General features: G+C 47.2%; 1 protein-coding gene and 2 long non-coding RNA genes across 6 annotated transcripts in view; 1 reads left to right on the forward strand and 2 right to left on the reverse strand.

Annotated features, from left to right (window-relative positions):
- The first annotated feature begins 28,336 nt into the window (after positions 1 to 28,336).
- Positions 28,337 to 227,591, forward strand: Trabd2b (TraB domain containing 2B). 3 transcript variants are annotated; one of them, XM_052177007.1, is made up of 7 exons: positions 28,532 to 29,255; positions 31,249 to 31,809; positions 197,552 to 197,698; positions 203,777 to 203,951; positions 216,940 to 217,030; positions 219,829 to 220,101; positions 226,848 to 227,591. In XM_052177007.1, exons 1-7 carry the CDS (start codon positions 29,154 to 29,156, stop codon positions 227,050 to 227,052), a joined length of 1,554 nt encoding a protein of 517 aa, XP_052032967.1. In that variant the 5' UTR covers positions 28,532 to 29,153; the 3' UTR covers positions 227,053 to 227,591. The 3 variants fall into 3 exon arrangements, with proteins under 3 accessions (XP_052032968.1, XP_052032969.1, XP_052032967.1); XM_052177008.1 differs by lacking the exons at positions 216,940 to 217,030; positions 219,829 to 220,101; positions 226,848 to 227,591 and adding an exon at positions 216,807 to 216,929 and having other exon boundaries at positions 28,337 to 29,255; XM_052177009.1 differs by lacking the exons at positions 216,940 to 217,030; positions 219,829 to 220,101; positions 226,848 to 227,591 and adding an exon at positions 211,131 to 211,379 and having other exon boundaries at positions 28,337 to 29,255.
- Positions 35,384 to 38,602, reverse strand: LOC127681086 (uncharacterized). The gene is made up of 5 exons (XR_007977073.1): positions 38,504 to 38,602; positions 37,673 to 37,808; positions 37,093 to 37,152; positions 36,346 to 36,471; positions 35,384 to 35,636 (listed from the first exon to the last, which is right to left on the reverse strand). It is a non-coding gene; the product is annotated as an uncharacterized LOC127681086 (long non-coding RNA).
- Positions 227,592 to 284,266: 56,675 nt separating the features above from the next.
- The window catches only part of LOC127681087 (uncharacterized), a 14,374-nt gene continuing 10,282 nt past the window's right edge, over positions 284,267 to 288,358 (reverse strand). For both annotated transcript variants that reach the window (XR_007977075.1, XR_007977074.1), the window contains 2 exons: positions 285,536 to 285,576; positions 284,267 to 285,446 (listed from right to left, as the gene is read on the reverse strand). This is a non-coding gene — a long non-coding RNA (uncharacterized LOC127681087). The remainder of the gene's footprint in view (positions 285,447 to 285,535; positions 285,577 to 288,358) is intronic.

Here is a 288,358-nt window from a genome sequence, read left to right on the forward strand (position 1 = left end):
AGGTATGATCTTTCTATCGTTCTCTGCGTATTCAGATCCTTGAGGGGCAGAGTCAGGTGTCTAGAGACTGGCAAGCAATCATCCTATCTCCCTTTCCAAGCCACACTTATCCTCTTCCACTGACGGGACTTACCCAATCTGATCAAGAAGAAACACCTATCCTATCTCTTAAGCTCCTCTAAGACTTGGCAAAGAGGCTTAAATGCTTAACCTAGACATGATTAGAGTTGTTTGCCATTTTGTCCTGGACTCAGTTTCCCTCTCTGATGGGGCAGAAGATTGGACTCAGTGACTTACAGTGTCTTCTAGCTCTGAAGCTCTCTGGCCTGTTTATAATACTGTTTCCACTCAGAACCCCCTGTACATCTGCTCCTCGTGGAGAGAACAAAGCCGCAGTGTCTGGATGGAGCCGGTTCTGCACCGGGCCTCAGTCCCACAAGCAGAGAGGCCCACTCGGAATCCTCTGAGGAGGGCAGCAGAACCCAACTATGGTCTGCTCTGCCCTGTGTGTTCTGGAAAGCGCCAGCAAAGCCCACATTCCCAGCCCACGCGCTGGATCAAGCCGTCCTCTCTTTGAAACTTAAGAAAGTAGCAGGAACAGCCATTTACCTGTCACATGGTTTTCATAATTTCCCTGGCACCTCCACTCATCACTGAAGCGGTTTCAGCAGGCGCTGCAGTAAGCTCCAGGTCTGCCGTGAACGCGCTGGACCGCAGCTCTTTTAACAGTGAGATCTTACAGGACCCCTCAGTGTCCAGCCATGGAGGTCTGCTTATGAATATTTGAGGGTCCTAATGAAACCCAGTAAACTAGCTGAGTCTCAGGAAGAGAAAAATCCATGACGCTTTGGGAAGTAAAGTCACTATAAGTCTAACTCTATGCTGGAAACACCCAGGGTGGCTAAAGGAGAGAGGAATAAAGCATTGCAGACAGCTGAGACGCTGAGAGACTCAGGGGTGACAGGAGGTGAAGTATTCAATACAGGCCCACGTGGTCTCAAAATGAGACTCCTGTATTCCCTTTCTCCCTGGGGATTAATGTGTGCAGTGCCCAAGAGTACAAGGGACACAGTGAAAGGATGTTAACCTCTGTTACTTCCCAGAAGTCCAGACTCTAGCGAGCCAAATGCTGTGGTGTCAGGGAAAGTACAAGGGCACTAGGTGGATTCTACCGCTGAGGCTGAAGACCAGGTGAGATGTCAGGCTCTCTCCCTGGGCGTGTTTCTTCCTCTGTGCAGCTGGGTCCACAATGTAAGTTCTAGGAATGTGGCGAAGGGGAGATGAGTTGAAGACAACCTGTAGCTGATTTAAAACACTCTAAATTGCTTGCAGGGTGTATTTATGGTGGTGGGAGGGGTGACATCAAATACAGGTTAGAAAACCTGCTTCACTCCATGCCCACCTCTCAACCCTAAGCAAGGGTTTGGCATAAGCAGGCCCGGATCCTATTTGGTACCCAATAGCCTGCTCAGTCTCCGGGTGAGGGGGAGCGTTGGTAAGGCAGGTTTCCTTGGGCAGCCAAAGAGGCTGAGCCCAGTGAATTTCCACAAGCCCGGAGGGCCCCACTCAGAGCCTCACACCTAGGGGAACTTGAGATGTTGGCCAAGTTCAGGCTGTGGGAGGGAAATACAAGTGCTGTGTCGGCTGGATTTGGTGGGGAAATGGGCCTCCAGGGTGGAAAACGAAAATAAAGACAGGGATTCTTGCTGTAGCTTGCTCACAGAGAGATACAATCCTCAAAGCCTCCTTTCCCCATCTCAGGCTTTGGTTGGAGAACGGAGCTTCTAAATCAGGCCCAGCAGAGACCCACCTTCTCCAGGCAGCCTGCTTGGATAATTCTAGCTCTGTTCGTGTTAACACCCCCCCCCAGGCCTTGAAGTATGAGCCCTTACACTTTTAACAGCCTGCTTTCTACAACTTTGGTTTGATGATTTTGATTATAAACTTCCACCAGGAAAGACAAAAGAAATAAATTCTCCATTTATTAACTTGCTACTGTTTGCCTCATCCACTGCTGGATACTTCTTGTATGTCTTCTCACATAAACCTTGCAGTTGCCCTCCAAGGTTAAGACCATTGTATTGTGTCTATCATATAATGACAGGCTAAGTGGGGTATAAATCCTAGAACTGGAGCCCAAACCTGCTGCTCTGAGGTTTTCTAATGTCAAGTGTCCTTCAAGGCCCCTATACTTTATGTCAATGTGAGTTTCCCTGTGCAAGAAGAAGAATGGTAGTACATTAGGGGAGCTCTGTCTGTTAAGAATCCCTCCTGCGTCTCCTGGGCCCCAGGGGTATGTTCAAGGCTTTGAATGGCCATGTAGAGAAAGTACAGAACTTACTTTCCAGAGCTCAGTGTATTGGAAGGAGTCCAAGCACAAGACAGGGTGTAGCACTCCTCCAAGTCCATGGCCACACACTTTGAGACATGCCATCTCTAAAGGAAAGGAGCCCAACATGGCAGTATCCAGGGGCTAGCTCTCTGCAGCACTTCCGATATGGCTGTGCTGGCTGAATTCGATAGCTAGGAAAGAGAGAAAAGGGGCACAGTGAAGTGATGAATGAGGGAAGGAAAGCTGTAGAGACCGAGATGAGCATGAGAAGACTCAGACAAGGAGACAACAGCTACCGCTGCAACCCAACTCGAGCTGCTGACATCTCTTGTGACCACAGAAGCTCGTCCTTGTGGCCAGAAGCACAGTGTGACTCTGAGTCATGCTGTCTAGAGCTGCAAGCAGGATGCAGGAGCTGAAATGAATATGAGGATGTGTCTCTGTGGTGTGGAAAACAGGCAGAGCACAGCTAAAATCTTCAGTTAAAAATTAGTTGGGCATCAATGGAACACTAACTAGTGCCTTCCTTAATCAGGCAATATCTTACCACCTGGTCAACCCACGTCTACCTTTTCTGTTTTCAAATATTTATTCTTATTAAGTGTGTGTGTGTGCCTGTGTGTGTGTGTATGTGCATGTGTGTGTGTGTGTGTGTGTGTGTGTGAGTGTGTGTGTGTGTGTGTGTGTGTGTGTGTATGTGTATTTAGGGATTTGTACACATGAGTGCCCTGGGAGGCCAGAGGTGTTTGATCATCTGAAGTGGAAGTAACAGAGGATTGTAAGTCATCTGGTGCGGAGGTTGGGAACTGAACTTGGGTTCTCTGTATGAGCAATAGGAATTTCAACTGCTAAGCCATGTCTTCAGCCCTCTGTGTCTCCATTTTCTGAAGCTCTGCCATCTGGGCTCATTTGTCAAGAAGACTTCTTTTATTTTTTAAATAGGTAATTATAATTTATTTTTAAATGTATTTATTCACTTTACATCCCAAATAACAGCTCCCTCTTCTCCTAATCCCTCTCTCCGAGCTCTTCTCCTTCCCTCTCCCCTTCTCTAAGAAGAGGGAGCACACCCCTGAGTATCATACACATACACACACACACACACACAAAATCACTGCAAGAATAGGTGCATTCACTGAGGCCAAACAAGGCTGACCAGTTAGGAGGTCCACAGGCAGGCAACAAATTCAAGGACAGCCCCCATGCTCCTATTATTGGGGGACCTGATGAAGACCAAGCTGTACATCTGCTACATATGTGCACGGGGCCTAACTCCAGTCTGTGATAACTCTTTGGTTGGTAGTTCAGTCTCTGGGAGCCCTGAAGGGTTCAAGTTAGTTGACTTTGTTGGTCTTCATGTGGACTCCCTATCCTTGAAGAAGACTTCTTTCTTACTCCTCTTCTTTTTCTTTTTCTTTTTCTAATGTAACCCATGCTTGCCTTTAATTCACTATGTAGCCAAGGGTGACCTTAATCTTTGATTTTCCTGCCTCTACTTGTCAAGTGCTAGAATTACATGTGCCAACATAACCAGTCCGATGTGCTGAGATCTAACCCGAGACTTTTTGCATGCTAGAGGTAGTGCTATGAGTGAGAAAGCCCCCTATACATTAATTTTTAAATGCTTGGTCCAAAGTTGGTGAAATTGTTCGGGAAGGATTAGGAGGTATGGCTTTATTGGAGGATGTATGTCACTAGGGATGGGTTTTGAGATCTCAAAAGCCTACACCATTCCCAATTAACCCTCTCTTTATCTTTGTCTCAATCTCATTCTTGTGGATCAGATATAAGCCCTCAGCTACTGCTCTACACCCTGCCAACCTGCCCAATGCAATGCCCCCAGCCATCATGATCATGAACTTTAACCCTCTGGAACCTGTAACCATGAGCCCCCAAATTAAATGCTTTCTTTTATGAGTTTCCTTGGTTGTGATATCTCTTCAAAACAATAGAAAAGTAAGACACAAGGAAATCTTTCACCCAAGATTTTGTGCTTATTAGTAAAGCACTCTACCAACTGGGCTACATATCCAGTCCCTGTCGGGAGGACATCTAAAAACTTCATACTTTCTTTCTTCTTTAAGAACCCCCAACTCTGTTTCCTCTCCCAAAGAAGATGCTAGAGACAAGATGCCAACATCTGGACTTGAAATACTGGTACCAACATTAGGCAAAGAAGTGGTCCTGCTGAATTCTGCCCAGCATTGAACACTTGTAACATATTAGACAGGAACTCTCTACAAGGGGACACGTGCTGGTGTGTCCAACTGTTGACAAACAGATGAAAAGCTCTTGGAAATTGTCCTGTGAGACATAGGTAAAGGAAAAGGGCAGGGCAGTCCAAAAACCAACATCTTCAAGCAATGGCTCTCATCAATTGTAGCCTGCTTTTTGTGGAGTCTGGAGCAATGTTTCTCAGCATGTGGTCCCTGGTCCAGCAGTATCTGTGTCACCTGAGGACAGGGTAGAAATATAAATTCTTATATTTTGCCTTGACAGAGCAACTGAGTCAGAGACTCAAGTTGAGCCCGACTAAGAATTTTCATAAGGTTGGGAGTCTGAAGCCTGTGAAGGTTGGTGATACACTGGCTTATATTCCTGTAATACTGCTTACAAGAAACAGCGTTATTATTGACTGCTACCGAAAACACCTCAGAGAGGACATTTGCTGGGTCCTAGAACTCACAGTAGATAAGTTGCACAGCTGGAGGCCAACTCAGCTAGGATTCCACAGGGCAACTCTTCTGTCCCCAGGGACATTCCATCTGGGCAGGGGGTGGAGCTTCCTAGAGCAAGACTGAGGGTTGTGCCCAAGTTACTTAGAGTTGCCTGCCTTGGCCTAGAGAAGGCTTTAATTGGCTCATTAATAGCTGTGATTAGTGAGAAAGGAGAAGCCTTTATCTTTGAAGTCCAGAGGCTGAGCTGGAGCTCATGCAGGGGACATGCTGTGGCTAATTAAAGCTGAGCCATGTTTCCTGTCAAGGCCAGGAGTGTTAATGGCTCTAAGCAAGAAAAAAAATGAAGCTTCAATTTCCATTGAAAGGTAATGGATAGAATCAGGAGAGTGAAGAGGAGAAGGGGCCACTTAGAGGGGCAGAGCCCCTGGGTGGAAGCAGAGCTCTGGGGCGTGTCTAAAGTACCCAAGGAAGTATTACTGGCCTTGGGGTGTCATGGGATAGGAGGGAGGTTCAGATTCCCACAGGAGAAGCCCTGAGACTGATATCTGCATCTTTCTTGTTATTGTGACTTTTAGTATTTCAGCTTCTAGCCTGATTACACCTGCTCAGGGGAGTGAGAAGTGTAAATGAGGGATGCTGGGTAGCAGTCCTGGAAGCAGCAGATCTGAGTCCTTGAGGATTCTGGTCCCCGAAGCCTAACTACAGCTATTTCAACAGGCTCCTTTTAAAAATAAAATAGCCTATGAGCCAAACACAGGGCCCAGTGTTTTATAGGAAGGATCTCCTACAGTGCTATTAGTGGATAGCTAAGCCACTTGACCTACATCTGAACAATGAACCAAACAGCTATAACTTAGCTACAAGGTGGCCAAGTCTCAATCCCATCCTTGAACCTGTTTTCTTGGGGCCCAGAATACTTCAAATTGAGAAAACCAATTTCTTCTGATGCTCCATCTAGCAAGAAGACCCAAGACCTCTTCTTTATCTTTATCCTCCCTGCCTACATCCTTAGCCTTATGCGCCCCTATTGAGAAAGGTGACTATGGAGAGACTGTGGTCTAAGGATGCACTGTTGGTAGATGAAGGGGTCAAACTAGACCTATTATGTTGACATAAGCATAAAGATGATATTTCTTCATCAGAAGTCAAGATAACTTCCCTGCAAATGGCCTTTTTTATTTCATCAATTTCTTGCTCTGAAAATTTTGACTGAACACATATCAACTTCCATTAAAACGATATCATTAAAAAAATACAAATTTCAGCCAATAATTGGTATATTAGTTGAAATAAGACCTGGGTAGTTTGAATAATTAACCCAGGACATAAAATATGTAACAAATATAGGTTCCCTGGGAGATCTGATCTTTAGCTTTGTGTAGCCAAAGCGTTTCCTTTCTTCAGAGGCACATTCCACTTCCCTGGAATGGCCTTAGTCTTCAGATCCCTGCCATTCTCTTCCCAATGGCTTATTTCAGAGGTGATTGTGGACTCTGCTCATTTTCCACCACTACCAGTTCTAAAATTCTAAATATAAATAAATAAGAGCAGTCTAAGTCATCTGGCTATCCCAGGGCCCATGGGACAGCAGGGACAAGTGTGTACCAGTTGATGAAGAAATGTCTGACCAGTTTAAGTCTCCCCTGAAAAACAGGTGCAAATACTGGGCTCTCGTTCACCTCTGCATCCATCCAGGCCTCTTGCCTTTCTTGTCTACCAGCAATCAGGGACCTCCATTTCTGCCTCCCAGAGCTGACAGGCACATTCAGGGGAAGAATTAAGTCTACACTGATCCCTGTCTTGAGGTAACAATGTCACAAAGGCCAAAGGAAGGGCTTCTTGAAACAAGAAATGATCAAAAAAGCAAAGCACTTGCAGTCAACCACACAGCTTAAGTAAATCATGTCTTTTCCTTGACAGAAAACCCTATGTATGCCTACATACCTCCTTCAGTCCTTTCTCCAGCAGCCTCAATCACACAGAAAGCCTCCTTAAAATTAACAAATAGGCCTTGGAGAGAAAATAAGGCTGGCTATAAGACTAAGGTGACCACGCTGGGAACACTGTCAGGGCAGAGGGGAGAGAGGCAAATGACTACAACTATCGAGGTTTCCTCCACAAGGATGGTGTGTGAAGGGCTGCTTCATGTACAAACCCCCTCAGAGCTCACAGGTACCCTTGGTATGTGAGGTCCCTTAGAACTCTGTAGGGCCTTGACACATCTGAGAGATCACCAAGGTGAAACAGAAAAAGCACACAGAGAAATTCTGGCTCCCACACAACCCAATTGCCCCCTCCATATCCCATATAGAGTGACAATAATGATGCTACCTTCAGGCAGGGCTGAGATATGTGGCAACAGTGGCAACTGTTGGGGGGGGGCGTGTTGTCTTAATGGCTTCCATAATGACAGAAAGTGGTGTATATGTATATGGAAGGGAATCAGACCAGGCTGTGCTCAAGGTGCTATGAAACTCACTTCCCCACACATTTTCTGTGCCAGAACCTGGCCTGGTAGACACATGACCACACATTACTTCATTTGTTCTCTGAGCCAATAGTCAGAGTACAGATTAACCCCACAGAAACAGTGTGGAAACTGAAACCAGAAAGACTCAAAGAGGCAGTGTCCCATGCTGGTCTCAAATGTCAATTCTGAGCTAGGCTCAAAATCTAGGGCATTCTTACTCCATATTCACACTGAATCTCCCACCCACAGACACCTGTTCTCCCTTCATGTCAGTCATGCACGTGTGCTGTTTCCTTAGAGACAAGTCCTTCCTGCTGTGTCTCTTGGCATTCTTAAATTGATTCTCTGCCAAGTCTACCCAGACCTGTGCCCACCTTCCTCCATGACCATCTGGCATCACATCGCAGTTCCTGTTACATTTGGAACCAGCATGAGTATGCTTCCTATGGGAAAGGATTACAGGGGCCTGTATCCCTCGACTAACATAGTGGGGTTCCAAGCGACATGGATCTTATGTTTTCCTTACTCCACAAACCTCTACACAACTCAACCACAAAACTCAGATTCCACGGTAGCTGGTACAAGCCAGATCTTCCTAAATGCTGAATGTGTCAGTGAGTGAGTGAGTGAGTGAGTGAGTGAGTGAGTGAGTGAGTGAGTGAGCAAGGGAGTGAATATGTGTACTGGTCAGGTAGCTTGTACAAGCCAGATCTTCCTAAATGCTGAATGTGTTTGTGAGTGACTGAGGGAGTGAGTGAGTGAGTGAGTGAGGGAGTGAGGGAGTGAGGGAGTGAGGGAGGGAGGGAGTGAGTGAGTGAGTGAGTGAGGGAGGGAGTGAGTGAGTATGCGTACTGGCCAGTACAGGGGTGCTGAGGTGGATGAATGCCTGCTGCAGTCAGAGGTTGAAAGATTGGCACCAGTCTTATTCAAATATGTCAGCATTTTCCAGTTTCATGTGACCAGTGTTCTTGCTCAAATCTGTTCCTAGGTTGGACTAGGCCTTGACAAGATCCCTTCCGCCCATCTGTCTTTATATGATTCAGTCAGCTGAGAAGGTCTTTAAGGTCTTAAGGAAACTCAAGCTTTCTGTTATGAATGCTTAGGCTTCACAGTAGCCCTTGGTCATGGGAATGCTTCTTACTTTCCCAAGTTAGGTGACAGTCCATTGCTAATGAAATCTGCCTCTGATGGGAATGTAGGCAAAAGTCTCTAGCAAAAAACAAATGTGAAATTTCTCTCTCTCTCTCTCTCTCTCTCTCTCTCTCTCACACACACACACACACACACACACACACACACACACACACACACGTGCGTGCATGCACGCGCACACGCACATGCACACCAAAAGCAACAGGATACTCAAGTGTGGTACAAATGATCAGCAACCACTGCACTCAGCCACTTTGCTCTTCAGAGGGACAGAAGGCTTGCCTCTTCCCCACCTCTCACCCCTTGCCTGCCAGGGGACTGCTGGACTTCCTCTTAACAAGAACCATGATTTATGTTGGTGGAGCCCAATTAGCTCTAAGCTCTCTTGGGCCGCCAAGTGCCCCGCTGGCCAGCAGCTGAGGCCTGTCTGGCAGGACATATTTGGATGATGAGGCCATGCTGCTGCGTGCTAACTCAGCCCAGGAAAGAGCAACTCAACTTGGATGCCCACCCTAGGCTGCCAGGCTTGGCTCTTGTCCATGAATTGGGCAACAGAGCAGTCTGGCAGAGGAAGGGATTGTGCTTCCTTGGCAAGAGGGGGGAGGCTGGTCCAGGAGAGCATCACCCCAGGGCAGCATGCCCTCCCTGGGCTTGGCTGAGCCTAGCAAGTTCAGACAGCCAGAGTGCTCTGAGCTGAAAGCCAAGGGATCTGGACTGACACCAGCCCCACCTCCAGCTTATTCTACATGACCCCAGAGAACTGTCCATCTTCCTCTCTCTATCGCTACATCTACCTATAGAGTAGAGAGGATTTTTCTCCCCTGATTTGGGAAGCATATAGAGATTTATGATAAGGCCTCAGTTTCCTCATCTGTAAACTGGGACAAACATAGCCTTCCTGGGCTAGTGTGAAGAGTTAATGCAACGGGAGCTACCTTCATCCTCTAACCTTTGGTTTTTCCAACATTCCATTTTCATATGGTGTGGATGAAGAAAGCCTAGTAGTATTATGAGAAAGTCGTAGGTTTAGGTTCTTTATTTCAATCTCTCTGAGCTTCAAGTTCACATTCTAAGACATCAAGATCTTGGCACTACCCAGTGGCATTCAAATGGCCACTGGGTATTTGGAGTGGTGGTATTTTGGAGTGGTGGATATATAACCTGGAGCTGGTTTGGAGAGACCAGATATACAGATGTAGATCCCCCACCCTAGAGCTGCCACCCCAATCCCAGCCCTATTAAATCAATGCCAGTGCTTCTGCAAAGTCCAGTATTCCAGGAGAAGAGACCAAGATCAAAACAGAAAGCAAAGAGAGCTGATTCAATAGTTCAGGGGGTCGTGGGCAGGCAAAAGAGAGAAGCTCAGACTCCAGGATCCAATCAGGTGTTCCCCAATAGCACACTCGAGGCACACAGGTTCTTATTAGCCAGCCCTAAGTCAGGCCCCTGCTGACCAGAGCAAAGCTAAACTGAGAGAGAGAGCCTTAGGTTTTAATATCAGTCTAGCCACTGCTTTCTTAGACTAATTTCCAAGCACTTTGAACTATAGGGTCTCAAATATATCTTTGAGAAACTAAAAGTGCCATGAAAGCCCTTCAGTATGGCTGTCCACACAAGACATTTTCGCTTTTGTAAACTCTTGGCAGTGAAACAACTGACTTCTCTTGGCTCTGTTTCTTCAACATCTCTTTTAAAAGAGAAAACAAAAAGCAAACAATTTCCCTTTTATTTATTAATATCTCTAGGACACCCAGCAGGGGGATGGAGAATCCAAGGAAGACAGACATGGAGCCCAGCTAAGTGTGTAGTTCTTCATCCCCACTTGGGGGAGGGCAGACTGAGGTCCATGCCAAGCTCTGTGAACATGAGAGCCTGCAACTCCCAGAGAAACAAACTTAGTCCAGGGTGAGGGAGGATCCGAGCAAGGCTAATACGCTTGGCAAGACTTGAGAGGTTTGGGGATATTTAAGGCAGAGTATTAATTCGTTTTTGGGAATTTGTGGCTTCTAGATGCCAACTCTGGACTAGATAAATAAGAATCTGTCCATGAAACACTTTAAGTGTTTACCCCAAGCTCCCATCACCCATTGCCATTCTCTTACCTTCTGAGAAGATGGGATCCAGGGAGTCTGTTGATTTACTTTGAGTCTCTTGCACACATCTGCCTACGCTACTGCTAACCATTCAGAGGGTCCTCAGTATACCTCCTACCCAGCCACTAACCCCAACTCATCAATGACCCCATGGAGACACCATTATGATTCAATCACCAGGAACCAGTCCTGCACTGAGGAGGTGGTAGGTGTCCACTGTGGCTAAACCCACGCATGTTGCAGCACATGGATTCCAGAAAGGATAGTCGGCTCAGATGTGATTCATCCTAGTCACAGAACCTCGGGGTGTGACCTTAGATAAGTATGTAGTGGAATGTGTGAGCATCCAGCATCAAGACACCATGATCCAAGCAACTTATAAAGGAATCCATGTCTGTTTATTAATCAGCAGATGGTATCTTTCTGATCTCCCAACTGCCGGGCGTTGGGAGCCCACAGAAACTGGAACAGAAGGAAGTGATCTGTGAGGTTGGACTGAGCTCTCATTTACAGAGAATTAGTCACTGAATGGAAGAAAAAAAGCCAAAAACTAAAGACAAATTTAAATCTTGGTATTTTCAAGAATACAACCATTTCCCAATTCTATACAAATGTCTCTTTCAAGCCAGTGAGATGGTTCAGCAGGCAAAGATGCGCACAGCTGAAGCTGATGACCTGAGTTTAATTCCCAGAACCTACGTAAAGGTAAAAGGAAAGACTGCACAAAGTTGTTCTCTAACCTTCATTGGTGTCCGGTGACATGTGTGGGCACACTTTAAAAACTAAGATATTTTTTAACTTCTCAGAACTTATATTCACTCTTGCAGCCACCTCTCTTATAGATGGTAAACTGAGGTAACTAAGGATACGTTACTGGCTTTCTCCAATATTTTATTCGTGAATGTATTAACAGTCAGAGTTACACTTTTGGGGTCAGAGGAGGTCATCAATTTGACTCCGTTTTTTTCCTAAGGGAAGGATGATGAAAAAAAAAAGACTCCTTAAGGATGGATTGTGAGTCATTAAACTTCCTCCCAAAGAAACATCATGTGCTGATTAAAATCAACTGCCTTAAGCTCTAGCCTGGTGGCAGGTGCCCTCTGAAGGACAGCATCTCTCTTCCAAATAAATGGCTCTGGCCCTCTGGCCCTACTCATAATCTACATCTTTTCTTTTACTTGCTTTTCTGAGTTATCTTCTTCACATTCTGACCTCTGACGGTATCTCGATCACATGCTTCCAGAGTGGACTCTTCTCCCAAGACCCGTAGCTGCATGCTATACTGTGTGCATTTGAAGCTAAGCATCCCGATATCATTCAGTAGCCAAACGCATCTGTTTTCCTCCCTGGGTAACATTGCTCTTCCTTTTACCGTCAACAATGGGGTAAGGAAGTGAAATAAGGGGGCAGAAATGAGGACAGAGAGGGAGAAAGCTGATCAAACTTGGGGGAGAAGAAAAGTGCGTGGTGTTAGAGAGCCCTGAGAGATTGTCTTGTCCAACCTTCTTTCTGAACATGAACAAAGTGGCCCGTCTGGAAACATTTGTCTCCTAACATCTGGGAGGGATCTTTGTAACATCAGCAACATAGAACACTTAGGAGTGACCCAGAGAAGGCACATGGCCAGGCTGCAAAGCTGGGCCTTTGCCTTGGAACACTCATCCTTAATGTGTGGTCATGTGTTCATCTATTTGCATGTGCAGTGTCACAATAAGATATGTGAGGCTGGGGGGGGGGGCAAGGCTTACAGCTTTCCTGCTGTGGGTACCCCATGCCCTGCCCCCTGTCTGTAACCTGGTACTCCTTCATAAGCCTCCCTCTGTTAGTCTATTGGAGTTCGTATTCTATTTCTGTTAAGAACACTACAGACACATATATAAAGGAAATTAATGTATGGTCATGTAATATCAATATAATCGGACAAACCAACACAATGCTGACAGTACTAATTATTTTGTGTAGGAGACATCTAACACATTATGTGTAGAAGTGTAAAACTTGATCCCTTAGCATTATATCATAAGCAGATGTGGGGCTCTATTGATTAAAATACACATGTGAAACAAAAAAATATATTAAGTTACTGGATGACTAAGAAAGTCTGAAGTTAGTAATATATAGAAGAAAATTTTAGAGCTTTTATAGGGAATAGAAGTTCTCATGTATTATATTAGGATTAAAAAATGATGAATTGGGTACAACTATAAAAAGAGTTACATTCAGTGAGGAACACCAAGGAGAAATAGGTAAGAGACAGAAGACATTCACAGTGTCCTAAACTGATAGATTTCATCTTGTTTCTAGGAGATGCAAGAACATCTGTAAATCAACAAGAGAAAGAGAATACCCATGAGAAAAATGATCAGAGAAAAGGTATACAGAGATAATTTTAGGAAGAAGAAACTCCCCCAAGGGAAAAATAATAGAGGGACATGCTCAAGGTCACTGGTAATCAGAGATTGAGTAGTTAAAGAACAGTGAGATGTCAGTTTGTGAAGAGTATGCCAACTAGAAATCTTGGAGAGGGCATGGCCTGTGGTGAAGCAAGAAGATGAGGAGGCAGTGCTTTGGGTGTTTGGAGAGAAGTCATTCAAATGAGGTACATCCATACTCTGGAATTCAGCTGTGGAGATCCTGGGTATACATTCTCCAAAAACCACTAACCTAGGTTTGTAGAATGCATACAAAGATGTCCATTGAAGCGTTCTTTGTGGAGTGAGGGAGTTCCAGGTGATCTGAAAAACCATCACTCAGAGAGTAGAGAAGTAAAAGTGTGTGGTATGGAAACTATCACTTGGTGTTCTTTAAAACTCAAAAGAAGCAGAAATTAATTTTAGAGTACCACTGTCTGATAAATTATGGAAAATAATTTGTGTGTACTAAAATGCTGTATAAAGAACAAGGTACTTGTATATTTGTGAAGGCACTATATGTGAACATACTACAGTTGCTGCTTTTGTATTCATGGTATATTAATGAAGTATGAGAATAAGAGGATAAGTGAGAATAAGAGAAAATAGTTTGGGACTGGTGGCAAATACCTGTCATCTCTGCCACACAGAAGCCTGAGGCAGAAGTACCAAAAGTAAGTTACCAAGGCTGGGTAACTTAGCGAGATACTGTTCTAGAATAAAAACTATTATAGCTCAGTGACAAAGCATTTGTCCAGCATGCTCAAGGCCCCAGTTTCAACCCTGAATGCACAAGTGAGGAAAATAAACAGATGGTAGATAGATAGATAGATAGATAGATAGATAGATAGATAGATAGATAACAGATGGGTAGATTGATTGATAGATTTCTACTAATAGTGTTACACAAACTACAGTTCATGGAAGAACCATTTATTTTGAAAAAAGGAAGAATAACAGGAGCAATGGAGGTTGATAATAAAATAAGAAAAGAAATAAAGTAGAATAATACAAAGTAGTGGGTTAGCGTCCAGAGAAGATTGTGATAAATAGAACAGAAACCGTGGGCAAAGCAGCAGATTTGAGCACATCTGACCCAGAATCACATTAAATATTAAAAAGAGAAAGCAAGTCATATTGGAACAAAAAAGCAAATTCAACTACTACTTTATGGTGCCTTCCAGAAATTCATTTTAAATATAAAGACACAGATGGATTATAAGCAGGGTATGGGGAACGATAGCTACATTAACACTAATCTAAAGACAGTAGGAGAAGGGTGGTTACTATCAAATGAAGAAAACTTCAGAGCAAGAAATACTGCCATGAAGAAAAAGAGTCCTTCTATAGTGATAAAACGGTTAATTACCCAAAAGGACCTGACCATTGTATCACCACCAAGACAGAACGAAAGGAAAACCAGGCAATTTGAAAACTAAGCTTGAAAGTTTCAACAGAGTACATGCAAACATGAAGATTAAGAGGACTTGAAAACATCGTAACCTCCTTCATGTGCCTGACATCTGTGGATGTTTCTGTTTAACCACAACAAATGCCCTTCTCAAGGACCCCATGAAAGTTCTAAAGATAAGACCTATTCTGTGTCATAAGACACACTTAAATAAATTGAAAAGAAGTGAAAGCATATAAAGTGTGCTCTGGCCACAAAAGAATTAGATTAGCACCAATAACAGAATTATAGTTGGGAAATAATAATTCTAAAATGAAGCAATACTTATTAATCAGCTGAATATAGAAACATGATTGACCAAATATTGTTTACCTTTTAGCTGAATGGTCATAAAAGCACAACATACCTTAATTTGTGAAATGAAGATTAAATAAAAATACACAGAATTAAACATTCAAATCAGAAAAATGAAGGTTCTGATTTTTAAAATTTTAGGAAATAAGAACATGGCAAACATGGCCTAGGGCTTCAGCTCTGTGGAGATACACATACTAAGCTGTTAAGCATGTGGGGGTCAGTCTCCAACACACACACACACACACACACACACACAAACAGAGAGAGGGGCAACTAAAACAAAAACTAAACCATACAAACGTAAGTACACAATAAAATAGAAAACAGAAAGGAAGAAAAGTGTCAGTAAGGCCAGTTATTTGAGATGACCAATAAAAGGGATAAACTTCTAACTGTTCTGACTAGGAAACAAGAACTAAAAACAAAAAACAAAAGATTAAAAGAATGGAAGAGGGGATGCATCCCCTGAGATGGAAAAAGTACAAGTCTGCAGGAAATAACAACTTAGAAAAATCATTTGTATTATACATTTTTTAGAGGAACAATCATAAACAGATCATTTTAAGATGCTATTGTAAAAGCATCAAAACCATGAACTATTCCAAGTGAATTTGTGAAAAAGGTATGAAGATCTGCATTGCAAAACTACTGCCAAGCAGTTAAAGAATCTTTTGTCAGGATAAATAACACTTACAGATTGTTAGAAGCTGTGATGTCAAGGTGCACATTCTCCCCACATTGTTCAAGAGCTACCTTTAAATTTCAACCAAAATCCTTACAGACTTTCTTTTATTCTTACAGAAATTGACCAGCTGATTCTAAATTTTAAAAGAAAACTCAAGTGACTTGGCAGCTTAAAAAAAAATCAAAACAGAAAAAACAAAATTGGAAGATGTATATTATCTGCCTTCACAACTAACCACAAAGCTATAGGAATGATGTTTGGGCTCGCCATGAATGTAGATGCATGCCAATGAGGCAGTCTCCAGATAGACCCGTGCAGACATGAGCAGCTGATGACTGATAGGGCTGCTGGGATGATACCATATAGAAAGGGCATCTTACAGCAGCTGACATTTCAACAGCATACATTGTTTTTTCAAAAAGAAGAAAGAGGGGAGAAAAGATAAGGATAGACAGAGGAAAGAGGAAAGAAGCAAGTGGGGCAAGAGGACGGGGGAAGAGGACAAGGAAGAGGGCAGAAAGCCTGGATTCCTCAATTCACATCTCAAACATCTACAAAACGTAACTAGAAGAGGATCATTTCCTACTATGCCTTGCTCTTTAATGTATACTCACGACTCGTATGCTGAGGTCTTGGTTCCCAGCACATCATTGTACAGAGCCAAGGTGTGTGGGTGGGGTGATTGGATTGTGAAGGCTCTGACCTCAGGAGTGAATGAATCCATTTGTGAGAATTGTAGCTTACCGGCATCACTGTGATGTGAGAGAAAGCTCCCATTGCTGTCCAGCAACCATGAGATGTACGCCTCTTGGAGGTGTGCTCCCCACCGCCATGCTCTGCCTTGCCCCACAGCCACAGTGATGGGAGCAAGTGATCATGGACATCAGAGTGCATGAGCCAAAGTAACTGTAAATCTTACTTCCGTCAAAGTTCTTATCTCGAGCACTTTGGAGCATTTAACACTGCCTTAAGCATAAAACATAAAGCTGCAAACCTTCCAGGAAAGAAGGGGGAGATGGGGAAGGAAGGAGGAGAAGGAAGAGAGGAGAAGGAGAAGGAGAAGGAGAAGGAGGAGGGAAGGGGAAGAAGGAGGAGAAAAAAAGAAAGAAGAAGAGGAGGAGGACGTTCTTGTAGTAGAACATTAGTGACCATGAGTTAGGTCAAGATTTCTGAAGTAAGATATAAGAAGCACAAATCATGCTTTGAAAACTGATAAATTGGATTTGCTCAGAACTAAAACATTTGCTTTTCAAGGGACACTATTAAGAAAGTGAAAACATAAGCCAAATCCTAGGATGTTTATAAAATTGTATTTGACAGGGGACTTAGAACAGAAACGAACAGTCACTGCTCAACAGTAAAATGCCAAGCAGCACAATGTAAATGAGCAAAAGACTTGAACAAAGGCCACATTAAAGAAGACAAGTAAGCACATGAAAAGATACTCAACACCATTAGTTATTAGAGAAACGTAAATTAAAAGTTCAATGAGACACCACATAGCGCCTCACCTCACGGCTGTAATTACAAAAGCTGGCCAGCCCAAGGGTTTATGAGGTGGTAAACAATTAGGACTCTCATAGGCTGTTAAATGTCTGACATATAACAAGTATCCCAATATATTATCAATTAGTCATAGCAGTAAGCAGTCACCATGATTATGACTGTGAACTATAGATCATAGAGTTGCCTGAAATGGCCCTTGGCTTGTCTAACCAAACTCTTTCCCCTCCATTCTTTGAATCATCCTCTTAAAGACTCATGTCTCTGGCCCTGGGCTAATGCTGTGTATTGTAGCTGGAAATGGTGTTCATTCCACTTGTGTTATGTTGGGGAAGTCTTGGAGAAAGGAGTCATACACATAAACTCACACACACACACACACACACACATATGCAGTCACAATTACAACACACATATACACACACACACATGCACACGCACATGCATGCACACACGCACAAAATCTGTCTGACAAGAATTATTAAGGTAGCAAGCAAGCTTTTGCCACCATAGATACTACCAGGATTCTAAATCAGGGCTCTGTGCAGATGGGACTGTGGTGTGGGGAAACAGGAAGGACCTAGTCTGAGAAAAACAAAGTAGCTGGAGACTCTGAATAAATCACTTCAACCATCATCATTCCAGATATCCAGGCACAGAGATGCCAGGTGAATCAGTAAATCATTGGGTGGGAAAAAAAATCTGCAAACTGTACCATTTCTAGACATAAGGACATTGATGACATTCAAAGAGTCATCAAAAAGGTTAAGAAGAAACATCTTTAGGTAAGGAATTTCTGCGTGGATGGCATGAAGAAAATGGACTCTACTCTGTGAAGCTGCAAGGGTCACAAGCAGCAGGGACTGGTGGGGATGAGCTACAGGTGGATGCTGGTGAAATATGTATGTCTGCAGCGTTGACATCATCTACAAGAGTCGTAGGCTGCCTCAGGAGGTAGCAGGCTTCCCATTGCTAAAAGTCTTCAGCAACATCCAGACAACTACATGAGGAGATTGATGGAAAGGGGAATCCAAAGGCAGGGAGTTAAGAATCCAAAGTCTGAACTGAGAAACAATTAAAGGTGTGTATTTGATAGGATATGATGGGCCTGAGGGGGAGACAGGGCTTTCCACGGCCCAGAGGCCAGGCTGCAGATATAGACTGAAAGATACCATGAAAAGGACAAAGGCTGGATGCAGACCTGTCAGACTCCCCACCACTGGATGAAGTAAAGGGCAAGCATGTTAACAGCTAGGCAGCATGCCAGTGGGCGCTATGGAAACCACAAACACCATGCCTGCCATATGTGCAGCATGGTAAAGACAGTGCTTGCTGGACTTAGCCACTCACTCGACTAATCAACAGTGCATCTCTAGGCAAGGGCCATCTTGTCCAATTCAGTCAGTGGACCTGTGTTCTGCTCTGATGCAGACCCTCAAGAGAACTTCCCAACCATAAGGTAACACTCATGTTCTTCCTGATATTTTAGAGATCAAAGTATTTCTCCTAGTACAGGAGATAGTCTGAAGCTACCTCTCCTCCTCCTCTTCCTCCTTCTCTTCCTCCTCCTGTTGCTTCTTCTACTTCTTCATATTAGTAATAATGATCCTAAAGCTAGAGCACAGCTCTTTACAGCACACAAAGTATAAGCCATCATCCTGCTCCATCCCCATTACTTCAAGCCACACATCACTGCTGTGCTGACTTCATAGATAAGGAAGTTAAGTGTGGAGGGGTTCAGCTCCCAGGTTATGATGCCTTCCTATCAATGGGTTGTCCTTTTTTTAAGTACCTATAAACTTTGATTGCTATATACACATACAAACATATTTAGACTTACAAATGAACAAATGTATACATTGGTTTAATGTATTTGCAGATAGTAAGGGACAAAGCTGAAGGGCTCTCAGCTCTCCTACTGAGATGAAACACCAAACCCACACCCAGCCCAGTTAAGTTTCTCTCAGTCTCACTTGCCCAAGTCTCTCTACTCATGCTCTGCTGGGCCTTTACTTCCTAAAAACAAATCAACTTTTTTGAGAGCCTCATATATTTGGTTCCCTCCTATTATGCTTATCCTCCACAAATGTGTTTCTTCTTCACCACCCTGACAGGTCCTGGAAACTCCCTTTCCCAGCAGAGTCAGGAAGGCTGTACTCAGCTCTAGACACTTCTAAGCCTCATGTTGCTTCAGTGGTCTTTCTTACTGTGGAGATCTGTCATGCTGGCTGGGTCCTCTGTTGTTCCCCCCAGGGTGCTCCTTAGGAAGAAGGGAGGTGGCTTGGAAGAACTGGGCATTCAGCCTGTCGGTCTGGGCTTGGTGTAAGGCCAACAGTAAGGCTCAGTCTGTGTGAGTGTCAGGGCTGGGGTTCAGCAGAGGTATAGGTGAAGCTCAGACCCTCTTCTGTAAGGAACAGAGACAGTTTCTGCAGAGCATCCTCATCCAGACACCTGACCACTGCACAATGCCTATGTTTGATGCCTTCCCTCCTAACAAGGCTCAGTCACGTGTAGTCACTGGAGATTACCTCCCTCCTTTCTCTAGAACATCTCTCCAGTCTGTCCAGTGATACCACTCCCCAGACCAATGGTTGCAAAGGCCTTTCCGTTTGTACTATATCCTTCATTAGCCTAAAACTCGGGCAACTGTAGACTGTCCATTGGCCCAAGTTCTTCAGCCACTCAAACTTGACTCTGACACAAATCTAGAGAGATTTCTCTCAGTGGCTACGTCTACATCTTTGCCTTTCCATTTATTCTTACAGAATTTCACTTGAATCTTCATCTCTAAAGCCCATTAAATGTGTCCCATTAACTTTCAGGGTCAAATGTAATGATAACTCCTGAGAATGCAGGTACCTGTCTCTCTCCTCCTCGTCCTTTCTCCTTCTTCTTCCTCCTCCTCGTTCTTTCTCCTTCTTCCTCCTCCTCCTCGTCCTCATCATTATCACCCTCTGTCTCACTCTGTCTCTATGCCTGTCTCTCTGATCTCTCTGAGACAGAACGGATCTTGCTATGTAGAAATGACCTGCATTGTCTGGTATTCGCTTGTAGCTCAAACTGGCCTTAGATTTACAGCAGTCTACCTGCCTTAGCCTTCTGAGTGCTGAGAAGGCAGAGATGGACCACAACACTACCCAGCCCCCCCCCTCTCTCTCTCTCTCTTTTTAATTTTCAATTTTATCTGTCTGGATGTTTTGCCTTGTACATCTGTCTGTGCAAAAGGTGCATGCAGTGCCCAGGGAGGCCAGAAGAGGGTGTCAGATCCTCTATCTCTTTTAATGGATGTTTCTCTTTCAAAGTTGAAATGAATGGACTCCCTGGGCTTAGACCTACAGTGCTTTTAGCCTGTCTGTCCCTCTGTCTATCTGTCTGTCTATCTATCTATCTATCTATCTATCTATCTATCTATCTATAGATGTAGATGTAGATGTAGATATAGATATAGATATAGATATAGATATATCCATCCATCTGCCATCACTATCATCTCTAATAGGTCTAGTGTTACATCTCACCTCTGTGCAATGAGCCCTAAATGTGACCACATCCCTGTACACTCTCCCAAACAGCAAGATATTTCTTAGCTGCTTCCCACAATCTCTACTTGGTGGGCAGCTCATGATTAACATGACCTCAAACTGGACCACTGGTGCCTTCTCACAAGAGTCTGTTCTTTCCTCAACCTGTCTAAATTAATAAAGAAGCTGCTCAAAATAAAAGCTTCTAAAATCATCAGCCCTAGCCTTGCTGCCTCCACTTTACAAAATGTTGGTTGCTGGCTCTAACACTGGACCAGACCTGGTCCCTTTCTTCCAGTCCCACTGCAGCCAAGTGTGTAAGACTCTACATTCCCCACCTGCTCCCGGCTCTGATCCTACAAGGCCCTTGGATCCCTGTCCTGCCACGGCAGCATCCTTCACACTGAGTTCTGAATAGACTTCCAAGATGCAAAGCAGGCCACAATCTTCTTTAAAAACCTCCATGTAAGTGAGCATGGAGTTCAAGTTTCCTGCCTCACTTCACAGTCATTCTTCACATGGTCCCTCTTTGCTACATTCTAAGAATTCTCTCCCGTATAACCATATATCTTAGTCCCCTGACTTTCCTTTTTCCTGAGCACACCACAACGCCTCCTTACTCCAGGGCCTCTGCTAAAGTTGTTCCCTCTGCTGACTGACTTCACGTGCCCTTCCCTCATGTCTTCTTCTGCCAGACCCTCCTCATCCTCCGCAGCACAGTGCCTGCCACTCACACTGTCTCCATTTTTATGTCATCACCTGTTTATTATTTTCCTTCTGGAAAGAGGACTGAGTGTGAGCAAGTATTCTCGCTGTTTCATTTGCCAACCCTCGTGTGCCTGTGTGTGGCCTTCACGAACAGCTAGCTGGGTGTTCTGCTCTCTCCACAGAGGGCACCTTTGCTATCATGTCCTAGGCACTGAAGCTAGACAAGTAAAACGTGAGTTCAAGTTCACGTGGGGGTAGATCTAGAGCTTTGGGGCTTTTTCAAATACCCCTCTGCTCCACCACTCACTAGGTTTGTGGGTTTGGGCAAACTTATTCCCAGACTCCAATTTTCTTATCTAAAGGTTGAGGATAATGGTAGTATAGGGTGAGAATAATGGTATCAATTCCCTCAGGGACTTATCAACAGACAAGGCTTACTACACTAAAATAGTGATTGGAAGTACTTACCATCCAGTAAATGCCCAATTCACGGTAAGCATGGCTATAGTACGACATAGCTACCCTATAAGGCAGGATTTCTCAGTACCAGAAGACTGGAATTTGTGGTGTCACGTTTCTAAGTGAGGTTACTCCATGTGTTGTAAGATCTAGGACCAGGACCTAGCATCATCCTGATCCCAGCGACAAGATGCCAGCAGCACCTTCCCAGTTATGACAAGCAAATATGTCTTTACAAATTGTCAAATGTCCTTCAAGCAGAAAGAAAGTTAATAGCACAACTGAGCAAGTGGGTACCACTGCCTGCCGGTATATATACCAAACTGGAAGTCTACGGAGTCTGGATAACTTGCCCAAGGTCAAAGGGGATGAGGGTGAGGTCAGGCTTCAGTCTACCCTTCTCACCCTGGGGCATGCCCTTTGCTCTTTCCCACACCCTCTCTGAGCTTGTGGCCCAACCCCCTGCACTCCCCACCCCACCCCCCGCCCTCACCCTGGCAGTCTAGCACATTTGCAGATCCGTGCTAATTACACAGCAACGTAAAACTTTATATGTGGTTTGTTATTTTATATCCAGGAACATGGTCCGCAGCCTTCATTCCATAAAGCAGCTGTGTGTGTATTTGGGGTCTAAGTGCCATTTAGTGGTCAGCTTGATGGCGTATTTTGTTTCAAGCATCACATTTCCTTTTTCCCTTTCCATCCTTCAGTAGGGTCCTAAATAGAGGAATGGAGCCTCGCACAGCTTGGGCTAGAATGACAGGCAAGTCCTAAATGACAATTACCCTCTATCCTAATTAGATGGGAAGGCAGACAGAGTCCAGAGCTGCCGTCTGTGGCGTGGATGTCCTCCCTAGTGTCTGCGTGTGCACAAGGGAGTTCACAAGCCACACTGTCATCTGCCCTGCTACCTGCGAACTCACCCTGTTTGTATCTTGGAGGGGATGAAGGGTTTAGCAGAGGTTTAGACAGATGACTTTCTAACAATCCGCTGCATGGCTTGAGTATGTCATTGCTCCCCTCTGACACATGTCCTCATCTTTAAAATGAGGACAAACACAGCTGGGGAAATGGCACTGACAGTATTTACTACAGCAGCAGGAGGACCTGAGTTTAAGTCCCCAGCATGCACATCAAAGCTCACATACACCTGTAAGCCCCACACTGGGGAGGCAGCTGGGAGGATCCCTGTGCCCTGCTGGCCAGCTCAGTGGGCTTCTCTTTAGGCACCTCTGCTTGGTCCCTAGCCAGGACACTCTCTCCTCACTCCTCCTCCATCTTATCGCTTTCACCATTGTCCTTACCTAGAATGAAAATAAAAGTGGCTTTCCTTCCATTGAACCTGTTTTCCCTTCATAGACCAGTTCAAATCATGTCCCCTCCAGAAAAGTGCCCTGGAACACCTGTCTCTCACTGTGCCTGGATTATGATAGTGTATCACCCAGTCTTTGCGTAGCTTTAATAATGGTGCATAAAATGCCTAATCATTATGTTTATTCTTTATTTTAAATTCATTTTTTATTCATCCTGAAATAATTACTGGACAGATTGAACTCAGTTCAATCATGACAGTTAAACTCAGAAACACACACACATTGCTATGTGAACTATACATTATTAGATCCCCAGAATTTACCTTGTAACTGAAACTTTGTCCTTTGACCCACCCTTGCACTTTTTGCTAGAAATGTTGTTAGTGCAGCCATCATTTAAAAAAAAGAGGGGTGGCTGGAGGTTTGATTGTTTGTTTTTATAACAATGTAGCAAATCTTCTTCTGAATGTGTTTTCAAAATGAATGAAGTCAGCTTCTCAAAGAGATCTCAACCCTCCAGTACATTGCAACAGAACTCACTGAAATGTCTCTTAACTACAGGGGTTTCTTGTTCAAAAGTCACAAGTAGCTGGAGAAGAGCGACTCAGTTATACCACCGAATGTATGGAGACAGTACCTAAGAGCACGGGATCCCTGAGGGCTGTTCACAGGCAGCTAGCCTTGCACATCCCCCCCTAGAGCCTGCTCTATCAGCTAGCCTCTGGGGTAGCCACAGTTTTTGCAGAACAGAGCATGCTAAGATTGTCCCCTCTGGTGGGCAGGATAAAACATTTTCTGACTTCTTGCATAGTCCTTGGATTTTGACCATGGATTCTGACTATGTCTAATTCTAATCCTCCTTGATCATCCTTCCCAGTTCCCACAATGCACCAAACTCAAACACACTCCTACTCCAATGCACATGCAATTCCCATGGCCCTTAATGCTCTCTCTTGATCAGCTCCTGTTTATTCTTTGTTTGATTGCAATTTGGGAGCTGGGGTGAGGGACTCTATGTGGCCCAGGCTCTCCTTATCTCTCCATTCTACTGCTCCAGCTCTCAAGTGCAGATGTTACAGGGGGTGTGAATTCCTGATTTTTGTTTTGTTTGTTTTTGTTTTATGTGTTTGTTTTGTTTTTGAGCAGGGTCTCCTTAATTCATCAGGTGATTAAAGATGTTCTTGAATCCCTGGTTCTCCATTCACCTTGAAAGTGCTAAGATTGCAGGCACTCACCACCACACCCAGTTTCCAGAGAGTCTCACAGGCAACACTGACTGGACTCAATCTAAAACCAATCACAAAAAAGAGGACTCGGAATCGAAAAGGAGAGGTCTCTCCCCAACCTCACCTTTTTGGCAAAGATCTTCGCTGATGTGATGTTCTGTTTGTTTCCCCAAGCTCTGTTTGTTTGTGTCTATGTCCTCTACTGGGTGGCAAACTCCCTGAGGGCTAAATCTGGACCTGATTCCTCTGTATCCAAGATTTCCCTACTGAAGTGTTGGTTTTAATGAATGCCATTCTGCTTGCTTAGTAACTCTGACCTTCCTACTTCTACACTTCTTTTTCTACTTGAGTGACAGAGTGCCCTTTGCCCAGTCATCTCAGTGTCTGCGTTTTTTCAGGTGCTTTCTCTCACTCTAGACTGTTTTCATCACTGCCTGTCTCTGCTTGAATCTTCAGTCCTCTTCCTTTCTCCCGAATCCTAGATGCAACCATGTTCTTCATTCATCAAGGATTAACTCCCAAGCCAGGATGAGGTTATAGAACACAGAGCTTAAGGTCTGGCTATAGAAGCTTGAAGTCAGATTATTGGAATGGACACTTCCTTTGAGCCAGAGGCTAAGTCCCTCATCTCTCACCCTGGAAGGGACACCCGTCAACAGAGCAGGGCTCCTGAGGCCAACTTTGTTGGTTTAGTTACGCTACAAGGCTTCTGCTCCTGCCCCTGCTGTTACAGCCTACAGATTCCTGGTACCAATCTGATTGAACAACTTAATTAAGATGCAATAAAAGAAAAAGTGGTCCGGATGTGCCCTGAGGCAGAGCAGTCTAGAGTCTGCAGTCACTGCCTCCTCTTGAGCCGGGAACCCTTTCTCACCCTGCCCAAATGCTCCAAACTGGCAACAGCCCTCAAGAAAGAGTTTTAGTGTTTAGTATGGGGCCTTTAAAGGTTACTCAGTCCACGAGCACAAACAAGCTGTAGGTCACCTCAGTTCATTGTCACGTCCAGAGAGGATGTCCAAGTGCCCTAGTCTTTAGGACTTAGGACTTAGCACAACCCAGGGTTTATCTCGCATGACCAAATGGGAGGTGGGAAATGCTGTAAAATCGACATTGAAACTGAGCCGGAGAGGTGATGGCCCAGTGGCTAAGACAGCATACTCCCGCTCTTGCAGAGGACTTGAGTACCCATCAGCTCTAGCACCCACATCACCTGAAACTCCAGCTCCAGGGAATTCAACACCCTCGCACAGCCTTCATGGGAATCTACACACATGTGGGAGATACACAGATAATCATAAATAAAAATAAACTCTTTACAAACCCATTGAACCCCACAGTCTTGTTTCTTGTTTTGGGTAGAAGCTTCAGAAAACACAATTCACATACCATGCACCTATTTAAAGTGTTTTTTTCTTTTAGTTTGTTCAAAGTTGGGAAACCATCACTTTTTGAGATTTTTTAAAAACTTCTCCCCCACCCAAAATCCAACATTTCTTTGGTATGGTCCATTCATCTCCTGATCCAGCCTTATTCTACCTCTGCACATATGCTCACGTCAGTCCTTTCTGAAGTCAAGCAATATTTTATCTTGACTATGACTCCTTTAAAAAAAAATGTATGTCTTTCAAGTGTATATCCTGACGTCTTGACACCACAGGGGGCTTTCCACTCACTCACCGCTAGCTGATAGACAGTTAGTTGGGTTGTTTCTGCAGGCTGGCTATTGTGAAGAACACATTAACACACAGAGATTTGTGTTGCTATGTGTTTTCAGTTCCCTTGGATTGACACATTTATTTCCTCTCGTGTCCCATTAACCACACCAGCGCCTAAGGCCTTATCACACGCATCGAGTCACTGAAAAAGAATGAAGCCAGGAAGAGAGCTGGAGAAAGACAGACTCCAAGAGGCTGTGGTCTGTGCTTGCTGACTGCCCTACATGATGCAGTAAAGGAGGAAGTTACAGCAGTTACCTCTGACAATTAGCTGCCAAAACCTTTATCATTTTAGGGGGAAAGATATGATCCGAGAGAACTTTTATTTGAAAGATGGGGAAGATATGAAAAACCACTAACTCGTAATCACACATGCCATCACTTTAGGTTTGATCTGGTCGTTTTTGTATTCCCTATCTACCATCTTCTAATTTGGGCAGTGAAGGCCATGCTCCTGCTTCTTGGTGGAGGCAGGCTCTCATTCCCTAACCAGCTCACTCTGATCTTTCGAAGCAGATGGGTGACTTGAGGGGGAGGGAGAGGCTGAGTGAGGGCAGTATCTCTCAAGAACTTCTCTCAGTCACAGCTGCAGATCTCAGAGCTCGCTCTCTCTCTCTCTCTCTCTCTCTCTGTGTGTGTGTGTGTGTATGTGTGTGTGTGTGTGTGACAGAGCTGCTACATTGTGTCCTGGTGCCCTGTTTTCTGGGCACTCTGGTTTGTTTAGCATCTGTCACCAAGTAGTTATGTGGATAAGAGGCAGAGCAGAACAAATCGCTCCTGATACCTAGCAGTTTGAACTGTAGGCAATTGCCAACCACCATTCTTTTTTTTTCTTTTTTCTTTTTTTTTGGAAAAAAAAAGTGGCAATTTCCCAGCAGCCTCTGGTGCTTACATCTTTTGCTTAGTCCCATTCTTAGTTGCTCACATTCTAGGCTCAGAGAGGCAAGTTGTTCTACTTCACTCAGACTTTGAGCATCCCTTTCCCTAGTGACTCCATGTGCCACTGAGGCAGGAGTGGAGAGAGGGGAGGAGAGCTCTTAGCTGGGAACCAAGGGGCTAGGATCAGGTCCTGACCCACTGACTACTCTGCCTCTACCTTGTTCCCTCAATCATGAGCCCTGAAAGTAGTGAGATGCCCTAGCCACTTGACACTTTGAATCTTGGAGTAGCTACCCACGACTGTATACATACAAATGTGTGCTCTCAGGCCTGGCATGAAGACGCAGGTTCGAGCCACCCACTTTCTATAGGCAGTCCCTCGAAGGCACCTCTTTCTCACTTTTACACCTTGGCACCGGGTGGTCCATCTGCTTCACTCTCTTCTGTTAGCTACAGCTGATTTAAAGATCTTTAAGATCACCTCCCAGGGCTCTGCCCTGACTCCAGGAGCGCTCTGATATACCTCCAAGTACCTACCCATATCCTGTCCTGCTGACTGCTTACAATCGACAAGCCTTGCAGATGTGCTCTGAAAACTGACCCATATCCTCAAATTTGTCCCAGCCTGGCCATTGGACTTCCTCTCCTTTTCCCGAGGTTCGCTGAGCCTCCCTTAGGAGTCCTTCCTCTACCTGCCTTTTCTTGGTCTTCTGCTATGGCTGTATTTTAATTGTCTATTTGCATATCTCATCTTGTCTGTCAGCTATAGACTTCTGATAATATCACGCAATTTATTTTTAACCTCCAATACCAGGATAGAGTACTTGGCAAATTTAGTTTAACAGCTTTGGGGTGTGTGTGTGTGTGTGTGTGTGTGTGTATACACCCAGAGAAACAGACAGGAGAATGACTGGCTAAATGGAGCTTCCAAGGAATTCTGATAGCAATTATTTTATGTTCTTTAGACATGTTTTAATTTAATGTACTATTTGCAGAGTGCCTAGGAACACATTTGCCAGTGTTAGTCACAGCAGCATGACAAAACGTTGTAAGTAAATACCATGTTCCCTGGATCTCTAGTGACCATTTCATTCTCCGATATACCTCGAAGTGTCTACCCAAATTGTCTTGCTGACTGCTTATCTCTCCTGGCCTTGCAGATGTGCCCTGAGAAACTGGTCCATGTCCCCAAATTTGTCTCAGCCTGACCCTTAGATTTCCACTTTAGCCCGAAGTCCACTGAACCAGACGCCCTCTGGTGGTGGCGCTCAGGAGCTACGTCCCGGCGCAGAGCCGGAGAGAGGAAAGAAGAGGGAGGAGGGAGGAGGCGCAGGCAGGGGAGGAGAGGAAAAAGTTGCGCTGGGAAGTTTGGAAAGTTGGGAAGTGGCTGCTGCGGGCTTCGCCTCCCTCCGCGCGCGTGCGAGGGAACGAGCGAGAGAGCGAGCGCAGAGCCAGCGAGCGCCTGCCATGCCCGGCAGACCCCGCCTCGCCGCGCCCGGGCGTCGAGCTCGCTCTGACTCCCTGCGGCCCGGCCCGGCCCGCCGCGGCCCCGGCCCCCCGCCCCCCGCGCCGGGTCCTCCCCTCCCCCGCTCAGCGGCCCCAGCCCCCCGCCCGGCCCGGCTCCGCGCCGCTCTCCCGCCCTCCTCTCTCCCTCCCTCCCGGCCGCGGAGCAGCATGGCGGAGCCCGGGCAGCGGCCGCGCGGCCGCCCGCCGCCCCTCTGAGCCGGGCTCGGGGGCAGCCCGGCACCTCAGAGCCGACCCCCGCCCCGCCGCGCCCTCCGCCGCACTTGTCCCACTGCGCGCCCCCTGGAGTGCTGCGCACCCCTGGGACCCTTGCGCGCCCCGGGTGCTCAGCATAACCCGAGTTCCCCCGCTCACCCTGGAATCTCAGGACTGCCCCAGGAGCCCCGCGTACCCCTGGACCCTGACGCGGCTCCGGGACCCCCACGCGCTCTAGGACCCCTGCGCGCTCGCAGAATTCCGGGGCTCGGCCAACCCGGCTGCGCGCCCTGGTGAGGGGCCCCGCCCCAGAGGATCCCCCTCTTCCAACAGACGGAGCCCCGCCCCAGAGGGACCCCCAGGTCCGACAGGGACATCCAGCCACGCCCCAGCGGGCTCCCAGCATCTCGCGCCTGGAGCCCTGTGCTCCAGAAGATCCTCGGTGCCCAGCTGGGGGCTCCCCGCCCTGCTGAGGGGGCGCTGCCCAAGAGGGTCCCCCGCGTTCCGCGGGCCCCGGCAGGATGCACGCCGCCCTGGCGGGGCCGCTGCTAGCCGCCCTCCTTGCCACCGCCCGCGCCCGCCCGCAACCCCCCGACGGAGGACAGTGCCGGCCGCCTGGATCGGTGAGCTAGCGCCAGCCCCGCCACTCTCCCGCCTGCCTGGACACTCCAGCCTGAGGGGCCAGGGTTTGGGACCAGCCTTCTCCATTCAGCCCACTCGCTCCACCTCCGCCCTCTGGGCACAGCCCGGGCTCCCTTCCCTAGCATCTGTCCTCCCAGGCTCCAAGTCTGAGCCCAGCCCAGCCCAGCCCAGATGGTTCCTTTTCCACTCGCGGACAGTTTGCCCTAGACTTTTGGTCTTGGTTGGATGGATCCCCTCTCTGTGCCCGCTTCGGACTCTCCTGTCTTTTATCCTACCTTTACCCTTTGGTCTCTTTCCGCCTTCATCTTCCCAATACCTAGTGCCCCTTTCTACACCCTGACTCCCAACCCCTTTGCTGTTCCGTTCACACAGTGTTCCAGGCCAGGCTTCCCTCCTTCTCCTTGCCCCTTTTCCTGACCTAAGGCTGGATCCTCTAGTGCTCATTCTCACTCCTCTCCCTCTGTACCCCAGACCCCATCCAGGACCTATTGTCCCAAATGCCCCTGTTCCCTGAAAAGGTGTAAGAGACCAGAGGAGAGAAAGGGAAATGACAGAAGGAACTTGCTTGTCTAATATTTTCCTGAGACCAAGTAATTATTGCTTCTCCCAACTTTCCTCTCCAAACCGGGAATCTCTTGATTTTCCCTGCAATGTCCTTCTCTTCAAATATAGATTAATGCATTGGCAAGCATCTTGAACTGAGGCCGGGAGACCAGAACACTGCTGCAGGATCTTCCTGTGCTACCCTGTTAGCAGTTCATAGGTTGGACTTGGGCAAGGTGCTCAGCCAGCCACCAGTCTACCTTGTACAAGAAACCAGCTCAATAGCTGGTAGACAGTCTAGTGTGCATTCAAATTTACAAGGTCTGTTGGTAAAGGATGGTTCTGTTTCTACCATCCACAATAAATACTTTTCATTTGTGCAGGATTATGTTATGAGTTGACCTAAAGTTTGTTAATTGGTCAGTAGTCACTCCAGGGACTTTTCTAGATGGAAACTGGCTTTGCTTGGGAGACAGTCCCCTACTCCTGTTTCTTTCCAAATCCTGATTGTTACTGGAAAAACCAGCCCTGGTATTTGGTCCCCTACTGGAGGCACACAACCTTAGTGTGTGCCTAGGTCACAGAAAAAGATAGACTTGGAAGTGTAGAGCCAGGTACACCTTTTTGGTGGGGAAGTTTAGAAAACACCCAGAATATATACACTTCTTAGGGTTAATTCTATGAAATCCTTGCCTCCCAAACCAGCAAGAGAGAGACTTGCTTTGGCTTTGCAAGATTTTAAAATACTTTCTCACCTATGGGCTCAGCGAGCAGAGCAAAGTAGCTAACACTGGTGACCTGCCCTCCAAAAAGAAAGCCTTGCCCACCCGATGAATGGGAAGTAGCTGTTGAAATAGGTGTGCTAGTTTTAATAGGTGTTCTGCTTTCAGAGTGCTCTTGGCATGTGTCTTCTAATGGCTGTATTTAAAAGTTATATGACTTCCTCTTTTCTTGCCAGAGCAGGACTCTTGGTCCCCCCTCCCCCCTCCACATGAAACGCCCTGGTGAAGGTTTGGCTTGGCCAAGCATGAATGTTCTCAGGTGGTGGGGCAGCCCTTGGCTTTCTCAGTGAAAGCTAGTCATAAAGAGAGCCTCCTTCCGTGGCCCGCTTCCTCTGTGCCTGGCACCACTCTAGGGCTTCAGATATGCATGTTCTGTTTTGCACTCCTACCAATAACTCCCGTTCTCGCCCCCATTTTGCAGAAGAGGAAACTGAGTCTGGGAAGTAGAATGGTGTACTGCAAATTATCCAACTAAGAAAGGACAAAGCCAGCACTTGAATGCGGAACTTTTAGCTTGGAAAGCCCTTGCCAGTGGGCCTCTGCCTTCTGGCCCCGTCTAGCTCTGCCATCTCTCGTCGGTGCCAACCCTGGCCCGGCTCTGCTGCCTTTGGCTTCACTGATCAGCCTCTCCTCTTCTCTCTCCTTGCAGCAGAGGGACTTGAACTCCTTCCTGTGGACTATCCGGCGCCATCCTCCAGCCTACTTGTTTGGCACCATCCACGTTCCCTATACCCGAGTCTGGGACTTCATCCCTGATAACTCCAAAGCGGCCTTCCAGGCCAGCACTCGCGTCTACTTCGAGCTGGATCTGACAGATCCCTATACCATCTCAGCCCTGGCCAGTTGCCAGCTGCTGCCCCATGGGGAGAACTTGCAGGACGTGCTGCCGAGGGAGCTCTACTGGCGCCTGAAGCGCCACCTGGACTATGTGAAGCTGATGATGCCCTCGTGGATGACGCCAGCCCAGCGAGGCAAGGGGCTGTATGCTGACTATCTGTTCAACGCCATTGCTGGTAACTGGGAGCGCAAGAGGCCCGTGTGGGTGATGCTCATGGTGAACTCGCTCACGGAGACAGATGTGCGCTCCCGAGGTGTGCCTGTGCTGGACCTCTACCTGGCCCAGCAGGCCGAGAAGATGAAGAAGAGCACTGGGGCTGTGGAGCGGGTTGAGGAACAGTGCCATCCTCTCAATGGGCTCAACTTTTCCCAGGTAGGAAGCCACTCGCCAGCCTAGCTAGCTGTCCCCAGTGTCTTGGACCTAGTCTCTGATCTTTGTCATGCTCCAGCAGACAGCCAGAGCCAGGTCCCATTCTCCATGCCCCCTATCCCAAGCAAAAGCATCTCTCTGGTCCTGAACAGCACTGGGCTGCTCTATTGGGGTCGGGGGAAACTACTACGTGCCAGAGTTTGGGTGTTTCTTTCCATTTCAGTGGTTCCCTGTTGGGGATATCCACTCTCCACCTGCTGTGCTTGCCTGAGCAGAAAGAATTTCCCTGGGAGCATCAGAGTGATTCAAAACAGAAGGAGGGAGTTGCCCTTTTGCAGCAGTCTTCCCAGGGCCCTGGGGGCTTCTGAGCACAAGGCTGTCTGGAGGCTGTTTGGATACACACCTTTGGCTGTGTTTACCAAATGACACAGAGGTGGAAGGTGTGGTGCCTAGGCTGTGCTCTCAGGGAAGGTTTTGTGGACTTGGCCTCCACCAGCACTGCTTTGCTGATTAACACTAAGTTCTGCACAGTTCCCTGGGCCTTGGCTAAGCTCTGTGACTCCGGGGCTGCCTCCCTAAGACTGGGGGAACTTCCAGTCAGCAAGGAGAGTTTGTGGGTAATAATTTCAGAGAAATGTGTTTGCTGGAGTTTGGCAGTTCTGATTTCTGAACCCAGGGAGTAAGGGAGAAAGGAGGGGCTTAAGAGGTTTAATGTCTCTGGCTGTCAGAGACCTGATTCAGCAAAATGTCATTAAAAGCCTGTCTCCATGGGCAGAGGTCATTCGCGACTCACTAGTCCCAAACTCAACTCTGAGGCCCCGGGAACAATAAGTTCACATCTGTGCCTAGAAAACAGAGCTGTCAAGCCACGATGGGAGCTCCCAGACTTGTGACTCCTACAAGGGGGCCCCAACTCAGGCTCTGGGTTAATGCTCTAAGTGAAGTAAGGTCTCAAGATATGTGTGCTCCTCACTAAGGAGATAGACTCGCAAAAAGACCGGACCCCAGACTCTGTCCCTGGAATCAGACCCAATTGCTCCAGAGATGTTGCAAGTGCGTCACCAGGGAACTGCTGTTGAGGCTGATCCCCCTTCCGAGATCCCTGGCCTTTGTTTTTCCAGGGGAAATGCAATATTGTCCCCAGGGAGGTAAGAAGCCAGATTGATTTGCCGGCCAAATGAAAGGCTGGTTTGTGAGTTCTCCTGCTGGCTCTCCCATAATTGTGGAGTCCTTACCCAGAGGGCCCGGTGGCAAGAATATTGGGGCAGTTAGTCACGCCCCGCAGGGTTCTGACTATGCCTGCCTCCATCTCCACGGGGAAAATCCTGTGTATTCTCTGCCCCAGCGACGAGCCCTCTGAACAGAGCGGCGCTTTGCTTCTGAAGTGACTTTCCCCTTGCCAGCCTCATGAGCTGATATTATCTGTAGCAGAGAGGCCCCCAGCACTCACCGCCCATCTCATTTTGGAGGCAGTTTTGTGGGAGGCCTCTCTAGCCACAGTCCTCATGTCTGGCCCCCATAGATATCTATTTTAGGTTGAGAGGTGAGGGATCCACTATCACTCTCTTTGTACCAACCACAGGGGAGCCTGACAAGGGCTGAAGGAAGCATTGGAGCTCTCTGGTTAAACAGTCCCTGGCTTTAATCTGTCTCTCTTAAAACAACAAAACTATCTTTCTTCAGGAGTCTGGAAACTCTGCTGTTCAACCAAATGACGGCTCTGGTGGGTTGAAAACATTTGCTGTGAAGTGTGTGAGCTTATGTTTTAGGAAAAGTTACTGAGAGCCGTTCATCGGCCAGCAAGGAGCCTGCTGACAGTCTCCAAAGCCTATGTTTGAAGATCAAACAGACTCCAGTTTCTGTTGCAAAAACACTCCCACCCCACCACCAGCCTGGGCCCGCTCTTCAAATTGTTCTTGGGTCCAGCTCCTTGAAAGGGCTGTAACAAACAAGTCTCAGGGAAAAGAAAACAGGAGTCCACTCCTTTCCTAATCTGCACACCCTTCACCACCTGCCCAAGAGCCTAACGGCACCAATTTGTCCTCATATCATCTTGGAGGGAGGTGATGAAACCCCTCCTTCATCCTCTTGGGCGGCCATGGTCGAACTGGGAAAAGAGGGACTCTAGAACCTGGGCAGAGGCGGTCAGTAGAGATCTCCAACCTGAAAGTCAGAAATGCAACTGCCTTCTCAGTAAAATTGTATGCATGCATGCACAGTTTGATAGGAACATCTGCGATGCGTTATTGGGCTGAAATATCTGTTATGTGCATCAGATTTTTATTTTTGCTTTCCTTGAAGCATTTACTGTTATTGCAAAATCGGGGGTGGGCAGTAAGCAGGGAAGATGAGGAACATGCTTAAAAGGTAGCTTTTATGCTAAAGCCTGAGATTTCAGTTTTAATTTTATGTATTTTTTCTGGGTAGAAATATGCATTTTGCTTACTAAATTTAAATTGATCTTGTGGGGCAGGAGGACAAGGGAGGCTTGGGAACCTAGGGACCGCTCAGCTTGCAGGAAGAGAAAACAGGTATAGTGAGAGGTTTTGACCTTTGATTTCAAAAATAAACTCAAGGTGCTAGATTCTGTATCACCAAGATTTTACCATGTGACCTTGGGCAAGTCACTTCCTCTCCTTGGGCTCCGTTCACCTCCCTGTGAAATCAGACACCAGGATTAGGTCATCCTTCATGCCCCTTCCAGCCCTGGCATTCCATAGGCCCATTCTAATCAATTGCACGTGCCAGGCATCCAGCCGGAAGCTCCACGTGCATTTCCATTTCACTGAATTCTCCTTGTAACCCTTTGGCTTTCTAAGGTGGGCACCAAGTATGGAGTATGGCGTATGGTTGAATGACTTGCCCAAGGCCACATGGTTAATAAGGAACAGAGCCAGTCTGTGAGATTCTAAATGGCTGAAGAACTTCCTCTATGTGGTTTCTGTTCTTGGCAGGGAGTCTTAGTGGGCTCCAGGGCAGGGGGAGAGAGAGCTACACGAAAAGAGGGCATGCCCATCTTCTAGCAGCCGTATCCACTGTCCAACCATCGCGCAGCAACATGAAGAAATGTGTAAAGGGTGGGGGAGACCACAGTCCCATAACTACAGCTCTCCAGGAGGCTGAGGCAGGAGGTCATGAGTTCAAGCCTACCTAGGATGCAGAGTGAGTTTATAGCCAGGCAACTTAGTGAGACCTTGTCTCAAAATGCAAAGTAAAAAGAAGGCTAGAGACTTAGAGCTCAGCGATAAGTACTCACTAGGTGTGAAGCACTAGACTAGATTCAATCTCTAGTGCTACAGAAAGTGTGGTGGTGGCAAGCCCCTGCTTTTGGAAGCCTGGGATGTTTAAGCTTTCAGGCTGGATCCTATGGCTGTCTTAGGACCTGGAGACCCTTATCAGCTTGGCTTGCTTTTGCCATAGACTGTTACTGGCTGCCGCTACTCTCTCTGGGGCAGTGGTTCTCAACCTGTGGGTGGGGATCCCTTTGACAAACCTGTATCTCCAAAAAGTTTAAATTAAGATTCATAACAGCAAAATTACACTTATGAAGTAGCAACAATAATGATTTTATGGTTGGGGTTCACCACAACATGAGGAACTACATTACAGAGTCGCAGCATCAAGGAGGTTGAGAACCACCATGGTAGGACTCTCAATCCTTCCCCTTCTGCCCACTCACACTATATGGTGGAGGCACTGATTGGGAACACTCTGAGTTAGGTGGTCTTTCTGGGTTTGGTAAGAGAAGAAGGATCACGCTGCTCTGTCCACTGCTGGCTTTTACCATCCTGCCCTGGCGCTATCCAGTGTCTGAGAGCCGTGATTGGAGCCTGTGGAAAGTGCACAAAATACTTGTGAAATTCTTCAGTCTCTTCGTCAGCAAGTTAGAAATCACAGAATCAATTGCTGAGCTCTGTCTCTTTGCTGTGTGTAATATTGGACCTCAAAGGATATTAACTCCAGTCCCCAGGGAAGTGCTAAACGCTTTATTGTCATGTCTATGTAAAGACAATAAGCTGAGACTTATTGGCTTTGGTTACACAGACAGGTCCAGGAGATCAAGAACATCCATTGCTAAAATCTATATTCTTTAATCTACAAGGTGGATTGATTTTTGTTTTGTTTTGTTTTTTTATAGTTCATGATATTATCTAGTGAATATATATATGCATGTATAAATATATGTGTGGTAAATCACTATTGATAAAGTAAAATATAAAATACAAAAAGAAAAATAATTTAAAAGTACTAAAGCTTTTTCCCTCTGACTTAAAATTTAAATTTTAACCTATGCTGATATAGGAGTTCCCAAAGATGTTCTCCCGGAAGATGTACCATCTCCCGGAAGTATATCTCCAGCTTTCCATAAAACTACTGTGAAGATAGCCCCCTAATTTAGGCTAAGACTGTTTAGTTGAATACTGAATGGTCTTCTGAGTTTACATATAGTCAGAGCTTCTGTATATGTGTCTAGTTAATCAACAGATAGAAAGTGCATTCTAAATATTTTCACACTGAATGGTGACTGGTGGCCAGCACCTATTATATGCATGTTTTATCCCCATCTGTAACCCAGCATGCGTGAGAAAACAAATGCACGAAGGGAGGTTGCATAAACCACAGCAATGGACCCCCTTTTGTAAACTTCAACAGCTTCATTGCTTCCTGTAAGAACACAAAATAGCAAAATCACCAAGTGAATTGTTCTGGCCCCTATGAGATACTACAACAAAACATCTTATACTAAGTTATTTATAAACATTGTTCATGATTCTAGAGGCTTTGAGGTTGAAGATCAAGTTATTAGAAGATTCATATGTGATGAAGGTTCATGCTTCACAGATGGGGCTACATAGTGACAAGGGACAAGAGAGAATGGTGACTTTCCTCAGGCCTCTTTATTAGGCAGGAATTCACATGGCTCTGTCATCATGACTCAATCAGTCAGAGCCCTATCATCAATCCAAGGGTTAGGTGTAAGCATGTGAATTTTGGGGAGACACAGACATTCAACACATATAGCATGGGGAGTTCCGATTCAAAGAAAGCAGCCCATTTCTCCCTTGCCAATAACATCAGACTAGTCGCTTTCCTTCTAGGAGGTTAAATTGTCTTTTTCCCCCATCACTGTATTGAGCTAGGCAATGCCAGCTCTGTTCTGCCTTCTGTAATCCTCACGTCTGGCTCCATACCTTGGAGGGTCTGAGCCCACCCACACCACAACTTTAAGCTTGACTTATCTGTCTTTGGCAGGCTTATCCTTGGCTGACCATGGCCAGTGCTTACCTGTCAGGAAGCTGGTTGGTTCCTGGGAGTGGGTGTGGGAGATCCTGCAAGTGGGCAAGTCTGCAGAGCAAAGAGAGTCTCTCAACCTGTTGTTGCATAGTCTGCTTGACCCCTGCCCAGGCTCAATTCTCTTCTTCATTAAAGTTCACCACTTTCTTCATTTTTTTTAAACTCATTAACTAGAGCAGTCACAATGCAGTGCCGTGCAGTGCAGTGCAGTGCAGGATCTGGGCATAGATTTTCACCTGCTAAGAACTCCTTCTTGAGAATGTACATTGCTTTTGTACCCTGAGAGGTGGGTATTACAAGTCCAGCCTTATGGTAGACACTCAGCCCCAACAGCATCTGAATATTAGTGATTCCTATGTCCTGGATTTTTCTCCTTCATAATGAGACCCTGCTCTTCCTTCTGCTCCCTGTCACCTGACCAAAGCTTTCAGAACCAGTCACTAGCTCCCAGATTCTCCAAGAATGCCCATTCCTGAGGACTGGGGCTCTCTCTGAGCTTCTGTGGCAGGAAACCCTCCAGTCCACGTTGTTGGGCCCCCCAGCTTGCCTGCCATGAGACCTGAGTACTCACCTTTGGGGACAGGCCATGGAAGCTGGGGCCTTAGGGTAGACCTCAGGGCACACTGTGTTGCCTCTGACATTCTTAGTCAGGGGCTAGATTCATCAAGTCTTCTCTCAGGTGGCTTACTGCTGCTCTAGAATCAGGCCTGCAAAACAGGAAGGATTTCCTATACTTCAGCCCATCCCCCCCCCATGCCTCCCACTCACAGCCCTGTGAGGAGGAGCTGTTCTGGAACTGTCATATGGGGAAGGCTGTCCCTCTGTTAACACAGCTTCATAGATACACATGGATTGTTTCTGGATCCAAGTGGCAATTTGAAAAAAAAAAATCCTAATGACACTGAAGGCTCCATCTGTCTCATCTCTGTGATCTGATTGACATAGACCTTGATATCTATGTCCTATCTGAATGGGGGCCTGAACGTCAGGTGGCCGATGCAGAAGCAGAAACACAGGACAGCTTAGGCACCTCCATCAAAGGACAATGAGTTCTCAAAGCTGAAGGCGATGAAGCTTGAGTCATAAACTCACAGTAAAACTTCCAGGCTCAGGACTTCTCTACCCAGGATCCCAAACTCTGAGGCTCAGAAAACCAAAGAATGGTGAAATCTTAGACCCTTCAGCTCTGAGACATTTTTGGACCGGAAGAATCTTCACGTCATGAAATCCTAGCCTCGGAGCTTTGAAGCATTTTCAGCTCATCAACACAGACTTCTAAAATCTTGGAGTTGGAAGGGGCCATTTCTCAAGAATTCCAAGAAGCCCCATCTGCAAGCACATCTGATCTCCCCCCACCCCAAGCCACTCTCCACCCCGTGGCCAGAGAGAAAGCCTTCCTTACCGCCAAAGCACTTTCTGATGGAGATAAAACTGTGCGCGTGCCTTTGTTAATAGTTCCCATTTGGACTTCTCTCAAAGCCAGAAAGAGGTTGTCTGCTAAAGCAGCTTTTCTAGGGAGGAAACTGAAGAATGCTGGCAAGCACCACAGCTGCCAGCCCAACGGCTGACGTTCCTTCCCCTCTGAATTTGCTTCTAAATATTACCCACTTCACTCCCTTTTATCTCCCATCACTGGCTCTCTGTCCACCCACTTAATCCACAGGCAGCCGGTGGCCCAGCCTTCAGCGCTGCTTCATGGCTGCCAAGCCGTCTCGCCAGGCTGCTCCTCCAGGATCTGCAGGCTTTTAAATCTGTGCAGTATATCCTGCCTCAAGCTTGGAAACACAGTGGCTTCTGCTGAGCCACCCCCCCCCTCCAAGCAGGAATTTCCTCCTTTTCTCTCCTGCTTCTGAATCCACCCCCCCCATCATATTTTGATATTTTAAGGCTCAGTTCAAAGCTGAACCTCTTCCAGGAAGTCTTCCTAGAATGCTGTCAGGTCTGAACTGGTGAAGACTTGGCCCAAAGATTTCTTTTATGGCTGTGCCACATGTAGTGTTTCCCTTGGTGGAATTCTTTATGGAATTTTATGACATTCTTTCAACACTTCTATATTTGACTTTATTACTTGGGCAGACTCTTTCCTGATTCTAACCTAGTCCAACATGTACTCACAGATGATTACAAAATTGAGCCAGGTATGCTCCAGGTCGGAAGCCTATTTCTGTGGGGTAGCCTGAGCTGAGTGTTGGCTACACTAGCTAAAAGGTGAGGCTGTGCTAGCTTCTGTGTCTCAGACTTTCTCTCTGAGATGTGTTCAGTGCCCTCAGCACCGTGCCTGGCATCTGCGCAGCCCTCCTGGACTCATCACTCTCTATCTTAGTAGATGCCATTTTCTCGTCCTTATTTGCCATTTATGATCAAAACACCCCTCCCCCGTACCAGAAGTGCCAGAGCATCTCCAGGCTCATCTGCCTGCAATGTCTTTTCACAGCCAGACGTCTAATTTTGTCCTTCTGTGATCCTCTGGTTTGGAGGCGCCATTGACACTGAGCTGTGCAAGCTTTCTCTCCTCCCTTCACCAGTCCTTGGGCGTGGCTCCGCACATCATCTTACCCTTCCCTGCTACTTGAGGACCCTTCCCAGTTTTTATTGGCTGTCTAGCTCCTTCTCACCTGAATGGACTGTCCTTGTTAAAAGCCTGCACTTTTCAAGCAAGCGCTGCTTCATAGAAAGACTTATCTTTGGTCATTGGGTTATGGAACATCATCTGACCGTTTAGTAGTTTAAGTTTAGGTGCAACAATCTGGCTGGCTATTAGCACTGTGTTTTGAAAGGCCTAATAGATGGGCTGTGCTTGGCCCACTCTGAATGCCTGGCTACCTTAAAGAGAGCCAGGAAGTCATTAGAGGAGGCCCATACATGTCTGGGCCAGGACCATCTCTGCAGGACAGCCTTGAATGTGTGTACTTGGCACACATGTACTCTACACCTCTTGCTGGGGCTATGTTCCTCCTTACTGTCCCAGGGGAACCTGCCAGCCCTCACCAGCATCCCCTGTCCTGCTGGGCTGGAGTGGACATGCACATCTTTCTATCCCGCACGCTCGGGCCTGCTGACCTTTTATTCCTAGGCGCCTTTCTTTCCTGCCCACGGGTCAAGAAAGCCAGGAAGAAGCATGGAAAGTTTCCTTTCCATTTGCTGTGACCTGGGAACTTGTATTCTTTGCAGAAGGCTCCTCAGTTCTCCATCACTTCAGCAGTCTTTCATTAGATTTGACCCTCAGAAACCCATATTCATTCCTACCTAAAGTCACTTAGACACCATGGGACAGAATAGTTCAGGAACACCCTTCATTGGGAAGCATCCATGTACACATTAGGACCTCAAGTTACCCCAGGAAAGACAAGCTGCCTTTGACTTTGTTTCCCTGTCTGCCAACCCCATGGGACACTTTGAGGGTTGATTGGTCTAAAACATGGTTGTATAGTATTTTATTTTTCACTTTTAAAATCCCAATCAGTGTTCAGTTCTTTCCCAGAAGTGTTTTCAGTGCCTATGTGTGGCTGATAGACATGATATGTGCTAGAGTTAGGCATGAAGAACACCAGCACTGACGTGTGCCTGTGCCTATGCTTGTGCCTATGCCTGTGCCTGTGTGGGGGGTGCTTCCTTCTTCAGGCAGAGAGAAGTCAGAAAACAAGCTTGTGAACACAGGATGCACTGAACAGCCCCTCCCCCACACTTCTTACAGAAGGGCACTTCAAGGAGCCAAGAGGCACCCCTGGGATTCCTTCCTCCTGGTGAGAGAGTACAGCCCTGCCCAGATTCCCTGGATCAAAGATAAGGGGCAACACCCCACAAACCCCATCCAGTCCTTCCCTCCTTCCACCCTGTCAAGGATATTTAAGGTTTTCTGCTGTATTATTTTCTCTATGGACTTAATGTGCCTTAAGTGTCATTTAAACCTTGAGTCCCATTTGAAAGACCCATTTAGTTATAAAGATGAGTGGAGAAAGGCAGATTAGAAATCTGGCTCATTTTAAAGTCTTATTTCCCACAAGGTTTCCTTCTTTGAGCTGGTTAGCCTTAAGTTTAAGAAGTGACAAAAGTCTACCTGTCAATGACCTTTCCAACTATTTATGTCCCGGTTGCACGGGGTCTCTAGAGCTTGTCCTCCTGTCCCAGACCAGCTAGGACACCACCCCCAGGCCCCTTCCTTCCTTTTGCTGCTTCACCCTCCACACCTCACTTCTCCCTGTGTGGTTACTGAGCTCAGAAATGGGGCTAGATTTGCTTAACAGTCACCCAGACCAGGTGTCGGGACTGTGGGTGTGGAGTCATGTGACATCACTAGACTACAGGCACCTTTGAACACTAGGCTCCGTCTGCAGCTTGGAGGGCTGTGGGTTGGTCATGGGTTGGATAAACTGATGTACTTTGGGACACCTCCAGCCACAACACTCAGTCACTGTGCTTGATCTTCCCTGGGATGTTTAGTTGACCCCGCAGTGAAGTCCTCATGCTGAGGCCAGCTGCTGGTCTTAGCGGCAATTTTATGCTCTTGGCTTCCATCAGAATAGTTTTGCTGGAGGGTGGTGAGAAAGGAATGCCAGTCTCTTGGTGGAGGTGGCTTTGAAGTGCGCTCAGAAATGGGGATGGGAAGGGTGGTCCAGGAAGAAGGTGCCAGGATGGCAAACTGTAGAAAACAGGAATAAGAAATCCTTCCCAAGCCGGGCAGTGGTGGCTCACACCTTTAATTTTCACACTTGGGAGACAGAGGCAGGTGGATTTCTGAGTTCAAGGCCAGCCTGGTCTACAGGGTGAGTTCCAGGACAGCCAGGGCTACACAGAAAAAAACCTGTCTCGAAAAAAACCCAATAAATAAATAAATAAGTAAACAAACAAACAAAATAAAAATAAAAATAAAAATAAATCCTTCCCACGCCCATCCGCTTGCTTTATCTTTGCCCTGTCTCTCCAGTTCTCAAGATAGCTACACTGAAATACTCTCTATAATATGCTAGGCCTCAGGTTTACCACAGTAAGTTACTGAAACAGACCTGGAAGATATTATTTCCCCAATTTTAAGGAAATTGAGAATAAAATACTTCTGTACAAATGAAGACACTTAGATTTAGGCTTGAATGTTTTGATGCCTTAATTAAGATACTGGACTGGAGCACCCTGCTTTGACTGGCATGGGGCTCACATGAGCCCCAGTGAGGTTGATGTGAGGGCCGTGACACCTGTGAGCTGAAAGTTTTAGCTGTCATGGTCTAGTGGTGATTTTAGTTAGAACTGGTTGCTGGTTTTCTGTCAGGCAGCCTGTGTTCTGAAGCCCGTCCTAAACTAAAGACAGTTCCCTGTCCCATGCTTGGTATCCTGTGCACACACACTGTGTTTGCTTGGTCAGCCTGATGGGAACTATGTGGTCTGACCACCCTGTGGTCATAACCATCTGTGGTATGCAAGATCTGACCATAGCTATTCTGGCTCTGCATTGCCGGGTATCCAGTTGTTCCTCAGGACCGGGACAGGCTGAAAGGAAGTTTTTGAGAGCTTCATGTTGGAGGCTCAGTGGTGTCATGGGTTCTGATGATTATTGGGAGGGGCCTTTTCTTGTCTAATCATCCTTTATCTCCATTGCTTAGACAAGTTAATGAACAGCATCAACTCAGACTTCCTTGGGGCCTAGGGAGTAAAGCCTGAGGGAACTTTATTAACAAGAGATCTCTGCTCTTAGCACTGCTCAGATCCCTGTCTAGTTTCTTTATCTCTCTTCTTTTCTTCCTTCCTTCCTTCCTTCCTTCCTTCCTTCCTTCCTTCCTTCCTTTCTTCCTTTCTTTCTTTTTCTTTCCTTCCTTCCTTCCTTCCTTCCTTCCTTCCTTTCTTTTTTCTTTTTCCTAAAGAGAAGTTCCTGAAAATACTTCTTCCTCGACCAGATTAATTATTTTCAAATGCTTCATCTGTCCATGTTTTTTCACTCTTGTTTGGCAAGAACTCCTGGGAATTGGCCAGACTCATTTCCAGGTGCTGGGGGTTCAAGATGACTGTAGGGAGGTGGAAAGGGGAGGAGCTGATGTGACAATAGAGGCGTGAAGAACAGTCCAGTGTCCTTTCTATGCACTGGTCCACTTCATCCTCAAATCAGGTTTCAGGTAGACTTGAGCCTCCTTCATGGATCATGAAGAAGGCTCCGAGAGATGGTTCACTTGTTGGAGTCTCACAGCAAATAAATCGAGAGTCTGGAATTGAAACCAAACAAGTCTGGTGGTGGAGACTATGCCTTCCTTTCTGCATCTCATGGAAAGAGGGAATGTGATCCAGAAGGGAGGTGGGTTTCTTCTGAGACTCAAAAGTCTGACAAGTGAGCAGTGCTAGAGGTTGGGAGACTGCTGAGTTCCGTCCTGAGGAAATCTGCTGCCAGGACCTGGGTGAGGGGACTAGAATTCAGGAGTAAGAGCAGAGGCTGAACCTGACAGGCAAAGGATGGCAGTTGTGCTCACGGCAAGAGTATAGAGGACATGGAGACTGTGCATCCAGAGCAACTGCTGTGTGGATGGCTAGGATGCTGCTCTGAGGTGCTGTGTGACATAGCAGTCAGGACTGTGACAGTGTCTCCCTGTGACTCTCCATGAGATCTGCAGGGAATGCTGCTTCCCACCTGTCGGTCACCTGCAGATGGCAGGAGCTTGACTAGGGTTCAAGTCATCTAGAGGTCCTATGTCTGCTTCCAAAAGGGCTAAGGCTGCATCTTGTTATCCAGGAGAGTTTTATAGTTGCAGATGCTCCACTGAACATGGCAAACAGCCCAACATGAATCTTGGGTGGGCTTTAGTGTGAGACCACCTAAGCTCTGTACTGAAGGGCCAGTGGCAATCTCCAGGTTCAGAAGCAGCTGCAGGTGTGGTGTGAGGTGAGGGTGGAAATGTTCATCCAGACCCAGAGAATATCATTACTCACCACAGAGAACACACTGGGTGGGAGCCACAGGGAGGCAGATGCAGAGACACACATAGACACATCGTGGAACCCTGTCAGTTGTGCTAAAAAAGTTCAGGCTTAAGCTTGGGTGCATTGGCAGGAACCCTGCTCCATGACTGTGTTCTGCATTTCAGAAGTTCTTCTGGTTAATGACTGGCTCAATGGCTCATCTATTTATGGGCCTCAGACTGGAACACCTCACCGAGGCTTGCCTGTGCATTACTAAGCCCTTTGGCCAGAGAAAGCCTCTGTTCTGTGAAGCTCTGTTACCTGACGTTTTGGATCCAGGATGTGCCCACTACTGTCCCAGAGCAGGGATCACAACAGGGAACTCTTAGTCATGTTTGCCCTTAGATGGTGTTGCAAGCTGGTGTCTGATTGAGTTCAGCTAAGAAAAGCCTGACCCTCTCACCACCATTTCTAACATAGCTGCAAGAGATCACACAATCCATGAATTTCATAGGATTTGCTTACTAGCAGGTTGAGGGGAATGTCACCTTTTCATTGGTAGGAGTGAGCTGAGTCCTGTGTCTTGAATGCTGACTGAGCAGAGGTGGGATACGGGAGGGCACGCCTTCCACATAAGTACTCTGGCTATATATCTGATGGTGTGTACCCAGGGCAGGCTTTCCCTTAGTGGTATGGGGTTGCTAAACCTGAAACCACATCCCTCCTGTATACCCACCTCCTCCTTGGTTGACTCTGAACCCCCCAGGGAGTGGCATTTTGTTTGTTATTTGTTTATATTCTGACTTCTCTAGCGGACTGAAGTTCTCTGAAGATAGGAGAACCTCATTTAATAACCTTGAGTTCCCTCAGGGCCTGACTGTAAGCACATACTCAAGGGTTATGTGTAAAACCAGCAGCCACATCTCCGTATCATCTCCTGAGTATGTGGGTTAAAGCACAGAATACCCTGACTCTCCACCATGCCCCATCAGCACCACTGATGTTCCAGATGTTCAGTTCTAGATGTCAAGAAGGGCAGTAGTCACCGGCATGTTCTACTGTAGCACCAGGCCTTTGGGCTGTGAATGGCTCTAGCCACTGAAAGCATTCTCCCCTTCTCATGCTCTGACCGTTGTGGGGCCACTGCAGACAGTGACATCGCACCTTTTCCTTGTTTCCACAGTGGCCTATGCTGTAAGTGGGAGCTGCCTCCCGTATGGAAGGGATCTTGCCAGCCCTCCCCGGCAGCCTTCTTCCTCTGCTTCTGTGTTTTGTTCCAGGGCATGGATCAGAGCTTCTGTTTGCTGGTCATTCCACGATCCTCACACAATATAAATGAAATCTGCTAAAACCAATAAATTCAAACCATGTGTGGGGCATTGGGAGGAGCCAGGACGTCAGAGGGCCACAGTGTGAGGTGGCGTCAGCTCTGACGGCACCCAAGCTGATTTGTATATGAGAAAAGTAAATATCCAAAGCCGTAAACAGCCCTGGGTCTCCCACTCTCACTGGGATTCAAAGGCGTTTAATAGGAACACACACTCTCTGTTTCTTATAAACAGAGCCAGAGCCTCTATGTGTGCTGACCTAAATTCTGTGTTTTCAATCCTAGGCAAGCCAGCCAGACATCCTAGTCATAGGCTGCAGACAGGCTGGGCCGTCAGCTTGGGTTCCTTCTATCTGGTTTTGGCAATTGGACTAGCATTTGTGCTTTGTAAAGAGCTGCTTCTCCTTTGTTGTGTACAGCTCTAGGTGTCTGTTAAGTCTGTTTGTGCTGCTTTAAGAGAATAGTCTGGGCTGGCTATCTCCGAAACAACAAAAAACATGTTTCTGTCTGTTGTGGAGGTTGGGAAGATCGAGGTGTCAGCATCTGGCATGCCTGCTGAGAAGTGACTTCCTGGTTCACAGATGGCAGCTCTCTACTGTGTGCTCACATGGTAGAAGGCAGAGAACTCAGGTCTCTTCAGTCCCTTGTCAGGGTCCAAGTCCCACCACTACACGCATCCCCGGGCCCTACCTCCTAATATCTTGCAGGTTAATTTTAACATACAAAATTTGGGGTGAAGCATGCATGCCATGGGTAGAATGGGGGTCACTCCCAGCCTTCATGTGAGGAATATGAAGTCCAAGGGTACTGTTTGTCCAAGATTGCACATTAAGTCACAGCTGAACTGGACCTTCACCATTACTTCTTTAGAGCCCTGTAATGTTCTTTAAGTTCCCCGTGGATACTGACTCAGAACCCCAGAAGCCTCTTTAGAGACACCTGCTTCATTTCCTCACGCTGTCCTCTGGAACTTGTCTTTCCCCTTGTTCTCTAAGTCCTTTGCAGATTTCTTTTCCATCCTGCAATCTTGGCTTCAGAAAGAGCCACTGGAAAGAACAGTCAGATTGGAGGCAGATTTCTCTGATCATCAGCTGTGGGCATGTCTGGGAGTTTCCACTGTGTTTTCACATATGTAAGGTGAGGATGAGTATGATGCCTCCTCAAGATGACTGCCCGGATAAGTGAAGCTCAGGCAGGCTGACTACCCAGGGTCACTTCACCTTGCTTTTTCTGCAGCTCTAAACCCTTTAAATAGTTAAAATGAGAAAACACCCATTAATACTGCCTAGAACTGAGGGTGGGGCTAGGCTTGCACAGTCAAATGCATAGTGAGGTCCACAAAACTGATAAAAACCTGCCCCATATCAGTGGATTTTAATGGTGTCTACTTCTTGGTTTTTATGTTGTACCATAGTATATAAGGTGTCACCTTCGGGGGGGGGGGAACTGAATAAAGGGAATGATTCCTTCTAACAACATATGGACTTAACAGCTTAAACTGAAAATTGTACTTAAAATAAGGGAATTAGAACTTAAAATAAGGGAATTAGAACTTATCCAGTGCTTTCAACATAGTGAAAGTCCTAGGTTTTTATCTCCAGTACTAGAAAAGGAAAAGGAAGGAAGGAGGAAGTGAGGGAGGAAGGAAGGAAGGAAGGAAGGAAGGAAGGAAGGAAGGAAGGAAGGAAGGAAGGAAGGGGTGAAGGGAGGGAGGAGAAAGAACAATGGGTTGGCCTTTCTAACACCCTCCTTCCTTAATTCTTCTGCTCCTGCTTCATGATGCCAGGAACTGTCAGTGAGCACCAAGGACCCCATTCCCACCTCCCACAGGTACTCAAAGGAGGTTTCCCTTGATAACTCCATTTGTAATGACAAGTCATCCCCGTGACCGTGACCATCCATCTTCCCTTTTCTCCCACAGCACCCATCACCCATCGGCAGCCTGCATAGTGCACCAACATATGGCTTCTCACCACACCAATTCCACTAATACAGAGATGTATGTCCCTGTCGTCACATCCTTAACGCCCAGGACATACCAGGCACATAGCAGGTAGTCAGCTAATGTTTGCCAAGTGACTGAGAGGTGACAGACAGGAAACAAGTACACAAATGAGTAGTAAGAAGTCTGGGGAGGTAAATGAAGAAAACAAACCAGGGACAGGGTAGAGAGAGTGACTCTGGCTGTTTCTGAAAGCCTGGCAGATGAAGAGTAAAGTCCCAGCATCTTAGATCATGGTCTATTTATTCAGTCCCTTCTTGTCTTGATCCGCTAGCTTTGAGCTCTTGTGATGTGCAGGGCTCTGTGGCACAGGCTGAGATGAGGCAGACAGCAGCTTGTCCCAGGAGGCTTGCTAGTCAATAGAGGAGGGGCCAAGGACACAGCAGCATAGAGAGAGGAAGAAAGAAGACACGCTTTCTGGTCTGACCTGTACTCAGTGGCCAGAACCCAATTCATGGGATTCCTCCTCCCCTGCCCGTTGGGGTGACCCCATAGCTCTAAGTAGACCACTCTCTGCAGTCTGAACTCTGGACTTCCTAGAGTGTCCTCACCGTCCCTCTCTAGGTCCTGCTTCCCAGCCCTGTTCTTCCTACAGAAAGCCCTTGACTGCCCCAGCTCCCCCAGGCTGGCCTCTCCAAGCACCTGTGCTATCTGGAGTCTGTGTTGCGTCATTTGTCCCCACCAGAGTCTTGCATTTGTTCACGTACAGGAAAGCTGGCTGAGAAGCCCCACTGGGCTCAGGTGCATAGTGGGCCTTTGGCAGCATGCTTGTGGCTGATGGGTTTGAGAGCACCGGAAACTGACTCATCATCAAAGAGGGCAAGCTTTGTTGTTTTTGTCATTGACCCAAACTCTCATTTCGCCACTGGTGGTTTGGTTAGGGGATAGGCTGAGACAGCCTTTACTGCGGTTCAAGTGCATTGCGAACAAAGAGATCATGCAAACGATCTGCCCCAGACAATGTTTAACAGACTTCAGGAGCTGGACTGTTGGCTCAGAAAATTCTCATAAAGCTCACGAAAAATATTGGTGCGGTGTTTATTGCTGCACATTCATTCGCTGAGCAAATGTGTTTTAGAAATAAACCTTTGACTGGAGAACAGCTTTGATTTGTAGTGTTCTTGTGAGGTTGGCACTGAGTGTTCCTCCCACCCACTTTGCCTATCACTAGCATCTTACGTTAATAGGGTACATTCGTCACCGTTAGTGAACCAATATTGATAAGCTCTGTTCTCTAAATGCTACACTTCACTTACATATTCTTAATGTTTCCACAATGTCTTTCTTTTATCTATTCCATAACCTCCCTTGGGTACCATAGCCCATCACTGTCATCTCTCCAGTTGGCACTGATACTTTCTTGGACTTTCCTTGAGAATATAAAATGACCTTGGCAGTTTTAAGTATTGGTCTGATGCTTGTCCCTCAGGTAGAGTTTGGAGGTTTTTTTATATGTTTTGCTTCTCATAACTAGACTGAAATTATGTTTTGAGGGAAGAAGACCACAGAGGTAAACTGTTGCTCTCATCGGAACACGGCAGGGCACACACAGGAGGTGCATGCTGTCTTCAGTCTCTGGCATGAGGTAGTTTCTCATGTGTCTCCCCAATCTTTCCACAGTGTGTACTCTGGAAAGAGGTTGCTGTGAGCAGTCCATGCCTGAGGAGGGAGGGGAGTCACACTCCTTCAGCAAGTGTGATCCAAATCCTCATTGTGTGCCAGGCACCACGATGGGTGATGGAGGTAATTCAGGAACAGAGAGAAAGTCTTCCTCTCTGTAGAACTTTCTCTCTAGTAAGGGTTTAATAATGTCAATCTAAATAGTTCTAGGACACAGATAATGAAAGCTAAGCTCTTCAGGCATATTTACAACACAAAAAAGAACAGAACAGAAGTGGAACCACATGTACAAAGGTAGTATCAGGATGTGGATGAAAGGGGACATTCATGAGACCTCACTGGGCCTGCAGAGCAACATTGGGTTTTTATTCCAATGGTGAAAACCATTGGTCTGAAGAATGGAAGATATTTTTTATCATTATTATTATTATCATCATCATTATCTAATTTATTTAGTTTTAAAAAGATGAATGTACTCTGGGGTTGTGAGTGGGAGTGAGGTGTTCTGGGAATCAAAGTAGAGAAAGCTAGGAGACCAGCATGGGTGCTATAGGAGTTGGTAAGGTGAGGGATAGTGGTGTCTTAGATCTGGGAACCAGGTCGGTAGAGCTGGCTTTGTTTTGGAGGTACAGCTCACAGTGTACCTGGTGGATCATGTATAGGGAGATTAAGAAACTTGTGCAGTGCTGGCATGTTTGGGCCCATAGTCGAGCCACTAGCTAAAATATGGGAGGTGGGAGAGGAGTAAAATTTGAAGATAAAAGTATGTATCAGGTGATGTGATTTCTTAGAGGAGGTCCATTTGAACCCCCTTTCTTCTAGCAGATCTCTAACTTATATCACAGGCCTGGAGGGACTTGAATAGTTTTCTGTGTTGACTCATGTGTCATCTTTCTTGGTAGTCTACATTATTGAAAAATGGGCTACAAATGTGGAATGTCAATGAAGGGTAATCCTGGCTCCTAGGAAAGAACATAGCAGTCAGCAGGGGCCTTAGGTATCAGCTCTGGCTGGACTTAGGCTGTATGCTAGGCAGTAAGCGTGACACCTTCTGGTCTCTCCCAAAGGCCAGCACAAAGGAATGTCTTCTTAGTTAAGCATATTAGTTTGGGCTGATGTATGTTTACAATAGATTCAATCATCAAATACTTACAGACTACCAACTGCTTTCTTAGACACAGAGCCCTTTCTAGTTGGGTACATAAGACATCAAGGTAGTAAAAGGACAGACAGCATGTGGAGCATGTCCAGCAAAGCATGCACAGCCAAATAAGAGCAGTTAGTCTCTGGATGGGAAGCCCTTGTCTTCAGAGATCAGATCCCAGAAGGGATGAAACAGAACAGTCAGATTGAAGGGTTTCAAAAGGACCAGATGATGTGGCCAGGATTTTTGTTAGGGAACTGGAGAGAGGGCAGTGTGAGGAAGAAAACAAGTAACTTATCCAGCAGTGTGGAGGTCAAAAGAGATGCTTGCTTTCCTCTGAGCTCCTAGAAGAAAGTGCCAAAGACAAGTGGCTTAGGGGTAACACATATTTATACTTCACAATTGTCTTAGTTCGGGTTTTTATTGCTGTGATGAAATGCCATAACCAAAACCAACTTAGGGAGGAAAGGTTTATTTAGTTTATACTGCCACATCACTGTTCATCATGGAAGGACCTTAGGCCAGGGACTCAAACAGGACAGGAACAAGGAGCCACAGAGGCCATGAAGGAATACTGCTTACTGGGGCCTGGCTGGGTTCTTATAGAACCCAGGACCACCAGCCCAGGAATGACTGGTCCCTTCCTCATCAATCACTAATAAGAAAATGCCCTATAGGCTTGCCTACAGCCCCATCTTAGGAAAGCATTATGTATGTATGTATGTATGTATGTATGTATGTATGTATGTATGTATTCATTCATTCATTCATTCAATTACATCCCAAAACTGCTTCCCTCTTCTTCCATCCCCCACCCCTTGTGGAGCCCTTCCCCCATTCCTCCTCCCCTTCTCCTCTGAGATGGGGGAATGCCCGTGCCCTCCCCCCACCCCCACCCCCAGCCCCACCCCGGGTACCAACCCACCATGGCACATCAAGTCACTGCAGGACTAGGCTCATCCTCTCCCACTGAGGTCAGACAAGGCAGCCCAGTTAAGGCAAAAGGATCTACAGCAGACAACAGAGTCAGGGACAACGCATCTGCTACATATGTGAGGAGGGTTGGGAAGAGAGTAGGTTCAGCCCTTGTGTGTTCTTTGGTTGGTGGTTCAGTCTCTGAGAGACTTCAAGTGGGCAGGTTAGCTGACTCTGTTGGTCTTCCTGTGGAGTTCTTATCCTCTCCGGTTTCCCCAGTCCTTACTTCAATTCTTTTCAAGACTCCCTGAGATCTGTACAAAGTTTGGCTGTGGATCTCTGCCTCTGTATTCAGTCAGCTGCTGGACTGGAGCCTCTCAGAGGATAGTCATGGAAACATTTTCTTAATTGAGGTTCCATCCTCTCAGAGGACTTTAGCTTGTGTAGAGGTAACATATGCACCATGACAATCCTGAAGGCTGGAAGTTTAGAATGACGATATTAGCACTCTGACTGTAGGCTGCTATCTGTTCATGACTTCACGTGTTACGAGAACAGAGCTCGCTAACTCTCTGGGGTCTTAAAGAGGCTCTAATCATTCACAAGCGCTTTACCCTCATGACCTAATCCCCTCTCAGAGGCCCTCCCCCTACCACCAGCTCTTCAAGAGGCAAGATTTCAACACATGGGTATGAGCTATACTTACTCCAACCAGAATAGTGCTGAAAAACTGGTTGTTGAGCAGGTGAGTAATTGAAAAATAGATTTTTACCAATGCCTGGAGGGCCTGCAGTGCAAGGTTGGGTGTCAGTGGTTTCCGTGAGTAGAGGGGATCCACCACTGGATACAACCAGCGTGTAGAGGAACTGGTGGAAACCAGATCCTGAAGAAAGATATTTGAATCTCTAGCCAGTATTTAATTTATTATAATAATAATGATCCTGCTAATAATAACAATAATTTTTATAACTACTTAATTACTGTTATTTTTTGCCGGAAAGGCCTGGTTAGCTGCATGCTTGGCCCGCTCTGTGTGTGATTAGAGGCTATTGACTTATCTTGAGATTCTGTTGTTTTCTTCGCTCGATGTTCTCTCCTGATAGTCCATCTCACTGTTGGCTCTTGGGCCTGTGTATGCTCCCCCAAGATACCACAAAAGCACAATCTTTGACAAGGTAAATATGCCAAATCCTTATTATAACATTTAACCACTTAGGGAGGGTTTTGCTCTGGGGTGGGGGTGGGTGGGGCGATGGGAATGGAAAGAAAAGTCCAGATTGCTTTGATTAGCTGCATTTTTCTCTCTGGGTGAATGGGAAGGCTTTGGTGGGAACCTCAGCATTTGAGACTGTTTCCAGGAAAGTGAGGGAAGCGGTGGTGGAGGTTCTGGAGTCTTGGTCCAGAGCACCTAGGATGCTGTGGCACTGGGTCAGCTTTGGTCAGAGACAGCAGAAACCCATGCCCATCTCTTCTCCCTGCTGGGATGCAGTCTCTGTAAGGCAGCTGGGAACTTAGGCTGGACAGGCCTCTGTGGTAAAGAGTAGAACTCCTCACTGGTTGGATTGGCCTTGCAGTACATGGAGACTCATTTCTGAAGAGCTTGGGTGGGTGACATCATTTCTAGGGCGATGCTGGACTTAACTCAAGGCCAGCTTCCTGTGAGTTTTCTCATGTTGCTTGTTTAGTTCTTCATCTTAGGCTGGGAAAAATGACACTTGTATGACACTTGTTTATTTGTGAGATCAGGAGAGCAGACACACTGCAGCTGCATTGTTCAGTAGTCTGGGCTCAGATCTAGCATATTTCTGAGCATAGGTTCTTAGTTCATGCACCCAAGTATTGGGGGAGTACACTGTGTCCAGTCCCCTCAGAAGATAGGATATACAGCCATGATACAAATCAGCCTTCCCATTTTAAAGACTGACAACTTCTTTTATTTTTACTGAAGTGGTATATTAGAATTCAATGGTTCTCAACCTGTGGGTCATGACCCTTTTGGGATTACATATCATTATTTATATTATGATTCATAACAGTAGAAAAATGCAGTTATGAAGTAATAGTGGAATAATTTTATGAATGGGGGTCACTGCAACATGAAGAAGTGTATTCAAGGGTTGCAGCATTAGGATGAAAACCACTAGAATAAGATGACACCTTTGTTCAAAAATATTCACACACATACCCCTCCAGCCTCCAAGGATGTGGGGTTTGACCATGTGACTTGTTTCATTACTTTGGTAGATGAAATGTATTCCATTGCTTGACTTCATAGTTTGGCCAAGTGACTTGCTTTGGCCAAATGCTAAAAAGCAAGCAAAGCCTCTGATGTGATGTGAATGCTCCGCTGGGCTCACCTTCCCATGCTACCGCTTGCTTCTGCCTCTTCAACCTGGGTCCCAGAATGCAGACAGAAAGTCTGAGTCCAACCTACATGGGAAAACTCAGGCCAATGAAGACCCACTGGAGTGCTGTCCAGCCCCTACTCTTTGTTTGTTAGAACAAATAACTATTGCTTTCAGTCAGAGCCTTGGGCTGATTTTAGCCAAAGCTGACTAGTATGTCTCAGCCGAGGAGCAGATCATAAATAAGCTGTGGATAGAACAGGAAGTGGGGAAAGGTGAGGGTGAAAGCATGGGCTTCAGCTAGTTCTAAGAGGGTCTTCAATGCCTGCACCAAAAAGTGGGTGCTGTCGCAGTAGGCAGTGGGAGGCATTGAAAATCCTTGAGTGGAGAAGGCGTGAGATCCCAACCCAGTTATAGAGGGCAGTGCTGTTGCAGTAGGCAGTGGGAGGCATTGAAAATGTTTAAATGGAGAAGGTGTGAGATCCCAACCCAGTTATAGAGGGCAAGTCTGAAAGTAAACAAAGAATAGTTAAGTGGTCCCAAAGGACCTGTTGGAAAGCTCTTAGTGTCTGCTTTCCAGTTGACCCTAGCCTCTGCCACTAAACCTTCTAGGAGATACTTCACAGACATTTGGTGGATGAAGAAATGTGTAAGAGAATTGTCTAGGCATTTGAGAATCAGGACTTAGTGTAGACATCTCTAATAATTTATGTCTTTGTTCACCTATCTACTTCTCTAGGAGTCTACTGAACACTTACAGTTAGAAAGTGCTTGTTTCTGGGGCTTGGACTATATAGCCTATGGGGAGAGCCACAGCCACCTTCCCTATGCTTCTAGAAAAGGGCCTCAGGACACAAAGGAGATAAGACTGGAATGTTCCAATGAGAGTAATTGCAGAAAAAAAAATAGGGTGCTGGGGACGGAAGCTTCCAGAAAGAACATGGCATTCAAGTGCTTTTCGTCTTTGGTGGCTCCACTGAGACCAGGATAATGTTACCTATCCACCTGCTGGAGTCAAGGGCTAATTCTGTAAGGACCACTAGGTCTATGAATGACTATATCTGTCCTTCTCTTTAGGCCACCTTCCTAATGACTCACTGTCCTATCTTTAGTTTATGTGTCTTTGTTCTGTCAACTGCTTTGGCTAGGTCCTGGAGTGGGTATGGAGAAACAGGGGTGTCTGAGGAGCTCACAGCCCTGTGATTCCTACATTCTGAAAAGATGTTGCTCTGCACATTGTAAACATCTCCTGTGTCTTTATCTGTGAAATGGCCACAGAAAAGCCTGGATTCAAATCCTATCTTGCTACTGTAAGCGAGTCACTTACTGCCTGCCTGAGCTCCTCTGAAAAGTGGTCTAATTCCCCCAGATAGTGACAGTTCTAGCGCACAGATGTGTGATAGAGGTGTAACGTGACCTTAAGGAATGCCATCTTGTTAGAAAGTACCCAGGGCTGCTTGAGATGAGAATAAAGTCCCAAATCTGTGCCTTGCCTGGGATGACCAGGGTCCTTGCTTAGATGCCATACCTGTGAGCATTTCTGGAACCAAATCTAGGTTGAAAAACATTTAATTCCTGCTTGTAGATCTCCTTGGGTATAGTGAGTTTCAGCAAGCCAAAAAAAGCCCTCCAGGCTTCAGTGCTGTCTGCTTAGCTGGGAATGCTAAGAATCCCATTTCCTGTGATAATTGAAGAGCTAAGGGTAGCCTGCTGCTTGGAGCTTAAGGTGAATGGTTCTGAAGCTCCAGGGGATTTATTAGGACAGAGAGCTGCAGTAGCACATGGGGACAGATCCATGCTGGACTGATAAAATTCTTTAGGTTACAAGAACAGATTTATCATCTATTCAGCAACTTCTTTTTGAGCACCTCTGTGTCAGGGAAGGTCTTAGTTGCAATGTTGTAATTGTGGTTCTCAATCTGTACAATGTTTGGGGCCTTTATGAAGCAGACACTGTTTGACAATATTATCCTCTAACTGACCAGACAACTATGAGTCATTGTTCCTTGGTCACTCACACCCAGTATTCTGACCTTTTGATAGCTAGCTTGGGCACTTGGGGACTGGGTCACAGCAGGAAAATGACAACCATTACTGTAGGAACACATCCAGTTTACCTTCTTAGGCTCTCTTGGAAAATGAATTGCTGAGCAAATTAGAATGGTAATTACAGTGTGCATCTGGGTCATGAACAAAGAGTTATCACAAGGGTAGAATGCTGTTATGAATCAAATATTAACATGCTAATTGCAAGAGTTCTTATCTCTCTGAAAGCAGGTATCAGAAGTGTCCCTAGCAGGTGATCTTTCTGCCCAGTTCTTGTTACCATGGGAATCAGTCATCCAGGGGTAGTCCCCAGCACATGCCTATCACAGCACTCCACATTACAATCACTAGTATCATTTGTCCTTGAAAACTGTGCTGTGCACTAGAAGATAACACACATTGAAACCTCAGTTAGGCAGCCTCAGTATAGAGTGAACACTTAATAAAACTATGACTATCAGTTATCAAGATGTTAGCCAAGGCATTGGATGGACAGCTTTTAAAACTATGTTTTTACTGTGTTCAACATCTGACTCTTTTCCTTCGAGACTTGGGGTTTCCAGTTGCCCTGGACATCAAACAATGAGTATAATAGAGTTGCCTCTTCTCTGGATGACCCTAGGCTGCTGTTGTTCTCCAATTCCTAGAGGTCTTCCCCATCAGAGATAGACTGAATAATTTTTATGTCTTATTGAAGTTGTCATCCTTTGCAACTTACTCATTACTTTTATTTTTCATTGAACTTAGAAACCAAAGAACCAGTCTTACTAAATGTGAATTCAAACCATAATTTCAGATGATGTTGTGGCATTCTTCTGGAATTCAAGGACATATGTTGCAGTGGGTTGTTAGGTTTTTGACTGTTTGAACTTTTGTTCTTGATATAGGAAGTTGCTATATATGAGACTTACTGATCGCATGAGGTATATGTGTGTTTATATATGTTTATTCCCATACATGCATGATACATAGGAGGTAGTTAATCCAGCTAATTTAGCTTCAGAAGGATTCTCTCTACTCATAGGAACACAGTCCATCCCTTTGTCTCTGCTTGGTCCATGAAAGTATTGAGTGTCTTGGAAGCCAATAGCTCATCCCATTAAAGGAAGATTTGGCTGAGTGACAAGTGTGGTCTTGGAATAGCTGCCCTGGGGACCTGAGTTTCTATCATAAGAGCAGCACCAACAAAGACCAGGCACCAACTCGTTCAAGCACATGATTGAGAGGATCTAAATGTTTCTGAGCTGATTGATCCAGTTTTTTAACTTTTAGGACTTTTGAAGTATAGTCAAAACACACTAAACTATCTCATTGAATGATCACCTTGACTGATTTTTTGGAAGCCATTCTCTTCCCCTTTGGGATTGAGCAGTAATATGTCCTCTGAATATACACCACCCATGTAGGGTCTGTGTACAGTTCAGGTGAGCTGACCTCTTGGCGATGGGATGGGCTTGACTGAGATCCCTGCTTCTTCTCATCAGGGAGTCTGGTAAGTCTTATTCTCAGTGCAAGATGACCGAAATGAGCCTTCTTGCCTTAGCTTTACTAAACTCAACTATTAAAGGGCTAAATTCCCTCAGTAAGTCTCTCTCTCTGTCTCTCTGTCTCTCTGTCTCTCTGTCTCTCTGTCTCTCTGTCTCTCTCTCTCTCTCTCTCTCTCTCTCTCTCTCTCTCTCTCTCTCTCTCTCTCTCTCTCTCCAGTTTGGGAAGTTAATTTCCATCATTTTGGAATTCATGGTAAAGGTCACAGGGTCCTTCAGTGTGTCTGTGGGTAATTTCTGTGAACTCTTCCACACCTCCACTGTGAGTCAGCCCAGGTTTGAGTCTGAACATGCTACGATCACACAAATGTGCCACCTTAGCCCCCACACTTCACTCAGGTAGACACTCCTTTTGTAATGTGACCATAAGGCTCTCTTTGCATCTCTGTTAATTTCCAAATTGGCTTGTTAAATCTATACATTCCAGAACCTCAGTCCAACATTCCAGGGAACCTTTTCATGGACGATCAGAGTTTGTTTAAGGGAAGGGAATGTTGGGGGTGGGGAATCCCCAAGAGCAACTTGTCTTCATTTCTACAGAGACCTCAGATTTCTGCTCCCGAGGCCCCTGTCCCTCTTCTGCTCTGCCAAGTACCTCAGTGTGTCCAGAGCTTGGGCCTGAGCCAAGTTTGCTTCCTCATGTGTTCCTTGAGTCCCACTGCAGACAAGATCTTGTCAGCTCCAACTCTCGCCAGAGCATCAGTGCAGCACACTTTGGGATGTTCTTTCTGTTTCCTCTCTGCACTGTTGTTGGGGACACAAACATGCAAGTGTGTTTGAAGCATCGGCCGGCTGTTGCCAAGGGAGGTGTCAATCTTCTTGCCAGATGGGTACATAATGTACCACACATGTGAGCTGGGCATTGGAGAGTGTTTTAGCTGGAATTAATAATTGCACAAGAACTATAAACAAATAAATAAATAACTCAAGTGTTTGAAAGACTTGTATCAGTTCCCTCGATCTCTAACACTAAATGCTAACTTCTTTCTTAACTTACCCCTTTCTCTTCCTCTGCCCATCAGAATTCTTTCCCTCTTTCAGGATTAATTGAAGCTTCTCTAGCATTCTTAGGACTCTGTTAGAAGAAATAGCCTGATCTTTTTCTCTGGAGTCCTTTGTTCCCTATGAGGCAACTCCAGGTAATATGATAATGCGCCTTGGCCTGTGAGTCGGGAGTAATGGGTTCTGATCTCCAGCCTTTCTAGGCTTTGGGCAGCACCTATAACCTGGGTAGGAAAGAAGGTCATTAGATGATATTTGAGTCTCATCCAAGTATCACCGACTACACGCCTCTGTCTTCAGCATACATGCCTTGGATACCCTGTACAGGTATATGGGAAGATACCAATTTATGTAATAGTCGCTGATATTAGGAACCTGTTTATTACTGTTTGGGAGAAGATGCATCAGATAACTGCATATGTATATTTAGACCAGTTTGTACTCACCACTCTGAGCAGTCATTGTAGCTACCGGTGGTGGGTGAATAATCAACATGTAGCAAACAAATGAGTCAGTCCTCCTAGCACTACAGAGAGACAGGTCAGCTCCAAGCACCCAGCACTAAGGAGTCATAAATCAGCTCTGAGGTCAGCTGGGCTCAGTTAGTGCAAGCTGGGCAGCAAGTATAATCCCATTATGCAATATGCAAGTAGATACTCCTCTATGTGTGTGCACCTCCAGTCTGGTCTCCTAATCCCCCTTGACCATGGGAAAATGCTATAACTGAAATCCCAAGGCTGTTCACTGTTAACAAACAAACAACAGACAAGCCAAACCAAGCAAATAACCCTAGAAAACCCACCAAAAACGTATTGGATATAACACTGTGGAGATGCCTCACAGTAATGAACAGCTTGTCCTCCAGGATACCCTCAGCAAGGCTCAGGCTGTGCCATATGCGTGCCACCATTAGCCATGGAGAGGTAAGGAGCCAGTAGTCTGAAGCCCATACTCTGTTCTTGAGCCAGCTTCATTGCTTTGTGCTAGATTCCCTGTCTGGGAAATGGAGCTGTGATAGGAAACACTTCAAGAAGTGCTGTGGAGCCGGGCAGTGGTGGCTCATGCCTTTAATCCCAGCACTTGGGAGGCAGAGACAGGCAGATTTCTGAGTTAGAGGGCAGCCTGGTCTACAGAGTGAGTTCCAGGACAGCCAGAGCTATATAGAGAAACCCTGTCTCAAAAAACAAAACCAAAAGACAAAAACAAACAAACAAAAAGAAGTGCTGTGGAGAAGGCCACACATGCCTTCCTGTTCTCTCTCCAGGAAGCTCTCAGCAGCCGTTCCACAGTCTCCTGTGTGTCTGCAGCTCATCTCTCCACAGTGCTTCTCTTTAAAGCACCTTCCCCACCTCGAAGTTTACAGGTCTGAGGCCTCTGAGGCAGCATAGCTGTGGTACTCTAAGTGGATACCAGCTGTTTCCAGAAAGGAGACAAAGCAAGTAGTGTGAAGAGGGTTTGACGTGTTTGGCCGTGGCCTTTGTTGGAGTAGAGGGTAAAGAAGAAGGGCCACTGGGAGAGGCCTAGCTGGCCAGAACCATCCATGGTCTCCCAGGAGCCTGTTCCCTACTGTCATGATTTCAGTTCTGTTGGCATCCATTGGCCTTTTCCGTGTTTCGTCCATCTCTAGTCACTAAATTCCTTTGGAACTGTAACTTGAATTTTGTAGCTGGGCATACAGTAGGCCCTCCAGAAATGCTGTCTGATGGAGACGTATCTGACTGTAACATGAGGACCATTAAAAGAGGTGTAGCTGTCCCTATTCGGAGAGCAGAACTGTGTCTGCTTCAAAGAGGCTGCTTGAGCACTATGTAGGCCCTATGCGGACCACACTTCTCAGCTGTCCAGCTAAAACTTCCATTTTCTAAGTTGTCGCTGAAGCCAAACCAAGCTCATCATTGGTGTGAATTCACTGCTTATCTAGGAAACTTCGAGGGTGCCAATCCATTGACTTCAGTACTTTACCTAGCAAACTTTGGGGGTTCTGATTCATGTGCCGTTTCATTGTGTTCTATTTACTTAAGTTCTCTAATGAGAGAAAGAAGGGGTGCGGATTCAGGGGGGTGGGGAAGAACCTGGGAAGACTTGGGGAAGGAGAAACTGTGATCAGAACATATTGTATTAAAAATTCTATCTTTAAGATTATTTTTTTAAAAGCTAGATCAGAAATTTTAGAGAAGCAGATCCCCAATTTCTCAAGTGAGACTCTATAATTGTACATGTGAAAGGAGAAAGCCTTTAAATGTCATTTTACAAAAGGGAAAACACGGAAAAGCTGGGGATGGAGGCTTAGTCGTAGGGTGAGTGCTTAAAGTAAGCAGGGACCCAGGCTCCACCCTGACACACACACACACACACACACACACACACACACACCACACACACACCACACACACCACACACACACATACACCACACACACACACACACCACACACCACACATACACACCACACACACACACACACCACACACACACATATACACCACACACACATACCACACACATACACACTACACACACACACCACACACACACACACATACACCACACACACACCACACACATACACACCACACACACACACCACACACACACAAACACACACCACACACACACACATACACCACACACACACATACACCACACACACACACACACACCACACACACACACACCACACACACACACATACACCACACACACACACATACACCACACACACACATACACCACACACACACCACACACACACACACACACACACGCATACACCACACACACACACATACACCACACATACACATACCACACACACACACCACACCACACACACCACACACACACACACACACACACAGAGAGAGAGAGAGAGAGAGAGAGAGAGAGAGAGAGAGAGAGAGAGAGAGAGAGACTTAGAAAGTGAGAGGTAGTAAGGCCCAGCTTGCCTGATCACATGTAGGTTCCTGAGACTAAATGACGCTCTGAAGTCCAAAGCTGTATTGAATGCTATACCTGTCCAATGCAAATGCCTGGTTCCTCCTGCAAGCCTAGAAGCATCTGTCTGAAGATAGATAAGGGATGAGCCTTCAGGAAGGTACAGTGTTGGCAAACTGCCCATGTCCATTTGAGGCCTGCGACCTAAGGAAGGAAGTGTGGCTTGAGAATACAGCAGTATTCAGGGCCAAACCCTTGACTAGGATGCTATAAACATTTGACAGTATGGTACAAAAAAGCTATGAAAGTGTCCCCACAGCTCCAGGAAAGTAATTGGGCCGTTGTATCTATGTATATGCTCAATTTTCAGCTGTCCTGATTTCTCTCAAAAGCTGCTATTTCTTCCTCAGAAATGACCCAGGACTCTCTGTGTCTCTTCTGTAATAGGATAAGTCCTGGATCCCTCATGTTCCATCTCCCTAGGCTGGAAAGGTGGATCTCTGTACCATTTCTCAACCACAGACTGCCAGGAACTATGAAAACTAAGATAAAGCATGGGAACCATAGTCCAGGGCGACCATGTCCCCTGAGGCTTGATCTGTAGCCTATGATCGACAGACTACGGCTCTCAGAGTGTTCCTTGTGAGACAGGAAGGAGAGTCTGGTCTTGCAGAGGTCACTGTCCCTAAGAGATGGGGCCCTTATGAGAACAGTTCTGTAAGAGCAGGGTGGTTGTTCTTACTCTTTTGATGTCCAGCAAATGAGGAATAAACAGAGAAGGCACGGGCTACAGGTGTAGTGGCTGACACTGTACATTGCATCCAACCCTTGAGGGGCTCACTGAAGGGTGGGGTCAACACATGTGTGTGTGTGTGTGTGTGTGTTTGTGTGTGTGTGTGTGTGTGGTATTTTGAGTGCTACTACAATGGAGGCGTGTATCTGAAGCCCATGGGTGTCAACAAGAGTCTTAGAGGAGCAAGTAGGGGGAGGGTGTTGGAAGTGAGGGAGAAATCATCTTAGTTGTGTAAGACAGATCCAGTGGAGGGTACCAAAAGCCTGAAGCAGTCAGTATGCTTGGCTTGGAACATGGTGGACTTAACTGCCCTCTGTACCCTAGGAGCCCATGCCTCAATGGAGTTCAGCTGTCAGAACACAGCGCAGGCTGTTGTGGGCTGGCTTAGCAGAGGTTAGAGAGAACAGCAGCACTCTCAGAAGCACTGGGCCTCGGTCCTCTGTGAAGGACAGTGCTGGTCAAGTGGAAAGGAAAGCAGAGTAGCAGGCTGACAGGAGCAAGAAGCAGCCTCAGGGGCAGCCCAGAGGGGTCCTTCAGTGGCACACTGCACAATCACTGGTACCTCTGGTACTCTAGCTCACTCTTCAGGCATCATCAAGGCTCAGGATGAGATGCCTGCAAAGGCATGGCTACTCTAGTCAGGGCACTATGGATGTTGAGAGCTTCAGGCCTCAGATGACTGAGTTCCTGGGACCAGATGGTTTCTTTTACCACTCTGAGCCTCAGTTGGACCATCAAGCAAATGAGGTGTGAGGAGACTTTCCATTCACTCATCATCTTATCTCGTAACTTGCCACTAGGCCCATCACTCCTGGGATGTCTTTAGAGTTGGGAGAGGAAACTGCTTCTTTGCCAGCTCCCTGTGTGCTTGGAAGAAGTGTGCAAATAGAGACGGGAATGGCATCAGAGCAAACCGCAGATGAGATGCCAGTTAGGAGCTGCAAGCCCATGGAGCCTGGTTTAGCCCACTCTCCTGCAGCTAGACCCTCTCCTCTGGGGTACTACTCCCCCCAGGCATTTGTGTCTTTGAACCTGAGAACTACCCTTCTGGCCAGGCCTGCCCAACATCCAGGCTCTTTTAGGCCAGTGACCCTGCTCCTGGTCCCTACAGATGTGTTATAGGCCTAGAACAGGCCACCTAGCCAAGGATCCTCTCTTACCCAGGGAGGACAGCATCCAGTCTGCTCTGGGCCCAGGGTCCTGGCTCCAGTGTTCAGAGCTCACTGCAGTTTATTTATTTATCATTTGTTTGGGGTGAAACGGGAGAGAATCGAGTCCAGTGGCTCTTTTAGCAGCAGTTGGTGGAAGAAAGGAATGTCTGTTTCTCGCAAAAGAATCCCCTCCATTGTGGCCCCAGCCCCCTTGGTTGGGTTTCAGCAGACAATGTACTTCTTTCTCCCTGTGCCCATGGCTCACCCTGCCTGCCCGACGCCTGTCTGCCCTTGGTCCAGTGGGCCGTCTGCTGCCCACTTGGCTTGGCAATGGGAAGGAAAGGACAGAGAGGCCTGAGGCCTAGCCTATCAATCCAATCTGCCTCCCAAACTGGCAGGGTTTCAGGTCACCCTATGTCCCTAGAACTCTTCCAAAAGAATGTCAGTTACTCTGCTTAGAGATGTGAAGCTCCCTCCCTTCTTGAGTGATGACCAAGGACTTGGGGCTCAGGTAAGACTGACTGTGCCCAGGCCATCTCTGGCTCCCGCTTTCCATCACCATTTTCAAATTGAAAAGTGGAGACTCCAAAGCAGTGGGTGATGGACCAAAGTCACACAGCAAGATGTTGTTGGCTGAGATATTTCCACTGCTTTGGTTTGAGATAAGTAGCTGGGTTGGCAGAGGCTGAGGGTAGCCTGTGAGTTAGTTCTCTATCCATTTGCCACCCTGCAGACGTGGCTTCCTCCTTTTATAACCTGGCACAAGAGCCACACCTCCTCTGGGATTTGCTTCCTCTTTGCCTTTCCATGGTCAGCCAGTGCTTATTCCCTCATTTTCCGCACTCAGCTCATTCCATCTTTGTCAAGTCTTCTGTTCACCCTACTCATTTCTGCCCCGGGCCTTTGCACATGAGCTCACTTGCCTGGGGCTCTTCTCTTTACTGCAGGAACAGTAAATATAAACAATACCCACCCTCGCCCTCATGGCTCATACTCCTCAAAGTCTTACCTTTTCCCTTTCCATTCCACTTGTGGCTTCTGGGAATGGTCTGTAAATAAATGTCCTAGTCTTCTAAGATTGTCACAAGAAAGACAAAAAGTGCACAAGAGCTTTGTAGAGTCAAGGGAGCTGAGGACCTGCAGACAGAGGAGGGAGATGCAGGGTAAGAGGAGGGGCCTATGGAGGCCTGGCTCAAGGTGGGTGGCCCAGCTGAAATCGGCTGATTGTAAAGCAGAGGACTGGGGTGTAAGCAGTGGAGAGGAAGGGAACTATCTTGGAATTTTGAAGGGAAGAATCCAGAGATTAAGGAGAGAGAGAGAGAGAGAGAGAGAGAGAGAGAGAGAGAGAGAGAGAGAGAGAGAGAGACAGAGACAGAGACAGACAGAGAGACATAGAGGAGACAGAGAGAGACTTATTTTGTCACTTAGGAGGGTCTGGGAAATCTAAAGAGAGGCAAGAACATTGCATTCCTCTTCCCAGAAAGCCACGTGCAAAGTGAGCCATCTGGGTGAGGTCTGAGACTGGATTTCCTCTCCTCTGCTCTCTGAAAATGAAATGAAATGAAGACAGTCTTGTTTTTTAAACCCAAAAGGTTGAGACAAGCAGGGAGGTCTAGACATTTGAGCTTTGTGAAAAGAAGACTTTGAAGGATTGCGCCTGGAGAAACAGCTCCATGAATGAAGGTCCTTGCTGCCAATCCTGAGGACTTGATTTCAATCCCCAGGACCCATAGAATGGTAGACAGGATCTGAATCCACACGTGTCCTCTGACCTATATACATATGACTTGCATGTATCTATGGTCTTTCTAAACCTGAATTTCCTCACTATTAATGTGGAAAAAATCAGCACACACACACACACACACACACACACACACACATACACACACACCTTCTGTAGCTGCATGTGTATGCTTTCCAGCACATGTACAAAAACACACATACTTACACAGCATTACAAAATAATAAAAACAAAAACCAAAACCCCTCAAGGCTGCATTCTGCATTTCAGTGTTTTCTCCTAGTCTTTTGAACGCGAATGGTAATGGCCTGATTGAGATGCGAGTTCCACCAGGTACACCAGGGGACTCTCAGGCACTGTGGGTCATCTGGGGGGGGGCATTCTTGCCTGTCTAGGAACTTTAATGTTTTGCCAGACTCCTTTTTGCCTTTTCAGTGCCATTGGATTTACTGGCTATTAGCTGGTCTGTCTGCTCCCCCTAAAGGCCATTCCTAGAGTGCTGTCTCCCAGGAAATGCCCGTAGGATGCCAACAACAGCCTAGAGGCTTAGTCCCACTGTTTCAGAGTCCCCGTCCCTTGTGATTATTTCACAGTGTTTGACTGCAAGATGTTACAGCTTACATCATCTGGGTTTCAGACCACTCAGCCTCAAGATGCCAGAGCCCATGACTGCCACATTCCAGTTTCCTCAATGTTTTAAGGGTCCATGTCATTAAGGATCTGAAGCCATTTGGGGTGCTTCTATGACCTTAGTCTATGATAGCAGGCCTGTCCTGTAACTTGCATTCTGCCTAAGGAGTGTTAGACTAGAAATCTGCCCTGCACCTGGGTTTCTTCTACAAGGCACGCCCCACCCCACTGGGCTCAGCTTGTAAAATCCAGGCAGCAACCTTTCAGGGTGTTCCTGGGGATGGGAAGACAGTGGGTTGGGAAGAAGAGAGTGCTCCGCAGATGTCGGTGAGTCTATGCCAATGCTGTCAGCCATGCTCAGCCTCAGTACCAAGACGCTGGAAAATCCAGCTACTACCCTGCTTGCTTTGGCTTCTGTTTGCACCATGGACTGTTTCCCACCCTTTGCTGTTTACCAAGATTTTTCACTCAGTAGACTGGACTCCTCCAGGTCTCTCCTTCACTCTCCTCGATTGCCCTTTCCTTGGGTACTTTCCATGAGTGCCCTTGTCATAAATAAGCCCTCTCCTGCTTACAGCCCTGATTATAACTATTTATAAGATATGTTTTGTACAAGAGTCATATATATATAGCTATATAAGTTGTTACCCCAGTGACTGCCTGTTTGTCATGCATCTGGGTGTTTGAGATCTCATAGCACTGAATGACCTTGGGTGGGGCTCTTGGCCTTTCTAAACCTTAGTTTCCTCACTACTTATGTGGAAAAATCAATACACACAAACATGCCTCCTTTCTGTAGCTGCATCAATGAACAGTGACATAGAATAAAGCATTTCAAGCAGCTGTATTTAGTAGGTGCTCCTCAATGTCAATAAAGGTTAAGATGAGAAGGGCAGAAGTTTTGAACTTTTGTGTGGAAGTCCCTATAAGAGGGGAGGCCATCCTAGATGACCTAGATTGATTAATGGTTCCAAGCAGTTTGGTGCTTGTATTCTAAATGCGTAGAGATGTAGTTAGAGATGTGAATGAGAGATGTAAATACTCAAAAAGACATAAGATGGCAAATAAGCACATGAAAAATGGTTAACATCTTTAGTTATTAGAAAAATACAAATCAACCTGCAAATGGGACATTGTATAAATACAGAAACAGATATACCGAGGGTTGGTGAGATCATGAAGTAGCTACAAATTTACACACTGCTTCTGGGCACGCAATGTTGAAAGCGTTCTGGAAGACACTTCTCTAGAGTCCAATAAAATCAAACATCCACTGACCACACCCAGAGGTTCCACTCCTAGGTATTTACACAAGCGTTATAAAGACTTAAGTTCAAACACATTGTATATGAAACCCATTATTGTGTGCAATTAACATGTGATAATACAAAAAGCCCTTGTGTGCACAGGCTATAATGTTGTGCACTAATGAAAGCAATCCAAATGTCCCCAAACTAGGAACTAGGAACATACAGGAGTGCTGCTTAGCAATGAGAGAGACAGAATTGACAAGTGCATCATGTCTCACACATGTGTGAAAGAGTCAAATTCAAACAGCAACATGCCGTATGAGTCACTTATGCAACACTGTGGGAAAGGCAAAGCTGTATATAGAGAGAAAACATAAGTGGTTGCCAGGGGTGGGGACAAGGGTAGGGTTTCCTACAGAAAGACACAGGGGAATTTTGGGGGACATGGGAATTCCTTTTTATGTCAGTTTGGGTGGCAATTTGACTGTTTTTAAATCGAAACTGTCTGCTGAAAAGTACACCTAACTAACTGTGTCAATTATGTCTACAAAATGAGAATAGTGAAATGAGCGGGTTAGGAAAGGTGGAAGGCAAGGGCGTGCAGATGTTTGTTGGCCCTAGTGAGTTCCTCAAGCTCTATCTCTGAGACCAGCTTCAGAGCATCCAACGCAGGATGTGTTGTGCATTCTCACCACGGCTGTAGAGCTTAGCCACAGCCTGCTCCTGCTCTGCCGGCCCTTCTGCCCCTTCACCCACTTACTGTACTGCCATGAGAACCTAAAACAGAAATACAGCCCCTTCTTCCACTGTCCCTCTTGCCCGTTCCATGACACCTGAATCCATCCTGTAGTTCATAGATTTTCTGAGATTGTTCCCACCCCGACCTAATTTCCTGATCTTTCCTAAGGTTCAAGGGCATAAGCCACTTCTACTGTGCCAGGCAAACTGGTCCCCATGTTGGTGATTTTGAGGAACTGCTGCCTATTTCAAGAGCCCTAGAACCTTTCTCTAAGTTTGTTTGAAACCTCCAAGTCTCCCCTGAGGTGCTGGAGTCTTCTCTTTTAACCTACCACTCGGCACACACCTCTGTCTATAACATCCATAGTCTTGTGTTGCTCACAGCTTCCTTCAGGGAGATCATGCTGCCAGGAGTGCAAAGACTTACCAGTGACTCCACTCAAGAGCTCATGACAGCTTGAAGGCATGGCCACCCCTGCCCTGTTCCTCCAGGGACTGTCTTTTCTTTGAATCTTCTCCTTGTCCGATATGGGACTGAAAGTTTCAACCTGCAGCTCTTCAAGCTTGGTATTTCTGCCTTCCTCTACCCTCTCCTCTTCCTGGTGTAGGGTTGCTTCAGAGTTCACTGCCTGCATGTATGCCTTGACTGCATCTTGTGCAGGCATTGCTGAAAGTTAACCAATAGTACCTCTGACTGCCTTGGCTTTTGCTTGCCAAAGGACTTCCCAGTAATTACTCCTTCCCCCATCCACTGGTCTTTTCTTCTCCCATATCTCTTAATTCTTGCATTCATTCATTTACTCAGCAAGTATTTCTCAAGACTTTCTATCCAGGATCTATTATCTGCAGCTCAGTGCCAAGGTTGTCCTCTTTCCACAAAATTCAACAGGAACTAACTTCTCCCTCACACACACACACACACACACACACACACACACACACACACACACACGGAATCACTAGGAGTTCTGTATCCTGTGAATCCCCATTCCTTGATTCATGGTGCATGAGGTCAGCAATGGCACTCCTATTCCCTCATTAGCTTCTGTTAAGGCCTTCCACATAGCCTGCGCCAGTGGTCCTTGGCCTTCATGATTGCTCATGGCAGAATATGGCATGAGCTTGGTTGCAAAACCTAGTTGAGTGTCTTGACGGCATATTGTCGGGATTGATCAGAAGAGATAATGTGCGCCATCAAGCAAAGTCACGTGGTAAATGCTCAGCGTTGTTCTTTGGGTTCTATTTAACAGCATGGCTCATCAGCTGGAGGTGATGTTGTCCCCAGAACATCCCATATGCAGTTGGAAGAGAAAGAGGTGCAGATGTGCATGACTCATGGGGCCACACACTAGGCTGGAACTAGGACAGAAGCTATAGTCTTAGGTCTCTGCTAATGCTGTTCCCCTCTGGAACTCTATCTTTTCATATCTATTCAAAACTTGACTCTTGTTTCCTGGTATTTTATGGAGTAAGATATTGGAGTATGGACAGATCCTTCTCCACAATGGCTGAGGAACTTGTGATATAGAAAGTAGAACCTCACTGCACACTTTATTACATGATACTAGTTGCAACTTAACAATTTTCCCTGTGGGGGTGTATAGATATCATCTACAGTTGACATTCTCAAAAAGGAAAGGGGAAAGCTAATATTTATTAATGAATAGCTATGTGTCATGACTTCATGTCAGTATACACATCTAAGTTTTCATTAAGTCTCAAAGCTCCCGTTCTTCTATTTTTTTTTTTCTTTATTGGTAGACCAGAGTCACAGGGAAGCAGAAAAATTACCTTAATATTCAGGACAAATAATTAGATTCTGAGATCACTAACCTGGCCCCAAAGATAGTGGGGTCAGGTGTCTTTGACTTTGAGTTCTCAAAATGAAAAACTAAAGTCCAGTGAACACTGAATCTCCATGACACCTGTGAATAGAGTCTGGAAAGCGTGAGAGCAGGAGCCCTCTAGTAGCCTTTTGTCCCCATTTACTCTGCCTGTGGTTTTGACCTCTGCCCCATCCATATACCTGTGGGAAAATATAGTAATGCGTCTGCCTCCTGGGTCATTAGCAGCTTTAAATATGTTAATAACCAAGGAAGGAACAATTATTGCTTGCCTGCCATCTAATTAGTATACATGGCTATTAGTAATTAATATTATTACTGTCATAGCCTAAGATGAGTGGTAGAGGGGGTTTTCTTTTGTTCAAGGGATGGCCCTCTGGAGAGTGTCATTGGGATTCAGCCCCAGCCCCTTTGACTCCTATGTTGCCCAGCAGAGCAGAGCTTGCTTGATCAGTGCTTACTGGGTGTTCCAGAAGAACACAGAACAAGTATTAGCAACACAGCTGTAGAGATGCCACTTGCCTGCTCAGTCTCTTCACTCCACACCTTCCAGGAATTTGCTCTGAAGTGCCTCAGAGCTCTGGGCCCATGAGCTAGATAGCTCTGATGGGGTCTCCATCTGTTGGCGGGAATGTGACCGCCTAGGTGGCTCATTTCTCATCCTTTTGAACTAGGGAATCTGGGACAAAAGTGGGGAGAAGCTACTTCACACTGCTTCTCCAGCACCAGGTGGGAATAAAACTGATGGCCTCACCTCCTTCCTGATGCTCACATAGGCTCCCCCAGCCCTTCTTCCTTGCGCTTGCCCAGAGAGGTGACGAGGATTTGTAACCAGATTTATAAGTAGGAGAACTGGAGCCTTGAAGGGGCTTGGCTGGGTTTATACAGGGCATCAATGGTCAAGTTCTTTGACCCATTATGGAGAAGCTTTTTTCTTCACTAGAGTGCATGTGTGCATGTGTCTCCAAGTATGTCCATGTGTTTTCATGTTTTGCCAAGTGTGTCCATGTGTTTGTATGAGCTTCACATACACATATGTATCATCGTATCTGTGTATGCCTATGTAACATGTTAACATATAGGCATATATTTGTGTGTATATTATGCTCACACATACATGCAGACATATTATTTAGGATGGGGTTGGTGGTTTAGCAAGAGGAACGTGATACCATGTATCTGGTGGCGATGCAGAGGGACTTTGTGCTCTAGACATCTATTCTGTTCTAGATATCTATTCTGAGGATCTCAGTAAGTCCCTCTGTTCCCCTGAGTCTCTCTGATACCATGAGGACAGCACCACGTGAGAAGCCAAGAAGCCTGTCTTATGCCGGCATTCGGTGCAGCTCAGGCGCGCCAGAGAGCAGTGAGGGGGTCTGTGAAGACTTAGTAGAGGAGGTGCACGAGGCACACGGTGTGTGGGACAGAGACAGCCAGCCGGGATTGGCAACTGTGGGCAGAGAGCATCGTTCATATGCCTGCTGCTCTTCTGGGCTAGGGTCCAGAAATAGCTGTGGTGAGAACTACATTTTTAAAGTGGGTCTTAATGTTTTTCACTGCTGGAAAATATGCCATTATGGGCATTTTTCCCTGCAGATTCCTGGACCGCCATGCCCCCACGTTCCTGCCCACATTGCTCACTTTATTTGCTCTGACTGAAGCCTGTCTGTTTTCATTTCTGTGTCTATCCTGCCTCTGTCCCTTGATCGTGTGCAGAAGAGCTGGACCGTGGTCTTGCTGTCTGTGCTGAGCCTTGTGGGATGAGACTTTGGTTGTAGCAGGCAGCAAGGGCTCGCCCAGGAAGCCAGCCTGGCAGATGAGGGCAGAGTGCCTCTGGAGGCTGCAGTTTGATAAAGGAAAGGCAGAGACTGTTTTGCCACATACAGAGTGCTCAGAGTAATAATACAGACGGCCACATGTCAGTCTCAAGTTGATCCTTGCCAAAGTGTTCAAACCATGGCAGATTCCTCTGTGACTGTGTGCCTTTTCCCTCAAGTATACAGTGTGGTTATACTAGTATCTGTCCACAGAGCACCCTCAGCACCCACCAGGTTCCAACCTCCTCCTCATGACCTTCACTAACACTAGAAAACATGGCCACTTGCTTCTGAAAGGCTCATGAAGAATATGGACTGACTACCTGACAGTGTGATCCTACAGTGTAGTCCTGTCTTGGTGGGAATCAAGTGCTAATAATTGTCTTCATTTCACCTGGAAGCCAGGGAAATATCAACAAGGTTTAATCTTGTGACCAAAGTCACAGGGAAGAACAGTGGTCAAAGGGCATTGTGAACCTGAAGCCCACAGCCCTGGCAAGAGTCCCCAGATGGAGGATGCATGGTAATTGGGGTTAGGGAGAAAGAAATGCAGTGGCATTGGCAAGGGAACATCAGGCCTGGAGTGTGACAATTAAGTGGAAAGTTAGATTGTGACAGGTTCTCCATGACAGTTTGAGCCATGTAGGCTTCTGATTTTGTTTGGCTCTCAAAGGTTGTTTTGGATGCTGTGCAGAAGAGAAGATAGAGGCAGGAAGGCCAGTGAGAAGGCTTTGGGGAGAGTCCAAAAAGAAGGTCTAAATCCTGCACTAGAGCAAGGTCTGGTGACTTGGGAGTCTTGAGGAGACACTTAACTGAATGACATGGGTAGAGAGTAAGTCATGTTGGTATTGACTGTCATTCATTCTCCTAGGGATTCCACATTCCTATCTGTAACCATGACACAAAAACTATTAATGTCAGTGTTAAGACTATGAGCCCAACTAGTCATGAGCTGAGCTACATGACTTGGAGTTAAGAAAACTAACCCCTCCTGACCACAGTGATCCTCTCAAGGCATAGCACCTCCCGGACAGAGCACTGTTCACAGGCTTGAAAAAGAGAATATGGACACAGCACACTGCATAATGCCTGGATAACTGCAATTCTGTGGAGCAGTAAGTGAGCACTGTTACTTGTTACTATCTTACTCTGATTTTTGTTACTGTCAATTAAGGTCTTAGGATAGGAATGCCAGCTTGCTACACATAAGTCATCTCAGCACTTAGGAGGCTGAAGCAGGAGAACTATGAGTTTCAGGCCAGCCTGGGCTACATAGCAACACTGTCCCAAAACAACAACAAAAATCTTCCCTTATCACTCTCCCAATAACAAACATCTTAAGCAGGATTTGTGTAGATTGATTCCCAGTCCCCATCATATGCACTGTGCACATGGATGCACATGCAGGGTCTTCTCATCTTTGTCATTTTGTTGTCCTTTGACTTGAATAATGTCAAAAGCCTGCTACCTACTTTTACAGTTCTATTTTCAGATGCCAAACCCCTTCTAAAGTGGATTGGATTAATTGATGGTAATCAGAGACTCCTGGGGGGCATTAGGAACTCCAGGTTCTTCCCCTGAGGCCTCAGCAACCCTTGTTACTTCCTTCAGCACATCACCCCAGGCACCTAACACTGGAAACCTTTCCTGCTCCAGGTTCCCCCGACAGAGTCATTTCTTCCTCCTAACATCCTGTTTCTATGAGATTCTAAATTCATCAAAATCAATTTCTTATCCCACCTCCCCAGAGAAACTGTTCTGGAGTTCCAAGAAGAGATGAGTCTCCTGGCCTCAGCTAGGACATCTTTCTGTCCGTTTGCAGTGTGGCTTCTCTCTCCCAGAGCTCTGTATGCTTGGCTTCTCTCTATAGGGCTCAAACGCTGTGTTCTTCACGCCGCAGTTGAATGGAATCCAGTCCAGCCCACTCATCTTACACAGGGGACGCAGGATCCCAGTGAGAGGGGAGTGGGGAACTGGTCCCTCCTAACCTCAGTTGCGGAGAGCTTCCCTGGTGACCGCACTCACTTCCAAATGTCTAAAGAGTCTAGGGACACAGTACAGACTATTTCTTGAAGCACAAGATAAAAATGTCTTTTGCTTTGTTCCCAGTGGCTGCAAGATGAAGACAAGAGCAAGGGGAGTGTGCTTTCCCTACTCTCGGTGAACCTTCACCGCCTTAACATTTAGCTCAGGGTTTGAGACAAAAGGTATCCGTGTTTTTTATAAATGGGTGAATGTATTTTTACAAGACCATATTCCAGAGTTGAGACAAAAAAAAAACATTTTTTTTTGTACAAAAAGCAGATTCTGACACTTTAGTCCTCAGCTCTGTCTTCCTCATTCTCTCTGCTCACTCCTCCCTCTGGCCTTTCTGTGATGCCATCTTTGAGCCCATTTACATACCCAGAACCCCAAACGAGAAGGATCCTGCAGACAGCCAATGTGCTGTTTTTCTTTCTTCTTCCAGTTCTGACTTCCCTTTGGCCTCACCTAATTTCCCTCAAGTCTTGTTTTATGGACCTGTGCCCAAGGTTTAGTGGCTACAATATATAATTTAGGTCCCATTTGCGGCTAGCAAAATATATAATGGTAACAGAACTGGAAGCTGATAATATTGTTGTAGACCGCTATGGGATCGGGGTAAGGAGATGGTTTGTCTTGTTTCCTCTTTTAAAAAGGAAGTTATGGTGGATATGTGAATCCCCAAACCCTTCATTGAATCTGGGACATTGAATTTTTCCCTGTCTGAGCTTGGAATTCTGTCCCTCGTCATTGACTACAGATGAAGGAGAGTTGGGACCAACAGAGAAGAAAGATTGTCTTTGAGAGAAAATACCTATGTATAAACGTGGATGGCCAGTCTCCATGACAACACCTTCCTTATCAGGAGTCTCTGGGCCCACACTTACATCAGTAAGCTTGTTTTTAGAACTCCTATGCTAAACAGTAAACAATAGGTTTGGGGCTGCCTCAAGCTCTCCAGGTCACCTGCACAAACCCCTCCTTCTTCTAGACTTCATTTTCCTCATCGCTGATGATGATGATGGTTTTGCTGGAGGTAGCGACCATATGGCGATGATGGTAGTAACAGTGGTAATTATTACCATGCTGGCTGGCTGTTTGCTATGTAAACACTGTGACCAAAAGCACCTTGGGGAGAAAAGGGTTTATTTCAGTTTACAGTTGTAATCTGTTATGAAAGTATGTCAGGGCAAGAACTCAAGGCAGGAACTTGGAGGTAGGAACTGAATGCTGCAGAGACCATGATGGAACACTGATTACTGGATTTCTTATTCTGGGCTTGCTCTGTTTACTTTCTTATACAGCCCAGGACTGACCACAGTGGACTGGGATCTTCTGCATCAATCACAGTTAAGAAAATTGCCCATAGGCTTCCTTATTCAAGGGTCTTCTTCTTCCCAGATGGATCTAGCTTGTTTCAAGCTGGCAAAAAAACTAGCCTGTACAGGGATGATAATGATGGTGGTGGTGGTGATGGTGATGGTGGTGGTGGTGGTGGTGGTGGTGGTGATGGTGATGGTGGTGGTGGTGGTGGTGATGGTGATGGTGATGATTTTTTGAGACATGGTCTTATGTTATAGCCCTGACTGACTTGGAACTCACTATATAAACAAGGCTGACCTTGAACTCACCTACACCTGTTTCCCAAGTGCTGGGACTAAAGGCATATAGCACCACATCTGGCTGCAGCTCCTGCTGACTTTAATAGTAATGATTATATTAGTGATAATTTCAATAGTGATAGTGATGATTGTAGTAGTGATGGTGATAATAATGCTGACTTTGATGATGTCTGTAGTGTTGGCGATTTTGATAGTGATGGTGGTGGTTAAAATAGTGAGGAAAGGAGTGATAGTGGTGATGTAAGTGATAATCATGGTGATGTGGTAGCAATAGTGAAGATAATGGTAATAATGTTGGTGGTAATGATGGTGCAAATCATAGAGATGATGGTGAGGATGATGGTCTTTATTAATTGAACAATATGTTGTTAATGTTTTCCACCATATTTATTTCCTACTACATTCCAGAATTATACATCCTATTATCCTTATGCTCTATCTAGGAAAAATGAAGCACTAATTATTTAACATGGCAAAGGTAGAACAGCCCCTAAGTAGAAAAAGCAGGATGCTTTTGTCTAAAGAAGGCTTTCATATAGTGTTAATGCTTCCATATGTCTTAAATATTTGGCAGTGTAATCTGAAGAATTTTTACCTTCTCTCATGCCTTCTCCTTGTTTATAAGGAACTCCTTTGGGACTGGAAAGACTGTCCTCCAAGCTTCAGGCTCCACTTGTCCACAAGTCTCCCCTGGCTTTTTCCCAGTGGTGGAACTCCTCACCTGCTTGTTCTTCCTTGTCCTCATTCTCCATGGGTCATTTCTTCTCTTTCCTGTCATTTCTCCACACTGACACACCATGGCCCTTCCACGGATAGGCAGAATTGTCCATTGCTCTCTTGTTGCCCCATGGTAGAGTTGCTTTTAGGGTGACCTGATATTAGATCACGTTCAGTGAAGCATCTTAATAATGATCTCTCTCATCCCGAAGCGTCCTTTTCTCTCTGATTAGCAGTCTTTCAAAGCATCCTTCCTCATCTGCTGCTCTGACACCTCTTAATAGAGGGAGAGTGTCCCTGCCCCTATGCTCTCTCAGTGCCAGGAGTCGTCCTGATTGTTCTTCCATCCAGTTTCCTACTCTTAGCAGCACTGTGTGGCAGCAGCCTGAAGACCCTGTGTGTATGGCACCCTCAGAGGGAGGAAGCAATTCATCTAAGATCCCACAGTACATTGTAGAATTAGAATTTGAGCACATGTCTTTCTGTCTGTAAAGTCAATCATTCTGTTTCTCTCTGTCTCTGTCTGTCTCTGTCTATGTTGCTGTCTGTCTGTCTTCCTCTGTCTCCCTCCCTCTCTATCCCTCCACCTTTCTCTCCTATGTGTGTGTGTATGGTGTTGTGTGTGTGTGTGTATCTTTATTTCCAAAATCCCATATTCTATGACATAGTGGAACTTTGGGGATTTCTCCTCTGCCATGAGATATGGTTTAGATATAGACATACAGTTATTATAATTTCTAGGTCACTCCAGTGTCAGATGAGGCTAATGAGAGATGGCATTTAAAATGAGGACAAACCCAGGGAATCCAGGTCTTTGAGTCCTTGTTGCGGTGCAGCTCGCAGCCCTGGTTTCTGCAGTCACATCTGGCTCATTTAATCCCTTCTCTTTTGCGTCTTTGAGTTTCTTTGAGTCCACTTTAATAGCAAACCAGTAATACGAGGCCACTTTAATGTGTTACCTATTGTGTTGCAGTAAGGCTTTCTTTGAACAACACATGCTCAAAGGTCATTTGATGTTTGAGCCAAACCTATAACCCTGTGAGAATATGTGTGAGTGAATGCATAAGATACTGAGATCAAGTTCAGTTATAATCACCTCAGTTCAATTTCTGCTTCATTATTTGACTGTGGTTTGACTTTGGGCAAGTCACCTAACCCCTCGGAGACTTTTCTTCTCCTCTATAAAACATGGCTAATGACCATGACCTACTCAGAGGGATGGAGTGAAGAGAATGAGTTATGACACATTATGTTTAGAAAGGAGGAGACCCTTGATAGATATTAGGCATGAGTGTTATTGCTGTGTGGAGCTTGACGGGACTTACAGAGATTGGGTCCACTTTCCTCCTGTGGGAAATGGAGAAGTCAGTGCAGAATGTGACATCACCACCATCCACCCACCCACCCCCATTCCACTACGGTTTCCTGGGGAGATGGAGAAGTGTGGGCAGGGTAGAGCCGTGAGTGTGCTTTGGTACTGTCTGCCCTTTCACTGTGTATGCCTCAGCCTAAGACCTTGCTCTAGCCTTGAGACAGGGGACAGGCTCATCCTAGCATCATTCCAGAAGTTCCTCAGGACCCAGACTCTGACTTGTTGGAGCCACCAGGTTCTTCCCTTACTTCCCCACTCTCAGCTCTGAGTCTAGCCCTTGACCCTCCTCCCTGGGAAATGTGACAAAACAGACACGAGTCCTATTTGTGGCTTTATCAACTTTGGAAGCAGATCATGGGAATTCTCTGCATCTGGGCCCCCCGCCAAAGGCATTTATAATCAGACATGGAGCAATCATTAGAGCAGAAACAGTAAATTATAACAGCACCAGCAGAACTCCCCAGAGTTGATGATGCACACAGGGAGCCCAGTGCGCAGTGCACCAGCAGGCTCTCAGAGGCTGCCTTTTCCTCCTACAGCTCAGTACCCAGCGCTACCATGTTTAAGTTGGACCCAAGACACATACTGTGAGCAAATGTAGCTTCACGGGTTATGGGGTATGGAAGGGGCCTTGGGAGGGGAAAATGTTCTCCACAAGGGCATTCCTGATCCAGGCCTTACAGCAAGGCACACCATGGTGAGCACGGTAGAAAGAATAAGAAACCTGGTAACATCTCTTATTCTGACATGCAGTCTGTAAGACGCTGCTCTCTTTAAGACTAACTTTCACCAGGCAGAGGTGGTGTGTGCTTTTAATCCCAGCACTTGGGAGGCAGAGACAGGCAGATTTCTGAGTTCAAGGCCAGGCTGGGCTACAGAGTGAGTTCCAGGATAGCCAGGGCTACACAGAGAAACCCTGTCTTGAAAAACAAAACAAAAAAACAAAACAAAATAAACAAACAAACAAAAGAGACTAACTTTCCGTGCTATAAAATAAGAACAGTAGCATTAGCCATCACACCTGATTCGGTGTTAATGGCCTGGTACACACTAACCAGTAAGTAAGCACACCAGTTCTTTCTAGCTCCCCTTTCCTACCTGCTGCCTATGCTGTCCAATTCACCAGGCATTTTTTAAACTCAGAGTCTCCTACTAGAAGAAAATACTTCAAAGATAGAGGTGCCAATAAAGAATTTTTAAAAAGGATTCCAATAACACAGAAAAAAATCCCAATAATTAATACATGGGATTGCATAAAATTAAGAAGCTTCTGCATAGCAAATAAAACAATCAGCAGATTCACCAAATAGACATACACAGGGATAAGTACCAATGATGAATAAAGAACTACAAAAACCGAGCCTGTGGGAACTGCAAAACCGGGCCTGTGGATGGCTCCATATGTAGGCCATGTCATGTGGATGGCTTTTGGAAATCCCACAGTGGACAGCCCACATCGGGGGTCTGCCTGTGCTCCGATAGGAGGGCTCTGTATTAGTCGCTCTCCCTTTCTGGGCCTTGACATTCTCACTACGCGGGGCCCTAGAGGTGTCAGAGGAGTGAATGAATGACTTACAGCTTTCTGAACTCTTCTTCAGGACTTTGGCTGCCTAGAGGAATTAGGCTCTATATGTATGCTGCCAACAAAGAAGTCACGCTGTCACACAGCTGCTTCTAAGTCTGTCCTTGGTGAGCTTTAGACAGAAGGGAGGGCGAGGCATGGCTAACTTTCACCTGCATTGTGCTCCCTCTTCTCATCCCCAGCCGACAGCGGCTTTGGCCTGTATCAAGCTGGAGAACAGGGGGTTGCTAGAGTGAGTCAGGAGCTAAACACTGATCCATGTGGCCCCAATACAGAGATGTAGAGCAATTCACACCCCTGAGGAAGGAGCTGGACTGTCCAAGCTGACTTTCCTGGTAAATCTTAGGCCCCCTGGTCTTTCTCTTTCTTGGCGTTTTCTGTCTGACATGGAAGGCATTCAGGAAATTGAACTCTAAACCTTGGCTGGTCCTGCCTTCTACTCTGCCTTCAGGTGGGACAGATGCTGGTGTGAGTTCCGGGAAGCTTAAGATACACTTTTCTGTCTACACTGATCCTGAGCACATAATTGCCTGGGTGTTGAGATCTGGAAGAGAAGAGAGTCAGTGTGGGAGAGGGGAAAGAAAGAGGAAGACAAAGAGGAGAAAGCCAGTCTATGGGTCAGGTCCATTTTCATATGGAAAAGTGCTGGGAATTGTGGGATCATGTAGCTCAGGACATCCAGAGGAGAAGCAGTTATGCAAGTGCCCAGGCGTGGTAGGAAAGGTATATAAATAGAAGGAACAACACGTACGAGAGCCCAGAGGACAAAGAGGCGTATCACAAGGCTCCCTGGAAAACAAGGAAATTCTGGAAACCATAAAATGACGCGTGGAGGAAGACCATTCCAAGAGAGGGACTAGTGTGGGTGAGGGACATAGGAGTACAAAATGCCGGGGGCGGGGGGCGCGGGTAGATATGAATACCCTGAGCAGGGAGGGAGGGAGAGCTCAGGCCGTGGTGGCCTGGTGGGCCTGGTGGGAGGCAGAGACATGGTTTGGAGAGATGGAAATTTTGACTCTAGCTAGTAGAAGATTGTTTTGCAGTTTCCAGACACTAGACAGCCATGTTTTTACCAGGTTTTGTAGATGGTGGGAAAGATAATGGTGTTGGCCTTTTTCCCTACAGTCCAGTCCCAGCCTCACACAGGGACAGGAGCCCCTCGAATTGCCTAACATCATCTCTCCCCTGCCTTCTCTCTCTCTGTCTCTCTCTCTCTGTCTCTCTCTCTGTCTCTGTCTCTCTGTCTCTCTCTGTCTCTCTCTTTCTCATTTGTGTGTGTGTGGGGGGGGCATATGGCGTGTGTGCATGTGTGTTCAATGTCTACCAGGTCCCAGGCTGGAATGCTGAACCCACAGGGGAGGACACTGGCTCACAGTGGCTCAGACAGCCACCTGAGGGCAGCTGTGTAGAGTGAAAGCAGAGGGGTGCTGAGTAGAAGGGGAGCAGGTGTTGCTGTGCATACATTAGATGGTGACAGGATGCCTGCTGTACCAGGGAGATCATGTGTGGAACCAGACAGGAGTAGGCAGTCTAATGGAGAAGGGTAGACTGAGGTGTTCCCAAGCCTCTCAAGGTCTTCTTTGGGAAAGACACAGCAGGGCAGGGCTCTGAGACAGTGAGTCTCCAGAAGATGGGAATGAGCTGGGTGAGGCTCCCAGGACTCTAATCCTCCTGGCTGCTCCATTCACATGATTGTCTGAGAGGCAGGACTTTCTTCACTTTTGTGTTCTGGGTTCCCCTTTTGTCTCAGCTGTGTTAAAAAAAAAAAAAAAGCCTGGATAGACTTTATAGGAAGAATGTCTCAGACAAGAGCAAAGCCCTTGAGGAAGAAATCAGCTGTGCTCATAGACCTACCAGGCATCAGGTCCAGCCAAACAGGGCAAAATAGCAAGCTGGGAGACTCCAGCTTTTTAAGGTTGCCCTTAGGGGTTTGTCTGGACAGCAGTTCCAACAAGGATGTCTGTAATAAACTTGTTTGAAGAGATGGGGTTTGTGTTAGGCCTTGAAAGGAGCCAGAAGTCAGACACATAGATGGACACATAACTGTACCAGCTCAGAATGAGGGTCTGAAGGACATCTCATCCACACTTTCAGGGTGGTCCATGTGCTGCCCTTGGGTACCAGTCTGGTTTACAGACTGACTTCCTTCTGGGGGTTCCACTCAGACCTTTTCAGAATATAGGCCTTGGGTGCCTGAGTGTCCCCTGTGGGAGCTTTGCCTTTTTCTCAGCAAGGCAGTTATCTGCATTGCTGGAGGCAGAAAAACAATCTTTTCACGGGGTCTTGGGCCCAGCCATTCCAGGTGTAGAGCCCCAAAGCTGAGGGAAACAGAGAAGGCAAATTTTGTGAGCAAGAAGTACGTGAGGGGGATATCATTTGAATATCATTGAATATTGATTGAATATCATTTGATCCTCACCAGAAACATAGTGTAATGCCCCTGTTTTACAGATGGCAACACTAAAGCTCAGAGAAGTTAACTAGCATTCTCTCCAGGCCACAAAGCCTATTGATGTCACCCAGGGAGAAGCTGAACTTGGGTCCCTGTGATTTCCGGCTCTGAAACCCTTCCTCTGTCCTGCACTGCTTGCTGGCCGCATGCCTGTCACTATTAATTGTAGTGTGGTATAGGTGAGCCATAGTTTGTCCACGGGCAACATGGGAATGACTGCATACTAGGGACTAGAACTGTATTTCTTGAATTTGACTGTGGCCATAAATCACTTGAGAACCTTGTTAAATTACAGATTCTAATTTATAAGGTCTGGTCTGAGGCATAGCCACGTATCCAGGACACTTTGAGTCCACAGAGCACATGCTGAGTACCGAAGGTCAGGCCATCTCTAATGGCCACCCATCCACCAATATAGATACTGACTGGAGTGAGGGTCAGACACCTTCTGCAGACCACATTGATTCTTGCAATTCCAGCTTATTCTATCCAGCTTCATGGAAGAGACCAAGCAAGGAGGAAATGTCTCCCCTGTCACCTTACAGATGAGGAGTCAGGTTCTGAGTTAAAACAAAGCTTTACCTACTGTGTCACAGCCCTAGCTGTGCACCCTTTTTGTCATTCCTGCTGCCTGATTCTCTGTATTTCTCCCTTTCAGTGACCTCTTCTTGGCAACTAGTTGGGGGAGGGGGAACAGCATCTCTACTAGGCATCCCAATTGTAGGTGCCCCTACATTTTCCTCTTGACAATGTTGAAGCATCTTCTGTGGATTTAGGGGTTTTTCTGCCACAGGTGGCTTTGGCATGTGTCTGCTCCTCATATGAAGCCTGAGACTGAATGGAGCCTTGCTTTCTGGAGGGAGGTTCCAGAAGCAGGCACCAGCCCCACCCGGGGAAGCCAGTCCTCCTGCCTGTGGGCTGACTCCACCCCAGGGCTGGGCATACCATGCTCGTGGGATGGCTTCGGGCTTGTTACTTGGAAGCTTGGATGTTTGCAAATGGATTTATGGGTCCCATGTTTACCATATTGTCAGGGAAACAGGGCTGCGAGAGACTGAGTCACCCAGAGCAGGAAGATTGAGCCTAGCATCTCTGGTGGTCTCCACCACCCAAGCCCAGGGGCCACTGTTCACACATGCCAGAGAAAAGGCCAAGTCAGCCCTGTCCTACAGCTCTGACTGGAACACACCCCCTTAACATAGTCTCTTATCTTCTTGCCTTTCTCTATTAGATTTTCCAATGCCTCCAAGATACTTAGAGTTCTTTTATACGAGTATGTACACACACACACACACACACACACACACACATGCGCGCACACACACACACACACACACACGCACACGCACACGCACACGCACACACACACACCATCTGCTCTTGCTGTGAATGGTGTCTGCCTCATGATCACGTAACTCAGCACTTGCCTGGATTGTGCCTGAGTGAATTTGCATGCTATGTGATCCTGTTTCCATGTGGCTTTTGCTTCCCATCCACTTCTTGATCCTAGGAGCAAGGTTTTATACCCAGTTTGCACTTCTCAGTGGCATACATAGCTATCATTTACTAATGGCTGCTAGAATGAGCCTTGTAGAATAGGAGGATGGGAAGGACAGGGATTCTGACCTCATGGAAGTCACCTTGGCTTCTTTCTTCTGTGAAAACTATTGAGTGCTTTGATCCCTTCATCCTCATTAGTCCTCTTGGAACCCATGAGTTTCAGCAGCTCTGCAACTTAACAGGAGAGGGAAAGGATGCTTAGCTCCTACCCACAGCTAGCAGCCTCCTGACAGGATCCAGAAGGGCTGTGAGTGAATTCTCAGGGAAGGGCTTATAGAAGGACAGGCCTCCACTGGGGCTGCCTGGACTAGCAGCCCTACTATGTGGAAGCTCCCTAGCAAACCAAGACAAGCAGAGACAAAGCTTTCCTAAATAGGAACCAAATTCTGTGGGAGGGAGCCTTGACCTTTCTCCAGGTGGTAGAAACACTCCGTTCCTGCAGCCTCCAGGAGCCATGACTTGAGTAGGCATATTCGGAGAAGGTGGAAAACACAGTCTTGGAGCTATGCAGTTCCCTGTATGGGGTGTAGTCATCCACCCTCAATTACCCCCAGACTGTGGTCTCTTTTCCTCCAGGATACAGTAAGCTGTATGGTGGATAAGGACCCCCTTGTTTTCTTCCCTCTTGTTTCCTTTAAGGGACAATAATTTCATTTTTATTATCCACAGATAAGCATGGCTTGCCCAAAATATTCAAACAAACATAGAGATGATATACAAGAATTATCAGAAAAACTTAGAAAAATGACTTTTTAATATTCATATATGAAAATCAGTTATATTTCTATGCATCAGAAACAAGTGAAACATGAAAGTTAAATGACTTTAGCATTTATGACATCACATTTACATGAACTACATAGAGAAAAGTTGAGTAAAAAAAGCACACTTCTACCCCAAAGCTTAATGATAGTTGAGCTAAGAATTAGGCAAAAACATTAGTCATGTTTTGTTTAACATATGCCATGTAGTGACAGCTCATATACATATATATATATGTACACATATACATATTCCTATCTTTTGAGCCCTCAGAAAGTCTTTATAAAACAAATAGTACAGCTCCAGGGTTTCTGTATACTCTGAGATCCAATCTCAAGCACATTGGGGTTTAAGTTAATGTCTTTTATGTTTTTGAGTTAATTTTGTGCAGAGTGGAAGATCTAGTTTCATTCTTCTGTAGGTAGATATCCAGTTTTACCAACACCGTTTGCTGACTAGGCTTTTTGCTAGCAAGTGTTTTTGACACCTTTGTCAAGTATTAAGTGGTCTATTAACTTGGCACAAGTTTATTTCAGGATCCTCTGCCCTGTTCCTTTGGTCATTTCTAGTTCTATACTGTCTGTGGCTCCATACTGTAACTTGAAGTTGGGCATTGTATAGTTTCTTTCAGCAATGTTCTTTTTGTGTAGGATTGCTTTGACTATTCATGGTTGGTATTTGTTGTTTATTTCCACATGAGATTTCGGATTTCTTCTGTAGTTCTGTAGAGCATGTTATTTGGAATTTTGTTGAAATTGCTCTGAGATTCTGGTTACTTTTGGTAATCTGACCATTTATACAGCATTGATTTTTTTGCCTATCCAGGAGCACAGAAGGTCTTTCATCATTTAGTATCTTCTTCAATTTCCTTTTTCCATGTCTTAAATTTTTATTGAAAAGCATTTTACTTCCTTAGTTAGGTTATCCTTGCATTATTTGCATTTTCTCTCTCCTATGTGGTTCCTAGCTTTAAAGGCATGTGTAATTGTGGTTGCAGGCATAGGTCTTATAACCCAAAAGGGAACCACATGGGGAATGGGTACTGAGAAAGAGGGAAGATAAATAGACCATGTATGATATGAAAGTGGAAAATAAGCTGCTGGAGCTAAGAAGATTCAAAAATGGTGGCCGCTAAGAGGTGAATCAATACATCCTGGCCTTCTAGGATATTCCACAACTGTTGGAAAGTTGTGGGGAAAACATCCAGGAGCAGTATCTTTCATCTTCAGATGAGAAATGGTATGAGGGTTAATTTTGTGTGTCCACTTGCTGGGTCACACTACCATAGACTTAATCAAACGCTATCCTTGCTAGTCTTACTAGTGCATCTTTCCAGATGACACGAAATCAGTGGGGCTTAAAGTAGAGTATATTACCTCCTTAATGTGGATAGGTCTTATTAAATCAAGAGGAGGCTTCAGGAGAAGCAGACCAATCACTTTGGAGAGGGATGGAATTCTGCCAAAAAGCCTTGGCTTTTTGCCTAGACCTCTGGTCTGTTAGCCTAGCCTGAAAATTAGTGTACAGTCTTATGAACCAATTCTTGAAATCAATCAATCAATCAATCAATATCTATCTATCTATCTATCTATCTATCTATCTATCTATCTATCTATCTACTTATCTACCTGTTTATCTATAAACACACGCGCGCGCGCGCACACACACACACACACACACACACACGTCCACAGTTCATAGAACATGTCAGTTCTGTGTCTCCGGACAACTCTTAACATATACAAGCTGAATCAGGATTTATTGTCTAGATTGTCCTTGGTCCTGAGCATTTGACTTACACTCAGAGGAGAAGCATCATAGGCTGAAGCCCACAAGTGAAGCAGAGTTGTGACATTGCCATTAAAGATGTGAGTAGCCTCATACCGGAGCCCAGTTGCAATCCCTTAGGTAAAAGATGGTTTCAGTGACGCCTCTATTCAAGGGTCCTGGCAGCTTGCAGGGACCAGACTTTGGAAGGCCATGCTTTCCGTCTTTGGGGATGCCACTAGATCACCATGAGCAGGTTAGGATAGAAGGAACTAAAATACACATGGAGCACAGAAAGTGGTACTGTGCACAGATAGACATAAGGTCAACTCCTGTCCTAGAATCAAGTCAGTGGGGAAACTAAGAGAGAAGCTGATCCATTAGCTGTGAGTAGGGCTCCAGCCTGTTACAGACTGGTCTGGTCCTTCTCTTATCACATCTGCCCACACCCAGGTAGGTGCTACTAGGATTGAGGTGGCCATGGGGACAGCTGTGTGGTACATATTTGCTACTCTCAGTTTTCATGGTCTTAATTTAAAAGAAGAACACCAGTAACTAAATGAAGGACACAGAAGGTCCCACCTCAGACTGTTCTGCAAGTAGACCACCTTCTCTGTGGAAAGAACTTCCTCTGGAACCTAGGACCCTACTCCATACTTGCCTGGTGTGGACAGGGTACAGAGACCCATGCCACCTTCATTGGTCATGTCCTTTAGTCACTGAAAAGAGTAGCCAAGGAAGATTTAATCTGGACAGACACAGATTCCTAGAAAGTTCTCTGTACTGTGACATACAATAGAGAAAACACAAAGTCACTGTCTCTCCAGGCTCCCAGGGGTCCTCTTCATACCCACCTAGGTGCAAGGGACTCCGCTTCACCTTTGACCTGCTTGTTTGGATTTTCTTTGTATGTTGTGAAGATATTTTGGAGAACCTGTTATCATGAGGTGCTGCAAAGCCACTATCTCCACAAATCTCTTTTGCTATCTGCACTGCACCTATTATGTGCAATAGTGAGTGCCAGAGACTCTAACACTGTAACAGGAGACTCTGCTGTCACTCTGGTTATCTTAGGTCTCTAGTAAAAGTCTCCACATACATATATATTAGATGGCTGTAAAGAGGACTACTGGGAGCCTGGACAGACAGGGACTTTGTGTTGTCTCTACTACCTGTCACAGTCCAGAGAACCTCCTAGAAATCTGTGTCTGTCCAGATATAATCTTACCTGGTTACAGTTACTAAAGGATATGACTGATGAAGGGGGGCATAGGTCTCTATACTCTGTCCACACCAGGCAAGTATGGAGCCGGGTCCCAGGTTCCAGTAGGCAAAAAAACACTCTTTGAATGAAATGCTCTCCCTGAGTTTCAGTGAGTCCAGTGTCTCCAGACTATTCTGTGGTCTACTGGCAATTATACCTGAGAGCAAAGGGCCCAGAAACTTAGGCTTGCAATGTGACCTTTGGCTCATCTCTTCCCCCTCTGGATGTCACCGTCCTTGAGGTATAGGGAAGATATTAACAGCCACTTCTTGAAGTCCTGGAGACACTGATGAGCTCCTATTCTGGGACATGCAGGGGCAATGAATTATGTCACCTGGTTCTCAGAAAAACTTATAGTCAGGCACTATAGTTCCCTATTAAAACAACTTTCTGTGAAGAGACTCTTGGTGGAGCTGATGCCAGTCTGTCCCTGGCTGGTCTCTACCCCACCCCACAACTCTTTCTCTCCAAAAGGGAGTTTCTGTCTGGGGTGCTAGTTATTGTTGGGTTCCAGAGTGCCCCCTAACCTCTCAACTTTCTCAATCTATTTCCATTCTCTGGCTTCCTAGCCCAGTGCTCCTCCCCAGGAAGCCCTACAGACATCTTTTGAGAACAGGGCACCTAGTCCTGCACACTTAACTTAGGGTGTGTACTAGAAAGAGTGATATGGAGAGCCAGTCAGAGGAAAACATTCCCAGGTGCCAACTTCCTTAGAGATCTTCTGAGTCTGTTCTATGAAAGTGTCCTTACAAATTATGAGGCCCAGCCTAGGCCTCTTCTATTGCACCTGTGAAGACGGAGGCTCATACAAAAGCCACTGTGGGAAGCGATAGTGGGACCAATGCTCTTTACTCGGTTTCCCACAAATATAGAAAGTGGCGACTCCCTTGCTCCCTTCTGACCCTGCCAGGCTCTGCCTGTAGCTCCAGGCAACTTCCAGGATGGATTTGTCCATCCTACGTTTCTGGAGTTCCCTGTAGTAAGAGATTTGTATTCTTCTTGGGTAGGTAGCTCCCTGTGGTAGGGACTGAGACATGGTTCATCTACTCATCCAGCCAGACAACCACTCTTTCACACACTTTGCCACCCTTACCTTCACTGATTATTTGCTTCCCTTTTCATTAGTCCATTTGCTTGTTTATCCATTCACACATTCACTGACCCATTCATTTGTTTACTGACCCATTCATTTTACAAGCCCAAAGAGAACACCATGCCTGGCTTAATTAGGAAGACTCATAATTAAGCAGAGAACCACAGCACAAAGTGACTACAGATTGGCCAGAGCTAGAGGGTCATAGACTCCAGAGGGCATGACCAACTGGGGAATCACAAGAAAGCAGCCTCAAGGGTCAGCAAGAGCACTCCAGGTAAGGAAGGAGAAAGGAGTAGCCTGGGCTTTCTGGGGCCACTTGTGTCTGAGCAGTCTTGCCCCCTCTGACCCTGGTAATCTAGAAAGAACCACAACCCAATCCGAGGATCAGCTTAAGCTCCTGGATTTGTTTCCTTCCCTCAAGCTCTGGCTCAGTGACCCTGGCCTGTGGTTTCTCCAGGCTGCCAGTGCTGTGAGAGGGAGTCTGGTTGGGTGTGATGTGCTCAGTCTTCTTTCTCCCCAGCCCAGTTTAGCTCGTGGCCAGTCTTGAAGATGATTATCTGGCTGCATATTTCCATGTGGCTCTCACTGTCTCTGTTTGCCTGCCTCAGAGGAAGGAAAAGGAGGGACAAGAATGCTAGCAAGTCACTAGCATTAACTTAGAGAACTTAGAGCTCAGAGAATCTCTTTCCGCAGAGCACAGTAGTTAAGGCTGTTGGCTTTGAAATTAGACAGACCTGGATTCTGATTCTGCATTTCCCTCACTGGCTCTGAAGCTCAGGATAGTGACACTACGCCCACCTCCAGAGGCTGCTTTACAGAGTGAAGCATCACACTCATAGGTCTTATTGTTCCATCCACAGTGTCGACAGGCAGAAAGTCCTCCAGATAAGAAACTTATGTCCTGTTCATCCACTTGCCGTGCAGCTGGTGAGCATTTGTTGTATGCAGAACTGCTTGAGCAGTGCACTAGCTCTGTGGTCGGGCAGGGACTGCTTCAATTAGCTGGATTCCTAGTACCTTGAGCTTTTGTGTAACCTGGTGGAGTATTGAATGCCAACACTTACACTGTCCAGGCAGTATAATGCACCAGAGCCTGAGACTCTAGGAAGTTACACAAGCTCAAGAGATGGGGGAGGGAAGGAAGGTGACATTCTTATCAGCATTCCTGAGAGCTGACTTCCTTCAGAGGTGAAATGACATCTCTGGCTGGTCAGTTACTTGATTCTGACTCTTAATTTGTCCACCTGCAAAATGGAAATAATACCTCTTTTATGAATAAACAGTACCTAGAGTTCATTGGGCGGTATAAAAGGAAAAGGCACTCCTCACAAACACAGAACTGAACCCAGAGTCCTAGCTAAAGCAGCCACTTTGTGGCACATGCATATGGGCAGTTAGTCTCATAGTTTCTAGCAGAAATTCAGAATCAAATGGAAAGAGGCCAAAGGGAGGCAACAGTGCTGCCTTCTAGCCCCTTAGACTTTAGAAGAATGTTCTGAGGAACAAATGGTAGTTTATCTTCTCCATACCTCTATACCATCACTGGACCAGGCACTGGCAGAATCTCCAAACTACTGGGGAAGCATCTGGGTGTGCACCTCTAGCACATCACTAGTGGATTTAGGGATTCCTACCCTACCCAGAAGGCCTACTATGGACCCGAGGAACTCTCTTCACACCTTGCTGGCCATGATCTTCCAACAGAGTCCTTGTGGTTGATGTTCCACATACTGGACTCAGTTTATGACACCTGCCCCAGTCCTTGGCCCTGATCACCACCCTGAGTGTGCTCTGCCAAAGAAGTGACCCAATCACTGCTCAAAACCTATGATCACATCTATAAAATGAGATCGTTGAACCTGCTCCATAGCACATATTTAAGTGAAACCATTGAACTACCCAGAGCTTCAACTGATTCCTGAGGTGGCTGAACTTACTAGATTGGACCTCTTCATTATAGCTGGAATCCGGAGAGGGACGAATGTCGAACTGGGTGAATATGAAGAATAATAGGAACAAGAGAGCAAGGAGCAGAGGAGGTTTGAGTAGAAGAGAGGAGGACATGAAAAGGGAGTGAAGAGTCTCACATATAACCATGCCCAGTTGTCTGTAGCTTCCCGTGCATTTCTCTGACCACACAGAATTTCTCTCCATTTAGTCACTACACAATTTCCCTGCTTCCTGTGTCTTGTGTCCCGTGGCTTTTCAGCTGTAGTTTACTTCTAAGACTCTAGAAAGTGCCCTTCTCCTGAAAGCCCTCCTTGACAAATAGGGTTCTCAGTAATCAGAGACTCTCTAGTCCTCAGTACTCTTCAACAGCCTCTGCTCTGTGATCTCACACAAGGAGCACACTCGGAGCCCCTGAACCCCAGGAACATGTTCGGTTTACTTCTGTGGTTCCTGGGCTCCTAGCAGGAGCTGGCACTTTTTAAATTAAGTGATGGAATGTTCAATGAATGAACAGAGGATCAAATGAAGACATGGTTGCAAGGGGAGGCAGTGATGTCGTGTCTCTTTTGCAAGGGCCTGTCTGTATTTTCCTCTCCTCTGTGCTGTGCCTCTGTTCACAGTCTGTGGCTCCGCTGTTAGTGGAGAGTTGGTTGGTGGCAAACAGCCCAGCATCTGCCATGCTCCCAGGGATGCCCCGCTCTGCTTTTCCTTCAGGCTGCTGTGGCCTCCTAAACAACCTCTGGAGACCTGCAGAAACAGTGTTTTACTCCCATACTGAATCCTCCCCCAACCCCTCCCCAAAACAAACACAGCCACTGCCAGGAGCCTTCAGAACTTGCAATGAAAAACAGGTGTCTCCTGGAGACCTATCAGCCAGGCACTGCAGCTTGGGGTCACTACCTGGGGATAGGGAAGAGGAATGGCAACAAGGCACACCATACACTCATGGCTCCTGGAGTCCAGCCTCAGAGGCATCAGCCCCTTGTGTCATAGGAGACTGCATCCTACACTGCTCCCAGGAGCCAGAGCATTAGGATTCCCTTACTCAGCACGGGCAGATACCCAAAGATGGATACCCGGCTCTGTTTCCCCCCTCATGTCTCTGATTCAGCTTCACCAAAGTGAGGGAGCATTTGGTATCTGCAGTCACCTAGCTGAGGATCCTTCCTTGCCTCCTGTACCTCATTTTTCTTCTTGGAGTCTAACCGAATCCTCTCCATGAGGTTTTGAACCTGCTGTGGGATGATAGCTTAGAGGTGTAGGAGTGGACCTCAGGGATCCTACTTGAGCTCCAGCATCCACAATTGACAGGCTGTGTAATCCTTGAGCAAGGCATCGTTAGCTTTCCAGCTCGCTCTGCTGACCCTGCCTCCTGAGGCAGTTCTATGACGGCAGTACATCCACTCTCCTGCACAGCTCACCCCACCTCTGCTTCTCCTAGTCATTATGTAAGATGTCTTGTCTGTCTGCAAAGCTTTGCCCAGGGGTCTTACTCCTTTTGTATGAAGACATGTTTACTGAGTATCTGCTGTGCACCAGACACTGTTCTCAGCGCATGCTCACGCCTGCCATCATATGCCTACTGGCCTCCCTGTTTACATCTCCCCACCTTGAGGTGTTTACCCGTGTCCTGGAGTAGGCTTTTTTTCATGCCTGCATGACCTATAATGGAGCTCTGCTAGTAGAAACTGTGCTTAACCACTGGGTATAGACCCAAGACACTGGTCATAGAGGACCATACCTACATAGTTCACTATTGATTGTCCAGCATCCCACCTACAGCCTAGTACAGTTAGGGTCCAGTCAGTGCAGAAAAGAAATGGAGTGGGCTGTGGAGATGGCTCATTGGCTAAGAACTCTAGTTGCTTTTCCAGAGGACCTGAGTTCAATGGAGTATTCATAGAAGCCTTGCTTGTTCACCCAGGGCCCTTGCAGGAAAGGTTTGTCTCCTGTCACCTATTCTCACCTCCTACAATGAGACTCTGTAGAGGGACCAGGTCCCTCTTGGGTTATTCCCAAGTATACTACTTCCAGCAGGACAACTTCTGGAAGCCTCGCCTGTTCCCTGGGGTGGAGGATGGGGGAGGGACAGAGAAACCAGAGAACAGAGGCCTAGCATAGAGAGGGGAGGCATAGCAGGAGCAAACCTACTGTCCCCAAGTATCCACCAGACTGTCCTGGAGCAGAGAGACAGTGTCACAGAAACTAGAACTGACCCAACAGACAAGGAGCAAAGTGAGACAGTGGCTCCTCCATGTCTGCAGCTGCCCTGACACTTGGACTTGGCGATCAGCAACCTATCGTGGTGTCAAAGGTGGCCTGGCCCTGCTGGGAACCGCTGGGAAAGCACCCCAGATTCTAGGAGGGGGAATGCCTTGGAGGTCCTGGGCTGCCTCCTAGCTTCACTGTTCCAGATGAGTCATCTCTGCTGAGCCTGGCTTGGCCCTGTCCTGTGGGGATAGGACTGGCTACGTGGTGTGAAGTGCTTTCTCCTGGGGCATGCTGACCCTGAGAACATGGAGAGTGCCCCTGACCACAGTGACTGAGACAAGGTTCCCAGGTCACTTCAGCCCTGGGGCTGCCCTGTCCTTACCCCCATCCCCAAAACACACCGACCCCTCCCCATGAGTTGGCACTCTCCTGCTCCAGGAAATGTTACAAATGTTTTTTTTCCACAAGAGCACGCGCTGGATTTTCCAAGCCACCTCCAGCGCATTTTCGGGAAGTCCCAGGTGGTTGGGATAGCAGCTGAGACCCTCCAGAAAGGCCAAAGATCCAACAAACTGAAAGAAGGCTGGCTTTTATTTAATCATAAGTACATATACGTCTCAACTTTTGAATACTGGAAAGGAAAAAAAAAGTCCAGCAAACCAAAAAAACACACACATCGCTTTACTTTGGAGGGTAATTACTCTGAATTCAGTTAAACCAACTTACTCTAGCTAACTAGATTAGTTTACATCTTGTGGTAGAAAAAGAAATACAAATTACTTAGATTGCAATAAACCATGTTTTTCTAACTAAGTAGATTAGTTTATATCTTGTGGCAAGAAACGAGGAGAACGGCTCAGCAAGGCCTGGTGCTTGCTCCCGCCCACTTGGTATAGTTCAGAGCAGGCTGTTTGCTAGGTGACCTCTAGCCTCTTATCCCCCAGGTCTCCCTCACCCACTTCTTCCAAGAAATGCTAAGAACTGGGCCTGGGGAAAGGAATAAAAAACACATTGAGCCCAACCGCCCTGCGGAGGAAGCCAGAGCGCTGAGGCTGCGCCCTGTGTACAGACAGACTCTTCTCTCCAGGAAAAGCATAGCCTGTAACTCCTACTGTGTGCAGCCAGAGCCTGGGCCTGAATGAGTGGGACCAGCTGCTTGAATGTGAGGTGCAAATGCCACCTAGGGCCTGTGCTTATCTTGTGCTCGGCAGACCCCATTTTGAGACTGGAAATAATTTATAAATTAGGGGTTCCTCATCATTTTGTTCCAGAACTTGCAAATTACGTAGCTGATCCTAAGGGACAGAAACAGGTGGAAGGAGGAAGACAATAGAGGAGGAGGGGACTGCTCAGGAGCTGTGGTTTCCTAGAGGACATGAGGTAGTAACAAGAGACTATGTTCACCAGTGGAACAGGAACCATGGGACACACAAATGGATGTCATCCATGTATGGCAGTGTTTGCAAAATGAGGTCTTGTTTAGGGAACAGACTAGAAGGTGTTGTCCCAAGTGAATCCAGCAGTCTCCATGACTTGGTGAATCTTTGAGTTGTGTTTGTTTTGTTTTGTTTTGTTTTGTTTTTCCTAAGAAGAAAGGTACTTGCTGCCTGAGGTCCGTGCCTTTCTGTCAGCTCCGTCCTTTCCTCATATCTGATGCCTTCTGTCATAGGAAAGGTGCATGGTGGGGAAGGCACAGTTATAACTGTCAAGCACTGAGCAGTTTTTGAGGCATCTAGTTTTTTGAGGGTGGGGTGTATAAAGTGGCTCCCCAAGGGTGACTTCAATAGAGAAAGTCACTTTACCCAACAGAATGCCACCCATGTATTGTGCCCCACTGAGGATTTCTCTCATCTAACTGTCACCAAGACTTTGTAAGTCTGTTAAAAAGAATATGAATTTGATTTACAAGCAGAGTAGTTTTATGTCAGACACTTATATTTCCCCTTGTGAAAGTCCTGGCTGAGAGTGTGCTCTGCTCCAGGAAGCTGGGCAGTTTGGAGTCCTTTTCCGTGCTTCTCCTGCCAGGCGCGCGGGCGTTTTCTGCAGGGCAAGGTGGTCCAGCATCCTAGCTACATTCTGGTCCTAGGGAAGAAAAGCTGAGCTTGGGGCTGGACTCATGAGTCTTCTCATCCCAGTGGCTTCAGCTTGTCACTTGGTCACTCTTCTCATCAAGCTCCACTTCTGGGTGGCTATGCTCCTGGATAGACGTGGAGAGCTACAACCAGGAAGCTGGATGTGCAGGCGAAAGAACTGTGCGAACGTGGTGTATGCTTTAGGTTTGGGGTAGCTGGGTTTTGTAAGTAATCAACAGTTCACAAATGAAAAGATAGTGAGAGAAAGCTCTGTGGTTTACCTATTTACATTTCAGGGTTTGTGGATTGGGAGAGAAGGCCCCCGAGCTCCCAATGAATAGACATGTGTGTGCTTGCAAACACACACACACACACACACACACACACACACACACACGTGTGAAATCTCCCTGCAGAGCTCTATAGCTGAGGGTTATCACCTTGTTCTGGAACTTTTGGAGTGACATGTGCTCCTGCTTCCAGTGTCATCATAGAACTTTGCCAGCTTCTCATTGCTGCTTCAGTTAGGTGGATAGTAGTCAGGCCACCTGGAAACACAGAGCTGTGGGCTGAGAGGAGTCCAGGCTGGAGAGTCAAGATAGGCCTCCTAAGGAAGTCCCGTTCCTGGAGCCCCAGAGATGGCTTAGGGTTATTGTCTAGCCTCTTGTTCTCAAGCAGGTCACCTAAACTCTCCACGCAGATTTCCTTTCCTAAGAAATGACACGTTTCTCATAAAGTTCCAGTGAGGACCACAGCATGTGCACACCCAACAGAAGCTCTGGAAGGGGGAACTGAGGGCCGTCAGTAGGGCCTGCAAGGCAGGCAGGCTTTGCAGAAGGAAGTTAGAAGCTATGGCAGCAGATAAGGCTCTATAGCTTAAGGAAGTACCTTCCTCATGTTGGCTCTTCTCTTGGCCTGGACTATGCCCATTTTCTAGAAGCTGAAGTTGTACAGGGCTGTCCCAGGGATGGCTGTCTTGTACATCTCTGTCCCTCTTGCCAAAACATTTCTTCTAGTGAACTGAGATCAAATGGCCTACAGGAAATGCTGCTTCCTCACTGGGATGCTGGTGGCACTTGGATATTTGGGCAGAGCTGGCTCCTTATTCATTGTGGGTTGAGGAGAAGGTCTAGAGGGTTGGAGGTAAAAAGGCTACAGGTAGGAGATGGAGGGAAAGTGGATGGAGGGGCAGCAGGGAAAGAGGATAGGGAAAATGGGAGGCTGGGCAGAAGCCAACCTAGGACAACCAGGCTCTCCTGTGAGGTACAGCTAAACCAGAGCAGCCTCAGGGATGTGTAGAGAGCCTATCTTGTACATGGACTCCTAATTTGTCTAAGTTCACCCTGTCAGTAATCCACTTAGAATGATTTGTCTTTTTTCTCCTCTTCAAAATCAACTGTACAAGTATGTATTATTGTACAGTATGTAATAGTTATAAGAGGCATAAACAAAAGATTATAAAATTCCACCATCTGGTGGAGTAACCACTGTTAACATTTGATGTATATACTTCTTGACATTTCCCCATGTGAATCTATGTCTCCCTATACACGCACATATAAATGAATACATATTTAGAAAACCAAGATCATTCCTGTTCATGCTATTTGGAAACCTCCCATGTTCAGGTCACTGAGTGTCGTGAGCATCTTCCCACTACAGTAAACACACACCAAAGCATCTTATTTTTAGGGACCATAAAAATACATTTAGACATTCCCCAGGTTCCACGGTTTCATAGCAGAGAACACTTATCAGGTTGGCTTTGTTTTGCTTTTTGTTTTTGTTTTTATTGGGTTTTTCAATAAAAAAGAAAAAGAAATCCTGAGTATTTATGGGGAGAGATGAAGTAATATTTCTTACCTCTCTAGTCTCACACTTGCCAAGCCACCCCAATTTGCCTTGCCAGGAAGGGTCTACAATGTCCCACCCCCAGCGAACACAGAAGTCCCTGAGTTCATTGCACAAAAACCTCGAGGGCTCACTTTCGATCAGTTATTGCACAAAAGGAGAAAAGTCACATAAACTCTCGGGATGATTCCTACTGCCCTGATTTCTAGAGCAATACCTCCTTGCTCTCAGTTTTTCTTGGGTTCCCCAGAGGCCTGGGGATTCTCCTCTGTTGGACAGATGAAGAATGAGAACTTACATGACTGCACTAGCCCTTAGCTACCTACTCCTAATGTTGTGGTGAAATGGAAAAGGGGCCAGGCCTGAAATCCACACAGACCAGGTCAAGTCAGGACCCCGCACCCTACCCCACTCCCCTGCCGTGCTAACAGGGTGACTTCCAGTCCAGACCTATATCTGGGCCTGTTTCTCCATCTGTTAAAAGGAATGAAAAAGAATGTGAAAGGTGTCTGGTAGGCGTGTAACGCAGGCAACGCTGCTCAGCCGTCTCAGAGATCCCTGCTTAAGCATTTTTAGCCTGAAATCTCACATGCTCCAAAAATCTGAAATTGGTTTTTTATCGTTGACATGAGGCTCCCAAGTGGAAAATTCCATGCCATGAAACTTTGTTTCATGTGCAAAATTATTTTAAATAATGTATAAAATTTCTTCAGGATATAGATGTGTGCGTGTGTATGTGTGTGTGTGTGTGTGTGTGTGTGTGTGTGTGTGTGGTATAAAAATACATACACATGTACATCTAGATCAAGGTGTGTAAGAAACTACATATATATCAAGATATATATGAAACATACAGGACTTTCACTTTCAGACTGAGGTCCCAGCCTCCCTAAAACCTCATTGTACATAAGCAATATGCCAAAATTTAACACAGCCTCCCAACTCCCAAATGCTTCTGGTCCAAGCACCTCAGATAAGGGATCCGCAGCCTGGACAGAGCCTGCTCGTGGTTTAATATCTCATCTCCTCAGTGGCTGGAGTGCTGGAGAACAGATCTGGTCACCATAAGCTTTGCTTGTAAAGAGCCCTATTAGTAGCTCCACCCAGCTAATGAACAAATGCCCGGTCATGAAAGAAAGTGTTTCTAATAAGCATGCAAGTGTATCTGCCAAGGCAGCCCGGCCCACAGCCCCAGCTGCTGGAGGTTACAGCATCCTGTGTGAACAGCCCCACTTTTGTGCTTGGAACATGCATGTTATTGGAGCCAGACGCCCCCTCCTCATGCCAGCAACAGGCTGGGGTTCACATGGGCTGTCCATTGTGAGCGGGCAGAGACTCCCAGCCTGCTCCAGAGCTGAGACCACAACTGTCAGTGGCCAGGCCCAAAGCTGGACAAGCTCTGTGTTCTCTTTGGTCACTTTGTGCCTCATGCCAGATGGGGATGGACAGCACAAGAGATTGGTGTTGGCAGGTCCCCCCACTGGGCTCTGGCTCCCAAGAGCCAGGCTGAGGGACTTGTGTTTTCTTTGCTGTGCTATTAAGCTGTCTTTTGCTTTTAAGGTTCCCGGACCTGTCATAATACAGGCCATCCCAGCCAAGATCCTGGGCCCCTGTTCCTTTGAACCTCGGGGGCAGCTGTAGAGAAATCCCACTTTTCCTGTGGTGTGGCTGACAGCCGGCTGACAGCTCACAGCCAGGCTGCTACCAAGCAGGCTACAGCATAGAGAGGCTGGGAGTTGGGAACAAGTCAGTCCCCACAAGGGCAGAATTTACAGAGCTCTGCCACATTGAGTCCCTAGCAGGAGATAGTAGGGATGAGATCGGGGTGTAAGCAAACTCCACAATGCAGTCAGAACTCCTACATTCTCAGAAGCCATTACTTCAGTGTGGATCCTTCCACACTGTGAAGTGTGGACACTTCAGTGTCCTGGATCGAGCCTAGCTGTAAGATGTCTTTGCTGTTGATCTTCAGAAAGTTCCTTAACCTCTCTGAGCATTGCTTCTATAAAGTGAGCAAAAAACTAGTTCATCTCACAGGGTTGTTAGTAAGGCTAAATGGGCTGTGTTTCTTCAATGTATCTCCTAAAGCACTGAGTCCAGTGCCAGGCACACCATTTGTTTTCCTTTCCTGGGACCCCAGTCAGTGCTGAGGTGGCCATGGGAATGAGAAATGCTCAGCCCCTCGTGGCCAGGAGGTCTAGATTCTGATTCCAGCCATCCTGGCCCCATGATAAGTCAGGCCTACATCTCAGCCACCTTTTGTTTGTTTTTTGGCACAGAAAATTTAGAAGCAGCCGTGCTGAGGCAGCCTCTGAAGACAAGAGCACCTGGCTTGCCAGGCTGGGACTGGCAGGTGTGGAGGGTAGGGACTGGTAAAATCCTGAGTAATATTCACCCCAAAGGAAAGCCTTTCCCCTTTTTCTTATACACCCTTCCCTCCTTCACTGGTTCACATGTGCCTGTGTGCATCTTCTCATACCATGAACCAGAGTGACAAAGTCTGGCTGGGGGAGAGAGCACAGGAAAGGGGGAAGAGAATGGGAGAGGAAGCAGGGGAGACAGGTGTGCAGAGGCAAACCAGGGGGCTGACAGCCCCGAGAGCCGTGGGGTTAAGGGAAGGATATGAAATGGAGATTTCCTTTGAGCGGAGGCCCAGCCAGTGGTCACACTCAGATAACAGACACCGATACATTTTTATTTCTGCTATGGTGTAAGGGATGGGAATCACACTTCCTCTTCCCACATCTCAGTCAGGTCAAACTCAAAGATCCTTCAGATGTCTGATTACCATCCTCTTCCTCCTGTATCCCCTCCCCCCCACTCCACTCCCACCTTTAAGCCTGCTGCTCTGAAGTTGGCTTCCCATTGCTTTGCTCATCTGAAAAACACCCCCAACTAGACCCAGTCTTGTATCCTTTAAGAAAAATGAAGGAATTCGGCTTAGTTTTAGCACACGTATCTTGAGGAGCTGCTGTTCTCCAGGTATAATCTGGATGCATACCCTTTTTCTGTTCAACCTGACCTTTCTTCCAGTGAATCATTCAACCTGCTGCTGTAACCCCACTGCCCCACTCCAGTTTCTGCTAACAGAGTTTCACCCTCACTTCTCCCTTTGGCTATAAGCATCTTCAAGGGAAGACCCAGGGAGACTATTGTGTCTGCCGGACAGTCCTGGGATTCATGGACCAGCTTCTGTTATGTTAGAATACATTGAACTGAATGTTTCAGTTGACAGGGATGGCACAGAGGGGAGCATTTGTGCTGCGAGGGCTGGTGAGATAGGGAGTCCTTTGGATTAATGGTGGAGGTAAGTCCCCAGCTGGCCTGAAGATCAGCACAGCTGCCCAGGCTCCTCTTCCCGTACACTGCTTTCTCAGCTAGTGGCCTCCCAGGCCTGACCTCTCATTTCCCTGCCACAAACAGCAGTTCCTCTAGTGCACACTGTCACCGCTTCCTGTGCGGGCCTCATGCTGGTTTAGGTAGCATTGTGGAGCATAGCCTTCCTCTCTTCTTCAGTTCTATGGAAGCACTGCATCACACAGGGCCTGGCCCACTGGGCATGCCCAGTGGGTGCCTGCCTGACTATAAGGCTGATCCTGTAGCCCAGGCCAGTGTGGGTTAAATAGAGGTGCATGAGATCAATAAATATTTACTGGGTGTTAAGTTTTTAGCCTAATGTAGGAATTAGCAGCCATTCTCACTTATGGTAATGAGAGGCATGTGCGTCCCCTTGAGGGTTGGGGCAGGAACTCTCTCCACCCGACTGCAGACTGCTTGGAACCCACCCTGCACTAGCCCCTGACTGGCCCTAGCCAGGAAACCCTAGGAAGCTCCTTGGAAAGGTAGTGTTAACAGTTGCAACTGTACCCTCAAGGGTTCCCAGTGCCTTCCAACCCTCTCTCTCTGTTCAGCTCTGTGCAGGGTGCAGGGAAAACTAACCTTTAAGAACAAGGCTTCCCCCTGCAAGGATCCCCTGTCCTCAGATACAATCCCAACATTTCTTGCCATGTTTTCCCAGAGGCACTACCAGAGGATCTCTGGGGAAGACAGAGCTTGAACAGTATACAGAACCATGGATTTAGAGGTGTGCAGGGGACCTCCAGGTTTAGGGGTGTGTGCAGAGCTGCCTTCAGGGGAGGAGGTGTAGAAGTTCCTAGGCACAGGGGGACAGAAGACATGGGTTATGTGATGAACAGCCTCTAAGGGTGTCCTCCACAGCCATCAGTCTTCTGGAAGGTGAGACAGACACAGATAGACAACATTACACACCGTAGATCCTGCAGCCAGAGGAAGCACTAGAGGAGGTTTCACCTCTAACAGCAGAGCAGAATGAGACACAAGAAAGGATGGTGTTTCAGGTCAGTAGAAAGACCAGAATAAACTGACTTGACTTGTGCTGTGCAGTTCAGAAGCTACTAGCCATATGGCTATTTTAATAGTTAAATTTGGGAGGGAGCTCTAGAGAAATGACTCAGTGGTTAAAAACACTAGCTGCTCTTGCAGAAAGGATCTCGGTTCAGTTCCTGTCACCCACAAATCAACTGACAATGGTCTGTAACTCCAGTTCCAGGGGATTCAACACCTCTTCTGGCTTTCGTGGGCACCAGGAACACACATGATGCACATACATACATGCTGGGAAAACAACCATACACATAAAACAAGCCAAATTTTTAGAAAGCTAAATGAAATTGACTCGTCACCAGAAGTGATATCTCGGAGGGACGGGATCCCAGGTGTCCTTGGGAATGCGGCCAGCTCAGTCGCTCTGCCTCAGTGAGTTCTTGGAAACAGCCTGTGGGATAGGACCATCATGGAAGATGCTGCTGTGTGAGGCTTGCTTGGCGTCATGGTTTATGAACATCTATCGGCAGGGCTACCACGAGGACCTGACCAGGTGACAGCTGTGCTGGAAAGGGAAAAAAATGAGCGAACTGATCAGGAGAAAGAGGGTTGATGAGAAAGAGAGACAGCCTTTTTCTTAGTCGCCCCACTCCCTCTTCACTAAGGAAAGCTTCTCAAATGTTCAGGCCCAAGGTTCACCTCCTCCATGAAGGCTTCCCAGATCTTCCAAGAAGCCCCAGCTGCCCCTTAGGCTGAATGATTTTGATTAGACATGTACCTTAAGGTTGCTTATATGTCGGTCTTCCTACTGAGGCCCTGTGTTCGTTGGAATCCCAACCTTTCAGTTATTTGAGCTCTTGTATTAGGCTGGACCACCCTTCCTCATAAATTCACCTCCTACAAGCGTCTTGGATCAGTGTCAGGATTACCTGTCCATACGTTAGTGCCTGTGTTAGACCTCATACGCCTTGAGTGCAGAGGCCGTGTTCTGTAGTGCTCTTGGACTTTCCTGATGAATGGGGGATGTCAAGAGAGTGGGGACTAACCTATGGCAGTGAAGGGAGCCTGTCTGCCCCTCCTGGCCTCCAACTTCCTTTTGGGGGCCCTGGCTCCTGCTGATTGCTGCAGAGAAGATAATGGCAGATCCCTTTATTTCTTGGACCAGCCTCCAGGCAGAAGGACTTGTTCAAAGTGCCACTTGGTGACTCTTGCAAATTGTGTCTGACAGCCCTGCGGAAGGCCAGGCCATCTGCCTTGCCCCCTCCCAGGATGGAAGGGGCTAAGGTATTAGGTTTCCACTCAGATCCACACTTTGATGTTCAAAGCTGTTTAATATTCATTAAACCAGCCCTTCAGTTGTAATTGCAGTCATTACCCTCCCTTTTATGATCGTCTGTAAATGTTATGGGACAGACGGCACAGCTATCCTAATGAAGGGGCTTGATGATGGATAAAAGGTTGAATAGAGCCCTTCTTGCTGGTCTTCTTGCTCCTTGGCACCCACTCCTACCCATGTCTGCCTCCCTTTCTTCTGAAAAGGCAGTGTTTGGATTCAGAGAGCAGGATGATGATAGCGGGGTCAAGGTTAGCTAATTTTACTGAGACAAAAGTGCAGACTTAACCTGAACTCCCGACAAGCCTGGGTCTTGCTCAGGGCTGGCTTGGATGCTACCTCTGACATAAGCTGATTTATGGCCTAGCCTGCTCTGTGGATATGAGAAGAAAATTGGATTTTATCTTCTCCATTTAGAAAACACAGGGTTTTAATAGGATAGGTCCATGGATGGACTGGACTTTTGAGTTGGGGGTCAATACTGAGGGAAATTCAATGTCAGACTTTTGATCAAAATTTCCATTTGACCCATGCACTTTCACATTTAGTCCCCAGGATCTGGGCAGTGTGAAGCTCTCCAGTGGTCAGTTTCTTCACCTAGAAATAATAAGGAAATGCAGTGCCTACGGATGGCATGCAGAGTCCTCTAACTGCCTGGGAGACCGTGTGGTGCCAGGGTCCTGCCAGTCATAACCTTACCTTCTTCCTGAACTCCTGCAAGAGCAGCCAGTCCTGTGGTAGGAATATCACATCTAACTGGGGACTGTGATCATAATGCCCTAGTAGGTTTTAAACTCTGGAACTTGAAGAGCAGGGAGGTCTTTGCCGGCTTCTCCATCTTACCTTCCAGTAATAGTTCTTCATACACTGTTTTGTGAGCTTTCCAAGGGTCGCAGGCAAGTTGTCCCAGAAGCATCCACAAAAGTGCTGGGCACATGTTTCAGGAGAAAGCAATTTGCACAGAGCTAAGGGAAGAGTCAAGCCAAGATGCAGTGCTAGGGAATTTCCTCTGAGAAAAGCTATTCGTTACAATTACCTGGGTCCATCACCAAATGTGGAATTCACTGGATGCGGGTCATTACTGGAGGGCAGAGCTTTGGCGAGGCACTTCTGAGATCTGAAGGCTACATTCTGACCTTATACTACTTGCAGCTGAGGCATATACCATCCTTTACTTATGCAGGATGGGGGGGGGGGTTGCATTGTCCTGTCAACCCTCGCCAATGTTTGTCGTTATGGCCACTCACCGCCTGCCTGAGTTTACTCCTGCTCACTGTGATCACAAATCTTAGAGCTCCCAAGATTCATGGGTAGAGTTCCAGGAAGACAGATACCCTCTCTTCAGGTAGCAGTTTTCTCACAACTAGCATGATGGTGATAGAGGAGCTCTCGACAGTGCCTCGGTGGCCTTGGCCTTGGCAGAGCTTTTGTGCCCTTCTGGCTTGTGACTCCCCAAGATGTCATTCAGGTTGCCTGCTGTTCCAGATATGTATCATGGGTGTCCGTAAAGAGCTAAGTCTGGGCTTTCTTTATGTCAGTTGGAGGCCCGAGGACACTTGTTCTGCAGAGAGCCATAGTATATCCATGGACCTGGAACAGAAAATCAGATAGAAATAAGATTATATCCTAGTGGACCAGTACAATAATGAGGTCGGTTCAAGGGGAGCCTGGCTGGGTCCAGCTCATGATATAGCCAGCAACTTAGCTGCCACTTGCCAATGAATATGTGGAGAACCTCCTCCTACGACAAAGGAGACATATAGGTGTCTAATGCAGGAAAGACATAGAAAGAGGGGCTGTATGGATAAATGAATCAAGGAACAAACTGTTTAAAGAAGTCTAAATCCATCTCATTTCTTTATCAAAAACTTTGATACAAATTCAATTTAGAGTTGGAATTTGGAAATTGGCCAGTGTCATAAAGGGCATATGCATTTTAACACCCTCCAGGGTCCTGGAGCAGCATCTATAATCTAGCAAATTAATATTTGTGGATCAAAACATTAACAATCATGAAAGTGATTTAGCTTAGTACTGAACGTACTGTGAAAATTAAGGTCACGCTACCAGGAACCTGTAGACCTTTAGTGTTCTCTGGCTTTCTAAAGTGTGGCTTGCTGTTGGGTGAGAGGGCACATCACCAGCAGGGTTGGCTCTCTCAGGCCAACCTCAGGCCCCGTGCAGAGGTGCAGAGCATTCACCTCTCCTGACTGCCCACTGCCGGGAAGTCTCCTGAACTTGCATCTTAAGCCTTCAGTTCTCAGGATCTTTTCCTTTCTCCACCTCTAAAGCAAAGTTCAGTCACCTGAGGTCGGTGGGAAGGGGGCCTCACCCCAGCTCTAATCACAACTCATTAGCACCCTAGTGGCATCTAAGTGACAGGGTGGTGACTTTAACTGGTGGGAGGGCCAGAGCAGGCAGGCTCAGAGATTCCTAGAGGCCACCTGGGGAACCAGAAGCTGTGTCTGTTTCTAGCCATCCTGGGCAGTTGAGGCTTCTGTAGTGGCCTCCTCCACACGTGTGTCAGCCCCGCCGTGTGAAACTGGCACAGACCATCCGGACAGGGTGGATGGTGACGGAAACCTCTTCTAGCATGAAAGTGGACTTCAGCTACTTTCTGATGGCAGATTTTCTTTCTCCTGGTGGCAGGGTTAGGTTGTGGTTTGTAGGGGATATCGATTAAGTGTTTTTCATCAACAACTTCTGAAGAAGATTATGGTCAGTTCTCTCTCTATCTCTCTGTCTCTGTCTCTGTCTCTCTGTCTCTCTGTCTCTCTCTCTCTCTGTGTGTGTGTGTGTGTATGTGTGTGTGTGTGTGTGTGTGTGAGAGAGAGAGAGAGAGAGAGAGAGAGAGAGAGAGAGAGAGAGAGAGTCTATGTCTGTGTGCTTGTGGGGAAAAAGATGAATTGCCCAGATGATGCAGGGTGTGAGACTTGGGGCAAGAAGTAATACAAAACAAACACCCACACCAGGTTTTTTTGTTTGTTTATTTGTTTTTGGTTGTTTTTTTTTTTTTTAACCTAGTGGCCTCACCTCGCCTAAAAGAGTTAGAGTAAAACTTTTACCAAGAAAATCCTTCTAGGTGCTCTACCTATGGGAGGCACTACACCCCTCCCCCCTCCCCTTCCCCACCCATCCCGTCTCCTTGCCTGGACATGGCTTTTATCTTCCCTGCTCCTTGGTGCAGTAAATTCCTCTGCACCTCAAAAGGCCATGTTTCAGGTTGAGCCTTCTGTGTTATCCCAAGAAATACCTGTACAATAACCTATGAGGCACTAACCAACCGATGAGCGACGACGCCATCCTCCCTGATCATCTCCTCCTGGCTCCCAGTCTGTCTCAGATGCGCTGATGCCATCTTCCCGAAAGACGGTTGTTTTTGCTCTGGCCTCTCCCTATGCCTTCGCCTTGCCTCCCTCACAGTGGGCACAGACAGCAAGCTCATCTGCACAGACAGCTCATCTGCATGCCTTCATTCCTTCCGGTGTTGCTGCTGGATGACCTCTCCACAAGAAACTGTAACCCTGTGCTCCTGCCTCACTCTTTCCTTTCCCCGTTTGCACTTTAAGCTGTCAACACACTACAAAAGCTTACTCTGTTTGCTCTCTCACCTACCCCAGCATGCACAGTGCACTGTAAGATCAAGAGCTGGGGATTTGTTCCACTGTGTGCGGCACATCCTTGGGTCTAGCACACAGCCCACCATATAATAGTGACTCAGTTTGTATTTGCTCTGATGCCTCAGAGACTTTATTTAGAAGTAACTACATCCTCTACATTGTTTGTTCAACCCTGTTAATTAGATAGGGCTCTCTGGGAATTGACTTACATATCTCTACTCATTTAGAAGTCCAGGCCTACATGGAGAGAAAGCTGGCCTTGTCTGCTTATGCAGGTCCACTTGCTGTGGCTATCTTGTTTAATCTTTGTGACTTGACTTTCTGTTTAGTTGTCATGCTCTGACACTAAGAGTAATGGAGTTTATCCCACAAAGTGAGAGGATAGAACCAGGCACACCTGATCCCAGCTCAGCTTCTCAATACTTTGAGGGGAAGGGGCCTCTGAGAGGATGAACTCAGCCTGTGAGCAAGAGGTAGACAGGCTGAAGCCTGACCTCGGTGGCCCCACAGACTGGGAGCTTTGGGCCTGGTGTGGTCTGAGGTTTACTCTGCCCCAACCTTCCTTTCAGAGCAGTGACATGAGCCTAGAGTGAGACCTGACACTTTTGGCCTTGGCATTAGAGACTAAAGAGTGCCGTGCCTAGGTTGTAGACTGATCCAGCCTGTCCCAAGAATGGGGAATGGGCAGTGCAGCTTCCTTTGGACCCAGAGTTTCTTTGTTAGCCTTGGGCTTCCACAGCCCCTACTGCTGCCTTCCCTAACTCACCCTCTTGTCTGTAACCCCAAAGCCTCCGGCTCCCTATCCTCTCTTCCCTCTGGGCCCCAGGCCAAGCCTCCACTGGCTTCCCTCTGCCAGCCTGTGAATGTGTCTTTGTACGGTGGCCCTGACGTGAGGGCCTTCCTGGAAAGGTGTTATTTTAATATATGAAGGGCAGTCATTGCGTTTTATAAAGATAGCTTGTTTGGAGGGGCCAGCAGGGGCCCAAGAGAGATCACACTTGACAGATATAGGGACAGCCTGTGGTTTGGGGACGAAAAATCACAGTACAAGCCTGTGCAGCCCAGTGCTGGGCACCATGCCCCTGACAGCTATCATTGGAATGAGGCCTGCTGTCTGGGGTGGAGTTACAAAGTCTGCCTCCCTTGCACTGGTGGGGGCAATTACAAGTGGTACAGCATGTTATCTAGGGGAAGTCAGATGGACACAGGGCTCTGGCCTTCAGGCTTGTAGGAGCCAGAGGCACGGTCTGTGCCCGCTCCATTCTAGTCCCTCTCTCCTAACTATGAACCCAAAGAAATCTCTGCTCCACAGGTCTCAAGAACCCTAGCAGATCCCTCAGGGGCTTTCTGTCACTGCCATTCCAAAAGACTTAACCCACCCTCCCAGAGGGGCATGTTGAAAATAAATGAGGAGTGAACTCCATCTCCTGCCACCTTGGGCTCTACAGCCAAACCTGGGTGATGAACGGGGTGACAGAGATTGAACAGAGCAAGTTCCAGAACAGCCCTGGTTTGCTGCAGAGCAAAACACCTGGTCCTTGGGGAAGTGAGACACAGAGGCGGCTGCACCAGCTCCTCCCTGACAAGGAGCCTTTCTGTGCTCAGCAGGAAGGGAGGTGGGCAGGGACAGCCAGTCCCTGGCACCTACTGCCAACCATGAGGTTGTTGAACTTGGAGATGTGTGTGCTACTTGCTGCTCTGCAGAAAAGCCCACACACTACTCAGTGCCGCACAGAGGGACCAGACACAAGGCTGTGCATATCACAGCAGCTGCAGAGAAGGGAGATGGTACAGTGAATTTCCAAGTGGAGAGACAGGAGCCAAGTGGATCAATCCGGCCATTTGTACTTTCTGGCTCATCTTTCACAGTTAGAATGCAGGTCAAACTGGGAAAATGTCTTTCTCCCTCTCCTAGACAGTCCCTGGGCAAGTGTCAGATCCATCTTTGTGGACGACAGAACTGATTTCTGTATATCAAAAGACCCCTTTGACAAATACCTTGAGATAGCTCATCATATAGGAGCCAAAGCCGGGTGAACTAACTGGTGGGTGGACAGGCAGGAGGCCAGCAGTCTGGTTCCTACTGTGCATTGGCTGAGCTCTTTCTCCTGAGTGTTGCCGATGTGGAATCTCAGTGGTTTGTGGTTATGTCTGACTGATGCCTTCAGGGAGGGCATGTCATCTGAACCTCACTTGTGTCCTTAGCACTCACTGTAGAACATGCACCAGTGCTATGCAGCACACTAGGAGGAGTGACAGACACACCATGGACAACTCTGCAGCCGCATGCTTTGTTCCTGGCTTCTGCACCCTGCTACTGAAAATGCCCTGTGCGTTTTCATGATACTCTTTGAACAATGCTCCCCTAGTGCTGCAGGACTCAAAGAGACACAACTGCATCTGAAAACATAAGGGTGATCAAAGCTAAACACAGTCTTCCGCCTGGGTGTCCAAAGGCATGAGTCATCACCAACAGAATACCCAAAAATTATTTAACCTCTGTCTTAGTCAGGGTTTCTATTCCTGCACAAACATCATGACCAAGAAGCAAGTTGGGGAGGAAAGGGTTTATTCAGCTTACACTTCTGCATTGCTGTTCATCACAAAAGGAAGTCAGGACTGGAACTCAAGCAGGTTAGGAAGCAGGAACTGATGCAGAGGCCATGGAGAGATGTTCCTTACTGGCTTGCACCCCTGGCTTGCTCAGCCTGCTCTCTTATAGAACCCAAGAATACCAGCCCAGAGGTGGTACCACCCACAATGGGGCCTCCCCACTTGATCACTAATTGAGAAAATGCCCCACAGCTGGATCTCATGGAGGCACCTCCCCAACTGAAGCTCCTTACTCTGTGATAAATCCAGCCTGTGTCAAGTTGACACACAAAACCAGCCAGTACAACCTCATTACCTCTAAAGGTGCAAATTACCCACAAATCCTGTGTCTTAGTTACCTTTCTATTGATGTGATAAGACACCCAACCATGGTAATTTAAAAAGAGATCTTGCAGTTTCAAAGGATGAGAGTCCATGGCCATCATAGTGGGGAGGGTGACAGCAGGTGGGCAGGTATGGCACTAGAGCAGTAGCTAAGACCTTACATCTGATCCACAAGCAGAGGTCAGAAAAATAGAACACAAGCTTTGGAAATCTCAAAGCCTGCCACAGTGCCATACCTTCACTAAAATGTGCACACCTCCTAATCCTCCCCTAACAGTTCCACTGACTTGGGATCAAGCATTCAAGTATATATGCCTACGGAAGTTCTCAATCAGACTACCACAGCACAACAATAGTAAAATAGTTAAATAATTTGTGCTATATTAACTCAGGGAAAGATAAGGCTAACTACAGTTGCATGCATTACTTATAAATCAATCACTAATATGATAATGAAAGTTTTTTTAAATATAAGATAAAATGCACATTGTACATTTCCATTCATAAGTCTGCAAGCAGGAAAAATTGACTAACAGCTTTTGATGTAGAATAGTGCCCACCATCTGGGGTAGGAATTTGCTTCTGGGGTGCTCATGGTCTGAGCATTGGTTTGATGTCATCATGGCTTCTACATATTTTCTAAGCATGGCAAACATCAATAATATGTCTAAAGGACAGAACTGAGAGAGAAGTCACATGTAGTGAAAGGACTGAAGCTCCGATTGCTCTTACACTGAAACAAAGCAAGATTACTACTAGTGAGCACTTGATTTGACATCAGTTGTTTGTCTCCTAGCACTGGCTTTATTTCATGGTGATGTATAACCATATAATCTGGTGGTCCTCAAATACATGAGTGGATGGCTGACTTGGGTGTGCCACCCCTATTCTGTCACCTTTAACCTCTCAATGTGTGCTGACCTCAAATCCAGATCCTCTTCTTATTCTGGGAGCTTTCTCTGTCTGCTGGAAGTAGATCTGTAAACCCTGCTGCAGGCTGCAAGAGTCAGAGCAAGTAAGACTCCAGGTGAGTTCCCAAGCAGTGATGGAGGGAATTGGTGAGCAAGTGAGCTCTCCAACTCTGTCTTAGGCTCAGTCACTGAGGTAAAATACCACAACCCAACGAGAGTTGGGATGCAAAGGGTTTGTTTCAGCTTACAACTCTGGGGTCACAGTCCATCACTGAGGGTAGCCAGGACAGGAACCCCAGCTAGACACCTGGAGGCAGGATCTGAGGCAATGGAGGAGTGCTGGTTACTTGCTTGCTCCTCATGACTTTCTCAGCCTGCTTTCTTATGCAACTCAGGGCCACCTACCTAGAGATGGCACCCTTGGTTGGCTTGGGCCCACCCACTATTATTACATAGTGAGAAAACTCATTGTGCCTCCAAGGTGCTTTTCCCAGACATTGCAGGTTTGTATCCAGTTGACAAAAAACAACCATCACAGTGGCCCTGAAATGTCAAATCACCCCAAGGTTTGCTTGGGCTCTCTGAGTTCCTGGCAGCAGGATGTTGAGAGTCCACACTGCTGCCTCTCACAGAATGGTCTAAGAGTTATAGACACCTGCAATTAGAACAGGAAGGCATGCTTTCCCTGTGGAGTCCACACTACACTTCCCCCATGAGACCACTCCCTCCATTGAAGCCACATTGTTTACTCCCGTCTGCTCAGAGCGTCCCAAGCCCTCTGCCCAGCTCTCATACCCCAGACACCTCCTGTCACCTTGCCTCAGTAACTCACCCTGGTCACGTTCTGTTTCCATATCCTACTCTAGTGTTCTTTATGGGATCTATCATCACTGAATAAAGTCCATGCTTAAGAACAGCCGAAGCTAAGAAGGACGCAGTGCAGTAGCCTCATGCCAGTGTAATTTAGGGTTCCGAACTGGAAAATGATCTGTGTTACCTGACCTTCCACACATAAAACTGTCCATTTTCTTATCAAACAAAAAAAAAGGAAAAAGAAAATGAAAATGAATCGCTAAAATAACTGAACTCGTGTTCTGAATCAAGCATTGTTCAAGACACTGTGAGAGCCTCATATAGAAACCAAGTGACCTAGTTCCATTCCATCTCAGTAGATAGAAAATGGGGCACAATGTTCACTAACCTAAGCCCAGGATCACACTGTTAAATGTTAAAACCAGGATGTGAGCCAAGGCAGCTTTCCTCTCAACTCTGGACCCCTGAGTACCCCTGTTATCAATTTCCACTGTCCTTACACCCAGCACCACTTATATTGTGTCCTTGGCACGCAGAACAGCGGCTGCCATTTTCTAAGCATCCAATACATTTGAGTGACTGAAGAAAGAAGCAAATGAATGAATGTTGGCTGATATGAGGTACAAGGAAGAACACAGTTCGTCCTCAAAGGGTGCATAGGTAGTGTAGGTTACATACAACTGGGGTTTTAGAGATCATTCGTCCATTATGAATTACTCCAGGCCTGGAAGATCACTACTTCGCAAAACCATCTTTTGAAAATCCCATCACCAAATCCAAATTCCTATAACAACTCCAACAAGGTGAGGCCTCATAGAACATTGGAAGTTCACATACACGCCAGAGCTCCTATTCTCTACATAGAGACTTTTCTCGGACTTTTTCTTCACCCCTGGAACAGCTCTAAGAAGGCAGAGAATAGCCTTTATTAAGATATCTGCATTGCCAGAGAGGGTGAGGGCCTCCTCTCAAGCGTCATGTAGAGGACTGTCAGCAAGCTTGCCAGGGCTAAAGAACACAAAGGGACAGTCTAGGATCACAGTGGTGCAGGGAACCGAACCCACCTTGGTGAGAGTGGAGGTGAGCAGGGACATCCTGAAAAGAGATCACCCAGGAGACAAAACCTGAAGGAGGCCATACCGGTCAGTCGTCATCAACCTGCTTGTAGGAGACAAAGGAAGGCTTCATTGTCAGGACTGATTCCAGAAGTGCATTACCATCAGAGGGTGTCACATCACCTACTCCCACCCCTCAGAAAACTAGAGCTAGACTAAGAATAACAGTCACCCATAGAGTAAAGTAAGGTGCAGGGGTGGTTTTTTAGCTTTATTTTTATTTTATGTGTATGGGTGCATTGCTTGCTTGTACATATGTGTACCGTGTGTATGTGTGTGTGTGTGTGTGTGTGTGTGTGTGTGTGTGTGTGTTACCCATAGAAGTCAGAAGATGTTCTGGAACTGTAATTATAAACAGTTTGGTACCATCATGTATGTACTAGGAATCAACGTCAGGTCCCCTACAAGAACAATAAGTGTCCTTAACTACTGAGAAACCTCTCCAGCACCCAAATTGCTTTAAAAAGACTATTTGTACACACACACACACACACACACACACACACACACACACACATACATATGTGTGTGTGAATAAATTACTTAAATGTATATTGCATATATAGCCAACTGAATTGGAATGGGAAGCAGAAAGCAATAAGAAAGCCTGTAACTTTATCTGTTCCTCTTGGTAACTGAGGGAGGGGGTGGTGAGACTTGTCCATCAGCTGAGGAGCCATCTGGCCAGACAATGTTATGGATGTTATGTCTGGCCTTGATAGAACTGTCCCACTGCTGACCTCAGGGTGGCTTCTGCCTGGTGCCCAGAGTCCGTGGCCCCATCTGTGAGGTTGCCTAGTGCATATAAATCAGTTCCTGCCAACTTGCCTCTTTCCCCTCCTCTGCCTGTGGATGCCCTCGTAAAAATTTAAAAGCCTTGCTCGTCAGATTACACTTCCTCAGGCTTTAAACTGCAGCCTGGGTTCATGCCTGCTGCTTCACTTGCTGGACCTGTAGGCAACTGCCTTTCCAGTGACAACTTCCTTTTCCTCCAAATTAGCTGCTATTGCCTCTTTCCCATTCATTCAAAATGTGCAGCCTCTGCTCATTTTCTTGTCCAGTCTTCGTTGACCAAACAGTATACTGTATCTCAAAACATTTGCCATCCAGAATGGCCACTTTCTCCATGTATCTCACATCTCAACTGGTGAGTGTCCAGTTCCTTGCCAGTTCCCCTTTCTCCCTGACCTCCAAACTTTGTACGGTCCCAGGCTTGGGCTTCAGGCCTCTTCTTGTCTTTCTGCACTTCGTCATAGTCTGTCTCTTCACCAAGGACTCTACACTGCTATCAACAGTCTCAAATTCCTTTGTATGAACTTTCCAGTCTCACTTATCACATGGGTAGACTCTCCGCTTGAGTAGCAAATGTCCACATCAGACTTAATGACTTCAAAACCAAAGGGATCATTCTCCCCGTCACTGTGCCTGGCCTGACTCAGCCTGGCCAGCTCCATTCTACCAGCTTTTCAGTCCAGAAGCCTGAGACCCACCCTGGAATGTCACCTTCCTTGCAATACTTCACATGCAAACCAAACTGTCCCCATACTTAGAACACAGGTGGGATTCTACTGTTTTCACTTCTATGACCCAAGCTGCCATCCCCACTTGCATGGGATATGTAGCCTGAACTATTCTTGTATGTTACATTCCCAGCTCTGATTCCCTACTTTCCACGGCACCTGGAACCTTCCCTCAAACCACAGTCAACTCATGCTTCCTCCATGAGCTTCCACCTTGACCACCAGCAAAACCCTCCGCTTGAAAGGCCTACATAATCAGCCTCCAGCTCCTTCACCCCGCTCCGCTCCTCACCCACCCCACCACACCCTCCACTCCATCCCAGCCACATTTGTCCCTTATCTTTCTGGATACATCAAAGCATATTTCTGCCACTGTCATCATCCCTTTGACCCAGGTAGTACCAGTTTACTTCTCCCTCCATCCAAACCTTTATCCGGTATCCAGAAAAGACCACATAGGAACCTGAACAGTAGTAGCTTTTGCTGTCCACTGTCTCTGCTGTCTGAAGTATTGCTCACAGCAGTAGTTCCTACCTGACATTTATTTATCAACTGCCACCTGATGAAACAAGTACTGTGGAGGAACTGCTTGCAGTGTGGCCAATGCTAACACGATCCCCAGCATCCTTACAGCTGGCATTCCCGTGGCATGTGTGCCCAGCATTAATTACATCACTTATAGTAGTAATCCCTTTAGTTCTCACAGAAAACCAGCAGACTGAGCACTGTGAATATCCTCATTCTGCAAATCAAAGCAGAGAGTAAGCGCCTCACTCGAGGTCATACTGAGCCAGGACTGGGATTTTACAATGGCTTTTTACCACCATCTCCTATGGGTCTCTGTGGAAAACTCTAAAATGATCTGTTGGATGAGGGAAGTCCAGTTACTACTCCATGCTGGTCCAGGTGAGGGTGGGATCATCCCTGGAGCTGCCTACTTTCCACAACAAAGATGTGCACATGACTCCTCCAGGTGGACATCATATTGTTCTCCTTCAGGACCCATTAAAGAAAGGCCTCCAATAAATACTTATTGAATGGGTGTTCAGGAACTGTGGAAGAAAGAACTAGCGTTGCTTAGGCTCCTGGAGGTGTTCCTTTGGTATACCAGAGGCATGGAGAGAAGTTCTTGGCTTCTGTACAGCAGAGCCAAGGTCTAAATCAGGCTTCCAACTTCATACTTCCAACTGACCCTTTGTCCATTTGTGAGTACACAGTCCCACAATGGTATCCTGAGAATATGGCACTCACTTCTGGACACACTGGGGACTGTTAGTATTTGTTATGGGCTAGAGCCAAATCGGTTTTGTCTGGAAGCAAAGAAACAGCAAGGGGCCAGTATGGTTTTAGTATAGCGATGACTTCTGTCATTGCTGCTGCCTCTAGCCTGTCACTATAACCAGTTCTACAGTAACTGCCACCTCAGTGACCACACCAGCCACTACCACTACCACATCAGAGGCAGTGCTAGATGTTGGTCACCCTCCCTGCTATTATATTCTCCACAGCATGTCTGTAATTGCTACCCAACTGGTCCTATGACCCAGCTCTGTGGTTGACCCTTCTAGTACTTTAAATAGCTACCAAACTATTATTAAAACTACTAGCAGCTATTAACAACTCACAGATATAGCTCAGCCTACAGTTTGAAAGTCAGAATGGCATCCATACTTCCTTTGACTATCACAGCAGGCTATTGAGTCACAAAGAGAAAGGGGGACACAGCTATTAACACTGAACAAGTTAATAACATCCAGGTAATAAAAATCCTATAGGAGATGTAGCCAAGTTGGCAGAGCACTTGTCTAGTATGATCAAGGCCCTGAGCTCAATCTCTAGCACTAAAAAAACCAGATATGGCAGTGCATTCCTCTAATTCCCTAATCGCAACATTCAAGAAATCAAGGTCACCCTGTACTATATAAGCGATTTTAAGTCCAACCTAGAATGTACAAGACCCTTTTTTTTAAAAGAAAGGAAAAGTAAAGGTGTGGTGGGGGAAGCCCAGAGAACCAAGGCGGCTGGTTTAATTTGGGGATGACTCCATGCTAAGCATGTTCACAAATTTTTAAATCCATTTCAACTGTAGAGACATTCAGAAGTGAATTTTGTGTTCTTAATTTACAAAGCTAAGGCCTGATGAGGGTAAAGGTCATGCACCAGCTTGCCCAGCTGGTAGAACTGTGTGTCTTCATAGCCATGTCCCAGAGACAGAGAAGCTTCACCCAGGGGAAATGCTAGTCCAGGATCCCAGAGACTCAGAGGGTGGTCTTCCCGCTGTGTCTTCAGTTATAGTCACCAAGGCTTAGTGGCTGTGTATCTTTGACCTAGTAGCTTAACCTTTCAGGGTCTTGTTTTGACAGTCTCCTGGTAATGCTGGCCTTACACCCTTCACAATCTGTCTAGGGATAATGCACACTGGATTTATCACCTCTAAGGACCCATCTGTCCCCCAACCCTCTCAGGTTCAAGTTCTTGTTGTTAACATGACATTGACTGTGTTCCCTAAACCCTGAATGTAAGAACACTCTCTGTTCCAGGGACAAAGAAGAACAACTGAAGCTTAGAGATTTGGAGAGAAGTTCTTGGCTTCTGTACAGCAGAGCCAAGTTCTAAATCAGGCTTCCAACTTCATACTTGGCAGTTGCCTGAAATTCAGGAGTACAGTTGTGATACCTAGGCTAACACACAGTAGGTGTGCATTGGATTCTCTCTGTATTCCAGGTGCTGTATTCCTAGGTTCACATTTTCTATGGGGAAGAGGAGACATGGCTTCTCTCCCCTGTGTAAGGGAGAGACAGATATCCTGCTATTTACTCCAGAGAATGGAATGACAACAGAGATACTGAGCAGGGTCTAGAGAACTATGTGCCTCGGGAACCAAGCTTTAGACAACACTAAATGTCATGACAACAGACATCCATATTCAGTGGCTTTGCGGCCCTAGTGTGGTGTTTGTGGTGGACCAGGGAAATCCTAGAGGCCTAGCCATGAGCAGAGATCCCAGCAAAATAGCATGGATCATACTAGAGAGGGCCTTAGGGGCAGGCTTGGAAGGAGCTTCTGTTCTCTAAGCCAGCCTGAGTCATGCGGCCTTGTTCACCTGCCAGGGAGGCTGCCTGCCCCAGAGGAAGAGGATATGGGTTTGGCGAACAGGTAGCAGTCACTGTTGTACACAGTTTAGAAGTGGTCAAGAGCAATTTTCCCAAAGAAAGTGACATTCCAGAGGTGACCTGGATAGAGATAAAAGGAAACAGTGGCAGGTGTCTGACTGCTTCAGGCTGGGAGCCACAGGCCTTGCTGTGGAGGGCAGCAAGCATCTTGTGGGGAGGATGTCCTGAGGCTCCCTCCTCACCTCCCAGCATTCTTAGGCTGCTGTACCTGCAAATGAGAACTATCTTGGGAACAGACAGAGTGGGACACCCCTCTGGGTAGTGGCCCTGCTCTACTCTCAAACTGAGTAAGGGAATCCCATGGTCCCTCTAGAGAGGACCCAGATGGTCATGCCAAGGTTACTTCTTTACTGCTAGAAGCTACTTTGTAGACCCATCTGACGGGACTAAGATTTTAACCCAAGATTTAAAAGGACTAGAGATCAAAAGCAGATGCTCCTGGAAGACGTTCCAGCCTCGCAGCCGTCTGGGGACAGGACGATGGCGGAGAAGGCCATTCATCACAGAACTGTGCAAGGCCCTGTTCAATAATAAACAGATGTATTATGGGGAAAGGAAGGGATGGGCGTCAGCCCAGTGATTCATTTGTCTCCCTCTCGAAGTCACCTTCATCCCAGGCTTCAGAGGGCAGGCACAGGCGCTTTGATGCAGAGGCATCATGTCAGGGAAATGGAAACATTTCACATTGTAAATCCTCAGGTTGTCAGAGAAAACCTAATGAGAAGGGAGACTGGCAAGGAGCACCCAGGGCTGCTTGAGGAGGGGGTGCTCCAGACTCTGAGAGACAGAAATAGCCTGTCGCTCTGTGAGCAGGCTTTCTTCACTGTTCTCCTGCACCCGTGGGAGGCAGGTAGTTCTTCCAGGGTTCCATGGGGCTGGAAGCCATGGCATTCAGCAGTTGGTTAAAATGCTTAGGTCAGTGGAAGCCACCCAGGGCTGAAAGTACTTTGGAAGAGTCTGAGATTTGAGTCTTATGACCTCTCCCAACAAGAAAGGTCTTGGGCCTAATTTAGGAGGAACTGAGTCACAACTCTCCAGCTCTATTCCATTCAAAGCTGCAGATAAAATTAGTCATAAAGAGTGCACCTCGTCATTATCAGAAAGAGATAGTAGAATGTCAAGACTAAGATGTGGGCAGGGCGCTCCAGGGTCAGTCTTACCTACAGAATTGCATTTCTACACTTGCAAGTGTATGACCTTGGGCAAACCATTTAGCCTCTCAAAGCCCCAGATTCTATGTTGCAGAATGAGCCTAGCATAAATAACAACTACTGGGGCTGGACAGAGAGCTCAGTGACTAAGAATGCTTGTTGATCTTCCAGAGGACTGTAAATTCCACACCCAGAACCCATTTCCAGTAACTCACAACCACCTGAAATTCTAGTTCTAGGGAATCCAATGCCCTCTTCTGGCTTCCACAGGTACCTACCACACACGTGGCATTTACTCACATAGACACATACACATAAATAAAAATAAATCTTGGAAAAAATAAGAAAAATAAAAAAGAAATAGCAGCTGCTGCTTGAGACTTGGAAGGAGTGCGCTAATGTAATTAGGGGGCTCAACCTGTCGAGCTTTTACTTACGAGCCTCCACAGTAGAACAGAGTTGTTTTTAAAGGGTTGTGCATGAATGTAAGCATGGTCAAGTGTGTGTGTATGTGTGTGTGTGTGTGCACGTGTGGAGTCCAGTGTCTTCCTCTATCATTCTGCACCTTATATATGAAGCAAGTGTGACTTCAGTTTTTTTCAAAAACGTTTAAATGATGGTTCTTAAACACTTTAACCTACTTTTAGCCCACCAGAGGTAATGAGAAAGAAAGGATACAGGGGAAGTGGACCTGTTTAGAAAGGTTCTTTGTAGCAACTCCCTTCTGTGTTGTCTGGAAATCAGCAGTCCAATTCATAGGTTAGCAGCAGCAGCTCAGTCCACTCACAAACACTCCATGGCTACACCAGCAGTCCAGTTCAGTAGAGTCAGGTTAGCAACAGCAGTGACATGGCCTAGCAGAAACAGCCAGGCCTCAGCCTCAGCACAAGTCAGCAGGAGGGGTCAGCAGGAATGCCAGAATGCTGTGCCTCTCAGTGAAGATGTGAGACCCACAAGTGTTGCACAGCTAGCTCTATAAGCAAGCCTAGCTCTGCCTCCATCACTGTTCACCACATCCTATTTACACTCTTTCTAAACATCCACATGGCTCGCCTCAGCACTTGCACCTGTCTCAGCTGACATCACTCTGCCCATCAGCCCCAGTCCATGAAAGCAGCAAGAAACTGCAGCACACCACCAGAAGTTTTTGGTGCATTTCTCTCTATGGAGTCCCAACAAATACAGCTCAATTACATGTGCAAGGTGCACTAATACATGCATGTTGTTAGCAAAGAATCCTTCATCACGTGTCCTTTCATGTCCTTGCTTTAGCAGAACATTATTTCTCCTTTGTCTGCTTCAGCTAAACATTCCTTCGAGAGTCTGTCTTAGTCCTTCACCTGTGTCCACTTCAGGAAAACACTCCTTCACATGTTTGCCCTGGCAAAATAAAAGTCCAGCCAGGCAGTGGTGGAACACACCTTTAATCCCAGTACTTGGGAGGCAGAGGCAGGTGGATTTCTGAGTTCAAGGTCAGCCTGGTCTACAGAGTGAGTTCTAGGATAGCCAGGGTTACACAGAGAAACCCTGTCTCAGAAAAAAACAAGTCCAATCAGCTTTCCAAAGAACCCTTAAGTTTCCGCTTCAGGCAAGGCTCTTATTGAACTCAGGACTCATTAGTTCATCTAGTCCAGCAAGCCATGAATTCTTTGCCTCCTCCTCCGGGTACCTGGAACTACAGGTGGGCCACCATGCCCATTCGGCTTTTATGTGGGTTCTGGGGATCTGACCGGTAGTCCTCACTTCACCCACTGAGTCATCTTTCCAGAGTGGAGTGTAGGCTTCAATCCATTTTACCTTGGAAAACACTGAGAAAGGCTAGGGCGGCTCTCATGGGGGCTCTGTAACACAGCCTCCCTAATCTGTCACCCAGAGCTCTCATCTCTTCCCACACCATCCACTCAACATCATGCAACATCTATAAGATGGCATGAAGATGCTCGAGGCGGAGGACCAGGTAGGAGCATGTAGAGATGAGAAGGCTCTAGATCAAGAATATGTTCTTTGTGAGTGGACAGGAGAAATCATTTGAAGTGCGTGGAAAGCAAAGTCCCACGTATGTTGGCTTCTTCACAACTGTTTATCCCCAGAGTCCATCTTAGGCCCAAGTACTGAATAAGCTTATAACACTTTGCAGTTGTTACTTGTGGTTAATTGGATGTGAGAATGAAGAATGAATAAATTAATGGGTAGATGGACAAACAGATAGATGGACAAATGGATGTATGTATAGATGAATGAGTGATTTACAGAGGTGGAGGAGGGATTCTCAGATACTCCCAGGCATATGGAATGGTATAGCCACTGAGATATAGGGAGCATGGGGACAAGTGAATGGTCGACCATAGAAGTAGACTAATAATATTTAGAGTTCCTCTGTGGACAGAGTCCAGATGCTCTAATCTCTAGCCTCAGTGCTTTCATTAATCCAGTGAAGTATCAGAAGCTTGGAAAGGGAGAGAGAAGAGAGTAGAAACCTCTGCCTGGCCCCAGGGAAGCCTACAAGAGTAGTACGGGGGAAATCACCTAAGACACAAAGTAATATAAATGCCCCCTGTGGGTCAGAGCAAGGATCCCTCAGAAGACAACCTGCCTAGGTTGGTCATGGAGAGCTCCCTGGAGGAGGGTGAGTTCGGTGACAAATTGAATTTGAACTAAAATGTTGGATGATAAATAGAACACAGATTTGGATCTAAGAATGGTTCTGGGTGTGAAGGATCTGATTGGTGTCCAGTCTGACTTCTCTAACATCGGGAGGAAGGTCTGGCCCAGGCAACAGCGTGATTGCATTCTTTCTCTCACTTTCTCCTGCTCTTGTCCAGTAGCTGAAGAACAAAGATCCTCTTCGGCTGTATGCCTGAAGGTTGAAGGCATTCCAGACCCATAAATATTATTTGCAAAACCAACTGATGCATAAAACTAGACTTTGATTAAATATTACAACCAGCGTTCGGTAATGGAGCATGAGACTGTCATTTATCAGGGGGCAACATGGACATAATTCATTAAGCTCCTTTGAGCAGTACCTCAGCCAAGCGCTCTGGACAGAGGGGCCGGGTGAGGTTAAGTTTTGTTTCAACTACTGCAGGACTCCCTCCCAAACTGCTCCTGAAAACCATTAGCTCCCCAGGAGGCCCAGGCTGCTGCCCTCCAAGTGTCTCGGCCACTGAGCCACTTTAAAGGCCTCCATTTATCACCACAAACTTTCTTGCTTTTCCCATCAAGCAGAGATTTGGGAAAGTTGTGCACGGAAACTGTCCTGCTTTGTTAAGACACTGTTGCCTCCCTCCATCAGAGGGCTCACATATGGAGAATCTCACTGTCCATTCATTCAGCAGTGCTCCACAGTTCCCACGTGGTAGACACAATGACAGGAACTGGAGGTTCTAATGGACAAAATAGACAAAGGCCTTACTCTCTGGGAGTGAGCAGCCTAAAGGGGGAATGAATATAAGCCAACAAAACATACACCATGCAGAGATGGAAACTGTTAAAGAGTGGAGGTCTGCGGTGCCACCACACCTGGGCTGGAGGTAGGATAAGGTGAAAACTGACAGACTTGGTTAAGTGAGGAGGACAAGTGAGTATTTTAGGCATGGGAACAAGATGTCTAAAGCTCTAGAAGAGCAGTGACGCACGGTTCCTTAGAATAGCTGAAATAACTTTGGTCTGACTGGAGCTTTGAAGATGAAGCAAGAGTTGATGAGAGTTGATGCCAGAGCGATGAGGTGACCAGTCCACAGAGTTCTTGAACCTTATCTGTGGCTGTCATGTGAAGAAGGTGATGTATACAACATACTGAGCTAGAGGGATTGAGACAAGCCAGACATCTGTGTGGCTCTGGGCACCCCCAGCAGTCATGTGGGCCCAGGAAGTAAATGTTTAGATAGTTGGGTGTGCTGCTGAAATGACCACCCCTCAAACTCTTAATAAGTTCAAAAGACAAAGGCTTATTTTTTGCAATGTACTGTGTGACTGTCACAATTCATCAGTGGACCTTAGAACATTCACTGTGGAGAAAATGGAAAGGGAAAGAGGATGGATCTGATGCCTTCCCCACAGTCACCCAGAAGCAACTGGCTCCGTTTCCAATCACATCTCACTGGCTATAGGAAATCAATGACGACATCCATTTCCAGCAGGATTGTGGAAGTCATTCTACAGGGGCACAAAAGATGAAGAGACAGACAGTTGGCAGATCACCCTACAATGGAACACCAAGAGGCTGGCGTTTCTGCAGCTTCGCATTGCATAACCATCCCAAGCACTGATCCAGAGCTGTCAGTCTTAAGTCACAGGTCATCCTCCTACCAGCTCTGGGAGACTGACACAGTGATCCCTTCTAAGCCCTCAAGTTTAACTTCTCCCAAACTCCCCAGAAAGTGAGAAGTACTAACTTAGTAATTTCTGAGCCTCCCAGACAGTTGCATGAGGTGTACACTTCCCAAATGCTTTGTGTGTAGTTTTTACTTTCACTAAAATGAACAATACGAGCAACTTGCTAAATACAAATTAAGCCAGTGACACTTACGCATCGAAGTGGGAATCATGGAGATGAAGCAGTAGCTTTACATTTGTCACCCCTGTGAGCATCTGTCCCCTTGTAGTTGGAAAACAAGGGTTATAAATGTGTTTTATTTGGGTGAAGACTCCAGATATCCCCTAAAGCATTTGTTTATTCTGGATCTGATTAGCCACACAGATGTCCTGGGGATGGGATACAACCAAAGTCTTCAGGTTCCTGGTTCCTCCAGGACCACAAAGAAGGAATCAGAAGATGCAGCCTTCCATATCTTAGGCTTCCAGACCCAAGGTCACATTCCCCCCTCCCCCATCACTGTCTGCTCCTGTTTCTGTTAGCTTTTCTATTCCTGACCCTTTGTGTTTATCTTCTTATCAACGTGTTTGAGTTTCAATAGAATTGAAAGTATCACTGTGGGACAGTAAACCATGCCAGAAAGTTTGGTGGGTAGAGTGGGTTGAGACCCCAGAAACTCGGTGGGTGCACACCTGAGTTGGTAGGTTCCTCCCAGCTCCCTGTCAAATTCCTGAGCTGGAATGTACCATACTTCCCACATTAGGAAATGTGACCCGTGGTCACATAGGCCCAGAGCAGAGTTCTCCATGCTAATAAGGTTCCTAGAGGCCCTGAGGGTTTAGCCAATAAACTTCCCTTTCTAGACATCTCTCCCTGCAAAAGGCTTGAGTTCACCCTGAGAAGTTGTTATGGTACACATCCATTTTCCACTTACACATCCATTTTCCACAACAAACAACAAATAAACAGATTAGAACTAAAGACTGTGTTTTTCATTGAGAACCACCTTGGCAGGCATGGAGCAGGCCTTTACCTACAGAGCTGCCTAAATTACCTGTAGAAGGCCCATCTGCATTCCCAGCCATAACTGCCACCAAGCTAAGGACCTTCACCAATGAGCAAAGCTGGAGCTCCCATTTCCCCAAACCCAGGGTTGGCACCATTCTCCAGACCACGCCCCTTCCCTCCACCCACCCCTGACTGTGCTCCCAACTCCTTGTGACTCAGCAGCACATAAATGTCTCTGAGTTTGGTAGTGCCCAGCCCACGACCCCCAACACTTCACCTCTACTCCTCTGTGTGGCACCTCATGAACGATTGGGTGCCTTGGGGTCTGGGAACCCCAGCTACAGCCTTCCCACATCTCAGATTGCATTTTCCCATCCTGAGTGGTGTCTCCACTTCCCTGAAGCCCAGCAGATAAACATAACCAAATTCCTACATTTTGCCTCTCCAGAGGCCACGCCCTGTGGTTAAGCAGAATGCAGACCCACATATCACCATAACTGTTAATGAACTTGAGCACCAAGCCTAGTAGACCAGTCACTCTGGGTAGATCAGTTTTGTTTTGTTTTGTTTGGGGGTTTGTTTGCTTTGTCAACTTAAAAGAAGCCAAAATCATCTGGGAAAGGGGAATGTCAAACAAGAAAGTGCCTCCATCAGGCCCATAGACAAGCCTGTGGAGCACTTTCCTGGTTAATGACTGTCGTCAGTGCGATCAGTGACCTGGCTTTCCGGTGTATAAGAAGCAGGCTGAGCGAAGCCAGGGAGAGCAGGGCAGAGGCAGCGTTCCTCCTAGGTCTTGGCTTTAGTTCCTTCCTCCAGCTTCCCACCCTGCCTGAGTTCCTACCTTGCTTCCCTCAATGATGGGCTGCAATAGGGATGTGTAAGCCAAATAAAATCATTCTTGCTCAAATTGCATTTGGTCTTGGTCTTTCTCACAGCACTAGAAAACAAGCTAAGGCAACAACAGTTCTTTGAGCTAAAGAACTAAGGCAATGTCAAGGGCTCAGGAAGAGCAATGACATGGGGTCTAATCTTGATTCTGATGCTCTGATGTGGTACAACCTTGGTCCAGGTAGATCAGTCTAAACCTTCATCTCCTCTACTCCATCCTGGGGAATGGGGGGAAGTGGACTGTAGGGATGCTGTAAAGAGGTAGATACATCATCATAAGCATGGGGATACTAAAGTGTCTTGTCTTTTTAAGTTTTCAAAAAAAACCCTCACTCTTGCTGAAAGCTTACCTTCTCACTGACACCCCCAAAATCATACATTAGTGTGTCTATAATGGGACCTGCACAGTGCTGGAATGACCAGCTTTTCTAGACCCTTTTCCCAGTTCCCATGGTCATTGGCTCCCTCTGTGGACCCTTACCTGCTCACCCAGATATGCAGCTTCTGCTTTGACCCCAGGAGCCTCCTTTCTTAGGCTCTCTTGACTTCCTCAACCTACACATGGCCTTTTCCTGATGGCCTAATCTAAAAATCTATATGACCCCTGCTGCCCTTTACAATTATTAATACTCAGTCCGGAGCCTGTGACTGTGGAGCTAGCACTGGAACCCAGAGCATGGAGGCTATCATAGGTGACTGCTTCTGCAAGTGAGCTCTCTGTTCAGTGCTCAGCTCAGAGCTACAGACACCAACACCTCCATGTTTGTGGAAAAGTCACAGACTGTCTAAAACAGCCATCACACTGACCTGCATTTTACCCCTACAAGGAAGGCAGGCCAGTGCATAGAGAGGAGACCAGAGACCCTGCTTCTTTGTCAATGTTCTTGCAGGAGTCCAGTCTGTAGTTGTTGAGGCTTGACTGAGACAGACTCCACAGGGTCAGAGTAGGGAATGAGGAGACCATTTCTAGGTATATATCCTGAGAGAAGATACCGAGACCCTTGGAACAGGCACTTAGGTGCATATGTTCTTACCACAGCAAGTCCCTTACACGGTGGCAACATGCAGAGGGAGGGGAGATTGGACAAGACATGCTTCTGCCTTTGGAGCCCAATGTTTATTGGTGTTTACAGTGGGAGTGGAATTAATTAAATGCCACAGGGCCTCCTTGGTTGCCGAAAATAAACTGAGCCAGGCCCCCAGCAGTGCTGCCTGCTGGCCTGCTTGCCTGAAGAGGAACAGGGCTGTTTCTGCTTCAGAGGACAGAGGCATAAAGAGCTTCCATGGTGGGATTGCTGTGGCAGCCATAGCAGAGAGCATGGCAAAGTCAGATGTGGCTCAGAGCCCTGCCTAACTCCTGACAGCTGTACAGATGCCCGCCCAGGCCACATACAGCCAGCCCCAACACAGACGCACAGATAGGCAGGCAGGCAGACAGACAGACAGACAGACAGATAGATAGACACACACACACACACACACACATACACTCACTAAGACACACATGGATGGCTTCATAATCAGGAAGCTGTAGTCTCTCCAGTCACCCTAAAAGCATGACCTTGGGTTGTCTGTCTGTGCCGCAGTTTCTTAGCTGTACAGTGGGATATCAGCAGTTCTGAGTCATAAGATTTAAAAAAAAATGAGCATAATGTTCTCAGTAGAGCTTCAGCTGTGTTCTAAGCACTCCACAGATGAATAGCTGGTGTGTTTGTCATTCAGTAAACTTAGCCTTCTTCTAGGAAAGCCTAGAGCCCTCAGACATATGAAGATAAATATGGACAAGGGGCCCATAGAATCTAAATGGGCAGCCTGACCTGAGAATGTGCCTCTATCTCCTAGTTCCATTTCTTACCAGAGTTCTGTATAGACCAACACCCAGGAGACCCTTCTCCACCACTGCTGCTACCACCAGCCAGCCCAAGTTGTCATAGGCATATTACCAAACCATGCAGAGCTGAGGAAAACCAAAAGCATTCTTGGCCAAAGAAGCACATGCTATGTGGCATCGGTTTTAGCCACTAAAACACACAGACTCTTCTGTGGCTCCCCAGGATCTGTGGGCCAAGGGAGTCTGACCTATGAATGGCCACGCTATCCCTGTCTCAGTAACCTTGCCCACTTGACTGCTTCTGGATCAGGGAAGGTAACAACAGGGTTCTGAACATTGAAAATAGGAAGAAAGGATAACAAGTAGGGGCCTAGGTGTCATCCTTATTGCTTTGAAAAGCCAGATTAGCCCTTCTGGCTTATTTTGAGTAGCAAGAGGCCGCTAGCTAGATACTAGAAAAAAGCTGTCTTAACTTTGGTGGCTCCACATTGTGGGAAGGGCAGGCCTGGGTAAGACTCTGTTGGGGTTACTTTATCCCCAGGACACATTTTCCTCATTCACCCTCTTCACAGTTCAGAGACCAACCTCTCCATATTCTGACCTCCATAGTCCCTTTTGACCCCACCAGTGTCCCATGCTGGGTATAATCTAAACCCCCTAACCTGGCAGTTTAAAACAACCTCAGTTACCCCACAGAATCTTTGTAGCTTTCATTTCTCCACTCAAAAAATAAAAAATAAAGACCTTAACCCAAGCAGGATCGACAGCCTGGTTGGTTGGCTAATCAATTCATTTCTCTATGTGCCTCTCTAAGCAGATTCCTCTGTCCTGGATACTGAAGGTGGCACTGTAGTAGCTTGACTGTTCAATGTTCTCTAAGCTCCCATGGTGGCGTTGTTGGAAGGTGGACACAGTGAGAGGTCCTCAGGTCCTTGGTAGATGTTGCTGAAGGAGACTGTGGGGTCTGGGCCTTCTTTCCTTTGACTTCTTGGCTCTTAAGGCGTACACTTCCCTCTACCACAATACTTGAACCATTCCTTTGCTTCCTTGGAAAAATTTGTGGAAGGCCTTAGGATTAGCGCTCTCTCTCTCTCTCTTTCTCTCTCTCTCTCTCGTTAAATAGCCAGAATGAATTTATTGAGGAAATGGAGAAGTATAAACATATAAAAATTCAATAATAATTATTATTTCAGTATATTATTTTCTTATTTATCTTTGGTGAATATATATATATATGTATGTATGTATTTGAAAACAATATTTTGTCAGCACATCTGCTGCATGCAATGGAAGACTTTATTTTGTCTTTGCTTGTTCATTTTATTTATAAAGAATATAATGAATAACTGTGGAGCTACCATGGACCCCAAGCACTAAAATCTTCCCACAAATTCACCTAGACCTGTATGCTTCCCTTTGGCACCATCTTCAGAGATGACTTTGTCTAAGTTTTCTATTTCTCATTCCTTCAGAGTTTTTTTTAAAAGGAATTATTTGTTTATTTTTTGTATATGAGTACACCGTATCCTAGCCATCTTCAGACACACCAGAAGAAGGCATAAGATTCCATTACAGGTGGTTATGAGCTGCCATGTGGTTGCTGGGAACTGAACTCAGGACCTGTAGAAGAGCAGTCAGTGCTTTTAACCTCCAAGCCATCTCTCCAGCCCCAGTTCCTTCAGGTTTTAACACTACAGCTGGACCATGCATGTGCCTTGCTGTATTGTATCAGTGTCCTTCCATGATGTGGTCCCTTCTGAGTGGATGTAATTGTTTCTTTGCAGTTCACTCTCTGACCACAACTTGCAAACACACTAATAGCTGCATAATCTCTGTTTCTAGAAGTCTATCTTTTTTTATCACATCTCTATTGCTGACTTTTAGGTGACTTGTAGTTCTATAGATGATTCTACCACAAATATCACTTCATTTCAGGTATCACTTGCATGCTTCTAACATGTGGAAATACTACTCAAGAAGGATGCACATTTCAATAGAGATCGCAGCATCCCTTCAAGGAAGTTCCCATTAATCCCTGTTTTCATGGCACCAGCCAATACAGGGTACTATCACTGTGAAGGGAAGAGAGGAGGAAGTGAAAGGAAATGAGGAAAGGTGGACACAGGCACACATGCAAATAAATCTGTCTCTTATAAAGGACCAAAGCCACAGGAGCACTGGCGTTTCCCTAGTAGAATTCTCATCTTACAAAGCACCTAAATCCTTTGCTACAGCTGAGTTCTTGTTCTTTGAGCTTTCCCTAGTATTTCACCATATTGTAGAGTCCTTTCCAGTTGCCTATGCAGATCCACCCAGTCTCTTACTCACTGCTAACATTTTTCTCTACCCCTACTTTTATTTCCTCTGGTAAACGTGACTTATAACATGTTCTCTTTGTTCCCACTTAAGTATACTTTAATATGAACAGGGTTACATATGCCTCTCTCACTACTAGATCTACCTGGCAAATAAGGAGAGTTCAGTAAACACTGGTTATTGCTGGATTGGTGAATGAAGGGATGAAAGCAGGAGTGGCCCAGCCTGTAACCCAGAGCCAGCACGTAGTTGGCACTTACATGCATATTTAACAAGTAATCACAAACATGAATGAGTACTCTTGCTGTCATCAGTCTCTGAATAATGGTAGCACTCACTGACAGCCCCCACCTCACCACCCTCTCAACTCTTTTGGCACTTATGGGCAGGTCTTGGACCAGAGTCGTTTCTAGAATATTCAAAAGTATGCTTCTGGGAAGCCATGCTGTGGGTTTCTTGGGTGCACCTGCAGCTCCTTTTCCAGAAAGCTCTGATCCTAAGGTGCCAGGGTTTCCTCGCCCATTCCCACCATGGTTATGCACAGAGCCCTGCTCCCAGACTGGCCCTGTGCCCTTTATCTTAATGATTCCATGCTCCAGGGCTGAGAGCAGCAGGCTCATCAGTCAGCCCCAGTGGCCCTCAGCCATAGTGAACTTTCCAGGGTTGTTAGGCTCACACGCCCCATCCCTGGATCTCTACTTCATCCTCCCCTAATCATGGCAACGATGACATCACGTTGTTCTCTGTAACAGTTTACATGGCTCTTTCCCATGAGTCATTTATTTGATTTTTCCCAGCAGCCCTATGATCAGAGGGCTTCCCCCCTACTGGAGTTGACAGCACGGAGGCTTGGAGGGTGAACAACTTTTTCAAGGTTATGGGGACTACTCAGTACAGATCAGGCCTATCTCCCTTCAGCCACATTAGGAATTGTGAAGCAACACTTCAGAAGGCTGAAACCCTGTGGAACAGAGAACACTGTTTCCTTTTGGTTTCTGTAAGTCTTGATTCTCAGTTGTCTGTCTTGGGTTTCTTCACATATTTATTCTGTAAATACATGCTAAATGTTTCTATAGCACACGGCCCAATAGAAAGCTCAGCAGGAATCACAGCAATAAAGAGACATGCATATACCCAAGGGCAGGACATTTGGCTGGGGTCTTTGTCGGGGCTCAGGGTCAGGCTGTCAGACAGTTGGGATATTGAGAAAGTACAGTAACATCCCCAAGGACAGAGTGACTTACTTTGGCCTCCTGAGCTGAAGGTTGAAATTGTAAGTTTTATGAGCAACATATACAGAGTCAGTGTGTATGACAGTAGTAGGAAGGAGAGAGAGAGAGAGAGAGAGAGAGAGAGAGAGAGAGAGAGAGAGAGAGAGAGAGAGAGAGAGAGAGAGAGAGAAGCAGAGACTATTGAGGACAGAGAAGGAATTTCCAGCCTCCACTGGACTGAGGACTAGTTTCCACAGAATGCTGACTTTCTGTTGACTCTGAACAGAGTTTGCTTCCTTTGGGAGTTGGTCTCCTTTTGATACTCATATTCAGCCTGCCCTAGACACATTCCAGACCTCTCATGGTGAACTTGAGCCCTACAACTAGGACCCTGCCACAAACTTCAGTGCTCTGTTAAAAAGAGCCTATCTCTTTCCATCATCCCAACCAGGGGAGATGTGGGTAGATCTCCCAGGTCAGAGGCAGGAAGAGACTTCTGAAGACCCAGGACCTTTGTATTCCTCATTCCTGGGCCTCACTCCTATCTCTGAAGTGAGTGGACAAGAAAGAGGATCTTACAGGTCTCTCCCAGCTCTGGCTTCCCATTCTTCCTCATCTCTCAAGAGCAGTGAGAAGAGTCTATGTGTTGATTTTTGTCTCCCTTATCCCTTTATGTTTGCATTTCCTTTCTTGTTACCTCTGATATAGGCCTGATACGGTATTATACAGAAGTGAGGAGAAGTAGACACAGAACTTGAATTCCTATTTCATAACTATAACAGTCAAGATTCTTTCTGTATTTGTTCTCATAGCTCTTTGCACAATAGTTGGGCATTGAGCCAGGATCCTGACCACTGCTTCCCACCATGTTCTTCCCAGTGTCCATATGAAACCTCTAGATTGGAGATACTTGTCTCATTTAGCTGAGCATTTAAGCTTTAGGTGATCTCTTGGTATTTACATACAACCTCACAAATGACCGTGAACTTATGCCGGGGCCGTGGTGATCCAAGTTGAAGTGCATCATACCTTTTGGTTGACACTCTCTCCATTTTTCTTTGCACAGACATACCAGCCACCTTCATGCTGGCCCTTTCCTGAAGAGGTCAGTGGGGTGTTCCCCTGGCCTTCTCTTCTGCTGTTCCTTTACCCTGAACCCTCTTCCTCTTTGTGTGTACTTGGAATTCCTAATTATCCTTTTGGAAAGCTTGCTTGAAAGCTGCCTTGGTGAGTGTGTTGCCAGGGTACTCACCTACTATCCATATGGTTTGTTGAAAACTCAGCATCTCATGCCATCCCATCTCTTCATGAACTTAGGAGCTATGCATCCTACCATGACCCCCATGAGGCAGGCTGCTCCTTTCTCAGCAGCTCACAGTCCAGCCACTGTCAGTGCCAAGACACATGAAAAAAAGCTCTCCATCCCACTGTCCCCCTAGCGCTGGCATCCTCTCATGTCCCATGTTATGAAACCCAGTGTTTTATCTTGAGAAGCCAAGAACCACTTCACTGAGCATTCAAATATTTCACAAGCCCACGACTAGAGTTCAGTTTTTGCATGAGCTCAAGTGGGTTCTGAACTAGTAAAATAACATCCTCAAGAAGGTTCTGTTCCTCAGGGCTTGGCTCTTAATAAACGGTCTGGATGCTGCTGCTTTGGGCTCCACATGGTCACCAAAGCTGTATATTGTTAGACATTAGTTCAGACTTTCTACCCAAGAGTAAGAAATCAGTTATGCAGTTATATGATCTGCAAGCACACACACACACACACATACACACACACACACACATCTGAAGTAGACACATCTGAAAGATGATACCAAGTCTTGAAAGAAAACTGATATTCTCCCTTCCTCACTACCCTGGCTCTATGGTTTGTTCTATGTTGCACAGTGTTGTGAGAAATATTAAAAAGAACCAGTGTGTTCCCTTGCTTGTGCCTCGGCCACGGTGGCCTGGCCGGCCATGCACTGGCAGGCAGTGGCCGACCTGTTTTTATCTTGTGGAGAATCTCTGGCCCAGAGCTCCTGAAATGTTTCCACCCAGCTTGCTAAGTTTCCACTGGTGGGCATGCCAACCCCATGCTTCAAATCCCCCACAGCCTTTGTTATGCACCGCAGGTGAACCCATGCTTTGAAGCTGTCCGTACCTTTCTCTCTTGATGCTGGAAACAGGAAGACACCCTTAACTATATCTTGTCCTCATACTATCCCTGTCCAAAAGGGTCTAACTCTCTCCTGCTTCCTTTCTTTCTCCATCCAACCAGGAAATCCCTCCTGCTTGCCCAGTGATTGGCTCCTTTATTCATTGGTGGATTGGTTCACAAGAAGTCACCTAACTCACTCCTAGTCCGCAGCCCCTCCCAGGAGAGTGGAATTAGCATCAAAATGCAAAGAGCAGTAGGCCCATCCACAACAACACAGTCCTCTCCCCACACCAAACACCACCTGCCACCCCTGCTTCTTTAGTTATGGAGCATGTGTAAACTCTTGAGACAATGAGCCCCAAATGGATGCAGCTGCTCTAAATCTTCTAAGGAAATCTCACTGTGCACAATTTGATGGGATTATAAGTATACTTGTTACCTTGCATCAGATGTAGCATGGCTTACCCAGATATCTCTGGAAGTTCCTCAATAGGTGGAGACATGTATACCTGTCTGTCCTCTGGCACTTCCCCTTCCTTGGGAAGCCCCTGATCATTCCAGGGGCAGTGACCACATAAAGAGCCATAATGTGCTGGTGCAAAGACCAAAGGACTATCAGGAGGAAGGGATGAGTCACTGAGGGAAAGAAGCGCTCACTGGGCCTGAGGGCTGAGGACCAATATCCTTGAACAGTCCTCCCTCTAACCTACTCATAGGTTGTAAGGGTCATTGCCTGCTCTTCTATGTCTCACCTTTCCCATCTATGAGGTGAAGTACAAAACCCAGCCACCTCTCTGGTAGGCACAGAAGAACATCAGGCATAAGCCTTCAGTGAACCCAGCCACCTAGTGTGTGCTGTCTTCGTGCTGGCAACCATGAGTCTATTCAGGGTTCAGTGTCCTGCTCAGCTGACTTCCTGGTAGCAGGATAGAAGAGGGGTCTTTTCATTTTATATTTTTAAAACTATAAACTTTGGAAGTGAGTGACTTCCCTCGATGTCTGTGAGATCGTTGCCCCTGACCAGCTTTCAATCCTTAGAATAGAACTGGTCCTAGTTAGTATAGGAATAAAGGGCTAGGGTAAGTTTTAGAGGGCACACTTGTCAACTGCTACAATGGGTTTCCTGGACCTGTCTACCCCTCTCTTCTTCCTACTATAGTAACTCTCAAGTCCTCTTAACTCCTTCAGCAAATGTTTACCTTGGTTTTCTTTAACTGTAGGATGGGGATAATGGTAGTTATTCCATGTGCTCATGGAAGTCTGTGAAGACTAAGAGAACCCAGCCCATGTAACACTCAAAGTACCATCTAGCATGCACGGTAATGCAAAAATATCTAAGTTACACATTATTGCTATGACTCTGATGGTTCTTATGCTGTGTGCCCTAATTTAAAGGAGTATCTCACTGAAGTTCTAAGGCTTTCTGAAATGTACTGCTTCTCTCTCCACCCAAATGTCTTTTCCTCTCTTATCAGACTGGAATATGTCCACTTCAGTCACTCAGCTCATGCTGCCCTACCCTCTCTGACACCAAGTAGAAGAGCCCACCAGATGCCCTGCTACACTTCCTCCACATTGAGATGTCACACTGTCTTGTCTTTGCTTCTACACTGGCCCTTGAATCATTTAAGACAAAGAACTGTGCTAGACTCATCATTGCCCTGATACAGGTCAAGGTTTGGGGCATGCCATAGTGAACAAGAGGGGGAACAAATAAGTAGGAAGTTTGGTGACAAATGTCATAGTAGGGGGACAGGCAGAACAGAAATGGAACCCAGGAAAGGGATCCATATCACTGAACTTGGTTTACAAGGAGTTAGGAATTGAGGAGGGAGGGATGAGGGTGTGGACTTTCAGGCTAGTTTTGAACGTTTCTTAGCGGAAATCAATTATTCTGCTAATTCCCATGGGTTTCCTTTTGCAACTCAGCAATGTCATTGTTATATAATTTGCTATATGATTTATTATCATCAACATTGGCTCAGGTCTGCATGTCTAGGGTAATGGAGCTCAACCCACTGCTCCCCAGGCTCCTGCCCTAACCTGTATCACACCCTCCACCCTGAGATGAAGATACACTGCTCCCCTACAGCCATAGGTAGGATGGGAACACAAGAGATCCCAGCCAGCACACTGTTAGTGAATGTTTAGCTGCAGGTTTCCTGGGCAGCTAGACAAAGACACTCATTATCTGTGGTGAGTAACTGAGGTGCTAGCCCAAATCTTGGGAAACTAGTTGGGATAATTACATCTGTTCAGATTTCTGCAGTTTCTGTATCCTGGCTGTAGCTGACTGATACCCTCAGGTACTGCTTATATCTGATGGACTTTGAGCATCAAAGGACAGACAGTTCATGTTGGTCCAGGGACGGAACTTGTGTCATTGGGCTTGGCAGCAAGCCTTTGCCTCTTCTTGATGGTTTTCTACCTCTAGGAACAACAGATAGGGTAGGAAATAGAGGCTCTTGGGAGCCTGTATACCATCACAGTTTCACCTTTCCTTATGGACCACATGACATACATCAGCTTATCCACCACATTTCAGCAGCTGATTGGTTATTAATTTGCCCCCCATCCTGTATATGAGGTGCCTTTTGCTCAAACCCAGAAAACATTTGGTTTCTTTTATGCCCAACAAGTCTTGCAATGTTGCCTTTTCTATCTCCTGCTAGTCACAGAAGTAGCTATACTGGCCGGGTGGTGGTGGTGCATGCCTGTAATCCCAGCACTTGGGAGGCAGAGGCAGGCGGATTTCTGAGTTCGAGGCCAACCTGGTCTACAGAGTGAGTTCCAGAACAGCCAGAGCTACACAGAGAAACCCTGTCTCAAAAAAAAAAAAAAAGGAGTTATACTTCTTCAGTCAAATTGTTTTGAAAACCCACACAATATGAATATATGTGACTTTTTAACTAGTGTCTACCTGCAAGATGCAAGAAATGAACAGCTGAAGATAGAATTCTATGATATGAGCTTCTTATGGAGGGTACAGGGCCCTCCATTGTGTGGGCCCAATTCATTTGAAAGAGTGGATAAAAAAGGAAGCAGATCAACCAGAGGGCTCTCCCCTGGGGCATAAAACATTTCTCTGACCACTGTGTGACCCTTATAGGCAAAGTCAAGAATGAGAATCCAGGAATAGTAGTTGTCTTGGTTAACAGGCCCTAGTTTGTCAACAAATAAAAGAAGATATCTCAAGTTTTATAAAAAAAAAAAAAAAAAGATGGAGGCTACATGCCAAGCTAGGGAAACTGAGGTATCATATCTCGTAATTCCCATATCCTTTTTGCTGATTGCACCTGACCAAAGAAATAATTCCTCACTTTAGACCACACGTCAGAGTTTATAGAACCCGCTCAGGATCTCAGTCTATTGTCTTTCCCACTTTGCCCCTCCTTCCCTCCCTCCTTCCCTCCCTCCTCCCTTCATCTCTTCATCTTTTCTTTCCATCTTCCCTCCAGTGTTTACTAAAGAACAGCCCTGAGTCAGGTGCTCCACTAAGCTAAGCAGGGCAGGCCACACCGACCTTGACTTCAGAAGTTCAGGTTGTTTAAAATTAGAACATGACACAGTTCCTGTGTGTACCAGATGCCAACAGCGCTCAGGGACGGCAGAGCTTCTCCACCTCGATGTTTTCTATAAAAGCATTTCCTTTTCCTCACTTCACGTTGGGAAAGAATTCAAGAGAGAAGGAACAAGGAGCTGGTGTTTTCTCAGGAATCTGACTCACCTCCTTCCCCCTCCGACAACAGCATCCCCCTCCTGCCCCTGAGGTAGGAAGGCAAGTCCAACCCCATTCCGGGCCTCCCCAGCATCCTCTCCCAACAGAGCGTCAGTTTCAGTGGTCCATCTCCAGAAGCTTTGTTATTGATTCCAGCCACATTTTGCAACACTCTGCAGGCTGCTGGTGTTTTAAAGCAGCGCATTTCACATTTGCTTTTTTGAGCCCGTTTTTTTGTTGTTTCCCACATATTTCCAGTGAATGAACAGATTAGTAAGTGCATCTCTCTTTTTATTTTTTTTTTCCTTAAAGGACAAAAGTTAAACATCCTGTTCTGACTGCAGAGGAACTTTTAAGGTTTCTGGAATCCATTAAAACCCAAAATGTCACAGGAAAGTTATTCTGGAGCTTGCAAAAACACAATTTTACACTTCTGATGTCCATTGGACATGTTTGCCTGTCCTTGGAAGGCATCATGAGTTCTTTCTTCATTCCCTTTGTCCTCTCTCCTTCCTTTCAGAAACATGGAAGGAAGCCAGATGTGTAATGCTAAGTACTTTACAAACATTCTCTTATTTAATCATCAAACAACCCCTTTGTGAAGTGGAGATGCACTGGCTAACCTGACCTGGGTTGCCCAGCTAGGAAGCTGTGGTGAACCTTTCACCTAGCTTTCACATCTTTCCCTTTGCAGCTCCTTCCCCTACCTTCCCCTAGCAGCTCCTGGATGCACACACTGAGGCTTTACCAACTTCCCCAGCCTCTATAGAAAGGTCGATGTGGATAGTGGAAGCACCGCCACTAGTGTGGTCTAGAGGAGAACCGGCTTCTTGCCTTCCCTCTTGGATGAAGACTATGTATCGCCATGTCTAAGTGGCTATGCCACCTGCAAACTTTACAAACCTTACAGTTGAGATTGAGCACAGAGCATCTGGATCCACAATCCTATAAACACCACTGTCGTTACATATTGTACTTCTTGGCAGGAGAGAGGCAGGTGGCTCTGAAGTTGGACAGTATGGCTAAATGTAGGGAAATCTCTCACCTCTGGGAAGGGCCAGATTGGCTATGACGGAGCTCGAGAATGAGGGTCTAGCTGGCTACAGCTTTGCAGTCAAAACTGTGCCTTTGAAATCTGCTAATGGCCTATTCCTGGACATTGAGGCCCTGGGGGCCTTCCAGCCTGCCTTCATTTGAACTCTTGTTAGAAAGTGTCGGAATAACAGGCCTAGACAGCATGAGAGGAAGGGGAGGGGTCCAAGGGGGGAGCACAACCAGTAAATTGCATCACACACAGAGCCAAGTTCTAAAACACAAAAGGAACACAGCCAAGGGGCCTCCTCTGGAGTAGCCCTCACCCTCATTCCATCATGTGCCTGGGGCTTTTTCCAGTCCCCTTCTAGCTGGGGAAGGGCTTGGGAGGTCCGTGCTAGTGATAGTGCAGCTGAAAAACAGGGGCACTGTCTGACTGGGTCAGTTACTGGCTCAGAAGCATCATGAAAACATCCCTCTCAGAGGATGAACCCTGTCTGGGAAGCAGAAAGGACAGGCCGCCTCTTGCCCTCACAGTACTGACCCCAGAGGAAGGGAGGATGCAAAGAAACAGGTCACACACAGTCAAATGATGTCTCTTGATCCTCCTCTGATCTCCCAAGAAGACTCCCTGGGGAATTTGCATGGGAATGCTTTCTTTTTGCTCTTGGCAATCTTAGGCAGCCCTGAGCTCAGATGCCTTGCCTAATTCTGAGTCCCTAGAGCTTTCCCTGTAACTCTTAAGGAACAAAATACCTCAGAAACTCACGTTGAGCTCAGGACACAGTTCCATTTGTGCCTGCAATTTATATGTCAAGGCTATCCCATCAGCCTGGAAGCCATGAAATACATGGACTGCTCAGCTTCTGATTGTACTCAGGGCAGAGTGCAGGTCCATATAAATGAATTCTTTGACCTTTGTGATGAATGACAATTGTCTTAATAGCCTAACACACTCCCCATGTTCATTCAATGTTTCATGTTTAACACAGTCTCAGTGTATACCTTTACAGAGCAATACCCAAAGCCTAGAAGATACAGAAAACTGCTGTTTTTATAGCTGGAACTGGAACTGGAACTGGAACTAAGAGATGAATTAAGGCCCAACTAAGTCTAAATCACTGTGTGTATAGTAACATCTCTTACCAGATTGTGTTTGTTTCAGAGCAGTTCCCTGGACTGAATTATCACCCTGATTCAAAGGAAGTATCCAGCATACTAGACAGGAAGACCATTAGAAACCAATGTATGGGTGTACACAGCTATAAGTCCAACACTGAGGCAAGGAGACTTAGAGTTTGAGGCTAACCTGGGCTACACAGAAAGACAAAAGAGGAAGGGAAAGAGCGAGAGGGAGAACACTCAGTTGATCCAAATGAGAGCATCATGCTTAGAAAAAGGGCAGAAACCAAAAGTATACAGCCACCCTCTTGTAAGTTTCATAGCTTTGTTTCCTTGACCTTTGGGAGTAACTACCACCCATACAGTGAAGTTTTATACTTTTGTATTACATTAACATGGAAAAATATCCCAGGTATTAAGTCTTCAGTGAAACTTTGTCCAGAATGTTAGCTGGCCAGGTAAAGCAAAAATGCAGCATCGGGCAGGCCGAGTGCATGGAAAGTCAGCTTGCAGAAGGAGACGAGGCCAGAAAAGCCGGGTTTGCTGGACTAGTAGTCCGTCAGCAAGGAGGAAGGACACTAGCGCTCATCTCCCAGTACTAGCTTTCTATTCTCAAGGATGGGTCAAGGGTATGACTGCCCACAGAGAAAGCCTGAGCCCAACTGTGATTCTGAGGGCAGACATGAGTGTTGGCACACAGGGAGAGTGCTCCCTAAGGCTGGAAATAAATTGCCAGACCTTGTGTCCAGTTCTGGGAGGTACTTCAGCAACCTCATCTCTTCCAGTACCTATGTCTTCCTGCAAACCATGTCTAGTTTTCTACAAGATTCTCCAACCCTAGTCTTAGAGCACTAGAGGCCAAGGCCAAGGATCCAGCGTTAGTGGTCTGCCCAGGGAAGAAAGCAGCAAGGATTTAGCACACCCAAGCCAAAGTCCAGAGTGACTAGCAAGTATGGAAGGAGAAACTTAAATCCTACTGGGGTATCTGCACCTCAATCCTTACCCAGCTCATGGGAATGAAGAGGAGGCAGGGGCTCTATATTGATATACAGGCACATCTCATGCCCTGCTCAGGTAAAGGCCACTTGGACTAGTCCATAAAACCCTTTGGATTTGGCAGACCCAGGGTTCTGGGGCCACAACAACAAGCTGGGAAGGAAGGCTTTTCTAGAACTCTAGCTCCAATTGCTTTGCCACTCAAGGCATAGCCCTTCACAATGCTTCAGTTTTCTTATTTGTGACATAGGCACAAATGTCCACTTTCCAGGATCACCATAAGAAGTAGTGGAATGAGGTGTCTCTCCTAGCTTAGAGAAAGAATGCTTGCTGACCATCCCTGCCAATGCCTCCATAGTACCAGCCTAGATGCCCACCTGGGTCTCCTGGAGTCTTTGTGAAGGGATGTTTTGATATGCAAAGGCAACCCCGTTTCTTAGGTGAAGGTCAGAGGCAAACCTAAGAATCAGTTCTCCCCTTCCTTCAATGGGGGGGGGGGTCTAGACATGAACCCTAAGTCATCAGGCTTGGAGGTGGTGTTCCTACCCTCTGAGACATCTCACTGGGCTCAATCAACCTCCATTCTGAGAAAGGACTTCTGACTTTTTCCATTGCTGTAGTTTCTGTATGGATGGCCCCTTTTATGACCATGGGAGGATCAAAAGAAAAATATGGAAGTGCTTGATTGTGCAGTGAAGCCTGGGCCTTTCTGTTTCATACTGCCACTCAAAGTCTGCTCTGGTCCATGTCCTAGATTGTCATGGGACATACACACAAGATGCAGTGCCAGCCCTCAGCAGCTCACATCCCAGGTCCACCACAACAAAACACAAAGAGTTGTCACTGTGGCCTAGGGTCCAGGAAGGACGACTGGAGAATCCGGACAGCAACACTGGAATCTGGGGCTGTGAGAAGAGAAGGAACCTGCTGTGGTGGAGCAGGGTCAATAGGTGTTCCTGCATAGGGTGCTGTCTGCTCACATGGCAGGAGGTGTGGAATGCCCCTGTATTTAATACTGAGACATGCAGTGTGACTATATTCAAGGTGTCTCAGTACATGGCCCTTAAAGCTCAATGGGGAAGGGCTTAGCCAAAAATTCCAGAGGACCCTGAGTTCATCCTTTAGACACAAAGCTCCTGAGCACGGATGGAAGCTCTGATCCAGAATGACCAAAGGGATGGACAGATGTGACTAATCATCAGAAAGGAAGGGGACCCATAGTTGGGGACAATTACATCTGGTCATGATAGGGCTGTGGTGTCTGGATAGGAGGAAATAATTCTAAGGAAGCTTTTTGGGTTGGGTAGAAGTAAGTCCTGACTCTTCTGGCAATCCCGCCAAAGAGGAGGACAGGAGAGAAGGGAGGCCACGGGAAAACCTTGGCCTCCAGTTTTTACCAGCTCTACTCAGATCCAGACTGTACTACATGATGTCAACATCCAGATGGATGGGGCAAGGAGAGGAGAGGGTGGCCCTGGGTGTCAGTGACTCCTACCAGTAAGCACTAGGCATCAGTCCCATGAAAGTACACCCACATGGCAGCCCGCAACTGCCACTCTAGCTCCAGGGGGATCCATGACCTTCTTCTGGCCTCCACAGGCACCAGGTGTGCACATGGTACACAGACAAACACGCAGGTAAAACACTTATTCACATAAAGTAAAAGAAAAACTTAAAAATCACTACTTAAACACATGTGCAGGCCTCTGTATTGCTGCAGTTCTTTGGGGTGCACATTCAGCGATGTGATTGATAGGTTACATGGCATTTCTTTTTGGCTTTTTTTTTTTTAAGAAATCACCCAACAGACTTCCAAAGCAGCTTATGCATTTGTCATTCCCACCGGTGCTGAATATATTCCTGGTGCTCCACATCCTCCCCAGGCCCGGGTGTTGTCAGTGCTCTGGGCTTCAGTCTTCTGAGAGCTGGGAGTGGTTATCTCCTTGCCATCTGATGGCATGAGGCAATTGTACAGCACCTTTATTTGTACATTTGAGTTAACAACTTCTGTTTGTTACAGTGGTTTTTAGTTATAGCCATTGGCATGGATTTATTGGATTGTTATTTTTTAATGTATTTAATTGTTGAATATTAAGAGTTCTTTGTATATTTTAGGTAACTATTCTTTATCAAATTTGTCTTTCCAATACATCTTCCCAGGCTTGGCCTTGTATTTCATTCTTTTGATAGTATCTCTTGAAAATAGGGACTTTTAATGAAGTCCAGCTTAACACTGCTTCCACGCACACATTGTGACTTTGATATTTAATCTAAACAGCCATCAACAAACCCAAAGCCATCTAGATCTTTTCCTGTCATGTCTTCTAAGCTTTTTTTGATTATTGAAAATTGATTCTTCTTTCATACAATACATCCTAAGCACAGTTTCCTCCCCCCCTCCACTCCTCTTTCCCTCCCATCCCCAGTAACTCCTCCTCTGTCTCCTTTTCAGGAAAGAGCAGGCCTCCAAGAGAAAACAGCCAGACAGGATAAAACAAGATAATAAGCAAACAAGATAACAAGGCCTTTATATTGAGATTGGACAAGACAATCCAATAGAAGGAAAAGAGTCCCAAGAGCAGACAAAAGAGTCAGAGATACACACTCTCCCACTGTTAGGAGTCTCACAAAAACACTAAGCTAACAGCCCTAACATATATGCAGGGGACCTGGTACAGACACGTGCAGGCCCATGTTGGCTTCTAAGCCTTTTAAAGGTTTTATGTTGCGTTGAGGCCTATGATCCACTTTGAGTTAAATTTTCTGGAGAGTATCTTTAATATTTTACTCCAATTGCTCTATTATTATCTGCAGCAAAGATAGTCTTTGCTCTTTTGAATTGCTTTTGAGTTTTTGTCCAAGGTCATTTAACAAAGATCCATTGTGCTTTTTGAGTCTATGTACAATAGACTATTCTATTCTGCTTGAGCTGTCTGTTCGTTCACCAGTACACATTGTCTTCCTGAATACATGTATCATAAGTTGAGTAGTATCATTCCTTTGATTTTGTGTTCACTATTATGAGTTTTTGCCTCTTTATATAAACTTCAGTTTGTTGATATGCAAAAGAATCTTTCTTGGATTTTGGATTAGATTTAATTAAATCTATAGGTCAGGTTGGAAAGAAGCTTGACAATGCTGAATCTTTCTATCCATGAACATGGGATATCTTACCCTTCATATTTAGCTCTTCTTTTTTTTCCTTCATAATCATCTTGCAGCATTCTACATATATGTGCTTTGTTAGATGCATACCTCAGCATTTAATGTTGATGTTAATGTAAAAGCTATTTTGTTTTTAATTTCCAATTCCATCCAATCATCGCTGGTACATATGAAAACAACTGACATTTTATGTTATATCCTACAAATTTAAAATAGCTGTTGCTGTCTTCAAAAAGGTGTTTTGTTTTGGTGTGCTGTGTTATGTTTTATTTAGCCTGCGTTTGTCCCTTTTGAGGGAGTTGGCAATTGCTTCAGATTATCATGCCACCTATGAATAGAGATATTATATTTCTTTCTTTTCATTTAGCACCTCTTTTACATAATAACACTATCTAGGATTTTTCAGATTATGTTGGAAGTGCAAAAGAGGGAATGTCCTGGCTTGTTCCTAAGTTTAGTTGAAATCTTCAGTTTTTTTACCATTAAGTCTGATGTAGACTTTCTGTGGATATTCTTTATGAACCTGAGGCTGTTCCTCTTATCCTTTTCTTTCCTGACTTTGTTTTTTATTATTAGTAGCATTGGATTTTTGTCAAGTACTTTTCTGCACCTATCTTATATATTTTTTCTTTTGTGCTGTTGATGAAATGATTTACAATAATTGATTGTTTTAACAAATTGTCTCTACTTGTAACACTCAAGTTGCTAATATTTTGCTGAGGATTTTTTATGTCTGTGTTCACATGTGATATTAGCTTTATAATGTTTTGGTCCTGTCTGAGTATTAGATCGATGACCTCATAGAGTAAATTATGAAATATTCCCTCAACTTCTGTGTTCTGAAAGAGATTGGCAAATTGGTGTAACTTATTCTTTGAATGTTTGTAGAGTTCGCTAGAAAACCTGGTGAGCTAGCCTGGTGCTTTGTCTATAGAAAAATTTTAATTAGTAATCTAATTTTTGATGGAGATATGCCTATTTAAATTGTCTCTTTCTTCTTGTTTGAATTTTGGCAGACTGTGTCTTTTCAAGAAATTGGGCCATTTCCTCTAAGTTATCAAATACTGGAACATAGAGTTGTTTGCTAGATTCTATTATTATAATTTTAATGTTTGTGGGGTCTGCAACATGTCTCCTGCTTTATTTCTGGTATTAGCATCTTATCCCTAGTTACTGGTTATTTGGGGAGGAGGGGAATTTTGTGCTTTGTGGGATGTTTCACAATACCTCTGGCCTCTAACTTCTAGAGATCTTGAACAAACCTTCCCCAGTTTATAACAACCAATAACACCCCCTGGACATTGTTGAATTTTTCCTGGAATCAGAAGTGTCTGGTTACAAGTCATCACTGCACATAATCAAATGATTCCAAAAGGGATCATTGGAATTATCTAAGCCAGACCAGGTCCTGTCTCCTTCAGAGGATGGTTGAGAAACACGAGTACCAGACCCAGGGGAGCCTATCTTTTATTTATTTATTTATTTATTTATTTATTTATTTATTTATTTATTTTTATTTACATTGCAAATGATTTCCCCTTTTCTGGGTCCCCACTCCCCGCAAGTCCTATAAGCCCTCTTCCATCCCCCTGTTCTTCCATGCACCCCTTCCCACTTCCCTGCTCTGGAATTCCCCTATACTCTTGCACTGAGTCTTTCCAGAACCAGGGCCCACTCCTCCATTCTTTTTGGACATCATTTAATTTGTGGATTATGTCCTGGGTATTCAAAGTTTCTAGGCTAATATCCACTTATCAGTGAGTGCATACCATGATTGATCTTTTGAGACTGGGTTACCTCACTTAGTATGATGTTCTCCAGCTCCATCCATTTGTCTAAGAATTTCATGAATTCATTGTTTCTAATGGCTGAATAGTACTCCATTGTATAAATATACCACATTTTTTGTATCCATTCTTCTGTTGAAGGACATCTAGGTTCTTTCCAGCTTCTGGCTACTACAAATAGGGCTGCTATGAACATAGTGGAGCATGTGTCCTTATTGCATGCTGAAGAATCCTCTGGATATATGCCCAGTAGTGGTATAACAGGGTCCTCAGGAAGTGACATACCCAGTTTTCTGAGGAACCGCCAGACTGATTTCCAAAGTGGTTGCACCATCTTGCAATCCAGGGGAGCCTATCTTAATAACCAAACCCTGGATCCCAGAAGAGAAAACTGGCTCACCTGCTCTCATTCAGGGACCTAGGACCTCCCCTGATCTCTGAGTCTTTTGTCAGATTTAGCAGGTGGGGCCATTTCCCAGACATCTCAGGTCCCTAGATAGTCTGTAGGGTGTATTTTCTGGGGACCAGCCTTGAATGAGGATACTCATGAGTGATCCAGCTCACTCCAGTCACTGCACCAGTTGCACCTGCTCACAGGTTTCTCCCCTGCTCACAGTCACACAGTTGTGATGGCTTGAAGGGGGAAGAAATTTCTTGAAGCAAGTAAACATAAGCTAAACAATTGGAAATTTTCAGCATGGTTTTAGGGTATCAAAATGCCAAAAATAAAGAGGAGAAGGTAGTGACTTCAGTCTATTCTGAGTGGCCAGCCTGGGCTCTCCAGCAGAGAAACTAATAGCTAGGACCACTTGCCTGCCCTGCCACCATCACAGCCTGGCACCTTTGCTATCTGGGGCAGCTGTGAACTCTATATTATGCTGTAAAATTAGGCAGGTTCTGAGTTCACTGCATCAAACTTGGTGACTCCAGAAAAAATACCTCACCTCTGAGTTTCATTTCATATCCACCAAAGTACCAGGTGGATTGTGGTGAGGGAGGAGTCAGCTCATGAACAACCGAGGGTTGGTTAACCACAGAGAACTGCACCCAGAGGGCTGAGATCAGTACCAGTGGAGGTGGAAGGTGCTGAGGTTCACCTCCTGAGGCAGTTGGGTGAAGCCTTGTCAGATGCATCTGATCTGAGCAAATGGAAACCAAGGAGTAGTAGAATCACTCTGCCAACAGGATGTGACCCCCAGTGGCTTCTGCTAAGCTCTGCCCTATATCTGCTGGAGCATGCAAAGCCTTCCAACCATAGTCAGGCCAGAATGGGACCATCTCAGGAAGACTTATAAACTCTATAATCAGCGCTTTTGGGGTCAGAATGAAAGCACACTGTACCAGGCAGTACCTGACCCTGTTCTCAGATCTGGTTGTTAAAGATGTGCCAATGGAGGCAGGCAGAGAGGGGTCTTAAAATATGAAACTTAACTGGCCCAGTTGGACCTAAAGTCCATTTACCAGCCAGAGAATGACTGTCCCTGAGTACCCACCGGCCCGTAGCATAGGCAACAGGAGGGTCAGGTGGAAAGGACAGGGCAGGGTAGAGAACACAGGAAAAAGAGAAAGGAAGATGAGAGACATGTTATGGCCAAGCCCACAGAGCTGAGTTTCTGGAATAAAACACCCTGTCAGTCTCACGAAGGACCTCTTTGTATCTGAAGAAAGGAAGAAATCCCCAGCAGGACCTCTTTTGCTCCTTGACCATCAATTAGTGCTCTGGATTTCTGGCTGCATGGTTTACCTCCCAGTGGATTAAGCCCTGTGTGTGAGGAAACACACAGCCCCATGTGTGTAGAGTTGGGAACTGGGAACATTTGGCTTTGGTCAGGCAAGCAAGATCACCTCAGGGTCATCCCAATCCCCATGACCAGAAAAACATCTTTCTGCTAGGCCTAGGTACCTTTCCTGCCTCCGCCTGATCTGCAGCCTGGGGCCCTTCCCCAAGGTGTCTGCAGCTTCATCCTGCCTACTAGGCTTCTGAACAAAATGGCTTCATTCTCTTCCCATCACAGCTCAGCAAGAACCAACATGAGGCCCCTGACTGCCCGCTAACATGTCCCGTTTGAATGCCAGCTCACAAACTCCAAGACTTGCATCTCATTGGTGAAGCTTGTCCTCACCCTGCCATTCAACAGGGTACAGTAGAGACCATTGGGCATTAGCTGAGATGCGAGGTATGGGACAGTGCCTAGAGTACAGGAAGTCATTGCAGAGTCCTGTCCATTGCAGAGTGTCCATTAAGCACTCACTGTCACAGTGGTGTTCAAAGAATGAGACTGTTATGGGGAGCAGGGCTGCTCAGATCCTCAGGAGTTTGCTCACCCTTCCACATTTTTATAGCTATTGATTCAAGGAAGGCTTCTCCCAGTTGGCTTCAGTGGTCTTGCACACAGATGACTATGAGGCTAGCAGCAGGTCACGCCTTTGGGCAAGACCGGAGCAGTAGCCATGGCCTGGATGTGGCTTATGTGCCTGAGTGGAACATGGATCGGGCTAGGGTGATGAATGCCCAGGCAACATGCTCTGGGAGTGGCTTCTTGGAGGCGGAAGTCTCAGGAGATGCTTTTTAGGGGCGCTTCTTAAGGCTGCCAGGACTGAGAGAAAGGAGGCTGTATCCTCTAAGGCTGCTCACTTCAAATGCAAAAGCACAATGCGTTCATCAAGATCAAAGGCAAAACGGAACTGTAGTGTGGAGTGGGGGTCACAGCTGGCCTGGGTGCATGATCATCTCCCAGCAGACTCAGGAACTGAAGGTGAACTGAGGTGAAGGGGATACTGTGGCCATCACTAGCCAGCTGTGGCCATCAGGTAGCCACCTAGGCTAAAATTGTCACAAAACCTGTTATAGCAGGGTCTTCCAGACACAGAGGAATGGAGAGTGGCAGTCTGTCCAGCAATCAGTGGTCAGCAGTCCTGGCACTCTGAGCCTCCCTCCTCCTAGCTGGCCTCACACCCACTCCGCTCCCGGCCCATGAGACCTGGCCTCATCATTTATCAAGATAAAATCCATCCGTCTCTGGGCAGGGGGAGGATGAAAAGAGCTTGTGGGAGTAATAAATCTCCTTTACCATAGGTGGTGAGCAAGGAATTCAGCCCAGGCTCTGTTCTTGAAAAATGAGTGGCTGTGTGTGGACAGTGTGGAGCCAGGGCATGGGGGTGGGCTACACTGGGCCCAGGAGGACCAAGCTCCAGGACTCAGCTTCCCCAGGTGGAAAGAGACAGTTTCCCCAGTCCAAACTTTGCATCCCAGAACTGGCTACCCGCACCACCCAATCCTTTCTGGACTCAATTCCTTCCCAATACCTTCTGTATTTCCTTATTAAGATGCCTCAAGTACCTACTGTGTGCTGAGAGTCATGCCCACAGTGGGTCTATGAAGACCACAGTAGGATGCAGAGGGTGAAGGAGGATCTCTGATACAAACTGATGAGAGCGCTACCCACCCAGAAGCCCTGTACGTACGCAGTGAAAGAAACACTGGGCCATCTCCTGGCTATGTACCCAGGCTGAACAGTCTGGTGGGCCTCAGACTGGATCCAGCCACACACATGGACAGGAGCTTGTCCACCTAGGAGAAAAAATGGCATCTTCCCACATGCCACTCCACAGCAGCATGGGACCAAAACCACCAGAAGTAGTCTGGGCCAATGTCCGTGTGGAGGTGTCTTCAAACTTTCGTGCTACTGTCACAGATGACTATAGAGTGGGTGGCTTCAACAGCTAACATTTATTTCTCACAGTTCTGAAAGCACGATAGGATCCAGTGAGAATCAGCATTCTGGTCTGCAGGTGGCCATCTTCTCTCCTCTCAGTGACCTCACATGGAAGAGAGAAACCAAGCTCCCCGAGGTCCCATTTCTAATAGTATCCCACTGGAGGTCAGATTTTGGGGGATTGGGAAAGCATAAGCATCCAGTCTATAGCAATAGATAAGCAGGTGAGTCCTGTAATCCCTCAATGCAATAGCGGTCAGAGTGGATGACATGTGACTTGGCCCCTAGAACTTTGGGTGACAATGTATGTAAAGCATAGAATCTACACTCTTCAGCTTCTACAAATTTAAAGATAGATTAGGGGTCACATGCAAGTAATCACAGGCAGTAAGAGGTAGACAGAAAGGACACAGTCCAACCTCATAGGCAATGACCCCTAAGGAGGAGAAGAGGTATGTAGGACCCAAGAGAAGCATCGGACCTCTGATTCTACCCATGGCACTTCTTTCAAGAGATATGACATGAATTAAACAATAGAAGATCCATGTGGCTACAGCTTTGTGGTAAATGTGTATTTGCTAGATATTTCTCTCCTACGTCTATTCAAAACATTTTCTTTTCTTTCTTTTCTCACCTCACGTTAGACTTTATATGTACTAGTCAGGCCCACTATCACTGACCTTGAAATGCTTCATTTTAGACAAAATAGGAAGAGACTGACTTGGAACCCCACATGAACCATGCATGCACATAAGAGGCCTGAAGAGCAAGCGCTGTTCAAGGAAACACACTGAATCTTACCATACTTAGCCTTTCCTCCATCTCGAGGCATATTATCCCCATTTCACAGCAGAGGAAATAGGTTCAGAGATGCAAACCAGTTGCCTAGGATTGCACAGCTGTTTAGTGATTGGTCTGAACTTTGGATTCTGATCTCCATGACTCCAGGTCCACCCTCTGTCCCCTACCACTCCCTGTCTCACTGAGCTGTACTTATTAAAAAATATAATAAGTTCAAACACCAGAAAAGGCGTATGTTAGTCCGGAGATGACTTCTGCCTCTACCAGCAGTCTATGAGCTTGGAGAAAGCTTGCAGGAGCACCCGCCGCTCCTCCCATCTGCAAAACACAAATCGTGGCTCTGCTTCTCTCGGTGGTTTAGCAGCATCATGATCTCTTGCTAAGCAGTTTGCAAAGCCTCACACTCATGCTTGAGATGCTCACTACCAAGCCGATGACAGGGAGTTAGCAAAGTGACTTGAGAAAACATTTTTAACTCATTCGTATCTGGATAATGAGACTCCAGAGTAGGAGTCTCAGAATGGGGAATAGCCTAGACCATCCCCCATTCTGTCAGTAAAGTAAGAGAAGAGGAAAGAAGAGATGATAAGAAAGTCTCCTGAGGGGCAGGAGAGGGGGCTCAGTGGGTAAAAACACTTGTTCTGCAAGCTTGAGGACCTGAATTCCAATCCCCAGGATTGGGGAACAAACCAGGCAGGCCTGGCTGTGTGTGCCTGTAACTCCAGAGCTATGAGGAATGGACACAAAAGGATGCTGGGGCTTTTTTGGCTGCCAGCCAAGCTGCAGAGTCAATGAAAGGTCCTGTCTCAGGGGAATAAGGAGGACAGTGATAGAGGAGGACCCCACATGTCCTCATCTGACCTCTGCGCATTATTAAGACCATTATGAGCATACAAGCATACACACACATGCAAGCATCAGCCTATGCTTATACTTCTACGCACACATACACACACATAAGAAAGTGTTGGGTCCTCCTGTAGCCCAGGTCCATTTTCTGGCCTACAGTGGTCAGAAAGGAAAAGAAGCAGCTATGGTCTTTGGAAGCCATTTGAGGTTCTTACAGGCAACAGAAGCCCTTCAGCGATTACATGGGGAAAGACAGGGTCCTGTTTTATGGAGAAAATCCACTCACGCTGAAGCCTAGAGAATAAGCAAGACAAGAATCAGGGCATTCAGGTAGGCCATTGTAGTTGACCAGGCAAAGGGGGCTTGAGCTTTGGAAGGGAGGTAAAGGAAAGCAGTCCTATGGAGCTGTTTAATTAATTGCCGTGGGGATGTGTGGGCTTGTGGATGGGTGGGTGGTAAGATTTAGAAGGAGAGAATTAAAACATCCCATACTAACCAATATGGTCACCAAGCAGACCCTGAGCTGGGCTCCCAGAGAAGCTTTTAAGTTTTCCCTTTCATGTCTTTCTTGGTTCTGAGGTGTGTAAAGAACAGGGTCAGACACTAAGAAATCTCATCTGAGTTAACCCTAACTCTCAGGCCCCAAGCCCAGTGGCAGCTGCCCTGTGGGACCCAGCATGCCTCTGGAAAGAGATGCAGGGCAGTGGGAAGCAGGACTGTCCAAACACAGATGCTGCTGGAAGAGGAACCCGATATGTACCTGCAAATATTGATCCTGCCCCTTGGCCAGCTCAGGCCACGGCTGGACAATGCTGGGGCCGGTGGATGGGTTTGGGCCCCAGGATGCAAGCTGAGGAATGTGGATGTCCAGGAGCATGTGTTTGCTCAGCCTCCCGGGCCTGACATTCCCCAGGGTGACCAGTCTCCAGTGAGTGGCCCTCTGCCCCAGCCACAACCAAGCCCCTGCTCGGGATGTTTGCACAGTAGCTGCTTTGCTTAGCCAGCATTCATTAAGAGCGTGTTTTTCTTTGTTACGCCCTCCCTTTGTTTCTAGTCTCCCCTACACTTTTCCTTTACCTGATCTGCCACCACTGGCTGCTGTGGAAGCCATGGAAGTGAAACCTAATATCAAAGAGCATGTGAGACTTGAACTCATCTTTTGATGAGGTGTTAGTCAACATCATTCATTTTAACGGTGACCATGTAAAGATCAATGCAAAGTGCAGCTTTGGGGCAGGTATGTGTGTAAATGCATCTGCATTCAATGTCCCAGGTAAAGGTTGGGCAGATGATCTCATCTGAGCTAACCGGAACTCATCATCTTCACAGTAGAGATCTAATAGTGCCTGTGCCTCCTGGATGAAGTCAAATATCTTAGAACCAGTGCTGCAAGCACGGCAGGAGTGGCTAAGCACAGAGTACACTGGGACAATCACAGTGGCTGTGTAAATCTACCGGTGCTGCAAGAGAGCTGCAGTTCCCAGGGGTTCTGGCCAGACGTGGCCGGAAGGGGGTGGCCCTGCTGAACTTCGGGAAAGGCCAGGATTCTTGGCGCTGTGTGGACACATGGGACCCGTTTTCAGCCTTCAGAACAGGCTCACACCATTCAAAAGGAATCATGAAAATGAATCCTGCAGCAGATCGGGAGGTGGGGAGCCCGAAACTCAATTCCCTTCATGCTCCGTTAGATTACTTTAGCCTGGAATTTCTCCCCTTCAAGACACCCACAAAGGCCACCTCAGAGTCCTTATGAGTACAGTTCCTTGGGCAGGTCCCCTTAGGTCCTATGCAGAAACAGCTCTGCTCTGATACTCTCTCAGCCTCTGCTGTCCCCAGCCACTTTCTGGGGTCAGATTTTGTTTCTGAGATCCATCAGAGTTTCATGAGTATTTGGATTAAGGGCTGGGCTATCCTGTGGACAGTTTCTATCTCTGTGTTTTGCCTCCCCAGCTTTGAAGTGACCTGATACTGTCCCCAACATTTGCCTGTACTGTTTTTGTGCTTTGTCACTTCTAAGACACTTGTCAGGAGCCACTATGCTAGTCACACTTACCAAATAGCTAAGGTTTAAGTCTTACCTCTGCCACGTGGGAGTTGAATGGTTCCAGTTTGACTTCTCCAGTCCTCTGCTTCCTTAATAGTTCTTATTTCCTAGGGCCAAGTGGAAGTTTCTGCAGAGAGACATGTAAAGAGATGTCTTCACGGCTGACATAGTCTTTTTTGGTGTCTGTAGGAATGAGTTCCAGGACACAAAGGCCCTTGATATAAAATAGCATAGTATTTGCATACAACCTATACACATCCTCCTGAATACTTATAGAATGCTTGTAGATTACCTAGAATATGCTATACAAGGTAAATGCTATGTAAATTGTTGTTACACTGTATTTAATCAATTTTGACAAGGAAAAAGGCCATGGTCAGTACAGATGCTGGTCTTTCGGTCCACAGTTGATTGAATCTACAGTTTGTTTCACGGAATCTTACAGTTGCCCTAGGAAATCTGGATTTATGCACCCATTGTCATCGGAAACAATGGGTACCATTTACCAAAGCAAATGCCAAAAGCCTCCAAATCTAGAAATTATTATTTCTGGCATTATTATTTCATCTCAAGTACAAGTTCAGCCCAGGTGGTAAAGTGCTTACCTAGGTCCTATGTTCAATGCTCAGAAGGAGGGAAAAACAAAACTCCAAATTTCCCTGTTCCTTGCTGAGCTTACTGTTAACCCTCCACTCTCCAGGTCCCTCCCCTCCCTTGAGCACCTGCATCCACTCTGTCTCTGCCTCCGAACCTCTAACCTCTGCAGGTTTGCACTTCTTTCTGTGAGTCTCCTTAGGCCCCAGATGCCTATAAGGGGCTAAGTCTCCATTTTGATCATTTATCTATTCGTTGTATTTCAGGAGCTGACAGGATACATCAGTATTCAAGAGCTAACATGAGGGTGGAGCCTGGGATGAGAAAAAGGAATAAGTGTGCAAATGATACAGGCCAGGAGAGACTTCCAGAAGTAGGGGAGGAAGCTGAACTGAGACTTGGATGTGTGGACCAGAGGATAAGGACTGAGGCAGGAAAGAAACAGGCATGCTTGGGTGTCAGATAGGATGGATCGATGGTGGAATGCAGCCTCCCCCCGGCTTTTGGTTAGTAAGGAGGTCTCTCTGGCTCCTCATTCTGCTATCTTCTGCACAGGGAAGCTGAGCCTTCCTCCACAGTGTCCTCTAAAGAGCTGCTCTTGTCTGTCTGAGAATTCTTCTCCTCTCTTGAAAGAACCTCAGCAATAAAGTCTTCTGGGGAAAGCTCAGTCTGTTCCAAGCTAGAAATGGTGCCAAGAACATGCCTCAAACCTGTCCATCAGAAAGGTAGGGAAGTTAGTGTCCACACTCTGCTTTCTGTCCTGGGTGGTCCAGAGGGTAACATGCATTCCTCAGCCGGGACTGTTGGGGGGGTGGGGGTGGGGTGGGGGGGGAGGCTTGCAGGCCAGAGTACTTTTTTTAAAAAAGTTAAAATAAATAAAATTAAAAAAAATAAATTAAAAAAAATACTGCATTGCAGGTAGAAGTCAACTAGGAGCATTTTAGAATGGGGAGGGATATGGGCATGACTGGGACAGCATATCCTGGGCCTTCATCTGAAACTGCACATGGGCCCCCTCCCCTACATGTGCATGCATGCGCATGTGTGTGTGTGTGTGTGTGTGTGTGTGTGTGTGTGTGAATGTGCAGGCAATTGCAGATACACATGCAAAGAATCCTGCATCCTCAATGCAGTCCTGATAGGTCCTGCATCCTCAATGCAGTCCTGATAGGTACTTTGGAAAATGAATGTTTATTGAAGCAGTGACTACATTGATAGACTTCTGCTCTTTCAAGGCTTAGAGGCCTCTTGTGGTTGTTATGGTCAACTTGCCATATCATGCGACATTGGAGTCTTTCCTCAGCTTCCAGCAGTAGCTCAAATACCGTCCTTGCTGATAAGCTTGGCACCATTAAATAGCCTACTCCCTCCTGAGACAGCAGTGAGCATGAGAAAGTCCTCTATCCGCTGTCACTCTGTAGTGTCCAGATCTTTTCCCTGGCTTGGCCAAGGAGAGTCAGGTTAGCTCCTTCAGGAAGTCTGAGACATCCTCTGGAGACCTGTGACCTGTGGAAGGCTCCCCCAGAAGCCACACCTTCTATGCTGTGTTCCATTAACACAGTTGTCTGCAGTCCAGTCACTTCACAGCTGAGGGTGGGAAACAGATTTTCTTCTACATAAAGAAGTAGCTCAAAGACCCAAGGCAGGGGATTCAACCTGAGTAAATGCCTTGGGTTTTGCAATTCTCCTGTGAGTCTGTGGGCCAGTGTTGGCTGGGTCAGCAACTTCTTCTGGAAGGAACAGGCCTGTGAAACCCTGGATTGAGCCAAATGGCCCATCAGGGGACTCTACTTTTGGCTGCAGGGGTTGAGCAAGAAGACTGTTGTATGAGGACTAGTGCTGACCGCAGCTGTAACAAAGGCACTAGGAGCCAAGCTTCCTTGGGGGCCAGCTTGGCCTGCCCTCCTCTGCTCCAGAGCTAACCGTTCAGACCCTCCTAAAGCATGCCAGCAAAGACGCAGTGTCTGCTGCCAAATGGAAATCTGCAGTGTGTGTAGCTGCTGTCTTCTCAAAATGTACACACTGGCTGGTGGGGATTTTGAGATGTGCTCATGTGCTTGTCTCTGTGGTAGAGAAAGTCAGAACTGAGAGACAGAAGACTCAGGTTCAAGTTTCAGATGGCAGCTTTGATAAAGTAATGTTTTATTCTGCTGGGACTGCTATACCAAGGAACCACAGACTGGATGGTGCCATCAACTGGAATTTAGTGCTTCTTCCTAGAGGTGGGCTCCAGGACCCAGGTGCTGGCAAGGCTGGTTTCTCCTATGGTCTCACTCCTTGGACTGCAGACAGCGGCTTTCTTGTCTCATTACGTTGTTGCCCCGGTGTATACACCTCTGGAGTCTATGTGTCCCCATCCCCTTTCGTAAAGATGAGAGTTGTGTTGGATTAGGACCCACATGAAGGGCCTCATATTGGCATGGTCACCAGGAGATCAGTCTATTCCAAATACAATTGCACTCTGAAAGATTGTCATAATCTGGGATGAGAGGGACACAGTGCAACCTGGAACATCCTCTTAACAGCTATTGGTTCTCAAGAACTAAATGCAGTCTACATGCCTGGCCAGTAGACATTCTCAGTGTCCTGATCAACCCTGAACTGATGCAAAACTCAGACTAGGCAGCACACATGAAACTTGCCGTAGGTTATATGACCTTTCAAAGGTGGAAGGATGAATAATTATATAGCAAAATTGATGAAGGTCATAGTGTGTCCTAAGGGGAGAGATTTAAAGGCATGCAACTATCTGAGAAGACAAACAGACCCTCCATTTTCCAGGATTTTTAAGGCCATGGAGTTGGGGCTTGCCAGCCATGATTCACCAGCACTGCTGCACAGGGGAGGAAGTGAAGACAGCTAGGCAATTGTTGGGGTCAGGGTAAGGCGACCTTGGCCTGCTTTTCTCCTCTTCCCGATCTCCAGGATTAACGGAATGCTTCTAGGCCGTTGATGTCCTCTCTGGTTCCATGGACAAGGGAAAAAACTTAAGCTAGAAGAGTTCTGTGTGCTGATGACAGCAGTAACAGAGATGGGAAGCTGTAGGTGTCTTCAGGGCTTAGGGCTGGGTCAATCATTCTCTGTTATGACTGTGACTTTATAATCCCAAATCGCCTACGGGGCTATGACATGGTCCTTTTATACACATTTTATGTCGCATGAGTGAACCCTGATCCTGGTTACATGTCGACTTGGCAAGATGTGAGTGGAATATGAAGAATATGCCTAAAATTGAGGGCGCCACTTTGTGGCTCCCTTTCTTTTCGGTGCTATATTTCTTATTAAGCCAAACTGCTGAACAGTTCAGTCTACCTTATCAGAGAAGAACTAGGCCACCATTCCTGTCCTCCAACTGTGTTTGTGGTCTGCAGGTGAGGGGCCAGGACAAGAGGCCATTTTCTCCTCTTGGCAGCAGCAAAGACCATCATGGAGGACAGCATAGCCACAGGAGATAATGTCTCTCCAAAGCTCTGTCCCGAGCCTCAGGCACTCAGGTAGCCGGAATTTATGGCTTCAACCCCACCCCATGTCATTAATAAAGTAAAATTAGCCCTCTCTGGGTGAGGACATTTTTCACTGGAGTCTGAGAGCTGTAATGAGGAGCTATCAAAGCCCCAAAGTGCCATGAGAATTTTATATGCCCTGTTTCCTACAAGTTCTGAACAGCTTGGCCAATTTATAAGGTAATGATTTTTCCATCCATAATTTCTTTCGTATGATTTTTGTAATGTGGACAATTTCCCCCCCACACACCCCTGACTGGGCTTCACACCACCTAGTTGAGTGGATTAAGGCAGGCCAGGGTTTGGGGGTTCTTCTAAAGACAAAAATCAATATGCAAAACTGCTGTGCACAGACCACAGCTTGTGCTGTTTCCTGCAGCACCTCGAGGACTTGACTTCATCACATCGGGCCTCAGTTTTCCCATCTGTCTTGTGGGATAGCATTTTTTTTTTTGAGTCAGTCTATGTAACTATGTCATGAACTCTTCATTTCTCTTCAACCCTGTCCTTTATGTCAGGCATTTCAACCCCTGCCAGGTGCTGTTCCGACACTGGGGACATAAAGGTAGTCAAAGTGGAACTCCCATGCCAGCGGGGTTAGATATATGACGGCAGGCTCCTGAGAACACAGGTGATAAGTGCTAGGGGGTGAAGTAATTTTGCATGACATAGCTCAGAGAATGCAGTCTACTTGTCTGACCAGGGGAGACCTTTTAGACATTCCCAGTGTCCTGATCCCTTGATGGCACCTTGACAGTGGACTTAGATGATCTAAATGCAGGACCATGAACCAAAGGATCCTACACACACACACACACACACACACACACACACACACACACCACAAAATACTTCTGAGGAAGAGTCATTTCCAGAAAAAAAATCCTTTATTCTCTCTCCCGTTCTTCCTTCCCAAGGCCAGTGCCTGTCCAAATGTGCAGGAGAGGAGGGGACAGGAGCAAAAATCTCTAGGAGGAGCCCACATACACTCGTAAATCTGTTCCTCTCCATCCTTTGATCCAAACACTCCTTTTCCCCAGAATCAATGCCCAGGAGGCAGTTAGTGAGCCAGGGGTCAGAGAGTACCTAGCCCTAGCTTTTGTTTGTTCCTGTGTGTGTGTGTGTGTGTGTGTGTGTGTGCACTTACTTTAACCTAACCTAGCCAGAATTAGGCAGACAGGATGTCTTAAAGTGTATGAATCATCTCCAGCTTACTTGAGCACTGGACTCCCATTTAGTCGACACTTACTATGTCCATGTTACCTGCTTAACAGGATTCAAACTGTAAGACACCCTCAGAATTCAGCCTGCAGGATCCACTGTGGGTATTGACCAGGGACCCCAAGACCCAGTCTCCATATTTCATGCACCTTGTTGTTGCCCTGCATCTCCTAAGCACTCAGAGGTTGGAGTACTCTCAGTCCCTTTGGTGGGTGGGAAATCGACCCTAGCAGAGCCACAGCCCAGGACTGAGGCTCTCTGCCTCCTCAAAGGGTGCTCACTGTTTCTGCGTAGGGTTCTCTTGTTGCTCAGCCCACATCACAGATGAACTAGCCGGGTAGTGGGGCCCACATGAACAGGCTGGGAGGAAAACAGGGAGGGGCGCGCGCGGCTTTTGGCACCCCTCTTTTCCACCTCTCAGAAGTTAGTGCATTTCCCTTGGAAAGAAAAGCCACTTCAGCTTTCCTGTAATAAAGTTTTCTAATTAACTAGAGAGAAGCATGCTGGATGCATTAACCGCATCTTAGCGGCGCACTGCCTACCCCCTCTAAGCTCCTTCACTGAGAGATTTTAGGAGTCTTTACACAGCAGCTGTTAAAGTACTGCCAGGGAGCCAGACATAGGCCTACGGGTGTCCACATACCCAGGCCACTTAGCAAGCTCACAGCTCCCTTCTGTCCTCCCAGAGCACAGAGGACTCTGGGGAGAAGAGACCCGTAAGTTCAGAACACAGCTAGTTAGTTCACTAGGCATTTACTGAGCACCTATCACATGTCAGGCATTGTTCTGGGCATTTCACTAATGTATTCATTCCCCTTATGAAATCCACAAGTTAATGAAGACAAAACATATTAGTCGTTAATTACTTACATTACAAAAATTTATTTTTCCACTCCCCAGAAATAACAGTTGGGTTTTTGTTTTGTCTTTTGTTTTGTTTTTTGTTTGTTTTGTTTGTTTTTTGTTTTGTTTTGTTTTTTGAGACACGGTTTCTCTGTATAGCCCTGCCTGTCCTGGAACTCACTTTGTAAACCAGGCTGGCCTTGAACTCATGCGTTGGATGAAATTCCTCTGGTCTGTCTCCTTGCATCATGGATTACTAGCTGGGTGACCATGAACAAATTACCTTCCCTCTCTGAACCTGTGTTTCAGGAAACATAGCAGGAGACTAGTAGACTGCCACAGCTTATTTTGAAGTTTATCGGTCACCATGCTTACAAAGCTCTTAACCTAGTGCCAGATACTTTAATACGAGCAAAAAGAAGTGTTCACTGCTGTGGCTATTATTTTCCTAATATCAAGAAGAAGAAATTAGGGTTTGGGAAGGTGAAGTGTAGCATGCTTGGTTAGACCTTATGTGCTAGCAGGAGGTCCTAACTGATTTTCAGTTTACCAGCATGCTAATGGATCTGCCATCCTGCAGGTCAGGCAGAAGTGGGGCTTTGCTTGTGTGCGGGAGGATGGAAGTACTCTTGGGACCTAGTAAGGCAAAGCTAGTCACAAGCACACATCAGAATGGTATCTGGAGGTTGATAGACAGGGAGAAAGATACTGAGCAAATGTTGTCGGATAAAACCCTAGCCCACATCCTCCCTCATCGGAGAAGGTACCACCCTCCAGAGGAGATCTGCCCAATTGCACTTCTTCCAGCACAGAGCCTTCATTCTTCTATGATGCTCCTGAGTCCACACTCCCTTCTGCATTTGCCCCTCATGATGTAATTAGTTCCTTCTGCTTTACATTTAGAGTAGAATTTCTACAATGTTGTTGCATTTGCATGAGCCACATCTGGGCACAGCTAAACATAGGAGCTCATCTCAGAGAACAGCTCAATAGAAGGTGTTTGAAGTGACACAGATTGGAACTGAAGGACTAAATGGTGTCAGGGATGTAGGCAAACGGCTGTGAAATAACACAAGCAAATGATACAGAAAAGGTAGAACTCACAGCTGGGCTGCCAGCCAGCTGTGGACTGCTCTCAAGTCATATGGACCTTGTCTAAGGAGGTCCCAAGAGCCAGCCTCCCTACTCCTGAGGAGACATGGGCACATGTGACTCTTGTGAGCTCTTAGAATCAGAGTCCCATTCAAAGGGTGATCTTTAAAACCTTTTGGCTCACACTCATGGGCTTATATCACTAGTAAAAGTGTGGTCAGCCTGGTGTTATTACATGGAGACTGCAGGGAACAGTAACGTGATTTACTTGCATAATTAACTGTTCGATGTGCCCAAACTCTAAGCAAATACAGTACGCTTGACTGAAGTGACCTGCTTCTGAGCTCCACCTCTTCTTATGAGGCTCAAAGATATCTAAGAATTAAAAATGAAGAGACAACTTCTACGGGGGCTTTCCTTCCCAAATCTGGACCAAGGTGGGGACCCCTCTAGAGGAGGCCCATCTGCCATGCTCCTCCATTTCCAAACACAGCCCTTCAGAGTTGGAAAGATAACTGACCTCGGGCTTGGCTCCCTCCCCTCCCTGTCTACATTTGCTCAAGCTGACAGGTTTCCTCTCTAAATGTGCAGGTGTCTGCTCTCTAAATGATGAGGGCATCAGAGCCATCTCCTCAAACCTCTTCCTTCCTCTGCCTTTGTTTATATTCAAAATCATTGCCTCGTTTCCTATTTCCAACTTGATCTTGGACACAAAACTTTACTGAGTAAGTCCAGAGGCCTCCTCAGCATCTTTACCTGTTTGTCCAGCAGGCGCTTCGAAAAGAGCACATCCCAGGTTGAGCTTTGACAAGGCCCCTGACTATACCCATACTGTTTCACCCATAGTCTCTGTACCAGGAAGTGGGACTCTTTCCCCACATACTCACGTCAGCACAGCACAGCCAGACTCTTAACTCCTCTTTTCCTGGCACCTTCTTTCCAGTTTGTCAGCAAGCTCTATGGGCCCTTCAGATATGCCCTGAGCATCCACAGCTCACATTCTCTTCTACCAAATCCCCAGTCCAAAGCCCGCCATCTCTCCTGGAGTCACTGCAGTAGGCTGAGCTCCCTGTTCTACTCTTGCGGTTTGCATCTCTCCTTCAAAGGACAGGCAGAGAGGCTTCATAATAAGGTGAAGTGTCCAGCTCAATGGTGGAGTCTTTGATTCTCCCTGCGAGGCACTGATTCAAATCCAGCCACCACAAGGTAACAGCAATAACAGTCATTATAGTAGTACAATAAGATTCCCACTGAATCTTTTATTACCTGTAGCTTAAATGCCTCTAACAGCTTCCCTCTTGCCAAAGGAAAAGCCTTTGTCCTCAGGATGGACCAAAAGTCCTCCATGCTAATCAGGACCTTAATCACTGTCCCCAAATTGCCACCATTTTGACCTCACCTCACTCCTTCTCTCCCAACCCCTGCACTGTCACAGCCACTAAGGCCTCTGTCTGTCCTTCACATGGGCTTACCGCGCTCTGTCTAGAGTGTTCTTCAGAGAACTCAATGATTTCTATCTCTGTCTGCCCATCATTCTCATCTTGAAGAGCCTTCCCTGCCCACCTTGACTAAAACAGCACACACACCCCAAACACATGCTCCCAGAGCCTCCATCTCCCCCTGTGTCTCACCACACAGGTTCTCACCCTTAGCATGCAGAATATGAACTTGTCTGCCCCTGAATCTTCCACTAAAATAGTGCCTAAATGTGGTAAAGTTCATTCCATTCATTGCTGTTTCTCTAGACTCTTAAAGCAGTTTCAAACTGGGCGAGGCACAAACATATGGATGAATCACCCTAATTAACTGTCTCATAAACACTGTGGAGAAGGAAAACAAAGCTGAGAGAGGTAAACCACGTGTCCACAGTTGCACGGCTACCATGTGGCCACCATGGGGGCTCCCTTTATTTTGGGCTGCATTCTTCTGTCATAGAAAACACCACTTCTTCCTGGAGTATGGGCTGCCAAACTGCGGAAGCTTTCTGGAGGGTCTGGCAGGAGATGGGGAAAGATCTGACTGTAGGAGTGTAGTAGTCCCGCCTCTAATGGGAGGAGCTGGCAAGCAGAGGAAAGCAAAGTGGGCGGTGAGGCAGGCTAGGGTGGAGTCCATGTCCTAGGCAAGGCTCTGAACAGTGCAGCTAAACACACGTCCCCGAGCAGAGCAGAGTCTTGAGATGGCCAGATGAGGGACCTGCAGCCATGGACAGCCTTTGTCTTGCGATCCAGCATTCTCTGCCAATATTCATGGTCCACTTGAGCCCTCACACAGAAAAGCTTGGGAAGGGAACCAGACGTCACACCAAGTCATGCCTCTGTACTGGATTTTTAAGTGTTCACAGAGGCTAACCTTCTTGTCAGAAGGACAGAAGATTGGCTAGGCACTGCAGGGTCTGTGCAGGGAGCCCTGGTCTTCTGTTCACTGCTTGTTCTAGAAGTTTCCAGTTAGCTCTTCCAGCTCTTCGCCAGCTAATTTTGGGTGCCTGGTGTGGGTTTCCCAAGCACCTCTGTCCATGCTTTCCCAATGGGCTGTAGGCTTCTTCTCACTCAGCTCTTTCTCCTCTCAGATTGCTTCTCGCTGGGAGCCTTGGTATTAGGTAGTCATGACAATGAGTGAATGACAGCACAGTTCCAGGGCTCAAGCTCTGATCCCAGTCACTCCTGTCAGCTTCAGATCATTTAAGGGTGTGAAGGATCCCTATTCAGGCAGGCAGAAGCCTCATCTTATTATTGTAACTTCTGACAAGAAGCCTAGCCTATCTTGGGAGAGGATCTAGGTAAAGCAGACTGGGTGTGGATTCCATCAAGGAAGTCCCAAAGTCACTTGTGAGCTCCAGTATAAATCCTGAAAATGGCACCATTGTGTATCTAGGTCTCCATCTCAGCATTCTGATTCTGAAACTCAAGAAGGCTTTCTGGAGGAAGAGAATTGTGAAAGGAGGGTGACTGTAGCCATAGAGCTTGAGTTGAGGGCCTTCTGTGCTTATTACTGAAACAGTGATTTTTTTTTTCCTCTCTCTTTCTGCTTCCTAATCCTTGAGAAATGTCATCATGCCCTAAGTTGATTTCTCCTCCCTGGGCCCCAATTCAGGCAGAAGCTGTGCTGCCAACAGGGAGTTTGGAGCTCATAACTCAGCTGTGGGCAGGGCCTGGGGGGCCTGATTCCAATTAAAGTTGTCAAATGTATTTATGGATTATGCAATCAACAGGTATGCGGCAGCCTCAATAGCCGACGGGGCCACCCTGAAGATAGGCCTGTAATTAATTAATCCCAGTGGGTCTGCCAAGTTCTGCTTCCAAAATGAGTCCTTGTGCTCATAGGGATGCTGGGGACCAGGGCTTACTTCTTCTAATCCTGTCTTGTTTTAGGGAGGGACAAGGAGCTGGACCTAGAGAGTCTATTTGTGAAGAGAAAAGAATGACAGACAGAAACAGGGGATATGGGCTTGAATCATGTGGGCCACTTACCAGACAGTGGTGTGACCTGGAACACGTCATAGACTCCCTGAAATTAGACAAAATGGTACAGACATCTAGAGGCAGCATATGTGGAAGGGCCTTACACAGTAGGTGCCCACTGGTTGCTAAATGAATGAAAGAACAGCCCAGAAAGGATTTGCTTCACTTCACCCAACAGCAACCCATCTCTAGACAAGTGACTGCTACCAGGCTATGGAAAGGGGTACCTTTCCTCAGATTTCAGCCATGTCCTCAACTGGAGCCCAGGTCCCAGGACTGTATCTAAAGACATGACTACTCTCAAGGAAGTCCCAGTCTGCAAGAGTGTGGATATCCACGGCAACAGGGACAGTCAGTGTGATGATCATGGCATCAGTGAGCTCAGCGTTCATTCACCCTGTTGGATGTTGTGCCCAACATTGCCCTCTTGCCAGCCAGTCGCCCTTGCCTTCTTCCTGCCAGGTAGGCAAGTCTCCATTGAAGGGCTGGAAAGAAGCACCAGAGATAGACAAAGCAGTATGGCGCATGCCAACATGTGGCTTTTAGATGCTATTGGTGGAGGCTATGGTAACAGCAGTGGTGACAGAATGGAGATGCTGTCATGATGGCCCCATCACTACACATGCCACCCAGAAGCTGGGCTCCTCCAGAGCTACTGTATTGGGGATCCTTCCTTTGCTTTCCCGCTTCTTCCTTGAATCAGAGGCACGGGTTACATTTCATAAAGTTCACTCTGGCTCCACAGAGGATATAACCTCTAGTCACAGCAGGTACTAGCATGGGAAAGTGGTTTTGGTACTAAGGACATTCAGGTAGCCACATCTACCAGCTGGGAGACAGATCAGGTATGAGTGTGAGTGCGTGCATGCGTGCGTGCGTGTGTGTGTGTGTGTGTGTGTGTGTGTGTGTGTGTGTGTATGTGTGTGTGTGTGTGTGTGTGTGTGTGTGTGTGTGTGTGTGTGAAACATATGTCAACATGTGATGTGGTGAGATACGAAGAGACAGAGTAAAGGGAGTCAAGCTCCTGGAACCTACCATGGAAACGTAGTACACAATGTGTTTCCTACTTGTCCCCTACTAGGTCACTGAGTATCCATCAAAGGTTGCCAGTGGCATGGCATTCTCTTCGTGAGAAGACTGCTGGGTAATGTGGCTGTACAAATGACATTTACCCCTGGGTATCAGATTCTGTCATCAGAGTGCTCTGCAGCCAATAACCTCACTAGAGCCCATGAAACTTACATGCTAGATTCTCTTCCATCCCACAGAGCTTGAAGCTGAGAGAAGTGGCTTTCTCCAGTCTCTTATGAACCAGGAAAGACAGCCTCTGTGCCTGCCTAGAGCCTGACACCACCTATATTTATCCAGGAAAGGCAAGGGCAGGAACCTCTCCCATAGCAGCAGACCAGGTAGGGCTCCAGCCTTAGCCTTTCACTGGGCATCTTCCCCCAGGTCCTCTCAGAAGACAGAGGTGCCAGTCTTGACCCTATAAATAACCCTCCATCTGCCTCTCCCTCAGACAGGGTCCCTGTAGCCTGAGTCTTCCATGGCACCAGTGCATCCTGAGCTTATCTAGGCTCTCAAGCTTCCCATCTATCTGTTGCCCAGTTTTTAGTCAAGATTTTCTAGAAGTGATCACTGGTGGTTTACACTATATCACCAGCTGGGCATGATGGTGCATGTCTGTCATCCAAGCAATTAGGAGGCTGAGGCAAAAGGACAAAGAGTTCAAGACCAGTCTATCTTAAAACAAAAACCGACCCCCAAAGGGATGCATCTTCCTCAGTGTATTATGTGAGTGAATTTCTAAACCTTTTAGTAACTCACCACAGAGATCTGTGCTTAACATCTGCATCTTACTGACCAAGAAACAGAATCTTTGGGGTGATCAGTGAATTGACCGGGAACATCCAACCAGCTGTAGACAGAATTGAGCCTCTAGGAGTCAACAGAGCCATCCAGGTAACCTGCAGGCTCTGCTTATTGTGTGACTTCCTTTCCCTATGGGGTTGAGGGTCAGTCACCTCCTTATTGAGAAGTCCATTCATTCCATGCAGCACTGATTGATTACCTCAGAATCCTCTGCCTTCTTTTTTTTTTCCCAGAGAAATCTTATCTTTTTTTTAATTGCTATATTTATTTACATTTCAAATGATTTCCCCTTTTCTGGACCCCCACTCCCTGAAAGTCCCATCAGTCCCCTTCCCTCCCCCTGTTTTCCCACCCGACTCTTCCCACTTCCCTGTTCTGATTTTGCTCTATACTGCCCTACCTCCTAAACAGGACAAGTAGCATTTGCTTTCTAGCTAGCATCCTCCCAGGTCCTGGATAAGTGGTTTCCAGAAAGTTTGGCCTGGCTCAGAAGCTGGCCATAGACATGTCTCAGAAGGAAACCAATGTTCCTGGAAAGGAAAGGGTGATAGAGAGGATAAAGTTGGATTGTGCCCTCTCCTCACTATTGGCCTACGTCCTCCTGGTGTTGAATGTATGAACACTGAGCTGAACCAAAGCAGGCCTCTGCTGCCCTCCGTACCCTCCCTGGGACCAGAGATCTTTTCTGGAATGGTTGAATGGATTGTGGCAAAGCATATGGGCTCTGCCTTGAGAGTACTTGGATGCCAGCAGTAGCACCACCGATCTCTGTGACTGAACTGGGGTCATGGTAGTATCTACTTCACAGGGTCCTTGTGAGGACTACAGGAGCAGAGATGTCTGGAAGCCTACCCACAGTTAGCATCATCTCTCTCCCTTCTCTGATCATTCACACCCGTGAGTGCTTGGTTTGGTACCTACCCTCCAAGATGATTTTCAACTCATCAGAAATAGTGAGGAAGCTATAGAAAGTATCTCGAGAAGATGATCCCCTTCTCTCAGACCTCTGCAGAAACCTGATGGAACAACTGGTATAGGCAGTCAAAAGGAGAATCTAAGACTCTGGATTTCGATTCAGTTAAGAAGCCTCTCTGGCGTGAGGTGGCAAGATAAGACACATGGAAGTGTCTGGGTTAATGTCATGCTGGAATGTGTGGGGAACAGGAGATTCCAACTAGAGACTAGCAACATCAGCAGTGAAAGGAGGCAGTACATAGTCCAGAGAGGATGTGGTGGTCCCTTTAAGAGATTGTAAATAGGCCCAGTCACCCTTGAATCCCAAATATCTCCCTCAGGGCCAAGGAGCCCATTCTTAGCTAGATGTCCTAATGTGGGAAAAACGCACATCTGCTCCCTCTGGGTGCCAAGGTTATGGCATTTCCTGTTGAAGAGTCCATTACATTGCTGAGTCTGGCCTTGGACTCTCAATGGATCCCACAGTGACTCCTCTCCTGACTCCAGCTGGGGTCCCCTGAGCCCCAGTTTTCTCCATTATGGAATACACTTTAGCAGGAACTTAGACATTGGATGGATGATAAAAGGGATAGTCCATCTGAAGGGTTCCTAACCCAAATTCCTAGTGTCATAGAACAACTCAGTTGGTGACTAATTCTAGCTTATATATGTGTGTCATCTTGAAGTTCATGTTTCAAAATGTAATCCCCTGTGTGGTTAGATTCAGGGTCGGAGCCTTTGAGAAGTGATTACATCATAAGGAGAGGTTGTCATAAGTGAGATTAGCATGCTTATAAAAGAGACTCCAAAGAGCTCCTTTGTCCCCACACACACAAGCATGGTTTTAGGACATAGACCTTGTTTGTGAACCAAATGAGACCTCACCAGACACCTAATCTGTTGATCCCTCGATCTTGGATTTTGCAGACTCCAAAACTGTGAGTAAAGAACTTCATTTATCATCTACCTAGTCTCTGGTGTTGTGTTTTCATACATTTTTTTTAAAGTCTTAGCTTCTTTATTTTTCACAGATAGTTTTGCTAAATATAGAATTCTTCATCTGCAACATCTTTTAAAAATAAATTGCCTTCCAGTCTTCATGACTTCTGGTGAGAAATCTGCTGTGAATTGTATTAAGCTGTGCTTAGGGTTACCTCTCTCCTGTCACTGCCAAGGTTCAGTCTCTGGGGTTTTTAACAGTTTAATTATATATATATTATATATTATGTTAACACACTCATGGTGCCCCATTTTTCTTCATTATTTTATCTCTCTCCTGGGTTCAATAATTTCATTTGGACTTCAGGTTTGTCAATTCTCTGACCAATAAAAATATATTGACACCCTTTTGTGAAGTTTTTATTTCAGCAGCTGAACTTGGCCACTATATAATATGTGGGTGTTTGTTGGATTTATAAATGTCTGTATATGCATAGGTGTATATAGACAAACATGCCTTTCTATTGATACTCTGTATTTGGTGAGGCATCATTTTTTATGCTTAGCTACTTTTTAAGATTTATTTAAGGTTATGTCTGTCAATGTTTTGTCTGTTCTACATACATGTCTGATGCCCACAGAGGTCAAAAGAGGGTATCAGATCCCCCAGCGCCAGGGTTACGGGTGGTTGTGAGCCACCAGGTAGGTGCTGGTAACTGAACCCTGAAAAAGCAACAAGTGGTCTTAATCTCTAAACCACCTCCCTATTGCCAATGCTTTGGTTCCTTAAGCACTATTTCTTTCTTTTTTATTTAAATTAAGTGGTTTGGAGTCCTTGCTTCTGTACTTCTTCAAGAATATTCCTGATTAACTATTTTTTATATTCATGGGTTATATTTTATTATTTCTATGCATGCCTACTAATTTCTGGTTGCAACTGGACATTTAAAATAACATGATACCCCAAATCTAGGATTTATAGACGTTCCCTTGAGTTTGCTGTGACTGTTGGCGGTTGACAGTGTTTAATTGGTGGCTTTTCAGAGCCAGTTCTATCATTCTCTTTTCATTGACATGTGTGGACATCGGAATCTCTGCTTAATTGCCCTAATGAGTAGCTAATAGGTAGACAGAGATTTTTCTTAAATGGCTAAAGCCAATAATACTTCCTGAAGAGCCTTTGGGTTAGCCAGGGACAAGAGCTTAAAGTCATTTCAGGTCTTTCCTGAGCAAGCACAAAGCATCCCAATGCTTGCACACTGCTTTCTAGATTCCCAGGAATCTTTTGGAGTTTCTCATTGCCACAGAGTGCCATGATATTAACCATTTGCCTCTGGTTGCTTTAGAAACAACACACACACACCCTGGGGGAAAAAAAACTATACAGCCTTGGGAATGGAGGCTTCCAGAAAGCCACCAGTTGTATCAGATAGTGAAGGTGTTCTAGGAATGGAACTCCAAAGACACCCCTCGCTGTTGTGCCCCTTTTAGTAGCATCCAGGCAGCTGCTCGCTCTGACTGCAAGGGATGATTCTCACAGCTTCTGATGAGGCAGTGTGGGAGAGTGGAGCCAGCTAACACGCCACAGAGCATGTTGTTCTTACTGGGAGCTGTTTTTCTTGATTAAATTTTTCCTGAATCGTGCAAGCCTTTGGTTCATATCCAGAGTTCTAAAAAAGGTTGATTCTGACAATTTGCCCAGTGTTCTTTCTGGTTCTGAGGCGGAAGTTTTCAGAGGTCCTTAGCCTGCCCCAATAGCTCACTGGTAGCTGGCATGAGCCAAGAGGGAAGTTAGCTGTAAAAGGACTCAAAGATATATTACATGCCCAAAGGCATGGCCATGACAGTAAGAGTCACAATCTTCAGAAGGGTATAATCAGGCCAAACTGAAACGCAGAGGAGTATCATTAGCAGAGGTGAGACCAGCTCGCCACAGCCACCTCTGCCTCAAGGAAAAACTGAGTGGTTCCTTCTGCCAGCACTGTTTGTCACCTCAGACCTCTTCTGTTAGAGCTTGCTAGTCTGGCCAGACCTTTAACTAAGACCTCAGCTTTCTCATCCAAAAGCTACTGCTCCATCTACAGGAGTCATGCTCATGTTTTAAGTTTCAAACAATCACATCTTTGGAATTGTCGGGCAAGGCCAGAGACTTACCTTAAACCTGTAAGTTACATACATGTGTTCTCATGTAGCATATCCGTTCCTCCTAACCTGAGTTCCAAACCAAAGTAAGCAGGGCCTCCAAATGTTCCCACCACCAATCCCCAGCACCTGCAATCCCATCGTCACCACATCACTACCTTTGTCCCTAAATAAGTTCATATTTTCTGACAATCAAGTCCCAGAAGTCGAGTCAGATTGATTCTGCCTCTTACCTTAAACATGCCCAGAACACATGTTCCTACTTTCTATACCTATAATAAAAGAGATGTCTTACTCGATAAACTGAGAAGACTAGGAACCTTTGACTATGACACTTGGTTCAAGTCACTTTCTCTGAACCTACCTCTAGCCTGTATTGATCACCCCCAAATAGCTGACAAGTTTATATTTCCTCCATAGCCACCCTAAATATAAAATGCTCAAATAGTATGTCTGACTCTTCTCCGCGCATCCAGACTTGCTTACACTCTGTGCTCGAGTGCTGTTAGTCTCTGCTATAGGCTGCTTTGGACTTGCTCAGGTTTTCTGGTGATCTTACTGTGGCCCTTTAATATGAAGCCTGAGTATTGGGGAAGTATCATAGCTAAAGTTTCTATTGCTTTGCCAAAACTCCCTGACCAAAAACAACTCAGGGAGGAAAGGTTTATTTCATCTTACTAGTCTGTAGTCCCTCAGTCTGCAAAGTAACAGCAGGAACCTGGAATCAGGAACCACACATTGCAGAGGCCATGGAGGAGTGCAGCTTACTGGCTTGCTCAGTTTGTTATCTTATAGTATCCATAAGTACCACCCCCAGGATGACATGCCCACAGTTCATGAATCACGAAAATGCCCACAGGCCAGTATAATAGGAACATTTTCTTCCTTCTTCCCAAATGACTCTAGCTTCTGTTGAGTTGACATAAAAGTAGCCAGCACAGTCAGTATATGACAGCAAAAGAGAAGGAAGATTGCATACCTCTCAAGTTCACCACTATTTTTATATCTCTAAGCTCTTCACAATCAAAAACTTAAAAGGACCCTAGAGAGTCCACACTGGTCCCCTTCCCAAAGGGTTGCTACTGTTATTCATGTACTGAGAGATTGCATGCCTCCCCTCTCCTATAGCGAATGTCTGTCTGACTCTGGCCAACCAGGGCCTCTTGATCAATCTGTATATCCTACATCCAGCCTCTTTGGGTCTGACCCTAGGACAGATAGAAACCAAGTGTTATAAAGCAGAAACTCTAGAGGACATGGATTTTCAGCTATCTCTCTCTCCATGCCTAGACTGGGGCCAGACATAGTTGATGGTCATTAAATGTTCATTAAATGAACAAATCTTCTCAAGTGTAGATAAAAGGTGAGTGATCGCTAGCTTTGAAACAGGAAGGCGTGAGCAGATGGGGGCACATGCACATGCCATGTTTCAGGCATGTTTTAGATTCATTTCATTTCCTCGTCTTCCCTGAGGAGCTGTGGGGGCAACAGATGGACACCAAGAGAATGTACCAAATTGTCTAGATTGGTCAGACAATTAAGTGGTCGGCTGGGCATTTGCAGCCAGGCACCTGGTGGGCCAGGAACTGGCTCTCTCCATCTTCCACTGCCTTGGCCAAGTTAGAAGAGCCCTTAGAACTAGTTAATTCACTCCCCTGGCTTTATGGGGAGGAACAGGGAGTCAGTGATAGCCCTGCACAGCAGCTCCGCTGCTGGGCTGTCATTCTTGGCACTTACAAGTTGCCCAGAGCACACACCCTGTGAGCTGACAAAGGTCCCAGAAACCAGAAGTGTGGACACATGCCTATGAACACACAAAGACCTTCATGCTGTGCCTGCCACAGCAAAGGAGCCCCAGGCTCCTCCAAGTGTATTTTAAATCCATTCTGACTCCCCAGAAAGTCTGGTTTTGTTATTCACGCCGACCTTTTAAACTCCATGCAGTCCTGCATTTTTCCCAAGGCCTAGGTAGGACCTGTTAATAATTGTGCTCTCCCACCGAGGCACAGGGCCACAGCCGGCTTTCTTAAATGTTGTAAAAGCCAGCCACCCCCCCCCAAACTGCTGGCAAGCTCACCCCTCTCCAGATGATCAGAAGGAAAACCCCAGCACCCCAGTCTCCAGCCGTGGGAAGAGGAGGCTGCCTGCCTGCTTCAAAGGTGAGGACAGGTGGTCCAGCGGCGACCATGCACTGAATAAGGGCATGAGAAGACTGGGGCATGTGGCTGAGTTGGGCCCCCTGCCTCTAGCTGCTTTCTCCTCTCTCTGAGCAAACATCTCTGCAAATAAATCTCCCTTTCTTCCTCTCCTCTCTCTCTCTCTCTCTGGGTTACTGCTTCAGTTTCATTAGAGACTCTGGAAACATTCTTTGGGCTCAGCTGAGATATATAATGCGGAGAACAGAGATTTACTTCATAACCCACAAACTATTAAAAATATTAGTGTCCCCCAGAGAGTCTCTCTTAAAGATCCCTGCTCCCTTTCTGCCGCCCTCTCCCCCTGGTTCCTAGTGCCAACAATAATGCAGGCGGACTGGTTGGAGCCATTTCCTTGAAAGAAAATAAAGAAGAGATAACAGAGCTCGGAGAAACCTCTTTGTGCCTGAGTAACATCCGTCATCCTGCTTGTCTGGTGCGAGCTTTGCACTCGTCAAAGCCCCTTTCACCACTAAATATCTTGTCTGATCTCAAAGGCGTGCAGAGCGGGGTCTTGTCCTCTTTGTTAAGAGGGAAAATTAAAGTCAAGCAGAAAGGGGGTGATTTGGCTTTCAGGCAAAACTGGGACTAGAACTCAGGTCCTTCTGATTCCCAGCCTCTAGAGCTTTCTTTTTATTAGGAAAGCCCTATTGTAATTATTATTTAGATAAACACTGTTGTAAAATAGAAAAATACAGGCTAATCACTACCTACTTTTAATTTCTTTTATCTTTGTGAGTGCGGAAGGGGAGAGAGGAACAGAAAGGGGTAACAACCTTGAGTACTGGCTCTCACCTTCCACCTTGTTTGAGCCAGGGTATCTCTTCTGTCTGTTGGTTCTGTATACTGCATGCTTGCTGGCATGCAAGGCCTCCCCTGTCTCCACTTCCCATCCTGACATAAGAGCTCCAGGGTTACAGATATGAGCTACTGTGTTCAGCCTTCTAGTGATTCAGATTGAGTTCCTGGTGCTTGCACAGCACTGGGCCATGCTCCCAGCCCCGCTGAGTATTTTAAAAATGTATTTTCTTTTTCATTGACACATAGTAGTTTACGTATTTAGGAGATATATTGTGACATTTTAATATATCGTTGCTATGTGTATCAGGTCAAGGTAACTGATATATTGCTGAATACCTCAGACGTTTTTTAGCATATTTTTGTTCATTCATTTATTTATTTAGGAAGGTGTGTGTGCGATGGTGCATATGTAGAGATCAGAGGACAACTCAGGGATTAGTCCTCTCCTTCTACCATGTAGGTCCTAGGGAGGGAGCTCATCGTGTGTGTGTGTGTGTGTGTGTGTGTGTGTGTGTGTGTGTGTGTGTGTGTGTGTGTAAAACATTCAAAATCCTTTCAATTAGTTATTTGGGATATTCAGTTAACCCATCATTATCCTGTCTGTGGTGGTATAGAAGTGAGAAGTTCTTCCTCCCTCCAACTGCCCTTGGAGCCCACTGACCACACTCTAGCCTTCCCTCCCCATACTCCTCAGGCTCTGGTTGCCACAGTTCTAGTCTTCGGCTAGATCAACCCTTCAGATTACACATAAAAGTAAGAACATGTGAGTTTGTCTTTCTGTGCCTGGTTTATTTCTTCAACAAAATGCCTAACAGTTCTATCCATGTTATTACAAATGACAGAATTTCACTCTTTTTATGTCCAAATATTCATCGTGTATAAATAACCCATTTGCTTATCTGTAGACACTCAGGTTGAGTTCCTATCTTGACTACTATGAATAGCATGTCAGTGAACATGTGCAGCTGTCTCTTCAACATAATGGTTTCATTTCCTTTGGACATATACCCAGTAGTGGGATGGCCAGATCATGTGTTTCCCATTTGCTGAGCAACTTTTGAACTGTTTTCCATAATATCTGTACTAATTTACATTCCCACCAACAGTATACAATTCTCCCTTTGCATCCACACCAGGGTGTGTTGTTTTGGTTTGGTTTTTTTCTAGCCTTTCTAACTAGAGTAATAATTCATTATGATTTTGATACATTTTCCAGATCAATAGTAATGTTGAACATTTCTGAATGGTTCTCTCATACAAATAGATATATGAAGTTAATTCATCTCCTGATAACAATGCCAGGTCCATAATTAACCCCAACCCCCTCTGTCCTGATTATCTAGCTGCTGGTCTAGTATTGAATGTCAATACAAGTAACATATATATTCTTTGGTAACCAATGAAATATTGAGGAGATGCTCTGAGCCAGACCCACTTTGGGACTAAAATATCACATGAGAGATTAGTGAGGGTGTGTAGCATTTAGTTTTTGCTACTCCGCTTTAAGCTCTGGGCAGACTGAGCTACGAGCCCCACCCAGGTTCCCTTGGATCCACAAATACACACACACACATACACACACACACACACACACACACACACACACCAGTTAATTGTAAAATGCCTTTGCTAACTCAATGACTGGGCACTCCTAAACCTCCCCTGCCAACTCAGGCATTGGGCACTCCCAATTGAAAACTCCCATGGTTGGTTGGCTTTAGCTATTGCTGCTACTGCCTCCTTCTTCCCCAGTTCTCCCAATCCTCTCCAAGTCCTCCTGCTCAACTCCAAGTGTCCCACCCAATCGTCAGTCTTTGATCATTGGTATATTCATTGATTGATCAAGAATCAATTAGGGAACAGGACCTTAGCATCAGAACCACTCTATACAAGGGTGAGATGCTGCTACCTTCAGGAAGGTCTTACTTGATAAGGCTCCAGAAGAGACAGAGCACAGGAAGCATCCTGGCCAGACAAGATGGGGATTCATGTGTGATTTCCAAAGATGGACAGAAGGGAGAGGCATGGAAAAGATTTGAGGTGAATAGAAAAAAAAGTTCAAGGTCTAGAATCTAGAGCGGATCTCATATTTTGTCAGATTTACCAGGAATCCAAGCATACTTTCGATATAACCATGGGGTAACCAGTGACACGAGGCAAAGCTATCTATCTTCCCCGATGATTAGAGCTAAAATTGACTTTATCCTCCGAATAGTAGATTATAGCACAGGACTTGTGGTTGGTAGTATTTTATGGAGTGTCTTTGTGTTGTGCATGAAGTTACTTGGGTAATGCTCATTGAATGTGTTGTGGGTGCCTGTGTTCCAGACCACATACTCAAACTTTTGCAGAGGGAAGCAGGAGATAGGGATGAGGAAGGGAGGGCAGAGAGACTGCAAGTCTGAAATCATGGTGGTTTGAAGACATGAGAGGTAGATTTGGGAGCTCATTACAGTGGTAACTGAGAAGATAGAGACCAAGTTGACCTCTAGGTCAGGGCATCTAATCCTGCAGGGGAATCTAGATTATGAGACTTCTACAGTATATGTCACACATTCCCCCACCCACCCCCTAAAGCCTGTTAAAAGCTTTCATTCCCAGAGTTAGCAATAGCAGAGCTTTTAGAAGGCAGGAAGTCCTCCCTCTAAGAGGATCGTGATCTGCTTTGTCTGCATCTTCCTCGCCCTCTCTTATTTTCTAGCCATGACATGAGCACTTTGCTGAATCATGCTGTCCCCACATTGTCCCTCCAACACCGCTACCAGAGACTTAAAAGCAGCAGTTGTCCTCAGTCACAGTCAGGATTCTTCCGAAGCTATGGCCCAAACTAGGAGTATTTTGGTGCAGTAATGGGGAATAAACAAACGCAAGCCTCCATTGAGTGTGAGCCCTAACATCTCATCAGCTCATTTAAGTGACCTTTGAAATGGCTGTTGTAGCCAATGGTTATGACCTTTTTTAAATCCTCCATGTTAATAATGGTGAAGAAAGATGTCTCATTGTAGCCAAAAATATAGGTGGCTGCTCCCTTCTAGTCCCCCAGCTCGTGTTCTCAGACTGTTCAGACTGACAGTGGGAGTGGTTTTCTTTTTCTCTTTTTCTTTTCTTTTTTTTTATATTTTTTTATTTTCTATATTCTATATTTACATTCCAAATGAGTTTCCCTTTCCAGGTTCCCCCCTCCCCATGAGTTCCCTAAGCCCTCTTCCCTCTGCCCATTCTCCTATCAACCCCCTCCTACTTCTCTGTCCTGGTACTCCCCTACAATGCTAGAACAAGCCTTTTCAGGACCAGGGACCTCTCCTTCCTTCCTTCTTGGGAGTCATTTGATATGTGAATTGTGTCTTGGGTATTCAGAGTTTCTGAGCTAACATCCACTTATCAGTGACTGTATTCCATGTGTGTTCTTTTGTAATTGGGTTATCTCACTTAGGATGGTATTTTCCAGATCCACCCATTTACCTAAGAATTTCATGAATTCATTGTTTTTAATTGCTGAGTAGTATTCCATTGTGTAAATATATACCACATTTTCTGTATTCATTCCTCTATTGAGGGACATCTGGGTTCTTTCCAGCTTCTGGCTATTATAAATAGGGCTGCTATGAACATAGTGGAGCATGTGTCCTTATTGCATGCCGGGGAACCCTCTGAGTATATGCCCAGGAGTGGTATTGTAGGGTCCTCCGAAAGTGTAATGCCCAGTTTTCTGAGGAACAGCCAGACTGATTGACATAGTGGTTGTACCAACTTGCATTCCCATGAGCAGTGGAGGAGTGTTCTTCTTTCTCCACATCCTTGCCAACACCTACTGTCTCCTGAGTTTTTAATCTTAGCCATTCTAACTAGTGTAAGGTGAAATCTCAGGGTTGTTTTGATTTTCATTTCCCTAGTGACTAATGATGTTGAACATTTCTTAAGGTGCTTCTCAGCCATTCAAAGTTCTTCATGTGAAAATTCTTTGTTTAGCTCTGTATCCCATTTTTTTAATAGGGTTATTTGGCTCTCTGGAGTCTAACTTCTTGAGTTCTTTGTATATATTGGATATTAGCCCTCTGTCAGATGTAGGGTTGGTGAAGATCCTTTTCTGAATAACTATGCTCAGGTTGCTCTCTGCTTCCTCAGGGCTGGGAAGCCTCAACCACACCCCCACAAGGACAGGGGCTGTCTCAGGATTCAGGAGAAGGAAATGGTGCTTCACAGTTCTGCACCCTTCAGCAGCAACTTTGTCTCTAACCCAAAGTCATGTCGCTACACTCGGCAGTGTAATAGGAAAAATGTCTGTTTTGCATAAAAAAAAAAAACCCAGAGGCCTCAGGAAACTTGGCAGTAGGAAATGGCTTTGTGTATGGTGGGCACAGGCACATAGGTGTGCATGTGTGTGTGTGGGTGTGAATGCCAGTAGTCAATCTCAAGTGCTATTCTTCGGGAGATATCCACCTTGTTCATTGAGGAAGCATGTTTAGGGATTAGGCTGGCTGGTCTGTGAGCCCCAAGGATCTGTCTCTGCTTCTCACCACTGCAATTACACGTGTCTGCCACTGAGCCTGCCTTGTAAATTAATTTTTCAGAACCCCTAGGTGTGTGAGAACTGAACATAAAGATGAGGAAGTAGTGGGGGTGGGACATGGAGGGTTTCGGAGCAAGACAGGGCAGCCTGCGTGTTGCTATCAGCCAGTCATTCTAATGGCAACAGGTTATGGCTTTCTGCCTCCACGCTTCAGTGTCTGTGTGCATAAGCTGGCTACCTCACGTTTGATGAAGATTTGGCAGTGCCTCAGAGAAGACCAGCAGGTCAGTCTTCGTTTCTGCTCATGTTTCATGCAGTTCCCTCTCCTCCCACAGCCCCTGCTCAGTCAGCAGCTTTGGAAAAGCCAATCCTGGGGTAAATCTGGGCTGGTCACTCAGTGTCTTCACAGGGCCTATGATGAGGACAGAGTCTGTGCTGGCCAGGCTGGTCTCCTCCAGTAGGCAGCCATTGCTAATCTCGGATGCTGAAGGCCATGTCTGTCCCAGGGAGGGTGTGAGCTGGGCTCCCTGAGCCTTTTACAGACTGTTTATGATGTGCGGCTGTGGTAACTGCCCATGATTAGGTGCTCTGCAGGCTACTCAGGGCCAGTAACAATGGAACAAACAGAAGGAGAGGAACTATTAAAAGCTTGGGAGCCTCAAATGTCACCCTCTGTAAATCATCCTGCACCTGTGCCCGGCTTCCTGATTTCTGGGCCCCCTCTCCCACACAGTCTTTCACTGTCCAACTAAGTCTTCTGCTGACAATGGGGTTGAAGTTGGACTAGACACAGCGTGTCCTTAGGTGTCAGGTAGATGTAAGATCAAGTGTCACTGCCACTACTCCTCAGATGATCTTTGTGACTGGGCAATCTGCTGCTGCTGCACTGTGCTGGGCTCAGCTTCCTGTTTGTAAAATGGATATGGGCCTAGCAGCCCCATCTATCCACTCATTGGTGGCAGTAAAATCTGCATGTGTCACAGTGTGGTGGCCAGTGGTGGTGGGGTTGCAGGAGTTAAGAATCTAGTCTGCATAACTTTGGGTGCAGTTGGAAACATCAGTCATTCCCCCACAACCAAGTCTTTGCAGAAGTGGGAAAAATTAGTTTATAGGTGTTGGTTGCTTAAAGAGGTGGGTCTTCCCTGACATTGCCTCTCTGAGCGAACGGGAAGCAAAGGGGAAGGTGTATGATCATGGGTTTCTTGGGAAATCTCTTCCAATGACAGCAAGGACTGGTGGGAGGGGGGTGCTTCCTTTTCCTTAAGTCCTTGATCCTGCTCCCAGCCTGTGGGCCCTTGCCCAAGTGTCCTAGTATGCTGAGTGATTCACTGTGGGTCACAATTCACAGCACCCCTGTAAGATCGGTACACGGCGCCAGGAGGAATTCTGGGGTCAGGAAGGATAAGGGGGTTGCCAACCTGCCTCCCAGGACCAGAACAGAGGCGTTCTGTAGTTCCCTGAAAGCTGTTCACATTAGCAGACATCCGAGACCCTCCTAACTTAGAGAGGGTGTCAATGTACTGCACCTGTGCTGTGGTCAGGCCCGGGTAGGGTCCTGATTCCTGGAGCCCCTCCACTGTCACCCTCCGCACAAGTTCCCAGTAGAAGATTTCTGAGATGGGCAACATGATTTTCACTGCTAAGCCATGCCTCTGCCTTGTAGAAAGACAAAGAAGGAGCCTAAAAAAACAAGACTTCTCCAGCTCTTGGCAGCCAGTGTGCTGGTCCCTCATACCCATCTCTGCTTCCATCAACAGCAGAATGAAGCCTTGCCCCTCCCCAGTCCACTCTCAGTTTGCAAGGAGACTTCACCTCCCTCCTCCCAGACCGTTATCTCCACCAGCTCCATCTGCCCCCAGCTAAAGCATGGGCTTGGTCTTTTGAACCAACTGTGCCTACCAAGAAGGCCTTCCCCAGCTGAAGGCAGCAGCAAACTTCCCATCAGCCAGAGAATGCAAGCAGGGGCTGGTGCTCTGGGGCTAGGAGGCCAGGCAAGGTGAGAAGGCCTGCCTCAGCAGAGACAGAGCATGGCTGGCAAAGTTCCAAGGCTTCCCCATACCCAAAGCCTGCAGCTCCAGTCAGTGACCCGGGCATGACCCTGCTGGGGCAGAGAAGCCCTCCTTCTCACTTAGGAGTGAAGTCAAGGCAACTTTGCAGTACACTGCCCCAAGAATGTGCTGACGGTGCAGCAGCTCGGCTGGCTTTCCACCTCCCAGCTAGGGACCATCCCTTTGCCTTCCAAGTCTGCCCCAGGGCTCCAGATCACAACCTATGGCATCTCAGGGGACTCATGAACATGACAAAACCTTGTCACACTAGTGGCTCTGCTGGGCCAGAACATTGCTTCCTGCAGGTCTGACCAGTACCATGTCCCTGTAGCTCTTCCATCCAGGTGAGGAAGGAATCTAGCCCTGGGATGAAAGGTTCTCAAAGGGAGCATCTCCAAGACTGGATCTAAGTGTGTGGAGGAGGTGGCACTCTCCTTGTAGAGCATGCTGCCTAGGGCCACAGCCCTTCTAGCAAGACTGCCTGGGTAGGAGTAGTGCTCCATCATGGGCACAAATCAGTCATACTGTTATGGTTATAGATATTGGAGTCTGGAGGCCACTAGCTCAGATTTCTAGGTTCTTGTGTTCTGGAACAAAGACCTGGACAGAGACAGACGAATAATGGTGGAAGCAGAGACAAAGAGAGGAAACTACTTTCCAGGACTGAAGTAGGCCAGAGATGGAAAAGAGTCAAAGGCGCCATAGCCCCCGCCGCACTGTGAGAATTCTGACCCTTTCACTCAGTGCCCACCTGCCTTTTGCAGGCCTTCCCTTAAGTGTCCTACCCCTTACCTGCAGCCCTTGGCTGGGGTTTTCTGTCTCTCCTCAGCTGTTGGTTTCTATTATTTACTAATATCTCAGCCCTTGAACCAATCTCTCCTGCCACACTTTTGTTAGTGCTCATAGTCTGTCACTGACCCTCTCCCCACCCTTCTTCTGTCACGCCCATCCCCCAACTGCTGATGGGAGGGAAGGGAAAGGAGCCTGGGAAATCCTTTCTGGATTTAACTTCTGCATATTTCCTCATCTTTAAGGAGAGGTCTTGATAACACCTGTTAAAAGGAATAAAAACATAACACACATATGATCTCTGTCACAACCTGCAAGAAAAACATCCATTTTACTGAGGTAAAAAAAAAAATCCATTCACAGAAACCTAGCAACCAAATCCAAAGCCCCTGACTGAGCCAGTGAACAGCAAGTCAAACTGAACTCCGGCATCAGTCCTCTAGCTCAGGGCTTTTCAAGGTTTGCCTACTCACAATACCTTTACACAGAAATTTTTATACAATCCATGGTATATGGGTATATAAAACCAATACAAAAACCAGATATTTACTGATAAAAGGTCATGAGAGGTTTATGTATTTTATTTTAGGTGTGAGTGATTTGCCTGCATGTATGTATGTACACCGTGTGTGTGTGTGTGTGTGTGTGTGTGTGTGTGTGTGTGTGTGATGTTCTTGGAGAACAGAAGGTGTCAAACACCCTGGTACTGAAGCTATATGGATGGTTGCAAACCACCATGTAGATGCAGGGAACTGACCCTAGGTCCCCTCTCTCAAGAAGCAGCAAGTCTTCTCTCCAGTCTCAGGAATTTACTTTAAAGCAAGTCTTTGATATACATGTAAATTTTCTGTTTATTAGAGATGCACATGTATCTGTATGATGAGTAGGATGTGCTTGCTCAGTTTTAACAAAGGATTGTCTTGCCTGAGTACTTGACTCTGTTGTTTACAGAACATCTTCAACATTTTTCAGGGCTTAATGGATGCTTTAGTCTCATAACTATCTATTCAAGAATGCAACTGTGCATAAATGCATAATATAAAATGGCAAGCGTGTGTTCAGGGCCATTTCAGAACCTGTTTGAAATTCGGTCTGAAGCCCAAGCCAAAATTCATTTAATGATTTATTTTAAATGAAACTCAAGTCAGCAATATAAATAATTTTAAAATCCATACATTCTAACACACTAAAATCCAAAGATATGTTAATGTGATACAGGCTGAGGAATTATGGCAGGAGAAAAATGCAAAATCTTTGTTTCTAGAATTAACCCATTGTGTCTTCACAAGAAGAGAAAGCTGTGTGTGCAGCAGATACTCTGCAGTTCATACCATGAAGCCATCTGCACTTTTGACAGGGTAGAGGGGTTTCAGGTGGCATCCTTTAGCATTGCATGGCATGTGCAGTGCAGGGTACACATTTGGTGTTCAGAGCTGAGTCTGCCATGAACACCCATGCCCATGATGTAACATATGTCAGGGTAGGCACCCATTTGATTCCTTGAAATAGGTTTTGGTTATCACACACTCAGGAATCTTTTACTTTGCCAATTTGTGCGCGTGCGTGCGTGTGTGTGTGTGTGTGTGTGTGTGTGTGTGTGTGTGTGTGTGGACAGCTAGGATTGTGTACGAGAGTATTCACACCCGGTCGTGTTCCCACACAGGGGCTGTGGAAGGCCTCAGGAAGAGCTTCAGTGTCTTCATATGACTGAGTACTTGTGCGTGGTGAGAGCAGCGAGTGTTTAAAAGAGGGTGCATGGCATGAGCAGGGCTTGGGTGGGCAGGGAGGTTAATTACATTTTCTGGTTGGCTGAGAGGTAGTCAGCGATGGCTTCCCCTTCCAACCCAGTGAATGTTTGCCTCCCCGGATGTCCACATCCTCCACTTTGGAAGAGGGGTGCTGACAACCTGAAGTGTGTGGAAGAGGTGGTGAGGGGCGGGGTGGCCTCGAGAAGGACTGACTCACAGGAGTATTTGTGGCCACAGGTCTCGCCAGCCTTTCCAGAATTACAGGGTGCAGATGAATTCTGGAGAGCCACAGGCCAGACTGAGACAGACAGGCAGGCTCCTGGTTCATATAAGGGGCGATGAGGTGATGGACTCCTATTGGGACACAGAGATGTGGCCCAGCCATCCGAGTGCCTGCCCAGCAAGTACACTGCCAGGCTGAGGCCATGTCCTGAGCTCTGGGGCCACTGATGCCTGTTTCCTGAGCTTGATCCGGGCTACTGAGACAGGTTTCTGCAGGCTCACCATGCCCAAAATAGCTCAGGGCTTTCTTACATGGGAGTGAGTATTTAGAAGAAGTAAACAGATTTCCCTTACCTGTGTAGGTGAACGTCAACCCAGGACCCTTGATTGCTGGATGTGAGTCTCAGCACACCTCCTAGCTCCACAGAACATAGAGCTTTCTGCAGAACGGCCACGGGGACAAGTGGCCATGCCTGTCTAACCACTGCCTGGCTGTTCGCTGCCACTCTAGCTACCTGCTTTGCACCACCATGTGAAAAGGATACACTGAAGTTGCTAGTGCATTGCTAGGAGATCCAGAGGGAACATTCAGCGCAGAGCTGAGTCTATGCAGCTGGGAAGAAGCTTTCTAAAGGAAAGCAGTAAGGCCCACATGCCCACATGCTCAGAGTGGGCTGAAGGCAGAGGTGCCCGAAAGCCCAGGAAAAAAGATAGAAAATTCCAAGGTCTACTCACGAAGTTATCTGTGTGACCTTGGCAAGTTGTTGACCTCTCCAGACTTGGGTGCTATTGTCTTGAAAACAAATGTTAATTGTTTCACAAGGATTGGCAAGCAGGAGTGCATACAGTGGAGATAGACTGGAGAGCCGAAGGCTAAGTCTTGACATACATTACAGAGGAAGGAGGCTAACCTGGCTGGAAGCAGGTGGGAAAGGGTACCTCAGAAGCAACAGCCCAGCCTGCCCAGCACTCCGGCCTTGCTGAGAGCTTCCCACTTCTCCTTTCCATTTCTTCTTTCCTGGAGGCCTTGTAGCCAGCTGGGGAGCACATTGATCCACAGCTCTGTAGACACATCCCAGGAAATGTCTCAGCAGTCTTCCTCATGCTGTGTGAACTTGGTTACTTCATCCCTCTCTGAGCTTTGTAAAATGAGCAGTTGGTCTAGTTGGTGTCCAAGACCATCTTGCTCTTCCCCAAGTACTAACACTCTGAAAGGATGGAGCCCGGCCACAGGCGTACAGCTTTGCATGAAAAGTACCAGGAATGGCGACGGTGAAATGAAATGTCCAGGATATCATTCATTCATGAGACCCTGGGCATGTTTTCAGTACCAGGGCTGGAGGTGTGTTTATGAATGGAAATCTCTGGCATTCCTCCAACATGGGAGGTCTTTCTGTTTGGAAGATGGCACGATAATATGGGAGACAAGTCAGTAATAGAATGTGTTTAAAGATGTAGGAGAAAGGATGGCAGAGAAACTGGTGATAGGAGCACCGAGGAAGAGGTCCACACAGGAAAAAATAAAGGACAGTGGGATAGATTTCATTTCTATGGCTCCAAAGAGAAGCTGCCAAGCCCATGTATTGCCTGTGCAAACTTGTTCTGAGATCCTTGGTCTTTACTGCAGAGAACAGCACTGGGTCCAAGCCCACCTCGGAATCCTATGTGCCACCAGACACAGGGCTGGAAAGAATGAGCACTGATTAACTTTCAAGTTACTCTGCTATGCTGGGTGCAGTTGAAGTTTTAGCAAGTCTCCTGGGATCCCAGGCAGATTTAGCTTCAGCCTGAAAGAACTATTAAGATCCAATCAAAATAAATAAAGTCAGGTCCAGGAAAGCGACGTGTTTGTGACTGCAGACCAAACACTCAGGATATTCATACAGAAACCCAGCACCCTGCTACTTGCAGAGATTTTTTACTGGGCTGGCAGGGACCCCTACTCACAAAGTACCTCCTCTCAAAGACCCAGCGCCATGGTACAGAGCCAGGGCCCAGCTCTGGGCTCAACAGAGACTTGTGAGTAAAGAGAACAGGCAGTCCCATAGATGGATCACAGGAGGTGTCTGAGCATGTGTTCCCATGATGCATGGCCAGGCTGGCAGCAAGGAGAATCCTGACCACGGGCAACAGGAATGGAAAAGGCGGGCCTTAGAGCACACGATCTAACAGAATGAAAAACTAAATAAGGAGCCTGGTAGGTGTACACACCTGTGAACCTATGACTGTGGTGGCTGAGGCAGAAAGATCATGGATTTGAGACCACATAGTGAGACCATCTCAAAAGACCAAGAAAAGAACAAAAAGTAGACAAGGATGAAGAGGAGGAGAAGGAGGGAGAAGACTCTAAAATCAGTGGTTCTCAGCCTTCCTAATGCTGTGACCCTTTAATATAGTTCCTCATTGCTAGTTAGTAACTGTAATGTTGCTACTGTTATGAATGGTAATATAAGTATCTTATATATAAGATATCTGATATGTGAGCCCTGGGGAGGGGGGGGTTAACCTCATAAATGATCGTGACCCACAGGTTGAAAACCACTGCTCTAAATCACAAGAGTCAAAGACAGTGAATGTGAGTGCTAGCCTGCATTGTCACCAGGCAACAGAACCCCAATGAATCAAGCTAAGATGCAAACCCCTACTCTTAGGACTAGGACTAGATACCCATGCACAGTTCTAGACACCCAAGTGAAAGAAATGAAAGCCAGGACAAAGCTGAGGAGAAGAACGGCCCTCCCTGATCTTTCCCACCCCCACCCCACCTCTCCTCCCTTCCTAGCATTACTGAATATTTGCTGCTTCAACTGGTGTTCCTCATTGATCCATGGAACAGATTCTAAGGCCTATGGAGAGAAATCACAAGCCATACCAGGGGCACCTGCCCATTCTTAAGGTTCGGAGCAGCCAGCTGGGAAGCCACTGAGACCCCAGCAGCCTGCTGACTGCTAAGTGCCTGGCCCTGTTGGAGGCTGGCCTGGAGCAGCTGTTCTCTCCACAGGCTCAGGATCCTGTCTTTGACTCTGCCTGGCTCCCTGCTTCTTTTTGCAAGCTTCCCAGAGTCCTAGATGGTCACTGGCCTCCTGTGCCTGCCCCCGAAGTTCTGCAAGCCCTCCTTCCCTCTGCTTTGCCCCCCATGCAGGAGCTCAAAGGCCCCTTGTGCCTGCTGAGGCCACACGGCCTGCACACAGAGCTGGTCTCTTACCTCATAAACGGCTAATTTGTTACATATTTTCTGACGCTGTAAATGGGAGAACAAAGACCTTTTCTCTCTCATATTTTTGTTCAATTATGTTTGTGGGGGAACCTGATCCCCTTCAAAGTGGGGGCTGGGGCTGCTGGTCTGGAAGCCTCCTCGGCTAGCTGACATGCTCCTGAGCCAACAGCCTACAAGGGTGACTAAGGCCTGCTGGGCCTGGGTGCCAAGAACATGGTGGGGAAGGGGGTATTAGGAAAGACTGGGAGAGCAGCTGCCAGACTCAGAAGTGGCCCAGATGAAAGTGGACTCGTTCAGGGCAAGGGACCTCCTAGGAGGAAGAACCTCTTTCTCAGACATCCACCACTCTGCTGGCAGGGGCATAAAGGACAGGCTTCTTGTCACTGAGCTGACAATCACGTGTCAGGGGTCACGTATGCGGAGGGGTGTGCACCTGGGAAAGACATTCCACTCTGATAACCCTGGGCCATTTCTGAGCCCCTTAACCACAATAAGGCTCTGCCTCTGGATTCTCTGCACACCATTACCTTCCCCTCTACAGTACACTTACTGATGCTGAGCTAGGGCTGAGGGCTGTGCCTAACGTAAGTGGGTACCCTCAGGGTGTCACAACTGTGTCCTAAGTACCAGGGATGTAGGAATGAGTAAGGGGAATTTGGTCCCCTACTCTTGTCATAGTTGCAAAGAAGGTGGTAGGACCAGCTTAGCACATGATTGAAAATCCCCAGTTATCCTTCGTCATCTGCCACCTTTTGTGACCTTACACAAGTCACTTGCCTGCTGTGTTTCCTCTACTCCAACCCCAGGAAAAAGGGAGTAAAGATGAAAACTATCTCGTAATTGTTAGCACATGTATATGCTTAAAATTGGCATCAAAATTTGTGACTGGCACGGAACAATTGTTAGTAGTTGATAACATTACAGCAAGACCTCGTGTGTGAAGACAAACTCTTTATCAGTGCACAAAAGAAAGAGGAAAGGAAGTAAGAGAACTTGGAAGGAGACCCCCTGAGCAGATCTACGAAGCCAGGGAAGGAATCTTTTTAAGAGATGGTACTTGAATCATAGCTGAAATGTGAAAAGTTTGTAGAGCAAAACAGAGGCATGATGGGAAAGGTGTGTGTGGACCATCATGTGCAAAGACCCTGAAACGTGAAGGAAAGAGCACATTCAGAAACAAAGTTGTTAAATCAGCGCATGACGTTAGTTAAAAATGCAGGTCTCAGGGGACTAGGGGGCAAGGGAAACCAAGGGACAGAAGCAGGGCCTTAAGGATCATGGGGAGATGGCACAGAAGCAGTTTGTCCTGGTTTCTAGAGCAGCAGTGTGCTCCCATTTATGATATTCACAGTTCACAGCATCCACTGCTGGCCTGCCGGCTAGGGGTGCTCAGGATGCCAGATGTAGTCTAGCCCCTAGGCCTCAAGGCCTGAGGTCATGGTGTGCAGTGTCCCCGTGGAGATACAATAGAAAAGAGTAGACAGATGAGGTTGAGGACAAACCTCAACCTCAGGTCGCAGGGCCCAGCCAGCTCATCCAAGACCAGATGATGGGAAGAGGTAGAGAGGCCACTTGGTGTTGGTTTATAAGCAGGGCCAAGCCACATCAGTCTGTGTCTCCAGGACTCCTGAAGGAGTCATATATCAGGTCATAAGTCATACGGTTGACCACAAATCTCTCTGTGACTAGAATAGTGTGATTTCTATCCTGTCTCTTGATCTCCGTCTTGCCTTGCACATGTGCAGACCCATACAATTTTAGATATCACTCAGAGACCTCATTCCTAATTCCAGGACAGAACAACACTTTGGTGTGTGTCTGACCCTTCTGGTCATAAGAACCCAGAAAAGGGACTCCAAGACTGGAGCTAGGATCTAGGGGACTGCAGAAGGAAGGCATAGGCTGGGGATAGGCTGAGACCAACAAGTCCAGGCCCCCAGAGAATGGTTAAGACAGGGTCGTGAAAAGCCAGCATAGACCTGAGACCCAGAAGAAGATTCTAGCCAGGAGTTAAAAGGCTGGAGGGTAGACTTCTTGCCCACCTGCAGTGGAGCCTAAAAGCCTTAAAATCTGCCCTTTATGTGGGAGTAGAGGTTCCGCCCTCCTCATTGCACACTTAGTCCACCCTCCTAGTGAGATCCCTGCAGCAAGGAGACTGATTAGCTCTTATCTGATCCCCCCACAGAGCTGTGCTCATCCTGAATGAGTTTACTGAGTCTGTGTTCTTGCCCCAAGTCTGAGACTTGGACTTCGGTCTGACAGTCTTCCATCGTATGGTCTCTCTAGTATCTGGGAAGTATCTGGGAAGTATCTGGGAAGAAGGGGATAAGGAGCCTCAGAGACTTGGTAAGAATCAGCCAAGCAGACAGTAACCTCACCCCTGAATTTACCTGCATACTCTGGCTGGCTGTATGGCTGTATCTTTGGGCATCTTCTTGTCCACTCTGCATTGTAAAGAGGCCACCTGAGGGTCCTCTATCACCTATTTCTAGTGTCCAACACTCCTGTCTGTTGCTAGGTGTTGTGTGTTCTGTGCTTTCAATCAGACTAAAACCAGAGGTTGGAACTGCATCGCTGTTTCCTGAGGTTCTGTGCAGCTTCTTCCTCCTTTGATGTTTTCTGGGAAGGCTGTATCCTCCATGACAGCCAGCAGCCAGGGTCTCATGCAGCACCACCGAGTCTTCTGTCTTTCCTTCCACTTGGAGCTGCCCTCCTCCTATCTGGCTGCTGCCTTGGGTGGGTTTTGAAAGTAAAGGGGGCGGGAGGTGAGAGCTCTTCCTCAGACAGCGGAGTCAGTTCTGAGCCATGAGAGAGCCTCAAAGCCCTGACCAGAGTGTCCTAGAAGCCAAAGCCAGGAGAGAGCATGGTTCTCACCTGCTTCCAATCTCCCTCCACATCTTCAAGGCGTGGGCTGTGGCAGGAGTTCCTAGCCTTTCTTGCCCCCAGTGCCTGATGCTCACCAGGGTGACCTCTAAGCTGTCTTGCAGGCACCCCAGAAGTGGGCTTCTAAATCCAAAACCTGGCTGATCCTTCTTGCTCCATCAACTCAGTTACCCCTACTTTCTACCAGAAAATCCGGAGGTCTGGATCCTGCCCCCACTGCCCCCCAGCATCAGGTCCACCCTGTGTTCTCCTCCACCAGCCTTGGTGCTGCCCTCCAGCCCAAGGCAATCATTGACTTAATTGTGGCGCTGCAGGGTCCACCCAGTCTCCTTTCCTTTCCTGTGGCTGAACTCAGCCCTAAGAGGAGTGGCGAAGCAGCTCCCTTATGCATCGGCATCACCTGCAACTGCCTTTCTTTGCCCTGCTGTATGGCAAACACATGCTCTCATAGTATGCTTGCTACATTCACCACCTTTGAGAGTCCCTGGTTGTGGTCTCTGCACCTTTGCAGGACTCCAGGGGCATAGCGCCCACCCCTTGACACTGGCCTTAACAAGTATTGCTTGATTGTAACAAGCCCTTCCCATGTGCCACCCCACACCTGGAACTGATTTGGTCTGTCAATCAAGCAACCAGCACAGCCTACCCAGGAACCCTGTCCACATTTGCTTGCACTCTGGCCCTCCTCTGCAGCCCTGCAGCATAGCCTTTGGAGACCACTCCAGCTCATATGAAGACATGTTCTGTATGTGTGTCGTTGTCCTAAGGAAGAAATAGGTCCCTGATAAGGTTTTTAAAATTCTAGCCTCAAACAGGCAGGATTAATGTGCACTCACACACACACACACAGATGGGTAAGCTGAGGAGGCCCAGAGAGGAACAAGGCCAGTCCCACACAGAAGGATTCAGAGCAAGAAGGTTTCCATGGTCTATAAGCACGGTCAGGTCTGAAGCCCATCAGAGCCCTTTCTTGTCCTCCTTTGCTTGTATCAGAAGCACTTGGCAATGGTGGCTAAGCAGGCAAGCAGGGAGGCTGTTACCATTTCTTTCTGTTCTATGTGCACACAGCCAGGTTCTCCCACACTGGGCCTCCAACAGGTGTCCACTCCGGTCCAGCCCTCCCCAGCTATTGCTCAAGGCCAAGGAGAGCAGAGGTCCCCACACAGCTGGTGAGCCTGGGAGGCCATTCCCCTCTTCTCTGTAAATGGATAATTGCTGTGTGGTCAGACCAGAGGAATTAGAGGAGCCCTCTAGGAATTCCATACTGATTTTGCAAATGAATGTGCAGTCTTGCCTTTTGATGTCCAGGCAGCTGTGTCAGCAGGGCAGGTCTGAGGCTGAAGCAGAGGTGCATGTAGCAGGCTTGGAGTCTATGGATGCAGCTGCTTAAAGAATAAGAATGGGGATGGTGGTGATGGGGGCTGCCCAACCCATCACCTCCCAGGGTTCTCCCTGTATCACTCACTTGTGCCTTATCTCCATCCATGGCCGACCACTCTGCAGGGAAGACAGACAGGCCTTCTGAGGCCCACCCCTCTGCTCCTATTTTGACATATCTCAACAGACTGCATGTCCATAGTTTCTGACCTTAACACACACACTTCCCTCTCCACCCCATGCTCTTTCTCAGCTCAGCAAATGTCGCTGGTACCTTGACCTCCCTAGTCTGTGTCAGGAGGCCCACACGTGCTCTGGTTTCCTTTTCTCACTCGCCTGTCACCAGGCCAGAGCCAACTGTCCCTCCTCAGCTTCATCCCTTGTTCCCAGCTTTGTAACTGGGAGGGAGAGGTTGTCTTGATGCTTTCCTGGGACTTTAGAGTGTATCTTCTTTTCCTTTCGTCCTGCGCAGTGTAATGGATTTAGAGGCTCAGAGGCCATGGCCTCTGGGAACAGATAGGGAGGCGGACAACAGGATGAGCAGCAGGGACCAGAGCCACAGCACTCCTAGGGAGTATGGGTGGGACCGGTGCCTCCTTTCCTGAGCCTTGGGCTCTCTGTCTATAAAATGAGGTCAGTAATACCATCCACCTATCAAAAGCGCACAGCATGCCAGGAACCATGGTCTGTTGATTCATGAAAGGGTAGCTAACATAGCCAAGGATATCAAGTCCTGGAATGAGGTCCCAGAGCCAAGAGCCACACCTCACCTCCTCTTTCACTGGGAGCCTGCCTGCAGCCTTGCTGCCGTCTTCCTGCTGGTCTGGTCTGTAGCCCCAGATCCTGGGTGCCACATCTCCCTTACTCAACCCGTCTGTGCCGAAAACAAAGGAGGTGTTCTCCCTCCACAGGACAGAGTCCACACAGACCCCTTCCTAGAGCTCACTGCTCACCAGCCTCTGCCCAGCAAGCACCACTCAGCTCACATAGGGATTCAGCTTGAAGGACAGGTGAAGAACCCCAGAGTTCTATGGTGGGCTACGGGAGGAATAGCTTGGGCTTCAGAGAACAGAAGGGAATTGAGCACAGTCAGCCCACACTGCAGGCCAGAGGTCCACCCTGTAGCGTCCACAGAACAGGGACGCGTGTATGAAATTGAGTCCATGGCTCTCTGGGTGGTAGCTGAGCGTGGGAAGGACGACAGGGAAAGCTGCCTTGCCTTCACGCTGGCCTCCTCCTCCATGAACACCTCCTTCACTCCACACCCAACACTTGCCAATGAGAGATCTCCCCACCGCCTTCTTCCCCAGAGCCTTTCCTACTCGCCTGCTTCAGACTGACAAGATAGCCCCTGACCACAACACCATCCACACACTACATACACACCACACACACACTACATAGACATACACCACACCAGCTATACCACACACATACTACATACACACACCCCAGACCAAACACATACACACCACATACACCCATAGTATACATATAGCACATACATACACATAGCGCATACCACACATACACACCACACCATGCACACCACACACACACACACACACACACACACACACACACTCACACCATGTACACACATGCATATGCATGCACGTGCACTAATACAGTCCCTTTCTTCCCCTTGGTTTCTCCTTAGCAGCAGCTGCCACTCCCTTCCTTATTTCTCTGGAGTGAGAGTTGTCCTAATGTAGTGAGGGCACACTAGGTCAGGTGCCTTTGCTAGCTGTGTTTACCGTTGTGCCCCTAGCCTATGCCAGCAAGCTGCTATGTGAGTGCCTCATAAATCTTCAGTCAATGAATATGTAACTTGGTCCCTGTCACAGGTGGGTAAACCAAGGCCTCAGGAAGAAAAATGATCCACTCTGGGCTTCCTAGTGACAAATCAGATAGTGGCTACATCTCTGGTCCCTGAACTAGCCCTAAGCCAGGCCCTGGCTCCAGGAAACCTTGTGTTTATTTGGATGCCTGCTGCTCCATAACCTGGTGAGCATAGACAGAATTGGTGTTGGAAGCCTGGGAGACCACGGAGCCAGTCCTGGAACTAAGACGTCATCAGCGGAACTTTGGTGCTATCTGTCGGGCATGAAAAGTAAGCGGATAAACTGCAGCACCAGCACTGAGGGCTGCAGCCTCTGAATGAGTGCCCGCACCCCGCAGATGGTTCCGTGAGGTGGGCTGACCTCCACTCCTGCACTGGATGCTGACAGAGTAGTCAGACCTCAGGTCCAGGATAGGAGCGATGCTCTGAGTGGGCCTGGTGGGGAGCTGCTGAGGGGGGGAGGGTCACAGGCTGAGTGATGCCCTCGGCTTCCCAGGCACTGACATGTTCATTTTAGAAGTATCTCTCAAGGACCTACTGTGTATACGACTGGCTCTGTATTCTCTTTAGGGAAGAACCAAGGCCAAGCTGGGCAGTGTAACCCTATGAGGAGTCCTGGAGTGGCCTGAGGTTCTATCAGGCTGACACAGAGTAAAGGTAGCGAGAGGCTAGATACCAGTGGTTGGAACAAAGCCCCAAATGGTGACCTTTTCCCTCATGTGTCAACCTTGATAATACCTAATAGCCAAGGTGTTCTCTCTCTCTCTCTCTCTCTCTCTCTCTCTCTCTCTCTCTCTCTCTCTCTCTCTCTCTGCATGTGTGTGTGTGTGTCTATCTGTCTGTCTCTTTCCAGATAAGCAACCAGAATATGGGCCCCAGTTGCTAGCCCCAGCTATCGTCAGTGTCTGTCCTTGTTCTAATGAATGAATGGAGATGGCTCGGGAAGTGTCAGAGGGAACCCAGGACCTGCCTGTTGTACCTGGATCTGAATCCCAGACCTAGTTCTCCAAGAAGAGATCTTGAGTAGTGGAGTCACCATCCCGGGGAGAGGGGGGACTCAACTTCTCTGTTTCTTCTATGGGAATGACAGTCGTCATCAGGAAGAGTTATAGTATAAGATGGTTTTCCAGTGTCTCTGCCGTGGTCCATGTCCCCTGGCGTGCTTGTCAACTCCAGCCGCACACCCTGTCACTCTCCTGTGTGTTCAGCTTCACTTGTCTCCTCACGTATCCTCTGCTTCCCATCATGTGTGCACACAGGGCCTTTGCACCTGATGGTTCCTCATCCCCCCCCCCACTCCCGTGTCCCCTTTCTTGATTTTTTTCTGAAGCATCTACTGTTTTTGTTATTCAAGAAATGGACCAATGGAAGGTATGTACACATGCCCACACCTGCACCTGATTCCAGCCATGTGCAGCTTAACAATGGGAATATGTTCATGGAAACGAATTGTTAGCTGAGTCTGTCATTGTGTACATATCACAACCTAGAAGCCCAGCCTTCTGCACACCTGGGATGTATGGTTCAAGCCATTGCCACTAGCTACAATCTGCACAGCATGCTACTTATTGTAAAGAATATTGTAGGCAATTGTAATTCATGCATTTAAATGCAGAAAGGGTATAATGAAAAGATACTAAGCCAGAGAGAACTGGCTCTACTGTAATTTTGTTAGGGCTTGTTCATATTTGTAGTTCACTATTGACCAAACATATTAGATAGTGCATTTATATGATTTGTTATGGCGAGTATGCATGCATGAATGCATATGCACGGAAGGGGTATAAAGACAGAGAGAGGTAGAGATGCACAGAGAGACAGATACTTATTTCAAAGAATTGGTTCAATAGTATAAAGAAGACAAATCCAAAATCTCCATGACTGACAGGAGGCAGAGTGGAAGTCAGGGAGCATTGATGAGGCAGTTCTGCTGCTATCACAGAGCAAAAAGGCACTTTTTTTCCTTAAAACTATCAGTTGATTGAGACCCACCCACCTTATGGAGAATGACTCATTTTCTTCAAAGTTTACTAAATTAAATATTAATCTTGCTTAAAATATAATGCTTAAAAATACCTTTATAGAAATGTCTAGAAAAGGAAGTAGCCTACTCAACAAAAGGTACTGACAAAAATACTCACAGAATAGTTCATTTAGGTTTACACCTTTCACCTTGTAACAAACCAATTCAAACAAGATCAGAGACCTTAGTTTAAACATAAAACACTGAAATTTACAGGGAAAATATGGGGATGCCCTTCAAGTTACTCAGGGAGGCAAGAGCTTTTTAAACAGAACACCAGCACTCAACAGATTGGACTACAGGAAAAAAAATGTTTCTCTACAACAAGAAAACAATGGCAGAGTTAGACAATCACAGAGAGGGAGAAAATCTACCAACCACACTTTGGACAAGATGCTACTATCCAGAATTTACAAAGAATTGCAGAATTTAAAAACAGAAGGAATAAAACTGCTGGTTAAAAAATGGCAAGTGGACTAAATAGACACAAGGAAGAAAGAAGGAGAGAGGGGAAGGGAGGAAGAGAGAGAGAGGGAGGGAGGCAGGGAGGGAGGAAGGAAGGAAGGAAGGAAGGAAGGAAGGAAGGAAGGAAGGAAGGAAGGAAGGAAGGAAGGAAGGAAGAAGGGAGAAGGCATGCCTTTAATCCAAGCACTCAGGAGGCAGAGGCAGGTAGATCTCTATGAGTCTGAGGCCAGCCTAGTCTACAGAGTGAGTTCCAGGATAGCCAGGGCTATGCAGAGAAACCCTATCTCAAAAAAAAAAAAAACAAAAAAAAAACAAAAAAAAACAATCAAACAAACAAAAACGTGTTCAGTATCCCTGGCCAGCAGGTAGATGCACCAAAACAACTTTGTGATGGCACCTCACCCCGGCCAGAATGACTGTCATCAACAAATCTTATAACACATGTTGGAGAGGAAATGGAGAAAAAGGAACACATATTCATGTTGGTGTGGATGCAAACTAATACATCCATTGTGGGAATCAGTCTGGAGATTCCTCACAAACTTTAGAATTGAACTGCTATGACCTAGGTATTTCCTTCCTGGGCGTATACCCGGAGAAGTCCATACTCTGCCATAGGGAGACTGATGCCCACATATTTATTGCTACTATATTCACTGTAGAAAAGAATTGGAATCAAACTCATTGTCCAAACAGATGAATAGATATGAAAACAAGGTATAGAATGAAATACTTCTCAGCTCTAAAGAAAAATGAAGTTTGAAAATTTGCAGGAAAGGTTGATGGACTTAAAATGTATAATATTCGTGAAATCACACAATCACAGAAACACATAAACCTCATGTTTTCTCTCATATGCAGAATCTAGCTAATAATAAATGTATATATGTACACACATGTACATTTGCATACAGGATAACATGAAGAAATGAGAAAGGAAGGCTAAATATAAGGTTGTGAGGAAGGACTGATTGAGGTGATGGACAGGAGTTAGGAAAGGGAATACAAGGATAATTGTTTTTCTCTGATTCTCTCAAGGACTTGTTTGTTCGGTTTGGGTGGTAGAAAAGTGCATAAAATGTATCCAATCCCAAAAATGTAAAATGTAATGTGAAGCTCCACAGCTTCCATCCTGAGTACCTATTCTAACTGCAAAGAGTTTCATTGAATTGTACCGACTTTGGGTCTAGTTCATTTGCGTGTATGATGTTTTATTTGCAAGAATTTAAAAAAAAAATAATGAGTGTTCCTCTTTCTCCACACCCTCTCCAACACCTGCTGTCTCCTGAATTTTTAATCTTAGCCATTCTGACTGGTGTAAGGTGAAATCTCAGGGTTGTTTTGATTTGCATTTCCCTAATGACTAATGAAGTTGACCATTTTTTAAGATGCTTCTCCACCATCCGAAGTTCTTCAGTTGAGAATTCTTTGTTTATCTCTGTACCCCATTTTTAATAGGGTTGTTTGGTTTTCTGGAGTCTAACTTCTTGAGTTCTTTATATATATTGGATATTAGCCCTCTATCTGATGTAGGATTGGTGAATATCTTTTCCCACTGCTGGTGGGGTTGCAAATTGGTACAACCACTCTGGAAATCAGTCTGGCGGTTCCTCCGAAAACTGGGCACCTCACTTCCAGAAGATCCTGCTATACCACTCCTGGGCATATACCCAGAGGATTCCCCACCATGTAATAAGGATACATGCTCTACTATGTTCATAGCAGCCCTATTTATAATTGCCAGATGCTGGCATTTATAGAGAACCCAGGTATCCCTCAACAGAAGAGTGGATGCAAAAAATGTGGTATATCTACACAATGGAGTACTATTCAGCCATTAGAAACAATAAATTCATGAAATTATTAGGCAAATGGATGGAGCTAGAGAACATCATACTAAGTGGAGTAACCCTGACTCAAAAGGTGAATCATGGTATGCACTCACTAATAAGTGGATATTAACCTAGAAAACTGGAATACCCAAAACATAATCCACACATCAAATGAGGTACAAGAAGAACGGAGGAGTGGCCCCTCGTTCTGGAAAGACTCAGTGAAGCAGTATTTGGCAAAACCAGAACGAGGAAGTGGGAAGGGGTGGGTGGGAGGACAGGGGGAGAGAAGAGGACTTGCGGGACTTTCGGGGAGGGGGGCTAGAAAAGGGGAAATCATTTGAAATGTAAATAAAAAATATATCGAATAAAAAAAAAAAAAGAAAAGATCTATTCCAAAATGGAGTCAGTCATATAGGAAGAAATACTCAAAAAAAAATGAATGTTTATTTTAGGAGAGAAACATCTGGAGAAATATTTCATTAAACCTCTGTGACCTCAACTGAGTCCATTTGACACATAAAATTAGCCACCTTGTGTCTCCAACTTGTCAACTTGGTACCCAAGTGCATTTCTTTAAGCTATACCTTCGTTTCAAATAGGGACGGGGCAAAATTATAGCTCTCTTTAACATGGAGCAGCTTCTGTGCACACAACCAAAAATATAGTAGGCCTTCCCCAGAAGAGGACGCTAGGCTCTCGTCCACTTATTCTTTCCCCTTGACGTCCTGTAACTAGTGTGATGTAAAGTTAAGAACACTTGGACATCAAGGTACATTTAAGGCAGCTATGTTACATGATAAGAAGATGAGAAAGCAAAGATATCTGAGATAAACACACCCAAATATGCATTCACACTTATCTCTCACACAAAATAAACATATTCAAGGCTGGGGACACTCGACTAGGATCCGCAGAGTCCTGGGTTCAATCTCCAGCACCACATAAACTTAGATTGCTGGCTCATGTCTGTATTTCTCACATTTGGGGAGTGGAGGAAGGAGGATCAGAAGTTCAAGGCAATCCTCAGCTACATAATGAGTGCAAGGCTAACCTGGGTTACACAAGACTGTATTTATAGCAACTACAGTCTCTATTGTTTCTTATGACTGACCACACATGATGTCCCTGTTACTGCACACCTTCTCTTCAACATTGCTTCTGCATTTCCTTTTCTTTAGCAAAAACCTCAGCTTCCAAGTTTCAAAACCTGGCTGGGGACCTAAACCACCATTCCCAGGGTTCATGGAAGGATCTTTCTGAGCACAGTGCTGTCATTTTCCATTGATTCTAATCACAGAGCAAGGGAGCACTGAGTCATCTGAAGAGACCCTGTGTTCCTCATGCTCTCTTCACCCTCGCTGTGGGGAAAGCAAACCTAGCCCCCACTGCTCTGTTCTGCTCGCTTTGCTGGTGGACACAGAGGTATCTCAGGCCAAAGTAATCAGGAGGCAGCTTCGCTACTGATTCAGCAGGATCAGCCCTGTATCTCCTCCATGCTGTGTATTAACATTTTACTGGTGGCAATGTCCCTTCTGGGTACACCTAGCAGGTATGCACTGTGAGTGTGAGGCTTTTGTCTGTGCTGACCTTGCCTGGTGCACTGGTACCTAGGAGGTGCTCGGCGAGCATTGTCAACCTGCTTGAGACTTTGTTGTCATCACTCTGGGCTCCAGACTGGGTAAACGTCCTCACTGGCCATCCCAGACCCTTAGCCTGGGAGCCAGGCCTGTCCCAAGAGCTCGGGGTTCAAATGTTCCCTTGAGGTGATGTGGGCAACCATGTGAGCATAGGTCTCAAGTCTAGCATCCTGGTCTATCTAAGACTATTACTGGACTGTTCAGGAACAATAAACCTGTTTCTAGCCTCGTGGCGCCTGCCTTTCTCCACCAGAGTGGTCTGTCTGAAAACCTATTTAGATTCCACGCCTACACTCAACAGATGCCTCCGGCTACCTTGTGTCCCATGAGCCCTAGTGAAGGGGGGCAATAGAAGATGCACGGGGTTTCTTGGTGACCAGAGTGGCTGGGACTCCACACAGGCATCCAGGGGGGATAAGGCCTTCTACTCCTCACCCGGTGTTTGTTATTCCATGTCATAGCCTTAGCATAAACATTATCCTAGTGTGGGCCACTGAGGCTCCTTGTGAGGAAGGTTTGTTGTTCTAAGGTGGCTGGAAGGAGGAGGCACAGAGACCTGGGGAGCTCTGGGAGTTGAAGAGGAGGCAGAAGTCAGGGAAATACTTGATTTTAAAGCTTGTGCCTCTGTCACCCTGGCGTGAGGGTCAGCGGCATGTCTGCCTCCTCCATGAGTGCATGTGTTTACAAGTCGAGTCCTGTTTCTCCTCAAATTTTTGTCCATGCTGAGAAGCTGCTGGAAGCCGGTGTTTAAGGAAGAAGGGAAGGAAGGAAGGAAGGAAGGAAGGAAGGAAGGAAGGAAGGAAGGAAGGAAGGAAGGAGGGAGGGAGGGGGGGAGAGAGGGAGGGAGGGAGGGAGGAAGGGAGGGAGAAGGGAAAGGGAGGAGAGGAGAGGGGAGGAGGGGAGGGGAGGGGAGGGGAGGGAAGGAAGCAGAGTGGAAAGGGATGGGGATAAAGCTTCCCTCTACTTGCTGAAAGGACCAGGAATGCTCACAAAAGAGGACACACTCCTAAAGTCCTGTTTGTAGTAAGCCAGACATCTGAATTCCTCACCCCTCCTTTTGTGAGCTGTGTCACTCCGTCAGCTTCTGTGGTGCCCATCTGTGCGTTCCTGCTGTGTCTCTCTTTAACAAAACAGGGGGAGACCCCCATGTGTGGTGACTAAGAGGGCATGTGCCAAATGCCCATCTCACCTCTCCAGCTTTCCCATCTTGGGAAGGTATTTAATGTCTCTTTGCTGTGTGTGTGTGTGTGTGTGTGTGTGTGTGTGTGTGTGTGTGTGTGCGTGTGTGTGTGTGTTTTATTTTTTATATTACATTGGAGTTTCTGTAAAGATTAAATGATGAATCCACTTAGGAAGTTTGCAATGCATAGCAAGTGCTCAAAAAAAAGCCAGGGGGTCTTTGTATGAATATGTAATGACTCCTTTGTGAGTTACAAAGAGTGGGTATAGACCAGGAAGTGGGGAGCACATAATTCAGGGTTGGCATCCTTCCTTCTGTAGTGTTTCCTGAGTGTGTGACATGAGTGACTTTGGGGTTCAACAGGGAACACAAAGGCAGCATGCTAAATCAACCCCATAGGATATATACCTCTAAAGTGGTCTGTGCACACGGAGTCTGTGTCAGGTACCAGATCCCACCCTATACAGTTAATGTCACAAACTAGCTGAGGCATGCAGAGAGTTCTCAGACTGTCAAATGGCCTGGCCTTGGCTTCCTGTCTAATGCTTCGACAGTAAACACCCCTGGCTGCTTTGCAATCATCCAGACAAACTGTGGGTATGGCTGTGCCTGCAGACATCCTGCATCAGCAGGCTTTTGGTCCAAGGCTGGGAGTCAGGACCCTTGGCTGGAGTCCACTCTGCCCAGCTCACTGTATGGACCCATGTGCACCACCCCATCCTACTGCCTGGATGATGTCCCCTCTCTTCTCTTACATTTTGAGGGTACAAAATGACATCAGGGGTCCTTAACCTGGGCTCCAGGGTCCCCGGAAATCCCTGCAGCAAGAGAGCATTGAGTCCCACCCTGCCTCTTTTATACCATCCAGGACCCTTACATTTTTATCTGTTCCACATTCAAAACTCCAAATGAGATTCCTTTGGAAGGCAACACCAATAATAACAACAGTAAAAGAATTCTATAGCTAAAAGCAGTTTGAAACCTCTGCACCAGATGAATTCTAGGGACCCTCTCTCTCCCAGCACCAAGCTAAGAAGATTTGGAGCTATTTCCTCCTAGGTTTTATTTAACAAACACATACTCAGTGCTCAGTTCATGCCAGGACTGTTCTTAACACCGTGCAGCCTGGAATATACTTAATCCCCTGGAATACCTCCCGGCTTCATGAAGGCTGCGCCAGTGGAGACCTGACTTCATGAGTCAAGCAGGGTCCAGAGAAGACATTTACCCTCCAGCCAGGTCTTCTGGCGCCCAGGACGATGACCTCACCCCAGGTCAGGTGGTGCCTTGGCCAGGCTGATCTAATAAGCAGCAGAGCAGGTGTGTGCAGCAGCTGGGTGGGGCCACAGGAAGTCCCTCTGTCTTAGGCCCTCAGAGGAGGAGAGTGGATCAGCTCGCCACGGACACTTTCACCAGAGGCATGCACCCTGCGGGAGGAAGTGCTTGTTGCCTTAGCGATGTCCACAGCAGAAAACGTCACTGCCTCCTGTAATTCATCCCCAGCCACCACGCTGCCATCGACACTCTGCACCAGATGGCTGCAGATCTGATTTCAATGGTGGCAGCCAAAGCTCAGGGGCCTGGAGAAGGCCCAGACGTGGGGTGAGGGGTCTGACCTCACCTCTGGCCCTCTCATTAAGGGGAGCAGCATTAGGGGTTGCTACAGCTTGTGCAATCCAGTTCTCTTGCCATTAACAAACACAGAGGAGACCCAAGTGTAGCCCTATTGCCTGTGTCACCATGTTGGCCTGGCCCTGTATACCTATTTCAAAAGCTTTTTATTCAGATTATATGTCTTTGTGGGAATGTCTACCAGTGCCTTCTAGATGTTTTTCTTCAGGGCTTCTAAATTACCTTTGAACTATGAAGGAAACAGCAAGACTCCAGGTCCTAAAGAGAAATGAAGATCACAGTACCCTCTTTTCTCCAGGCACAGTGCTGAGAGCTATAGATTTGAAAACCAGAAAAAAAATGCATTTCCAGTGTTCAGAAAACTCAACCTGCTGTGAAGCTGGCTGCTAAACACAATGGAAAACTAATATGCACACCCCGGTGGAAGGAAGTGTGGTGTATCAGTCATCTCTCACTGAGAGTGTGCTGTGTAAGAGCAGCATGCAGAGCTCGGGGTACCAGGACCAGTTGCTTTGAGGCGCCACTGACCTTGCTGGTCTCACAGGTCTGGACGTTGGCTATCTGTCCATTGGTCTGAGTGCCACTGGCTGTGTAAGTTTAAATCTGTGTTTATCACCCTCCAGCAGGGTGGAGTCAAAGGCACAGAGTATATGAAGGGAGACAGCCTCAACATCCAGGAGCCTCTCAGGCCTTCTTTTGTAATGCTTACAGCCATTGTCCTATTGGCTGAAGCAGGTTCAGCATCAGAATGTGTGGGATCAACAAAGTCCCTTGGTTGGCAAAACGAGTCTGGCATATCAGGATCTTCGGATGCACACTCCAGCTCAAGCCATGTGGGTAAAGTGTCTTCCATGCCTTGGGCCTCAATTTCCCCATCTAAAATTGGGGTTGTTGGCTAGGTCTGTGCCTATAAACCCAACACTTGGGTGGTAAGACAGAATTGTGAGTTCAAGGCAACTGAGACTACGTAATAAGAACCTGTCTCAAATAAACAAAATAAAATGTGGAAGTTGAAGCAGATAGCCTCCCAGGGCTTGTGTATAAGACCTCTGTGTTCTGTGGGAACCTTCAAATGCCAGAAGCTGCGTGGAAAGTGCCTGGGTGCCTGGGAAACATTCTGTATAGTATTCTAAGAGACTCTGGTGCCTGGAAATGGCATCTCTGGAGCCAGTGGCCCAGAGAACAGAGCTAGAGGGTGCATCTGCTGAACGCATGGGAGGATGGGCTCCAGGGATCCAGCTCCTGAGACCTTCCAGACCTTCTGAGCCTTGGTATTAAACTGGGGTTTTGTTTTGGTTGCTGCTTGACCTCACTTGAGGGTACTCTTAATTATAAACTGCGTTTGCTTGTCCTAGAACACTTCTAAGCAAAGGAGTCAAGAGGAAGACTCACCCCAAACTCCAAACTCAGATGGTTTGCTGTGCCTATGCCTTCTAGTTCACACCTGTAGCCCCAAGGTTCAGAGGGTGGAAGGCTGGCCCCAGAGGCCAGCCCGTCCATGAGCACAGCCCTGATGCCCTTCTCTCTCCTTGGCCAGGTGCTGTTTGCCCTGAACCAGACTCTGCTGCAGCACGAAAGTGTGCGGGCTGGGAGCCTGCAGGCACCCTACACCACAGAGGACCTCATCAAGCACTACAACTGCGGGGACCTCAATGCAGTCATCTTCAACCATGACACATCCCAGGTGAGGCCCTCCTCTCCTCCTGCCCTGATGGCCTCTGCACTAACAGCCGCAAAGACCTGGAGACAGGCCCACAGGTTCCCACCTGGCACTTATCAGATACCTACTGCGTGGTGGGCATAGACCAGCCTCTTTCCAGTTATAATAAACAGGAGCTACTGTTGTCTCCTTTATAGAGGGGAAACTGAGGCTTAGAGAAGGCAAGAGACTCATTTAAAGATGTACAGCTTACTGTTAAAATATCAAGAACGGCAATTTGAACCAGAAGTTCAGGCCTGCAGAAGGGTGTATACCCAGCTACTATGAACTTGGCCTTGATTCTATCTCAGAAACTTCTGCCTTGATTCAAATCCTAGAGCAAAGAATACAGACAGGCTAACAAGACCCCAAGTAGGGTCCCAAAGGGTTGAGTTTAGCTTGACCCTGCCAAAACTTTACCGTGCCTCCTCATTGATCTCCAACAAATTCCAGGACACCTCACACAGAATACAAGGTCCCCTAAGATGTGCCCTCTGGTGGCCTTGTTACAGCCTGTACCCCCACCCCCACCAACACCCCAGGCCTGTAGAATTTAGAGCTTGTTTTTCAATACCTCTGAGCCTTTATCCAGGTTCTTCCTCCCCTGAATTCATCCAACTTGATGATGAATTAAAGTTGCCTACTCTGAAAAACCTTCCCAGTCCCCTGGATGGAATCAGATATCTCCTGAGGCACCACAATTTCCCCCAAGGTTTCCTCTGTTGTGTGTAGTATTTTGATGTTCATCCACTCAGAAGCTTGGATTAGTCAAAGGAGGTCTTGTTCCTTGTTTCGGACCCTTACAGCTCCCATTTTCTCAGAGTGAAGCAAGCCAGCCTCTGTAGTAGCCTGGAGTGTTGCTCCTGTTCTGTCCCTGCTCCCGACCCCATCTCCTTTATACACACCAGGAGCAAAGTCCACATGTCATCCCAAGAGCCCAGGGGTGTGCTTCTGCCTCTCACCAACTCTTCCCTCAGCACAGATGCTTCTGCCAGGTGTCACCACAGAACACTCTCCTCCATCTTCAGAGATCACCAACTCCATAAGACTAGCTCCATCCACTCTGTCAGAACTGTAGCCTGAACCTCCCTCTCTCCCCCACCTTAAAAAAAAAAAAACTCTTATTACTTTATTATGTCCCGCTTTCCTCCCATGTTCTGGAAGACCATCTAACACAACATACTTTCATTAGTGATTACTTACTGTCTGGCCCTTCCTGCTAGAACAGAAGCTCCTTGAGGGCAGGATTTGGGTCTATCATTAAGTCATATATTCCCTCTGGCAAGAGCAGACCCCAGCCTAAAGAAGAGCTCTGTAAATATTTGCCAAACAAATGAAACAGTTGGAAAATCTGTGGGCACAGTGCTCAAAGGGATATGGTAGGAAGACAGAGAAGAAAACTCTCATAGAACGTACCCTCTCACAAGGAGACTGGGAGACATTGTCTCATATAGAGTATCATTGTCTCCTATAGAGACCCTTGCTCTGGAGACAGAAGAGCTGCAGCTATAACCCAATGTTCATTTATAGGGGACTGCAGCTGGGGCTGGGGCAATAAGGAAAGATTCCTACAAAGTCCGAGGCCACAGAAAAACCTACATTGGCCACAGACAAAGGAGGAATGTTGCAGCTGTGAGCACAGTGTGCAAGCAAGCCAGAGACCCAGAGGAGAGGCAATGGGGAGGGTTCTGGTTGGAGGCCAGCCAGGCTGGGGCCACAATGTTCTGTCTGCGCTTGCCATCCAAACCCAGACACAGGCTCCCTGAGGGCAGGGTTGAGCTGCTCATCCCTTGGTCCCCACTGCTCTGGAGACCACTTGGCGCCTGTTGTAGAGTGCCTGCCAGCGAGTGACTGTCACGCACAACACTGAGGTACATCATGTACTTAGAGAAGCTTAGAGGATGGAAGAAGGAAGGAGCCCAGCCCTTACTGTGGAAGGCTCCAGGTCTGAGGACTCTAGTCTCCAGGTGGAGGAGGAGGGAGGAGAGGCCCACACTGTGAACTGATGGGACTCTTACCAGGGCCCCACTTCTGGTGAGCCTCATCCTAAATCCACTAGGGGCAAGGTTTGGGAGGTGCTGCTCCACAGCGGAGAGGTCTTGGTAGCAAGTTGAATGACTGGCTATGATGTGTCTGGGCTGAGGAAGAAGGGGTGAACAGGACAAGGCCTATGGCCTACTCTAAGCTGCAGGAGAGGGGCAGGCACGGAGTAAGATCGGGGGCTGGTCAGTTTTCCTGTGCTCAGAAACACTGATGATCTCTGATGGCAGTAGCCAGTAGCCATGTCCCCCAGCAATGCAAGTGGCCCATCCAGATGTGAATCATAGTCAAGGCTGTATATGGAGTGCTCAGAAAACCTGCTCCACTGTGCAGAAAGCCAGGGTGGTGGGCTTGGACCCTACCCTTGCACATCATTCTATGCAAAGCTCTATCAGCAGCCAGAGGCTTCACAGGCTCAAGGTCTAAAAGCTTTGGGGCTTGTCACCCTGTTGCAGTCAGGAAGGCTTCAGGACAATCACAAAGTAGGACCTAAGCTTGCTTGTGGAGCCTCCCAGGTGAGGAGCTGGCTGGCGTCTCCAGAGGGCGTGGTTTGCATAGCAGAGAACAAATACAGGGTGAGAATGCCATAAGGAATGGAAGCCCTGGAGTGTAAGTCAGAGAGCACTGCAGTCAGAGACATGCCCCTGCTGCGGGGGTGAGATTGATAAAGTAGCCTTTGGGGGCCAGGATGGAACAGGGCCTGAAGCCCAGTGCCCCTTACCTCCTAACTGTATACCTCCTCACTCCTCCATCCCCATCCTCAACAGTGAGTGCTCCCTGATGCTGCAGCTGCAGGTCACTGGCATTCATGATGGGAGGGCCACAAGAAGTCCTCCCTGAGAAGCCTGTGGTCCCCAGACCCCTGAGGGGCACAGTAGCCATATATATGTTTTATTCAAATGGTAGACAGTAAAGTATTATTATTACTCAGAGTCAAGATAATTGACAGGAGTCAGCAGTCTTCCCCAACCATGAACCTGGGCTGATGGAGATGAAACAGACCACACCCTCACACTTCCAGGCCCCTCTGTGAACCCTGCTTCCCACCCTGCCCTCTCCCACTGCATATCCCATGGTGTTCTTACAAGAGTGGCTGACTCCTCCACAGACCTGGAAGTCTCATGGGAGGCTGCAATGGGTGCTGAGGTGGCCCCTAGCCTGACATAGGGCAGGACCTAGGGAGGCTCTCAGAGGGTATCTGCTGGGTAGACGGGTACAGGCAAGTGGGTAGTTGAGTATCATCAACAGGCCTGGGCCCTTGGCCATCTCTAGCCACAGGTCAGGGGAGCCTACACTGAATCCCTCCCCCATGAATCCCTTCACCCCAGCCCTGCCTAGCCCGTGTCTTTGTCACCCCATCACACACCAATCTCTCTCAGGCTCTAGGGACATTCCATGATCTATTCGAAATGTTATCATATGCCCTCCACTTAAACTTGTCATGGGAGATTTAAGGCCCCAGACAAGTCTAATGACATCATTAATTTGCTTCTCCCCCAGCCCTGGCCCGAACCCAGGCCCCATCCTTGGCATGGGGCCAAAGCCCATCATCATGAGACTCACAGAGAGCGCTAGACAGTGGCTGGGAAGCCCAGGGGAAGCTGAGTATCCAGTCCTACTTCCTCATGGTTTTGAAGTCTCACTTTTTTTTTCTGGTTCTTATAAATAGCTTAAGTCCCCCTGGGGAATCCCTCATGCAGACGCACCTGTGGGCAGGAAGCAGAGCAGGAAGGAGAGGTACCTGCTCACAGAGCCCATGATCCATGGGAGAAAGAAGGGGATCAGATCCACTTCCTTCACTTCTCTCTGATAGTTCTAATGACCGTCTGTCATCCCTGTAGACTACCCTTCACTGGTAACCATAACATCACTCAGGAAGGTGGCAATGCAGGGTATCATTATACATTTAGTGGGGGGGGGGGGATGGATAGATAGATATAGATATAGATATACCAATATTTTCACAGTGCCTTATGGTGCTAGCATCTTCCAAAGCTGGTCTTATTGAATCCATGCAAAAGTCATGTATGTCACCCTATCACCAATGAAGAATGCGGGACTCAGAGAGAGCACATGACCTAGAGCGCACCAGTCAACGAAAGATACAACCCCAGCTGCGCTGGCTGTGTGGCTGCAGGATCTATGCTCATCAGCACTCGTCCTCAACTGCCACTCATCCGGCCCATCCATCCACTTGTTCACTGACTTAACAAACACTAAGGTGTAGTAAAGCTTGGCCTCCTATCCTCTCCCAGACCCCATAAATGGAGAGAAGCCTTCGAGAGGTGTGTTTCCAGAAGTAGTCCTTCTAGTCATGATTTGTCTGTTCTCCACCCTGACTCAAAAATCTTTAGCATGTCCTGGAATTGCATCAAGTCAAGTGTGACCTATTTCATCAGGGCTGCCAGTCATCCCTTCCGGTGTGGAGGAGGATAAGAACTCCATTCCTTCTTTTGTCTATCTGCCAAGCAAGCAGTCTCTGGTGCCAGCTCTGTACTGGCCTAGGCGTGAGCAGGGCTGCTGTGTACACGTACGCATTGAGCACTACTCGCACTGAGACAATCACATCACTTCCTTCTCCATCCCAGAGCAGTGGTTCCTGCTGACAAAGGAGCGTATGGCGCAGGTACTCTTACTACCCATTTCTCCCACTGGTCCTCGGCCAGCAGAGCAGAGGCAGGTGTCCTGCCCTCCTCACAAGCCCTCAGGGTTCAGGCGTTGTTGACTCCCCCATCTTTCTCAGAAAGGATGTTGACAGCTCCTCTGTGGCTGTAAAAAGCCATGTGCTTGGGTAAAAAACCATAAAAAAAAAACCTGGCTCTTGTGGGGGACCAAGATCTTGAGGAAGTTGGTGTCTTTGGGTACAATCTCCCCTCATCTTTTAGTCAGGACTGGTATTTTGTGATTTGTGCTTGGCTAGGTAACAGTAAGGAACGTCCTATGAGCAGGAGCTTGGAGGATACTACAGCATGGGAGGATGGGGAGTAAAGTCAGTGTGCTTTGATTCTCTGCCTAACTCTCCACAGCAGCGTCATGCACATATTGAAGGAGATGGTGCAAGCATGGCTGGACCTACCTTCCGGGCCAGACAGAGGAGACAACAAGAACACAACAACCCAGAAGTGGCAGTGCAGTCTTACATTCAAGTCCGACCCCTGAGGCATCGTCCTTGTAGCAGGCCCTGGGGACTTGAATGACATACTTTAACCTAGGGATCCCTCTGCCTAGAGCACATCTACAGAGCTGTTGCCAGGCCTTGGGCTGTGTGGAAAGCGATGCAGTAGAGAGGGAAAAGGCCCCAGAACTGTAAAGATGACTATGCCTAGGCAGCTTATCTCACAAGTATCCCGATCTGGGAGGATCTGTGATCCTGGGATAGTGTTCAAGAAGTTTCTGGAGGTTTGAAGACAAATGGTCAGACAGTGGCTCAGACATAGGAAAATCTGAAAGTTCTGCACTGTTCATCTCTGTAGAGCAGGGTGCTAAGTGGCCCTCATCTCATTTAATCCCTCCCATCAGGCCTTCCTACAAAGGAGTCAGGGCTCAGCAAAGTGGAGGGAGGGGCTTGTTCGGTATATCCAGCATCAGAACTAAATCCAAAGCCCTGTGGCCTTCTTGCCATAGCTGTCATCCTCACCCTCGTGCTTTAACTGGGTTCCTTGTTCAGTTCGTGCTAGATTCAGAGTCGAAAGAAGGACATAAGGAACCCAACATGGCCCCAACACCCTGGGCCCCAACCTCCAGGGAAATACTAGGCAGACCTGGGTGTAAGTAAGTCTTAGTATCTTGTCATACAGCTGAGCTCCACCATACACTGGTTGTGATCACACACGTCTCAGGCTTGCTTCACATGTCCCACTGTAACAATGCTCATCTTTGAGGGTATGAGGGTTGATGATAAACAGGAAACAGAGAGCATGCTCTAGGGCTTCAGAAAGGTAAGTCACCAGCCCTGCCTGGGCTTTATCTGACATGCACCCTGCTCCATCAAGACCTAAAGGTGGTTCTTTCTCACCATTGCAGCTACCCAACTTCATCAACACCACCCTCCCACCTCATGAGCAGGTGACAGCCCAGGAAATTGACAGCTACTTCCGGCAGGAGCTTATCTACAAGAGGAATGAACGCATGGGAAAGAGGGTCATGGCACTGCTGCAGGAAAACCAGGACAAGATCTGCTTCTTCGCCTTCGGAGCAGGTTTGGCTCTGACCTCTCCTTGTCAAGGGAAAAACTGAGGCCCAGAAGAGGGTATGAAAGCCACGTGGTAGCCAGTAGCAGAGCTAGGACCCTAGTGCTTCCCCAGCTTCTGACCATGTGTTCTCTCATAGCATCTCCCTTGGCAAGGGAAGGACCCCCTGCTCAGTCCAGGTTAATTTTCACGGCTCCTTCAAGTGCCAGGTGGACATACGTGAGCCCCAAACAATCTTTCAGTGCCCATCCTAGCCTGGACCCACTCAACCTAGAACCAGAGCTAATCACAAGGGTCTTGTGGCCTCCTGAGTGAGGAAGGGAGACAGCCCTCAGTTGTAACTCCAACTCCAACCGGGCCATGTGTCATGTTACCTGAGCTGGTACTTTCTCAAGGATTCAGTTTTCTCTTCTGTTACTGGGAAGGACTAACAGCATTAACGATCTGATGACTCTGAAGTATCCACGGTACAGTGTAGTTGTAAGGAGGGGTGATAGTTAAACAACCAGATCCAGAATGGCAGCTGCCATCATGATCATCACTATCAGCATCACCACGGCAACACGGGGCATGAACTAAATGTTTCTGGGGATCTTTCTCCTCCTGCAAAGGGATCTACCTACACAGGGTTCCTTGGACCCCTTATTTCTTTGTTCCTCCTTACCCTTCCTGCTTTTCTCTGGATGTCTCCAGTGGCTACATCGGGGCCAGGATTGTATGCAAGTTCTGTGTTAGTCAGCTTGGGTTCAGTGATTTGCAATAACCATTTACTTCTTTCCACTTAAATTTGTGGAATCCACCTGTGTTCTGTGAAAATTTAAAAATAGCTTACAGCTGGGTATGATGATGTGCACCCGTAATCCAAGCCCTCCGGACACAGAGGCAGGCAGATCTCTGACGCCAGCCTAGTCCGCCTAGTAAGTTAAAAGCCAGGGATATATATATAGCAAGCCCCATCTCAAACAAACAAGATAGCAGCTTATCAGTCCACTCAAGATAGCATCTTATAAGTCCATGATCATGCTCATCAGTCCACTGCTCTGCCTCTCTCCCACGGCCTTTACCCACACCCTCCAGGCCAAGCAGTCAGTCCAATCCACAAGGGCCTCAATGGACATTCAGACTATAAATGGAGCTGTCCACGGTCTAACTCTGAACCTCCCCTGCCCCCGTTCAGCTCCAAGGTTGTTGAGGTTAAGAGTTGGGAGTATATTTATCCAAGCTGTTCTTCCCACTTCTGAATTCCCATCAAAGTGAGGCTCGTAGGAGGGTCTCAGACATGGATGCAGGCCCTTTGAAAACAGCTCAAGAAGCCATAGAAACTGCACAGAAAGAGCTCTGGCCCCTCCATGGCTATTGTATGGTTCACTGTGGCCTCCAGCAAGTCTTCTCCCCTCTTATGACCTCAGTTTACTCACTTAAACAGAAGCTGGCTTTGACTTGAACTGTCTTGGTTACAGGCTATCTAGAATACAGACACGGGTGTAAGGGACAGGTGAGGTCTCCCAGGGGATCTGAAGGGGTCTCCTGAAGGAACCCACAAGAGCAGAACCTACATACATGCAGATGGGAGTATCATTCTCTTTCCTGCCAAATATCTCCAGGGTCCCTGGTGTGACTTGTGCAAAGAAGTGACCCCTTAGCACCTTTTCTCTCAGTCACCACCAGCTGCCTCTAGGCAGTGCGTTCTGTACTAAGTGGCCTTAAGTGAATGCAGAACGGCAGCCACTGGAGTCCCCTAGCTCCCTAGTTACTCAGATTTGAAGGAGCCTCCAGAGAGCACAGTCACTGAGGGAGGCCAGTGAGAGAGCAGGATGCCCCTCACGAACAGGCCCTGGAGATGCATGTGTAAGGTTACCCAGAGCCTGGTGGTCCTTCTCGCCAGCTCTCTCCTATGGCTGAGGAAGCTGAGAACCTAAAGGTGCAGAACACTGACCTCAGCGATACTCCATGCCCACTGGGCACAACAAAGCACTCAAGCTCTCTTTCAAATCAAAGCATCCTGGGGGAGGGGTAACTTGTTAGGCATAGCAGCAGGGAGGGATCTCAAAGTCCTTACTTGGCAGCATTAAAATCTGGTAGCTGTGTTCAGCCCCACATCCGTCTGCATTGCTTTTATATGGGAAATAGTTTGGCACAGTCAAAGAGGTGAGGGACGGGGTGCCAAGTTCAAGGCAACTTCTGTGGCCTTTTGAAAGCCTTATTTAAGTGAGATGGCTGGAGCCGCCATAGAAAGAGAGATTCCAAAAGAGGAATAAAGGAAGGAATAGAGGAAGGACAGAGAGTTGCTCTCCAGGCAGAAGAGGGTCAGTCCTTGGCTAAAGTGTGTATGAGCAGCTAGCTGATGACTTTCAACCAAGTCCTCGCTTTCAGCTGGAAGGTGGAGTTGAGAAGGAAGACAAAGGGCCCCTGGTTTGAAGAGGGGAAAGCATTTGATATGAACGCAAGAGAAGCTGGAACAGGAAGTTAGGGGAGATCTAACTCTTGAGCCATTTGTGATTGATTGCTATCAGGTGCCGAGGGTGTGGTGCTCTAAAACGCACACCAGAGCCCAGCATGAGTGAGTCCTGACCGGTCCATAATGTCTGCTGGGGACCGAGAGTCTAGCAGGTGCCTGTCCTGCAGTGCCTCCCCTGCTAGCGACGAAGGCCCACAACCCTGTCAAGTTGCAGGTTGTTAGGATTCCTCTAGCAGCACACAACAACTAGAATTTAAAGATGGACACGGTCCCCAGCTGCCTTCTGTGTTTACCTGCTTAGCGACCATCCCCATGCATGTGAAGGATACCATGGCAGGGCCACAGTCTCAACCTGTCAAATTTTATACAAAGACACTGTGAACCAAATCATACAGAAGTGAGTATATTCCATTCAGTCCCAGGGCAGGGCGGGGGAGGCAGGAGGCTTAGACCTAGGAGGAAATGGCAACATTAGCCTTCGTTCTAGGAAAAAAGATTTTCTCGGCCTGTTTATTTGTTCAGCCATCCAAGGATCTTGTAGCATTTTTTTCAATAATAAAATGCATGATTCAGGAACTGGAGGAGCTGAACTAGAAGCATGAGTCACCAGCAGGTTGTGGGGTGGGGAAACAGGTAACCTCTGGGGCCCATTCATTTCCAACTCTAGCAGTTGGAAGCTGTCTGGTTCTGTGTCCCTAGCATAATAATAGTGTGAATAAAACTCCAGCTTCTGGCACTTCACAGCCCTTGGACCTCAGCATTCTATTGCTCTAATTGCCTGGTTGCAGTATCCTGGCTCTCTAGCCTCATAGCATTCCAACGCTCCAGCATGGTTTGCTTCAATTGTTCTTGGAGATTTGGGAGTAGTGTGGAGCCTTGCAGAACGTGGACATGCTTTCCAGGGCAGCCACCAACTTCCCCACGGGAAGCAAAGTCCAGACAGAAGGCAGGCAGAGTCGGAGACAAGAATCTATTGCTCTGAGTATTGTGACATCCAGGACACTCAGCCTTCAGGCTTCTGAATGACATTCAGAATCACACTTATGGGCCTGAGGCAGGAAGACATTAGTGGTAAAGATTTAAACTTCAGGCTCCCCCAAAACCCACCTGATGCTTGAACCCTCCATCCTAAGCTTCCACAGTGTCCTGGAACTTTGTTCTCACACTCTGCTGGAACGCTGTCCTGTCTCAGCTCACGTTGCACCCCCCTGAACTTACAATGCTCATTTCTCCCTTGTTGAATGAATACATGGATGGATGAATGTGATGCCGCTGAGGTATGCATAGCAGAAGTGCCTGCCACTCCTGTGTTTCCCCAAGAACATGAGAGCCAGAGCCTAAGTCTCTGCTCCCATGGCAGGAATTAGGGGCTCTAGCAACACTGCATCTACCTTTGGGAAGGTGAGACTGCAGTAACAATAAAAGGCCTGAGAACTCACTAGAAAGAGAGTCCGAGGTCCCAGTGAGAAGCCACACAGGCTGAGGCAGGAGGCGGGGACTTAATGCTAGGCAGGGTTTCTTGGGGGAGGGGTAGCGAGTGGTGAGGAAAAAATCTGTGAGAGAAGGAAGCCACAGCAAGAGTTAACTCAGGGCCATGAGTGTGAGAAAGGGAAACAGAGCTTGGGGACATGGAAACAGCTTGCCTTCTGAGATATTCCTGTAGTCTTCCCAGAGTCCATTCCACGCCCTCTGCACAAAGGACTCACAAGAGGCGAGGCATTGGGTCCTCCCTGCAACCTACCTCCCATGCTTGTTGGCAGAGGTTGACTTGGAGATTTCCTAGAGAAGGTGGGAGCTGGTTGACATGTCCCTTACGCATGTCTGGAGACCCTCCGGTTTTTCTCATCATCCACATAGTCCTCAAGACAAGACCCTCCTTCCCTGCATCCCACCTGCCTCTCTACTCACCACCTTTAGGACAGAAGCCTCTCGGAGCTCACAGATGGTCCACAGACAGCCAGTCTGGAATAGAGGCTGCACTCCCAGTAGTTTCTTCCCCTCACCCACAGCACCCATGTTTGCCCTGCTTCCCAACACAAACATGAGGCTACACCTTCCAGAAGTGCCTCAGAATTCCCAATGGTGCTAAAAAAAAGAGCCCTGTCACCACACCACACATGCATCTAGAGTGGCCATCTTTGCAATGCCTACCATCCTTGGCCAGAGCCATTCCCATTCAACCCAGAGCATCCTGACAGGCAGAACAATACCCCCTTCTGGTTTGTGCCTAGTTAGCCTTCCCTTGAATAGGACAAGTCAATAGAAACTGTGGGTCATGTCCCTCAAGTTGTCTCCAGGGCTGTGCTGTCAGTAGAAGACCTGAGAATCCCAGCTCTGGGCTGAGCTGGATAATGCCAGGAAACCAAGAGAGGAAAGTGATAGAGTGTGGCCCTTGAAACTATAGGACACCCCAGATTTCCCCTGAGAGGTAGCTCTGGAGGGTCAGTGCCTTCATTTCTCTGTCTCCGAGTCCCCTCTGTAAGTGGCCTGAGAGTCCGTGAGTAGCACGTGAGTGGCTCAATGCCAGACACAGCTTAAAGAGCCTGTCAGTATAACCTTGTACGTCCACTACTACTCCAGGACCCCTGGTTCCTCCAAGCCAGCCATCCTCCAAGGACAGGGCTCATTTCACACCAGATGAGGAGATAGAAAAACTCTGAAGCCCTGCATGGAACTCTCAAGAGTTAAGATTGGTGTTAAGTAACAGTGAAGCTCAGGGCAGAGTCTTAGAGTTTTATTGTTGTGAAGGGACACCATGATCACAGCAACTCTTATAAAGGAAAACATTGAGTTGGTGGTGGCTTGTAGTTTCAGTGGTTTAGTCCATTAACATCATGGTGGGAAACATGGAAGATAACAGGCAGATAAGGTACTGGAGTCAGCTGAGAGTTCTACATCTTGATCTGAAGACCACAGAAGAAGACTGTGTCACTAGACGTAGCCTGAGTATAGAAAACCTCAACCCCCTCCCCCTCAGTGGCAGACTTCCTCCAACAAGGCCATGCCTCCTAATAGTGCTACTTTCTGTGGGCCAAGCATTCAAACACAAGGGCCATACCTATTCAAGCCACCACAGACAGGAGGAGCCTCTGTCCCAAAATATGTCTCTAGCCAACAGGAGGCACTAGACCCTGAGATACTGAACCTCAGGAAAGAACCTGGTGTTACAAAGAGTGATTGTCCCAGTCACAGCTGGGACCTGCAATCATGAAGTCCATTACAAATCCCACCCTAGACTACCCTGGACAGACCTAGCAGTCATTGCCTATGTCTGTGGTCATCTGGCACCAGAAGGAAGAGGGCCATCTCTGACTCTTCTTGGCCTCCACAGCCTAGCATATATTAGATGCCTGTAAATGATTTTAGATAAAGAAATGTGGTCACCAAGTCCTCAGGACCAGCTGGCCAAAGCCTCTGGGGCTTCTACCTCACCCTGAGTTACCCTGAGTCACCCTCCAATGATAGGTACCAGCAGTGGGCAGAATGTTAACTCTGAAAGCATCTGATATAAATGACCTAAAAGCTTCAAGCTCAAGGTTATAGAACCTTGATGAGGGAAGAGGTGCTTGCTAAGAGAAAATTCACACCCAGTGACAGCCCAAGGAAGATGTCCACTTAACAGCTGTCAGATAGTAACAGAGACCCCAGGGCACAGGCTGCTCCAAACAAGAGCCTCCCCAGAGCCCGGAGGCTGGGCATTGTCTGGGCAGCCGCCTCCACAAGTGCCTTGCTATGGACACACCTTAGCCATGTCTAGACAAAGACCCAGCTCTGCCTTTTAAACCTGTGTGACATAGGCAAGCCGGACTATTGAGCAGCTGAAAGAGAAAATGAATCCAAATACTTGGCGCATTCTTCCTGCCAGAGATGTGGCAGGCAGGTTGGCACCCAGGGTGTTTGTGTCCACCTTTGCCACACTGATGGCAGAGCAGAGTCGGTCTGTCATCCATCACTGTTGCATTGTTTTATCCCTGGCATCCCAGAAGCCTCCACACAGGAGCACAGAGCAACAGCTACTACAGGAAAGGGGCTGTGGGTCCATCTCTGCATCACCAACTCCTGAGGATGTCCTTGTTTCCCTTGCCACGCCTCAGGAAGTGGAGCACTTCTCCTGGGCTGTCAGACAATTGCTAGGGAGTATGTTTTCTGGTCCCATCTAGAGTTCTCTTCCCACCCTGCAGCAGTCAGAACCCCACATCTTGTCCTTCCTGCCCCTATGCTCACAGCACCCCTTCCTCTTTCACTTTATATTCAACTGCAGGACCACTCACCATTGGCATCAGCACACATAGATATCTCCTCTCTCTGTGGCATTCCCTGGTGCTGTGCCGTCACAGCTACCCTCTCCATCCTCCCTCTGACGTCATTCTCTGATCCCTGTTCCCCTTCATCACTGTCCTATGTGTGCCTATCTTTCCCATGAGTATGTCTCCCATGGTATGTCTCAGAACCTGGCATGAGGCTAGCTACTCAGACTGTGTCAAGTCTTTTCCCAGTGAACTCAGAAGGCTCAGCCTTTTGCTGGGTAGCTGCAGAGCAGGAGAGGAAGCCCAGGTCAGCCAGGTCCCCTCCACACAGCTCTGGATAGACTAGAAGCCCTGGTGCCCCTCATTATCCACCCCATCTGTCACACTTCCTAGGGAAAACAAACACGGCTCTAGTTTGATATCCGGCCGGAGGCCCTGGCAGTGAGATTCGCATTTGAAAGTTTCCCTTGCATTAATTTCAGACGGAACATAAATACGGACTTGGGATGCCTCTTCCAGGAGGAGAAAACTGGAAACCCGCATGCTCACTGGAGAGAAAACATGTGTGCTGGCCGAAGGCACCCGCGTTACTCTGGAGCCTGTGCGGGGGAAACATCTGGTTCTCTCCTCCGCCACCCAGCCCCCACTGCAGTCTTGAAATTGCCCAGTTAATTGGCGCATTGTTCATGCTGAGCACTTGACACACTTTCCTCTCCAATCTGCTGAACCTTGGAAGGTACACACGTTTCTGACCATTTCCTGCCCCCAACCATGATCTTGGCATCTCTGCAGCTGCCAAGTACTTCACAGTGGGTGTGATGGAGCTTGCCATGAACTGGATCAGTTCTGGGGACAAGCCCAAGAAAGCCTTACCTCGTACCAGCTGTGTGACCTTGGGCAAGTCCTGTTCCCCTTGCTGAGCCTCAGTTTCTTCATCTATAAAGTGGGAGCACCTTCAGTGGCTTCTTGAGGATGAAATGGAGCAGCGTGATCTAGAGACTTCTAAATGCATTCAACTCACCACCTGGTAAAATCATACGTGGAAGGGCCCAGGCAGCCAGGTGGTACAATGTGGGGAAGCTAAGACACAATGAGGGAAAGGAAACTACCCAAGGCCACAGGGTTCGTGGATGGGCTGAATATTTTGCCCAGGCTCTGCGCTGCCCTGCCTGCCCATGCTAGGGGGTCAGGTGGGGCTGGCAGACTATGCCCTCTGTCCTCCAAGCCTTGTGCACTGGCACCGCCCATCATAAACGCAGAAGAAGGGAACCTCGTCTCAGCTCTGAAACATCCCACTGCCCCTTTCCTGACTGCATAGAGATGTCTGTAAGTGGCCCCTGGTTTGTCTCAGGGAGACAAATCCAGCCTTGCCCCGTAGTACTGACCCTGCATTCCCCGAGCCTGACTGGTCCTGATGACCATCTACTACGGCCCATCCTAGGGCCGTCTCCACACTGCCTCCTTTGCTTCCAGCCCTGGTTGTCTGTCTCGCCTCGGCCTCTTCCTCTTCCATTCTCTATGTGGGTCTCATCCCGTCTCTGTCCCATCGTAGTCATTCCCTCCCCTTTCTTCCCATCTGGCCATCTTTCCTCTTCCCTCTTCTCCCCCTAAAGTTGTTTCCACAGCTCTTACAGCTGATCTCTGGCCCCTCTTCTCTGTCCTTCTCTTTTGCTTCCCGGGTCCTGAAGTTCTCCCCTCCCCACTCCCATCTCCACTCTGGGATAGATAGTCCCTCTGCTTCTTTTCCAGCTTCCCTCCTTGGGTCTCCTTGGTTCCCTGTGCTCTGCCCTCTCTTCCCTCTTCTGTTGTCCTCTCTGGACTCAGCAAGCGAAATGGAACGTGTCTTCCTGCAGAGAGCTGGCCAGAGAACAGCTGGAAGTTAATGCTGGGGGGAGATGCTGAGTGGTGGCCAGGAGCCCCAGGGAGGCTGGGCAAGCCAAGCAGGCTGAGCCCCAACATTGTGGGGCCCCTTTGGAAACCTTCCATCACCTTGCCTGCAGGTTCCAGCATGGGGGTGGTGCCTTGTTCAGAATCTCCAACTTTGGAGACAAGCCTAAGCACTGTCTGCCAACCCCTGGGGACAGCATATGCTGGACCCTGACTCTGGCCTGTGTAGGGGCCAAGCTCCTTGGGTTGGTGAGATCTTGAGGAGAGTCACCAAGGGCCAGGGCTGGGCTACAAGAATGGGGGGAAACTTAGGTCTCCTGGGGACAGGATGAGATCATGGAAAGGATGTGGAGTAAAAAGCTGTGTCACTCATTCATTCAACAAACATTCGTGGAGCCATGGTGGTGCGCCAGATTTGGGCTTAACTCTGGGGACAAAGATGAATCAGGCATGGCCCCACCCTCAGAAAGCTTATTTCCCACCTCCACCCCCACCAGGTGGCTCTGTGAGAGCAGGTTACTCAGCTCAGGGCTGTGGGCAGGTCAGGTTAGCTGCAGTGGGAAGGGACTGGAGAGCACTGCAGTGTGTCGGCAGGTGGAGATGGCTGGGCAGTCCAGTGTATCTGAGAGGAGACACCCGGGATCTCTGTTGACTGCGGGAGGATGAAGCCCATTGCAACTTGAGTAGCAATGTCCAGTAGAGGCACAGTGATAGCATGGAGGAGGGCAAGCAGGGTTAGTGAGCTCTATGGGAGGGTTAGGTGGAGACGTCCATGAGCCACTGAGGTAGTCATCACTACTGTAGATAGCTGAGGTGTTAGGAGAACGAAGAGGAAAGAGGACAAGGGCAGGTTTCGCAGCTCCTGTTTGGACTGGGCAGAAGAAAACCCACCAAGGGCGTCACCAGATGAGTAACACCATGACATGGTGACAAGGACACAGGCCAGAAGGAGGCTTGGGGACTAAAAAGCTGCAACTCCAGGTCTCATGAGACCAAGCATCAGAAAGGGTAAATGTCAGGAACACGGGCTGGGGTCGGATTACATCACCGAGTTCTAGGCACAGACAATATAGAAGGGTCCCTCCTAGGGCTGACAAGGAGCACGGAGGAGAAGTACCATTCTCCCATCCCAGGAGGAAGGATGAGGGGGGAGTGAAGAGTGCGTCTCAGAGGAGGAGAAGGTAGAAATTTGAGCTGGACCTGCTCTCCTTCTCCAAGGATCTCCAGACTAAAGAATGCAATCCAATTCAGAAAGCCTTAAGGTTGAGGGAGTGCCAGGGCTCTTAAGCAGACACAGGAGACATCCAGAGCTCAAAACCAAGCAGCATCCCTTGAAGTCTGCACCACAGAAGCCACATAGAGCTGTGCCAACCCTGGGCCCTCTGACAATCCACAGTATAGCCTCAGTCAGTGGATGTCACCTGCTTCTCCTGGACATCACTCGGTTTGGAGTTTTCACCGGTAGCTCTTGAGGATTTCTGGGCAGATGTGGGAATCACAGTTGGACCATTTGAGCTTATCATTAAAGCCCGTTCTCCGCAGAAGGAAAGGGGACTTATTGTCCAGAGCAGAGGCCATGAGCTCCTGGCAGAGTCCTTCATCCTGGGCACTGAAGCGAGCGCCCACCGCTGTCTTCCAGCCCAACAGAGCCCAGTGAAGAGGGATGGCTCCAACCTAGCCAGGGACAGTCCCAGCTCCCTCCTGCCCAAGGGCTTTACTCCTCCTGCCGCCCTAGGCTTAGGAGCTACAGGCTCATTTGACATTTGTGGGGAAAGACACCAGTGACAGGAAAGCTAGAATCACAGGCTGTCTTAGTTGGTTTCCCTTTCTGTAATAAAACACTGTGAGCAAAAGCAACTAGGGGAAGAAAGGGTTTGTCTTATATTTCCAGGTAACAGCTCATTGCCCCGGGGCAGGAACTAGAGACAGGAACTGAAGTAGAGATCATGGAGGAATTCTGCTTTCTGGCTTGATTTCTTATCCAATCCACAGCCTCCTGCCCAAGATCTGTACCTCCCACAGTGGGCTAAGCCCTCCTGCATTAATCATCAATAATAAAAATTTTAAAATCCCCACAGACATGTCCACAGACCAATCTAATCTGATAGAGGTCATTCCTCTTTTGAGGTTCTTTCTTCCCGGGTGACTCTGGTCTGTGTAGAGTTAACAGAAACTAACCAGCACACAGGCTGAGGGAGAAACTCTGGGCTTGTTGTCAGCATGCCAGGTCAAAGTCAGAATCTGGGGGACGCGTGCTTCACAGTTCACACCTGCGCTTTTGTCTCTGCTGCATAGAGATCCCTGCCTGCCTAATTCCTCCAGCCACACACATTGCCCTCCACCTGGACCCCTCATCCCACCCCACTCCCGTCCTCACTTAGTAGTACTGCCTCCTCCAGGAAGTCTTCCCTGTCACCACACTAATGTAGTTGTCTCACATGCCTGCACAACTTCCTGAGGTGTCATGTGCATTGGAGATAGTGCCCTGATCCCAAGAGCCAGAATCTGAGACAGAGATGAGCCGGAATGGGACTCGGGCTGTCAATCACTATCCAGCACGGGATATGCAATAGTCAATGTTCACTAAACCAATGGCTTTCATATATGGGAAGAGGGAGGGAGTCAAGAAGAAAAGAAAAGAGGAAATGAGGGAGTAGGAGAGGAAAAGGGGAGGAAAGAAAAACAAAGGAAGGAGGGAGGACGAGAGGAGGGACATCTTTTCGGGGGGTCTTGAATAAAACAAAACTTTGCCCCATGGGCCATGGACTAGGGAAGCGTATGTTCATCCTGCGTTTCAATCCCTCCCTCTGTCAGAGAAAACTGAGACTCTGGGAGGTGGCCTATCCACCCAAGGGTTCAAAGGAAGTATAGCACAGGCTGGGATAGTACTTCTGGCATCCTTCCCTGTGTGGTGATAGTTCCAGTAATCTCCAGGTGGAACCACAGGAGCTCTGACTGGCCAGCTAGGGAGACGTGGCTATGTGTCAAACTAGAGGACCCGAGGGCTGAGGGTGGCCCCTTCTCCCTCTCACTCAGGAACTTGTCTGTTCCTACCAGCTTGTCCTCTGCCTCCCTGGGGCTGTCAGCGTGCTGACCTTCCGGCTCCTCACCTGTCCCCACTCATCACAGGCAATCAGAGTCAGGGGACAGTGATTAAACCCCTGCTAAAATGCCCAGGATCTGAGCTAAATGTGAGCAGGAAGGCATTGTTACCTGTGGGGCCATGAGGCAGACTCAGTATCGGGATATCCTGGAGCACCGGGAAGCATAGGGTAGGCCAAGTGCTTATATGACAAAGGTAGGCCAGGAGGGAGGGAGACAACAGGGTCTAACCCAGGCAGTTCCTATGTCCACAGTCACTTGGCCTCCATAGGACTCTCCTAATCAGAGCCTGAAAAATATAGGCATCTTGCCTGTACCCTACTGAGGGGAGGCCACCCACTTCTTCTGGGCCCTGGACTGAGTCATCCACCTGTGTATTTATGTACCACAAATGCTTGCTGAGAGAAAGAATAGTAGCTGGGAGGTGAGATGGACATCTCTCTCTCTCTCTCTCTCTCTCTCTCTCTCTCTCTCTCTCTCACACACACACACACACACTTCTGGAAGCTGCCTCAGAAGGCACCTCCTCCAGGTCACTGTCAATGTCTGCTGGGTTCTACATTCAGGAGGCTTTTATGGCTTCTCTAGTACCTGGCCTCTATGGGTAGACAGTGAAGAAATGAATCTAAATGCTGAGATCCACCCAGCACATGCTAAGCATCTATAAGACCCTGGCCATGTGGAAGGCTGTGGCAAGGTGGCCTCTGCCCCCTGGAGGGCTCTCAGGGAACTGAGGAAAGAAGGCATGAGTTGCTAAAAGCATTTATAAGAGGAGCCATAGATCTGCTGGTGTTGGGGGCGTGCGGGGGTGGGGAGTGTTTTTGGTACTAAGCCTTTCATGGCTATTGTAGGCTACTCACTCCGAGTGAGCAGGCACTAGGGTTAGCTTAGTAGCATTAGACACAGTCATGAAATAGGTAGCACCTGGGAGCCTCTACTGTACACCAGCCCCTGTTCTCTGGAGTCCTCACAGACTAGAGCAGGTAATTATAACCACTCCCAGTTTACAGGTGAGGAAACTGGAGCATGCAGAGGTACAGCCTGTGAGCATCAGAGCTGGCATGTGGATGCAGGCAGGGTGGAGCTGGTGTACCTCTCACCACTGGGGTATGATACTTGGATTTGAAGAAACCCTGTTGCTAAAGTATGGACATTCTATGTCTCAATAGCCATCCTGAAGACCACTGGGGCGCCTCCGCTGGTATAATTCATTGGCCCAGACACAAACCCTAGGAATGACCATCTCTCTTCCGGATGGCAACCTGGCACATGGCTGAGACCGCACTGCATCTTATGTTCTAGGTCACTTTCTGGGGAACAACACTGTCATCGATGTCCTAAGGCAGGCAGGGCTGGAGGTGGACCACACACCTGCTGGGCAAGCCATCCACGGGTAAGCATCAGGGTATATGATGGTATTTTGAAGCTGGCTTTTGGACTGTTGCTGCCTGACTGCAAGCTATGGTCACAGCCCCAGACAACCTGCTCAGGCCTAAGGGTAGGGCTGTGAAACAGACTTCTATGAGGTGGAGTCTGCTGAGAACAAACTGGACCAGGCATTGGGGTGCTAGACAGAAGGAGGCTGCTATGCAGTCTTGTTGGGATCTGCTGGTGCAGTGGGAACAGGAGCAGAATAAAGAATAATAAATCTTTGAGTTCAGATACAAATAAATTGGACAGGGGCATAGATGACCTCAGTTATTCCTTAGAAAGTCAATGGACAGACAGGCCCAGAATTAAGATGGAGTCATGGGAAGAAGAGGCTATAGTTAGGTTTCTTCCATGTGTGCATCCCCACTGCATGCTGCCCCACCTATTCATGGTCCACTGCGTCCTGCCTGACCCTGCTCCATTACTTCCTCAGGCTGAATCCCTTCCTGCCAGAACACCCCCATTCTGCCCACAGAGCCACTCTCCCAATCTTTCTATATGGGTTCCTATTCTACCTCACCCCACCTGTCCCCACTCTGAACTTTTTCCCAAGGATGGAGATCAGCTCTGACTATCTGAGCAAATACAGCACCAGCATCAGGCAATAACCAGGCTCAAGATCTCAGATCTCCTGAACCTTTTAGGTCAGTGTCAGGCTCCTCAAACTCAGAGATTCACACTCCAGTCCCCAGGTAGGACCTCATCAGCCTACAAGAATGGTCCCATTGTGATTTCAACCCCTGTCCTTATGATTACAAGACCCAAAGTCTAAAGGAGGCTTTCTTTAATCACAGCCAAGCAGACAAATGGTGTTGGCTGCTAACTCTGCATGGGGCTTTAGGTGCTTCTAATTCATGGTCATAGCCTGGCAAGGCTGATCCTGATGTAGCTGGGATATCTGAGCCTATCATGAACTCACTTGCAGGACGTATTTTTATGACAGTCCCCAGAACACAGGCCACTTCTAGACCTAGTTCTATGTGACTTCTGTGTGAACTTATGAACCCCGGGTGGTGGGGCTCCATCCCAGCCTCCCAGCACTTCCAGTGAGCTCCGCCAGACGTTTTGGAGAGGGTTAGGGCAGGGGTAGGGGATAAAGGTAGCCTTGGGGTCAAGGCATTCCTCCAGTACCCTCCTTTTCTCTCACTGCACCCTTCTGCCCACACCCCAGAGGACCTTCCCCTTGAAGCTCATGGTGTGTGGCCAGGCAGAGCAGGGGAGGCGGGCAGGCTTCTATTCATCTCGGAGCTCAGGCATCAGAGGAGGAGATCCCTCCTCTGCCCCTGTGGACTCACAGGAGGCTCTATTCAGAGGATTCTCAGCCTCAGTCTCCTGTACAGGGAGGGAATGAAGGATCTGGCAGGGCAGAGGGGGTGGGAATGCAGTGGAGGCAACAACAATAAAAGCCATCCTTAGCCACAGGTGCTTCCTGTAGCTATCTTTTTGTCTGACTGTTTTGAATTATCTCCTCAACAGCTGCAGCATCTCCAATAGCTTAGACCCTGGGAGTCTGGAGCTGCCATGGGGGTTGGGAGAGGATGAGCTGGGCTGATGTCCTTTTTCTCTTCAAAGAGAGAGAAGCCTCTCACCCACTCACCATTGCAGTGTGTGGAAGGGGAGGACAGGCTGCTTTCAGCCCTGAGTACCACCTCCCTCACAAGATGTTTGCTTGGACACAATTCCTAAAACCACTCCCAACCCTCCAGGGCCAGATGTCCCCAAGGAATTCCTTTTGGGCCACAGAAAGCAAAGAATAAAAGGAAGAATGTCTACAGGATAAGAGGCATACCCTACTTTGAGCATAAATTCCACAAACATGACTAAGTGACCCTTGAGGGCTTGCAGAGTCAGGTCCTTTTGCAGGGTGACTCGTGTGGTGTTGGAGAGGTTTGGTAGGCAGCAGGCCCTGGGCTGGGTCCTCAGCTCATTCACACCCATGCCCTTCTGATGTAAGAGGCAACAGTACTCCTCCCTCCCCGTTCTTCCCAAGTGCTGCTCATACACACTGGGGGTCATGAGTTGTCACATGGGTTGTAGACAATCTATCAGCTCGGTGATTTAGCCCTGTCCCACCTCCGTTCAAAAGGCCATCAATACACATCCAGTGCACAGACAGCTTGGTGACACAAGCATCCTGAATAGCATTAACTATTTGATGGCCTGGGCTGCCTACTACTGCCAGGCACTAGTCTAAGCCCTTCATCTATGTTCACCTATAACCTCACAATGTCCCTGGGAGGTATGAACCATCCTATCCCCCACTTAACAGAATAGGAAACTGAGGCACAGCGAAGTTGGATAACTCACCTAGAATCCCTCTGTCAGAGGTATTGCCGAGTGAAACCGATCAAGTTCAAATATGAGCATAGACCTCATTTTCTACCCCGCCTCTGTTCCTGCACCTGTATCTGCCATGTGTTGGTGTGCTCCTCTGGAGCATGTGGCCCCCTGAGAACCTGTGTGTTCTACTCTGTCTTCACTTTAGGTATGAGCTGTAGGCAGAGGGTGGGTGGGTGGGGTGGGCATCTGTTTAGGTCACTGCTGATGGTTAATTTCAGAAAAAAATGCTATTTTCAGGGAGTCTGTGGACTAAGAGATGAAAGAAGGCATCAATGTTCTGTCTCTAGAACAGACAGAGGTTCCCCTGGGTCCCTCCACGCTGTCACAGCAGGGACACTCTGGAGTTCCGCTGGCCTTGAAGATGTCCCCTCTGCATTACCTTTTACACATGGCACACTCCCATTCTGTTCCCCTTTGCAGTCCTGCTGCTGCTGAGAGCCCAGCTCCCCCTCCGGAGGGCACCTCTCCTGCCAGCCCAGCTCCAGCAACCCCAGCTGCTGCAGTCCCAGAAGCAACCTCAGAGACCCCCACCACCCCTCCTGAGGAGGAGGATCCGGTCCTGTCCCCTCACCTCCTGCTCCCGGACAGCCTAAGCCAGCTGGAGGAGTTCGGAAGACAGAAGTGGCGCAAGAGACTTAACAAACACCAGCGGCCAAGGCAGTTCAATGACCTCTGGGTCCGAATCGAGGACAGGTGAGCAGGGAGGGGACAGACTGTCTAGGAGCTCACTGCCAGCCTCTCCTAGGGTTTGGTGACTGCCACAGGCCCTGCTCTGAGCAAGGAGGGACATTCTCCCCTTGCTCCTGAGGACCTCCATGGGCATCTTGGGGCGGATAGAACAGGTTCCCATCTCACTCTCGAACTTTATCATCAGCATAAGAGCAGGCTGACTTCTCCACAGTTTAAAAGTGGTGTGGGCCTGTCATGCTCCCTCAAGAAGATAACAAGTTCAAGACCAGCCTGGGCTGTTAGTGAGAGTCTAGCTCAACATTAAAAGTAGAAAGAAGCTGAGGATGAAACATCGTGATACAGTGCCTGCCTGGCATGCACAAGGTCCTGGCCTCAACCCCGAGAACTGCTGGTAATTAATCAGTTCATTAATTAAAGTTAAAATGAAGACGTGGACGCTTCCTCTGGAGCCACTAGCAAAAGTCGGCCATGCCAGGCCTGCACCTGACTCGTGTCCTACAGACTAAAGGCAAAAGCAGGAGCAAACGTGGCAGGCTGGATAGCTCGGAAGATGTCAGATCCCTATGCTGGGAAAGTGTGAGCAGAGTCACTGTAGCAGGGAGGTTCTGGAGGGGCCCCGCCCTGTGAGAGCAGGGAGGTTCTGGAGGGGCCCCGCCCTGTGAGAGCAAGGAGGTTCTGGAGGGGCCCCGCCCTGAGAGAGCAGGGAGTACCAAGCTATGACTGCTATGGCTCGGAAGTGTCACTGTGAGCCCCGCTGAAAGCAGACAGGTACAGAACACATCCTACAGTGCTGCCACCCTCCTTTCCATATGGCCCTCCTGTCAACAACACCTCCTGCCTCAGGCTGTCACCAAGGCTCCCATTGCTCCAAGATTGTCTATCCATTCCTCCCCAACTCAATTTCTCTCCAGAGCAATCTCTCTAAGTCAGAAGTGTGGCAGAAATCTCTACATATAGTGAATACTGTCACTAGGGAATGTCTTAGGAAGGTCCCAGAGTCCTCCTCACTGCAGTAGGGAGTCCTGGATCTGATGTTTACACAGTGGAGCCTCAGAACCCCGAGTCCCTGTCTGGATCTTGATGTCATCCAGTTGTGCATTTATGAACATGTCTGGAGCCAAAGGCACTATCCCAGGCCACCCAGGGAACCAGAAACTGACAGATACCTTCTACTTCCTGGTTCTTCTACCACTAGGTGGCTGAGCTAATGACAAAAGATTGATGTGGTCCAGGTCCTGTCTCAAAGGCATGGCATGCACTGTCCTAAAAAGACTGACAATAAGCAGGCCTCAAAGCCACTGAGCCTTTAGGTGTTGGTATCAGTGCCTCCCCAGGGCCACTGGAGAATGTTCTGCAGAGACCTCATCAACTCTGCCTCCCACTGCATAGGCATCACTGTAGCTCTACTGGCTAAGACACACTAAGACCAGTATGGGCTACCCAGCCTAACTGAGTACAGGAGCCTAGAGTTTTAGAGAGCTGCCTCCTTCAGTTGTGGGAAAGTTTGCAGGCTACCAGCAGTCCACTAGAAGCTCCAAATAGTCTGATTAGTCAAAGTCCTGGTCAGCAGAGGAATTTAACTCATGGAGTAACAGGGGGCTAGGCTGTCAGCTCCAGCAAAGTCCCCAGTCCCTAACTGTATCTGAAAGCAAAATGTAGACAAATGGCACTGGACAGTTTCCTTTTCACAAAACAGGATCTGGAAAATAGACCCTGGCTTCAGGGAAAGAAAGCAGCTTTTCTTTGACCGAGGGGAGCCTCCTCCACCCCAACAGGTAAAACTGAAGTTAGCTGACACACCTCCCTCTGCTCAGGCTGGAAGAGAAGGCTCCACCAAAGAGCAGTTTGTTAAAGTTTCTCACTGCTTCTTGGGAAAGAGCAGGCCCTGTGCCCTCCGGGAAGCCCAGGTACAAGGCGCAGGCGCCCACGCTCAAAGGCTTCGTTCTACCTTTCCAGAGTCCCCCGAATCTCTAGTTTTCCGAGATGGGGAAGAGGACAAGGTGGAGCTCACGCGCAGCCCTTCTGACAAATGGCCTTTGCTTTATTCCACTTCTCACTCAGAGCCGGCCCTCCACCCTGCCTTCTCCTGCATATCGTCCACCCACACCCCGCTCACCTTGCACATCTCATTGGTCAGTAGCAATCCTGCAATGGCACAGGGACGCTTGCCTGCTTCAGGGCTCTCACCTCCTTTTCTGACTTCCACCTCCACTGCATCCTCATCAGGCTGCATGCCGCCATAGGCGATGTCCTGTCCCTGCCACCAAATTGGTCTTGCTTGTCTCTACTTAGGGTGGCATGCCACTGGGCCCTTGTGAAGTTCCCACTGTGCTACTTGCATCCATTGCATTTCATTGTAGTCCTATCAAGAATCACATAGAGCAGGCCTGTTTTGCAGGGAAGGAGTCAGAGTCATCCACATTAGAACTGCCATCCAGGTCTAACTCTAGTTCATGTTTGTCACCCACCATCTAAATGTTCTTCTCATCTGCACCTGTCCAAGCTCTCCCATCTGCTCATGCCACCCACGGGAGCCCTTTCCCTGATACCATTGCCAACATGACATTTCTTTGCCTTTGTTTCTATATTGGGGGATCCTGAACACAGATCTGGTTTGGATGGCTCCAGGTCACCTGAGGCCTCACTAGGGGGAAGGGTCTTTGACTGTACACTTGAGCTTAAGGAAGAGGGAAGCAGGGATGCAAGATGTGAGTGCCTAGCTGGGACCCCCACCTGGAGCAGGCTGGCCTCCCTTCACCCCTCATTACCCCAAGATGTAAACACAGTGGAGGAAGTTTAGAGTAGCAGCAGCCTGTGGCAGGATGATTTATGGGGACCTGTGGAGAGGACTGGTGTGTCCACAGATGGATGCATGGCAGCAGAGCGTTCGCAGGAATACCTTACCTCTGAGCACTAGATAGACAAGCAGCAGGGAAAGGTGTGAACAGGGCAAGCCGAGGACAGAGACTATTCCTGTAAAACACAGGCCTGTGACTATCCCAGTGACGTCTTCTGCAACATTAGGGCCTTGGCTAGTTTCTGGAAGTTATGACAACTCTCATTCTCCATGTTTCCATGTCTTTATGCACACAGGGGTGTGTGTGCGTGTGTGTGTCTGTGTGTGTGTGTGTGTGTCTGTGTGTGGATGTCTGTGTGTGTGTGTCTGTGTGTGTCTCTGTGTGTGTGTCTGTTCGTATCTGTAAGAGAGAGGGGGAGGGTTAGAGGGAAGGAGGGACACAGAGAAAAATAAGGAGGCACAGTGGCTGGCACGTCTGAGTTGGAAGCATGTTGAGGATGCACAGATGTAGGGAAGAGAGCACCTTCTGGCTCCTGGGCATTGGTTAAAGTCAGGCTCAGAGGTGAGCTTTAGTATGTGGCCAACAGAACCTTGGTGAGCGACAGTAGGCAAGAACAGCCATCCAAGGTGCACATGTCAAAGCCCTTGAAGATGAGAGGAAACAGTACCACTTCAGAAGGGCTCTGCCAGCTTCCTGTCCACTGCCCTCCCTGCTCAGTGTATCCCTCTCACATTCTTCACAATGAGGGGTGGCCCAGGGTAGCTAAAGTGTTGCTGCGAGGCCAGAACCCCATCTGAACTGCCCCCATGAAGACTAGAGAATGAAGTCATTCAATTATTAAAAAACTAAAACATCTCTGGAAGAATCAAACAGAGAAGTGCTGCGGTCCCACTCACAGAGCTTTGACAGAAAGAAGATTCTTTCTTATACAGCTGATATCAGCCCAGCAGTGACCCTGGCATAGCTACTGCTAACGTTGTTACTTCCAGAACCTCTGGTCTTCAGTGCATCCTAGGCTTAAAGCCATCAGTAGCCGTTGGGTAGGGGCTGTGAAACAACACCCCCAATTTAGCAAAGACATGCTGTGTCGTCACCTGTCACCTATTACTGTGGATCAGTACTGGTAAGGGACAGTGTCAGATGGCTCCCACGATATTGTCACTGAAAAAGCCCGGGAACCTCAGCTCTACCCGACTCTGGCAGTTCCCATCTATGGGCCCATTTTTCATCTCAGGATGGGAAGTTCCTTCCCCCTCTGGCCCACTATAAAGCTAATAGAAAGCATCAGATGGTTAACTCACAATCTGCAAGGCTGAGGCAAAGGTGAAGGCCTTCCTGGGGACGGAGATCACAGTACAAGGCCCCAGGTGCTGAGTGGACATGGCAGAGAAGCAGCTCGTAAAGCCAGGTCACTTTGCCTGCATCTGATTTCTTGGCCCAAAGTCCAAAGAGAATCACAAGTTCTCCTCCAGCTACTAGCATGGAGGATCCTATCATACAAGCTCTGCATTCTCCAAGGATGGTGTCTCCTGCATCTCTCCGAGGGGCTCTAAGAAAAGGCTGGTCTCTTCACTAACCACCCTCCACCGCTTCCCAGAGACTCCATTGGAGCCGAGGGGCTTTCTCTACCACCGGCGAGGGGGGCTTTCATATTTAGTTTTCAAAGAGTGAAAAGTACACTCGTGCCCCCAGCTAGGCACAGCTTCTCAACTTACCTAGAAAATTAATGTCTGTGATTCCCAGTGCCGAGGCCTAGAGGGCTCCAGCAGACCTCTACTGCCAGAATTCATCCCTGCTCTGGAGAACCCCCAGGGAGGGGTGGCAACAGACAGCGCCTGGCACTAGCCTCACTTGTCTGTACTTTTCCTTGGACTTCTGCCTGTGGTCTTCTGGCTTTTACTGCTGGAAAGGAGATCAAAGTCCCTGACTCCAGCCACCCTTACCCCTTCGTTGTATAGGTTGGGAAACTGAGGCCTAGAAACCAGTATGGGCCCAAACTTACAGATTTGCCAAGGACACAGGCCAGAACTCTGTCTTCTAGCCAGCCAGAGGGCCCTTCTCACACTTGGGGTCCTGCCGGCTCAGAACAGGCCCGGCCCCTTCGTGCCAGCCATCGGCAGAGCCGGGAATGCACAGTGTGTTTGGTTTGGCCTCTAAACGGTTGTGCCACGAGACAATGTTCCCCAACATAAGCCTGAAAGGGGGTGGGGACCTGGGTTGGGGGCCAACTTGTGAGCGGAGTAAGCTGGGAAGAAGGAGGGAGGTTGCACTCCTAGGGGTTTGTCCCCCTCCCCCGTCCCACTTCATTTTCCTGGGACTCTTTCCAAGCAATAAAAACCCCACTTGGGCTCCAAGGGAGAGTTTTCATCTTTAGTTTTCAAAGTGTGAAAGAAAATACCTATAGGTGCCTTGTGAGGCATAATTCCCATTTGGTTTGCACTGCCCACCCCCAGCCAAGGCAGCCTGAGCACTGGCTCCAGCCGCTTCACAGGGCACCTGGCCCACTGCCCTGAAGTCAGCCCTCAGAGCCTTTCAACTACCCAGGCTGGGACACACAGTGGCATGGAGCCATGGATGTGTGTGTATGGATGTGTGCGTGTGTGTGTGTGTGTGTGTGTGTGTGTGTGTGTGTGTGTGTATGAGAGAGAGATTGAGGTAATGACCTCTACTAGACACAGGCCTTAATCTCCTCTAGGGGCTGCAGCCCACAAGCCTTCACCCTGACTCTGGAGCCTCCACATCAGTGCTCAAGGTCTCACCAGGAAATAGTGTGCTTCGCCGATGCTCTGGGCTCTTGGCGCAGAAGCAGTTGACCCCACTGCAGCTCATCTAGCTAAGAATCCTCATCTCCTTCAAGCTCAGCAGAAACTGAAATACGGCATAGAAAAAAGCTTTGAGCACGGTGACCGCCTGTGCTCTTACGTACATTGTGAGTGCAGGGTGTTATTAGTTGAAGAGCAGAGAAATAAAAATATTAATAATAATTTTAAAAAAGAATCCTTCCTACATCTCCCAGGGCCCAGCATTCTTCTAAGACTCCTCAGATTGAAACCTGTCCTTTAATTCACATAGAACAAAGGCCCCACTACGGCAGTGGCAGTGAGGCTAGTGGGAAGGTGATAGTGTCTTAGGTGAGCCTTTGCTCTTCAAGATCACAGGGCAGATCATGGGCCTTAAGGAAAGAGTGAGAGAAGTCTCTAGTGACAATAACAGCAAGACAGTGGGCGTGATGGGGATGAGATAAGGGAAAGCAATACAGTGAGACTGTGACCAGTCCCATGTGGTTGAAGGCCAGCATGACAGGAAACGGAACACACTGGTTTCTGTGAGTAAAACTGTGCTGTGGCGGCCCCACCCCACCCCTGTTTTGCATACATACTCTGTAAAAGCACTATGCATGCATCTCTGAGAGAAACAATCCTACTTCGCCCCAAAACCTGATACCCAGTAGCCTCTTTGAGGTCCCTTTGCTGAAAGGAGGTGGTAAGACTCATTTCGAAGGCTTATTGTGAGGATGATAATCTTGTTTGAACAGCTGGTGTGGGGGATGCGCCTCCTGTGGCAGATAGGATGATGTGGTGAAAATTAAGGTGTGTGTGTGTGGTGTGTGTGTGTGTGTGTGTGTGTGTGTGTGTGTGTGTGTGTGTGTGTGTGTGTTCTGCCACCGTCAGCAGCAACCTTGTGTGGAACACCGAGATGTAGACCACTAGGATACAGGTGGAAGCTATACTCCGGGGACCCCAATTGACTTTGCAATTGTTTCTGCCTGGAACTTGCCCTCATTATTGGTCACATGTGGGCCCACCATCCTGGGGTGGGGGGGTTAGTTGAGCCGTCTGTGGGATTCCAGACTATTCCTCTTCCCTAAGATACCTGCTAAAGCTAGAGCTGAACCCAAAGCTCTCTTCCTAGGAGGAGGCTGCTGACAGTCCCTGTGTTTCCTCCTCGCAGCACTACGATCTCGCCACCTCTGCTGCCCCTCCAGCCTACCCCCAGCTCCGAAACCACCAAGCCCTCCTTCAAGTCCTCACACCAACTCCAGCAGCAGGACCCTGTGGGGCCTACCAGCAGCTCCGCGCCTACACTGGGCCTCCTCCCTGCCATCACTGCCTCCATCGTGGTCCCCTTCCTGCTACACATTCTCGGGCCTTCCTGACCTCGACCACCCTTGCAGAGAAGTCAGAGAAACCACAGGAGTCTGTGGCCACGTCCACCATCTGACACCACCTCAGAGGGTGCTAACACACAGGCAGTTCATACAGGACAGGGACCTTAGAACACTAGAGCTTTATTGTACTCAAGTTACATCTTCTCTTTTGTAGAAGGTCTTAATTTCCCATAGTGCTATGGGGCTCTTTTGTAAAATATGTGTCCATATTAAAAGAGAAAATGTATTTATTCTATTGATAAAACTATTTTTATGTAGCCTCTGTTATAGTCCCTGAATTAGCCCCAAACACCAACCCAGGGAAGGAACCTAGGTTCCCATGACCTCTGTAACCTGTGTGGACTGTGGCTTTGAACTGCCCAAGCCTCCTGCTCAGGCCTGGCTTCCCTCACTGTAGGCACCTCTGAGGGCAGGCAGCAAGGCAGCCCCAGCTTTTGTGAGGCTAGGTTTCAGAGCCAGGGGCATGGTGGCCAACCATCCTCCCTAACCCTGTCCAGAAGGACAATCTAAGGAGAAAAAAAGAAGAAAGAAAGAAAGAAAGAAAGAAAGAAAGAAAGAAAGAAAGAAAGAAAGAAAGAAAGAAAGAAAGAAAGAAAGAAAGAAAGAAAGAAAGAAGAAAGAAAGAAAAGGAAAAGAAAAGAATGCTGCTATTTTGTAGTCCTGCATGTCTGTGGACTGGCCTTCCAGGGTTCTGGTGGGGTTTTCCATTAAAATGGGAGACTGGTGCTAAGAGAGATGAACCCAGTCCTGTGGTCAGATGGCTACACTGAGACCCAAAAAGTGAATGGGGTTACCCAAGGTCACAAAGCAAGTGGGTGATCTATGTTCCAGTGTCACTGGTGCAGCTTCCATTCAAGAGGAGCTGGTAAAACCACAGCTGAGAGGTGAGCTGGGCAGAAGGCAGGCATGGGCAGGGGTTGGCACAGAACAGTCTTAGGGGTGACGGAGTGCAGGCGCCTCCAGTTGTGATAATGACAGTGGTAAAGAGAGCCACCTGTCAGAAGCCTGCTGTGTGATGTGATGACCTCTGATTCAGTGATAAAGTTGAACCCCAAAAAAGAGGGGAAAAGATCCACCCAAGGTGTACACCCAGCCCAGCCCAGGATCAGGGTGATACAAAATATACCCACGAACTGTGTCCTACTCCTGTTCTTTCTGACAGGAGAAGCACCAGAGGAGGTAGATTTCCCAAACTGGAACCCTCCCAGGCTTCCCCTGGCAGGCTAGGAGGCCATTTCACCAGCTCCCCCTGCTGGCTTCTGCAGCCCGGGGCCTCTAGCGGGACACTGAGCCAGCATGGCCAGGCAGGGAGTTGAGACCCTGAACCCTTCTGTCCCTGGGGCTGACTGAGGACACAGTGGGTCAAAGCTAGGCTTGTGGCTCATTATTTAAGGACTCCTAGATCCTGAGAGCAGAAAAGATCCCTCACCTGCCAACAAGAATAAGGATAACGCTAAGGTCCAGGAAGAGGAAAGGCCACTCCCAGGTGGCACAGCTGGGGCAGGCGTGTTGACTCCGGTCCGGGTCTCTCACCTCACTGCACATGGGTTTCCCTGGCAGGCTTGATGGCGCCTGGTTGGCCGCAGCACTGCCATGCTTAGGTTGGCAGACATCTGCCTTCTGAGATGGCAGGATTCTGGGCAACTCATTGCATAGTCAGGGGTCCCACAGGCATCCTGGCAGGCAGCAGAATTCTTTCCAGCTCTGCCCCAGTGGACAGGTTTAAGCCTGAGACCTGGCAAGATTCTGGAACTCTGCTTCACAGGGTCCCGCCAGTCCCATGGGCACCACACTGTAAACTGAACTTGACCTCAACCAGGACTGGAGTCAGTTTATCCTTGGCAAAAAATGTGACTTCCTATTGCTGAGCGGGAAGGGGCTTAGCTGACTTTTAAAGCAGGCTCAGAAGTTAGACATCAAACGGATTGCGCAGAGCGCTATTGGGATGAGATAAGTGTAAAGGAATTGGAAACACACAGGCCAGATTCCCCTGTTTGGGGCAGAGTATGGCATGAGATGTATGGAGATCAAGCTTGAGGTTAATTAAAGATGAAGCATTTGGGGAAACAGTCCAAGCACCTGACCGTGTGCCCAGACCTGTGCCAGGCATGCGGCCAAGATGGTGAATTAATACAGCATGCAATCACTGTGCAAGCACGGTGCCAGGGTTACACACATGGACTGAATTGTACCCACCTTTATGGGCCCAGAAGAGTTCACCATCAACATGGGACAAGTGGGGCTATCCTGGGCTACTACTTTCCCAGCCCCAACATCAGGCCACTTGTCTTTCCAGACCCCTTCTTAAGGAAGATTGGAAGTGAAGGAAGTGTCCCAAACTCTCTTCCTCCCCCACATTTTAGGGTTTTTGAAGATGATGTGCCCTGCCTAGTAGCACATGTCTGTAATGACTGAACTTGGGAGTCTGAGGCAGGAGCATCAATAAGCACCATAAGAGATCCAGACTGGGATGCATAATGAGTTCTAAAACAGCTTGAGCTACATAACCAGAGCCTATATAAAAAATGGAGGGGAGGGAGGGAGGGGGAAGGAAGGAAGGGAGGGAGTACAGGCTAGTCCAACAGATCAACAAAATTCAAGGTTGGTGTGGGCTTAGAAAGAAAGAGCCATTGATGATCAGACATCTAGGGCCAAAGTTTCCTGGCCCCTGGAGATCTCTACCAAGTCAGGGTTTAGAAAAGTAGCAAACTCAACTTGCTGGCCTACATCCTAGGAGTCGTTGCACACAAAGTCAGAATGTATGGCTAGGCCACTGAACCTTCCCTTCCTGCTCTAGAAACAGACCAGTAGTCCCTCAGCAGTTCCTCAGACTTCACGTTCTCTCTAGCTAGACTCACAAACACGGAGCCCAGTTCCCTTGAGATTCCCATGAGTATTTTTAGGACTTTTCGTTTTGACTTTGAGGCAGACAGAAAGATGGAAGGCCTGAGGCCCAGCAGATTAGTGGGGGTGAAAGAATCAAAGAGGTGCAGGTGCCTATCTAGGAGGTCAAAGATACAGAGTTGGCAATGCGTGGATTGAGGGAGACTCAAACATTCCCCTTCTATTGAAAGACCCAAGCACATCCTCCCCCCACGGAGTGTGGGCACCAGCCATGTCCTGGCCTTGCCCAGACTTGGGCAAGCCTGGAAGCTCAGGTACTTTGCCCCACCACTTAGCCTAGTGTCCCTATCACAATAGATCCCAGAGAAGAGAACTGCTAGTTGTCGTTTCACTGATACCCTAAGTGGCAAGAAAAGAGACGAGGTAGTCCTAACCATGAGATAAACACCAGGCTCTCTACTTGGTTTTCAAGACTTTCCATGTCCCGACTCAGCTGACCTTGCTTGCCATGTTTCATCCAGGAACCATATCTGTTATTTCTAGAGTAGACATGGTATATTATACATGTTGCATGATATATTATAAAGGGGAAGCTCCCATCCCTTCGCCCAGCCATTCATCCTGTGAGGATGACCCCAGCGGCTTGCTCCAGGATGTCCCCATGAAGGCTTTGTACATCCCTAGTACCACACCCACATTCCAGAGTTAGGGCTGTTTGGATATGAATTTGCTCCCTGTTGGGAATGCAAGCAAATCAATGAAGTGGGTCTTCATTGACACTTCACACTTCAATGAAGTGTGTCTGTTTTTTATGACCTTCAACACAAAGGTGATACTCTGCAGATGTGCTGAGAGGGACAAGGGAGGAAAGGAAGCAGAACAGAAGGAGAAGAGGTTAGACCTAGGAAAGGCAATAGACAGACTTGGCTTTCTATTTGAGACAACTTCCACATCCCTCGCTGCTAAAGGATAGCACCTGACGGTAGAGCTCTCCAGGTGGAGGTAGACGCAGAGTATGCAAAGCCCCAGGGTCCACTGGCTGAAGATGTGGTAACCAGCTGGAAATCTTGGCAAAGGATTGGTGTAAATGCCATGAAAGTGCGCCTGGCTTTGTAAGGTTTGGGTTCTTTAAACATTGTTATTTTTCCAAAAATTCATCTAGGCAGCCAAAAATATCACCCTGGCTGGCCGTCTAAGCCTGTAGATTCAGTACTCAGTCAAGCCTCTCTATTCCCCTCCCCCGCTTCTACCCAGCCCAGCCAGGCTTGCCATGAACTGGCAGAGACGCCTGCTGCACTTGGGCAGGGGACCTCTGGGGAGGAGATGCTTGCATTGAAGCCCTGCCCACGACTGCAGCTCAGAGCCACTTCTTGTCTGTGCCAAACCTTGAGGAAGGGAAGTCAGAGCTTCTAAGGGCCCTTGGGACTCTACCTGGCCCTTTCCAGGGAATGTCAGCTCCTCACCCCTGGCTCTAAAGGCAGACTGGGATCTTCCCCTCGAGAGGCCTTTGCTTGCTGCTCTTTCCGCTTGTTTCTTCATAGACCATAGGAAGAGTTTCCTGGGGCCAGGGGGCGAATTCTGTGTATCATATAGGCACCACAGGCCACCATGATGGGAGCATGTGACAGATAAGAAAGCATAACTTAAAGGTCCCCCCCCCATCCTAAAACCTGCCTTGGAGAATGTGGTTTTGAATAGAATCCAAGTCTAAGGTGCCTGGTGTCAGACTAAGGACTCTTAGACTGGAGTCTCTCTGGTTGCCAGGCTGAGGTGGGCGTGGCTCTCAGTTAAAGAAGGGGGAAGTTGGCCTTAGCTTTCACCCAGTTCTAAGTCTCAGATTTGTTGGCTACCCCACTGTGCCTCACTGTACCAAGCTGGCTTCAGGCTCTCACCATGTTTGTGGTGTTCTTTATCACCTCCTCCTTCACCCCCACCCCACGAATTGTCATGAAGAGTTCTTTAAGAGTATAATAGAAGACAAAGAAAGATGCTATTAATGTTATTTTGCCAAAAATATTTTTGTAGCATAATATATTAATAAATGATATTATGAACTTGACCCTGGTGATACTGTTTTCTTCTCCAATTTCCTTCTGCAGGGAACATTTGGGGAATTGCCTGGCTTGTTAGAGCCGGAGCCTATGACAGTGTGACACAGAGAATGTGAATGATCCCATTTTCCATGCACAGAGTTGGGTGTGGGCTGAGAGGGTGGCTTGAGCAGGGACTTCGTAGGTGCAGAGGAACTGCAGCACCAAGGGAGGTGTGTGTGACCCTTGCCAGGCAGAGGGAGCTGCCCGTGGTTTGGAGCAAGCGTTGTTCAGTTATGTCATACCCACTCTGACCTGGGCTTTGCTAAAGGAACCTTCCTTCTGCTAGCTCCTACCTCACCAGGATTGCTTCTGTTCCCTATCACTTTCCTCACCTCTGGGCTCTCCTCGGCTCAGGCCTACTGGGAAATTGCTGCCAGCCACATCACTGCCCCTCCAGTTTACTCTCTACCTGTGACCACAGTGAGCTCGGCAAGCTACAAAAGTGACCATGTCTCTTCCTGCTTTGAACACTCTTCAGTGCCTCCCTGGTATTTTGGCAAAAGACACCAAGGCCCCTTAAGATCCAGCCCCTGCTTATGTTTCCAACAAGAAAACCACATCTCTGTGGTCCCTCTCCCAGGAGGTAACACTCCATGTCACTGCCTAGTTCTGCTTGTTATCACTGTGCTCCTTGTCTTAGTGCACGCTGTTGCCAGTGCTTAGTGCACGCTGTTGCCAGTGCTTAGTGCACGCTGTTGCCAGTGCTTAGTGCACGCTGTTGCCAGTGCTTAGTGCACGCTGTTGCCAGTGCTTAGTGCACGCTGTTCCCAGTGCTTAGTGCACGCTGTTCCCAGTGCTTAGTGCACACTGTTCCCAGTGCTTAGTGCACACTGTTCCCAGTGCTTAGTGCACACTGTTCCCAGTGCTTAGTGCACGCTGTTTCCAGTGCTTAGTGCACGCTGTTGCCAGTGCTTAGTGCACGCTGTTGCCAGTGCTTAGTGCACACTGTTCCCAGTGCTTAGTGCACGCTGTTCCCAGTTCTTAGTGCACGCTGTTGCCAGTGCTTAGTGCACGCTGTTCCCAGTGCTTAGTGCACGCTGTTGCCAGTGCTTAGTGCATGCTGTTCCCAGTGCTTAGTGCACGCTGTTGCCAGTGCTTAGTGCACGCTGTTCCCAGTGTTTAGTGCACACTGTTCCCAGTGCTTAGTGCACGCTGTTGCCAGTGCTTAGTGCACGCTATTCCCAGTGCTTAGTGCACGCTGTTGCCAGTGCTGCCAGGCTCCCTGCATCTCTTTGTCCCACCCGTCGATCCCCAGCCTCTGTGCATCCTACATGCACCAGTACAGCAGTATCTGCCTCAAGACAATCTCAGCTCCCTACTCCTACCTGGTCACTTGTTCCCACTGCTCACTGTACCTCAGGGACTGCTGGGCTGAGATTGTTGACATGTTCTTGGCTCCCAGTACATGCATCTCTCTATGTTGTCACCTCCAAGCACAGGGGCTGTTCGCTGTCACATAAATACTGTCTGGCGTGAATGCTTGAGGAATGATGGCATCCGTAAAAAAAAAAAAAAAAAAGGAAGAAGAGGTGGGTGGGTATCCAGCAAGACACACTGAATTCTACCACACTTTGTATCGCAGCACCAAGGGTTAGCTCCTGAATTCTTCAAGTTTCACCAGGGAAAGTTCCTAGAACCTGGGGACAAAGGAGACAGTCACTACCAAATTGGAAGTCAAGGGGTACAGAGATAACTCGGTAAAGTGCTTGCTGTGCTAGCATGAGGACCTCAGTCCAGTCCCCTAGAGCTTGTTCTGTTTGGTTTTGTTTTTAAGAAGCCAAGCATGGTGATACACATCTGTCATCCCAGTGCAAGGAGGTGAGGGCAGACAGATCCCTGGGCTCACGGGCCAGCCACCACAGCCTACTCGTTGAACACTGGGCCAATAAATACTGTAGGGGTGGGCCCATTTCTAGGCATGGATGTTAATGCTACAACTGGTATATGAGAAAATGTTCAAAGCATTTAATTCTAGAATCTTTTCATGTGTAGAATTTCTACACCTTAGCTCCACTGTAAAGATGAAGTAACTGAGGAACACAGTTGATCACATGGTGTGTCTGATCACACGGCCTGTCAGGCCTGGAACCCACAGTCAGGTCCTAAGCCAATCTCATTTTTTTCTGCTGTTCTGGGGATAGGGGACCATGGCTATGAAGTGGGCAGGGAAAGTGTTAGCACCCACACTCTACAGACCAAGTGGGTGAGGTCAGGATCCCACAAGGCCAAACTGGAATCTATCCAGGATGTTGTTGTGTCTGACAACTGGAGAATGGGGAGGCTCCAGGGAATAAGCTCTGCCCTGTTCCCAGCCCCTCTGAAGTCTTCTGGGGTGACATCAGTGGTATGAGGATTCCGATTCCTGTATGACCCAGCCCTGTGCTCTGCCCTGCTCCGTCCCAGGAGCCTTGTTCCTCAGTTCAAGCACTCCCAGAAGAAATCTCATACTCAGAAATGGGACATGATGGGAAAGGTAGCTAAGAAGAAAGGGGACTCCTTCAGGCACCTGCCATGCTGTTTTCCCCATGGCAACAGGTGACAAAGGGGGACACTCAGTATTTGTACCTAAGGTGCTGAAGGCTTTGTTTCCCCCACCAGGAAGCCCTGCCCAAACCCTTTTGTCCTGAACGAATAACAGAATAGAGGACACCACCATAGCCACCCATCTCTGTAATACAGCCCTAGGCAGACCTTTCTATACTGTTAATAACAAGTTCAGAACTGACCCCTGGAGGAAGCTCAGGAAGGCAGCTTTCAGTTCTGTGAGGAGGAAACCTTCCTAAGACCCATGCCCCTTGGGAACAGTAATAATTTTCTAGCAAAGAAAATGTGTGAATAGGGGCTAGGAACTCTCCATGGAGAAGGGAGCTCTACCTCAGTCTGCCTCTGTTCTCTTTCCCCTTCCCTCCCCCTCTCCATGCCCTGCCTCCTGACCTCTCACCTGTACCCTCATTCCTTCTTTACCATTTCAAGTCCTTTAGGGCCTGTCCCTATTACTCGGGACATCTGAGGTTTGATAATCCATGGTAGTACCACCATCAGATGGTGTCCTATAGCAACCAGCCTCTGGGAATGAAGTCCACAGACCCGTATTTTCAGCTCTAGCTGGACCTTGGTCTGCTTTGTGGCCTCAGAAAAGTTCTGTTCATCTCTTGATGTGTCAAATCATATTCACAGAATCATTTTCAGAAAGAATAACAGCCCGCCTCCACTAGGATTTGGGATTAGAAGAAAAGGCAGCTTCTCTTATGTCTGAAGGAGGTGGAAAGAAGACATTTTGTATGGCCAGCAAGGTAATTTCTATTTCTTTCCTGACAAAGAGGAGTAAAGAGGCAAAAGGGGGAGCAATGTGATAGTTATCTGTTGCTGTAGCAAATACCTAAGATAAATCACTTTATAAAACAAGAAGGTTCATTTGGTTCACAGTTTGGAAAACTTAAGTCCATTCTTCTGCTTTGGGCCTGTATTGTGATGGCCATCACAGCAGAAGCACAGAATTGTTCACTCCCTGAGTGGAGATTTGAAATATGTCACTTTCAAGACCAGTCAGACTTCCCAAACTTGACAAGACAGACACTTCCCACCCTAAGGACCTCTAGGTTCAGTCAGTCTTGGGCTTGTCACCAGGAACCCTGAGTCCTGGGCCTTGTCTTGGACTAGGCCTCAACTTCCCTTCTCTCTGCCTCATTTTCCCACTTCTATATGGAATAATAAAAGTACTTCAATGGAAAGCAGTCAGAGAGATGATCCGGGAGAAAACACAGGCTCCTTGGACCAGTTAACTGTTGTTGCTCCCCCTGTGGCCACCACACACACACACACACACACACACACACACACACTTGCGGCAGAGGTCAGGAAGTAGCTGCAACTGAGGCTTCTGGAATATTCTACATGCAGAGTGCAGGCATGCCAATAGCAACAGAGGGCCGATACCATGGAGCTGAGCTAGGAGGCAGAGGCTCTGGGACACTACTCTATGAACAGCCAAGAGCCACTGCAGCTTTAGAACAGAGAAGTGGAATGTTTCAAAGTAAAACTGATGTCCTGGATCCAGTCTCATCCTCCTACTGAGCCTTGGTGTTCACATCCTTACAATGGAAAGGTATAACCAAAGTTATAGCTTCCCAGATGCCCCAGAATGTAAAGTAGGTAGCTCTGTGCTTTGGAGAAGTGAAGAATGAAGCCCAGTGCTGCTGGTGTCAGGACTAGGAGGAGAAAGATGGAGAAGGCTAGTTGGTGGGCTTCTTGCCTTAGGTCTAGTCACAGAAACAGTATGAGCCACATGTCCCAGAGACCCTTCCGGTGCCCCACTGGGATCCCCAAGAGGAATAGAGGAATGTATCTGCCAAGTCCTTTCAGTTCTTTTCTTCTCTGCATCACCCCCCATCAGCTACACCCCCACTAGCATAAGAGTTTTTGAGGTGTTTAGACTTAGGTGTCATTGGCTCCCCTACATTTAGCAGCTGCCGCCAGAGGACAGCTGTACTTAGACTGTGACCTTGAGCTCTAAACGGGTGACCTGAAGGGTCACGGCTGTAAAGTAGGATGCAGAGGGGCAGGCTGGCCCAGGTCCTTCGTTGCACAGAGAAGGGACAATGAAGAAGAAGTATGCCTTTGGGGCGCTGCACATTTAAGGCGTGGACAGAAGTTTCAGGGCCCTTAGGTTCCTCTTCCAGCCCTGACATATTGTGGCTCACCTAAATACCAAGCAGTGGGTCAAATTCTGCTGTTTTCCTCAGTTTCACAAACCTTCTGCTCCTCAGAACCTGAGGCAGTGGAGCACCATGCAGAACACTGAGAGCTGGGAGCACATCGGTATGTTCAGAGAAACACAGAGACTGTGTGGCCAAACTGCTGTGCTCCCAGCCAAAGAAATACCACTCTTGCTCCCAGAGGAGTCTGTGTGCAGAGAGTGCTGAATCACCTACAAGCAGTGTGAGAAACTCTTATAAGTAGCTCCTGCCTTAAAGGCCAGCTGGTCCTCAGGGAACAGGGATACTGTGGAGTGTCCATTTGCATCATCTGCCTTCTTGCTGTCCACCTCCTCATAGATCAGATCACTCCCTAGATCTCTACAGACTATCCAGGTATGTCTCCAAACATGTGTCCCATTTCCTCCCTGAAAACCAGGCCCCAGACATGTAGAGCTGCCCTGGGCAAGTGTCTGGTTTCCCAGCTCCACCTTCCAGTCCCACGGCCAACCACCCCAGTTTGCTGCCCACTCTCCCTGTTTCCACCTGAATGTTTCTTCCTGCTGCTCATGGTCTAGCTGGCTTTCTACTTCCTTGTTAGAATTCTGCCCTGGCTCTAACTCACACTTAACATGTCTTCTGGAGTTTCTGAATGTTCTACACAACCAGTCTCAGTATATGGTTTTCTATACATCTAAGCATTAAAATGTTGATATTTATTTTTTTAAAGCAAAGCCCCAGAGCTGATTCGTGTTTGCATTCCTTCAGTGACCAGCAAGTCTCTAGAAAAGGGAATATGTTTATTTTATTCATTTTAAACCTGAGGCGAAGCACTGTCCAGTATGAGTGTTAAATTATGTTAATCAAAACCAAAGCACTGTCTGGAGTTGCAGATCAGTGGTAAAGCACTTAGCATGTGTAAGACCCTGGGCTCCATCCCAAATAAATAGCAATAAAAAAAATGGTGGTAGTCACCCATCCTTATCTGTAAGTTAGCTTCTAAATAAGATTTTCCCTGAGGGTTGCACCTTCACCCACAGTTACCAGGGAATAACCGTGGATCTAAGATGTTTAGCAAATAAGTGATACTCCTACAAATAATTGCTACACTGCCACAACACTGCCCTACCAACCCTGTAATCCAGCCCTGACAAACATTTTTAGCAAAGTCTGTTTGTATTATGCGAGCCTAGAACTTAAATCTACTTCATGTAAACACAAAATGTGTGTTTGCAAAGTTTTATTGTGAGCTGGTGCTTAAAGGAATGCTGTCACTGGCCATATTGGAAGCAGGCTATTCTGAAGCTTTGTTCTAAACTTTACCAAATGTCAGCACTCCCAATACTGCCCCACAGAGGTTATGATGGTGTGAGAGCCACATGGACCTGCCCCCACTCCCCTGCTCACATATATTTAGTTGTCACAATGACAGCAGATATGTGCAAACTTTTGTCTACTGTGTTAGCTCCACAAGTGGTGTTGACCACAAACATTAACAAACAAAACCACCTCCTCTTCTTCTTCTTCTTCTTCTTCTTCTTCTTCTTCTTCTTCTTCTTCTTCTTCTTCTTCTTCTTCTTCTTCTCCTCCTCCTCCTCCTCCTCCTCCTCCTCCTCCTCCTCCTCCTCCCCCCTCCTCCTCCTCCTCCTCCTCCTCCTTCTTCTTCTTCTTTTTCTTCATCTTCTTCTTCTTCCTCTTCTTCTCCTCTTCCTCCTCCTCCTCCTTCTTCTCTTTCTCCTCCTCTTCCTGCTCCTCCTCTTTCTCCCTCTTCTTCTTCTTCCCCCTCCCTCTCCTCTTCTCTCTCTCTCTTTGCACTTACATGTCCTTTCTTTCTTATTTATCTTTCTCTACCTCCCCCTCACCCTGGCAACTTCCTTAGGGCCAGTGAACTCACCCAGTCCACCTGAAAGCAGTTTCCCAACAAACCTGCCTTTAATATATTCTAAAACAAACAAATAAACAAAACCAAAATCACAGATTAGTTTGTTTCAAACTACTTTCCTTTTATTTTTTTTTCCTTATAGCTAAGGCATTAGGTTTGGTTTGGTTTTTTAATCATTGCACTGGTGTTACCTACAAGGTTTGCTTGTTTGTCTGTTTGCTTGCTTGTTTGTTTTTTTCAAAACTGGACATTCTAAAATGTTTGTACTGACATAAGGCATCAAAGCTCAAAGTCTGAAGAAACAGCCTCTGCTCGGCACATCTCAGCCTTGAGAAATGACCTCCAGAGAGTCAGTGGCTAGAACTAATGTGCATTTGTCCTGTTTCCCTGTAACCATCACTGTGTGTTCATCCTAAAGAACACTATATTTTTCATCTTTCCTCCCAGAGACAGAGGTAATTTAAGAGAATACTACAGAGGACACTGGCCTGGGTCCCAAGGCCTGCCTTGGCTGCTTGCTGCAAGTTTGCCCTTGAACATGTCCATGAACCCTGGGTCCAGGAAGCCAGGAAAATGAGGGCTGCCTTCACAAAGCCAGGATGGTGAGCAGCTAAGACAGCACCCTGGAGAGCTTCCTAGCTGCAAACTTGACCGCAGTGTGTGCCACGGTGGCTCTAGAAAAAGACAAAGCAGGTGCCCCTTCCCTTGCAACTTCATTCAAAGTCTCCAAGAGGCTAGTCCAGCCCCCCTTGATGTTTCCCATTCTGCTTTGCCAGTGACTTTGTAAATACCATCAGGACAGAGACTCAGTTTCCACCCTGGAAAAATGTAGGATTGGAGCAGATATCTGCAAGATGTTGTCTAGTTTTAACGAGCTAGAATTCTTTTTCTACCTTCCAGCCTCTTAATTCAACTGCCAAATTTTGAAATCATCTCTTTCTTAAGGGAAAAAAAAAGGATTTGTATTAGAGGGTAAATCTTACCAGCTAACTGCCACCTTGTGTGAGCTTTCTGCCTGAGCTAAATTACCTTAACAGTTTAATTCTGTTAAGCTTCTCCAGGGCATGCCAGAGAGCTTCAGGGACATGTGAGAAGCACTTCAAACACAAGTTTGAAGACAGAGACACAAGGTCAGTGTCCATCACAGAGCAGAGAACAGGCCTGGGGCATGTGAAACTAACGGCAGGAAAGGAAGCCATGCAAGGGTGGGTGGAGAGGGGAAGGCAGGTAGGAGGGAGTCACCCAGGAGGTCACCGTTCTGGTGCTGTGTGAAGGACAGATGTGGAGAAATGAGTGGAGCTCTAACAAGCTCCTCATCTGGAAAGTAAGAAGCAGTACTTGGAGGTCCAGGCTGTGGACGCCGCACTTGATCAATGATTGGCTTTTACCAAAGAAGTCTTTCCCCTGTATGACATCGAAGTTCTGAAGGCATGAAGGAGTGGCCACTGAGCCAGGGAAATAAGGATGCATAGAAGATTAGGTCAACCCTCCCAGCAGGCTCAGACCAGTTTGCCAGAGCAGGGAGAGAAAACAAACACTGGCCAGATGGGGCCAGATCAGGCAGGTACCAAAGATCCTGCTGAAGGCCCCTCGGTCTCCATGCTTGGCTACACATTGGTGGCCACAGGACTGGCTGGTTTCATCCAGGCTACAAGCTCCTCCCAGGCTCACCACCATCACTCCTGATCCTAGCCTGGGGACTCCAGCCAGCAAGAAGTGTTCCGCCTGTAGTGAGTTTTGCTTCATGAGGCACTCCTTCCTTCCTGGAGAAATCTGCCCAGCCTGCTGCTCTGGCTCCAATATCACACTTCCCTTTCAGCTTTTGAATTTCAAAGCAAATCTGAGACTGACTGCAAACAGATGGACGGGGTCATAAAATCCCCAAGCAGGGAGCAAAGAGGCTGTAAAGGAGAGGCTCCCTGCATGTACTCGTGCTGTGGTGCTGTGTCCCTCCCTCTCTGCCCCCGTGAGCTCTCTGCAGCAAAAACACCACACATAGCTCTCTCACCTTTCCCTCTCCAAACTCTACCAGTCTTCAAACCTCAACTTCATTCAAATTTCCCAGGAAGCTTTTGGTGGCTTCCTCTCTCAGACTATAATCTTCCCCACCCAACCCACCACCAGACTCTCCCCAGAGCATAGTGCTTTTAACTTCCTGGACTCATGGTATCGATCATATACATCTTGCTATATTACTTGCAAGAATTTTACATGCCTTACCTCTCTAAATAGATTCTAGGCTTACCACTGAGGAAAAAAAAAAAAAAAACCTCTCTCTTTTTGATTAATCCAATTTTGGACAAACAGACACCAACTAGGTACTTATATAGTTTCAATGACAGTGGCACAAAATGAATAGAGCTACCACTAACTAGCTAATGTGAGGATCTGTTATAAAGCCATTGAAGAAATCTCCTTCTACTGGAGGCGGTTAGGGCAATATCAGGGCACTTGGCTGTTTCCCAAAAGAAAATGACTGAACGATCTCAGATGGGGTGTCAAAAGGGACACTGAGATGGATTGTTGGGCGTATGGAATTTATTAGAAGAGTTATTAGTGGCATGGACAGACAGATGAATAACATCATGGCAGGGGCTCTGAAGAGAGGAATCGGTAGCGGGTTTTGATGGCATCTCCCTTCTCCAGGTGAGAGACCCTGCACCTGGAAGTCTGTTAGCTAGGGGTCCCGGACAATGTCTCAATGGGGTGCCTGTCTGTTTCAGTGAAAGAGAGCTGCTGCATGTGCTGTGGCCTGAGCAGCAGCTGGAGTCTAACATTACATTCTTACAGTGACTTCATTCAAAAGGATGCCCTATTGTGTCGGCAGAGTGAAGAACACTTCCTCTTGGCAGAGAGAACAAAGAGACTGAGCTCAGTGCAAGCTGGGTAAGGAGGTAAACAGAATTGAACACCACCAGGGCTTTAGAGTCAGACAGACCTGAGCTCATTTTGCTCTTTGTGAGTTCAATTCTGTGCAAGAAACTAAACTTCTCAGAGTCTCCGTTTTTAATCTGTAAATCAGGATGATAGTAAAATCTATTCTGTGAGCTTTCTAAAGGCTGGACATGTGCCACCTGGTACCTAAAGATCAAAGCTTTCTTTCCAGTATCCTTGAAAGTGAAGATCTCACTTTCTATGAGGTGAGATGGTCTGACCATAGTCACTCAGCCAATGTCAAATTCCACAGTCTGCAGGAATACCTACTCTCTAAGATTCCCATCTGGAGCACTGGAGATTAGGGAACTAATGTGTTATATAACAAGATGCTACTTGGAATTTTTCCTGGTATCTATGAAACACATCTGAGACTCCAAAAATAAAGACTATGCATCTCTAGTGGAGAAAGGAGTCAGTCCCTCCCTGCTGGGCTCACTGAGGTAGGACAAGACTGGTTCAGAACTTCCCACACCAGCTGCCCAGTGACAACAACCAATGGAGACTCTTATAATCACTAGTAGTGATGGGTAAAAGCCATTGGATCTACATGCTTGGCCTTACAAGGGTGTCTATAGCTCACTGAAGGAGTGGTTGGGAAAAATGAGTCATTTCCTTTTTTTCCCCACCAAGTCAGATCAATAAGTGGGTTACGTTTGGAAGCCAAGCCACTGGAGCGGGCCACACAAGCAGAAGGAAAGAGGAATGTAAAGCAGATTGTCATGGGGTTCTGCCCTCAGCTCTTCTGGGTAATCATTCTTCCTGGGTCACTTGGAACAGACAGGGGAGACCCATCTCGGAAATCAGTGATGTGGCACTTCACAACGATTAAGCATAATTCTGACTGTGTTAACTACGTAGCAAGTTGTGTATAATTTTCATTCCAAAGTATGGCTCAAATGCTCCCAAAATGAAAGTCCAAGTTACTTTAAAACAACAACAACAAAATATCCTGAAGGCCTTGTGGTGTAAACACATCTTAGCTGGGTTTAAATTCTGGAATCAGGTGGTATAGACATATCAAAGCTGGGTTTAGATTTTAGAATCAAGAATGAATGCCGTCAGCACTTCATAGGAGTTCATTTCAATAATGAATTCCTCAGAAGAGACCCTGTAAGATAGCTTCTCTGTAGCGCAACATAAGAGTTTAATTCTTAATGAAAAAAAACAAGGGGAGGGCTTTCCCTTCTCTAAGGCGAAGGGAAGGCAGAAGAGATTAGTAAGGGTGGGACTGGGAGGAGAGGAGAAAGGAGGGGCTGCAATCAGGATGTAAAGTGAATAAATAAATTAATAAAAAATATTTGAATCCACTTACTTAGCACTGAAGCTTATGTCCCATGTGGGAAATGACAGTACCAAACATCCACTGAGAGCTAGATGTGGGTCCAAGAAGCTGAAGCAGGAAGATCTTGAGTTCAAGACCAGTCTGGGAAACATAACAAGCCACTGTCTTGAAAAATCAAACACATGTATGCACACGCATTTGTCTTAGGTCTTCATTTACCCAGTGTCTCAGCAGGTGCTGCAGTTAAATTCTCTCTCATGCCTTCCACCAATGACCCTGGGAAGCCAACGCTCCCAACCCCAACTCACAGACAGGGATACTAAGGTTTTGAGAGAGGAGAAGTGGAGAAGAGCATCCTAGGTCTAAGTTTCCGTACCACCCCCTTCAGCCACTTCCCAGCTGTGAAGTCTGGGGAGAGGCTCTCATCTGTCAAAGCCTCGGTACCCATGTCTACTCCTTCTCCTGGCTTATCTGTGCTGACATGCCACAGGGTTCTCCTTCCCCTTCCCCGAGACCCCTGCATCTTCCTGTGCTGGGGCTTTGTCCTTCTCTCCTCTGCCCAGGGTATTCTCCCTCCTCCCAGTATTGTCACCTCCTCCTGCCTTCCTCACTCTCTGCATAACAACTCCCTTTCAGAGACATCTCTGGGCACCCCATATGAAATGATGCCCCTATACTCTTCCCTCTCCCTAGAGTAGGTTTTGTTTCTTTCATATCAACAGTTGCCTTGACAGTACATTGTAAATCTCTTTATGAGCCTGACATCTGTCTCACATCCACGAACACGCAGCCCCTGTGACTGACCCTTTCTGCCTCTTGACTGCTCCATTTTCCTGGTGTGACTCAGAGCTGCCTCTCAAACTCTGTGATGTCACTTGAAAGCTCTGATGCAATCGAGCGGGACTTCTGGATTTTAATGAGGTATGAATTATTAGAGACAAAGTCCAGCTGAGGCTCCTAGTCAGGAACTTACCCACGAGCCAGATCTCCAATGTGCATTTGATGTGAGTCCCCAGCCAGGTCTCAGGGAACCACAGATTAATAAAACATGCCCCTTGGAGTGTAACCAGAAAGTTGCACTCCAGAATTTTCTGGCCTGTGAGGGACTCACCAGCTAACAGAAAGCCCTGTTGACTGTGGACTGTACCACTTTTAACTACAGGTCATTGCTCTGGGTTATAGGTCTAGAAACCAGCCAGTTAAGACAACACTAATGTCATGAAAAGCAGATTGAGTCCATCTGTCTGTTCAGCCAAAGACAAATAACAGGAGCACATGAAGAGTGAGTCTCAGATCCTAAAGGACCTTCTATTCTGTCTAGTCAAGACACTAACCTGTGATAGTCATGCTTTGGACTTTGAGTTAGTGTGTTAAGTCTATAGCAAACAAATGTGAAAGGATAAATAGCAAGTTGCAGAAAGAGAAGAGGCAGATAGCAAAACACCATATCATCGGAGGCAACAAGCCTCCACAGGACCAAGCCCCTGCCCTCTGATTGATGCCAGCTATGGCAGTCCTCTGCTACATATGCAGTGGGAGCCATGGACCCACCCATGTATACTCTTTGGTTGGTAGTTTAGTCCCTGGGAGCTCTGTGGGGTCTGGTTAGTTGATATTGTTGTTCTTCCTATGGGGTTACCATCCCCTTCAGCTCCTTCAGTCTTTCCCCTAACTCTTCCATTGGGATCTCCGGTCTCAGTCCAATGGTTGGCTGTGATCATCTGCATCTGTCTTAGTCAGAGGCTGGAAGAACCTCTCAGAGGACAGCATACCAGGCTCCTGCCTGCAAGCACTTCTTTGGCATCAGCAATAATGTAGGGGGTTGGTGTCTGTAGGTGGGATGGATCCCAAGATGGAGCAGTCTGTGGATGGCCTTTCCCCCCCAGTCTCTGCTCCATTTTTTGTTGCTGCATTTCCTTTAGACAGGAACAATTCTGGGTTATATATTTTGAAATGGGTGGCCCATCCCTCTACTGAGGGCCCTGTCTATCTACTGAAGGTGGTCTCTTTCGGTTCTACCTCCCTGATGCTGGGTATCCCCACTGGATCCTGGGAGCCTCTCTCATCCATGGCATCTGGGACTTTCTAGAAGTCCACCTCCCATTGCCCACATTCCACTGCTACTTATTTCTGTTCATTCTCCTGGCCCTCTGAACTTCTCTCCTGTCTCTTCCCATATCTGATCCTGCCCCCCCCTTTTCCCCTCCCCTATCTCTCTCTCACCCATGCCCCTCCCTCTCTCTGCCTTCCTGTATCATTTTGTTCCCCCTTCTAAGAGGGACTGAAGCATCTACACTTTGGTCTTCCTTCTTGTTGAGCTTTCATATGGTCTGTGAGTTGTATCATGGGTATTCTGAGCTTTAGGCCTAATATCCATTTATCAGTGAGTGCATACCATGTATGTCCTTTTGGGTCTGGGTTACCTCACTCAAGATGATATATTCTAGTCCCATCCATCTACCTATAAAATTCATGAAGTTGTTCTTAATAGCTGAGTAATATTTCATTCTGTAAATGTACCACATTTTCTGTATGCATTCCTCTGTTAAGGGACATCTGGGTTGTTTACAACTTCTGGTTATTATAAATAAGGCTGCTATGAGCATAGTGGAGCATGTGTTCCTGTTATTTGCTGGAGCATATTTTGGGAATATGCTCAGGAGTGGTATAGCTGGGTTTTCAGGTAGAACTATTTCCAGATTTCTGATGATCCACCAGATTGATTTCCAAAGTGGTTGTAAGATCTTGCAATCCCACCAGTAATGGAGGAGTGTTCCTCTTTCTCCATCTCCTTGCCAGCATATGCTGTCCCCTGAGTTTTTGATCTTAGCCATTCTGACTGGTGTGAGGTGGAATCTCAGGCTTGTTTTGATTTGCATTTCCCTGATGACTAAGAATGTTAAACATTTCTTTAGGTGCTTCTCAGCCATTTGAGATTCCTTAATTGAGAAAAGAATGTTTAGTTCTGTACCCTATTTTTAATAGGGTTATTCAGTTCTCTGGGGTCTAACTTCTTGATTTCTTTGTATATTTTGGATATTAGACCTCTTGAATTATGGTTGGTAAAGATCTTTTCCCAATCTGTAGGTTGCCATTTTGTCCAGTTGACAGTGTCCTTTGCCTTACAGAAGCTTTTCAGTTTCACAAGGTCCCATTTGTTAATTGTTGATCTTAGAACCTGAGCCATTTGGTGTTCTATTCAGGAAATTTTCCTCCGTGCCAATGTATTTGAATCTCTTCCACACTTTCTCTTCTATTAGACTCAGCATATCTGGTTTCACAGCATATCTGGTGGACTGTGGAGGTCCTTGATCCACTTGAACTTGAGCTTTGTACAAGAAGATAAAAATGGATCATTTTACATTCTTCTACATTCAGACCACCAGTTAGACCAGCACCATTTGTTGAAAATGCTTTCTTTTTTCCACTGTATGGTGGTTTTGGCTGCTTTGTCAAAGATCAAGTTACTATATGGGTGTGGGTTCATTTATGGATCTTCAGTTCTATTCCATTGATGGACCTGTCTGTCTCTGTACCAATACCATGTGGTTTTTATCACTATTGCTCTGTAGTACAGCCTGAGATCAGGGATGGTGATTTCCCCAGAAGTCTTTTTATTGTTTGGAATAGTTTTTGCTATCCTGGGTTTTTGTTATTCCAGATGAAGTTGAAGATTGTTCTTGTTAATCTCTGTGAAGAATTGAGTTGGAATTTTGATGGGGATTGCATTGAATCTGTAGATTGCTTTTGGTAAGATGGCCATTTTTACTATGTTAATACTACCAATCCAGGAGTACAGGAGATCTTTCCATCTTCTGTGGTCTTCTTCAATTTCTTTCTTCGGAGATTTCAAGTTCTTGTCATATAGATCTTTCACTTGCTTGGTTAGAGTGACACAAAAATATTTTATATTATTTATGACTATTGTAAAGGGTTGTTTCCATAATTAGTTTCTCAGCCCATTTATCCTTTGTGTAGAGCAAGGCTACTGATTTGTTTGAGTTAATTTTATGTCCAGCCACTTTGCTGAAGTTGTTTATGAGGTGTAGTAGTTCTCTGATAGACTGTTTTGGGGTTGCTTTTGTATATTATCATATCATCTGCAAATACTGATACCTTAACTTGTTCCTTTCCAATTTGTATCCCTTTGGCCTCCTTTTGTTGTCTAATTGCTCTAGCTAGAACTCTGAGTATTGAATTGAATAAATAGGGTGAGAGTGTGCAGCCTGATTTTAGTGGGACTGCTTCAAGTTTCTCTCACTTTAATTTGATGTTGGTTTGTTGTGTATTGCTTTTATTATGTTTAGGTATGTGCCATGAATTTCTGATCTTTCCATGATTTTTAACATGAAAGGGTGTTGTATTTTGTCAAAGGCTCTTTTAGCATCTAATGAGATGATCTTGTGATTTTTTTTCTTTTTAGTTTGTTTATATAGTGGATTACATTGATGGATTTCCATATATTGAACCATCTCTGCATCCCTGGTATGAAGGCTACTTAATTGTGGTAGATGATGGTTTTGATGTGTTCTTGGATTCGGTTTAGGAGAATTTTATTGAATATTTTTGCATCGATATTCATAAGCAAAATTGGTCTGATGTTCTCTCTCTTTGTTGGGTCTTTGTGTGGTTTAGGTATCATTGAATGAATTAGGTGGTATTCCTTCTGTTTCTATTTTGTGGAATAGTTTGAGAAGTATTGGTATTAGGTCTTCTTTGAAGATCTGAAGGCTCACTTATGAACCTGGTTGTAATGAAACTCCTGGGAGTTAAGCTGTGTCTAGGTGTGGGAGTGGGTCTGGAATGCGGCTCTGCCCTGGGCAGAATTGTGGACCGGAAGCCGTAGGCACATCTATATTATGGAATAGGTAGTAAACTCTGTTAGAAATGCTTTTCTCTCTAGCTGGTCCTGAGGATTCAATGCTTTTATTCTAGGTCTATTTTGCTGTTCTCTTCCCTTCCTGTCACAGAGTGGGATAGGGACAACCCATCTTTTGGAAAAAAGGTCTTGAAGGAATCATTAAGACTACCATGTGGAGGCTGGAGAGATGGCTCAGTGGTTAAGAGAATTGGTTGCTCTTTCAGAGGTCCTGAGTTCAATTCCCAGCATTCACATGGTGGCTTACAACCATCCGTAATGGGATCTGATGCCCTCTTCTGGTGTGTGTCTGAAGACATCGACAGTGCATTCACCTACATAAAAGAAATAAAATTTAAAAAACAATAACAAACAATCAAACAAAAAACCTACCCTGCTTGGTCCTGAGATGGAAGAATCAACCTCTTCCCAAGCCAGTTTCTCACTGTTCTCAAACAGCACAGGACAGCTCACAAATACTTTGTACTTTACAGTCTCACCGCTATGAATGTGTGTGCTGAGGTTGGTGATTTGCAGACAGACAGGAAACTGAAGAGAAAGAATTGACTCACAAGCTAGTGATAGAGCAGAGAGCAGACCTTCAGTAAACAGTGAGGTGGAATGGGACTGAGCAAGGGCAAGTAGGAACTCTGCCTAGGTGCTCCATGGCCTCTCTCAAAGCCCTAGGATGGACTTGGATTAACCTCTTTGTACTACATTGCTCCAAGAGGGCAAAATCACAAGATGAAGTTCAGAGCACAGAGGCTGGCTTGGCATATGGGCCAAGAGGGCAGGGAAAGTAAGAGGAGGAGCAGCAGGCAGTGGGAGGAGACAGCTAGCCAGAAAGGCAAGTTGCTTGTCCCGAGTCTGACCACAGAATGGGCATGCATGCTATGTCTAGCAACCTACTTGGACCAACCTAACCCAGAACTGGCCATCTCCATGTCCTACACAAATCACAGACACATAGTTTGGAAAAGCACTAGGAGAAACAAACTTTCTCATTGCAAAGCACCCACCGGAGCCCACCCAGCCTGGAGAACCAGAGTGCAGTACAGGAGCACAATCAGAGTAGACCTTCCATCAAAGATACTACAGGAGCTGTCACTGAGAGATGACGTCACTCAGCAGACAGATGGGAAGTTCAAATGCAGCTGGCTTCATCAGGACACATCCCTCACCCATCTTGTGCTTCCTCAGCCCAGTCAGCCCTTCCTTCTGGCTCTGCTACCACTCTCTTTATAGTTCTCTCTGACTGTTGTGGCCTTCATTCACAGGGGGGAATCTGCATTCTATTTTACTAGGCCCTTTGGTTTGAATTTCCCCAGCTAGCTGTGTTACCCCAGATACCAGGTTGCAGATACACCAAGTATTCCCATATACTCCCCCTTGTCTCAGTCAGGAAAGGACCTTTCTTTCCTTCAAGTCATCTTCCTACTCACATACAGGACTCCAGGCTTCTCCTTTTACCTGTCCTGAGACTTCACACTATCCATTGCCCCTCTCCTTTGCCCTCAACCACTCCCTTTCTTTAGTGCCTTTTTCACTATAAAAACATTATCAAGTATTCCTCAGCATCAAAAAAGAAAAAAGAAAAAAAAAACCAAAAAAGCAAAAAAACAATTGAATCCTCAAATCAAAATTGTGAGCAATGAATTCTTTGGGGTTCTCTAAGAAGCATCTCTGCTTCCAAACCCAGTTTGGACTTATAATGGTGTTTACTCAAAGAGATAAAGAAAAATGAAAACTGTTATTTTTGTACTTGAATAAAATTGATCGTTTGGTCTGACATCTAGGAAGATGCATTTCCACCAGGATGCTGACCACAAACATAAGGGCACTGGTGACATGCTGTGTCTGACGTGTAGTGCTCCCTCAGCCAGAGGCTCACCTAGAACATTTAAGCCCATATGAAACCTCATACTTGACTGAAAGTTGCACTGAGCACTGACTAACACATTTTCACCAGCCCCATTATTACTGATGTAGGGAAAAGTAATCCCATGGTCATCATGCAAACTCTCCTACATCTCTAGGCTAGAGATTCAAGTTAAGCCTAGAATCACTTGCTAGTGTTGAAGTGTAATGTTTGACTACAGCCTTCAGCAAAAACTCTTCTCAGCTTAGCTCCAGCCCCCCACCTCCACCATCACAATTAAGTTCTTGCATGTGCATGCAAAAGAAGATATTCAATGAGTCTCTTCAGCTACCTTTGTCTCCCCAAGAAGTTATGTGAACATTCCCATCTGCCTCTTAGATTTCAATGTCAATTTTAGAATTGGAATTTGATCTTTAAATAGTATTCTTTTAAAATAAATAAATAAGTCTCAAGGGATGTCACATATACCTCTGTTAAACCAATCTGCCCAAAGTAGAGACAATGCTGGTAACCACACCTGCACTTGACGGAAGGCCTGTTCTGTAACAGTCAGTCACACTATGAAACAAATGACCCTCATTGGAGTAGCTTCGATCGCAAGCATTTTCTGTGTTCACATGTTGCCATTGGCTGTCCTCAGCTTAGCTGTCACAGGTCTACTAGGTACATGTCTACAATGCAGAATGGCTGAGTTTGTTACTTCTTGGGCAGGCTAAGAGGGTAATGACTTTCTTTAGCAATCACTAAGACACAATATCCTTTAGGTTCACATAATCAACTATGAAGGTCAAGTCATAAAGCTACTCCCCTCACTGTAAAAAATGTGTGGCAAAGCCTGTGACAATGGAATCCTGCTATTATGGGGTGAAGAATTGGGACCAGAAATGAAAATTATCCCTGTGGCCAGTGTGTTCCAGTTGTGTGAGACTGTGGGTGTCTCTATCACATGGAGAAGGTAAATCTTTCCAGCACTTACATGATGAGCCAGCCTGAGGTGGGGGCAGGATCAGAATGGAAACCTCTGGCCATTCAGTCCATACTGGTCAGGCAGTCAAGGAAAGAGCACTTGGACTTGAAGTCATGTGCCCTCTACACTCACGTATCCACTCAATAGATAACCTGACACCTAAAGGCACCATGGAAACCTTTGAAATCCATTAACCATTGAATCTGATAATTTCTTCAGAAAAGTGCCATTCCCCATACCCTCTCCAGGTCTGCACTGGGCTCCTGGTGGGACCTCTGCAGCCAGCTGTGGACGCTACTCTCCTATCAGACATTAGCCTTCACTAGACTTCAGTGTCCAACAACTCCACTTCATCTTTCTTGTCTGTCTTCTTGCCCTCCTTACGGTATCCATTGCATACCCCACCCCTCTCCACAACCTCTGTCACCCTGCCACCTCTCCCAGCCTAGTTTGCAACCTTGCCTTCTACTTCATAGTAAAGCCAAACCCCTCTGATGAAAACCTTCCCTGCTGCTCCACTCATAGACCCACCCCATCCTTCTCTGCTTCCCCTACAATACTTCCCCTCCAGCTAAGTGAAGATCCTTCCCCCTCCCCCAATTCTTTTCAGAGTTCACTTCAACCCTTTTCCCATTCCTTAACTGATTCCTGACAAGCAGATCCATTTAGGCACGCACCAGTCTTTTACACCTTAAAAATAAATCCTTTCCTGGACCCAGCAGCCCCCTCCCAGTTGCTGTTGCTGTGAGGTTTCTTAGCTAGGATTTAGACAAAAATAAATCAACAATGCTGGAACACATCACAAAGAGTCCTGTACAAAACTGTTCACAGCAGCCTTAGTCGGAGTAGCCAAGCACTGGACAGGACTTTAATCCCCACAATGAGGAGAAGTGTGCGATAAACATCGTGGGTATTCCTTGCAGGAGGCCTGAATTGCTACTGCAGACCCACACACTTTCCGCAAGGAGCAGACATTTCCTTGCTTGGAGAGAAAGAAGTCAGATGCAACACCCTGAGTTTGTATAAAACTCTCAAACAGGGAATCCAACAGATCTATCTAGCAAGGAGATCCCTGGGGCCAGGGATTCAGAGAGAAACTGGATACAAATGGTACAAAGTAACTTCTAGGCCTGATGGGCATACATAGGCTGATTGGAATAGTGAGGCCTTCTCAAAACTCATTGAATGACACCACATTCACATTGAGTTAAACATGAGAGATGCACCCTTCCAAATTCAGCTTGCTAAAGTCACCAGCAGCCTCCGTCACATAATCTAACAGACATGTTGATGTGCTAGCCAATCCTCCCAGGGGAAACTCCCATTTCCTACAGGTTTCTGAGGCTCTACCTCCTCTTAAGTTCACTTCTGCCATTTCTGTTCAATCTACTTCATGGGAACACCTTCATCTGTCCCCCTAATGCACTAAGCTCCTCAAGACCCACCCAGAGCTGTCTTTCCCAGTCTGCGTTTCTTACTAGTGACTCATGGTGGTTTCCCTAGGCCTTTCCTCCAAGCTTCAGACGTGCTTAGCATCTGCACCTTAGAAGACTCCAAAGCAATAATACTGCATTCTTCTCTTCCTTCTAGGATAACAGAGGAAAAGACCTTATAGATCCTACAGAGGAAGAGAAACATCTCAACTTTAGCTCCCAGTGACTCCAGATTTGAAAACTTCTCGATTATCTGGCCACAAGCCTGCTTTGCAAAACTTACCCCAATATAAATCCTGGGGAAATGCACCCGGGTAAACATTTGGGTCAAAATATCTGCATCACACCTGACAGGCCTCAGGTGGGACTTAGCAAACACTCATTGGGTGAGTGAATGAATGGATGAAGTTCATCTTTTCTGAACCAAGAACAAGCTGTGGCCTCCCTCCCTACTCTTTCCCTTTCTTCATCTGCTTCATCAGATTCATTTTCTTCTATTTCTTTCTCTCTCAAAATTCCCAGTAGCTTTGCCCAAACACCTCAGCCCAAAACTTTTGCAGCCACAGTGCCACCTAGAGTCCACCCATGAGATGGACCAGTAGCCAGAAAGTCCCAACCAGCCCAACCCAGTTCTGCTCTGTTCTATAGTATATTCTGGATCTAGCTTCATCTCTTGATGCTATACTTTCCTGACTTTGAGGCCCCGCTGTTCCTTCAGTCCCCTAAGTGCCACATGGAGACTTTAAGCAATGCAAGGAAGAATTGGATGGGTGGGGCTTCCAGTGGTATCTTCCTCTGGAGTCCCATCTGCCTGCCCTTTCCTGCAGCCCCATCGTTCTGTTCCTTTCCACTCACCTTTAGCCAATCATTTAACGGATATTACAATGCCACAACTGTTTAGTGAGAAGCAATCATACTTAAGGGCCCATGCAAGATCTCAAGTTTAACTTGCTGTCGCCAAGGATATCATTCAAGAGAAAGCAGCTGCTTCTCTTATGCAAAACTGCCAGCTTTTCTCTAAAATTATCATCTCTACTCTGCAGTTTAGATCAAGTATTTTAAAAGTCCATATGGTGATCCCACCATTACCAGATGTCCATGCATAAGTGTGCATAGCACATCAAGAAGTATAATGGCAAATAGGTAGAAATAGCCAACTTGCCCCACCACTGAAGAACAGTGGGTAACTGTGGTATGGGTAGCTCCGTGCATACGGGTATGAGATACAACAAGGCACGATAGAAAGTAAGCAGAAACAACTAGCCTGTTCCACAAATGAAAACTGGGTAAGTAATTATGGAACGTGTAGCCTCTAAATTAATGTACAGGAGTGTTTTTACCATAACATGAAAGCTGCTTTGTAAGAATACAGTACTTGCACTTGTATGCAAAGTGTTGTCTCCACCATGTAAAATAACAATAGATATGGAAAGATCTACTACAACCAGATAATCTTAGTAGTTATCCTGGGGGTCTTCCTAAAATCTCCATGACAAGCTTATTTTAATTCACAATGAAATGTTACAATAAATCTGAAAGAAAAATGAATATAAATTATATATAATAAATATATATTTGCATAGCTTTCTGAGTAGTCTATCAGAGACTCAAACCGAGACATCTCCAGACATTTCTTCTCCAGAGTTCTGAGGTCTTCTGAGTCTTGCCAGATTCAAGGGCAAGAAACCCAAGTGTCCCTGCATTGCCAGGGCCTCAGCCAGCGTCTTCTGGGTGCTTAGTGATGTGGCTGGACCCCAGTGACAGGGAGGAGACCTCACTTGCTGTGGTGCCAAGGAACCCTCATCTCAGTCTTGCTTGATGGCTTCTCCTCACCATTGCTTTGATACTCACTTCAGCAGCACCTTTGGTTGTGAGTGGATCTCAGGCACCAGGTAAAACATCAAAAATCTGCTACATCTGAATCCCTTCGAGCTGGGTGCTTGCAAATACCCTACTTCATTTAAGCTTCACTCAATGAGGAGGAGGAGAATAGCATTATTATAACCATTTATAGAGAAGAGTATGTATATATATATCATACAAAGCAGAAAAGAGGTTCATAATCCCAGACATTCAGGAAGCTGGGCAAGAAGATTATGGGTTCAAGGCATGTCTGGGCTGCTGGGTGAGTTAAGTCATCCTGAGCAACTTAGAACCCTGTTTCTGAAAATAATGGACAGATGGGACTACTGTGGAGTGACGGAGTGCTTGCCTAGCATGGTTAAGGTCCTAGGATCTGTACCATATCTGTTGTTGTACAAAGCAATGTATTTCTAAGGACAATTTCATATCTTACCGTGTGCCAGTGACATCTTTGGTGTCCCAGAAGCACTTGCACTGAGCTCCAGGAGAACGGAAAGAATACTTGCTAATGCCATCGTCGCTTTCTTTATTTTTGGAGATACTTGTTACAAAGGTAGGAGTGTAAAACTATTTCTCCTCTACTCTTTTTTTAAAGATTTATTTACTTATTTATTTATTTAATATGAGTACACTGTAGCTGTCTTCAGATACAGCAGAAGAGGACATCACATCCCATCACAGATGGTTGTGAGCCACCATATGGTTGCTGGGAATTGAACCCAGTCTTAGCCTTAGTCAGAGAGGTCTCCATGGTGAGTGATAGTGACAGTGATGACCAGGGCGCCCCACCCCTCCCCCATGGCTGTTCGAGGTGCTGAACAAGTGACAGTTAAGCACTCAGCCGGAATAAGAGAGCTAGACCACCACCACCACCACCACCACCGCCACCACCACCGCCACCACCGCCGCCGCCACCACCACCACCACCACCACCACCACCACCACCACCGCCACCACCACCACCGCCACCACCACCCCACCACCACCACCACCACCGCCACCACCGCCGCCGCCACCACCACCACCACCACCACCGCCACCACCGCCACCACCACCACCGCCACCACCACCCCACCACCACCGCCGCCGCCGCCGCCACCACCACCACCACCACCACCACCCCACCACCACCACCACCACCACCACCGCCGCCGCCGCCACCACCACCACCACCACCACCACCACCACCCCGCCCCCAAGTCTCCGTGAATGTCACAGAACATGGAGCAGACAGAATATAAGAGGGACTGGGAGAAAGGATGAAAGCCTTGCCCTCAGGCGCAGCCATTGCAAACCCAAGGCAGCTGAAGTCCTCTGCAGCAAGTCTGCGCAGGACTGGGCCTGTCAACTGCCAGCCATCCACTGAGAAGGGGCCCCTGAGATGCTACCCTTTCCTGTTGAACTACTGACTACGGGGGATTCTGGGGGAGGAACATGTAGTGTATTCTGGGGAGGAACATGTATTGTTTTCCTTTGTGTACCTACTTGCAAACCCCTCAAGATTCAGTGGATACTCCTGGCTAAAAATCAGTGGGTCACAAAACAAAATAGAAAGACAGGAATAGTTGGGGGTGGTGCTTATCGGGAAATGGAGGGAAATACAAATGTAAAACAGAGGGAGAAAGGTAGAAGAGGGTGAGGATGAGAGCAAACAGAATGCATTATAAGCGGGTGTGTGATTGTCAAAGACCAACCTCAATCAAGGATAACTTAGTAAGTAAATAAAATCTTCTTGTTTCACGCATATGCACTACAATCTCCACACATCACACTAGTTAGGATAGCTAGCCCTCTTGGAAATTGCTATCTTGTATGTGTTGGTTCTGCATATAAGCAGGAGGAAGGTAATTGTTATTGGATGCCCACAAGACATCACCAGTATTAGCCAATACAGTTGAAAAGATCAAAAACAAAAGCCTCAAAATATGTTTTAAAAAGAAAAAAGAGAGGGGAGGGGAGAAGGGGAGGGGGAGAGGAGGGGAGAAGGAGAAGGGTGGGGGAATGAGAGGGGAGGGAAAGGGAGAGAGGAGAGGAGAGGAAGGGAGAGGAGAGGACCTCAGAGTAGTACACACTTGTGACCCCAGCTCTCAGGGGGGCAAAGGAAAAAGAATCTGGAGTTCTTAGGGTATCTAGGCCTTGGAGTCTGGGAGAGAAGGAGGGAGGGAGGCAAGCAGGAAGGGTGGAGGGAAGGAGGGAGGGAGAGAGAGAGAGAGAGAGAGAGAGAGAGAGAGAGAGAGAGAGAGAGAGAGAGAATCTGTATGCATTCCTTTAGAAAATGCTGTGTAATAGGGGGAACTTACAATACCAACAATAAAGATAAAATATCTAGAAATAATCTTAAGTAGAAATGCTCGCAGCCTATGTGAAGAAAACTTTAAGGCACTCAGGAGGGACATAAACACATGCTTGAACAGAGGGGAGGGCAGAGCACATTTCTGACTGAGAAGACGCAACGTCATAAATATGTCAGTTCCCTCTAGGTCAATATCATGTGCCACATCACCCCAATGGAAAGATCAACAGTATATTTTAAGCAAATAAGTCAATTCTAAAGTTTATATTGCAAAAATATGTATGTGATACTATTCCAGGAGAGCCTGCAAGGGAGGGGTAGTGAGGAATGGCTGGCCGTGTGTTTGAGGCAGTCTTCACAAAGCCACATTTATTAAAACGGCTTGTCCCTGGCACACAGGCCCACAGATCACAATAGAAAGACAGAACAAGACTAGACACATGGAATTGTGTATTGTAAAGCTGGCCTCTGAAGTCGGTAGAGAAAAGATGAACTGGTCACTACACTAGCTGATATGGAACCAACTAGGTAGCCTTCCACAATAAACTAAAGTCAAGTTCAGTCTCGCACCTTACCCAAGTGGCCCAAAGATATGAATTCAAAAGATGAAAGTTCACAAGAAGTGAAGGAGGACATTGGAGTGAGCGTGGCCTTTCTACATACAATAAAAACAAAACATTCCATGTGGAAAAATTGACTGTAAGAAAACAATACATTTTCTTCAAAGATTTCAATGGTAAGGACACTCAATAAAAATATCAACAGTGTTTTTTTTTTTTTAATTCACAAGTTCTAAAGTTCATATGGAAACGGTAACAATTACTCCTAAGAAATTGCAGGGCAAATACTGGATTAGGAAAATACTTTCTTCTTATATCACAATATCCTTTAAATTGTAAGCTGTAAAGATCAATTGAAAACATGAACAGTATATCAGGCAAAGTGTAACATTCAGTGCTAGAGAAAATCTGGTCTAAAGTCTAAGAAAAATGCTCATGGTCTCAGTAATCAGAGAAATGAAAATTAAGACCTCACTAAAATCTATCTTGCCAGACAGGATACCACAAAAAATGCTCTAGACTATTCTCTGTTAGGAAGAAGTGTGGAGACACCAGCCCCACACTGTAAAGGTATTTAACCAAGGTGGCTTGCTTCTCTTGGGCAATTTTGCAACACTTACAAAATACACAGTATATGCTGGGAGCCCTGCACCCATATCCAGGGACTTACCTTCCTGATACAGTTACAAGCTGGCACAGTGATGTTTGTTTGTGCAAAGGTTGTTCTCTGAAGCATCTCTTATAATAGTCCATGGTTAGAGACAAGTAACCAGTAGTCCTATGGAAAGGTTGAGTATGGGGAAGCATATCTGCCAATTGTTTGTGAACTTCTATAGGGTAAGCTGCAAGATACATTGCAGAGTGGAAAGGTGAGCTAAAAAATGTAATGTATGGTGAGCTGTCCTTTGTAATGTCCAAGAAGCAGAAAAGGGCCATATTCTCACATTCACTTGCAATTATGTAAGACAGCTGGGAAGCATCACAAGAAACTCATGGCACTGGATCTTCTGGGGAACCGTGGTGGAGGCACCTGGAGCTGGTAAAAGGTGCCTTGCACTCTGTGTCCCCAGTAAAACCCTGTGATACAAGGGTTAGATAGGAATGCTTGAAAGGGGTTGTAGGATTGATTCTGACATAAGAATTGCATAAGAAAACACAGCCAGAAAAGATGTTCTGAGTGTCCCTCCCTTATCTCTAAGTCCTTCCACCTAAACGTACAGGCCATCTATCATATATCAGTGTGAGAGCCGGGGACAAGAGGGATGAAGAGGAGAACACGCCCATGCTTTCCAAGGCCAGCAGTGCAAGAAGTGCTGTGCGACTATTTAGGGTCCGCCGCTGTGATGAAGCACTTGGCGAGGAAACGGTGTGCTTCATTTCCACTTCTACATCACTGTCATCATCTAAGGAAGTCAGGGCAGGAACCTGGAGGCAGAAGCAGACAGAGGCCGTGGAGGGAGCCTGCTTACAGGCTTGCTCCTTATGGCTTGATCAAACTTTTTTCTTATAGAACCCAGGGCCACCAGCCTACAGTGGGATATCCCCACTTACAGTGGGACAAACCCTCCTCTATAAATCACCAATCAAGAAAATGGTCTACAGGCTTGTCTACAGCCCAGTCTTATACAGTCATTTTTTTTTCAACTGGGGTACCCTCTTCTTAAATGACTTTGTCAGGTTGACATAAAACTAGCCAGGACACAAATCCTGGCAGATCCTCAGAGGTCTGAAACTATCATCTCTGTCCCAAGTGACATGATACAAAACCAGAATGGAAAAGCTGGACTAAGGCCAACACTAAGACTTCATTTGCTGACATAGAACCCAAAGTCCCAAGCTCTGATACCACTCTCTACAAGAAGGAAGTGTTGTCTCTTAAGTTGATCAGTCCCATGGCTTGCAGAGAAACCAGAACATAAGAATAGCTATGGAGCCTCCTGCTCTTCCTAGAAAGCAGCACTGCATTAGAGGCTATGAGTGAAGTGTTTTAAAACAAGGATCCAGTTTACGGTGGCTTCCAGTGGCAAAGAGGTGGTCATCCGAACAGCACACAAAAAAGTAAGAGGGGCAGGAGACATAGTTTATTACATCAAGGTAAATTCACAAAAATCTGTGAGTTCTTCATGGCACCCCAGTTCATAAAAAGCATACCAAATGGTGGTTATGGCGACAAAACAAACAGAATAATACGGAGTCACTTTTATTATTTCTGTAAGTCAGGCGACTTTGACATATGTGTAGTTTACTTTTCTAGTAAATGTCTTTCTTTGTAAAGCATTGTTATCTGTATGTTTCCAGCTAGGGAAACAAGAAGGAAAAGTCTCCGGGAACCATGAAGTCAAGAAAGAGAGAAAAAAAACATTAGGTGGAAGACGAGCCCCCACTGAGCCGGCCACGCAGGCAGCCAGTGCGCCTGCGCAGCCAGGTGTTCCAGGTGATGAATTAGCTGCCTTCTTAGGGAGGAAAAGAAACATGCAGACTCAATCCCTCATCTCCTAGGAAACCTCCAGATGACCCCACTAATTATAAGATAATAAAAGAATCTAGAAGCCCTAAATAATTCTCACAGACTAGATCCATCTGTCACAATGACAGGACAATGGGTTGTGTAACTACGGCCAAGTGAGACTCGCAATGGTAAAAGTTTGGAAAGTGACGCCAGGTTGCAGTAAAACTGGAGATTGTGTGAAAGGTTCAGATTTACAAATTTTACTGATGGAACAAGTGAAGATTAAGTAGGAGAAAAATCCATCCAGCCCGTTTGCCAGGGGCTCTTTTGTCAAACTCTTGGAAGATGAAACATGTCCCATACCCAATCGAAGATCAAATTGGCTGCTACTGTATCCTGGCCTGGGTCAGTAGTACTTTTCAATCTGGAAGATAATTCACACTGACCAAATACAAAAATAAAATATCTAAAAAGTTAAGAGGGTATAATATTGAGTGTAGAAATAATAAAATAACCCAATTCACTGATGCTTTTAGGATAAATGTAAGTGGAAACACAGTCATAAATGTGGGGGATTATTTGTTTGCTTACTTTGCCTTACTAAGGAGCCAGGGCGCTTGTGTAGTCCAGTCTTGCCTCTATATTGCCAAGGATGGTCTGGACTTTCTGATCCTTCTGTGTGCTGAGATGACATGTTCTTTAGCATGTCCACTGTATGTAGTATGGGATTGAGCCCAGGTTTTCATGCCCAGCAAGCTACACAAGCACACCAACTCTAACCTCAGGCCTCTTGAGTTTTAAAAAATTACGGGCACATACATATGCAGGCATGTGTGCACGTGTCAGGACATGCCTGTAGAGGCCAGAGATCAACCTCACGTGTCTTCCTCAGATGCCCTCCACCTTGTTCTGGCTTTTCAGATGAGGCCTCTCACTGACCTGAAGCTCACCAAGTAGGTTCGTCTGGCTGACCAGCAAACCCCAAGGATTCACCTCTCTCTGCCTCCCCAGGGCTAGGATTACAAGTGTGAGCCACCACACTTGGCTTTCTTAAATGATGGTTCCAGAGGATGGAATTCAGGTGCTTTCATGGCAAGCACTTTATCAGCTGGGCTATCCCCTAGCCCATAATAACTTACTTTAAGGTACATTTTGCATAGCAACAGCTGTGGGTCTTTCTCTGCAAGCCCAGATCCCACTTGCTCATTGTTTCAGCTGCCTACATCCCGTACAAGCAATCCTAACTTCGGCAGTTTGCCACAGCAGTTTTAATCGGCCTTTCCATCTCAGAGGCCAGGAGTCAGCCAGGCTGCCTAGGGAGCTCTGCTCAGTCGCTGTTCACTTGGACACTGAGAAGTTTGATGGGGCCTAGGGGGACTGTGGGACTGAAGAAGTTTCACAAGGATGTCCAAGACTTGACAAGAGAGTTGGAAGGCTGACTCAGCGTGACCCTGTGTCTCGGGGGCCCTCTTGTGTCATCAAGACCATCAGACTTCTTAGCAGAGCCAGGGTGAAAAGCTCTGATCTGCACAATGTCGCTTCTGCCATAGTCCAAGGGTCAAAGTAGCCACAGGTTAAACCACATTTAAAAGAACAAGGAAAGACTGCATACATACCTTTAAAATGAGACCAAATCATTTTCAGCCTTTCTCTATTCTTGAACACTCTTTCCCTGAAGATTGGGGAACAGGTCAAAGAGTTTGGCTCCAGACTAGTTAGAAACTGACAATGATGATGGTAGTTAACTCTGAGAATTTTATTGAGTGTTTACTAGGTGCCTGGCAATGCTATAAATACTTCATATGTTTGTGTTATTGAATCTTTGCAGCACTCACTCCTGTGAAGACTGTTACCATCCCAGTGTGTGGATTAACAGGCTGACTCATCTGACTATGCTCACTCTCCCTACAGCCACACCTTACAAAGAGGGAAGCCTGAAGCTATCCAGAGATGTAGGTGATGAAGAGTCTTTCTACAGTAAACAGGGCACTGAACAATGTCTCAAGAGCACTGGGGGCTCAATGAAGCAGGACCCACATTGTTGGTGTTGAATAAAATAGAGGAGAGGGAAAGTTGGGAAGGCCGCGATCAGGAGACTTCTCACATCTACACCATGTAGATGTGACAAAGTTGAAATTTAGGCATGAGAGATGGGGGAGGGGTGGGAGAAAACTGAAACCTAAAGCAGAAGAAAGTAGGAGCTGGAGGTAAGAAGGCGAGACTTGGAAGGTTAGGAACAGAGTGGACCCAGGAAAAGTTTCAGAGGCAGGGTCCCCATCATTGTATGCCAAGCCTAATCTAGACACTGGGGTCATGAGTAACAGAGCTCTCCCCCTCTACAGCCCCCTCTCTGAAGAAAGGACAAAGCCCCCCCCCATGGACTCTCATAGACTTTTGTAGATCTTGGAGAAATTGGGGGTATTGGTGGGCAAGATGGGAGCCAGCAAGAAGAGCCCTCCAATCAGCAAATTTGGAAAGGGCATATTCCTCTGAGAGGTGACTCCAGGGAGCTTGACTTGGCTAGAGCATCCCAGTCCCATCCCTACACAGCCTAAACACAGATCTGAATTCTGGGTCACTTGGTGTAGAAGACATGGGTTTGGTCAATTCAGAGGCACATAGGTTCCCCGTATTAGAATTAAAAGGATGAGCATGTGTGAGCCACCAGAGCCTTCTTGCCTGCTGCCCTCCAGCCCTGCAGATTGCAGACACGCTGTGGCCTACATTTGTAAGTCACTCCAATTATTTATGACCAACCCTCCCCCCCCCAAAGCAGTGTGACATGAAACACTTGTTAAAAGCTTCACATCAAGTAAAAATCATTCTGAAGCACAGTTCTGGGATTGCTGACTACATGAACTTGGGTAAACATCTCGCCTCCCAGAGTCAAAAGGCACGGCAAGAATGCTGTACAATAAGATGCTCCCCATACCTAGCACAGGGCCCAGTCATTACTGAACAATTAATAACAATAACAATAGCAGTAAACCCTGCCTTCTTTGCTTTCATTCTTTCCCAGCTCCCACTGGCCTTCCCTTTGCCCCACCCCACTGTGCAGCTGAACATGGATGGGACAAGGGTGACATATACTATGTTGTTTCTGTCCCTTGGATCAACTCTATATCCTGGCCCTCTTTCCCGAAAGAGAGTTAAACAGCTTGGAAACTAGAGCTGGGGTTTCTGCCCCACTTCCTCTCCCAGGACCCAGGTTGTCCTGGTCAGGTACCCATCGGAGCACAATAAAGGCTGATTGGGCTAAATGGGCAATTTATGGCTTCTCTTTGAACAGGCCTTAGATGATTACCTTTTATGAGGCTTACACTTTAGACTTAAGACGTAAAACAGAAGCTCAGGCTAGGAAGCAAATAATGGGATATTTTATGTGCTGTTCTGGAACAAAAGTCCACAGCTTTATTGCGATGGCTGTAAAAAGAGCGTGATTGGAGAAGCTTTGATTGAGAAACACACATGGAAAGAACCCGGGGTCAGGAGACTGGAAGCTGTCCTGGGTTTCCCAGCATGCAGCACCACCTAGCCAGGCCTTATACTCTCTTTCTTCAAGTGCAAGACCGGGAACCAATCTCGACACCATCCCCACAGCAAGACCTTCTCTATCCCAACTATAGTTCTTGGGTCCTCTCATCTAAAATACTTTCTTCTCAGGGTTCAGTGATTCTAAAGTGTTGATTCTCCAGGCATAACTAATCTAGGATATTGAAGTCGCACTGTCTGAACCATCCCCAGATTCTAGAGCAGAAAGAGTGTGATGTTTCAGGCATAGACCTAGAGTTTGAAGGCCTAGATTCAAGTGTCCACCCACTGCTCATTAGAACATGACTTAGGGACAAATCGCAGTATATAATGGAAATAAAGATCAACACTGCGGGATGAGGTGTTGGAGAGAAAAATAAGAAACAGCTCACAAAGGAGCTGCTGTTGTGTCTGGCACGGAGAAATCTCTCAGAAGTTGGATGATATTGTTAGTGTTCCAATACTCAATGAATATAACGTCTAAAGAAACAAATCTGAAGTGTGCTGCCACATAGGAGTGCCTGAAATGGGTTCTGCAAGCCCAACAATCCAGGAGCAGGGCTGTCGGCATAGCCGTCGCCACCAGAGGGCAGACTCGGGTTGCTGGTCCGCCAGCGCTGCGGGGTCCAGGAAAGGCTCTGGCCAGCCCTTCTCCCCTCCTCCTGCTCTTTTTTTTTTTTTTTTTTTTTTTTTTTTTTTTTTTTTTTAGCAGAACTTGAGGATCAAAACTTCTTTTTTTATTTTTATTTTATTTGATATATTTTTTATTCACATTGCAAATGATTTCCCCTTTTCTAGTCCCCCACTCCCCGAAAGTCACATAAGCCCCCTTCCCTCCCCCTGTTCTCCCACCCACCCCTTCCCAATTCCCTGTTCTGGTTTTGCCTTATATTGCTACACTGAGTTTTTCCAGAACCAGGGACCACTCCTCCGTTCTTCTTGTACCTCATTTGATGTGTGGATTATGTTTTGGGTATTCCAGTTTTCCAGGCTATATCCACTTATTAGTGAGTGTATACCATGATTGATCTTTTGAGACTGGGTTACCTCACTTAGTATGATGTTCTCCAGCTCCATCCATTTGCCTAAGAATTTCATTAATTCATTGTTTCTAATGGCTGAATAGTACTCCATTGTGTATATATACCATATTTTTTGCATCCATTCTTCTGTTGAGGGATACCTGGGTTCTTTCTAGCTTCTGGCTATTATAAATAGGGCTGCTATGAACATAGTGGAGCATATATCCTTATTACATGCTGGGGAATCCTCTGGGTATATGCCCAGGAGTGGTATAGCAGGATCTTTCAGAAGTGATGTGCCCAGTTTTTTGAGGAACCGCCAGACTGATTTCCAGAGTGGTTGTACCAATTTGCAAACCCACCAGCAGTGGAGGAGTGTTCCTCTTTCTCCACATCCTCGCCAACACCTGCTGTCTCCTGAGTTTTTAATCTTAGCCATTCTGACTGGTGTAAGGTGAAATATCAGGGTTGCTTTGATTTGCATTTCCCTGATGACTAATGAAGTTGAGCATTTTTTAAGATGTTTCTCCACCATCCAAAGTTCTTCGGGTGAGAATTCCTTGTTTAACTCTGTACCCCATTTTTAATAGGGTTATTTGATTTTCTGGAGTCTAACTTCTTGAGTTCTTTGTATATATTGGATATTAGCCCTCTATCTGATATAGGGTTGGTGAAGACCTTTTCCCAATTTGTTGGTTGCCGATTTCTCCTTTTGATGGTGTCCTTTACTTTTCAGAAACTTTGTAATTTTATGAGGTCCCATTTGTCAATTCTTGATCTTAGAGCATACGCTATTGGTGTTCTGTTCAGGAACTTTCCCCCTGTACCGATGTCCTCAAGGGTCTTCCCCAGTTTCTTTTCTATTAGCTTCAGAGTGCCTGGCTTTATGTGGAGGTCCTTGATGCATTTGGAGTTGAGCTTAGTACAAGGAGACAAGGGTGGATCAATTCACATTCTTCTGCATGCTGACCTCCAATTGAACCAGCACCATTTGTTGAAAAGGCTATCTTTTTTCCATTGGATGTTTTCAGCCCCTTTGTCGAGGATCAAGTGGCCATAGGTGTGTGGGTTCATTTCTGGATCTTCAATCCTGTACCATGCAGTTTTTAACACTATTGCTCGGTAGTATTGCTTGAGGTCAGGGATACTGATTCCCCCAGAATTTCTTTTGTTGTTGAGAATAGTGTTAGCTATCCTGGGTTTTTTGTTATTCCAGATGAATTTGAGAATTGCTCTTTCTAACTCTATGAAGAATTGAGTTGGGATTTTGATGGGTATTGCGTTGAATTTGTATATTGCTTTTGGCAAAATGGCCATTTTAACTATATTAATCCTGCTGATCCATGAGCATGGGATGTTTTTCCATTTTTTGAGGTCTTCTTCCATTTCCTTATTCAGAGTCTTGAAGTTCTTGTCATACGGATCTCCCTTATGAACATCAATGCAAAAATACTCAATAAAATTCTTACCGAATCCAAGAACACATAAAAATGATCATCCACCATGATCAAGTAGGCTTTATTCCAGGGATGCAGGGTTGGTTCAATATATGGAAATCCATCAATGCAATCCACTACATAAACAAACTCAAAGAAAAAAAACCACATGGTCATTTCATTGGATGCTGAAAAGGCATTTGACAAAATTCAGCATCCTTTCATGCTTAAAGTCTTGGAAAGAACAGGAATTCAAGGCCCATACCTAAACATAGTAAAAGCAATATACAGCAAACCAGTAGCCAGCATCAAACTAAATGGAGAGAAACTTGAAGCAATCCCACTAAAATCAGGGACTAGACAGGGCTGCCCCCTCTCTCCATATCTTTTTGTACTTGAGGTACTAGCTCGGGCAATTAGACAACATAAGGAGGTCAAAGGGATACAAACTGGAAAGGAAGAAGTCAAACTATCATTATTTGCAGATGATATGATAGTCTACCTAAGTGACCCAAAAAAATTCCACTAGAGAACTCCTACAGCTGATAAACAACTTCAGCAAAGTGGCTGGTTATAAAATCAACTCAAGCAAATCAGTAGCCTTCCTATACTCAAAGGATAAGTAGGCTGAGAAAGAAATTAGGGAACTGACATCCTTTACAATAGCCACAAACAGTATAAAGTACCTTGGGGTGACTCTCCTCCTGATCTTTTAATTCTTTCCTCTTAGGGGACCAGAGAGCTGGAGCATAGGAAGAAACGGTTGCAATCACTATGTTTCTCTGAAAACTCGAAACTGGCAATGCAAAATGAACAAGACCCTAAGAGGTATGTGGCTCTGTTATGAAATGACCTCCATGCAGTCAGCATGTAGAAGAATGCGAACTGATCCATTCTTATCCCCTTGTACTAAGCTCAACTCCAAGTGGATCAAGGACATCCACATAAAACCAGTCACACTAAAACTAATAGTCTATGCTCTAAGATCAAGAATTGACAAATGGAACTTCATAAAATTACAAAGTTTCTGTAAGGCAAAGGACACCGTCAAAGGGACAAAACAGCAACCAAAAAATTGGGAAAAAATCTTTACCAACCCTATATCCGACAGAGGGCTAATATCCAATATATACAAAGAACTCAAGAAGTTAGACCCCAGAGAACCAAATAATCCTATTTTTAAAAAATGGGGAACAGAGCTAAACAAAGAATTTTCACCTGAAGAACTTCACATGGCTGAGAAGCACCTTAAGAAATGTTCAACATCATTAGTCATTAGGGAAATGCAAATCAAAACAACCCTGAGATTTCACCTCACACCAGTCAGAATAGCTAAGGTTAAAAACTCAGGAGACAGCAGATGTTGGAGAGGATGTGGAGAAAGAGGAACACTTCTCCACTGCTGGTAGGATTGCAAGATGGTACAACCACTCTGGAAATCAGTCTGGCAGTTCCTCAGAAAACTGGGCATGACACTTCTGGAGGACCCTGCTATACCACTCCTGGGCATATACCCAAAGGATTCCCCAGCATGCAGTAAGGACACATGCTCCACTATGTTCATAGCCTTATTTATAATAGCCAAAAGCTGGAAAGAACCCAGATGTCCCTCAGTGGAGGAATGGATACAGAAAATGTGGTATATTTAGACAATCGAATACTACTCAGCAATTAAAAATAATGAATTCATGAAATTTTTAGGCAACTGGAAAATATCATCCTAAGTGAGGTAACCCAATCACAAAATAATACACATGGAATGCAGTCACTTATAAGTGGATATTAATTATTAGCCCAGAAGCTCTGAATTCTCAAGACAGTTAGCATATCAAATGATTCCCAAGAAGAAGAAAGGAGAGGACCTGGTCCTGGAAAGGCTTGCTCCAGCATTGTAGGGGAGTACCCGGACAGAGAAGTGGGAGGGGGTTGATTAGGGAATGGGCGGAGGGAAGAGAGCTTATGGGATATATGGGAAGGGGGGAACTGGGAAAGGGGAAAGCATTTGAAATGTAAACAAAGAATATAGAAAAAGAAAAAAGAAATGACCTCCATGTATGCAGTTTTAACACCTGGCTCCTTGAGACCTTGGCATCAGCATGTTGAAGGCTTCCCCCAGCAGGTGATCCACTGCCCAGCTATCTAGTGTCTGACCACCCCCGACCTCCGTGTGATGCTGAGTTTAGAAGGGTTCCAGGGTCACCCCCAGGCTGTTCAAAGTAGAGACCAAGATTCAGCTGTGAACCTTCCAGAGATGGTGCTTTGTCCTGGATGAGGTGGGCCTAGCAGAGGCTAACCCAGCAGTGACCTGAAGGAAACCAGGTAAGAAAGAGTGAGAGTCTGTTTTGGGGTTTCTGGCTATTATATCTCTAAAACCATCCTTCAACTATTCTTGGGAAACAGATTTTAAAATGGCATTCTGGGACCCTGTAGAGAAAGGATCTGACCCATTACAGAGCTGAGGTCTGAAGTCAAGACAGACATACCTAGGTACAGCACTAAGCAGAAAGAACGCGGGGAATTGACAGTCTTCTGCGACCTTGGCCAAGACTTGTTGGTGTCTGGCCTTCAGGTGCCTATTCAGGACTAGGGTTAGTTGGGACCGTAGGAGAGGGCCTTGGACTGGGGCAACCAGCGGGGGCTCGTCCACGCCTGGGCAGCTCTATGGCCAATATTGACTTTTGTAAACACCATTTTGCACTGAGCTCAGGGCTAGGGCGGGGGCGCCCTGACCCGGGGGCGGAGGCAGCGGCTCCGCATTTAGACGAGGCCATTAGCAGCGATCGATGGCTGCGCCGCACGCTCCGGCCACTGGGCGCTCCCAAATGAAGGTTAAGTTTGCTCTGCGCCCCTGCGAGGCAGGCCATGCGGCCGCATAATGCCCCAGGCCCGGCGGCCCACATGCCCGGGTTAAGCTCAAAGCTGGTGGGGAAGAGAGAATGAAGCTTGTCGCTGCAGACACCGGGAGGGAAGGCTGAGCGCGTGTGCTTTGGAAAACCCCAGTGTGAGCGCCCTGGTCTGGCTCCCTGTGGGTTGCTTGCTGGGCTCTTGTGGCATTTGTCTGATTGTTTGGTGTGTACTGGGTCTCTCTCTACCTTGGCTTCTGAGAACCCGTTGGTCTGCGGGGTGTGTGTGTGTGTGTGTGTGTGTGTGTCCCCAGCCTGATCCTGATCATCTAGAGGGCTGCGGGGCACTCTGGAACTAGCCTGTCTGTGAACCAAGAGGCCTGGATGCTATTTTTCTGACTGCCACGCCTCTCTATCCAGCCTAGATCTCATTCCTCCTCGGAACCTGGTGACCCTACCCTAGACTGGCAGGGGTGTGCTCACATGGGTACTTGTGGGTGTCTGGGCTATGTGACCAAGGGTGCTGTTCAGAGGTGCTGAGTCTGGTTCTGCAGCAGCAGGTTGAGTAGCTGCGGGCTGGCTAGCATCCCCCTGGGCCCGGTTGAGTGTTCTCTCTGCAGTCCAGGCAGCTTTATGCCACAAACTGACAGCACTGAGCCACGTTTCCTGGCTGTTTCATCTGTCAGCTCCACCCCAGAATGAGGCCAGTTGCCACTTTGCATATTTAATGAGTGCCCCCAAAGTGCCAGTGCTGCAAAGCCGTCGCATTAATTCCCATATTTACTCTTCTCTCCACTTTGTGCAAATGAGGAAATGAACACTGGGGAAGGGAAAGACTTGGCAAAGCAATGAAAGCCAACCAGCAGAGGAAGTGGGATTCAAACTACGCCCCTTGCACCAGACCCCTTGCACCTTGCTGGCCTGAGGCTGTGACCTGTGAAGTGGCGGCTCCTTGGCAAGCAGGGGGTGGGAAGAATGGTGGAGGCAACAGCCTGGATGTCTCTGATCTCTTTTTGCAGCCCTGCCTATCCTCCTGTTAGAACTGAGCAGAAGGAGAGGCTCAAAGATGGAAAGGGGGTTGCTCTGTTCAAGCAACTTGGTGTCAGAGCAGCAGAAGCTATGTGCCTGCCACTGGCCCTGGTCTTGGCTTCTGTGCCATGTGCTGCAGGAGGCCATGTTCTAGAAGGCAGTCATCGGAATGTGATGGAGACAGGAAAGACTCCCGACAAGGAGCTGAGTGCCTTATTGGCTACTTAGACAAAACCCTGGTTCTGCCATAGGCCAGACCCCATCAGCAGGAGAAGTCTGGCAGACCACTGAGCTGTGAGCAAAAGAGGTAACAGTTTGAGTAGAAAGGGTTATATACTAACTCCCTGGGACCTAAAAGACTATCTATAGACATATTGTCACAGCAGGTGACCTAACAGTACTGATGTCTTCTGCAATGGTTTCCCTGCAAGGGGAACAGAAAAGGGATGTCTGAAGAAATATGAGGTTCACAGTCTTTGTAAAGGGTGCTAACTAGATGTCCTGGGACCGGATTCTGTCTGGGTCCTGGTGACACATCGAGTTGAAGAAGCCAGGTGTCCAGTGGAGTGGGTGGTTTGTGGCTTAGAGTAGATGAGCTTTTCTGAAGCAGGCTGCTGAAGCCAATGCAGAGAGGGAAGCCATGCGCTAGCAACAAAGACAAGATCAAGCCAGCGGAGGATGAAGGAGCTGCAGATAGAGCCAGGGCAGGATCCCAGAGAGAGGGCTGATGCTGAGCTCCTGGGTGCAGAACAAGCCCCTCTCCTGCCCGTGCTTGCTTCATGGTGCAGAGTGAGGACAAACTACTCCAGGAGGACCACTAGGCGTGGCTCTTCCTCCTCCTCCTCCTCCTCCTACTCCTCCTCCTCCTCCTCCTCTTCCACCTCCTCCTCCTCCTCCTCCTCCACCACTTCCTCCTCTTCTTCCTCCTCCTTCCCCTCCTCAGTGCTCCAGGCTTCTCAGATCAGCTCTCTGCCCACTCTGGGGAAAGGCACATGGTAGAAAGCATAACGCCTTGGAGCTGCCGGACCAGCTTCTGGTAGTCAGATACCCTAAGTGACTCATAGCTCTTTAGCAGCCAGATGGCATAGGAGCTACTGACTCCACACGTACTGTGACGATCCAGTGATGTCATGCATCGCAACCCGTGACTCGTAAGGAGCACTAGATAAACAGAGGCTCTTACCCTCTGAGTGTAGACCCAGCTGGGTCAGCATGGTCGGCCCTGTCTCTTCCATCCAGTCTGTGAGTTCTTACCCACCTCAGCTTCCCCAGAGCCTGACCTTCAGGAAGGCTCAGTGAGACGAGGGCCCAGGAACTTCTTGCATGAAGATGGATGGATCCAGGCCGTGTGAGTGAAACCCAGAAAAACCCCACCCCCACCCAAAAGTACAAGGAGGAGCCAGGGGAGGGACCAGAAAGACAGGGCTAACCTCAGGAGGGGCAACAGCTTGAACACATTTTTCCCAGTTGAGGAGGCAAGAGAATGACTTCTCTGCTGAACTTTGACCTCCGAGTCACATATCTTCTTTGAACTGTCAGGCAGCCCCCAGCCCTGTCACTCTCCATCTAAGATAGGCCAAAAGTGAAACTCCAGCCCTGCCCTGGAGCAGTTCCCATGAGTTCTATACATGGATGTCTTATGTGTAGGAGTGGAGGGGGGCATAGCTTCCAACCAAGACCTGCTGCACATCCCTAGCCCGGGCTCCTGAGCTGGCTCTAACAGCCTGAGGTCCATGGTGGCTTCTCTCCACCCTGGAAAGAACTGGCCAGGAATCCTGCCACACCTACAGGGACCTGGGGGACTTAGGGTGCTCTCCTCCCCAAACTCTGTGGGCTACAGTTTGCCTGAAGAAACTTACACTCTGCGTGGGAGAATCTCCATGAGGATGAAAGTACACAGTTTGATGCGTTTGCTTCCTTCCCTCACCTCCGACAATGCAGAAAGAGAGCCATGCATCTTGTCTCCCCTGTCCCACCAGTACCTCCTCTCACGGAAACTCGGGCGCTGAAGCAGGGTGGGCATTCTACCCCAGGTTTACTTCTGAGGAAGCCCAGAGCTTGTAGGATTAAAGGAATCTGTCAAGAACAAGTGAACTGGCTCCAAACTAGCAGAGCCAGGACTCTAATGTACACTGTGTGACGAAGGCTCAGCATGCCTGGCTGAGGGAGAGAAGAGCAAAGGCTGGGAGTTCTGGGGGCATCCCAGAGGCTCAACCCCATACCATCTGTTCTGCCAGCAGGCACAGGTCCCCCGCCCCTGCCCTCTAGGATGGAGTCTCCTCACAAGAAATTGGAAGGGCCATGGCTCTACACCAGCTGAACCCAGAGGCCCCTCTTGGTGTACGAAGTCTCTGCATCTGGGCCACACCTAGCATCCAGATGTGTTCTGTAAATATCTGTTGAATGACTGAGATCACAATTCTTTCTAGAACACTCGTGAAAGAAGCAACAACGAGACAGATATGGGAAAGCAAACATGGAAGACAGAAGTGGATTGATGTGAAAAGTTCACTAAGTCAGTCATCTGAAGTTTTCTTTTTCTTTCTTTCTTTCTTTCTTTCTTTCTTTCTTTCTTTCTTTCTTTTTTCTTTCTTTCTTTCTTTCTTCTTTTCTTCTTAACCAATTACCTTCCTTTACTATATATAGACACTGGCGGTTTGAGTGAGGAACCCCACAGGTGTATGTATTTGAATACTTGGTCCCCAGTTGGTAGTGCTGTTTGGGAAGGCTATGGAACCTTTAAGAAATGAAACCTTGCTAAGAGAAGAACATCACTTTTAGAATGACTTTGAGAGTTTATATTAGTGATTCTCAACCTGTGAGTAGGGGCCACTTTAGGGGAGTCACATATCAAATATCCTGCATATCAAATATTTACATTAAAATTAATAATCGTAGCAAAATTATAGTTATGATGTAGCAATGAAATAATTTTATCATGGGGAAAGGAGTTTCCACAGCATGAGAAACTGTATTAAAGGGTCACAGCATTAGAAAAGTTTGAAAACCTCTGTTTATAGCCTTCCCCTACTTCCTGCTCTGTCTCTGCTGCTTTTTTGTATGCAAAGGAGAAATGGTCATCCTGCTTCCTACTTCTGCTGCCAAGAAGTAGGAACTGTTATAATCCCAGTTATCAGCTCTGGAAACAGAGACCAAGACATTAAGTAGCTTCTTCAAAGTAATTTAATGGTGGCTCTGGGCTGGCAATATGGTTAAGTGTGTAAAGAAGCTTGCTGCCAAACTTGAAGATTTGAGTTCAGTCCCCAGGACTCAAATGGTAGAAAGAGAGAGCTGACTCACAAATTGTCCTCTGACCTCCGCACATGTTCTTTGGTGACACCCACCCACACAATGCATATGATAATTTAAAGGAAAGTGATGGGGCCCTGACTTACATGTGGTAGTCGAACTTCAGAACAAAAGAAGAAAATCTGTTTCAGCTGCAAATCACTCACAGATGACAACTAAGATGTGTGTGTAGTTGAAGCTGGACAGGAAGCAGACCTAAGAAACACACAGGCTCTCTCTAATGTGGAGATTTGGAGCACCGAGTTCACTGTCATTTCCCTGTTGTTATTGGTGTTGCCTCTCTGTCCTGTGGAACAGAATGAGCTATTTTTACAGGTCTATGTGAGGACAGGAATGGTGGTGCATGCCTTTGATCTTAGCACTTGGGAAGCAGATGCAGACAGATGTCTGTGAGTTTTAGGCTAGTGTGATGGCTTGAATAAATATGGCCCCTGTAGACTCGTAGAGAGTGGCACTGTTGGGAAGCGTAGCCTTGTTAGAGGGCCTTGTGTTACCAGGGTGAGCTTTGAGGATTCAAGTGCTTAAGCCAGACCAAGTCTCTCTCTTCTTGCTGCTTACCAGATCCAGATGTAGAATTCTCAGCTGCCTCTCCAGCACCATGTCTGCCCACCATGCTTCCCACCATGAAAGCCAATGAACTGAACCTCTGAATCGTAAGCAAGCCCTAATTAAATGCTTTCCTTTATAAGAGTTAGAAGTGTCTTCACAGTAATAGAAACTTTATAAGAGTTATGAGTGCCGTCACAGTAATAGAAACACTAAGACAGCTACCCTGATCTGCATAGGGATCTCCAGACTAGCCAGGGCTATAGTAAGACCTTGCCTAAAGCAGGGGGCGGGGGCTATTCAGAACAGCTATCACAGCGATAAAGGAGGAGAAGTTGAGATTCCATCATACCTACCTGCTTCTGCTGGCTTTGAGAAGCCAGAGGGAAGAAGACTGGGGTGGCCTCACTCCTCTGCTCCTTTGGCCCACACAGAGAACTAGCAGGCTGATCCCCACGGCCCTGTGCTGATTTCTCTATTCAACCTCAGCTCATGTTCACGGCTTGTTCATGACTGAGCAGATAACTAATTCAAGAGCTGGTCTCAGTGTCGAGCTGACAGCCGACTCCTGCCTGGAGGCCTGTACAGCATCCTCCTCAGCAGACTGCCCCATGTGCACCCAGGGGTCTTCCCCTGCATCTAGTCAGTGGGTGCTATTGTAGTTTTCCTGTAGTCAGAGAGGGAGAGGAGGGGTTGTCACAGCCTTGGAGGGGCAGGGAGGAGAGAAAGGCTAGTCAGTGGGCACCAGAGCTGTAGAACATGAGGAAGAGCTGGCTGCTGATGGACCACAGAACTCTGGGTAACTTTTCTGGACAACTGTTTCTAAGTACTCAACATGATTAGTCAAGAGGATCTTGAATGCTCCCAGCAAAAAGAAATGATGACAGCAATGTGGTAAACATGCCAATTAACTTGAGATGATCACTGCATATTCAATACATGTATTGAAATGTCACCTTAGTGTAATACATACATACATACATATATACACACACACACAATATCTATATTGTATACACAATGTGTATATATGTATATATAATTATTTGGTGTCAATTAAAATGCATAATCATGATTATCTTGTTATTAGCACTGATGGTAATAACCCAGTATCTTCACACACTCAAATATCTTTGAGCTGACTGATATCAGCTAATTGCTATCACAAACAAATAAAAGATATATTTAATTCCTACTCTAGGCCACATGAGTGATGTGTAATGTATTTAATATTTTAACTAAAGAGAGCAAGAAAGGTATTGTCTCAACATTTTACTGATGGGCAAAGCTCTGTTTAGATGATTCTAGAGTCAAATGGCTGACAGGTGACTGAAGGAGGACCAGAGCCCAGGTGTGTCTGCACCCAGCAGTCCCTTCTCTTCTACAACTCAAATTCCAGGATGATTTGGAGGTAATCACTGGAGGATAAAGATAATTCTGAGAGAGTAGACATAGGCTAGGCATTTCAGTTTTCTATTGGTGCATGAGGAATTACCACACGCCTTGCTGTTTATAGCAAAGGCGTCGCCACAGTTCTGTAACTCAGAAACCCAGGTGAGTGCATCTGACTCCTCTACCCAAATTCTCACAAGGCCAAAATCAAGATGTGAGATGCCCAGGGTCTTATTAGGAGACTAATAAGATCCAAGATCAACGGGTTGTTGATAAAAATCTGTCTCCTCCTCCCACTTCCGACGGAGGTCCCTGGTTCTTGCTGATTATTGGCTCTGCCAGCACACACAAATCCCTTCTTTTGTGGGCCCCTCCATTTCAAGCCAGCAGGGAGTCTTTTTCACACGTCAGTGTCTCTAAGCTTTCCTCCTTTGGTCTCTAACCTTCTCCTCCACTGGCAGCTGGGGGGAACCTGCTGCTTTGGAGGACCCTGTGATTGCATTGGGACCACCCAGATGACTCAACAACTATCTCAATCTTACTTCAAGTGTCCCGTATGACATAGCCACAGGAAAGAAGACTCCACACTCAGAGCTCTGAGCATACCAGGCACAGGCTTGCTGTGGTGGGTATGCAACAACTGTCACTCCCTTCTCCATCTGCCTTCACAAAATACTCTTTAGAACTCTTTACTCAAATCTACTCTCGGAGCTTGTTTCGTTACACACACAAGTTGCAGCTATTGGCGCAGGATATCCTTCCCAGTGTGTTTCAGGAATCCCTCCCCTCTGTTGTACAGGAAACAGTGATAGCATAGCGAAGGTGCTGGGAGCCAATCCAGGCTGGTAGTGCTGGGCATGGAAGAAGCATCCCAGTAGGAGTCTGGAACTTTCTCAAAGCACCATGGGAATACTGGGTACCCAATTGAAAGGAACATAGGCAAAGAGGATCTGTAATGGGGAAGAAAAGGAAGAAACACTGGCCAGAGAATTCAGCTTTATATCTGCAGAGAAGTTCGAGTTCATTGCTCCATCTCAGGACTCCCAAAGCATCCTCAGCAAAAATGTGTCTGCTGAAGTAAGCTGTGTTGCTCAGTTTCTAATAGCATGGAGCTGGTGGAGAGTCACTGGGTAGGTTGGGATGATATGGAGTCTGGAATTGGATGCACACATTTGGTTAAAATGAAATGGCCTGTTGTATTACAAAAGCTGAGGTGCTGATGCCTCCATATGAGAGAGGTAAGTTAAGAGTACATTGATTAGAGCTGGGCATGGCTGGGCGTGGCTGGGCGTGGCTGACCTGGACTGACTTGAGGCACACTGGATGGAATACACAAGGATGAGTTGGAATGGTTACAGGACGGGCTAGATTGGACGCTGTTAAACTGAATAGAGTGCAGGGCAGGTTGGGGAGTCCTTGGGTTCTAATTTCACAGACAGAATTCATTCTGGGTAGCTCAAGCAGAAATAAATGTAGTAATGGTATTAAATGGCTTGCAGAAATATTTGGAAAGCTGAAGAAACAGACTCTGGGCTGCATCTTCGGGAGCAGCTCCTGAAGCTGGGCTGCAGAAGTGGACCACCAAGGCAGCGGCTGACGGTGCAAGCATCAGGAAACCATCTGCCAAGCATGGAAGCTGCTGGCCCAGCTCTGCCTCCAGAAACAGGCTCCTCAGCATGTCCACGCCAGCCAGACACACACCTCACTGTGAAAGCCCTGACAGCTTTCACCTCCAAGAAGGGAAATGTGGCAAGGAAATTCTTTGGATAGACACCACACATTCGTGGAACTGTTCCTAATGGCTAACACTAGGTGGTGGGGACACAGGAGCATGCTTGCTCCTCTCGAGACAAGCATGCATTGGCATCTGCAAATGTCTCTTGAATGGATGCCTCCTCGCTGTGGCTTCACTTTCAGTCCACATTGGAATTCAAGCCTGACACAAATAGATGACCTTTCGGTGAAACCAATCTCACATTCATAACTAATGACAGGGCAGCACGGGAAAGGCAGCTTTGGGCTTTCCAGCCCACATGGGATCCAAAGCTCATTGGAAGGAGAAAGGTATAAGGTTGGACCGGGCAGGGGCAGGGGTGGGAAAGGGCTATGTGTGGTTGACTGGCTGAGCTAGGTGTTCCATGTGGAAACTGCAATGAGGCTGTCACTTGGAAGCTGGTGCCAAGCCCTTTGAGTCAAATAGTGTCTTATTCAGCTGGAGCTGGGGAGGTAGGACTCAGAGGATGACTTCACTGAAGACAGTGACACACCTCAAACTGGCTGCCTCTCTACTCCTTAGTTCCAAGCCCATGAGCCTTTCATCCAAGCCAGGCCCATCCCTAGGCCTAGGACTGTTTCAGTGTGTAGCTCACTCAGCTCTGCCTTGCTTAAAATGAAATCTGTTTTAGCAAGAGGCTTGGGAAATAAGTTGCAAGCAGCAAAACTTACAGGATGCATTGTCTCAGGGCAAAACAAACCCAGCCAGGATATCAGAGCCAGATGCCCCCCTCTCCCCACCTCCGTGGGAGGGATTGTGGATTTGATGGAATTCAGGACCAGTTCCGGAGTCCTACAGGTGGCGTGTTCACTGAGCCAAGGAAAACGGGTGCTGGCAAGCATGCAAGTTTACCCACACCCAAAATACTGCGGATACTGCCTGTAAGCTCCGGGCTTTCCAATCACCAAGGGATCTTTAGCTGATGTGTGTTTTCAGAGGAGTGCTGTATTCTGAATGTCTTCTCTAACTGTGTAAAAGTTCACTGAGTTGTATAGTCTTTGGGTCTGGATGATATGTGCATGCAATTCTTGTTATTTGAAATATTTTTATAATTTTTTTTTTGTTTTTTGTTTTGTTTTTAAAGAAGAGTAAGGCAGAGGTCCCCATACAACATGTTCAGAGAGACGGGATGGCTTGCTCAACAACACACAGCAGATCTAGGATTAGTGTTTTGCTACTGCTGCTTATATAAATAAATCTCTCCTTGACTGAATCTAGTCCACAAGATATGTAATTTTTCCATCTTATTTGTGGTAGAAGCCTAAGCAGATAGAGCATAAAACAGTGGGTGCTTAATATATTTAATGTAAGTAAATAAATTTATTAAATTAATGAACATTGACATCCATGCCTCAGAAGCCTGTACTCACTCAGTGGTCACACACAAGGATGTGTGTAAGCACACACACACACACACACACAGAGAGAGAGAGAGAGAGAGAGAGAGAGAGAGAGAGAGAGAGAGAGAGAGAGAGAGAGTTCCAAGATCTTAAAGTCCATCTCTGCTCCTTGAAGCAGCCTGAACCAGACTATAGATTCTTGCATTTCCTAACTCAATGACTCAGAGTCTAAGGAAGAGACCTCTGGACTCAAATCTCTGAGCATGCCTGCCACAGCTAGGTGTATGGTGGAGGCCCAGTTGCCCCCTCCCCCATCTGCTTTCATATAGACATTCTTTGGGCATATAGAATGGTGACACCAATTACAGTTGTAAACAAAGCCTGATCTTCCACAAAAGGGTGACAATTAAAGGACTGCTTTTTACTCAGATCACCCTCAGAACATGAATGCAGCCTGAGATGCGTCTTTGTACCCATCTTGTTTCTAAGGAAGCTACGGCTCCTAAGGAGGTTACTGAATTGCCTAAGGTCACATGGCTGGCCAGCACAAATCCTGAATCAGAAAAGATCCAGTCTATGTGACTCCAAGGTCCATAGGCATCAGTGACTCACAGTCCCTGGAGGCCAAGAGAAGTCATCTCGCCTTCATAGCTGGGCTGTAGGAAGGACAGGGCCACGTCCTCCCTTCCCTCCATCCTGCCTCTGTTCTCAGACAGGGTCAGCAGGGGTGGGGGTGGGAGGACATTGCTAGCTATCTCCGACTGATATTGACAGATGGAGTGACTATTGTAAATGCTATGGTGTTGTGTAATCAGTAGGAAAATGTGACTGTGTCCCCAGAGATGCCAATGGCATTTTGGAGCAAATCCTATCCTTAGTTTTCTGAGCCTGCTCAGTAGAAATGTCTAGGTGACAGGGACAGGCTGGGGATCAGTGGTACACAGGACCAGGGCAGGCCACTCGCTGTTGTAGTGTCTATCTAGAAAAGTGAGAGTTGGAGGAGTGTGTGTGTGTGTGTGTGTGAGAGAGAGAGAGAGAGAGAGAGAGAGAGAGACAGAGACAGAGACAGAGGCAGACAGACAGACAGACAGACAGACTGAATGACTGAAAGAAACAGGGAGAGAGGGTGGACATTCATTCTATATGAGAACTGGATGGCATAAAGGCTAGAGCAGGTAGGAGCTCTCGAGTCACAGAGTGGCATCTGTCTCAACTGTGAATCCCTTTCTGTCTTAGGGTTAACACTGCTGTGTGCTGTGATAAAACACTGACCAAAAGCAACTTGAGGAGGAATGGGTTTATTTAGGTTACAGTTCTGAATAGAGGGAGGGCAAGGCAGGAACTCAAACAGGCAGGAACCCAGAGGCAGGAGCTGATGCAGTGACCATGGGAGGGTAGGGCTTACTGACCTACTCAGGCTGCTTTCTTACAGCACTCAGGAGCAAAAGCCCAGTGGTAGCACCACCCACAATGGGCTGGGCCCTGTCCTGTCAGTTGCTGATTAAGAAAATGCCTTACAGGCTTGCCGAGGTCCAATCTTGTAGAGGCTTTCGTAACAGGTTGACATAGAACCATCCAGCATGCTTCCCAGCTCCCCATTTCTTCTGTAATGAAGGACCAGCTCATCAGAAGATGGAGAAAGGAATAGTAGCACTTACCCATGGCTGATGCACAATAAGTATGTGTTCCATGGATATATGGCCAATAGATGAACAAGTGTGCACCCGTAGCAAGAAGAGAGCACCCTGAGTCAGGAGACCCAATCCGGAGCCATTTCTGTCACCTACTGGCTGAGTGACCTTAGGGAAGTCACTTAACCTTGCTGAGATTCAGTTTACAAGAGCAATAATCCCTGCCTCTGAGGTGTGAGGATGAAAGGAAAGTGCAGGATGGAACCTCTCCATGGAGGCCCGCCACAGCAAATGTTAGTCCTAATTATTTTCTGCAATTATGACACAGCTCCACAGTAGTCATGTGTGTAAGTGAAGCTCTCAGAAAAGCAGGGTGTGAGAGTGGGTCTATGACCAGGCTATGTGTTCATGTGCATTGTGTGTATGTGCATTGTGTGTGTGCAGTGTGTGTATGAATTGTGTGTGCATTGTATGTGTGTGCATTATGTGTGTGCAGTGTGTGTATGCAGTGTGTGTACTGTATGCATGTGTGCATTGTGTTTGCATGTGTGCACTGTATGTGTGCATCATATATGTATGTGCATTGTGAGTGTGCATTGTGTGTGCATTGTATGTATGCAGTGTGTATACATTGTGTGTGTGCACTGTATGTATTTAGCGTGTGTGTGTGTGTGTGTGTGTGTGTGTGTTTGTGTGTGTGTGTTTGGAGAACCAGGGCCATTAGAAAAACCATCATCCCTCTAAGTTGTTCTTTCATTGGCTAAACTCAACCTGCCAGGCTGACATCGGAAACAGGCATTAGTGGCGAGTCTGGGGGGACAGGATTAGTGGCTGAACTTTCTATTCCTGGAGACCCTCTTTTCTCAGGAGGTCAAAGCAATTTCCATATATTATCCTGCTGGCAGCTTGGGAAGGTCAGGGAAATAGCAAACACATGCCACAAATTCCTCAGATGGAGAAATCAAGGCAGAAAAGGCAGCAGCTGCTGAGGCCACCGTGCTCTGCCTCTGCACTGTCTGAAGAACTTTGCAAGTGCCTGGGCCTACCCCCAGCGGGCAGAGCCTCTCCTGGCTGGCACAAGCCCATTCCTTTGAATGACTGTTAGAGACACCCACTCCGGTCCCCAGCTCTGGGTTGTGTATCAGGAGGAGTTGTGGTGGAAGCTCACACCCCTGACAAGGATATTTGCAACCCATTGAGGGGCCTATTGTGCCTCCATGCTGTCCCTGTCAGGCTAAAGCACCTACCTCTCACCTCCACTGAAAAGTTTGCCTAACTACAAATGGAGAAATCAGATGCCAAGCCAGTAGTTCTCAACCTGTGGGTCTTGACCCTTCAGAGTCCCATATCAAATATTTAACATTACGATTCAACAGTAGCAAAATTACAGTTATGAAATAGCAACAAAAAAATAATTTTATGGTTGGGGTCACCACCACATGAGGAACTATGTTAAAGGGTTGCCGCCTTAGGGAGGTGGAGAACCACTGTTGTAAGTCAGCAGAGAGGAAGCTGGAGTTTGGAGGTAGCATCCAGTTCTCCACTGCAACTGCAGTGGGCTGCAGTTGAGGGCAAGGACACAGATCTTTCTCTGAAACTGCTCAGAATGAGAGTTACTGCAGCCTGTCAGCGTGCTCTGCGTGCGTGGCCGGTGGGCTGGGGAGCCTCAGAGGGAGTCCTGGAAGACTTAAAGCTGTGGTTCTCAAAGTCAGGTGCTCTGACCAGCTGAGGCAGCGGCATGTAGAGCCTGTGAGAGGCTCCGGCTCTCTAGCCTACCTCATATCTGCTGACTCAGTTACAGCAACGTCCCCAGCAAGCATCAGCAGGACTCACAGGGCTCTGCAGTTCTGGATCAGGGAGCCATGGGGCTTCTCGAGTCCTACACTCCTGGCTTAAAGCGGGCAGGATCCCCCCCTTTTTAAATATTTATAAGTGTTTTTTAAATATTGTATTTGTGCATGTTTGTATACTGTGTATGTGGGTGCTCATGGAAGCTTGAAAAGGACACATGATCCCCAAATGACTCTCATCCTTCCTGATGCTGTGACCCTTTAATACGGTCCCCCATGTTGGGGGATCCCCAACCATAAATTTATTTTTGTGGCTACCTTCATAACTGTAATTTTGCTGCTGTTATGAATCATGATGCAAATATCTGATATTCAGGATATCTGATATGCAATCCTAAAGGGGTTGTGACCCACAGGTTAAGAACCGTTGCCCCAGAGCTAGAGTTACAGATGGTCGTGAGCGGTTCAACATGGGTCCTGGGAACCAAACTCTGTTCTCTGTAAGCAGCAAGTGGTCTTAACCACTGAGCCACTGCTCCAGCCCCAAGCCCCCAAGTTCTTCCCATTGTGTCAAGGTCCCTGAGAGTCCTGATCCTGTTGGGTCTTAACCCCATAGAACCTACCATATCCTTCATTGTCATAGCCCACCAAGACAACCCCCTTTTCCTGAGCATCCTCCTTCTCATCTATGAAAGTGTGTGTGTGTGTGTACCTAGTGGCTACTGGCTTAGAGCTAATGTGTCCCTATCTCTTCAAGAAGGACAAGGCCTCGAAGGACTTGTTTAAGGCCCTAACTGAAGCTGCAGTGAGACACCAACAACCAGTTCTGCTCACAGCGTAGCAGTTGTCCCACCCCTGAGGTTCCTGGTTTACAGATGGCCATGGAGGGTGTGTGTGTGTGGGGGGGGGATAATCCTCAGCAAGGATCACAAGCAAGAACCCAGCAGGTTCTCTCAGCAAGGCCAGTTTAAGACCTCTTGCTTTCAGGAAAGTACCAGGACCTCAGTGGGTTCTCAGGAAGTCCTACCCAGATTCATTAAACCACTACTTCCCTAGCAATCCACAGGCACCATCAACCAGCTCTGGTTTGCCAGAGATCTTGCCACCAGGACCTCATTGGACCATTCCAGAATTTGATGTCTGAACCCTAGCTCTAGGGAACTGCAGCATTAGAAGGCGCAGCCGTCCAGGCCGGCCCAAGGCTCCACTGCTCACCAGCGGCTTGCTCAGCTGGGCCTTGGATGTCCTGTTTATATAGTGGGAATTCAACCCTACTCTATCAGCCTCAAGATCACGGGTATAGGAAAACAAAGTGGTACCAGATGCCCTGACCCAATGTGCACCATGCTTCTTAGTATGCTAAGTGTATATCCTTCTACTCTCCCCACTTAAGCTGTCCAGAACATATGTGGCAAACTGAGGCAGCAGGGTTTGATGCCTCCCTCACCCAAGACAGACCAGACCTGGAATGCTAGACCCTAGCATGGTGCACCTCTCGCTGCGAACGCAAGAGGGCGCCATGGCCCCACAGCGAACCAGCTCAATGGACCTGCCAAGATGCCATTTCCCCCTCTCGCTCCAGGAGCTGTGCCCAGACGGCAATTTCCAGGCTTCGCCAGACTCAGAGAGGTGCCTGGAAACCTGGCAAATCTAGGAGGAATGGCAAAGAAGCGGGGGGGGGGGGGGGGGAGGGGGAGGGAGGGAGCGGAGGAGAGGAGTGTCTGGGCTGGGAAACATGATGTCCAAACACACGCTGCTTCCCGCGTTGTGCGATTTCTGGTGAGACGTTTGACCTCTCTGACCTTCATCTGCAATGGTGGAAATAAAATCTCTCCCCTGCCTCCTGGCCGCCAAATGCTCCCCAGCCCACAGACGGAGATCTCAGTTCAGGCTTGCTGTACAAACTGTAAAAAGTGAAAAGTTAGCAGGAAGCCCATTCTGTCCTCCCCTCCCCCATCCCCTTTAACTCTGAAGGCCCTTGGGTTCCCATTTTATGCGCAAGCAAACTAAGGTTCCGGAGTCCATTGGTTCATCCACGTATAGTTGGGCTGGTCTCCAGACTCAGGTTCTAGACTACCTTCCTGGTCCGGCGTCATCAGCTTGGGTGGTGCTTAAGAGTCCAGCAAAGGGCCAAAATGCGCTGCCAAACACCGCCAGGACAGCATACTCAGGGAGCAAGCAGGAGTGTTCGGACCTCAGGTCTCTTTTCAGCCGCTGGCTGGTTTACAAGCAGTCATACGGGGATTCCTGGGCCGCCTTTTAAGTCTGTGGTCCAGGGGGCACCAGCACCCAGCACCCGGGGTCCCATGGGGTCTCCTGCGCCCTCCCCAGCCCGTGCTCAGCTGCTGAGCCACTGCGGTGGATGGCCGAGTCAGGTGGGCCCCAGCCCGCGCCCTGAACTAAGGCTGTTTGCACACATGTAATTAGCTCTAATTGCCCAGGGTTTTCAAAGCTCGCCGACTCCCGGCGCGAGAGCCAGGCAGCCCGGAGCCGCTGCCCTGCGCGTCAGCCCTCTCCACCCTCCTAGGACGGCCTTGATCCTGACGTCCAGGCTGTGTGCCCCCACCCCCGAGGGTCTACGCGGCCACCGCGTGCGGGCCAGCGACAGTTTTTGTGTCTCCACCGCGGTGCATCTGGAGAGGTCTCTGGGGCAGGTTCGGGAAGCAGTGAGCAGATGGGCAGAGATGGGAGTGGGGGCGACAGTGTTGCTCTGCTATGCAGGAGCATAGTACCAGCACCTGGCTCCTGTAGCCATTGCGGGTCCAGAAGGATCCCTGAAGTTATGGCTGCAGCTGCGGTGCGCAGCAAAGGTGTCGAGCACCGCCGCCTTCCCCCCCCCCCCCCCGTGCTGTCTTGTCCGGCAGGAACCGGCCATCAGCGTTTCAGAGCCCAAGCATAGAGATGTTAAGCAAGGGCGCGCTCAGTTGGCCAGGGCGCAGGATCCCAGATGAGCCTGCAGGGGGTCCAGGAAGGGAGAGCTTTGGCCTCAGCCAGGCCTGGGCCTTTGCTCTCTGATCTCGAATCCCTAACTGATCCGAGGCTTGCTTGCCACTTCCCTCCAGCCCTATCTGAGACCTGTTCAACCCTTAAGACTCCTAAACAAAACGAACCCCCTCCCGTCACTCCCCTCCCCCAACTCTGAGAGCCCAAAGAAAGCCACAACCTTAAAGGCTTTAATGGAGGTAGGGGTGTTGGCTGCAGTTCCCTCCTTCCCTTGCCCTGGAGTCTCGAGCCCACCCTGCTGAGCCTTCACTTCCTGGGTTCCAGAGTGTTTCTGCATTTGCTGCTGTGTTCCTCTCCCCTCCATTGCTGTTTTGTTCTGTGTTTTCCACTGTCTCCTTGAGCCTTTGTCTATCGTTACCTCTTTCTCATCAGATCTCTGCCACGCAGCAAACACCCACCACACACACACACACACACACAGCCCCTGCAAGGAACACACACCGGCAGAATCCTCCTTTTCAATAAAAAAAAACGACAACTGGGAAACAGAGTGAATTAAAAAGCATTAACTTAAAAACGATCCATGTGTCTGCAAATGCGTTCCAAATGGCAGCCTTGGGGGGGGGGGCAGCATGTCGGCCACATTTCTGGAGTCCCAGATATGTAGGGGTGAAGGGGGCCCAGTGCGCCACACCCTAACCACCTGGGGCAGCAGGGACCCGGGAACTTCTCTGTGGTCATCATCCTGGACCCTCAGCAGGTTGCTTGACCCCTCGTGGAGTTGCATTTCAGCATCTTCTAGATCTTTCTGCTTTCCCAAACCAGGACCTCAGCTCTCCAGGAGCATCAGTCTTCCCCGGACCCAGATCCAACTCTCTGTCTCTCTGTGTCTGCCTGTGCTCTGCATCTCTGTCTGTCTCTGCCTCTCTCTCCCTCTCCCTCTCCCTTTCCCTCTCTTTCAGGTCAGGCTTGGCCTGCCTCACCCTGCTCCTGCTCCAGCTCCAGCTCCACCCCCCATGCTGCCCTCCTGCTCCCTAGACCACCCAGCAGCCCTAGCTCAGAGGGAACAGTGGTTAGAGCCAAAGCTTGTGTTGGCCTAGAAAGCCTCCCGAGGGAGCAGCAGTTAGACAGAGACTGTCAATCCCCCACCTGCAGCTGCCGTCAAGTCTGTTCAAGCTGTTTGGAAGGTTGCTTCTCTAAGGTGGCACCTCTGCTGACCTTTGAGACTTCTTGCCTGCAGAGGACTTCACCAAAGTCCTCCACGAGGCTACCCTTACCACTCCAACTTTGGGGGTGGGGATAGACTGCTTAGGAGGTGTGTATTTTGCTTGATTTGTGGCTCGGGAGATGAACCTACGTCCCCCTTCATGTTAGGAAGCAGTCTGCCACTGACTTCTGGCAGCCCTCATCAATTAGGTCTTCATCAGAGACAATGGGACTGGGTTTGGGGTCCCACATTTCTCCTCTTTGCCTCACTGAGGGAAATTCTGAATCCACAAACCAGTTGGAGAGGAAGGAACTCTGGATTCTTAACCTTGTTCAGCTGATGCTAATCATTTACAAATATGGCACTAGCAATACCATATGTAGCTCAGGGCCCACTGTGTGCTCTGCACACAGCGCCGCTGAAACAGCAGGTTCCTAGATGACTTCGAGCTTTGCTTGCCCTCGACTTGATAGCATCTCTATCCAGAGATGGGAGCTTCTCAGCTCAGGCGAAGATGTGTACCTCAAGCAAGAGCTGCTGCCACTGCTCCTACCACTGAAACACAGGAAGAAAAGCAACTATGGAAGCATTTTCCCTGAGTGATTTTTCTCTTGAAACAGCAGAGCAAAAAAGTTATCACTTACCAGAATCACAGCCGTCCTCACCAAGTTACCGTGTTCTTCCTCTGAGTAATAAAAGATAAGTCAGTTTATTTTCAAAGACGAAAGTGTTCTGTGTTCACTATACAGGAAGCCTTTAGAGTTCACTGGCTCCTGCTCAACATGCCAGGCCCCAGAGAAGGCTGATAGGGTGTGTATACAATACGCACACTAGTTGTGCGGTGAGAATTCTGATTCCTATGCAGCATCTGCACGTGTGTCCATCGTCTGATGACACTCCTGCTGTATAATTCTTCTATGTTCTCTGATGGTGATAGGAATTCTGATTGAGAATCACTAATGTGGGCTTTGGAGAATTTTTGTTTCAATAGAAATATCTATTCAAGGAGCTTCCGTCCCTGTGCATGTGTGTGTGTTCCTAAGAGCTTGTGGAGATGTGTGTGCTGCATGTATTAAGTATAAAGATGTAGGGGTGCGTCTGTCCAAGCAATCATGCACTTCTTTGGAGGTATAATACACCCATAGATGTGTTTGTCAGTGGGCTATGTGGAGCGTGAAAGACACCCCCCTCTCATGGGCATGGTGTGTGTGTGTGTGTGTGTGTGTGTGTGTGTGTGTGTGTGTGGTATATGAGTGCTATGTTTCCAAAAATATTTCTGTGACTATGACTTTGTGTTATGTTCATATATGTAAGGAGCCATTGATGCCTATTTGTGAAGTTGTCATATGGATTTACTCCTGGTCCTACCATTTTCTGCAAACATTTCTGTGGTAGAAGCCAGTTTCAGGTCATTGAAGTAGCAGCTAAGACCTGGGAGGGGGGACAGCTCCATTGTTCATGAAGAGAGACCCTCTCTTGATGCAGGAGAAAAAGGGCAGATTGTGATCCTAAACCCAGACTGTAGGGTTGAGAGGTCTCATGTCCCACTCTGACATGTTGGGGAGGCAACATAGGAAATTTTGACTGTGCAAACCTCATGCTGTCAGGTGGGTATCAGGCTATGGGATGCTGCTGGACACCACTCTGGGGTTCCAGGGACCCCCAAAACTCCTCAGTTCTCAGGCGCTTGGGCACCCAGGTGCCACTGGATGCCAGGGAAGAGCTGAGAACAGAGTAGGGGTCCACAGGCTGGATCTAGCCTGGGACCAAAGGGGAAAGGGGGGATTGCTCCCACAAGCATGGAGTCCTTGGTGTGTCTGGCAGGTAGCTTGGCTTGGTGGAGGCCATGGCTGGGAGTGCTAAGACGCCTTCTTCAGGAGATGAGATGGCCAGCTCTTTAGGTGAAGACCTGATCCATTGCTCCCCATGGCAGGTCCTGATGAAAAGAGGCAGTCCCTGGTTTTAATATATTTATTGTCATGGCAGCAGGTGGATGAGTAAAACTGTACCCCAGTTCTCAGAGTGGGCCTGAGGTTAAATACCTTTTGCAGGGAGGAGTGTCTGGGAGGGGGGGTTTATTGGCTAAGCCTCCAGGCCTTTAGGTACCTCATTAAAATGGAAATCTGTCTTGATTTCCATGTCCTCTACCTGTGGAGGGGCTTGGGGGGGGGGTTGCCCTTACATGACTGATGGCCACAAATCTATGGAGGGATGTGGCCTCATATCAGAAGCCTAGTGTCTGGGGACCAGGCAAAACACCTGCCATTCCTCAGGGTCACCGGGGTTTCCAACCTTAGCTCAACCAGGAACCAGGCTGCCTTTCACGGTCCTACACCAGACCTCTGTGATGAGCATTCTAATCTGGCAAGTCGGGGGGGGGGGGGGGGGGTTATTGGAATAAATAGTATGTTTGACTGTTTCTGAGGACCCTTGACAGTTGGAAAGCCTTCCCCTTCCCCATGACCTCTCCCAGGTGTCTGGGCCTCCACCTGCTCAGGAGGATGGTTTGGTCTTCAGAAGCTTGGCACTGACACGTGAACTTCTCAAACAGACCAATTGCTAAGCAAATGCCACTTAAACTGGAGCTTGGACAGAATCAGTGAGACAAATGACCCATTAGAATAGATGAGGATGGGTCCAGATGGAAATGAGCTAATAAGGTTTCCATAGCACCAAAGACAGGCTGCAGGTCTTCCCACGCCAGGAAAATTGCTCCCAGAGCCAGGATCCCTTCCACAGTGGAGGACAAATCCTTGAGTTCCTGCAGCAGGGATCTCAGGCTAGATGAATCCCCGTGCCAACGAGCCTCTGAGTCCCTCTGCCAGGGTGCCCCTCACAGCGACTGTACGTTGAGGGAGGCAAGAGACTCACTATGCTGAGTGAAGAGCCTACTGTGGCCCAAGCCACTCTCATCCCATGCTTGTATAGAATCTGCATGGGAACTCTGAACCTATCACTAATTCTTAGCCTGTGGCTTTAACCTTTGCTACAGCTTCACGTAAACCTAAGCCCGAAAACACACAGAGATGTGTGGAAATGTCTATAAACCTCCACGCATCGTTGATCTCTTTGGAAACATATAGTACCAACACAACACTCAGGTTCCTAACCACCACACAGACCTTACATGCAGATGTTGCTAGGGGCAGAATGTGTTCCCTAGAAATTGATGCCAAGGTCTCCTACCCCATGTGACAGTATTGGGGAGGGACTGGCATTAGAAAGTAATTAGGCAAAATCCCTTGTGATGGGATTTTTATGGGGATGATAAAAAGAGAGTGAGTGCCTGCAAGATGGTTCAGTAGATAAAGGTGCTAGTCATTGACCCTGATGACCAGAGCTCAGTATCCTCAACCCACGTGATGGAGGAAGAGAACCAGCTCTCAGTGCTTGTCCTCTGAACTCCACACACGGATTGTAGCATGCGTGCTACCCCTCCCCCCAAATAAATGTAATAAACAATCTCA

The sequence above is a fragment of the Apodemus sylvaticus genome, chromosome 3 (assembly GCF_947179515.1).
Source record: "Apodemus sylvaticus chromosome 3, mApoSyl1.1, whole genome shotgun sequence".
Lineage (NCBI taxonomy): Eukaryota > Metazoa > Chordata > Mammalia > Rodentia > Muridae > Apodemus > Apodemus sylvaticus.

Coding starts and splice junctions, on each gene's coding strand:
- Trabd2b (XM_052177007.1), top strand. CDS start 29,154: ATGCACGCCGCCCTGGCGGGGCCGCTGCTAGCCGCCCTCCTTGCCACC. Junction 29,256..31,248: donor AGTGCCGGCCGCCTGGATCG/GTGAGCTAGCGC, acceptor CTCTCCTTGCAG/CAGAGGGACTTGAACTCCTT. Junction 203,952..216,939: donor CTTCTTCGCCTTCGGAGCAG/GTTTGGCTCTGA, acceptor CTTATGTTCTAG/GTCACTTTCTGGGGAACAAC.